This window comes from Catharus ustulatus, chromosome 4 (assembly GCF_009819885.2).
Source record: "Catharus ustulatus isolate bCatUst1 chromosome 4, bCatUst1.pri.v2, whole genome shotgun sequence".
Taxonomy (NCBI): Eukaryota; Metazoa; Chordata; class Aves; order Passeriformes; family Turdidae; genus Catharus; species Catharus ustulatus.
In genome coordinates, this window is record NC_046224.1 from 18,611,238 (window position 1) to 18,899,595 (window position 288,358).

At 38.1% G+C, this 288,358-nt stretch overlaps 4 protein-coding genes across 14 annotated transcripts; 2 read left to right on the top strand and 2 right to left on the bottom strand.

The window, feature by feature from the left end:
• Positions 1-82,754: 82,754 nt before the first annotated feature.
• Positions 82,755-149,936, bottom strand: BRD1 (bromodomain containing 1). 9 transcript variants are annotated; one of them, XM_033059103.2, is made up of 15 exons: positions 145,467-149,936; positions 142,354-142,396; positions 142,094-142,175; positions 133,947-135,327; positions 122,508-122,664; positions 116,163-116,294; positions 113,809-113,937; positions 112,585-112,897; positions 111,608-111,868; positions 107,937-108,425; positions 92,969-93,104; positions 91,668-91,795; positions 89,789-89,898; positions 87,416-87,570; positions 82,762-84,684 (listed from the first exon to the last, which is right to left on the bottom strand). In XM_033059103.2, the coding sequence occupies exons 3-15, from the start codon at positions 142,098-142,100 to the stop codon at positions 84,501-84,503; spliced, it is 3,582 nt and encodes a 1,193-aa protein (XP_032914994.1). In that variant the 5' UTR covers positions 142,101-142,175; positions 142,354-142,396; positions 145,467-149,936; the 3' UTR covers positions 82,762-84,500. The 9 variants fall into 9 exon arrangements, with proteins under 9 accessions (XP_032914997.1, XP_032914999.1, XP_032914994.1 ...); XM_033059100.2 differs by having other exon boundaries at positions 142,094-145,628; positions 147,090-149,936; XM_033059104.2 differs by lacking the exon at positions 142,354-142,396.
• A 72-nt stretch (positions 149,937-150,008) lies between these two features.
• ZBED4 (zinc finger BED-type containing 4) lies at positions 150,009-175,757 on the top strand. 2 transcript variants are annotated; one of them, XM_033058440.1, is made up of 3 exons: positions 150,009-150,169; positions 156,685-156,761; positions 170,341-175,757. In XM_033058440.1, exon 3 carries the CDS (start codon positions 170,742-170,744, stop codon positions 174,258-174,260), a length of 3,519 nt encoding a protein of 1,172 aa, XP_032914331.1. In that variant the 5' UTR covers positions 150,009-150,169; positions 156,685-156,761; positions 170,341-170,741; the 3' UTR covers positions 174,261-175,757. The 2 variants fall into 2 exon arrangements, with proteins under 2 accessions (XP_032914331.1, XP_032914332.1); XM_033058441.2 differs by lacking the exon at positions 150,009-150,169 and adding an exon at positions 155,089-155,593.
• A 5,815-nt stretch (positions 175,758-181,572) lies between these two features.
• Positions 181,573-196,197, bottom strand: ALG12 (ALG12 alpha-1,6-mannosyltransferase). Of its 2 annotated transcripts, none has more exons than XM_033058186.1 (10): positions 196,095-196,197; positions 192,105-192,294; positions 191,828-191,960; positions 191,133-191,306; positions 189,611-189,805; positions 188,178-188,281; positions 187,510-187,733; positions 186,616-186,785; positions 186,356-186,431; positions 181,573-182,887 (listed from the first exon to the last, which is right to left on the bottom strand). In XM_033058186.1, the coding sequence occupies exons 2-10, from the start codon at positions 192,267-192,269 to the stop codon at positions 182,656-182,658; spliced, it is 1,473 nt and encodes a 490-aa protein (XP_032914077.1). In that variant the 5' UTR covers positions 192,270-192,294; positions 196,095-196,197; the 3' UTR covers positions 181,573-182,655. The 2 variants fall into 2 exon arrangements, with proteins under 2 accessions (XP_032914077.1, XP_032914078.1); XM_033058187.2 differs by lacking the exon at positions 196,095-196,197 and adding an exon at positions 195,003-195,581.
• A 368-nt stretch (positions 196,198-196,565) lies between these two features.
• On the top strand, positions 196,566-214,118 carry CRELD2 (cysteine rich with EGF like domains 2). Its single transcript, XM_033058409.2, has 10 exons — positions 196,566-196,771; positions 197,731-197,813; positions 198,708-198,818; positions 201,008-201,099; positions 202,132-202,308; positions 203,519-203,617; positions 205,206-205,283; positions 206,052-206,147; positions 206,985-207,125; positions 208,700-214,118. The coding sequence occupies exons 1-10, from the start codon at positions 196,601-196,603 to the stop codon at positions 208,750-208,752; spliced, it is 1,101 nt and encodes a 366-aa protein (XP_032914300.1). The 5' UTR covers positions 196,566-196,600; the 3' UTR covers positions 208,753-214,118.
• Positions 214,119-288,358: the final 74,240 nt, after the last annotated feature.

Consider the following 288,358-nt stretch of genomic DNA (forward strand, 5'->3'; position numbering starts at 1 on the left):
AGGGGGGTTACTGTGTGTGCTGTGTGAGTGTGAGCTGAGAGTAGTAATAACTTTGGTGGATTAAAAATAGGAAGGTGTTCATAAATTTGTGTGTATCTGGGATTTTTTGGTTGATCCTGAATGTATAGTTCTGAGTCTCACCCTTTATAATTGCACCATTTATAAATGAAATGGCTTTAATCTTCATTTGCTATGACAATGTGAATTTAGTAATTTTTCCCTGCTACACAATATACAGCTTTTATCCAGTCTGAATTCTGTCCAACTAGCCTGGCAGCCATGTGATTCACTAAACAGAGGCTTTCTATGCAAACGTGTGTAAGACTGTTAAGCACAGCACCTCAGCCTGTGAGGATTAAAGGGAAAGGAAATAATCCATGCTAGAGGGAATATCTGTGAGAAAGGGGGCATACATGTACCTACAAAGGATTACAGGGTGAAGGAGGAAGAAATGAGATGCATGAAATGTTGTAACCTTTCAGGAAGGGAAAACGGGGCTACAATAATAATAAAAAGTATTTTAAAGAACTTTTTTTAAAGGGGGATAAAGAAAGAGTGTTAATAATCTTTCACAATAGCTCATTTATTCCTTGAATTAGGCTTTCATGGAATAGTTCTGGATTTGAGAAAACCAATATGTTTAGCCTATACAAAGACAGTGCAGATTCAAACTAAATGTCCTGTTTCTAGGGACAGCTACATATTTATTTCTTTCCTGTTCTTTGAAGGATTCCACAGAACAGGATCAGTTCTTGTCTTCAGAAAACCCCAAGCCTATTGGTCCAGTATCACTCTGATATTTGGTGATATAAGGTGGTATCAATTTCTGTGATCACTATTGTCAAGTGTGAAAATACTTGGCTACATGTTACTTTTCACTGGTGATGAAGCACTGCTAAAATGACTGGAGTTTTCCTATTTGTCTCATCCCATAGACAAAATGCAGCAGGGAAATTATAAATAATTAATTCTTGGCAGTTTCAACTGTGTAAAATTACACTAAGTCAGAAATTACATCCCAAATTTATGCCAGTAGAGATCTTGCTTCGCTTCAGGAGTGTCTTGCTAGACAAAGCCTAATTTTGTATATAAAAGCGGATTTCTTTTGGGATATTTAATTAGGTTGAATGCACCTTGAATTACAATAAAAATTCAAACAGAATTAATCTGTTCAGTTCTATTTCTAGTGTTTTCAGGATTCCATTCTGATCTGTGAAGCCTACACGGAAACACTGTAGGGTTTGGGACTTGTGAGTACAGTTTCACTTAATTATAGGTAGAATTATGTGTTTGAATTAATATAATACATCTCTTGCTAGAAAAAGTTCTTTCTGAAACTGTCTTTATAAGCCTTGCAAGGACTCATGAGGACCATTCAGCTACTTCCTGAGAAGATTAACTTAGAATATTTCTTTACAACTGGAAATTTATGCACCAGCTTGAACCAAAATGACAAGAGAGACCCCTGAGATATTCTTTGGAATACATTTTAATAGTACAGTTACATCAAGCTTTGCATTTAGAACAATATAATATCAGAATGATTACTAAACAATGCAATTTTCATGCACGCAATATAGCAAATCCCTTTTATATTGTGTCAAGAAAACTAAATTTATTGATATAAAAACTTTTGTAAATGTTGCATTCCTGCATAAATTACATTTTCTTGTATTGTTCCTATTACAAAGGGAAGATAAAGAGGAACTGCTTTGAATAAAAGTGATAGGGTACAAATTAAGCAAACTTTCACTTACGCTAAAGCTCTTTTGATTACCCAGAAATAAGTGATGAAATATTTCACTTAATGCACAATAGATATGACAGTCTCTGGTGCCTCTCTCTCCCAAGTAGACAGGGCGAATTTGTATTAGTCAGGGGATTTTATTAATTCACCTTATTTTAAATGCAGAGGTCTGGAAAAACTGTATCTACAAGTCTTGTGAGAAGTTTCCGTCTGCCTCCTTATTCTTTCATTCTCATGCAGTTTAAATGGGAGCAGAGATGCTCTTCTGCAAATTTCACTTAATTACATTTCAGTCTTTTGAATCTAATTGGTCATATTTAATTTGTCCAAGGAATTGGTGGCCATTATCAAAAGGGTTAGATGCAATGATAGCTGTTATTTATTTGAATTGTGAAGCTACAGTAGTGTCTCATTTCTGCACTACTCAGGAATTTTTTCTAAGGTGTATGTGCGCACACACACACACACATATATATGCACATAAGCAACACTTGAGCTCTCCCCAAACACCACAGTTTTCTGCCATAAACATACATATTTATTACCAATAGAAACTAAATCGAACTAATTAGAAGGTGTTTTAACAGAAATCCATTTACATATTTGACAAATCTAATAATACTTTATTTTGTAGAAAGTAGCATTTTCATGGGATCCTATGAATAAAACTGTTGCTATTATGATATTACCACAGGTAAGTATGCACAATAAAAAAGTAGCATTTGTTTTCTTTTCCAGTCTTCAGTTTCTTCAATGAGATATTATTTTTCAACCCAAAATTTATGATAAGAAAAATAAACAGGTTACAATCATTCAGGTAATATTCTTTGCAGTTTGACCTAGGGTTTGAAGCAATTAAAACAAAGCATGCATCTTGCTAATTACAGTGTGCTTTGCATACAGTTAGCTTATGTGTGTAAATGCTTTGCTGCACATCAAAGCAGTATTCATTTTCAGACAAGTAGGATAGTCTTACCGATGCACAAGCATTTCAATTGCAGTTAATCAATTTGTCCACAGCCTTATTCACTGCTAATGTCCACACTCTTATTCACTCACCATACATAATACAACGTAATTAAGAGTTGGATTTTGAATCCCGGTATTTGTCCAACCAAATGAACATCTCTGTCAACATATCTTAATGAAGGGTGTGACTAGACTTTACATAAACTTAGCAAGTGCATATTAAACATTGATCACCTACTGTGCTGAAGCAGATCATGTGTTCATTTAATCTATTATTAAATCAGCTCTTTATTTTAGGATTAATGTTTTTGAGCACTTGAATGCAAATTTTACTGTAACTAACCCACTCGTAACTTTAGTTTTAAATGGCAAACCAGACAGCAATATTCTATCATTACAGTCCTAAACTATAGATTTTGTATGCAATTTCAAAATTATACAATACTAAGAATCAAAAGTTCAGCATAATACTTTGGGACATGATTGAAGGATTTCATTCTTAAGAGTAAAGACTGGATCAGTGACAAGACCTTGCAGGGCACACTGAAGGTTTGACAAAATTAAACACAGAAATCTTTTTCCAATTTACTAAAAGAGTAATGAAGTATATATTAAAAGTTATATTCAAATAAAATGCCATGGCACTGAGCCTGGGGATGTTCAGTCACATTTGACCAAGTTCTTATCTCCAAGTACATGCTGCTTCTCCCTGTCACCAAAGCCAGGACATTACTTGTTCAAATCATCGCAGTGTCAGAAGCCACCATGCAAACCTAAACTTGGAAATCTGTCTCCCTATTTCATTCCTTTCTCCCCAACCTTTCCCTTTTGTGTATTTTAGAGAGTACACACTACTGTTTTCTTGACCTTGAGTGATCTGTTACACTGTACAACCAAGCTGGGTGATACTGGAAGGACAGCACACTCTTAACATGCTTAGAAGAGAGTATAGAAAAATATATGAAGTGTTCCTTTAATATGTAGCTGGATAGATCTGAAAGTTTCGGTGACCTTTGAAATACTGTCTGCTTTAGACCAGCTTTCCAAATTTTTCACATGATCATACCACATGCTGCATATTCATATCCTGTAGCTACTGCTTTCTTAATAACTTACAAAATTATTACTCAAATCTAACCAATGGGATAGAGGTTTCAAGGATGCTAACATAATAATAATAATAATAATAATAATAATAATAATAATAATAATGCAAGATATGTTTACTGCTGTGCCTAATGAAGAAAAATGCTAATAATCCAACACAGGTCTATAAGACTCCACAAAGAGGGAGGATTCAGCAGTCTGTATTTTCCTCAGTTTCTGTAACAGAGTTATTTTTGTTTACCACTCAGGGAGGAAGAAATTAAAAACAAAAAACAGTATAAGGCTCAAAACTTTTCTTATGTGGTATTGTAGCTGTAGATTTAAAGCATCTAATTGGACATCTTCTAAAGGAATGCATTAAGCCAGCACTTTGAGAGCCAAAGAGCTTTACCAATTTTTATACCTTCCTGACAGTACCCTTAAAGAAAGAATGAGAATCAATGGACTCAAGCAACTAATGGACCTGTCAGTTCTCTGAACATCTCTAAGAGCCATGATCTAGGCAAGTGACCAAAGATAATGAGAGAAAAACAAAGGCACCAGAGAGAGGAGACTGAAATATCTTCTGAAGTATTTAAACTTTTTTTTTCCTTTCTTTCTTTCTACTCTGTTGTTTATTTTTGCCTTTGTCTCTTGACTATTTGTTGTAACTTAGTTCAAATTTACCTATTCAGATTTACCTATTTACCACAATTAATACAGGTTACTATCATTAAATTGTGAAGGGATCACATTTTTTTTTTTTCTCAGGCACTCAATAAAGGAACCACATCTTTAAGTTGAAGTGCATTGTGATTGCAGTATTTGTTGTGTTTTGCCAGGGCAGTTAAGCCCCATGAAGATGTTCATGAGTCCCCCTCAGTGGGTTGAGGGAGAGATTCAAAAGGGTAAAAGTGTGAAAACATGTGAGTTGAAATAAAGACAGTTTATTGGGAAACTCAAAAGCTGTGGTCCCAAACAAAGCAAAACAAGGAATTCATTCACCACTTCCCATGGGCAGGCTCAGTGCTCAGCCATGCCCAGGAAAGCAGGGCTCCACATATAATAGTTACTTTGGAAGAAAAATGCCACCATCACTCCAAATGGCCCCCCTTCCATGTTCTTGCTCTAGATTATATGCTGAACATGCCACCATTTGGCCTGTAACATCCCTTGGGGCATTTGGAGTCAGCTGTCCTGCTTGTGTCCCTCCCAACTCCTTGTGTACCCCAGCCTCCTCACTAGCATGAGCAACAGAAAAGTCCCTCACCCATTAAGCACTGCTCAGCTATAGCTAAAACACCAGTGTCTTTTTAACAATGTTTTTATTTCAAATCCAAAACACAGTACCATGCAAACTGCTGTGAAGAAATCTTTGAAATTTTTAAAGACAAAACAGAGTATAGGTTTTCTGGCACTTAGGCTCTAATGTCAAGCATATTTTTGTCTACAGAGACAGAAGAGTGTAATTGTGTTGTTCTCTGCTCAGAGTAGTTTCTTAGAACATCAAAACAATGCTTGCCTTATAATTAACAATGAAACTACAAGAAGAAAGCTTTTAGAAAAAACATCTGCAATTTATACATTTGCTTGGATAGAATAAACTTTTTCTCTAGTGATGTAACTTTCGTCATTATCATTTCTTTGTTACTTATTCTAGTCAATACTTTAGTGATGCACTTGCACCATCCTCTGAAAGCCATTCCTTAAAATACACTGTACTTTAGGCAAAAAAAAAAAAAAATTGACACTTTCTGCACTGCAGCAAGATACTGATAAAATAAAGAAACTCAAACCACAAAAAAGAGTACTTCTATCTCAAGAAAAACAAATCAGCAAAGAAAAATCCTGTCAAGACACAGAAATGGGCTCTTCGCCATCTCCTTTTTTTTCTGCTACACCTGTTACAAATCTTTCTTTGCCTCTGACTTCTTTTCTGAACTGCTCTGTAATTATCCAATCACTAGCAGTAAAGTGAAAATATTTTCTTTATTGGATTTAGAATTTGGTCCCCCAACATTAGGTCTTCATAAATATTAAGAGATCACTGTTATTTCTACTCTGATTCTATGTATATTTAGAACTCTTAAGATAACCCAAACCCTTCTCATCTGCTTCAAAAAGTGTCCTAGTCTGAGCTAGATGCAAACAAAACCTTATTTCATGAATTTAACCCAGCAAAGATCTTGACTGCATAAAATAAAATTTCAGAGAAGGAAACATTATCTTCCAAAAAGAAAACACTACACTCTTGCTTCAGTTGGTTTTCCTTTGCATGTCTCAAGCTTCTTTGTGATAATGCCAGGCTATTTGAATTACTCAGTTCCTTGCATCATTCAAAATCTATCTAGGCTACAATACCATTCTGAAGTCTGCACTAGCGTACAGAGAAGAGCACAAATATTCTGCTCCTCTGTGAATGTGTCTGCATTTCTACCTGAACTTTTTGACTTCAGCATAATAGAAACAAATCAGACAGAAGATGATAGCATCATCAATATATTATTCTTATTGATAGCTGACCTCTACAATGGAATTTCACTCACTGCAGGAGAGAAGATGAACAGAGAGAAATAGTAAAGGAATAGGGAAATGGAAAATTTATATGTGAATATGGAGCACATTTAACTGAAAGCAAGAAACTGGCATATTCTCATGCTCACTAGAAAGGATCTGTGGGAAAACAGAAATGGACATAGGGTATGAAACAGACTTGTTACTCCAAAGAGAAATACCAAATACACATTTCCTGCATGGAAAGAGAGGTTAGAATTAATAAGGGGAAGTTTAATTAGAGTATCAGCAAAGGGAGAAAGGGCAGGGGCAATGATGGATTAAGATAAAACAAGAAAACCAGAAACAAAGGGATAAATAAGAAAAAATACATAAATAGAGAAGATCAGAATGCAATATGCAAATATCAAGGACGAAAAGATGACTGGGAGATAGAAATTAAACTACAAAGAAAAAAATGGGCAACTAAGAACTAGTAAGAAGAATATGTTTTGAAGGATAACCAGATAAATATAATGGAGCTTGAGAAAAAGAGAGAAGTATGGAAAAGAAGAAAATACTTTTTACCAAAGTGAAGGAATGCTAAATATTCCATGTGGTGCTCAGCTGCTCTCACAGCCAAATGCAACAACATTCACACAACTGTATTTTGGGTAAAAAGAGAAAATTGGAGCTAAATATCCAAACACCACTGAAACAAAAGGTGATGCCCACGAACATCCATCTGAACAACTTAGGAATTTCCTCCTCTATAAGGTGTTGATTTAACAGTAGTGAGTAAAAGAAAAGGGGAAATAGGTTTGAGTTATAGCAAGAAAGGTATTATTTCTCTTCAGATATGTGATTCACAGTTCTTAAAACTCGAGGGGAACTGAAAATTTTTCCTCATACAGGTTTGGATTATAGCAATGCATTCAATGTATAAGGCATCTGTCAGCCAAAGTCCTTTCATCTTAAGGGAAATCTGAGAATGTAGTAGTTACCCTAAAGGCAGAGGGAATAGAGCAGACCAATGCCATACCAATTATATTATTTCTCAGAGGGATCCATTACAAGCATTCAAACTCCTTCAATTCTACTTCACATAAAGGCAGTCTGTGTCAAAAGCTGAAGGCCATTGGCTGGATTCTAAGCTGCAGATCTTCACTCTCAAGGATTTGGAGGAGTGGAATATGTCTGATGCCTCCCATGGTGATGAATAATCTTCTTTGAAGTGTTACCAATTGTGCTGCATGTCCCTCATTTCTTTATTTGTGCACAATTCATATGCAGGTAATGACAGATAAAATATGCAGGAAAAAACAGCTATAGCACTGGCTTTCACATTTTTTCTTTTCCCCACAAAAAGGAAAGAACAAAGCCAGCGAAAATATTTTTATACTTTAGTTTGAATTTAAAATCCTTTCCTTTTTCCCCTTCTTGGGTTGTACTCATTAATAATGATGACTATGTGCTAAAAATCAGGCATTTATAATCTTTCACATATCTCTTGTTCAACTGTTGGTGAAGTACCACTGGGAACTTAATGTGGGATATCAATCTATCCAGGAGGAGGAGGCAGAATGTACTCTGAGGTAGGTAGCAAGATCCCTGTTCTGTCCTTATACAGCTTGGGAAATAGGAAAGGTCACATTACAACAAAATAATTTTTGCTGGAGGAGACATCTGGAGGCCATCTTATCCATTCCCTACACAAAGCAGGATCAACTTAAAAGTTCAATTCAGTTTCTAAGGGCTTTGTCAAGTTACTCTCTGGATATACCTAAAGATGTAGACTCCATAGCCTTGGGCAACATTTTTCATAGCTTAACCATTCTCTTGGAGAATGTATTTTTTCCTCCCTTGAGTTAGATTTTGTCTTGCTACAGCTTGAACCCACTGTGTCATGTCCTTTTATCGTACACCACTGAGCCAAGGTTGTCTCCATTTTCTCTATAACCTCTCTTTCAAGAGTTAAAGACAGGAGTTAGGTCTTCCTTTAGCCTTGTCCTTTTCAGACTGAAAAGTATCAGTCCTCTCAGACTCTATTTGTGCATCGTAGGTATCTTGGTAACCCTCCTCAATGGAACTGCTTCAATGTTCTCATGTGGGGAGCTCAGAACTGGACACAGAACACCCCGTGTGGTCTCACCAGGGCTGAATAAACAGGCAGCCATTCTGGACAGGCTCTGACCACCTGCCTCACTGACGTCATAACTCTCCATGGGAGTGGGATGATGTGGACATGCACTGTACCCCCCCCAGAAAGTGGTAAGAACAATACTTACAAGAGAGAACAGTCCTATGGCAACTTTGTGTAAGCAAAGAAGCACAAAATCAAGGAGGACCATCCCCAGAATTTAGGCCCAGGACCATAAAGTAGGAAAAGGCATCACCATTGGCTAAGTCTAGATTATCTCTTTAATGGTTCATGAAAAATTTTCCTAAGTAATTAGAGGAAGGTTGATTTGCGGAGTCTTTCCAAAGATCAAAAAATTTTATTCAATGAAGAAAAAACATAATTTTCATGATAATAATTTTCCTAAAAAAGGAAAGAGCAACATGTCTCCAAGACAGGAACTAGAGATTATGTGCAGAGACTGTAACTCCTGAACATGCCATTTTATGCCAAGCCAAGTTCACCAAAGGACCTTGCAATTATGTTCCCTTTCTGAGTGCTGACCATGAAGTGGTGCCCTTGTTGAGACCAGAACCTGTCCTCATCTGCTGTCAAACTGTGTGGCTGCCTGGAGCCTGTAAACACAGGAATATAAATGCTCACAGAAATCAGAGATATTCCTCTCTATCCACCAAATTTAGCTTCTGTTCTTCATGGTATCTACCCATCTTCTGCCTCATGAAGACAGAGATGCCTTTGTCAGTATACTGCCTCACTAATTAAAAGTCTAGATTAATACCAAGTAATAAAATTATTTACCAGGAAAAGCTGCAAGGAGCACTTCATTTTTTATGTTCTGTTTGTATTTAGTGCCAAAAAGAAAGGAGACTGGTAACAGAGAACAGAAATCAATGAGCACCTGAGGCACCACTCTAAATTGGATGCAAATTGATAGAATAAGAATTAAGAGGATGCAGTCATGCAAATATTTAAACAGAGCAACCTGCCTTAATCTATAAGGAGCTGTATTCTCAGGTGTTGTTGTTCTTACCTCTAGGTATCAGCTCTATGTACTTTGTTAACTTTGAGCAACAGAAAAAAATTAAAATCTGTTCCTTTGTTACAAACATAGGGTATTGACTAAAGCTGCTTGAAAGAAAAATAGCTTTATTATATCACACAGAGGAGGAGAGCCTATTTTCCATATTTTTTTTTAACCAATCACTGTTTACAATTATTCTTGGGATGGTTTGTTTACTTCTCTTCTCCATCCAAAAAAACCCATAGAGGTTTACTTATCAAAAAACAGTTTTCACTAAACAACTGATAACAATCACAATTAAATTTAACCTGCAATTTCAAGTAACTCAAATTATGCCCCAAAGCTCTGTGGCACATTCACTACTGTTCCATCAAGTCTCACTCCTCATCAAACCTTGAAGTTTTGCATTCCCCTTGGACTGCATTTTCCTTCCTATCTTTTAATGCTATAAACACTTCCAACAGTACAAAAGTAAATAATTTTTTCATTAATAAGTTTCCTCAGAATGTCAGTTTTGCTTATTTCTCTTGTAACTTGCCAAAGCAGGATTTTTATTGTCTTTGTTAAAATGCACTTAACTTGCAAATATTCAAAATCAGTTTTGTTATTCCATTTTCTTGTCTCATTCTTACATGGTGGTACTTCTTGTTGAATAATATGAATGCAATTTCCATAATGAAAATATAAAGACAAATTATGTGTAATTTGTTAAACATATGCAATATGGCAATATCCTGCTGACACCATTGCACAGATGTGAAAGCAATTTAATTATCAAGATGTTATTCTCTCTGTAAAATATTGAGAGCTGCTGAGAAACAAGACATACACAACACTTGATCTTGGCTCTTTTTTTCTCTTTCACCTTTATAAACATCACATGTATTTAAAGATAATTAACATGGGACACAGACCAAACAAGCTTACTCAACTCTTTGCTCGTATGACTCTCTTCAATCATGATACTAAATTTGTGTAATTAAAGTTTTAATGGTCTTCAGAAACATTATTTTAAAAAAAATCTCGATTTCTATTTACTAGTTATAATTTCATTAAAAATTAATTTACAAATCAAGTTACAATCTCAGTGGAAACATTTCTTTTCATTAAAGAGCACATACGAAGTTCAGGAACTATATTCCTGTCAAAGCAGAAACATACTTGTACATTTATGAAGCTGGACTTCAAAGACCAGATACTAATGATGAAATCATAAACCACAATACTCGTGATTCACCCAAATGTTCTGTAAAGCAGGAGGGAAGGGGTACAAAGAATATATCCACAGATCATATTCGTTCAGAAACACTGGCAATCTAACGTTCCTGAGTATAAAATACCACAGAATCGCAGAAACACTTAGGTTGGAAGAGACCTCCAAGATCATCAAGCCCAACCTTTGGGTGATCGCCACCTTGTCAACTAGACCACAGCACTATGGTCCTGTCATTTCTTGAACATCTCCAGGAAAAGTGACTCTACCACCTCCCTGGGCAGCCCATTCCAACACTTCACAACCCTTTCAGCAAAGAAGCTTCCTGATGCGCAACCCGAGCATCCCTCTTGAGGCCATTTCCTCTTGTGCTATTGCTGGCTGCCTGAGAGAAGAGCCCAATCCCCACCTGGCTACTGCCTCCCTTCAGGTACTTGTAGAGAGTGATACTAGGTCTCTCCTGACCTCCCTTCCTCCAGGCTAAACACCCCCAGCTCCCTCAGCTGCTCCTGGTCAGACCTGTGCTCCGGACCGTTCCTCAGCTCCACTGCCTCCTCTGGACACACTCCAGCAACTCGATGTTTTTCTTGTACTGAAGGTCCCAAAATGAACACAACACTTGAGGTGTGCTCTCACCAGTGCTGAGTACAGGAGGACAATCCCTGTCCTGATCCTGCTGGCCACACTATTGCTGACACAGACCAGGATGACACTGGCCTTTTTGATCACCTGGGCACATGCTAGCCAATGTTCAGCCACTGTTAATCTGCACCCCCAGGTCCTTTTTTGCTTTCCCCACAGGCTGTGGCCCTGTCTGCATTTGTTGTGACAGAAGTGAGGGATCAGGCACAGGGCTTAGTTGAAACTCACATTGTTGGCCTCAGTATTTCATCTAATGAAATACAAGAAAATTATGTCTGCTAATAGTACAGCAAGTATATTTTTAGGAAAAAGACAGCACTCCTAGTTACATTACCAGATACAAGACCAGCTTTCTCCAGAAAGCTGACTTATACATGAATCTTTGCCAGTCTAGTTTGAAATGGATTTTGAATTCCTGCTGTCCTCTGTCCTGGAGGCAGTGACACAATCTCCAACTCATAAAAAAGCAGTGGTACAGTAGTAGGTAGTGATTTGTTACAAGCTACTGCCCAGCTCCCATTGCTAGGTCTATGAAACTTCATTGCAAGTTGAAGCTGGCTTCTTGCTGTTTGCTAAATGAGATAAATTGGAGCACTATGAATGCCAGAATAGGAATAGGAGAAGCTGACCTTCTACATTTTGCAATTCAGGTTTCATTTGATTCTACAGTAGCTAATTAGTGGAAGACATCACTCTTTTTCCCCAAATCTGACATGATATATCCCCTGTAAATGCAAGTGGAAAAGTGCTTAAGAAAGGCATTCCTGAGGAAAAGACTTGTAATAGCTCAGCTCTACAGATTTGTGTACAACTAGCTGAAGTGTTATAGGGCCAGACCTTCAGTTGGCCTTCCAGCTCCATTAACTTTCAATAGCACTATAACAAATTACATGAGCTCATGATGTGCCCCGTGATGTTTAATATCTGACAGCTGGAGAAAAGTGGATTAAAGCAACATCAAAGCATGCAGGCTCCTAACTCTCTATATAGATCAGCATGAGTTTAAGCTGAGATTTCTTTTTGGGTTTCATCCTTCACTTGTTACTTAATTCAAGCATCATATTCAAAGGCAGTGAAAAATTGCTTAGCTCAGATTGGGAGTCAGGATGATTATCCAGTTATATCATAACACAATATATTAAATAGTTTTCTACTTGTTTTTCAAAAAAGAATACTGCATTTGCTTAGAAATGAAAATATTTTTTGTGTTTTAGTTTGTCATACTATAGTATGTGTGTAAATATAAAACATTTAACATATCTATAATTTATTTGCAATGAAGATTATATGTGTAAAACTTCAGCTATCAATTGCATAAACCTTCAGTACATTTATATACGCATTTCTGACAATACAGTATCAATACATCAATACCCTTGCATTGATAGCTTGGTATCAGACTTGAAGTCTGATTAAAAAAAAAAAAAAAAAAACAAAGTAGAAAATTACACAGTGAAGGGAAGTCATTACCAAGAAAATAGACTTGTCCCTTTTAAATAATGCCTGCCTTTTCAAAGCACTTCTCCCTCCAAAATCCCAAAAGTAGTGTTTGACAACAGTAAATGTGTCCTGATCACAGACTGAACTAGTGTGCACCATTATCAAAAAACTTTTCCCATAATAATAATTCAGTTAAAAAAAAAAAATCAATAAAACCAGACAAACAAACAAGCAACAAAATACTAACAAAAGCATATAGAAATTATTTGATGTCAAACTCAGTTTCTAGTATGCTCAGATTCAGTATGCTACCCAGACTGTATAGGATGGTCCCAACACAGGTTTATTCTGGATTCTTCAAATTATAGTAACTGATTTTACCTTTTTCTAGCCCATCCACCCTCTCCTCTGCACCAGCAAGCATAGCAGTCATTTACTCCTGCTCCAGTGAGGAAAAACCACTAATACAAAAGCTGGATCGCGCCAAGATACACACCAAGCTCTTCACACTTAAGAGCAAATTTAGTGATATGAACAATGACTAAAAAACCCTATTCCCACATTAAATGAGAAGCTGCTGTGCAGTCATTTCATTACTACTCACTGGTAACAAAATGAAGGCCAAGCAGCTTAGTGACCCAGTTACATGGAGTAAGATAATTTAAATCAGTATTTCTTTGAGTACCTTCTTCTGTTTGCACAATATTACTTACAATGTGTCCTGCTAATAACAAAGCAGATTAGAAAAAAACAGCTCTGGGACCTTTGTCATTGTAGGGAGGATTATTCCTAACAATTTATGTGCTTAGATTTCAAAGTCATCAATGTGTTTCTGCTTCTCCATGAAAATTTTAGTAACAGGCTTGTAATCCTTGCTTCAAGTTACACAAAGGCTGGGGAGAGAATTTGAAGCCAGGGTCAAAGCACAAGGACCAATGCATAGCAAAGTACTGGAATGCAAGGCCCACTTGGAAACAGTGAAGAAAATGGTGGTAACTAAAAAGAGTCAAAAATTGATTAGTTTCTTCTTGTAGACATTTTCCTCACTAACTTAGCCTTTATTAAAGCCATTTTAGCTGAAAAAAATAAAAGTGAGTCGAGATGAAACTTAAAAATTACTCTTTATCAACATTTGATCAAGAAATTACATGGAAAAGCATTCATGATCATACAATTATAATATATCTTAACCCCATGAAGGAAAAGTGGTAAACTGATTGAAATATAATGTAAAAGAAAAATTTACTCAATTGAACCATTATTAAGTGTGATTTTAAATTCATGCTGCTGAAGTAAACAAAATGGCAAAAAAAAAAAAATCTAAAGCTGCAAAGAACACTGCAGGTTTTCTAATTTTACCTGGAATTAAATTTATTTGATTTTATTACAAGATTTGATTTTTCAATTTTGACAAGATTCTTCATTAACTGACAGTGCTGGAGGCTGTGCTAATACTTTACAATACAAACATGCAAGCTCAGTGTCTTCCTAGGAGGTATATGTAGGGTTGAGGAGAATCAGGATTAGACTATATCTGCAAGTAGAGGGATTAGCTATAGTGTCCCTAGAAAATAACATTCATGGCTGCTTATATTTAAGAAAAGGGTAAGGGTCACTTGCCTGAAAATTGCAACTATGGTAAATTAAATTGAATTAGTGACTCAAAACCATATAGTGACAATTTTTTTTCACTCTCTTATGGATTAAGTCAATGTGTTGACAGAACTAGAACAATAGTTTTTTATGTTTTCTCTATATGTCAGCTGTTCTCAGCTACCATTTGAACTAGATGCAAATTGTCCTCCATTTAAATCTTCACTTTTAAAATAAATCTGCAGCAGAATTGCAAACAAATTTGAATTGGTAAGAGGTTTATAGCTCCTATTATTAACATGAAGTGCTTTATAGTACAATATATACATTTATATTTGGGTCATTTATTAAGATATACTCCGAATCTGAATGTGACAATTTAGCTGAAAACAATTATAAAAAACTATTTTTTATTGCATAGTGTCAATAATGAAATGGAAAAAATACAGTCATTTTTCTAATCTTGTTTTGGCTCACGTGCTAGGAATCTCTGGAAATATAGTCTTTTAAGTTAGATGACCAGTATTTCACAACTAGATTAGTAAAACCGATAAAAATTTTCTTGGCCTGTTTTCTCCAAAGAAAAAGGGAAACCTGATATTTCCATATATAAAAAAAGGTCTTTGGGAAAATGATGGTTCTAACATGTATCAAAAGAATATTCATATGCCTTTATGCTGGAAAGATCTTTAAACACAAATCTGTAATTCAAAAAAGGACACCAATTTATTTGTAGGTTTCTGCAGCAGTTTTCTGTAGGCTATGAAATTAAAAAAAAAAAAACAGTGATATTATCTGTCTTATCTAGATAGTGAAATCAGGGTCTTACTGAGGTTAATCAGTGTGTGCAATCAGACTCTATTAAGCATGATTCTTAACAGACAGTTTGGCTTCCAGAGAGATTAAAATAAAGTCCTGCAGGAGCAACAGGGCAATTTATTGACCACCAAAAAATATCTGCATGTTCATTTAAATTGTTGCACTTGAACAGCTTCACTAAATCGACAGGGAGGGTGTATTCTTGTTTAAGAAATTAAGTACAGTTGTAAATATCTGCAGAATCCACGTCCACATGGTTCACATATTTTGTAATTTCAAATGATCACATTTCCTGTTATTCAGGATCACCAAGAATGTGTGATAGTCATAAAAACGTTATGACTTGAATAATTTTAGGAGCATTAAAAACCTTTTAAAACATACAATGTATCTTAAAAATTATCAAGTGTTTGTGGAACTCTCACTTTTCTGTAACTAAAATATGGCTAATTCCAAATGTTGTCAAAAAATTGTCTTTTGGACTAAGAATACGAATTCCAGGTTTAAACCCAATGAGGATTACAATGAGATTTAGTGATGGAAACACTGACAGATTTTTAGCAACAGCAGAGCTTTCAGGCACAGCAATAATAGTAGCAACAGTTGTTTGCAGATGTTCTTGTCATTTTAATCATCCAGTTAACAGAATTAACAATGATCCACAGTTGTCTTTAGTATTCTGTCTGCAAACTGTTACATTGTGAAAAGATGAAGGGAGTCATAATAGCTTAATAGAAAAACATTAAGTCTTTTTCAAATTTATCACTTACAGTATTTAAATGTGGAGTGCTGGTAAAACTAATAAAACTTTTTTATTTAAGGAACATTTCCCTTATATTTTTTTACTGCAATATCCATCTAAAACAAAGACTTCTGGTCTTCTGTAACTGTTACTGCTAGATATTCTTGCACATTAATGCCCCAGCACATAATACCAGGTTAGCTATTATATGCATTGCAGCCACTGCCTTTAGTGCTTTCAATTATGTATCAAGCATATGCTGAAAGCCTTATTGAGATGCAAAAGGAATGAAAATAGCATCCACAGAGTTAAAGAACAGATAAAAATGTATTATTGCAAACTGGGATTTTGTTTTTACAGTACTCTACTCTTCACCTTTGTCTAGAAATTTTGTAGTACGTAAATTTTGGTCTAGACAGGCTTGGGTACCAAAGGGTTCAGCTGCAAGAACTATGAAAGGCACACATAAGGTGCTGCTGAGCACAGAAAGCCACAGTTATCATGGCTAAACTGCTGTCTGTCTCCAGGCAAACTAGTTTTAAAACAGAGTTGGCATATTTACATGTGGTACGGTCAAGCCACTAGACTGAAACACAAACACATTAAAGATGTGCTGTAAGTGAACAGGGAGATCATATATGCTGACCATTTCGGCCATCCTTTCATGATTCAAGTCATCTTCCTAAATACTCATGACCATTAAAAGAGTGCCTTCAGTCCAGCCAAGAATCAGACTCCCTTGTTGTGTGAAACACGCTGTAATCACAGAATAGAACTGGATGCTCCTTCTGGCAGGATTTAACTGGCTGGCTTACGGAGAGCCTGTTGCCCACCAGGACCCCCAGCTCATTCTCCACAGTGATGCTTTCCAGCCCATCAGCCCCATTCCTGTGCTAGTACATGAGTTTATTCTTCCCCAGGTGCACAACCCTGCATTTGCTTTGCTGAATTTCAGACAATTCTCAGTCAATCTCTCCAGACTCTCAAGGCCCTCCTGAAGGGCTACACAACACTCTGGGGTATTGGCCACTGCTCTCAGCTTTGTGTCTTCAGTAGCCTTGCTGAGGAGACATCTGCCCCTTCGTCCAAGTCACTGATGAATAAGTCAAACAGTACTGAGTCCAGTATTAAATCACAGGGGTCACCATTAGTGACAGGCCCCTAACTACTCCTTGTTCATGATCAGGAGCATGATATCCTTGATCATGACCCTCTGGGGACTCCCATTCAGTCAGTTCTCATCCACTCATCCTATCCACAGCTCCTGAGTTTGCCCATGAAGTTATTGTGAAAGATGTGTTAGATAATCTTCACTGTAGAGCAATATAAGATAATACTATATCTAGGGAAAAATTAAACAAAGCCATGTCTGTGCAATCCTGACCACAAAAGTAACAGTTGCTATTCAAGACAGAGTCATTGAGAATGTAAACAGTTCACTGAAATCATGAGATCTGTATGCAATGGTTACCAAGAGAGCCAAAAAAGGTATTTGGAAGAATATTGGGACCAAGACAAATGTACAATTTTTATGTCACAAAACCAGCAGGACTCCGCATCCCAAATGGTGTGTTGCTCTGGTCTCTGCATGTCAAGGAGGATATAGCAATTTTGGAGATCAGCTGATGTGCTAAAAACAATAAAGCAGCTATGTTACAGACACTAAAGTTTCTGACTTTCCAACTTGGATAGCAAATAGACAAGAGATATGATCAAAGTTTACAAAACTCATGGTGTCAGTGACTAAGACAAATACAAAATGGAATTGACTCAGTTTCTCAATGCAAGAACAGGGAGTGACTGATAAAAACAGTAGGAGTTCAATTTCAAACAGGTAAAAGAACATTCTTTGAAATAGAATGCAAGAATGAAAGTCATACTACTTTTCAAAATGTATTAAATTTCTGGAATGTGGAGGTTTCAAAACCAGGGGAGGTTTTGAAGGAAGACAGCATCAGCAGGTTTGGAAAAGTACAAAAAATCCTGAGCAGCAAATCCATAAACAAATACAGGTAAGCAATAGTAAGGAATGTATCCTCTTCTATCTGCAATACAACAGCTGTGGATGCCAAAATACTTGTATGGAGAGCAGATCACAGGAAGTGCTGAGGCTGGTGCTCTTCCTAAATAGCTTATTTTTTTTGCTACTACATTTTTCCCCATTTCTGGAAAGATTGCAATTAATAAAAGGTTATGCACAGACTGTGCAGAGCTAGCTTCCAGTACCAGCCCCAAAAACTGTTCCCAAACCAAGGACTATCAGATTTTATATTGTTAATAGCAAATTGAAGACTAGATTGATTGGATAGATACTTTTAGTATTCTTAGACAAGACTAAAGCCACAATTTGATAACCTCTTAACTAAGCCATTTCTAAGGCTTCCAATATTCAGTACCATATCCTGTAAGAGTACTGTTCTATTTTTCACATTACTCTTATATTTATATTCATCAGTCCCCATGCCTTGAAGCAACAGTGTTTATTTACCCTGTAGCCTCAGTAGGTTGCACACACATCCTTTGTCTTTCATCCAAGTCAAAACTCAACACTTAGGCGCCTCTTTTTTTTTCTCTGAAAGTCCTCGGGTTTTCCTTTAGAAAAAGTGTAACAACAAAAGTCAGACAACAGCTTCAGGCTTTCCCATGTGAAACCATCCTGCTCCTAATAACTTTCCTGCTTGTTTAATTCAGAACCTCCATCCTGAATGACAATGTTCCCTTCACTTATGGAATACATCTTTATACTGGAGCCATTCTGGGGGGAAGGAAATTAACAACAGCTAGATGAGGAGATTAAACCCTTCGTTTCCAAACTTGCCTCAAATTAGTGTGCTCCAAACAGAATGCATCAACAAACATCCATGCTGCAAACCCTACTGGGAACACATGGGAAATTGTAGCTACACACAAACACGAGGTGATTCAGGTATTCTGCTGTGCCCTGTGCAGCAGACTAACTTGGGATTTGAACTATACATAAAAAAAACACATGCAGTGCAACACAAATATCCAGCAGAAGCTGGAACTGTCTGATTAAACAACATCTTGTTTATACAAGAACTAATATACCTTAATTTCTCCTGGTTGGAAACCTTGCAGTGACATTGTGTAGGAACATACTATTCTTGTATAAAGCAGTGATTTGTAGCTTCTCATCCCATGGGGTAATAATACTTACCTCAGACATTCCTTTTTGGTAAGCTCTACTAGAATTATCCTAACGTGCATAGGTATTTAGTTGCAAATTTGGAAGGTTGATGTATTTAATGTATGACTATGCATCTTCATTTTACCACTGGATTCCAACTTAAGCCCTACATGGTTAAAATCTTGAACAAGATGCAGTTGTAGCTGTAAATATAAGGTCTCTGACTTAGTTGAGAGATTTCATGTACTTAAAACCTTTTATGCAGTACAGCTTTAGCCTATTAAAAAAGTCAAGCATCTGAAGCTTTGAACTTTTGAAAATAATCTGTAATCCCTGTATCTGATATTTATCTCTTTGATTTGATTGTGTGTTTACAAAAGGAAAATATGGATCCAACATTACACTGGAACAAAATCTGTGATTTTTCTTTTTCCCCCAGAAAGGACAATAAAACCAGGAATTCTTTGCACTTCCATACTCTATCATGAGAGCTATGGGCAAGGGCACACAAATCAGCCTGAACACAGGCAGAAGTTGAATTATATGAACTCTGCTTGGCCAACTGTCAAAAGTATGTTCATACTTAGACGAAATATTTTTCTTTCTTTTTTTTCTTATTTTATACAGCAACTCAGACATTCTACCACTACTTTAGTATTTTAAATATATGTTCTGAAACTGAGTGAGGATTCCCTATAAATTAGGAACTTAAAGAAACAAGGTTGCATATCAATAACACTGGATCTTGTCAACTTATTTTAGTAGAAAAGCAAAAAAAGACAGTCTCCTTAAGGGATAAAGAGGACACTCAATCATAAAAGTGTGCATCAGCCTGCCTATGAGGTTCTTGCACACTGCATACTATGCATTGCCTGAGTTAGTTCTTCATCCTCAGCATCCTACTGCAAAAAATTAGAGAGAAAATAAAACCTTCAAGAAATAATTAAAATGCATTTTTATGTATGTTATAATGATACTGAATTGCTTAATTTCTTTATACCTAAGTATGCTTAAGTACCTCCATAAAAAATAAGCATTTTGTTGTTCCTGTAATATCACTTGACCTTGCAGGTTACTATTATTGCCTGCAAAATCCAGACATTCTTACTCAAAGCCAAATCACTGGCATTTAATAGAGAGAAACTTTATTTCACCAGACAGACTTTATATAAAATATGATCTTCCAGGGCTTTGTTTTACATCTCATGGAAATATAAAATGTGCTGTACACTTTGATTCAAATACAATCCATGGCTTACAAAACATATCACTGTTTAACAATGAGTAATGTGATGGAAAAGATAAAATAATGTTCTCTAACCAGTATCAGTGAATCACAGATAAGGAAGTAGAGATATATTAATCCTCCTTTAATCTTTTAGAAAACTACAACTTGATAGAGAAGGATTACATGACACAAACACATCATCTGACATTTACTTCTGGTTTATCATAAAATATTTGTCCCTCTTATACAGTAAGAGTTGAAGCAACCTGACACTAAAAAGACAGGAGGGAAAATGAGAGTAGTCCCCTTACTCTCATGTTCAAAACAGACATCAAGAGCAGAACATCATTTGAACAGTTAAATTTAAATATATTAGGGTATGGATAAGTGTTTTTCTTTAAGGTTTGTATTGCTTATCAACACGCTTATCAGATGTTCGCAAAATCTTTAACTCTTAAGTGAAGAATAATAAATCAGTCAAACATTTTTCTAAAAAAAAAACCCAAGTAAAACTACATAATATTATTTAGGAAAAAAAAACCAAACAAAACTAGAACAAAAACGAAACCAAACTAAAAAAACATTAGTACTTCAGATAGCTACTCCAGAGAAACCTTGTGTACTACCCCTACCCTTCATTTACAAAGATAATTGATTAAAAAATTATAATTCAAATTTTCCATACACTGGAACCATTTTTAGTTTAGAAATGTTTTCTATTTTCTCCTTGATTAATTTAACTGATTTACCAAAATATGAGTATTGGTCTAGTACCAATACTCAACTGTGATGGACAAAAGACTCTCTAACAATTTAAAGTTAGAAAGGGTATGTTTATTCAGCGCTGGGCAGCAGCGTGGGGTAGCCCCCTAATACGCACTGCAAAATTACAGGTGGTCACAGAGTCTATTTATTAACAAAAGGTTTAAATAAATACATATTCATAATACCAGCCCCTCCCATCCCCTGCTTTCTATTGGAATTAGCTTGAATGGCTATTAAGCATGCGTAAATGGCTTCTTGAATTAAGTCTGGGGTCGTTTTTGTGGGGAGGGGTCCTAAAGGAGGAAGTAAGGCGAGTCTTCCTCGCCCTGAACTTTCGACCCTTTTCTATTAATGACAATACAAATGATTTCTGGGTATATGCCAATTTTTCAAAGAATGGGTTTCTGGTTGTGATCGTGCTTCTTCAGGCTTGCTTACCAGTTTCGTCTTTTCCCATTGTAAGCACACCTGAGCAAACATGAGATGACAGACGATCAATCAATTATTTAACTAAAATCTTAATTTTTCTAAGATTAGTGTTTCATAACAGCTAGGAGTTGTTATGGTAGCTATTGTAAAAGATCCTGTTATTCTTGTTATTCTGCTTGCCAGTATGAATAAGAAAATTAAGATAAAGTTGCATGTAAAATAACCATTATTAGGGGTAACCCCTCACCTTAGAATGGATGACTGTCATTCTTAGATACAACCATTACTTCCACTAACCTTATGTGGAAGGAGGAAGAAAGAAATACTTAACTGTGAAGAAAAATGTAATTTTTAATCACTGAAAAAAAAAAGTAAACTGAAGGTGATTCTACATGCACTGTAGAAAACTACAGGATATAAAACTACTTGCATGATTCATCAATATGCCCAAGAGAATGTGGAAAAAAGCTTTCAATCTTGTGCATTCTCCATTAAATAATCATTTAAGTTGTGAAAAACTGAATGATCTCTTCTGAGTTTCCAGTAGGGCAGAAAATAATTCAACCCTAAATTTAGGTGATTTAGCTGAAAAGTACTTTTGAAAATGATTACCCAGATTTATACATAGTCAGGTAACAAAGATGAAGAATTTCTTTATTGACGTCAATAACTCTCGCCTTTTAAATCTTGTTTATGTATTTGTCCAAATTTGAACAGTTGTGCTTTTCCAGAATACTAACAAACATTCTTGTCATTACTTAAAAAGGGTAAGAAAAATATTTAAGTGCTAAAATGTATTATTTTTAAATCCAGAATGTCAGAAATAGATCATTGTGGATTTCACATTGCTCAAATATTAGTCAATGAATGTCGGAACTCCGGTTGATTACATAAAACAAGAAGAAATTCATTTAAACATATTCTCAAAAGTGTCTACCTATGCATATGTATTTGTTTCTATTTTAAAATAGAGTTAAAAAGCAATAAGGAGCACAGAACAGAAAACCTAATGCCACCAGTATGTGTGTGCTATGCCTTTTCCTGGCCTTGGCTGTGGAATTGGACAGAATATCCACAGCAGTGTCAGGCGGGGGGCCAGGGGGCTCGTTGTGAAGGGTGGGACAGATCACTGGGTTGACTCTTAGTGAATCTCAGACTGGGACAGTTTGTCATACCTCTTATATATACCTAAGGCTTCTGCAATCCCTACTGTAAGCTCCTTGAGTGTCTGTTATTCTACATATCACATCTGGAACAAAGAAAACTCTTCTCTTTTGGCTCTTGGGCACTGCTGTAATATGAATAATAGGGATAACACATTACAAATGAGGTAACAGCTGTGCTGGGGAGGCATTTAATGCCTGTGGAGGTAAAGTAAGGGCCACATTACCTAAGGAAATTTTTCACTGAAGTCAATTTTAGAAACTGTATTTTGTAATATGCAATATTCACCTGTTTTGATAGAATGGGGGCACTGCCAAGGCGGGAATAACACAGAATCAAGTATAATAGCACTACACCAAGTGCTTTGTGCCAGCATATAAAAGCATTCAACAGTAGCTATTTAGTCATAACCACAGTGACACCAAAAAGCCAGTTTGCATTTTCCATAACTGAGAGCCAAGAAACATTATCACCTTTAAAGAAATTAATTGCAACTCTGTAAGAGCTCTCCTACACAGGGCATGTGAAACCCAGCTGCAGAGTCAACCATTATAAGGGAGTCTGCTTGCAGCTGCAGCTAGAACTATATTAAATCCCACTAACACATTTGGGGGAATGAAAAAGAGCATTTTCATTGCAAATTAATGCTAATTTTCTATTCTTGATGCATCTAAAATTTCCATGACAGTCAAGGAAGCAGACAGTGAGGCCTAGCTATAATGGCAGGTAGGTGTTAAGGTGCTTTGAGCACAGCCAAGAGAGAGAGACCTGCCCTGTCACTCTGCCTATAAATATAATTTGAACCTGTTTGTTCCAAGTGTGGGAAGACTGCTCCATTCTATTGACTGAATTTAAGAATTAGGCACAATTAACCAGGGTTAAAACACAACAATTACAGAAACATTAGAAGAAAAACCTGAAAACATTACTACCTGCAGTGGGTTGACAATGACCAACACCTGCCAACTGCCTACCCAGATCCACTTTCACTCTCTTCACCAAGAGCACAGGAGAAAAAACATAAAAGCTCAAGGATTGTGATAAAGACTGGGGGAAAATTAATTTATTGCCAATAAAAACAGATTGGTGTAGCAAGAAACAAAAATTAAAAAATAAAACAATACCTTTCTGCCACCCAGTTTCACACCTCCAGTTTTTATTCTTCAACATCTTCTCATCCTGAGTGGTGCAGGGGGACAGGGAATGGGGCAGTCCTCACAGCTCTTATTTGCTACTTCTTCTGTGTCACACTTTTCCCCTACTCCAGCGTGGGTCCAGCCAAGAGCTACAGTTCTCCAGGATAAAGCTGCTCCAAAGGCATCTCACCATGGGCTGCAGGGAGATCTCTGCTCCAGAGCCTCAAGCTCCTCCTCCTCCTCTTCCTCTCTGACCTTGATGTGTCCATGGCTGTGTGACATTTTCTCACTCCTCTGTCAGAGCTGTCACACAGCTGGTTTTACCCTGTCTAAACCTGTTATCACAGAGGCAGCACCAGCACTGCTGATGGGCCCAGCTTTGGCCAGTGCTGGGTCTGTTTTGGGGCTGGCTCGAATCCTCTCAGGGTCACCCCATCCTCTCCTCACACAGTCTGTGCCACTGCTCCCACCATGAGCGCCTGAGCAGTGACTCCAGTGCTGTCCCCCATGGAAAATCACCACTTAGGGGCCCTTGCTTTCATCATATTGCTCACACCATAAAAGCCAAGAATGCTGTTAGTACAACTGCGATTCTACTGTTCACTAGTTAAGTGATAATTTTTCAGTGTCATTTCAAATTTCATGGTTACAAACTACAACTCAAGAGCACAGCTAAAATTCAGTACATAAATGAATTAACATTCACAGTCATATTTAAATTACTAATATTAAGTTTAAAAGTTTTATCTTTTTGATGAAAAACTTTGATGAACACACTTTTTAAAAAGGGATTTTACAGAAAAAAAAATTACATTCTTAAGGAAGTAAGAATCCAACCTCATACTCTGTGATTCTCTTTGTTTATATTTGAGGGTCCATTTTGGATGCAGCAGCTAGCTCACAGTAATTCACAATGGCTTTCAGAAGAGCCACAAATGATTGACATATGCTGTCACAGATGCAACTATTCACAAGGTATTTTTTCCCCAAACAGTAGAATGCAACCCACTGTCTCTAAAACACCTATATCTGGCTGGCTTTCAGGACACTCAGTTAGAACAGAAAGAGATATCAGAGACCACACAATTCGTATGTTCTAACAATCAGGTTAAAAAAAACCAAAAAACCAAGAAATCAGAGTAGAAAATCTACTCTGTGAGGTTGGGCTAGACAGATTCCTAAAAAGTACACTTATAAAAAACAGTAGTATTCAAGGTCAAAAAGCATTTGCAGTTTCTACTCATGCAAACAAGTTGTTGGGGTCTTTTCCTATGCTTTTCTGCTTTAAACATATTCAAGTAAAATATTTCCACACTCATTGAGCACTGTCCAGATGCTGATACCTTCATTCACCTGTGAGGTACAGACCAGTGTTCTAAAAGAATTCCAGCAGCACTCAGATTCATGGTCAGAACTGTGACTTGAAATAAATGTGGCTACAAAAATCCAACCTACAAATGTCCTTAAGCCCTTTTTTTGTTCTCTTCTAATTTTGCTGTTTAAAAGAAAAAATCCATAAACACACGCTTCCTTTAAGTTATGATAAATGCACCATGCTGTCTCTAAAACGGGCAGATCAGAGACTTAAAATGGTTCTACTTAGAGGAGCTTATTCAAAACAGATTTTTAAAGGCCTTCTTTTCCCAGAATAGCAAGTTTAAGTAACCATTTGTGTAATTCATTTGCATTCATACATGCAAAAAGGCATGCATACAATTGTGTGGGGATGCTTTTAGAAGAGAACAAACATGTACTGAACAAGCCAGGAAAGGTATATGAACACATTTATGAGCCCAAGCTAGGCCTGTAGCTTTGCCCTTAAAGTCACCTTGAAAGACAGATAAGAACAGCTGCAGCCTAACAAGAAAACAAGGGGTGAGACAAGAAGAGCTGAAGGTGACAGGTGAATGCCAAGGAACTCTGTTTGCCTTGTGCAGGAGGGCTTGTAGCAATGAAAAGTTGTGTGATCGCATGTATGGGTAGAGAAATTTTACATTAGGGTTAGAAGAGAGCAATAAAGTGGCACTTGCTAGATCCATATGGAAACATGCAGTGTCCAGTTCTTTATCTTCTCACAATTGCTTTTAGAAAGTCTAGATTTTAGATTATATATATTGTTCTTTTTTAAAATTATGGGGAAGTGCATCATAGAATAAAATACATAGAAGCAGATGAGGAGAATATTTTGAATTTCTTTTTCTCTAATGCTGATAGCTAGTGGACCTGAAGCAGCAGGTGTTTTGTTATCTTCCCCAGATAATCAGTAAATTGCTTGCATTGTGTATCTGTGAGCTTTGCCATGACTCTTTCAGTGTCTGTTGTTATTTCATAGAATCTGGGGGTCTTTAATGTAGTTTAGTCTCCTGACAGCTATGACAACTTCTTGGCATCACCTCTATTCTTGCAGTTTTCAGAAACATGGAAGTCAAACCTTTTATTTCAATACAATTCCCTTAAGGAGATTTGAAATGTGTTTTCTTAGAAATGTGAGACATTTTCTGGTGAAGTTTAGTGCATCATTTTGGTTTGGGATTTATTTTGGTATTTTTCAATGTTGCAAAACTTCCATGAGATTCTAACTAAAGGTATTTTTTTATTCTAGCAAAAGAAACCACCCAAGGCCAGAAGAAGAACAGCAGTGCCAAGTGCTCATACATGTTGGGGTGCTGGAGAGTAAAGGGGGAATTACAGTGCCCTGCAGGGAGAAGAGACTTCTCATCTTTGCCTCACAACAGGTCCAGGTGAGAAGTGCCCAGATTTAATATTTCAAGGTCAAGGAAGTTCTGAACAGCCTGCCCAAACACAACCCTAATCCAGGGTGGGATTGTAGGTCACTTACAACTCAAGCCAGTCTAGGATTCAGTTTCTTGTTCCCAAAGATACTATTCCTTCCAATCCTGAAATCTTATCCCTGACCTGCTATAGGTCTTTCCCAATTCCCAGTCTAGGGCCTCTTTTCTTCAGCCCAAACTGTCCTCCCACACTAATGTTGCCTCCTACACTTTCACCAGACAGGTCTATTCATTCTATGTCAAAACCCTCACATTTATCTTTATGCCAAACAGTTTCATTATTTTTTAGTTAATTCTTTCAAACTTTAATGCTCAAGTCTTCTAATTCTAAAAGGAGATGTAGCATAAGAGTGTGTGTGTGTGTGTGTGTGTGTGTGTGTGTGTGTGTGCGCAAGTGGGAATAATTGGCACTTTTTATGGATGCAGAAAAGAGAAGGCATCAATCAGCTTCCTATGAGAAATGACTGACTTTCAGGGTTCACAGGAGTCACAGTGATTATTTGCCACTCAATAATGTCACTATTTACACCAAAATCAAACCTGTCTTGGTAAAGCTTTGGGGGAAAGGTGACTAAATGTTTTATTACAAAGCAAGGATCAGGAACTGACTCATAAATGGATGATGGGAGCCTGGACTGTTTCACAGCCATTTTCTACTACAGAATATTCCCTTAGCTTCAAGAGAGTTATAAAGTGAAAAAAAACCAAAAACAAAACAAAAAAAAACCCAAACAAACAAAATCAAACAAACAAACAAAAAAACCCTGGCTTAAGTAGAATTTAAGACAATGTGTCAAATATTCAGTCATGTATGAATTTCTTTTTATTCAACAACTGTGGGTTTCTTTTTCTTATGAAAAAGTCATAAAAGGCTTACAACAGAATAAGTAATAGAGTTTGAAGTATTACTGCTCAGCAAATACATCCTTCTCAATTCTGAATCCTGAAATGAGGCATTACACAACAGGTTTTCTCCTTATACTCAAAATCAAAGCATGACTACTTATTGAAAAGACACATTATGAGGTTAATTACAATGAGTTTACATCTTTTCACTGAAAAAATAAATATTGTAATGTATTTTTATATGCTTTATATATTTTCCTTTTTCGTGGAAAAAAAATCACCTGTTTATATATGTATATTTTAATATGGTATCTTTTTTCTAAGATTTCTAATAAAAACTATTTTCAATAACCAAGTGGTTTTATTAGGCCTGGATAAATGGCAAAATCATTAACTATTTAAAATCATATTTTTAAATAGAATCACTAAGTATAAATGTATAAATGTATAAAGTAAACATTGAAGAAAATGATAAGTATTTACACAAAGGCTATTTATTCCTTCTAAAAATATATCAACATGGAACTTTTCAGCAGCTTTTTCTATTGTTTCAACCAAACATATCACTAGCAGAAATATTCTAATCCATATCTAAAACGTTTTACTAAAATAAACTGCTGCACTTAGCAAGGTTACACTAAATATCCATCTGAATATTCTTAATGCTAATCATTCAATCCCGCAGCAGCTTTTGTTTAATAATAAAATCTAAATTTATTTCTTATCTCTAGAAGTGGGTACATCCCCTGGATCTTCAGTGGGAAAATGGACACTAAAATATCAAGGTAGCAAGAAAAAAATCTAGAAACACATAGAAAGTGTGATGCTATGTCTGATTCAATTCAGTCTGAAAAATAAAGGGCTTTATTTCAAGCTTCAACCTTTGTAAACATATTTTTCTGCAAATGTTTTTCGTACACATTTTTCTAATAATGATGAGTTAGTAAATAAACATGGATTAACCAAAGTAATTTTAAAAGTATTTTCATACATTCTTGAGTGCATTCCTAAGAGAAAAAAAATGAACTGAAATGGTAATGCTTTAGGCTATAATGTTTGCTGAAAATTTTTCAGAATAAAGTTTGCCACCGGCAAACTATTTCTATTAATTCTTAGATAAAATTCATTAAAGTGGATAACAATTTCTAAAACAACAAGAAATTATTTCTTGCATTTCATATTTTTTAAGGGGAAGAAAATCTCTAAATCCATTGTATATTAAAATATCCAAGTTTTTGGATACTCATCCTCCCAAAATCATTAGTTTTGTAAGAAACTGTCTCACATCCAACCTTCAGTATTTTCCTTCAGTAAGTAAAAGGACTAATTATGTTTTGTAGAAGGCTCAGATCATGAAAATATATTTCTTTGTACCTAATTCTGGTCTGTGGGTCTAACAGTTCCACTGTGTTTCTCACTGAGGTGCTTTATAGCTTTGTACATCCTCAACAGAGCAAAGATTTTCCTGGCACCATCAAACCTCACCATCTTTTGAGCCTCTCTCTTCATTTTTGGAAAAATATCTTCTTTCAATAAATTCATCTAGAAATGTTTATGATTTCTACCACATATTTGTCATCTCTACCCTATTCATTCGTATGCAGTGGGAAACAGTCACGTTGATATTAAGTTTCCCATTTTCTTTCATTTCATTTATGTAAACAAAACGTTTGCATGACTATTTGAAAAAAAGTTCTAAACATAATTTCTTACATGCAATCTCTTGTAAATCATCTGAATCTCTGACATAAGGTACTGGAAAGCTCATCTCCCCTTTTTTAAAGTACAGAACAAAGACATCTCAAACCTTATCTTCTTTCAAGGGAAAGATAAAATGTTTTTGAGATGACAAGTAGAGATATCAATGGAAAGTAAATATAAATCAAATCTTTAAAATTACTAAATTACTAAAACATAATTTTAAATAACAGACAATTTTCTAAGACACTCTTTTTTTCCTCTTTTGTTGAAACAAAAGCTAGCTGAAACTACAATGGTGCTATAATTTACAATCATGGCTGGATCATTAGACAAAAAGATTGCCTTGATGAATTCTTACAGGCAGTGAAGTAGTCCCCAATTACTCCTAGAACCTGTTTTATTCCACCTAAATGAGTAGATTTTTTAAAAAATCTACTACTACTTCTTTTTTTTCTGAACATTAAGCATCTGGTTATGGAAGCAGTTGAGACATCAGTGCCTTTCAAATGGTGCAATTGGTCATCTAGAATACATTCAGGTGTGAGAGGTATCTATTGTATGTGCTTGTGGAGATTAAAATCTTTGTCTACTAGAGTCCATTTTTGGAATTTAATTACACAGTTGAAGAACAGACACAAACTGGCATTTCTCAGACTACTTTTTTAAAGCATAAATGTTCAAAACACCAAACTCATTAATTATATAATTGCATTTTTTAATGGTTATTTTTAGAACAAACCTGATTGACTAAGAAGGAGTTATGCACACGCACTTGATGTTCTCCCAATAATCCACTTTTATCCTATTAAACACAGAATTAAAAAAAAAAAATTCATCAGCAAAACTATTTTTCATTCCATCAAAAGTTCAAACCTTGCATTATAAACTAATTTTTGCTATATTATGTGGCACCATTAGAGGATTTTCTTGGAACAGAATCACTGAATTAGGTGCAGTCCTTTGTATTCTTGGAATAGCTTGATAACTTGGTACAGCTATGAAATTGTAAATGCTTGTAAAACATAAATAATAGGCGTACTCTATTTCAGAACAAATACTTCTAGCTTAAATAAAATGTACTTCTCCCTAGGCGACTTAACTCAAAGCAAATAAATTGTACTTCAGTTTTCAAATCATGAATAGCACTCATGATTTCTTCCTGTACTTGACTAGCATCTTTTTTGAATCTCTAATATCTATTAAAATAACAGAGTATTAGTTCATTCCAACAAGAACTGTGTAAAAAGATGTAGAGACAAGAAATGGAAAAGCCTTGGCAGAAATTGTTGTACACCTTAATTCTCTAGCTCTCACACAGGGAGCTGTGTATACCCAAAAACTGTGCATGAGACCAAAGGCCAAATGCACAGGCCAGGAGGCAGCCTCAACTTACACAAGACTTGTAGCATCACATTTCCTGTCTCACAGGAAAATAACAGTGCTTTCTTCCCATTTACACCTTCATGGACTTCTAAAACCTTTTAAGACTCAAGGCCAAGGTAGCTGCTGCTACCAAGCAAGAAGAGTTTGGCTGATGTTCTGCTGAAGAACAGAGAACAAAAGGTGCTCAGTACACAGAGAAAATGTGCAGGGAAAGAACCATCACAGACATACCCGGGCTTCACAACAGCCTTCAGGTTCAGAGTTCTTACAGTCCCTGTAATTGTTTGCCAGAAGAACAAACTTTTTGCTTTTTGAAGAAATGAAAGAGAGAAAAGAATTCCAGGAGAAAATTTGCAGGGATAGTGTCTGCTTTACATTTTTGTTTCCATTTTTCTTCACAATACGGAAGAGCTGTCGCCATATTTCCCATATACCTCAGACCTGAAAGACGATAATCACTAATGTTGTTGTCATATTGGTTTATTTCATTATCATAAGAGAAAATTTTAGTAGTGCATGATACATTTCAAGTTATTCAGCTATAGCAACTCTACCTTCCTAAATCCACTACATCCTTCAGTGTGCTGCTTAGATCTTCTAGGGTGCATGGATGAGTGCATTTACTGATTTTAGGCATATTCACTATTATTTGAAATTGTAGAAGTTGCACAATTGTCAATTTTAAAATAGAAAAAAATTGAGCAACTATTTAATAACACTACATGTTTATATGTTTAGAATATACAGTGGAATTTTATTCACCACAGTGCTAATAAATAATGAATAAATGACGCAGCACAAACAGAATGAATATTACAATACAGATGTTTAACAAGTCTCCATCTATCTTTAATTTTTGCCATAACAATCACAGAATTCACAACCAGCATGAAGATTTTTCAATAACGGAATCTCTCTTGCACATAAAATAACTCTTTCATGTAGCTTTTAGTCAACAACATTGTTACATATTTAAGGATAGATGAATCTTCTCATTGCTGCTCATTGTTTGGCATCCTTTTTTTGGTTATAGTCCAAGCTGCATGTCAGATAATACATCAAGAAAATTCTCATTTTAATATTCCTGCAAAAGCTGCATTAGGTTTTAGTTCAAATGAAATCCGATGGATTTACCTGGACTAGTTCCAACAGTGCTCTTGCATTTGTCTGATCTTAAGTTAGTGCAAAAGCTGGACAAGTTAGCCTTTAATTTGCTTCAGATAATCATAGTCAATTCATCTGTAAGTACTGGCAACCCCACAGGAGGCGGCTGTCATTCTTAAGACCTTAAAGAAAGGGATAAACGGAATATGAAAGGAATGTGCAATGCAATGTTTAGTGCTCTGACTTAAAACAAACGAAGAAAGAATCAAAATTTTTGTTCCCAAATCTCTGCTCTAACCAGAAGCCTTGTGAGCTAAGAAACATCCACACACCTTGGTATAAGCATAGCTAGTCTTAATGGGAGATAGAGATGCCCTGGAACAAATAAAAAGGAGAGAATTACAGACCAACGATCAGACCAATGCAATGAGTCCCACTACTGAGAAAATACAGGCTGAAATAAATGTGTTTCTATCAAGCTTTCTAAAGCAACAGTTCTTCAATAAGCAATAACATCCTTCTGAATGCTAGTAACGTAGGAGTCAGGCTCATGGTTTATCAACAATCCAACAGTGCCATCTATCAGATTTCATTAGCATTATATTTTTTTTCCATATGGCAACATGTGTTATTTTCTAATGCTAAACAGTTTCCAGATTTGAACTACAAAAAGTGTACAGAAGACTAAGCATTGTTCATTTATACATTAAATTAATCCTTGCAGAGTTCTAAGTAATCATAAAACTATCGGGGTGGAGAGGGGGAAGGAAAGAAAATGAAAGCTTATGTTTTAAAAATGTTACAACTCTTTACTAGATAGCAATTGGCTCCAATCTTTTTCAGCAAATTGGTTACACTTTCTTCTCATGTGGTCATCAACTGATTTTCTGGAGTTAGAAGTCTGAAATCCTCTCTGAAGCTTACCACCTAACACGCTTACAAATATAGTCTGTGCCATCTAAAATAATGAAATAAGACACAGCTCAATGAGCACAGTTTTTTAAAGTTAGTATTTGAAAAATTACTATTAGCAAAAAAAAGTGTCTTTTCTTCTCCTGAAAAGAAACCAGGCAGAATAAATAAAAAGTTATCCTACTATAAACTTTCCAAAACTCATGTTGAATGCAATTAGAACTTCAGGAGTACAAGACCACTACGTTGTACCTGACTATCAATTTAACATGAAAGTTTTTGTTTCTTCTTCCTTCAATGAATTAAACTGTTTTGTGACTTAAAATAATGCAAATAAAGAAAATGTCCACGTGAGTCAGAGGACAGGCAATTTTCTCAAGACAGAAGGTTCTGTAGGGAAAAGTAGATGTCATCTGACCAATTAAATAAAACTGTGACTTCTTAAGATACATCAGGGAACAAAGCAATGGTATTTTTCAGAATTCAGTGCGAACTGTAAACCAGACTTGGAACAGACTGGTTGTCACTGGGTAGTAGCAAACATGAAAGAGTATAAAAATCCCCTGTTCAATAAGCACACATGTTCTCTGGTGCTCAGTGGAAAAGTGAATGGATTCCACTCCTCTATGCTGTATCTACAGAACTTGCAGTTAGTTGGAATTCTACAATACTGTGCAAGGATGGTCCTATTCCCAAACCAGAAAGCAGTACAGATCTATCACAAACTGATATGCAGATTTAAGTCATTCTATGACAAAATTAGATGTTTCTGGTCTTGAATTTATCTGATGAGTTTTACTCCAGACCACAGCTATCTGTGAGAAAATTAGATTAAATATTACTTGACAAATTCGCTGAAATTCACTGCATAAATTTTTCAGCAATATTTTTCTTGCTTTTGCCAAATTTATAGAAATAATAGGACAATTAGTAAATTATTCAGATATATATTAATCTGTCTTCCCGTACACTGGCTTTGAAACATACTATAATGTATGTAGAATATGATATTCTTTAAGCAAAATACTCAAAGTTATTTGTTAATTCAACCAACATCTGAAATTTTTGCGCATTTGTGTCTGCTTAAATTGACAATATTATAATGCAGATTCCTGCATCTCAAAATGTCAAGATTATCATAACAGAAATCTTTTTTTTTACAATGAGTAGGAAAATTAATTCAGTTATTACACCTTAAATAATTAATTGTGTCTTCTGTTCTTTACTGGACAACTTCAGTAGGAGGATTTGTCTTGAATAGCATGCTGGCTGGCCTTGAACTTAGACATCCAATTTTCTGACACCTAAACTTGGGTGAGACAAATTTCATCAGATACTTTTAAATCATTGAACTGCCCAAATTTACAGTTACATCTACAGTTTTCATTATAATCCAATAATATTTTATAAATCCACATAAAGTGAGATTTGCAAAAGCCCCCAGTATTGGCCTAACTGCCTCCATTAAAGTCAAAGGAAGTTCTAACACTGACTTGGAGGGAGTGCTTAAGAAGCAGAAGAGGGGTGATCAAAAGTATTTGATGTGGGAAATCTTGGCAGCAGCAGCTCAGGATTGAGTGCTTTAAAAAGTCTTACCCCAAATTTAAATATGTTCTTAACTATTTCCATGCATTTACAAAGTATGAAAGTGAGTTTCATAAATAAAACTATTGTGGACCCATACGTTTATTTGAAGCTATTTGAGGGAGGCACAAGCTAAATAAGAATTCAATGTTTCCTTTTTCTCCAAGAGCAATGCCTATTCAAAAAATTGTTAGAACAAGTCTTAAAACCTCCCTCGACATTATGTTTCACTGCCTTAGCTGATATTAGACCTTAAGTCTTGTAGACTAAACTCAGGCAATAGATGTGCTATAACAATAGTTCAACATCACACTGAGCCTGTATTTAGAGAGGACTATATCAATTGTCTCTTGTGCAGATTATTTCTTCTGATTAAAGACTATTGTACCTGAGATGAAGGACAACAAGGTCACAGAAGTTACTTCAGATCCAACAAATATCAGAAACATTTTCTGCTTTATCTAGAAAAGTTTATGATTTTTACCATATATTTCTGTCATCTCTACCCTATTATATCATATGACATTCTATTATAATGAGCATGAATTCTGTAATTGTAGGGGACACCACAACATGAGCATTCAAACTCTACCCTTATAATTCCTCTATTCAAATTTAACATAATGGTCATCTAGCTGCAAATATACAGCCATAAATTGACCTTCTGTGATAGCTGCCTTCAGAAAAAAAAAGCAACAAAACAAAATTCTAAAAAATCCAAAATAGTTCTGCAGCAGCAATTGATGAAAAGAGAGTAACATTTTAAATGAGCTAAATGAAAAATTCCTCTGCAAATGCAAATACACAACTACAGTTCTAGCAGCGGTGTAGCAGTCCTCTGTTTATAACCAAACACATTGATATTCAATAAACAGTGCTGCATAAATTTCATCTCCCTGTGGGGAAAATTTAAACTTATTTTATTATTCCGTTGGAATATTTTAAATGAGAAAAAAATGAAGATAAACTGCAGTTGACCCTAGGCATTACAAATGCCATTAAGGCTCCCGCTCTGTTAGGCCCATCTGTTGCTTTTCAGGCCAGCTATTCATTAACCTTATTAGCACCAGCCCCCATAGCCTTGAGTTGACATTTCCCTGGTTAATATGGAAAACCCATTTCCTAGCACACATGAACAGGCTGATTAAAGAATTTGTATGAATTTTCTAATAGATGCAGTAGGATACAGAAACAACAGATCTGTTTTTTCCAAATCCAATACAAAATTCCCTTCTGCAGGCTTCTAGGGGACTGCAGTGTTCTAATATATTAATATGTAGCTTTGCACAGTTACTGTCCTAATCAAATCAGCAGAAAATCAGTCTTCTTGGCATCAGTAATAATCTCTATCTGTTGCAGCAATATAAATCCAACTGGTATAGCATCAGATTTTGTACTAGATTTACTGATGAGCCAAAAACACAACAGCAAATGTATTCATTCCACTGATACACCCAGCAGCTTAAATTGATGTGAATACATAAAGTGTTTATCATGTTTAACCCATTGATATGAAGTCACAGTAAAGTGAATTGTTTAATATTTAATCCCAGTGCCTCTACATGCTGGGCATTCATGCAATTTTTTTATTCCCACAGAGAATATTGTGAGCACTTAAATTTGCAGAATGAGTTTAGAGGAAATGTTTTTCTGTCTCCATTTTGGATTAGGTATCGCAAGCATAAATAAAATTCTGTATATTTCTAAACCTGCAACAAATAAACATTTCAGAAAATAAACAACAGTAATTCATATCATAGATTTGGAGGCAACAGCTGACATAATTTCACACACTAAAAGGAAATAATGAACTTTTTTTGTCAAGAGGTTGTTTTCAATTTTTTTCAGTAAAGTCCAAGAGTGAAAGTAAACAAACTATGTGTTAAACTAGACAGGGACAGTATAGAAGCCTTTCTCAGCATCCCTTTGGCACTTCTTATTGTTCTTGTATCTGTGGCAATAAAAGGTAATTTCCAGATAATTTTTTTCCCATAAGTGGTATGCCAAGATAATTTATAGAGATGCCCTATTCTTCCTGACCAATTTATTTAGTTAGGAGTAAGCCTTTAAAGATTTTAAGGCTAGAATTAAGACTGTCCTTCTCAAAAGAAAGAATAGGTCAATTCAGCAATTCAATTAATTAAAAATAAGACCTGACCTACAGAAACAACTACAATTACTATAGGCAGAATGTACTGGAAAGCATACAGCTGCCCAAATCTCTTTTAGTGCAAGAATCTATTCATCAAGTATTCTCCCTCTGTTAATCATTGTGTGTCCTTTCTTGTAAAGTTATCTGTCTTCACCATACCTGTTCTAAGCCTGTGTAAGACACAGCCTTTCTTTCCACATCTGAGCCTTTTTTCAACTACCAGAAGCCCAGCACTAGTTGATAGGCAAAATAAAAATAATAGTAGTAATAAATGGTTCTGGTCTTAATCAGAAGCTAGTGAAACCAATGCAATGACTTGCAGAAAATCTGTGAGGTTTGGAGAATATGGAGTGCACTGAGGGTCTTGCATAATGGTGAGTGTCACTGATAACGATACCTGCTCCTCCTCACGTTGTCATCACTGGGATAATCCCTTTCAGTGTCTTATGCACACCTGAGACTGAGCCTGTGTCTTTATTTCCTCAAAGAAATCCTGATATTTACAAGTGTGAAGTAACCAAAATTTCATGGCGCAGGGGCTGTTTAATAGATGGAGCCAATACAAAGATGGAAAAGCAGCTTCTGTGAAATTTCTACCAAAAATGGACCAATCTGAAAGACGCAGTTCAAGCCTTATAAGCACCTCAGTGTTTGGATGCCTATCTGAAAGTTTTTTACTAAAACTCTGAATGATTTACAGCTGCTTGGTTTATCTGGGAAGTTCAGGAAAATAATCTGTTTTTTCAGGCATGGTTAATAGATAAAGCTGAGGACACTTAAAGATAATAGTGAAGTAAAAGGTCTGAAAAAAAACCCAAAAAGAAAAATAAGTAAATTCTTCAGACCTCAGAAATAAATTTGACCCAGGAAATAGGTTAAGAAACTGACTCACTTATATATTTTATTTATGCCATCACTAGTAGTTGTTCATATTACTTTAGTTTTTCATGTTGAAAAAATGACTCCAACCCTATAGCACGTCAAGAACTGCTTAGCATTTCAGTGAGACACAGAGGGGGATGAAAAGAACAGTTCTGCCTGTTCCTCTGCCTTCGTTCCTCTGCAGCATGCTGAGCAACAAGCTGAAGCTCTGTAACACAAAAAACTTTTCTGGTTCTGGTGCAGCAGATGTTTCCGCAAGTGCTTTGACTCCCAGAGAAGCAAGGCTGGAGAAAACTACATAAGCTTCCTCACCCTAACAGAACAGCTCACTACCCAGCAATCATGAAGCAGCTTTTATGTGAGATTTCATATAAAAAGAGAAAATACCAAAAAAAATAAGCTTCACGCCTAGAAGGCTACTGCCTTTTTTTCCGTGTAATTATTCCTTTTTCTCCTGCAGCTCTTCCAGCTTCAGTAGCTGTGACAGTACATTTATCAATTTTCTGGCTTAAAATTTGTGCTTTGCCTTAACTTGCATAGTGCTATCTTGCAATTCAGTTCCTAATTAAAAACAAGGTTTCTTTTTCAAAGTTCTGTATGTACAGAAGAAAAGGCTCTGTGCCTTATCCCTTATAACTGAATAAAGATAAAAGATATAAAGTGTGAGAAAAAATAGATACTCTAATTCCTGGTTTTAGATAAAATTTTCTTCTTTCTTTTCTGCAGTCCTTTGTTCCCCACCACAATATGGCCAAGCCCAAAATTCTGAACAAGCAATTCTAGCTACTGCTGTTAAGAGTTATCTAAGTAAGTATTAAAGCATGGTAGCATGGCATCTTTTTCTTAGACAACTAGAAAAATAAGTAATCTGCCAATTTTTTTCAGCAAATGAAAGAAAAACAGAGATCATTATTCCATTTCAAAACAATTTTTCACAGAGTTTTGACTCTACTGGAATGTAGTTGTTTTACTTTAGGGTATTTGAAGTTCATATCTAATCCAGTAGAATTTAATAAATATTACTTAAAGAATCTATCTGAATGCATGTTACTCAAACACCAAAAAATCTCATTCTCTCTAGGAAAAGAAGAGGGCATGTCTCAGTCTTACAGGAATTGAAGAGATGGACTGTCAAGTTTTTAAATGTGCAGGTAGCAGGTGAGTTTGTACTGCTGAAAGCAAAAAGGCAACCCAACAACAACCATAGAGCCCCCCTTGTGAGCTAAGTTATGTAAATTGAAGAATGCCCTTACTGGCAGCAGGTATATTATTTCAAAGAAGACAGACAACTGTGTTAATCTCCCTTCTGCTTAATCCCTGTCTCTCCACAAATCATCATGTCGACAGTTTAAACAGATTTAGATGTGACTGAAATCAAGAAAAGGAGATAGTCTCAGGATGCTGAGGCTGATGCAGGCCTCCAAGAGGTAATTTTGTTTGTGGTAGACAGAGAACACAGGAGAGAGAGTAAATCTAACAAATCTAACAAAGCAGCCTTCTGGACCAGCCCTGAGGATCAAATCCAATTCCACCAAGATACACATTAAGCCCTGTCTATCACAGCTTTGCCCTTGAAAAGACAAATAATGATGAGATTCACCTTGTTGTGCTTGTCTCTGGAGAGAGGAAACAGAAGACATTTAAGGAATCTACTCTGTTGCTTATTTCAAATGCCTTTTATTATTTAATTCTTATTTCCTTAGAGAAGGAGTGAAAAAAAGTTAACTCTGTTAATTTAACCACTTGCTGTCCCTTAAGTAAGAAGCAATAATCACTAGAGTAAAAAAAGAAAATCAAGAATCCAGAAAATGGTGGTCAGTGGAACAGTGGCTCATATATTATGCATCTTGACCAAATTATTTGTTGCAAAATGTGCCTTTTATACCTCCTCTTTTAAGTGAAAAGGACCAATTTCTACTTCCTGCTGTGCTGAAAATCATTGTGAAAAGCATTATCAAAATACTGCTCTGAACTTTGAGTACTTAATTTATAATTTTCTGATAGTATAAAAGTTAGATTCCCTTATATTCCTCCTGTGCCTGGGCTGTGTCAAAACCAATCCATTAATGCTACTTTTCAGTACTTAACAGTCAAGTTTTAGATTAAAGAATCCTTTTTCAATAAGGATTTACTAGCATGCCACTCTTGAAGTTTTTACACAAAAATTCTATCATTTAATCACTTTAGTGTTAACTTTTATCTTATCAAATTAGCATTTGCAAGACTACACCTAAAATAACAAAAATTGTCTTTGGAATAATCTTCAGTGCAAAGAAAATTACAATTACCTGGGTGGTCTACATGATCACAGCCTGCAATACTATGTCTTAGAAGAAAACCAGAAAATTAATTAGCTAATATTAGAGATACTCTTTGAGGATGAATAGCTATATGAAAGTGCTGAGAATTATTACAGTTATTAGCACAATAAACTGCTAATCACAATTTAAAAATTGCAGTAGTTTAACTGACCTAGAGGGGATGCCACTGTTAGCAATTCCTTGGGCCAGCTCCCCAGATTTTAGAGGGGTTGAGGGGAAAGCAAAAGAAAATCTGGGCAGATCATAACTGTGCAAGATTGCAGGACCTTTTGTGAATGACCAAGAGTTCAGGCTTCTGCATCCAGAGCAGCCAGGAGCCATTCCAGGAGCCATTCCAGGAGCCATTCCAGGAGCCATTCCAAGAGCAAAATTCTCTCTGTCCCCTTCTCTCAACAAGTACTGTTTCCCTTCTTGTTCCTTGCTTTCAGGTCTCTCCTACCTGAAGAAAGGCCCATAGAGGGCAAAGGTGGGCTCATCTCACAGTGTGGGAAATGGAGCTTCTGCTTTTATTCTCTTTGGAACATTTGTGGTCTCCTCTGAAACCTTTCTAATCGCCTCCAGTTGAAATTATTTCTGAGAAAGACTTCTGGGTTTGGCAAATTAGCTTTTAACAACAAAGACTTCTGCAAAATGGCTCTGACCTTTTCTAGATGCAGAAGTTCACTCCCTAGACCATCAATGTGCTTAATTTGGAAGACACTGCCTCTTCACTGGCAATTATTATGTTGCATTTTAGCATTTTTATCTGTTTGTAGCCATTCGTTCACTGTGCCCTTTTGAATACATTACCATGTTATTCAAACATGGCCATGTGTGGCAATTGCCACCTAGAGATTTATTTTATGTGGTTTAAATTGAGTTTACAACACCTGCTGTAAATTTCATTCTCAGCCAGGTTTCTTCACTTCATGAAATATAATTTCTTAAATGCTTTTAGATCATAGGAATGAAAGAACAAATTAAGTATAAGATGCAATATTCAAATTACATATAACAATATTAGCATGTAATTCAGTTGAGAATGAATTGACAAATTTAGATTCCCCTTCTACACCATGAGCCACCTTTCCTGGAACTATTCATAATTCAGGCCTATTAGAAGAGTCCTTAAATATGGTGTTTCAGACTGTTGAATATTCATAACTTAAACCATACATTTTCTTAAGGAGCGCAAAGAGGCTACATAATGAAATTTCTATTAATTGATTGCTTAATTTTCACAAGGATTTGCTTGTGTTTGCAAAATCAGAAATAAGCTTTTGCTAGTACTTTCTCATCACTTTTTAAATTTTCTTCAGGATTAAATTTGCTGTTTTACTTCACCTTGCGTGGATACAGGCCACAATACTCTAACCTTATTCTGCAGGTGAAAAGAAATTCCTGATGGCAAGTTAAAATTCTTTGTCATGGTCACCTTGAGCTTTTAGTGATTTTTTTGTATATGCATAATTAATAGACGTTTCTATTTTTAAAACTGGATTTCTTTCAAAAAGTGTGAAAGATGTGAATCATTGTGCTCATGTCTTTGGTGGCCCAATGCCACTTCGGTCATCACACACACCAATGGCACTGAAATCAGCAATGAACAAAAGTATATATGCCTTAAAATGAAATAAAACCTCACCTTGGCAAGAGAACTTGGTTTTGCAAAGGTCTAGAAAATGTAGTGATAATTAAATATAGTAAGATAAATAGTCTCAAAGTTAATTAAATAATCAAAAACACTGAAGAAAGCCATGCCACCTCTATTGCTCTCAACTATTTCTCTAAAGGAATTGTCTCTCCACTGAACTGGGGAACAATCAAGGCTTGTGGCCACTTTATGTTGCCTAAATGCAGCCTCTTTAGAGACTAAAGAACAGAGAGGTGAGTGCCTACAGTGGCTGAACCATCATGAATATTATAGCACCAAACAGCTACATCTGAGTGGCACAGTCAGACAAGAATGCCCTCTCAGGGTCGTTAGCCCTTCTAGCTCCCAGATGTCGCATTAGGAACTGGGTGCCAGGTATGAAATATTTGTAATGTACCTTTCAAAATGCAAATAACATAGGATCTGTCTCTGTCTGCACAAGAACAGCACTATCACAAAATCTAATCTGTTTGTGCTGTTTGTGCCCTTCGTTTGTGCTGCCTCTCAGCCCTGAAAATCAACCTTCATGTAAGTGAGCACCAGGGTGTGACAGAGGGAGGTGTGCACGAAATGTTATCACAGGCTCATTCCATTTTGCCTTAAGAGATTTTGAACTATTCTGCTAACTTTTATGATAGGTTAACATAGTACTGCATTCACTGAAGGAGGAGGATGAGAAGGGAGTAGCTCCAGGCCTGAGTAACCTAAAATGTATTTTACTAAACTGTTATTTTTTAGCTTATATCTTCTCACATTTGTCTCTCCTTTTTGGTGAAAAGGGAGTGGCATTTGGGATTGTCTTCCCCCTTAAATTATCTTTAAGCAAAACAATCCAAAAGGTAAAAAATATTTTAATTAACACTTCGCTTAAATCATATTCACGTGTCTCCCAGGTGTCATCACAAAATAAATACATACATCACCATCTTCATTTCATGCCTCTGCACTATTAGATATTCTATGCAATCCTAACCTAACAGGTAAAGACAAAAAAAAATTAAAAAAAAAAAAGCAAGAGCCTGTATACTGCTGTATCAAGGTTTGCAGCTAAATTCCTTACAACTGCCCTTGCCTGGTACTGACTTCTTTGGGGCAATAGTATTTCACGTATTGAGTGGAACTATCTTCCAGGTGAAATACAGCTTGTAATGCCTTGGGCCTTGATTGCTTTATAACCTATGAAAATATTAATTGCCTGGTAGTAATCTTTCAATTTTTCATTAATTATTTTCCTATTAAGATTTTTTTTCTTTTTCCTTTTTCTTTAGTTTCTGAATTTTATTTCTCTGCTCTGCAATCTAGATAACACTGATTAAAAAAAAAAAAATTTTAAAAAAAAAGATGCTTTAATTATTTTCTGTCCAGTCTGATTTTTGGTTGAATTATGATGATTTTTCGAATGTTCATTCTTGTTCTAGTTATGTAAATATCTCCATATAGGCAAAATTTAATGAAAGCAAGCCTGTCTCCAATATCTCCATGAAGTATTTGTTCTTTTATTTGTTATACCAAGAGAAAATAGAATGTTATCTAGAAATCCAAGTATAGTGTACAATGAACATGCCAAAATTCCCTGTGGAAGTTTTTCTGGTTTTGATAAGTGACACAAATAATTATAGAGTGCAAAACCCTCTCCACTCCCCACAAATCCATGTGCTCCGCTTTAAACATTTCAAATTTCAGAGAAGTCACTGCTGCTTTCAAGCTGCATGCACAAATATAAGCAAACCATACACATGTGCTCCAGATGATTTTGGTGTAGCATGTTCCTCTGGCATTTGCAAGTTTAATCATCCCCAAGGTTATGCACACAGACAATCATCCTGAAAAGTCAACTCATGCTACAGAAGGAAAAAATTATGCCATCATGTTCCTGTGCAATAACATGCTCCAGAACAGGACCTGCATAGAAGATGAAAAATATATCTCACACTGAAAACAATGTTCAAGACAGGAATTGTCAGGTTTTCCTATGCCTTGGACTTTCAGCAGCTCTCAAGGGCTGCAGTGAAAAATGTGTTCACTAACATGTCACAGAAATGGAAAAGAAACAGGCATACCAAGATTATTCTTATCCACAGTATGTAGCAACTACAGCCCATGGCAGAATTAATGAGTTTAAGGAGAAAGGGCACTTTCCTCTTGTGTATAATTACCTAACTTAATATCTTTGTGATCATATTGTAAGTTTTAATAATGTAACAGAAGAAATTGCCGCTGATTAGTGGTCTTGATGTAGTATTCTTACACTACTCTAAGGTTTTTGATTTAACACATTTTACTTACAAAAACAGAGCAACAGAAAGAGAATATGAAATCTATCAATGGATTAAAACTGGCTGAAAATTTCACAAATGGGTATGAGCAGCTCCCCGCTTCAAGAATCCACCTCACCTGCTAGTTGTTTGATTCCCTTGGTTCTTTCTGTAGGTATCAGAGAGAATGAAAGAGAAACTTCTTCAGAGGGAAAATTGCAATTTGCATGATCAGAAATAGTCTCGGAAATAATTACCTAAATTCTGTTAGGTATTCTAGGACAGTGGTAACTGAGATCACTAAAGATTCAAACCCCCTGACAGAGAAGGTAAAATAAATATCATTATTTGCTCAAGAGTGGACAGTAGCTAGGTTTTTGATATATGCTACATGATATATCTGTAATTGCAGAGAAGTAAGGACTTAGAGAGGACATAAAATAAGGTCCTATATTTCTAGAAGACATAACAGTGTATGAAAGGGAAACAGTAAGGTCACTAACACTAAGGGTAGATCACATGCTAAAATGAGCAGTAGTGCAGGCATTTAGTATGGTTTGAGTACTTTTTAATGCATTTAGTATATCCAAATGTAGCCGATGCTTACAAAACAGAATAATTTGTCTCTTATTTTTTATCTGAAGACATAAGTATTAAGAGACATGTTCAGCTAATAGCTAATTCAACCTTCAAATGCAACAGCAAGATCAAAACCTGTCGTATGAATCCTGTTTCACTAAACAGGATATTTATTTGGAATAGATAAGATATCTGTATTTCTGTACTTGGCAGTGGTACAGCACCTACAGGGTTATTGTCTTGTCCAGCTCCAAGGCCTGCATTATCAGAAGAGTGCTCATAATGTAGAAAATGTTTATACAAGTTTTATTGATCAGAAAATGCCTCCCAAAATACATGTCCTTCAGTAGCTAATTCATTCAGTCCTCCTTAATAAAGGGAAGGTTGGGTTATTGCATGCCTTAAGTCTCCATACCCACATGACAGGCACTCCATAATCTCAGATTCGTCACTGCAGCAGGTAATTCTGTAATGAGACCAAACGATCTAAATGAAGTAAGCCAAATTCGGATCAACTGTAAAGCACTATAGACTAATAAAACATTAAAATAATTTGCTACCGATTATGGCAGACTTATCTCTGGAAACACTTTCAAGATTGGCTATTTTTCTAAATGGAACACTTTAGTTCATATGGGAATTAATTCAAAAATCTCCAATGGACTGTGTTATGCAGGAGGTCACAGCAAATGATCACAATGGTTCCTTTCTGGATTTTATGATCTATGAATCTCTGAACTTGGTTCAATAAAATAAGTAGAGCTGCCTAGCTGCAGGAACACTAGATAATGGACTGAGCTTTCTCCGCACCACTGATATATAAGCATACATTCAAAACTCTCAGCAAAAAGTCCACTGAAATAAATTAATATTCCTCTTGATACGGGTGGCTGATAACACTGAAAAATCTGTGTTAATTGTTTCATGTTTAGACAATTTGGGCCTGAATTAAACAAAAATTTAAGTACCTAGAAGGGGCAACTTCCAGGGATGGGAAACAGTTCAGCAATGACCTGTAGTCAGTTCCAAACCCAAGAAATTCATGTAACCTTTCTCTATAATCAGATGAGAGATGTAGATACCCCAGAGAGGTGACTCCAAATCCAAGTTAGATGTTCAGGAGAGTTGGAATGAGGGAGGCCTGATGGTGCCTTTCTCCCTTGCTGACTATGGTCCACATATGCTTTGCAAAGACTAAACAGCCAAAGTGCTGAGCTAGGTAGGTGAAACCAGAGAGTATGTGATTAAAGGTAAAATTCTCTATCACACTCTCAATGACTCTCAATGACTGCCTGACACTGGCACTAAAATTGAAAATAGGGGAGGGTGTGTGTATATTCATATATACACACACACAGAGTCAGAATATTAGGAAACACTGTGATAGAAATATTTAAGAGGCTGATAAGCCAGGCCAGTTCCAAATTTCAAAACAAGGCTATACTAGATTACTTCTCATTAACAACACACAGTCACAGTGGTTGCTTCATAATCACTATGAATCATTACCAGGACATGGTCACAACATTCAGTCCCTTCCCATCCTCAATTAGCTGTGCCTGCAGAGTGCTGAACTGAACACTTACCTGGCTGAGCAGCTATGGGCCTTGAAAGCCCATCTGGCTCACACTGGGATGGCCACATCTAACAGCTCTTCAAGAAATCACAGAATCACAGCCACAGGATGCTAAGGGTTGGAAGAGACTGTAAAGACCATCCAGTCCCAACCATCCCTTCACGGGCAGGGACAACTCTCCCTAGACTAGGTTGTCCAAGGCCTTATCCAGCCTGGCCTAGAACTGTCAGGGTTGGGGCAACCACAACATCCCAGGGTGACCTGTTCCATCCAGAATGTCACCACCCTCATAACGACGTGGCTTATGGCTTTAAATAGTCAACAAATATCTATTGGAATTTCAATACACATAAGACCTTGCAAAAAGCATTAAATTGAAAGCATTTAAATTAGAAATTGCATAAAAGAATAACTGCTATTGTAATTTTAAGTTTTACTTCTTTATAGTCAAAATATCCGTATGAGCAAAATGAGACATGCCTTGCACATGGAGACAGAAATTTATTTTTAGGCTAAATAAAATCCTAGGTTTGTTTGTGGTGACAGAGACTCCTTCCTCAGCTGTACCTAGGTAGATACAATTTTACCATTCCTAATAAATAACCATGAGGTCATTTAAGCAGATGTTTTAGCTTTCTGTATTTACTACATGATATTGCTTTATGTTGAACCACATAAGCAAAAGCTTTCCAAGTAGATAGATGGCTTCCATGTACCAGCACAGGTGCTATTGCCAATCCATTCCTGCTCACTGAAAGAGCTGACTGTAGGCATGAAATTCCTTCTAGATACAGTTTGCTTGTTAGCAATCATGACAGTTCTCCCACTGAACAGGAAGATGCTTCATTTCTGCAATACCTGTGAGAGTCAGGGAAGATAAACCTTAGAGAGCAATGAAAATTGTGGTGCACTAAACACTTTAAATCTAAACCCATAAAACTGCAATCAAATGAGAATTCAAGAATGACTGTTTCAAGGTTGTGGAAGGACAACAGTGTATGAGTACAGAATGTGTGGCAGCTTTTCTGCTGAGTTAAAAGAGAGCTGTCCATGTCTTGATGAAGGAAAGGAGCAGGTGATCTAGAGGAAAAGGAAGAATGTACGTACTCAGTATTTAACATATTGACATCACAGTGACAGCTCATATTGATGGAGTCAAACAGAAAAGCGTCTGGTTATCAAAAGAAAGAAAGCATAACACAAGGAATATGGTAGTGACACATCCCTTCAAAATGGTATACCTTCAGTTATAACACTGTGGTATACTTTCAATTAAAACACCATGGTTCAGGTTTGAGGAATCATAGAATCACTTTAGCAACCAATTGAATAAAGCACTCTGGGAATTAATTCAAAATATAAATTACATAGTGAGACCAATTCCTTTCAGTTTAGTGGCTTTTCCTAGACTTACTTAATAAAGAAGGATCAGCCTTTCTCATTCACTTTTCTGATGATCTAGGATAATCAACAAAAAAAAGTGTTTAAGATGAAAACCCTGCAAAGTCTGTTGTTTATCCTATACTATAAGAAATTCCTCTTAAACTGAACAAGTGAATGGATGTGTAGATGGATAAATGGATGCAAGGACAGAAAGAGAAAGATGATGTATATGTGAAATAGTCATGCACACACAGTTTTCATGTGAATAGAAATGTGTGTGTACACATATACCAAAAAGAGCATTTGCTACAGACAAAACTTAGTTCAGGCAGACCCTTAGGGAATGTATTCAAAAAGAAAAAAAAAAAGACTCTTGTGAAGTTAGCAGACAAACATCCATTTCAAACAAATTCAAACACTGTGGCATGCAGGAAAAGCAGATAGTTGTGGAAAATAGAGCATTTTTCAGTAGTAAGAAAATCCAATGTTATGCAGTAGCTAAGGTAACACTTTTGAATTGAAGAATCAAAAACAAAGAACTTAAAAACCCCAGAAATTAAATAGATGCAGTACAGCATATACAGCTGATTAAGTCAGTCACAACATTCTGGGTTTGTGCTGCTGTTTTAACCACAGACTTCTGATTTTTAAACAAAGCTCCTCATCTCATGCAGGGTTAGCCCAGATTTTAAATTCTGATAGAAGCACTTTCATATATTAGAAAAAACTCAATAGATGGAAAATAGATTGTTTTCCTTCAGTGATTATTTTGTTCCACAGATCATAGAGTTGCTTAAGGCAGTGGGACGCTCCCCTGTGGAGCTTTTTGCTTGGTGTTTGTCAAGTGAGTTGCAGAATTGTTCAACCAGTACTAATAAACAATCTCATTAATGCTGTCTGAGCCCTGCTGCCTGCTCCAGCAAATCTGTCCAAACCTTCATAGACCAGTCACCTTTACTTTACACTCTGTCTCCCTTGTGCACAGAGAGAGCTCCTCCTCCCTGCTGCATTCCTTATCTCCCCAGCTATCTCTCTGTGGTCCAGTCATTAAATGGAAACAAAACAAAAAAATATTTAGCAAAGCTAACATACCAATTTAACGGTGCATATTGCTTTCAAAATTTCCAATACAGTAAGGAATACAAACCATATGATAATGGGGACTGATAATTTTTCATCCCTCTATTATTCAGGGACCTTTTATATTCACTGCAAACAGTCCATTAAGACAGTAGATAAATCTGATTAACCAGCAAGATTTGAAATCCAATTTAAGGGTACCTTGGATCTCAGTCTTCTAGGAAAATCAGGTTCTTTTTCTCTGCTAGAGCTTAGAGTGCCTCAAAAAGCAAATAAGTGCCAGGATTCTTTCCTATTGTCTGGTTAGACAATCCTCAAAATTACTAAACCTTGCCCATGAGAACATTTGTGTGGTGGATCCCCAGGAATTTCCACAGGTAGAAGGAAGGTGAAATAACTACACTTAACTACACTTAACAATGGAAGTATCCAAAGTTTTTTCTTTCTCCAAATAAAGAGGTAGGTAGATAGCCAGTTCTGGTTTTTATAAGAGCAACATTTTTGATTTGAGGGTTTGAAAGCCTTAACTTGAGTTTTTCTTATTCAGTTATTATTTCCATCCCATGTAGAGTCTTTATATTGTATTGTGCAATAGGCTTACACTTCAACAATGTATTCCTCTGAGTATGAGAAGAGAAACCATTAATGACAAAATGACAAGTCAGACTATCCTTACAAGAGAAGGTCTGCAGACGTAAAATTTTTGAAAAAAGTTGTACACAGCATCTGTACAATGCAAACATAAGATCTCAAGGCTCTTAAGCCTTCAGAGTGAACAAACTCAGTGCAAGAAACATGAAAATAACAAAAGGTAATTACAGAGACTATTTCTGAACAGCCAGAAATATCAGCTCCTGTACTGAGGGCGGACCTACAACATGAATCATCCACATGACACAGATTTCTTTGAGATCAGGGGAAGGCATTCAGGTGTGTACATGTCACATCATCCCTCTGCTTAGTCCATTCAGGTAGTGCAATTTCAGGACCCTGCTCTTACAAATTTGTGATGACAGTCATTTCTTTCTGACTATGCTGGAGTGAATTCACATGAAGTGATAGTTCTTTCCAAAGGATCAGGAAAATAACTGTTTAATGAGCAGACAGGTAGCCTAGTTTGGCCTTCAAAACTTGCTTAGAGCAATGAGGACATCTGGATTTTTGCAGGCTTGCTCAGAATTATTCATGTATATTGAAAAATCTCATTTATTTTATTCTTATAAAATGCGCTCAGCAATTTACTCATCAGACAGGGAAAGGAACATAATTCTTTACCTTTGTATTCAGATGCTGCTTCAGAACTGAGAAACAGGTATTTAAAACTGGGCCAAGTTTCATTAATGCTGTTTCATAAATTTTCCTCTTACATTCTCATCTGAAAATACATCCTGCCTGGCACAGCAAACCAAGGAGCTCTCCTGTGACAGTCACTGCCATGCCTAGATCCACCACTGGTGGGTGAAACAGGAAAAGCCTCATATTCTGCTGTCTCTGCTTTCTAACATCTCCTTTTTACTAAAAATACATTAAACAGAAAAGGGTTTTTAATATGGTTACGTTTTAAAGGAGTAGTCACAAGTGTAAATGTTTTTAGTAATTAGTTCTTGGTGAATACATATCTCCTTGACATAAGAGAGAGATTTTGACTAAGCCTAAGGTAGTTCTTCAATGCCTTCATGAGTGGAACTTGTGAGGGGAATTCCTGTGCATAAAAAGTTCATGAAACACAGGATAAACCCCAGGAAAACAATCCAATACATCCCATGTTCTTAATTGAATTAAATGCTTCTGATATCATTTGGTGATTAGCTGATCACCTTGTTTGCTACACACATGCAGCTTCTATCAGCTGTCAGGATGAAATAATTCCAGTGTATGACTGATGAATATTCAGTCAGCTAAGCTATTTCAATACAGCCTAACACATTACAATCTACCAAAATGATTCAGAAATTAAGAAACAGACTTGTCATCAAATAAAACCAATTTATTCCTCATCAATTTTCTTGCTATTGCCATTGTCCATGTTCTCTCCCACCATTCCTGTTCATTTTGCCAAATCCAGTTATGCTTTTTTTAACTCTTCTTCCATTTTTATGTTTTGCCCTTTCTTGTTATTTTCACCCCTTTTATATCATCTCTATTTTCTTTTTTGCCTTTGCAATTCCAGTTTAAAGTCCTTCCTACATTCTTCATTTCTTTTCTATATAGTAATTCATTCAGTGTCTGCAATCTCCTGCCTAAATTTTCTACGCAATCTTGCATTCTGAACAAGCACTTCAAGTATTCATTTTTCCCTTTTTTTTTTACTGACATACATTCACCCATACCCATGTTACATTTTTCTTCTTTCTGTTTTTAAATTTCAATTGACATTAGCAAATGTTGTTAAGATCATATAATCACAGAATATTCTGAGTTGGAAGGGACTCACAAGGATCATCAAGTTCAACTCTTAGGTCAACCATTTCATAACAAAAAAAAAAAACCAAAAAAAACCCTAAAAAATTATGTTTGGTAATTAATATTCATGTTTTCAGCATAATTGAACACCAGAGGGGAAGATCTCAACCTACTAATCAGCTACAATTTAGAAAAAGACTGCATTATTTATTAATACATATGTGCAACTGCATTTCTTTCAGTTCTGGACTGCACACACATCACCTTGACTACTTTGAAACATGCAGGGCTCCACAGCACATCAGAGCCCAACATGAAGCTCTTTGGTTTTCAGTGGCTACCATATGGCAGTGAGGGGACATGCAAATAAAACAGCCCAGGTCTGGAAGCAGTGAAACTACTGATCAGTGCTTCATCTGACTAATGCACACCCATCTCCCCTTGCATGACTGAGCTACAGAATAATGCAGCTACACTTCACTCCTGGATTCCAGGATCCCCTTTTCCTCACTGCACCTAAGTCTCACCTAAGCCAAATGTCTCTGCACTCTCAATGCAGTTGGGTTCTTAAAACAACAAGGGACATACTCTTCTCTAGCAGTATGGCTGAGGGCTTTTGCAACCTGAACAGAAGAAAAGTTGAACCCATACCAATAGCATGGCTGCAATTTTGCAATATTTTATTAATATTTCCTTAGATGTTAGGTATATTTATTTCTTTATATTATTGAATTAATTTCTAGGGACCCTGAGGAATATGTCCCTAAATAAGGATGTTGGTGTGATGAGGTACATAACAGAACTTCATTGAATTCCATCTGGAAAAATATCACTGAGATGCCAAGGACTGGAAAATGTCCTAAAAAATCTGTATCTGAATAAAATTCACTAAGTTATCCTGATAAATATCTAAAAAGCTTTAGCTGCTTATGAAGCTATCCACAGAAAAGAAGCATATCACATTAATGCAAGCTGGAATTTTTGACCATTAAAACCACTGTTTTGACAGTGTAGATGAAATCAGCTCTGAGTTGCATATGCAGGACTGTAGCAAACACTGCAGAAATGTGCAGGGACCCCTTCTCTTTAAAACTGACTGTGCAGAATTGATTACTATGATGTGCAGTAGTGTACTGCTGCTTATGTTAGGTATTACTTTATCATAGAGGGGAAATCTAAGTCTCATATTTTCATCTTCACTTGATTCTCTGCTTGAGATTTATTTGTAAAATTTTGATCCAGAAGATTGATCCATTTCTGGATATTATGTAAACTTCTGTGCCTCAGGACTCATCAAAAAAAGGCAGTATAATTTGCAACATTCTTCTATGTCAGGAAGCTAATCTAGCACATCAAGCATAGGATTTACTTCTCAGGCTTGTGCTCCACAAAGTGCTGACTATCATGTAATGCCTATCCAAGCATAGTATGTTTGTCAACACAGCACTGCCCCACAGGACAGGAGAATGTCCCTAATTCAGCACTGACTTACATAACAGTAGTCTCCTTATTCACACAGAAGCACAGCCACAGAAACATTCCTCAGTGAGGCAGAGAGCAGGCAGCCCTGACAGGAGTGTGTGTGTGGATCCACCACTCCTGCACTGCAGCACTTGGCAGCCTCTGCTGTGTTTTCACAGTGTGCTGACCTCGTCCCTCTGCTGCTCCCTGCCCACCCAGCTGCACTCACTGCCCCTCCTCAACAGCATGGGGAGCAAGAGCATGAGAATGCTCTTGGATGAGATAAATACAGGGAGCTCACTTAACAGTTACTGTCATGGGGGAAACAGACCCACCGCAGAGAAAACTAATATAATTTATTGAACACTGAAATAGATTTGGAAGTGAGAATGAAAGATTAAAGCAAATCCCAACCCTTGAGCAGCAGCAGAGGATGGGAGATGGGGACTGTGATCAGCACAGAACAGCCCCTCTCTGATGATCCTTGCTCTGGAGTGGGATATTCCGTGGGCTGGAGTCTTGCAGGATAACCACTTCCAGAGGGTTCTCTACAGGGAAGTGTCTGAACGAGCACCTGTGGTACCTCACCCCACAGCTTCTTGTCTGACCTTGCTGTCTGCAGGGCTGTTTCTTGTGTCTTTTTCCCTCTTCCTCTGCCTTTGTGGCATTTCTTTGCCATCCCTCAAGCACACGCTGCCCACCCGGCCGTGCCACAGACACCAACATGTCTTGCACCTTTCCGTACTGTAGCAGCCAAATGACTTGCAGTAGTGATGGCATTTACACCATTTTATACTTAGGGACAGATACATGTGTTTTCAGGAGCTGTATTGTCTGGATCCTGAAGTATGTGGTCTGCAGTGGTTAAGTGAGTTCATGCACATCAATGCATTCTTCAGCAACTCTGAGCTCAGTAAATGTCTCACTTCAGATGTTCCTGTGAAGGATTAACACAAAAAGTCAAAGACAAAAAAAAGTTAAAAGAAAAAAGTGAGAATGGAGAGGAGAGGAGAGGAGAGGAGAGGAGAGGAGAGGAGAGGAGAGGAGAGGAGAGGAGAGGAGAGGAGAGGAGAGGAGAGGAGAGGAGAGGAGAGGAGAGGAGAGGAGAGGAGAGGAGAGGAGAGGAGAGGAGAGGAGAGGAGAGGAGAGGAGAGGAGAGGAGAGGAGAGGAGAGGAGAGGAGAGGAGAGGAGAGGAGAGGAGAGGAGAGGAGAGGAGAGGAGAGGAGAGGAGAGGAGAGGAGAGGAGAGGAGAGGAGAGGCAAAATATGAAATAGTTGATGACTGTGTTGGTAATTTACACAGATCAGGGAGAGCAATGCCCTTCTAACGAACCAGAAGAAAATCCTCTATTTTTAATCATATTTTCAAATACTAAAAGTAATCCCTCATTATTTATATTTACATCTGTTGTGTATAGGTGTATCAGATGAAAGGTGAGTTAGGTGTACAGCAGATGGCCAAAGTAGTCCCTGGCCTTCACTGAAGAAGGCAGGACCAGGATGGCTTTAGATCTCTGCAAGCCTGCTTGAGCAATGCTCCCATAGGAATGTGAAAAATTAATACAATGTAAAGAAATTTTAACTCTAATTTGCACCATTTGGTACCAGACTATCCAGAGATGGGAAAGAACTATACCACCTCAACACAGTTTCTTTGAACTCCATCAGGTCACCTCTGCCACAGCAAACTCTTAGGTACCTGGAAAATGAGGTATTTTGTTGCTTTGAATTACTCCAAGATCAAAAGCTAAGCTAGACTATTCAAAAATATGTATTTGTTTGCCCTCTGAAACTAGCACCAAATACTTGAAGTCACTTAGCTGAGAGAGGTATTTGCACAGTACTAGAATGGTTCAGAAATGTATTGTAGTTGAAATAAGTCATGAACTGTTTTTGAATAAATTCAAGACTGATATACTATGGACTCTTCAGTGGATGTATTGATAATAACTATGATTTAGAATGTAGAATGTAACTTTCTGCAGCTACGCATCTGCTTTTTCAAATATTTTCATTTATTCTCCTCATCGAAGATTTACACAAAGCCTCTAAAACCCCAAACAGAATCCTTGAGTTGGTTTTCCACTGCTGACGTTCTTTGACTAAATCTGTATATTGGGTAAGATGCCACTCACTGCCAAAATATTGCAAAAGTTCTTCTCTGAATAGAACAACCTTCAAATGTCTGTGTAATACTTTAACTGCCCTTAATTTAGTAGCCAGACTGAACTAATTATCATGAACATCAAAAGGTTTCCAGAAATACAGTCATTAAATATTTTTTTCTTTTTCATAGCATTAAAAAGCAACTCCTGACTTTATTAGCATAAGTTTTCTCTTTAATTGGGTGCTAATGATGGTACTTTTTCAAGGATTTTCATGGCTAGTACCTTGGGGTAAGTAAACATATAAATAGCTCAGGTAAGCTTAGGGGCTGAAATCTCAGGTTAACAGCATCATTATAGAGAGGATATACAATTATAACTAGAAGTACTTCCTGAAATTATTGGTGGTGCTTTCCATTTCCAAATGACTCTTCACGTAACTGAAGTCATTAATGTATGCCCAACCATTAAATAAATAAAATTTATTTTCTTAGAGCTTTGGTCAGCCTTTAAATAACTATTTACTGAATTTCAGTGATGCTGTTTTCTTTTTTTTCTTTACAGAAAAAAATGGGGAGGACTCCTCCAGCAGCCTCTCAAACAATTGGAATGTGAAGACACAGGATCTCAAGGGAACGTTCTTAAATACACATTTTGGTTTTCCATGTATTTAATTAAAGACCATTTGCTCACTATAGTCACAAATGATGTTTATTGGTATCTTGAGTCCCATAACTTACATTGCATTCTACTTTGTACCCAAAGATTCCAGGGAGGCGATCAAGGTCCTGTCTTCTTCATGATTTAAATGTGTTGAGGTTAAGGTTCTTTCTTCTGTCTTTTCCTTCTGGCTGTGCAGGAGGGTGTGGAGGAGTGAGAGCTGTCACTGATGACATTTAATGTGCAAGGTTTGTCAGTGATGGAGCACGGTAAGTACTGGTCCTACCCTCCCTTGGTCTATTGGTAACACAAGCCATTATTCTTCAGGAAACCCATAACAGCCTGCTGTCACCAACCTCCTCTGTGCAAAGTACTGTCTTACACCCGAGACTTGCTCTGTTCTTATTCTCAAAACACAATGACTTCTGTTTTGAGATTCCAGGAGAAGAACAAACCAAAATGTTATTAACGTGCCTTATGCACTGACCTTAACAGCAGCGACTTTAGTTGGGAAAACATTATTTTTTAATACATATTCTTTCCTACAGAAGTACTTCATTGTCTGCAGGAGACTTAAACTTTTCCCCATGTAAACAAGGAAGACAAAAAGCAGCGAGTTACAATTCAGCTATTGTCCAGACATCATAGGTCAGATTTCCATTTATGACAGATTTTTAAATGTAAAATTACTGCCATTCATGTGAACTAGAAACTCTCTATTCTTCAGGAACTCTGGCATTTTGATCTAGATAATAAACTGGTTAGCCTATGAAATAGGAACAGAGGGAAAAGTAAATTAGAAAAGTAAATACTGAATAAGATCATCTTTGAATTTTGTATCTGTTTAGAGCATTTTAGAGTCTACTTAAAATACTTAACATTTTCCTCACTAAATGAAAAACTGAGAATTATTCCTTTCTTTCTCATCAAAAACTTCACTGAAAAGAGGAAGTTCAAGGGAAATATCTCACAGGTGACTTGGTGACTTGTTTCTCAACACATCATGAGGTGTTCACAGGTAGGGGAATACTTGGAGTGTACATGGACATTAAGGTAGGCTTCCCCAGGAAAAAAATAGTGATACTCTCTTTGCACCGTGGAGTCTTGGAATTTCCCAGGTTGCTGCAGAATGTTTCCTGTGGTGTTGAATCACAAGTAAAATGTGCAAAGTTATACTTATTCCCATGTAACTTTTGTAATAAGCCATATAAATATAGAAGATAATTTTTTGCAGGTCATTTTCCTAACATTACTGTGAAACTACTAAAAGTATCACCTCCCAATGCTGAAAATCTTAACATTCTAAAGATTTTCTAGGGATGAAAAAAAACAAAAAAAAACCCAAAAAAACCCACCAACAATTATTTTAACGGTTTTACTAAGCAAACTCATGTTGTGGTTTTTTTTTTTATTTTGTGTTGAAAGAAAGCAACATCTTGTTGTGACTGCAAAAAACCCTATTTCAAACCAATTGCCCTCTATCTTTGAATAAGGTGAGATGGTAACACTTTGCTAGACTGAGACCTGAACCTTACTCTTTACAAAAGCAAAGTTTGCTCTCTAGAGTTTTTGTGCTTTCAGCTATAGGAATGCATCACCTTCTTTAACAATGCCCTCTGGTCAGCTGGCTTTCTGCACTAGGCATTCTGCTCCAGACAGATGTGGGGAATATTAATCATGACAGTGTTTTACCTCCTACTGCCCTGACCTTCACTGGGGAAGTGAAGATCTCAGAAACAAAATATTTGAAAGAGCAGATTAACTCGGGATGAGTCCTCTTCATTTTGGGCCAGATCCCAAACCAGAATCAATCTAAAAACTCTGCTGAAGGCAACAAAATTATGTTATTGAAACCAGTTGAACGTCTTCTGCCACAGCAGTCTCTGCATGCTCTAGAGAAATTTACTTTTCACTTGATTCTACGATATCTAAAATATTAAAACCACTAAAGTAAGTACACCTGTATTATATGTAAATGGTACAATTTAGATTCTTTGGAAGTCAAACTAAAACTATCATGATTGGCACCTTGCAAATTTGTCTGTAAATAAGGATTAATTTGATTCTTGCAGGCTAGCTCTCAGATAATTTTGTAAACTATCTTCTTCCTATAATTGCTGGAAATTTTTTCAGCACCTTACTGGTAAATTTACACAGCATTTTAAAAAGAAAACAAAAGCAAACCTACAAGAGTCCCCACAAAACCCCAGAACACTGAAAACATATCAGTAATGCTCTGGAAAGCTGTTCATCATATTTCAGTTTTTGAGGCTGGCAATGCAACTGTTAGTCCCATTTCACAAATGAAGAAACTGAAGCAGAGTTTTGGATTGATCAGGGTGAGGTGCTTTGAAAATGAGCCAAGTGTTAGGGTTCAGAGGCAGGAGGGATCCCTAAGGCTCCCAAAAGCCCCAGATAAAAGCTCAAATTATATCCATCTACCTTTTAGACTTTATCATCATGTAATGAGCTATTGCCTCAGAGAAAACTAATCAACCCTTGTCCTTTCAGGGTGATTGTACTGACAGTCTCTGTTTTGGAAAGCCAGACATCCTCACTCTAAGCCAGCATGCAGCTCTCCATGCCTTGTAACTCAGTGGAAAATCTCAGCAACAGATGATTAGCCAAATTTGTGTGAAAGTAATATAATTTATGCCAGTGTAAATAATATAACAAATCCTCACAGATTACTTAACTAAATATGATACTGGAAGTTGGCAAGAAGCCTTTCAGAGAGGAGAAAAGAAATTTAATTGGAAACTGTATTAATGACCTCTATTTTTGACAAGGAATAAATCTTCATGAGACCTGTCTCATCAATAGCTGGTAACTTCCTCAAAAGGCAGCCACAGCCAGGGCAGGAGCAGAACAAGCTGCCCCACTAATGAGCCTGAGCTCCTATTTGAAGGAAGAGCCGTGCCAATGACAGGAGGTCGATAAAATCCTGACACAGAGGAGGGAAGAGGGGCTGCATGACTGACCAACTGTAGTCACTGCTCAGCCTCAAGGAGCGCCTGCCCCCTGGGACAGACTCATGCATTGCATGAGCCAACACCTGCTGTTGGGGGGTCTCCACTGTGCCAGGGGCTCATGGGCCAGGATCAGCTCCCACACTGCTTGGGAACAGGGGGACACCAGCTTTCCTCCTCCCTGTCTGATGAGACCCTGTCACCAGATCCTGACGCAGCCATGGTCCTGGAAGCGAGCTGCTCCACTGTTTGCAAACAGTGAACAGGTCACTTTTACACTCACCAGTTTTCCCATATTGTAGGAAACCAGAACCCCACATCTATGTGGGAGTAAGGTTAACTTTTCCTATAGGGGTGGTTCACCTCTGCAGGACAAGGAGAGTTTCAGAAAAGTTGGAAGCCCAGAAGCACAACAGCTCCCCAAGGTGCATGTGCTGCCGTGGCTGCCACCACAGTGGCATCCCTGTGTGCTCAGCTCTTGTCCCAAATTCAAAAGAAAAAAATAATATTTTACTAAATTTTCTGGTTTTACCCCTTTCTCCTTGTCTAGAGAAAGCTCCCACGGTTTTACAGCAGCAGCCAAGGTCCCGTGAGGAAGAACAGCCAAGAGACACTTTGAAGCAGCAGCGCAATGGGAGCATCCAACTGCCCCCAGCTCTGCATTTCCCTCAAAGTAAAACAAAGTGGTACTATAGTTTGGGTTTAGAAGAGCAAATGCTTTCCACTGTGTTGTTATACAAACCTCAGTTTCCAATACAATGGGTTTTTTACACAGTAATTAATTTTAGAAAACAGTTTTTTAATTATAATACTTTTTATAATCGTTTTCCTGTGATAACCTACAAACCCAAACAGTTTCATGCCCTCTGAAGTGATTTCTCTTTCAATATGTTTTTATTTTTAGCATAATTTTTTTCTTGTACTTCTTAGTGTATGCAATAAATAAGAGCATAATATTGATCATGCACGTGTTTACTGCTTAGAAACAGTCTCATTTTAATTGTTCTTCAAAAAGTAGAGCTTTAAATGTAGAAATATAGCCCAGTAGTGTATGCAAGGTTATAAGAAATGGTAAAATAAGAGAAAAAACTCTGCTCATGTATACACACTATAATGTTTCTTCAGGCAGTTTGGATTAAAAAAGAGCTCCTGCTGAGTCTTTTTAGGGATAAAAGCAATTAACACAAATAACTCTTGACTGTTTACATTCTCGAGACCTTATTTCTCTCTTATTAAAAGCAATTGAAAAACTCCCCATTGCATCACAAGGCTAAGACAAGACCTCTAATTTTTCTGTCACCTTTCCACACTGTTATGTAGGTGTGTTGTTTTGCTGGCATTTGAGATAAAAAAAAAGAAATTACATGGGAGGTTTTCTTAGTATTTAGATTACGTTTTTTATGAACTTTTTACGCAGTTATGGGGATGAAGTCTTATCTGCATTTCTGAATCATACCTTTCTTTAATAAGATTGAGATACTAAGGGAAAATTATTATAGCCTATTCTAAATTTATCTCACACTCAACTTTGTCAGTGGAAGACACTATAATTCAGTAATATTGCATTCTGGTAAGCTCTTTTTTTTTTTTTTTTTTTTCCCAGAAATATCAGCTGAAATGTGCAAAATATGATTTTTCTTATATATTCCTAACCAAAAAATATTTCAGGTGATGAATAAAGGTAAAATATATTTATTTAAATAATTTGTTAATGCCTTGTAAAATCTTACTATCTCCAAAATCTATTTCAATTGGAATAGCAATAACCAAAATAGTACCAAGTGGAAACTATCCAAATCACCATAGATATACGACAGTGATAAATGTAAAGGTTTGATTTATGGGAAGAAGTATTAAAGATTCAGTTTTGCCATAAGTTCCTCCATCAAATTTGAAAAATCTGAAGGAAATTTGTGGGGGGAAAAAAAGTATCTTGAGAAATTTTAAGTTTGAAATTTGATATCAAAAAGTGGTGCAGTTTAAAGCACTTCAAGTCTCATCCCTCTGAGTAAAACTCATGAGCAGATCAAAACATGAATAAAGGAGAAACCAGGAAAGCATTTATGTCAGAGCAGGTCAGGCTGATGGCACAGTCCTGTCCCCATGTGGCAGCACAACTCCTGCCAGTCTGCCAATACCTCTATTTTCTGGCAGTGTCAAGCCCACAGCTGCCCAGAGGAGCTCTTGGCTGTTTGCATAGAGGTTGAGCACAGGATCAGACCACTGCTTCAGCCTGTACTGTTCTCTGTGACTACTACTTAGGTCTTGTCTCCTTATCTGAAGGATATGGAAGAATGAGATAGATTTCTTCATTTCCTTTCCACCAACCTTTATTCTTTTAAATAAACCTGGTGGCAGAGAAGTCATAATGGTTTTTGTCCACTTTATGCTCTAAAGAAAGGTAATAGAACCTCTTCTTGATGCTCAGAAGCCTTCAGTAACTCAAAAAACATAAATAAAATCTAATGCAAGAAAAGATAAAACTTTTAATCTTGTTTTTATTGGCTTTCTTTCAGATAATTTCCTTTTCATGTTTAATTACTGGATTTTGACATTTCCATATCTCAGATTCAAGCTTGGAAAGATGAGATGCCCTAAATAGCAATGAGTAGGTGCAGCTTGTTCATTGAATGAATACAGACAAATTACAATATTAGTTGTGATTTTTTTATGCTATGACTAGCAAGTGAAGGTCTGTCATTGTCCAGGTTTTTAAATATTTTAAGCTGGAGGGAAAAACTAGACAACCAGAATTCCAGGGTTGATACACTCTGCATGTCATCCTGCAAACACCTTCTCAGGGCCTCCTGCTGCTTCTTTCTGAAACCATTCTCAGGAAGGCTGATTTATACCCTAGGACTATGCTACCATCTACACCCTGCTAAATAGACAATTTTGAATTAGCATAATGCCTTCAAATCTTGGAGTGCCCCAGTAGAGAGACGAACAACTCCTTCCACGGTGGTAGCGCTGAGGTCAGTGGAGCCAGATGAGTTCTCATAGCTGAGAAGCTGCAACTGTGGTGGCTTCTTAATGCTGAGGATCACATATTAGGTCAATATTTTCCTAAGTATTATCAGAGGTTTTAATGCTCTGGTGGGAATAAGGTAGGGTAATGTGCATACTGAGCAGATAAAGTGCAATATGTAGGCATGTTTGAGGCTTTTGTTTGAATTAAACATACAGAAGCCATTAAGAGGTGCTCCTACTTCTAAGCAGCCTCTATATTTTTAAAATGGTTATTTCAAAACTAGATACCGAAAAAAAAGGTGAATAACACTGAAAACTGGTTAGACCAAAGGAATGTGTTTCTGCACCACTGGAGCTGCCAGTTTTGAGGGTACTGGGGCCACCAGAATGTGCCTTAGGGTTGCTCACAGTGCAGCTCCAGACCTAAGCACAGCACAATAGACTTTAAACATGCTTCCAAAGTTGGCAACAGCAGCAAAACTATGAGCAGAATAATTTGTGGAGACAATTTCAGTCCAAGATTGCCATCTTGTGGACTGCAGTTGAAGAAGAAAATTTTTTTAAATCTAGATTTGTTATCCTGTGATCAGTGATGACAAATTCATTGCACTCTAAAAAAAAATTGATTACTTTTCAATGAATCTTTAAGATCAAATTAAGGATGTTCAGCTTTCCTGAAACAATTAGCAAAATTTCACTTTACAAAAAGTTAATAGTATCTGATAATAAATATTTTACAGCATCAACATTTTACAATTACAGGAAACAGTTTTACGTGCAAGAATAATCAATATATACAGGCAGGGGATGAAGGGACTGAGAACAGCCCTGCTGAGAAGAACCTGGGGATGCTGGTGGATGAGAGGTCAGACATGACCTGGCAATGTGCACTTGCAGCACAGAAAGCCAGCTGTGTTCTGGGCTGAATCCAAAGCAGCGTGGGCAGCAGGGAGAGGGAAGTGATTCTGTCCTTCTACACAGCTCAGATGAGATTCCCCTTGGAATACAGTGTCCAGTTCTGGGGTCCCCAGCACAGAAAGGACACAGACCTTTTGGAGCCAGTCCAGAGGGCCACAGAGATGGTCAGAGGGCTGAAGTACCTGTGCTCTGAAGAAAGGATGGAAAAGTTGGGGTTGTTCAGCCTGGAGACCTCATTGCAACCCTCCACTACCTAAAGGGGGCCTATAAAAGAGATGGGACAAACTTTTTATTAGGGTCTGTTGTGACAGAACAAGGAATAATGCTTCAAACTAAAAGAGGCTAGATTTAGACAAGCTATAGGGAACAAATTTTTTACAAATTGGATGGAGGAACAATGTAACAAGTTGTTCTGAAAGTTCCTAGATACCCCATCCTTGGAAACATTGAAGATCAGGGTAAGGTTAGATGGAGCTTTGTGCAACGTGATCTAGATGAAGATGTTCCTGATCATTGTGGGAGATTTGGACTAGATGACCTTTAGTGGTCCCTTCCAACCCATAATATTCTATTCTAAGACTATGATTAATGGTTTATAAATTTAGACATAAAAATTTAATTAAGCCTTTTAGAAGGTGACTTAGTAAAGTAATATTCTCTCCCAAAAGACTTTAGCTAGAAAAGCAGCTTTAACAGCTATCAAGTTACACAGGTAACTGATTTCTTTAAAAAGGTTAGTGGGAATAAATTATTTTATTTACGCAATATTTGGATCTGGAATATTTTAACATATCTGTATCCTACTTAAATACATTTTAGAATGAAAAACAAAACACATAAACAAAAAGTCTGTTCTTAAGGAAAGATGTGTGTAATAAGGAAAGATATGAAACACTATTATTGGACCAGACAGCATATATCAAACAAACATGATGCATATATGTGTGCTTGATTTACTTAGGCTTACCATTGCCATACTTGTGAAATTGCCTGTTTTGTAAGCACACTGCCCTGCTGGACCCAGATTGCTGGGCTTGGAAATCTCAGGCACCCCTACATTCAGGACATTCCCTACAGCAGGGCACATCTGGAGAATGCAGGTTCGTTATGGGAATGCTGAGCCCCGCTCCCTGTGCTGGCATCTGCTGCCAAGGAGACTATTTCACCCAAAGATAGAAGCTAGGAGCATTGTTTATGTTTTCCAAGGCCCTGCAGAATGTGTGGCTCCTTCTTTGCACGGTTAATACGTAGCTTAAGATGAGACCTCAAAATGTCACATTCATTTGAGAAGCCAATGAGTCTGTGTTGAAAGGGACCCTTGGTCAATAGTAATGAGATATTGGGGACACGTTATATAGAGGGTGTCAAAGTGGGACGTTATAGAAGATATACTGCTTTTCTTTAAACGTTTTGCATTTTATTTCAGAGCTACAAATGAGAAACAATAACAAGTTTGAAATCTAATCACACAATAACAACCCAGTAACAATCAATTACTATCAGCCTGATTTGCATTTCATTTACAGCATCATTTTCATAAATGGAAGCTTTCTTTTAATATTTTATACTGTATTGCAGTCACTTTAAACTGTGCATTAAATATATAATATCATCTACTTAACTGTAAGAGATTTCTAGTGCAATTTTCCATAATATTTTGTATAATGATCACTCATTCTCAGTTAAATTTGCCTCAGCTCTATTTACTCTGCTCTTTATTTGGTGCAGTAATACACAGAGGAGATTCAAGTAAACACACATGACTTCTATCACAGAAGTTGAAATGCAAATTTATTCAACCATTTGTATCCAGAATAATCAGATTAATTTTAACAATGAACATTTATTTTGACTTTCCAAGTTGAAATTATTCATACCTGATTTTAAGAAGCTTTAAAATTCTTCCTGTCTAAATTAAATGAAGAGAAATGTTGCTGCACTTTTGAAAAGGAATCATGAGTATCTTGAATGGGCCATGTACAAAAGATTGTTGCATCTGAGAACATACAACCTGATGCCTCAATGGACATGAGCACATGTCTGAAAAGCTCAGGTCTGTAATACAGCACACATGGCACACTCTAGAGCAAAGTCTGGGGAAATATTTCAGTCCTTTAAAATAGAAAGGCAAGCAAACAGGCTGGATCCCTTCCACCAGGCACTAAGAAGTGGATTTGGCAGAAAAAAAGGCCCTCCTATGTTAACACACTCACATCTTAGCAGAATGATGGTCACAGACTCCATTCTGCTGTTGTTAAGTCTGTAAACACAGAAGAGATCGACATAAGCAGAGATAAGACCAAACAAAAAAAAAATCCATCTCTTCTTGGTGTGTGTTGTAGCAGTACATTTTATTGCTTTATCTTTTTTTCAAATTTTGCAACTTTTCGTTATGGTAAAATGCTCATACAAAGCACATGAGTAGGAGCAGATGTTGTGTCACAACAATAACAAATATACATATCCTCATGTGATGTCTTTTGACATGTTTACATTATCGCCTTTCTGTTAAATCGCAGTTTTGAACAAAACATCAGATGTGGCATCAAACATCATAAAAAGGAAAATAAATTGTACCTATAGAGAATACAGTAATTTCACGATTATAAGCCGCACTTCCAGGGTGTCAGCAACATTTCGTTTTTCCACCATAACTAAGCCGCACCGGATTGTAAGCCGCACTTTCATTCGCAGCGAGGATCCGTGTCCAACTTTCACAAAGTTGCCAATTAGTAACAGAATTGCGGGAACATGGGGTTTACTGGCTCGGCCCTGCTCAGGGCAGCCACCAGGGAGCGGCCCTGACCCTGCTTGCTGCTGCTGCCGGGAGGCAGGGGAGCGGTGTGCCTGGGAGGAGGGAGAGGGGCGCTCCCAGCCAGTGCCGTCGCCGTGCCCCCTGGGCCCGGGCCGCGCTGCCGCTGCACTGCCACTGCTCTGCCACCTGGTGCTGGGCAGGCTCCACCTTGGCTCGGGGCTGCTGCTGGCTCAGACTTCTGGGTAGGGAAATTTCCAAAATTTGTTCGTATATAAGCCGCTCCTGAATGTAAACTGCACTTCCAGTTTGGGAGCAAAATTTTAGTCAAAATGATGCAGCTTATAATCGTGAAATTACTGTAACTTAATATGGGTATCTAAAGATGTACTCTGTGTTCCTGCATATATCAGCTGATTAAATCCAAAATTCTGAAAGTATCTTCTGACACTAAAGACATGACCATGAAAGCTCCTCCAGTTCTAATTACTGTTGTATCCCAATGTTTCTTTCAACATAGAACATTAAGGTGGTCTACTTTTAAAGAGCTATCTAATGCCATATTAATGGCATGGAGACCAGTATTTCCACTGAAAATAACATAAAGGAATAAAACCAATGAGCTCCTGATATAAGCTACCTGTAGCTTGTACTTTATGCTGCCATCCAGAGAGATAGAAAATCCCACACTTAATGAAAATTCCACTTCTACCTGGTGCTGCAAAGAGAAATATGGAAGGAATCCTGCTGTGGACCACAACTAATAATTCCTCAATGAAATTAATAGGAATACGAGGGCAGAATCTCTGTTTGCATATTTGACTAGTAATCTGCAAATGTCAAAAGTTTAAACTATCACAAGAGAACAGGTTTTGTGGGGTTTACTCCATTGGGAAACATGAAACATCATTAGAAATGTTTTAGACTTTTATCTTGGTCACCAACAGCACCTTTTAAGCAGGGGCTAAACTTTTCCGGACTGATTACAGCTGACACACTTTATTCATGCAAAGTAGTTTTTTAATTGTTATTTTAGCACAGAATAGAGTCTGGTGCTTACTGGAAGTCATTTTCATCTATCAAAGCAATATGGATTTCTTGGGAGTTTCTGTGTATATATATTAATCATCTTCTGGTCCGTATGTTTGCTGCAGCCATGTGCTGAAACTCGCTTTAAAACCTCCATTGATTAAAAAGCGCCACAGCTGTTTCTCAGAAATATGTTTTTCTGTAAAGACAAACTTGGTCTGCTTCACTCAGTTTAACAGAGCCTCTGTATTTATAAGGACACTAAACCATCATTGTGCAAAAGCTGACAGAGCAAAATTTCTTTGCAAATCAGCTTTAAGTTTTAGTGGGTTTAGAATAAGCTTTAAAAGACATTTCTATAGCAGAATACAGGACTTAAGACCCAAAGGCTCAGATTATCCACTCTTGCCTGTGAAGGAACACACTTTTAATCTCTCTGAATATTAAGCCTAGACATTTTTGAACCTACTTTCTCTACCTGTGCAAGTAGATAATCTTGGTGGAATTATTGTAATAATTTTAAGCAGTGCCTTGCCATTATCACCCACAGGTCTGTCACATTGTGGGAATTGTCTGTAACCCAAAGATGAAAAGATATTCATACTGCATCACTACATATATACTTCAGACTTTTTACAGACACTTTTATGACTCATTTGCTGGGTTATTCTGGAGTAACAATATTCTGGGTTTCTCTCAGCTGCTTGGGAATAGCAAAGTTAAAGCTGTGGGTGTTATTTTCCATGGTCATTTTGGGGCCATCAGCTCAAGCAGCTTGACCATGGCAATAAGCAAATGGTTTCTGCCATAGCAATGGTATCAGCTGCCTTGCACAGAACTGAGCAGCACAGGCAACCTTGGGCTGCTCCCACAGAGCCTGCTGCTGGTGAAGGGAGCAGGTGAAGGATGAGGAGGTGCTGCAGTGGCCATGAAAGGCTGTGACACAGCACTGTGGGGTTACAGCAAGATGTGCACACTGCTGCCAGAGAAATGGGTGACACAGAGGGACTGACCCTGTCCTGGGTCAGTGCTGTTGCACAAGAGAAGTGTCCTCTGCGCTCTGTTCAGGATGGACAGATACACAAATCATATGCTGTTCTCAAACAGCAGTGACTTTGAAGGAGAGTAAATGTACCCCAGTACCCCAGATGTCCCTAAAAAAATAGAAATAGGGCAAAATGCAATATAACTAATCTCTGCTGTTTTATCCCTAAATAATTGAAGTTTTGTCCTCAGTACTTCTGCAGTTGTTTTTTTTTTCATGAAAAGGAAATTAATGTCCAAGTTCCAAGTAAACCATCTTTGAAAGATGGATCGCATTTGTGCACCTGAAGAACCCATAGTTCTATCTTAGAATCACATAAATATTTCAAATGAACATACTCAGGTTCTCTGAGAAGGGCTGACCATCTGTCAGGAATAAGGAGAAATCCCTCCAGATCTGGTTTTGGACAGGAGGCTGCATTAACCACCTGTCTGTACATATGTCTATAGGGACATTTGGGACCAGCTCAGTGTGACCTCTGTGTTCATTTAGATTTATTTTAACAGGCAATATGTTATGTTAAAACAAAACTGTCCCTGTGGCATCACCCATCAAAGAGAGTATCTGTAGCATAAAGAGCAGGCCTTCATGGGGGAAAACACACAATTCTCTTCAAAGTTGTCAGTATTCTTGAGCTTTTGTTCAAATCATAGCTGGAATGTTCTCTGGGTAAAAGTTGAGTGCAATTAAAAAGGGCATGTTCATTGGAAGGAATAAAATAGGATTTGGATGAGAAATTAAATCAAGTCTGACATAGGAAAAAACCCACAAATTACTATATTCTGCTAATTTCTGGTAGAAAACAGAGGAATCTCCTGGGTTTAAGATATGGATATTAAGATTTAAGAAACTTTCCATGAAGAAAGACATTTGATAAGGTTTAGGTGACAGATAAACTAGATTTGTAGGACATTTTGGCTTTATTTTCTGTAAGCCTCCAAAATGTTTCCAGGCACAATTTTTATCAGACTGATAATAAGAATTACAGTGTCAAGCCAAGGTAAAGGATTTATATTTCAGCCACACACAGCTTCCCTGTTCCAGGTACATTTATGAGCTGATAGCAAACCCATACTAATGAAATAATTTCCCATTAAAATTATAATTAAGTGATACACAATGTCATTGTAAGTATAAAGATGTTCTTGGAATTTCCACTACTCTATTAATTTCAGTATTAATTCTAATAGCGATAATCTTATTTTAAATGTCAGTACCATTAAGTATTTCACAATTAAAATACTAAGAAATGTGATGAGACTTTTTATAAATACTTATGTTATAAATATGGATAGCACCAGGAAAATAAAAATAGTGTTCAAATTAAAACGTATTTGTGTTTAACAGATCATGCGAAATGTCTTGAGCATGAGTAAGTGCAGTTTCCATGGAGTCATTTAGCTTTGATGTGTTCCATTTTTAACACAAACAAAAACCCAGCAAAAATAAGAAAATTACCTATCAGTGTCACTTGTCACTGATTACTGAAGTATTGATGGTAATTACATCGCATAAAAGAGTTTGTCTTTTTATTTGAAAATTTCAAAAACCTTGACCTTTTTTTAATGTGTACATGCCTTTGTAGTTTTCCACTTGGAAATATTTTACTTTAGAAATGGTCTGTTTTTAACTGCCTGCAAGAAGAGAAAAGTAAAAATGGTTCATATCAGATATGAAGGTTTTAACCACAATGACATTTGCAGAAAAACAGTATTGAAATACTATTATACAATTAAAAAAAAAAAAAAAAAGGGGGGGTGGGGAGAGACCCAGAGCCCTGAAATAGTTTAATTAATTACTCTGGTAAGAAAGAAAATTATAACAATTGCACAAAATCTGTCAGCCATATAAACCTGAGCTGTCAAACCTAAAACATCTTGACAGCAATTGAAGCCTGTTTTTTCTTCTCCTACACAAAAGGTGTTGCAGAAAAAAAGTGGGTTTTTGTGGTTGTGGTGGTTCGGGGCTTGGTTTTGGTTTTTGGGGGGTTTTTTGTTTTGTTTTGTTTTGTTTTGTTGTTTTTGATGGGGTTTTGTGGTCGTTGTTGTTGTTTTGTTTTCTTTTGTTTTCTTTTGTTTTGGTTTTTATTTGTTTGTTTGTCTTTAAAATCTATTTTTTATATGTTGCAGGCTCACTTTTGGCTTCTCAGAATTAAACACCACCAAAGGGCTGGACTACCAGATGCTCCTCTTCCTGTTGAAAATGAAATCTTTCCTGTTGTCTGAGCACAGAGACAGCTTCACACTTCATGAAACCTCCCAAAGGATGAAAACAGCAGGGCTGATGCTGCTTTGTGTTTTCCTGTTGCTACTGTTAGGAGAATTAAGAGCAAGAAAGGGATGGGGAAGAACTGACTAGAAGAGTAACTTTGTGAGGAGAAAAGATCTTTGGACGTTTCTCACCCAGTTGTTACTAAAAATGTACTTGCTAATCATATATGGTCTCTTTTTCTGCAAATCTCATTTATATAATCCTGAACCCTGCAGTCAGATTTGTGTTATCACACTGCAAGAGAAGGACATGGCCATCACCCAGACCAGAACTGTCAAAAAGCTGCAAAAATTGTCAGGTTATGCAAAACTGGTAGTAGAGCTTAAAACAACTAAACTATTCCTTGTTGGCTTTCCTCTGTAGCTTTATGTCTTACAATATTGTATCTTACAATACCCCTTTTTTATGTTAAAATGTGAGGAGGATGGAACAGAAGAGTTTCAACCTCTCTAAGAGTCTTGGAACATGGCTAGAGATTGTCTGAACCATTTGTCAGCTTAGATCCACTTCAGATGTTTGTGCAACATAAAGAGCACTCAGAATGAGTGAAAAGTCTCTGTTGAAGCCATTTTCATCATATGGGTTTACCTATACATGTAGACAGACACATAGAAACTGAATTATACAGGTGGCACTCACCAAAACAATGTTTTCTGTAATAATTAGATACTGTTTCTTGTTCCTAGACCTCAGTGAACTTCTAAAGTCTTTGCTTCAGACTCAACGAAAGAGCTGCAAATAATTGTAAAAAAATGATATGCATAGATTCATTTGGCATATACTCTCAAGATACCCGAAATTGTTGCTTGTTCTGTTCCCTTTGAAGTAGGAATCCTTTTTACTCTACCTTGTTCTGTAGCCTTGTGATTCCAACTGTTTAAATATGAAAGCAAAGCTGTACTATTTTGAAACTGATAAAACAGTCACCACCCAGCCTTTGAGATCTGCTGTCACTTGAAAGTCTTCATTAACAGTGGAAAAAACAACTACCTTGAAATACCTGCTTTAGCATCAGATCCTTCCAAATTGTGCTCTGTTGGTCACATATACTGCAGACGGACGGATGTACAGCTCATCAATCCAGTAAATACTGATTTAATGGAAAGTCACTCAATATTCTCAGTAAATTTTAGAAGAAACTAGCAAATGCATTTTGATATATTGGGCAGGTAGTGATGAATTTGCATGCAGAAACAGCAGCCCTCAGAATCAGGAAAAGTAAGAAGTTAGCTCTAGCTAGCTGGGTTCTGGACAGGGGGAAATAATAGCACTCTGCAAATGGCCTAACAAAACAAATTTGGAAAACAAATAAAAAGGTCACCAAATGACATTCCCAAATTATGCTAATTCTGCAGCAGTACATTTCAGCTCTGCATTTAAAGTGTATCAGTTTAAAACATTAGACTCTAATCCTTCCATGGGTAGACTTTTATGTTCTTATACTCATTCAGTGAATACCTGGGTAGAACTTCTATTGCAGGGAAATGACAGTTAGGAAAACAACACTTTTCAAATAAATAAATTTATTTGTTTCAGAAGATTATTCAGATAGTTTGAAAAATTCAAATTCAATGCCTTTTAGTTATTTACTTCAAGACTCTGTGAAAGTAAGAGAAATTAAAACAATGAAACTATCTACATTGTATGTCTGAATTAAACCCAAGCTTTTCACCAAAAGTTCTTTAAAATCTATAGAGCTATAGCTTAGCTGAGGTGTTCTTCACTCTGGAAAGCCTCGGAAAGTCTGCTAGGAGACCTGTGCATTCTCAGCACACTTCAAGCCCCCAAATACAAAATATATTGCATAAAGTATGGACTGAAAGACAGAAATGAACAGGCTTTGCCAGGTGACTATAGGATATGTATTGGTCAGCACAGTTTCCTTTTTACAAAGCAAAGTCACAGAGATAAGCCTAAATCCTCATGGTTAATTATTTTGCCTGTGATGAGAAAGGTCTTTATCATTGCTAAAGTTATTCCACTTTAAAAAATCTACTAAATATTTACGAAGCATTGAATCCAGACATTTTATATCTCATGTTTGTTCCCTGGCCTACAGAGTGAGTCTTCATGTAAACAGTTTGAAATTTGTCAGAACTGAGCAGCTCCACCAGAAAACAAAACCAGGAGCAACTGCTTGCACTGCAGACATGAGGGTAGCAGTGGAAGTATTTGCATGGCTGTGTTCAGATTCCTTGCCAAACTCAAGCAGGGCACAGAGTTGATCTCACAGACCCATCCTGCATGGTTACTGCCTACCAGGACCAAGAGAGTTGCTTCCTTGGTAGGTGCTGGGGGGGCTGATCTGACTGGGCCACTCTTTCACTCCCCTCCACAACTGGACAGGCTCCTGGGTTGAGATAAAGACAGAGAGATATCACTCAGCAGTTACAGGGAGAAATTTCTCAGCTGTTTGATCAGAAGATCCCAGGCAAAACAGACTCATCTTGGGGGAATTAGAGTAATTTCACAATTATAAGCCGCACTGAGTATAAGCCGCACTTCTGGGTTTCAGCAACTTTTCTTTCTTTGTCCATACATAAGCCGCATCTGATTATAAGCCGCATGTTACAATACAGAGTGTGATAAAAGGTATCTATTCTATCACCATCTGTTGAGGGTGGGGGCAGTGATCCTTATCTCAACTGCAGATATTCTGCTGATGGGCCATCCACTGAAACCAGGCAGGGCATTGTTCTTTATCTTTTCACAACCCATCCTTCCTCCAGCGAGTCATTTTCTGCTAATGGCCCATTGAGTCCCACTGTGGGACTGATAAAATTACTTCAACCCATTAAAAGTTGCTCCAGCCAGGGGGAAGAGCCCAACATTTCTTACCAAGATAAAAACAGAGGTTTTGGGACACTAAGGGAGCCCCTTTCTCCACTGGACTCCAGAGGAAAACAGGATTTCTTCACATCACCACTGGACCTTTAGAGGGAAACTGCACCTTGTACAGGAGCACTGCTCCAACTGAGCCACATCTGTCACTGCAGGAGGATGCAACCACCATTGAATGGGACTGCTACCAACACCCTGCCTGACAGGGTGTCAGGTTGTACTCTGACTTTGTCAGGGTTTGGAGTTTGTTTCTTTGTAGTACTGTATTTCTATTTTAATTTCCCTAGAAAAGAACTGTTATTCCTAATTCCCATATCTTTGCCTGAAAGCCCCTTGATTTCAAAATTATAATAATTTGGAGGGAGGGGGTTTACATTCCCCATTTCAAAGAGAAGTTCCTGCCTTTCTCAGCAGACACCTGTCCTCCAAACTAAAACAGCAACTTTTCATACTTTGTCCATGTATAAGCTGCACCTGATTATAAGCCGCACTTTGGGTTCGGACCAAAATTCTAGTCAAAATGGTGCGGCTTATAATCGTGAAATTACTAGTTTAATTTATTGTCAATTGAATCCAAGTTGGATCAGAAGAAATAAAATATTAAAACACATTGCCACCCTTCCCCTCTTCCCAGGCTCAATTTCGTTCCCTATTTCTTTACTTCCTCCCCACCAGCAGCACAGGGGGATGGGGAAGGGGGGCTGTCATGCCAATTCATCACACGTTGTCCCTGTCATTCTTTCCTCCTCAGAGGGGGACCTCCTCCCACTGTTCCCCTGCTCCAGCCTGGGGTCCCATCCCTGGGGGACAGTCCTCCCTGCACTGCTCCAGCACAGATCCCCCACGGGACCACAGATCTGCTCATGCCACCAAACCTGCTCCAGCCTGGGCTCCTCTCCCTGTGAGCCCACAGGTACTGCCAGGAGCCTGCTCCAGGGTGGGCTTCCCCCAGCATCCCAGCTGAGTATCCACCTTCCCTGGCATCAGTCTCCTCCATGCAGGTGGATTTCTGCATCCCCACGGACTCCATGGGCTGCAGGGAACCCCGGCTCCATTACCTGGAGCACCTCCTCCAGCCCCTTCTGTACTGCAGGACTCTTCCACACATTCACATTCCTCTTTCCAGCTGTTGTGCAGCAGTTTCCCCCCCTTCTCCAATCTGTTATCCCAGAGGCATCACCACCATCACTGGTGGGCTCAGCCTTGGCCAGCACCAGATCTGTCTTGGCACCAGAGGGCATTGGCTTCATTAGACATAGGGGAAACTTCTGGAATCTTCTCACAGGAGATACCTCTGCAGCCCCTCTGCTAGTAGGACCTTGCCACTCCAACCCAATACAATGGATTAAATAGGCCCCAGCACAATAATTTTCAAAGCCAGTGTCAAAATTTCTCTATTTCATGCAAGCATGGGATTCAGCAAGTGATCTTTCTTGGAAAAACAAACTTTTTAAAACTGAAAAGTTGTTCAAAGCTTAATGCCCTAGATTTATCCTTTGCCAGCAACTCTTCCTCTGAGAACAAGTCAGGATTTAATTATGTCCCACCCTAGAGATTCCCATGACCTTCTAAATAGTTAACTTTCATAATTTAGTCTTAGAAGTTATAATCTTTCTCTGCCAAAGGCCTGCTGATATCGTTATTGTACATTGTCCTGGAGACATCACTAGCAGTAAGTCAACTTTGTGACTTCAGTTACAGCTGAAGGACACAGCAAACTCCCTCTCATTTGCAGACTGCATGAACCAAACCATGGCAAATAGTGATAAATTGAGTGAAATGAGTGATTTTATATATTATAATATTTTTACACAAGTGCTCCATAATACAAAAGGAGGATTTTATCTAAAAAGCATTAGTTTACCAAAACAAATTTGACACAAGTCAGTTCTACTCTGCAGAATGCAGGCATATTTACTGAAGAATAAACTCTTTTAACTACTTTTACATTATTTGTGTATATTTCTTCTGTCTGAACTACAAAATATTGTCTGGAAATCAGCACTTTTTCAGGCTTGTATTTGTCTGTAATATGTATTATTTTGAAGCAGCTAATTAAAAATCTCATCTTGGATATGTATTGTAATGAAATTGTAAATGTTAGTGGTCCAAAATTCAGGCTGCTTACCTCAGCAGGGCTGTTTGGGTGCACAGAGCAGGATCCGGCTAAACTGGTCCTTGTGCACCCTCTTAATATCACATTGTGCAATGGTAAAAGCCCCACTTGAAGATGTGTTCAGTTTGTTCACCTCCTTCAGGGTTAACAATTTCATTTCCCCTCTCAGCAGAGGAGGAGAAAGAAAATCAATTAAAGGGAAACCTGACCATGTCTGTTATAAACAGGCCCCAAGAAGTCTGAAAGATGAAGCAAGACAGATAAACTGGAAAGCAGGACCACAGTCTCTTCATCTCTGTCTCCAGGCTGTTACTTTTACAGTTCCACCCTTGGGAAAGAATATCAGAAATTATAAAGGATGAGCACAGAGAGGAGGAGCAACAAAACACAAACTAGTAAACAAGCAAGCAAGCAACCTTAACTGAGCAAGAGATTCAGGTTTAGACTTTGGTTACAAAAATGTTTGTCCATGGCTGCAATTTTTCATTGATGATACATGAATTTTAGCTCAAGCCTTAAGTTTGGGCAGAATTCAGCCCATGAAGGTAACTACATTTTGCTTCTGAGGGAAAACTATTTAACTAAGATTGTATTCATTTAGTGAAAATGAATAAAATGTTTGTGAAATGTATAAACACAATTTATAATTTTACTGGGTTTTCACAATAAGCTGGTCTTGATAACAAAAGTTTTCCATGAGAAAAACTATGCCTAACATAGTTCTCCTATCTCTTTGTAGTATATTTGTACCAAATGAGCAGCTTATCTATCAGAATGAAGTACTCAAATCCCTTAAAGACCACTGTGTTAATTTTGTGCTATCATTTGATTAAAACTCGGTGCCTCCACTTTTCCAAAATAAGGAATTTTTTTCTCTTTTTACTACTTTAGCATGTATTTAGGGAATAATACTTAACAACCTGTCATCTTTTTTTTGCCCAGAGATCTAGCACTATGAAATTAACTTACATAAAATGTTAAAACATTCATATTTTTATCAGCACATAAAGAAATGGAAATGAAAATGGAGTTTCTAAATGAAGCAGAGGCTGGTAAAACCCCGTAACTTTAAACACATTACAGAATAATTTAAACTCTTTAACTACACACACTATTTGCTTTGGTAGCCCCTAGATGCATTCCCAGGATGCACAATAGAACTTCTATTTATTTCAATACTGTCATGGCATACCCATATAGATTGAGCACTGGGAACAACTGGCACCAGCAGTCAAATAGCAGTAAATAGATTAACATCAATTAGTATCTGTTTTATAAGACAAAGTTTTATATTGTGTTTCACATCTGCAACTCAGGAGTAGAAATTGGGTAGAATCAAGATTTATAGGTAGATAAGAGACCAAGATAAATAAATGTATTGATGCAAAACTTTTTGATATCATTATTAAGTTGGTTTTGGTAACAATTTTGATTTTAATTGGAGCATATTAATTTAAACAAGGTTTGTTTTAGAAGGCTTCCCATTTACAGCCTGGATGGCTAGTTGGGGTAACAGCAGCCCAAGTTCAGTGTCCACAGGATGAAATGGGAATCTATCTGTCTCCCATATCCCACAGGGCTGTTCTGCCTACAGCACTGTTGACTGTTCTAACAAGAGCTTAGAGGACTTCTGCCTTGAAATAAAAATTTAAAATTTATCATAACAAGACCATTGATGCTGATGCAAAACAAAAGCAAACTGAAAAAAATCTTAAACTTTTGTACTGGGCCTGGCTGGAATGTCACAGCAGCTGATATTGTGCCATGTTCTGGATTTGTGACTGAACTGTGTTGATCACATATGAGTGTTTTGGGTACTGCTGAGCAGTGTTTGTACAGCACCAAGTCTTTCTGCGTTTCACTCTGCCTCTTTGCTGGGAGGAGATGCAGCCAAAACTGCTGACCTGAACCACCCAAAGGCATTTTTCATGCTCACTTGTTAAGGTGTTTAATCTTGACCCACAAGTTCTCTTGCTTATGCTCTTCCTCTGCACTCACACAGGGAATGATGGAGTAGCTCTGTGGGTGCTTTGCTGCTAGTTGGGGTCAGCCCACCACACTCCTTTTCCAACAAAGTGCACTGGGCAGCTGAGCTGGTGATTGAATCCCGAATCTATCAACTGAATAAAAAAGAAGACATAATTTTGTCACTAAGGCAGAAATGTGCTCAGTTTGATTTCTTGCTCTGTCCCAGGCTTTCTCTGTGGCCCTGGACAATTTTAATTTCTACTGCCCTTGGACAATTCACTCAATTTCCACCAACAGGAGCTTTACCAGAACTAATTTAATGGCAGCAGCAGCAGCAGCACTAAGCCATGTATTGCTTTTGTCTTGTTCTGGAACTGTTTTCCCTCTTGTTAGTAATCAAATTAATCAGTAAGAGGTTGTCTAAACTTATAGCTAGCCAAACAGTCTGTGCTTTTCTTTTATAGCAGACCCCATGAGTATCAGAAAAGAAAGTGTTAATTTGATTATGTGTGCTTGAGAGGACCAATATGTACTGCAAAGATTTCCTGTATTCTCTTGCTGCAAATGCAAAGCTAAACAGGCTCAGTTTCAGCTTTCCACCTGTGTTTTCACTCTCAAGGCTGTTTGTTCTTTAACTGGTAACTGTACACATATAGCTGACATTAAAGAAACTGTTGAATACAAAGGCTAATATGAACTTCAGGTTGTTCCCAAGAGTAATTTTTAGAGAGACAGGTAATAAAACAGACTTGTGTAGTTCATTAGCTACACCTAACCTGACTGAATACATCACTGTCACCTCTAGTAACCTTGGATACACAAGACAGTGTCACACTAACCAAGATTAATGAAACTACTGAATGTTAAATATAAAATAAGACCAGAGTTTTCAAAACTAAAACTTTTTTATTGCTGAGGTGTTAAAATGCTAATGGTTTATTTTTATGCAAATAGCTTACATGAAGCATGGGACACTTGACAGACACTTTGAACAATTGCTGTAATAAGCAGAATCAAGTCTGGCATACAAAGCTCTGGAGGAGGTGTCATGTGACTATCTGCTGCTGTTACTGTCTTTGACCTTATTTTTTTTATTCTAACTTCAAAGTGAGATTCCTGCTCTTGGTTTCTATGCAGCCCCCTTTTCCTTGCCTAGAAATTGGACTTACAAAATAAAAAATCTTTTACTGTTGTCAGTTCTTTACCTCTTCAGTTTTCTTTACCATTTCCTTGTATTTTGTGGTTGACAGGCATAGACTCTGATACGTCAAATAATTCAGTAACTGCTGTTAACTGCTAACAATTCTCTCTTACTCTTTATTTTGATGAGAAGTATTTTTCACTCCACTCCAGAAGGTCTCCTGAAAAACTGAAAAAATTACAATATTGGATGACACATTTTATTTACACAAAATATCATTATCTTTATATAAACTAGAACTTTTATATCTCTTAATAATATGGCTTGTATAAACACCACCACAACAACACAAAGTATAATGAAGAAGATACTAAATACAATGTGGGAGTAAGTAAATGAAAAGGAGAGTAAAAAAACACAGTATGTTTTCTTCTCATCCTGGGAACCATTAATTCTGATTATAGTAATTTCACGACTATAAGGTGCCCCCTTTTGACAAAAATTTTCCCTCGAACCCGGAAGTGCGCCTTATAGTCCGGTGTGCCTTATCTGATGTACAAAGCGGCGAAATTTGCCAAACCGGAAGTTTGAGCTCAGAGCCGTGGGGGGAGCCGGAAGCGCCACAGCAGCCGGCTGGGGGCGGGCCCGGAGGCCCGCGGCACTGCCCCTGCCGGGTGAATGTGGGCTAGGGAGGCCGCGGCACCCGCCTTCCCGGGTCCAGGCAGTCCCGGGAGCCCATGGCTGCCGGGTGAATGTGGGCTAGGGGGGCCGCGGTACCCCCCTTCCCGGGTGGAAGCAGTCCCAGGAGCCCATGGTTGCCGGATGAAGGCAGGCTAGGGGGCCGGCAGCAACCCCGCTCCTGGGTCCAGGCAGTCCCGGGGAGCCATGGATGCCGGATGAAGGTGGGCTAGGGTGCCGGCGGCACCCCCGCTCCTGGGTCCAGGCAGTCCCGGGGAGCCATGGATGCCGCGTGAATGTGGGCTAGGGGGTCGACGGCACCCCTGCTCCTGGGGCCAGGCAGAACCGGGAGCCCATGGTTGCCACGTGAATGTGGGCTAGGGGGCCGGCGGCACCCCTGCTCCTGGGTCCAGGCAGCCCCGGGGGCCCATGGCTGCCGGGTCCAGGGTGGCCTGGTGGCTCGCGGCACCGCCCCTACCGGGTGGAGGCGGGCCCGGGGGCCAATGGCTGCCGGGTTGAGGCGGGGCCTCGGCCAGCAACCACACGGGGTGAGCTGGGGGTGGGGCCTCGCTGCAAAAAAAAAGTGCGCCTTATAGACCAGTGCGCCTTATCTGATCTACAAAGTTGTGAATTTTGCCGAATCCGGGGGGGTGCGCCTTATAGTCGTGAAATTACTGTACTTATTCTGACCTTATTTTAACATATGAATTGAGGGAACAGAAAGGAAAATAGTAAAATTAGACTTAAGAAAATTAGGTAAGAAGTAATATTTACCTGTCCTGAGGTATCTTAACAATTAAGAATTAACAACACAGCATTGAAGAGACCTCTGGGTCATCAAGGACAATGACCTATTGCATGGCTCCTGTCACAAAATTATTAAGTTTTTTGTTTTGTTTTTAAGGCCCAGTTGTCTCTACCCCACTGCTTCAATGGCCACATGTCAAGTCCACGTAGAAAGCTCATCTGCTTGCTTTGCCCATGATTTCCACTGTGTGATTCATGGAAAGGAAGCACTGATGCACTGAGCACCTGGATGGGGATTGTCCAAACATCTGCCCTCATCTGTGTAACCTCTCATGTCTTTGTTTTGTGCTTCTTATCAAGTATTAGTTTGTTGTCACTCATTCTCAGTGAAAGAGGAACAGCTGAGGAACGACAGACTTTTATTAAAGCAGCATTAAAAATCAGAATTATTAGGAAAGTGGAACCCTTTGTTCTACAATATAAAATTATATTATCTTCATTATTTTTAAGAGAAATATTTGAAATATATCTATATTATAGCTATTAAATTAATTATTACATTTTATTGCTATTTTTAATTAAGATAATTTTATCTTACTTTTCTTATCAAATGGTTTCCTTATAAAATTTTCCTTACAGTAGTGCTAAACAGAAAACCTTAAGCAGCCACACTTTATGCACATCTTAATCGTAAATTATTTTTAAAATAACTCCTAAGAAAAGAACACCTGATTAGTTTTCTTACAACTGAAGTAGTTTACAGTGTTACTTTTGTGAACTCTGCACACTGAAAAATTAGACAATCTTCAAAGTCCAAAAATTCTACAAGTCTCATGGTAAAAAATTGCTAGTGTTTTTCAATAGTTCCCCATTGATCATTGACAAAAATTACTCATGTTCCTGTGGTTCTCACCTATTTGAGTATGAGCATCAAGTTTACATGGCCTTAAAGCAAAGTTACAAAAGGAGAGTATTATCACATTTTTTTAAACAAGAAGTCTGAAAAAATGAACTGCCACAATCTCAAAAACAGTGACAAATAAAGCCAAAAAAATTAATCTAAACAACTCTAACCCTTCATCCTCTTTGCACCATCTATTAGCAACTCTGTTTTTCCATTAAAATGACAGGTGTAGATTCTCCTTTGTCCTCCTTGTACTTTCCATGGATTTAGATAAGATTTTCTGGTTTTGGGTTTTGTTTTTTTTAATAAGGATGTGAAAATTCCTATCCTCATAGGGCTGGATGTGAACAGTAAATGTCTCCTCACAGAGCCAAGTATGGAAGAGTGAAGGACCCAGTAACTGACCATAGGAGAGGAAGATGTGTGAGCATTCCTAACCCATCTTCTTAGGCTAAGTCTACTTGGGACTGTTGCCAGGGAAGCTGAACAGAGAATACAGCTACATCTGGTGTTTATACAGAATTTACAATGTGATGCCCTTCATGGTGGAGAATGGCTCCAAACAGTTGAGACAAGACCAAAAGTGCAGCTTAATAGGACAGATGAGAAAAGTAGGTATCAATATATACAATTTCATATAAAGAGGAGCAACCAAAGACTAGACATGGAAATTATTCACATTACCCCAGACCTCTTTGTATAGCCAGATTTTAGCCACTTTAGCCCAGTAAGTGGAGACCTCCCTGGTTTGCTGACAGTGCTGGCTTGCTGCAGTGAAGACTTCAAAACAGATCAAAACAATCAAAAAATGAGTTGGTCTTGGAGGAGGAACTGTGAAAATAAAAAGGCAGCAGAGTAGCACAAAGGCAGCAGAGCAGCCGTGTGACGAGAAGATATGTGATATCATGGGGATCAATTTTTAAAACGTAAAGAATACTTTAAATTATTAAAAGAAAAATAAAATTCTTCTGTTGCCTCTCTCCATTGGCGTGTAAGCAGAAAATAGAATGGGATGACTGCAATCAGTCAGTTTAACACATATAAACAACTAAAAAATTGTGAATATCATTAAATGTTCTGAGATCTTGTATTTTCCTTCCTGACCATCAGAGATTTGATATCAAGTTTCTTTGCACAGACAATAAAAGTTGAATAAGTAGGGAGGCAAAAATAAATTTACAGCTAATTCGCATGAAATACCAACTCCCAAAAGTTTTAAAAAAAAGCTTTTTAACTTCATGTTATTCCAAAATATTATTTTCCAAGCTTTCATTACCTTGAATTTACTATTTTTCTACATTAAAAGTTTTGGAGGAAATAAATCTTTCAAGGAAGAACTGATAAAACAAGTAAGTCATAGCAACTGAATGATGTTAAACAAAAATCTAAACAAGGTAACCCAAAGGTGCTGTGCTGGATGTGGACAGTAAATGTCTCCTCCACTTACATTCCACTTCTGTATTTTTTGTTACAGATACAGATACACCGGGGGTGAGAAAACTTTTCCTCACAGAAACAACAACCTTTACCCATATGATAACAAGACTGAGAGGAATTTATTTTTTGATACTCTTGCACACATCCTCAAGTCAACCTCCCCTTGCCAGGCTGCAGGACAGAGCAACTATCTCATCTGGAACCTTCACCTCCAGACTTGAGTGTTTCTGTTAATGAATGTGTTTGACTTGCACAGTGCTACCAGCAGCAACCACCTCCGAGTCATTTTCTAACACTACAGAATGCAACTGTGAAAAAAAAAAAAAAACTAAATAAAAGTGTAAGAAGTTACTCATCTGTCACTTGCAATTAGATATGACAGCTAGAAAACCCAGAGCTATTTGTCCTTTGTACTAGCTCTAGTTAAAATAAGGCATTCCCAAATCGTCCCACTTGCAGCAAGAACAGAGAAAGCAACTTTTGATGGACTAGAAATACTAAAACAAATACTAGAAGCAAAAAAGGCTGCTTACAAGTAGTAAGTTTTAATAGCAGCATTTTGAAAAGGAAAAACGGAATACTTATTTTGTGGATGTTGACGGTCTGTGTGCATTGCTCCCTCTAGTGTAAAAGACAGAAAATCACACCAAACATTCCCCAAAAAACCAGAGGTCTAAAAAAACTTTAAAAAACCATTATTCTCTAGTCACATTTTCCCCCTAAATATTTAACATAATTGCTGTTATTTTGATACAAGAAAAGACATTTTCATATAGTTTCAACTGATGATGTAGGTCTTACGATTCTATTAACAGGAAATGATCACACCAGAACTGAGCAGTGAATGTGCAAACTTACACCCTTTACTCAAAACTGTAACAGTCCCCAAGAAGTTGGCAAGATTTTCTCTCCACCAGAATACTAATGTATTGTATTCTAGTGGTGCTCCAGATTTTCTCTCCACTAGAATACTAATTTCCACTCCATGTTAATTATTACCATCTTAGAAGAACCTGGTCTAAAATAGTGAATATGCACACTTTCATCTGACTACTGTATCTGGTTAGGCCCCAAAATTTGGAAATAAAGCAGCTTTGGAGCTCAGACTTCCTTTCCTAAGTATGTACGAGATCCATTAAAAACACCCAAGTCACACCAAAGACTGGCAAATCTGAGAAATTATTTTAAACTTGAACCCAATCTCAAAAGCCACTGGATGATACTGGACTTCATCACAAGAGTATGGGAACAACTGACACTGCTGCAACCTCCTCTCGACAGGATCTGGGAAGAATTCCTGGGACAGTTTCCACTGCATATCCAGGACAAAAATAAAGGAGCCTTTTGTGCCAGTTTCATCAGAAGATGCAGTGTGCTTGGTCAGGATACTTAACAGGTTTCTTTTAGTCAGTGAAGTTTTCCAGCTGATAATTCTCCCAAGTGCATACAGTCCGCCCTGTAAGATGAAGGCAGCACATTTTCCTTCTCCAAGAACTGATGAAACCATTTCTAAACAGAAAAATCATAAAAGTTTGAAGTCTGAGCAAAATTCAAACTAGACCTTTCCCTGAAGATATGATTTTAAAAAAATGTTCCAAAATAATTAATGCTCTGTTTGAACTGAAAATATATAATCATTTAGCAACTGTATGCTTTTTTTTTTAACTGGCACTTTGTATTTCACAGGGATCAACATTCTTATCATACAAATACCATCATCTTCCAGCTTCTGTTATAACTGCATTTCCAAGGTCCAACACAGAAAAAAAGCCCATTTCTCTGTGCACCAAAATGAGGTTGTGAATCATTATCTAGTTTTACATACAAAATATCTGAGTACATTTTGTGGAACCAGCCTGAAATAAAATCTTGATGCAACCTATTTTTTAAATATCTTTAAAGTCCAAATGATGCCAAGTGGTTCTACTATCTCAACACTGGTCAAATTAGGCTCCATTCCCTTTAAAGAAGGGCATGATTATATGGCAGATCCTTGAAGTCATTATATTTAATGCAAACAACCAGATTTTAATTTATCTAACTGATGTGGCTGTTTTGGCCATCAGAGCAGAGCAGCATACCTCAATGATGGTTCCTCCAGGATACCCACCATCACTGTTCTCCCTAAAGATGTGTTTTCTGTCAAGTCTGAGAAAACTATTTGCTTGATCATTTGTGAGATTTATCCAACTCATCCCTAATTACCAGGGTCCATCACAGGCAACTGGTCTCAGCTAACTGGAATATCTCCTATGCAAAGGTCTCAGTAAGGACAGTGCTGGGTGCCATAGGAGAACATTCAGCTTCTCAGCCCAGTGCCTCTGGAACAGCTCAGTCATGGAGTAAGAAAACAGGCACTGCAGCAAGATCTCAGGGGCTAAATTCAGGACAAAATTTACAGTTGAGAAAGAAATTTTATTTCAAGCTTCTACGGGGGTATTACAAACAATAGAGAATAAAAACATTAAAAACTATTTAAAAAGTAATTGTCCCTTTAAAATAAAGATTCAAGCAGGTTTAACAATGAAGTATGCTATTCAATGAAGTTTTAAAAAAAAGATTTAAAAAGTATTGGTTTTGCTGTATTTGCTAATCCTTTATAAAAAAGCTGGGCATAAATACTTCGTGCATTCATATGCATTATTTGGTGTTTCATATTATATAACTTGGTACAGTATTTACGATATCACTGCAAAAGAGTTCAAACACAGTGCATTTATAAATAATGGAGCCATTATAAATCACATTGCAAACATACCTTGCCATTTTCATTGTTACAAATTCAGTATCTCAGTGAAGGTAGGAATAAAGTAGCTACAACAATCAATATCTTGACTTTATTTTTTTTTCTTTTTAATATAAAAATGCAGTTCTGGAAACCCACCCTCCTTCTTCCCCCAGCCCAAACATAATGCTTTACTTCTTAAAAATAAAAATAAAGTACTAATTCTATATACATCACATGTACCATACAAAAATGTATCCAAAGTTTCTATTGCTACCAAAGTGTTCTAAATTAAAAGTTACATAAATCCCCTCATTGGAAACAAAAGATTACAAGTTACCAAAAAACCGAATTACACACAAACCATCAAGTTATTTTATACAATTTCCAATACATTTTTTCTCCCAAAGCAAGTTGTCTTCTCATGTGCCTGTATAAAAATGCATATCAATATATTTGTCAATTTTATTTTTCATTATAAAGCAAATTAATACATTTTCTACAATAAATAAAACACAGGGAGGCACACATATCAACAAAATTAAACCAATGGGAGATAAATGGGATATGGTTTTGAAAGAAATAATGTGCTTGCAGGCTTTAAGCCAGGTTTGTTTAAAACAATAACAACCTTAACTCATTTTGGGCAACAATGGAGTGTTTTTGGTGATTTGCAAGTGATGTACATAGTATAATTTTTATTGATGTCTTTCTCACAAAGTACCCTCCAAAATAATGCAACTTTCTTTCTTAAAATACATATTTGTAATTGTAAATTTACATCAATCTTAAATATGTGGTACTTTGTGCAAAGAGCAACAATTTACACAAACATTCAGAAGTCTTTTTCAGAAGCTACAGACCAAGGAAGAAATGATACAAGCAGCACCATACATGTATATGATTTAGGCAAACTTATATTTGATGCCGTTTTGATATTAGGCTTTAAGATCCACTAAACACCTAAAGCTGGAAGATGGTGCTTAGGTAACTTAACCTCAGAAAGAAAGAAAAAAAAAACAAAAAAAGGTAAAAAGCGTGGAAAAAAAACAACAACCAAATCCCTCCCCAGCAAAATTATAAAAGGAATTAAGGAGCTACTTCTAAAATCAGAATAAGTTAAGTGTTGAATATACATTTATGTACAATTATGAACACTATGAACAAGACATTTTAACAAGTTTAGTGGAAAATCCTCCAATCTACAACACAATAAAATAATTAATCAATATATGGCAATGGTGATTTAGAAGAATTGCTCAACTATTTCAAGTTTGCAGAACTCAGCCACTGAATCAACAATTAAGGGGTTGTATCTTCAATACATTCTTTTAGACAAAGAGGTTCATTAGTAGAGTTCAAGTCCCTGTGGTATTCTTCATGCCTTGCTAGAGAATCTCTGTTAGTCAATATCACTGAAGTCACTGACTGGTTCTCCATGGACTCGACTCAGGTGATTCATAGCACGATCAAAAGCAATTCTTACTGCTTTTCGTATGCTCGAGTTACGTCCTTCCATCATTTTTAACTTGTCTATGGTCTCATCTATCCCAAGGGGAACCATTTTGGATTTGGGAAGCCACTGCCTGTAAGAAAAGGGTAAAAATTACATCTGTTAAATATGGATTAAAATCAAGAAGTCTATCCAGAAATATCAGGGCTACTATGCCATGTTTCTTATATCACAGATCAGCTTTACCACCTTAAACAAAACAATAAAACACCTTTTAAGATAATGTATACTTGCCTTAAATATTTAGAGAACATGAAATATTAGGAAAGTCTCTTCCATAAAACACAGAATACAATTCAGTGATATATACTTAATGATTAAGTATCAACAGAAAAAAAATAGCCTGAAATACTGATGCAGTAAAGAATAGGTAGCAGCAACTAACAGTGGACATATCTCAAGGTTCACCCGACACAGTATTGTTTCTCTTCATTCTTGCCCTTCCATTATTACAAGGAGTTTTCAGATGATGGATTTTTGCCTTACAGGCAAAATGCCTTTCAGGCATCTGAATCTGTTCTTTATGGGGAAAGTCAAACTGGCAAGGAAATTCTGCTTTAGCATGATTTTACTCTGCAGTATGAAATTCCACTAGCTCGGTATTCAGGGGACTTTTCTGTTTTAAGCTCCATAAACATCTTCCAATTCTAGGCATGGAGGAGTGATAATGGAAAAAGCTCTATATCCTCTTACTCTAGTTAAAGCATTCTAAATATTTACTTTAAAAATGTAAGTTAAACTGATGTCATTTTCATAAATGTTGATTGTAATCCTGTTTTCTGAAGTTATAGATATTAAGGAAAACAAAAATTAGGTAAATTAATATCTTTAAGATATGTTACTGTAGTCTGCAATTCTAATCCTGCAAAAGGCAGAAGTCCTCCTTTTGTTTAAAAATATTAGTTTAGGAGACCATTTGAAGCCAAACCAACAGGAAATCAAACAGTCAAATCTGCAAAATATTTCTTTTACACGAATAAAATTGGTTATTGAAATATTTTCATCCTCTTAAAGAACTCTATACCAGAGCCATATTATATTGAGCACACACTGAAATAAAATGTGAAAGTCAGTACAAGGACAGAGACAATCTGATAGCATCATGAAAAGCAGCCATCTAACCATTATCAGTTTTAACACAGATCAGAGGAAGTTTTAAGAAGGTATTTTTAAAAGAAAGCTTTGCAAGTCCTCCAGATATAAGTGGAGAAAAAGAAGAAACAAATACAAAAATCCATAGGGGATAGACACTGGTATCACACACTGAGGTGACACACCCCCTGCAAATGAATGAAAATCACAAACAGGGGTTCAAGACTAAGAGACACAACAGAGGTAAAATTATGAGTGCCAAAATAATTACAATAAAAGAATCATTACCAAAACAGGTTGGCAGGGTCAGGGTGGAGGGGAGGAAAGGGGTTGGAAGAAGTATTGAGTGTTTTCCTATCCATCTATGCAGAGTACCCATTAGAGAGAACTCTGCACAATATTTACATGATTTAGGACCACCTGCATATAGAGATCAATCAGAAAAGTTTAAGCTGCAGAGGACTCCCCAGATCAAGAAACAATCAGAACAATTTTTAATGAAGTTACCAGGAAAAAAACATGTGTTACACTGGTAACACCCAGTATGAGAAAAAATTGAGAAATAGAAGGCTGAGTATGCTCAAATGCAGATGTTCTCTGCAAACACAGGCAGAAGAATGCAGAATCTTATGGAATCCTGAGCAACTGAACAAAGATAATTATGAAGCACCAAATAATTAAGAAAATAACTGAAGAGTAGAGAAATTATGACAAAAAAAATCTAAGGGGCAGAAGAGCAAACATTAGTTATAAATTTCAGGCAGGAACTTATTTAAGTGATAGCATATTGGAACAGAGGGAGACAGGAGAATGGCAGCCTCACTAGATGCCACATATAATCATCCAAAGAGGAAATTGATAGCTAAAAGTAAGCAAATTCAAGAGAAAAACAAGACATGGACAGATGTACAGTTAGCTTGACCTGTAGGGAAACCAGAAGAGGAGAGAGTCTAGAGAGAACAAAGAAGAGAAATACATAGTTTGATGAAAGGTAGATGAGAAGCTCTCATGTCTAGGAGAAACCCACCAAAACCAAAAACAACCCTAACAACCAAAGGAACACCAAAAAACCTAGGGTGTCTCCCCCTGCCTCCCCAGAAAAACCACCAGCCCTAAAACTGAAGACCATGGAGGAATGAGAGAATGTTTTGTTGTGAATTATCCCCCTTTCAGGCTCTATACAACATACTGCTGATGCCAAAATAAATGGAAATAGGCAAGGTTTAATGCAAAAAAAAATTAGAAAAGGTTAAGAACCTCAAATGAAAGTGTTAATAAAGCATTTAACTAAAGAAAGGTATTAAACATTCAAAGAAAATGCAGGAGCAAACTGCGGGGAGAAGTGTTGTAATTCAGAAAGCAGTGATGAAGGATGATAGAGATAAATGTTGCACTATTACTTTTTAAAAACCTATGAAGCAGTGAAGCAATTTCATCAAGTCAATAAATGAAAGTAGCTTGTAAATTAAAAAAAAACACTATCTAATGACTTACAGTATTTTTTTCTAAACTTACAATGAAAAGGCATCTTTCAGTGATTATATATACCTTGGTCCAAAAATAGACTCAAATATGAAATTTTAACCTACAATTTTTACTTCCATAGGAATTATATCCATGGAAAAATAATGTTTCAATTTTCTTCTAGACCAAAGGTACAGGTTCTTAAAATTTTAAGTCACTGCATCAAACAATACATTTCAATAACATACCAACTTCTTTTATTGTCAAAAAATAGTACTAGGAATAGTTTCTCATCTGATTTGGTCTGCATTTGTTCTCCAATTTTCAGTACATCTAGAGGGGGCACTGGTATGGTAACACCGTTGTGATGGCCAGCAACACGAGGCATCTTAGGGTCAATAATCTGTAAGACAGAAGAAAGGACAGTTCCTCATATTTAAAATGATGGACTTCCTTTTAAAAAAGTATTACAAATTAAGTTAACAAGAAATACATAATAAATTGAACAGCCACTGGGTATAAAGTGACTTTGTGTTACACACAACTTTTTGACATAAGCTGAATAGGCACAGTGGAGATCTAGTGGCAGACTTGACTGAAAACACAAAAAAAAGCATTTTTCACCCATATGAGTTCTTCTTGAAAGTCCCATTTGAATTCCACTTAGTACATCTTTGAGACTGACAAGCAGGCTTTAGAATGAAAAAGTCAAAAGCATCAACCGGTCTCAAATTTTGGGGTTTGAAATTCATACACCTTGAAGAACCAACCTGTGTTAGGGAGTATTTTGTAAAATACATGCTCTCTTACTCAAACTCTGGAGCAAAATTTAAAAAAACAAAAAAGGTGCAACTTCCAAATATCTTGCATATCCAAGACTCAGTCTTCAGCAAACACACAATTACAGTAACAAAGTCTTTCTATACAAAACTTGAGAGGGGGAGAGAGAGAGAGAATATGCTGCTAAAGTTAAACTAACCATCCTGATGGGAAAAACTCCTTTGCAGGCAGCTCACAGCATTATGAAGTGCTCAGTTTCCACTCAAAGAAAGGTTTTTACTCCATGCCTGTTCCACCCATTTCCTACTCTACGAACTCCTGTTGTTTTTCCACCATCCACACTGGCACCAATCTTAATCCACAGTAAACTGTCCTTGGGAAATAAATGAATAGAAAGCTAATACTGTGGGGAGTTTGTAGAAATCAGAAGCATTTTCTTCTCTTGATAGAGGTTTAACTCCTCAGTCAACTTATCCCACTCTCAGAAACACCAATGCTGACATAAAGGAGAAGGCAGAAAAGGAACCCTTTGGTCTTCATCAGTTTAAATTTAGTGCTCAGACCATCATCAAATCATTAAACTTTCAGCATACGACCCAAGTGTCTTTGAGTCACCCACTGAGGGTACTTACGCTCAAATGCCATCTCCAGAGGTTTTAACCTCATCCTGTATGATTACATTTCATGTTGTCCTTAGAACACACATATTAGAAGTTGTGATTGTCCAGACTCATAAATAAATCAAGCCAGTGTATGAATTGTTCATATAACTCCAAAGGCCTAAAGCCAAAAGCCTCATCAATATTTTCTCTGCAATCTCTGATGTACGTAGAACTGTCTGTTTCTCCTATATTAACACACACATATATATCTATCTCCTATATTAACAACAGCCTTAAGTTTCCAGTACATCATTCACAATTGGCTGCAATCAGACAGTTTATTCCAGCTACTGATTTTTTTGTTTCTTTAATGAGCTGCAGAATCAAGATTATTTTTATATTCATGTTGCAGCAGAGATAATCTATAATGTAGAAACAAAGACTACTGAGACAAGTATGCTGTTTTAGCAAGGATAGAGACAATTTTCTTCGTAGTAGGTGGTATACGGTTACATTTTGGATTTGGGCTGAAAACTGCATTGACTATAAATATAGAGATGTTTTTGTTAATGCTGAGCAATGCTTATGCCGAGTCAAGGCCTTTTTCCCTTCCTCCACAGTGAGGAGGCTGGGGGTGCACAAGGACTTGGGAGAGGACACAGCTGGGGCAGTTGACCCCAACTGACATGAGGGATATTCCATCCCATAAGGCATCATGCTCAGTGTATAGAGTTGGGGGAAGAAGGAGGAAGGCAGGGACAATCAGTGTGATGGCATTAACCTTCCCAAGCCACATGTGATGGCTGTGTTCCTGGGGATGACTGAACACCTGCTGCCCATGGGAAGTGATGAATTAACTTGCTTTGCTTGTGTGCAGAGTTTTTCTTTCCCTATTAAATTGTCTTTATTTCAACACATGAGTTTTCTCACTTGCACTCTTCTGACTCTCCCCCCACCCATGGGGGGTGAGTGGCTGCAGAAGACTCAGCTGCTGTCTGGGTTAAACCTCAGCACAGGAGTATTGCACATCTCAAAGGGAGGGCAGGGCAGCAGAAATTATTGACTTAAAATCTGATATTGCAGTAACTTTAAAAACTCAGTGCATGGTTAAAGAGGGCAGAATAAGCCACCTTTATTCAACCTGAATGGGAATTTACCAATTACCTTAAGTTTGCACGTGGTGTTTTCAGACAGACCAGAAGCAGTCACTATGGTACTTCTGGGAAGCTGGGCACTTACCAGAGCTGGGTAAGAGGGATATCCACTGCATTTGGCCCATACTACTTTTAGAGGCTCAAGAACAGATGTTGCAGCATCAGTTGAAATCCACATACTGCTATGCCCAACTTCTAAGAACAAAGAAATATCAAAGTAAAATGCTCCAGAACGACACCTCAGACAAATCTGCAGTTCTTGGTTTTATAATCAATAGAATCCAAATAATAATACCAACTTTCACACACATACCAACAAAAACAAGGCAGTATTCATAAGAGCTCTTTACATGATACAACTACTTTATTCCGAGACTAGAAATAAAGAACTTCCAGAAACAGCCTATCTTAAAACATCTTAGTTCTTACTGTTTGCCAAGTTCTAATAATAAAGTTTCCCTTTGAAAAAGCTCCAAAGAAAACATAAAATTATGGTACTTCAGATAACAGTTTCTTTTACTGTGATGACAATCCTGTCACAGAGGTGATGATTTTCAAGATGCAAGTTGCATGGTATATGTTTCTTGGATACCTGGATACCCACAGAAATTAGCACCTGGTAACTTACTCTTATGCCTAAATTCTAACCAGAATTTTGATTTCTATTTATTTTTAACTATTGCTCTAGATCTTTTGGCCCTGCCCTTTCCTGCAGTCAAGTTCAAAAACATCAATAGATTTCCAGGTAGCAGCACTAGTGCTTTATTTCTTCTCAAAAAGCAAAGTAGTGAACAACTGAGTTTACGTTACTGTGCACTTCTACCAGAATCCTCAGTTTTCTTCTCCATTGCTCAGCAATGGATTGAAATCTGAGACAGGTTTAAGCCTTTCAGTCAACCAAAATCACAACTGGTCCCCCTAGATACAGTTCAGAGACTGATCAGAAGACAGTGAATTACACCCTCAAGATGAACTTGGGCTGGTGATCAAAGGGGGGAAACTTATCCAAGTTCATATGCTGTAAAGGTCAGGCAGCACTTTTTGTATGGGGAAACCTGGTACCAAGATACAGTTCAGGGGCTGCAGCGGCACTTTCTCGCAGCAGTCAGGCAATACTTACTGCTGAGAGAAAATGCATTTTAAATGGGCATTGCATATTTATAATGAAAGGTGGCATGAAAACATATCTATCTCAACATTACAAAAACACACTAAGGAAAAAAAAATTGGTTTAAGACCTTTTAAAAGTAGAATTGCCACGAAAAAAAGTGTTAAAAGTGATCATGTTAAAACATTACTTCAATAATTCTGCACACTAAGTTCCATTTCTCTGCTCTGTTAGTAACACTTTGTAAAGTATACACATGTCGCTTAGAAAGAGCCATGAAGGTTTCAATTAATTCATCCTTCATTTACAGACTGTTAAGAAGTATCTATGTAGAACTGTATCTGGTACATAAAAACAGTACAAGTCCTCTTCAGCACAGCTAACAAGACAGAAATCTACACTACTCTCATTCTGCAAAGAAGATGGTATTTTAATGCTGAATAGAAAATCATACACAAGCTGACAGGATGCATGCAGTCAGATTCAAGAGACTTCTCAGGTGTATATACAAGTAAGAGTCTCAGAATTTTTCCTAGTCAGAATTTATTCCACATGGCAGTAAGGGGTTACTAATCTACCACATACGATTACTAATTTTCTTTTACAAGATCTGTAAAAAAAAAACCTCATCTTCCCTTTTTATTTCAAAACCTCTTTATTTCCTCAAGCATGGATAGAAAATTAATCAAAATCAGTCAGATGCTATTCTTTTAAAAGTCTTCAAAGAGTCAAAAGCAAAATTTAGTAGTTTCTGGAAGTATATCAACAACATTTTCAGAAAGTTTAATGTATTTAAGCAGTAAAAATAAGAATATTAGAATCTGTCAAATAAATGGACAAAATAATTTTTAGTTACCAGCTGCAATTCTTGCTGCTTTGGCATAGTTTCCATTTTCAATGCATGATATCAATTCACTTCGATCTTCCAGTGTATGTCTCCGTATCAGGGCAGGTTTACCTTTACCACACTTCGGTAGACTGAAACTACAAAAGTATTAATATTAAAACCATCAAGTTTATCAAGTGATAATTAACAGTGTTCACTATAAATCAAAATCTAGAGCAAGAACTTAAATTTCATCAGTACAGAGTAAAATCAATGGAGCAAGCTCTAAAAATATTTTGAGTAACAAATACTAACAACATAAAAGCCAAAGCCCTCATTATTTTCATACACTGAGCTGCCTGGTTATCAGCAAAAGACAGTTCCACTGCTCCAACAGTTCTACTACATAAAAACTACAACTATTCTCTCTTTAATTTTTCACTACAAATTCCAGTCTTACAATTGTGAAATGTCTCTACTCAAAACAGAAATTTGTTCTTTGCACACTTGAGCTGTCTTCAAGAGAGCACAGAATCTGAACGGCAATCATACTGACAATTTGATCTAAAGTATCACATTTAAAATAGATGCAATATTAAATTCTCTTTGTTTCTGAAAACCTGTTTCACATGACTGCATTAACACCATTCCCTTAACCTGGACACATGAATAAAGTTCTCTTTTTCTGTCTAACAGATTTACTCTATACTTCCCTGTATGTGCCACCTTCATAGCCCAGGACTGGAGACAGCTACCTTTCACCCAGAGATCAGAGTTCTTTCAGAATATACACCATTGGTGAGGACTCATCAGTGGTGGCAGAAGTACCCATTCTGACAGTCCTGCCTTGAACAACAGACTCCATGGGAAGTCAATAGTTGGTACAGAGCTGCTATCACTGTAGCACCTAGACAGCAACCCACAGACTGACAACCCACAGTTCCAAAGCTGTCAAACTACCTTTTCTTTATACAAGACTCTGCTTTGCAAGTTGCCTCTCTCTTACCCTCACAAAAATAAACACACATGTTTTTAGTGCTCCAGATTAGGAAGGTAATTAAGCCAAGATACTATATGCAAAAATATATTTGTATCTTTACAGAGCAAGAGAAGCATAGTCGGTTTAAAAATGTAACTGCCTGGATAAGCAATAACCCGAATTCAACAAGAATCCCAGCAATCTTGAAAGGTATCTTGGATCTGACATAACTGAAAAAATTGAAATGCACTCTTTTTTCCAAAACGTATGCAATCCTCCAATGTGGGTCACAAGTACTATACAAAACTGGTATGTCCAGTCCCAAATCTGTATTTCATATTTACAGTTTTACCTTGAGTTACACAAGAGACTGTTACTAGATGAAATACTAGATTCTGATGCACAGCGGCGACGAGGTTCAACTTTTCGTCCTGGAGTATCATCTAATGCTCTCTCTTTACTTTCATCTCCAAACCCATTTGATAGACCTGCAGCACAACACAAAAAATAAACTGCATCAAACTGGAAATCACACCATTTTCATTAACAACTTCTTGTATTCCGACAATGCATCATTATTATTTTGTTCTTCAAGTATTTTGAATATTAACAAAATACGTAATAAGGAAGTATTAAAAACAGAAAGTTCCTGTTTTCCAGATTTTAAAGACAGGATGAACCTTCAGATAAGGTACAAAAAATAAGCAAGCAAAGATTGTAATATGAGAAATATTAAGTGGAGTTTCAAATCAGTCTTTGCAGCCATGTTTCCAACTACTAAAACGATCACGCTGCAGAAGTTAAGTAGAAAAAACCCAACAAAATAAAATGTTACAAATCAGGTTAATAGATTACCAAGTCAACAAAAAGTTTATTTGAATGTAATGCTATAATTATTAAAATCCTTTTCAAATACTGGAAGTAAAGACTGGTATGGATTTCTTCATGACACTATCTAATTCTTCCCGGTAGTCCTTCTATTTTAGTAAAGTCAGACTGACTGACACAATAATGACTGTTTTCTGTCACCAATAATCAATAATATACATGGTACAGTTTTCAATTAGCCTTCTCCTAACACAAATTTATATACATCAAAGGATAGTACATTGTAATTTCATAATTGCAATGAAAACATTAAGAAGACTTCTATATTATGATCTACTTATTTGATGGGCTTTTGCCAATCCTACTCTGGGTTTGGTATACAAACAGTACAGTCCTTATTAAGTCATTTCTATATTTGATTAAAGAGACAATGAAAAGTTTTAAGACAGCATTCTAAAGATTTTCTAGGGTGTGTGGGAGTGTGTGTGGAGATGCAGGCATTAGGACTAACACGGAAAGAATCCAGCAGAGACTCTAGAAAACTATCAGAAATGCACGCAACTAAAGGCAATGGTACCAGCCCGCAGTCAGCTACTGCAAACTGTAGGCTACAAAGAAAACAAAATTTTATATAACAAATTCAATTCTGAGCATGCTGCTCACAACACAAGAAAGAGCTACCCATCCTTACCACTACCAAGACCTGAAGGCCACCGTGATCATTGTACATTCAGACACAGTCAAACTAGGTGATGTAGCTTCACATTCCCCTCCACAGAGGGGAACAACCATGGCAAAACTCCCTTTATTAATTCTTCCAGTCTGTTTGCTACAAAGACTTCTCGAAAGGAGGTTGATAATAAGGAACTTGAGCTTAGCCAGTTACTTTGTATAATCCAGTAATTTTTCAAGCATTTCCATACAGTGACTTACAGGGCTTTCCCCTCCACCCCAGGAGACCTTCCATCTGGATTATCAACACAATTTTAGAATTTTAAGTGAAAAAAAGAGTATATTTACTCAAGTTTCTGAAAGATTTACATATAAGCATTGTCTTTCATTGTCATTTAGTTTACACTGTAAATATTCATTCAAGAGTGTTTGTTCTGTAACTCCTATATTTGCCTTTGATTTCCTACAGAAGAAAAATGATAAAGGTAGCATTGCCCTGAGTGTCAAGCACCAATCTATTAATCAGTGGTATTGATTAATCTTGTTCTCCCTCTCCCCAAGTTGATAAAAAATATCTGCAGATTCAGGAGGAGCTGGGTCCTAGACTGTGCTGGAACAGAGTATGCTTTATGAAAAAGTATACAAGGGAATTTAAGTTAACACTGTACATTTCACATGGCATTTGAAATTAAAAGCTAAAAAAAACCCCAAAACATTCTGCAAAGGACATCTCTTACATCTTGGCAAAAACTATTTTTCATTCCTCAATATCCTGTCTGACTTATCTTTCAAGTGAGGTGTATAAACTGTTTTGTTTACATCCTGCCACAAGCTGGAGACACATTATTCAAGTTATCGTTCAGGCATCTAGTTAATGTGAAGCAGCTATCAGCAGAAACAAGTCAGATCACAGACTGAATTTTAAATAGGAAGACATCAAGTAACGATTACTGCTAGAACAAGGGTACAGTTTAGGTTCCCAATGGACTGTGAAAATTGAAAGAAATACCTGCATTACAAAGAGCATGTGTAAAACATTTAACCATATATAAGCCAAGCATAACTTGGATGCTTATCATCTCTGCATACACATGTATGTACATGCATACCCAGGACAAAAAGGCTTCATATTTTTATTATTTCAATCAGTTTATGACTGTACTGTCACCTAAGTGGACATTTTGGCATTCTCAGTCTCTGGCAATGGCGTCTTCCCACTGTCAACAAGTCAGTACCAAGAAATATGTGAACATGGTAAGGAACAGGTTTTCGGCAATGCACTGGACAACCATGTGATTGCCGGATTGCTGAAGTTAAGAAACAAGGGATACAACAGAAACACGCAACTATAGAGACAGATCTCTAAGGTGGCAGCCTTACTGTAGTTTAAATATAACCTGCAAGTTTAACGACTCATTTAATTCACTTCAGATTACAGTAAAAATGTTTTATCAATCTGTAGAAAGATTACTAACAGTGATGTCCTAGTTTCTGCTGGGATAAAGCAAATTTTTTTCTGAGTAGCTGGTACAGTGCTGTATTTTGATTTGAGTGTTGATAACACTCAAATGTCTGAGTTGATGAGTAGTGCTGACAGGAAGTCAAGGACTTTTCAGTGTCTCATGCTCTGTCAGTGAGCAGATGCACAAGAAGCTGGGAGGGAGCATGGCCAGACAGCTGATCCAAACTGGCCAAAAGGATATTGCATACCATGGAGTGCCATGCCCCATAGATAAACTGATGGGAGTTGGCTGGGAAGGGCTGATCACTGCTGGAGGCAGGGTTGGACACTGGTTACTGGGTGCTATGCAACAGTACTCTGTACCACTTGTTTCTCTTGGGTTTTATTCCTTTCTCCTATTAGTACTACTATCGTATTTTACTTTGTTTCAATTATTAAACTGTTCTTATCTCAACCTAGAGGTTTCACCTTCTTCTGATTGTCACCCTCATCCCACTGAGAGGAGGGAGGAGTGAGGAAGTGAGAGAGTGGTTGGGTGGTACTCGGTTGTGAGTTGGGGTTAAACTTTGGTAAGTGGGGGGAAAAACCCCACAACATTTTTTACAAAAAAGGAATAATAATGGTGTGTAAAAGAATTTAGAGCTTCTCAGACATATTTCTCTCTTGCTTGTGGAAATATGAAAAACAAAGAACATGCAAACTATCAGCAGAAGTAATTTTCCTGAGCATCAAGCCCCAAATGACAGGAGCTTACACAATCCATGAGACTCCAGTTTACACTTCAGAAGTTATAAAGAGTAGGCATTATTTTAAGAAAGGAAAACCTCAAGGCTTATTAAAAAACAAAAACAAAACAAAAAAAAACCTCACTCATATCTAGTCATAGATGAAGCAGGTTTACAAGTAACCTTGTAACTTTTTTGAAAAAAAAATGAGGAAATAAAATCTAAGTACTTTATGGTAGTAGCACTGATGTGCAAAAAAAGTTATATATACTACATGATTTGGTTTCTGTTATATCATTACAAAACTATTTTCTGCCATGAATCATGAAACACTCAATGACTTGCAGCTGCTAGAGTAAGTGAAATTAAAGATCTCCATTTGCTCTAAGGAACTTGCATTTTATTGAATCAGTAGATATAACTAAGAAGGCCAAATAAAGACAATCCATGAGATCTAACTCATCCTGCTTGCAATTTTCCAAAAGCTCATGATTTTGTTGGATCAATGAGTTTTCTCTACAGTCATGAATGAAATTTTATGTCAGGTACTAAACTTCTTACACATATTGTCTCACCAACACGACTGAATGATCCTCTTCTTCCTCCCAAAAGTCCTAAAGATCAAACTAAAAGCCTTTCGTTAGCGGTTCATTTTCTTTACTTTTTCCCTCTGCTCTTAAGTTTCTTCAAAAAAGCAGTCCACTCTCAAGAGGTAGAACTTAACTTTTTTCAATTAAAAAGGGAACTCTCAAACAATGAAGTCTGCTATAAGTCTTAAATGCAGAGTTACTGCCATTTCTAATCTTCATCGCAATTTCAATCTACATGGAAAATCTACTGCCTTGCCAATCATAGTATAACACATCCATTTTGAAAATAAAGAAATGCTAAGACAAAAAAAGTAAGGCAAAGATGCTCAGCCTGATGCTTTTCCACAGCTCTCGCTGCACTGAAAACTGTATATATCAGGCAAAGTTCAAACTTTTTCTCAACAGCACCAGTTTGTGTTCTTAAGCTACAATTAAAACTTTCACTGACTACCCACATCAAGCAAATTAGAATCTTGTTGCCCATACTAAATGGAAGCAGGAAAAGGTAATTTCCAAAAGAGAGCAGAAGTTTGGAAAACATGGTAGAGGAACAAAGCTCTGTATAGTCCAAACAGCAGCACAGCAAGTCCACGAATGTACAAAATGCTGCCCCAGAATACTGAATTGTACATTTCAGACTGTAATCACATCTTACAGTTCTGCTGAAACAAAACGAAAGCAGTAGAACTTGCACAAAATTATTCTACAGCAGTTAAAATTGTACTATATGTAGCTTGATGCAAAACCAAGCACATCCAAATGTAAGATGAAATACTCTCCTAAAACTAGAGCTGAAAAGGCTGAGATTCAACCACTAAAAAACCGAGAAGCATTCAAAAAATCACTGCACACAGCGCACCAGCACTTTTGTAACACTATTTAGTCTAATTTACAGTCACAACCTGTGCACTTACCCAGAACCAGTGACGTTAATCTTCATTAAAATATATATACAGTAGAGGAAAATGTGTTTTATTAAAAAGAAAAGCATTTTTTTCTGGGTAGGCTTCACTTCTCCAAGGAAGATAAGACTTTTTGGGGGGAAAGGAAGAGGATGCAGATGTAGCATTCTTAGCTAATCTGCGCTCACAGAACATTTTCTGGGAATAAGAATGCTGGGACTGGTAAAACTCTGCGACCAATCTGTGTCACATATACTACAACACGTACAACTTTGTAACTTACGGAAATGGGGCAATATATTGAATGAAGAGCATAGTTTCATATATGTCAAAGACTTCCTCCAAGAGTGTTCATTTCTATTTGTTTTTTGTTTTAAGGATGGCTGGTGTCTCCAACATGATCCAAATTAATTACTTCAAATGTAATTGTCTTTCTGCGTTCCAAAATGATCATTTAATTGAATTCCATTCCATGTTGAGGATAACAGAAAATAATTAGGATCCAAAGAGATAAATACCCAGCATGATATTAGTTAATATGAGAACCTGGAAGACAGTGAAAAAGCCATTAAGTCTCTCTGAAAGGAAACAGAGCTTTCAAATAAATAAGCCATCCTTATAGCAGTGTCCAGAGACAAGTGAGAATGACACAAGTGTCCCACATATTCTATCACTAAAAACTAAGGTTTCTAAAGGGACAATCTAAGTAAGTTTCACTTTGATTAGGGGTCTTTCTTGAAAAAGAAAATATTGAAAGTCATTGAAAACACAGAATACAACCTCCATGTGTATGATATACATCAAGAACACAGTTTAGAAATATATCTAAAAATACCTCCAGTAGGAGTAAGAAAGGGGATGTCATTGATTTAGGGGGATTTATATATACAGATAAGCACACATAGGATAATGGAATACTTGAAGGTAATAAATCATCAAAAGTCACTGTATTCTTAAAATGCAAACCTTGGAAGTGGGGAGACTGCAGAAACAGGAAGGCATCCATTAAGGTTTTTTTTAGAAGTAAGAGCCTAAGACCCTAACAGTAACCCTTTAAATGTCACTTCAAACAGCAACTTCTAGAGTGCAGTAGGACTATTAAACACAATTCTTTTCGGAATACACAGATGAATAGCAGAAGACATTGAAGTTTCCAGTGCTTAAAACAGTCTGCAATATGCAGACAAAATGGAAGCCAGCTACTCAAAGACTACAAAACCTGGTGTGAAGAATCCCCTCGGAAACAGAGCTTTCAGAACTTGCTTAAAACCTGGTCATGGCTAAAGACAGCAAAGACAGCTCAATATGAGCCCAGGATGTGGTACCTACATGCTAAACAGCAGTACTTTTCAAGATTTTAACCAGAAAATGTTAACCTTTAAAGGGTTAAGTGACACAGAACAAATACAGTTTGGTGGCTCAGTGAATGGCCTGTTTGATGGGTTCCAAAAGGATGCCAAAGAATTAATCTTGTGGCTACTAATTTTCTTCAAATCTGAGAATAAGAAGTGTCTCTGGCAAATCAGATGAGACTCTGATACAACAGCAAAATCTGATTTACACAACAGAAAGGAAAACTAATCAACATTTAATAACTCCAGCTTCCATAAGATAAGGATCATACATTGCTCTGCACTACAACAGGATCTCTGTACTGTAGGATGATTATTCAAGGCATTTTAAAATATGCAAGTGGGAGGTAACCTTAGTGGAGGAGTTTGAAAACACTCCAGAAAACTCTGAAATGAAAAAAGAGCATACCAGAGGAACCATTTCTCAAAAAACCAAAATTTACAACTTCTAAGACAGTATCAGCTTTTCCTGTGGTACAAACTGATGAAGCTGTAGAGTAGAAAATGCCATTAAAAAGTGCACACACAAAATCTGAAAAATTCAAAACTAACTGCACAAACTGAATTCCTGAATCAGCTTTGGTTTATATAAATTATTAAATGTAAAACAGATGATTGCAAAATACAAGCTTTAAGTGCCTGAATCACATACAGACCACTGGTATGTCATTTAGGATTCAAGACATTTCTATAGAAAGTCAGTGATATTTAGGATCATTTACTTCCAATTACCTTGGCAAAAATTACTTAAGAGGATTTAAGATCTGAATCTTTTTTCCAAACAGTTTTTTGCTGATTTAGGCCCAAATAGTCAAGATCCTTAAGAAAGAAACAAACGTTTTTAAACATATTCAATTTGAAGTTTTTTACTTTCTCACCTACAAAAGCCTGATATAAATGAAATAATCTGTAGAGATTTCTTAAAGACTTAAATCAATAAATATTATTTTAATTCACAGCTTATATAATGAAAAAGCATGATAATTATTTATCAATATACTGCATGAAAATCTTAGTGCCTAGCAGTCTTTCAGAGCAGCCCAGCAGGAGTTACACCTACAAAGGCTGCTCCATTTCCTGAACCAAGCTGTTCCTGAATGGAACTAACTTTTGGAATTTACTACCTACAGGATTTTACACAGAGCTTTTATCAACATAGTTTTTTCTTCATTGAAAGTAAAGGCTTCCCTGTAATTGTGAGAACACAATTTTTGGGCTCCAGAGAAAAGGAAACAGATGGCCAGAGAACTCCAGAGCTCTCCTATGTAAGTAGGTCCAGCAATTCTATTCTATTAAAAATAAATAATTTAGCATTTATTTGCCTTCTATAGCCATTTAAGAAAACTGGTTCATAATTTGTTCCTCTTTCTAGGATAGGGAACAGAAAATGAAACTGAAGTTGCTACTTGAAAGAAAGATCAAGGCAGAAATCTACCACTCCTGAGATGTCACACAGGATACCACAGTAAACTGCAAATCTTTGAATTCCTTCAGTGAGTTACACAGTATTCTCAGTCCTAATTTTCCAGGGTTTTTTTTACCTTGAGAGGTATTTCACACAGGGAGATTAAAACTTCATGTGATTCAGGGTAAAAATTCAGTGCTTTACAGCCTCCTTCTACGATAGCTTGCAGAGTACTCGAGGAAGTGCATGACCTGAGTCCTTTGAGACTGGAACATCATACTAAAAAATTATTCCAGCCTAGCAAAAATTAACAGTGCTTGGTATCCTAAGATTGTGTTCCTGGCTTCATTGACAGGAGCTGGAAAGATCAAATGAGATGTTTCACTGCTCATGCAGTCAACCTGACAGTGCTTGAAGGACTGTCAAGTGAACATAATCAAGAGCTATTAAACACCAGCCCAGTTTTGCTATTTTTAGGCAAAACTGAACAAAAGAGTTAAAATAAGGCTGACTTGCATTCTCATGTCTTCGTGTCCAATCAGATGACTCCATAGCTGCTTTTTTTCCCCTCAGACTAAAAGTACTTTTTATCTTCAACACAGAATTTTTTTAGAGAACTCGGGAGTTAGCCATGCTTATCAGCTGAAGGTTAGTTCTTAGAATCTGCTTTTGTCTCAATTTTTTTCCAATGCCATGCTGTTAGGAAATAATTTCTGAGCATTATTATGCCTTTGGAGGGAAGGGGAAAAGGAGAAGTCAAGGAAGAAAACAATAAAAGGAAGAAGAGAAAATGAAATCAAAGTGGGAGCATTACTACATTAGGATAGCATGGTCTGTCAAAGTGACAGCATGACCATGACCGCTGTTTTGGAAGCAACAAAATAAAGCAACTTTACTTCCATTTTACCCACTCTTGAGTATTACATGTTTCTTTGTATGGGATATCTTCTTAACGTGCAACACTTCCCCTGTGCATGCCAAAGAAATTACATCTGGGCACTACAATGACAAACACAGTAGAGAGCTATTCAATTAAAGCTATCCCCAAACACTGGACTGCGTGTATGATACCATGGACAGGTACACGCTACCATAATTAGTCTTTACAGAGGACATTGCTCTGTGCATGCAAATACATAATCTAATCTGTTCTCACTGAGTGGGGAAAAGGGAAAAAAAAATCACAAATCCACACACAAACCTTCTCTGAGAGACATTAACCTGCAGTCAATCATACATGTAAATTGTCCCACTCTTGCCACTCACAGAAGAACAGGCCGTAAGTGACAGGTACTTGTGCCTGCCAGGTTCAGAGCCTGACCTACTGTTGGAGTCAGTGCATTAACCTTTTCTATTGTCCACCTAATAAATCAGATCTGTGGGGCAGTATGTGGGGGTTGGACTAGATAACCTTTAAAGGCCCCTTCCAACCCAAACTATTCTATGATGTTCCAAACAGGTTAGCTGACTTGATCCATTGTATGTCTGGTAAGAGGGGACTTCACCAAATCTAATCCTGTGAATTTGAAGGTAGGTCATCTATATTCAGTCCCCAGCATTGTGGCAAGACTCTTCTTAAATAACTTAAGAACACACTTATAAAAAATATAGAGTGAATCTTCAAATTCACTGGCTTTTAAAATATTTTCAATAAATCCCAGTTCTGTTTACCATCTGCACCACACAGAAAAAAATAGTCTTAAATGTCACAGATGAAGCACATAGGGGATTATGACATTTAATTTTTTAGAAAGACAAACCTGGGCCAAGAAATGAGCTAAGGATTAAAACTTTTAAAAAAAGAAAACAAAAAGAAAAAAAAAATTAAAAAGCAGTACCAGAATACAGTAAAAGGCTCCACAATTCCTACAGCATCAAAACAAATGGAAGGGCTTTTAGAAATATTTGTTTATTATTACAGAAGATTTGGTTATAAGCATCTTAGACAACACAGCAATTATATGTTGCGTACTAATAATTAAGATCTTAAAAATAACCCAAAAGACATCACTTTCAAAGAAATTAGCATGCTTAAGACCCAAGAAAAATTTCCAGAATACTAGTGTATAACATATGTTATGCATGCACACATCTCACAAGTCTTGAAAAAAGCACCAAGTTGTCATTTATCCAGGAGTTCATCAACCCCCAACATTCTCAACTATGTTACTCAAAATTCCCCTTATTTTAATAAAATAAATCAAGAAATAGGAAAAGGATTTTTCATAGTCAGGCAGTTGATACTATGATTATTTATATTTAATAAAACCAGAAGGAACATTTATTTCCTTAAAAACCACTGCGAGTGTTGATTGGTATAGTTTCCTACTCCATCTTTCTGCCTTATGCACTTATTTTATTCTGTGTGTATTACAAAACCCTCCCCTATCTCTCAGAACGTTCCCAGAAATTAAATTGGCAGAAATTTTCATAGGGTTGGTAGAACCCCTGTCTAAAGTTTGAGTAGGCCAAAAAGAAATTTAAAAAAATGCAGCAGGGTTCTTTTTTTTTCCTCCTAACTTCTCTCCTTAATTTGCTTTATTTTCTTAGCAAATGGTCCAACATTTGCCAGTGGCCTATCAACCTACCAGGAAACCAATTAACCAAACTTACCCTGACAACTCAACATGTTGTCAGACTCCTGCAGTCCCCAAGTCTCTGCACAGACAAATTTAACTATCCAGGGAATAATTCCTTTTAGGCATTCACAATCTCCTCACAATCGCCAATACTTTGTTTGCAAATACACCTTAAAATGTTTTATGTTTCCAAACCTCCTGCAGTCAAACAGCTAAGTTCTTGGACACTACTAAGCGCTCAAATAATTAAATTTCAAATCAGACTTCACATGAAACAATTACTATGCATTTAAATACAACAAATCAGGACTGTGGATCTATCAATAGATTTAGTCAAATCTTGATTAATAAATATCAATTAGCGATACATATATATATGCATATATACACACACACTCATAGTATCGTTCCTGTCTATGCTAACCAGAAATTATACCAATCTGGTTTTTTATTTTCACTGAGGAACCTTCATTTTAGTTTTTTAAATTTACTTCGAGGACATAAGTTTCTTAAATATGCATGTTTTACTTTCACTTCCTCCATTTAGTGAATGGCAGCTGAATGTTGAATATATGAAGCCTGACTTTTAACCAAATTGGCCTGTGATCCAGATATTAATTAGAAATCAAGTACTCAAGAACTAAGAAATAAACTGTGTTCCATTTCACTCCAGACACATCTACCATTAGCATATCAAATTAAGTAATAGTGGTCCTCACTACAATATTAAATTCTATCAAAAGCAAGTGGAATTCATATACAGGTTACTTCCATCATATTGTAGCAGTAATGCAGAAACAAAGCTAGCCCAACATTTACTAACAGATTTAATATGGAATCTGTTGTATACTGATAATTATATGTGAAGTATGTATTAAGAAATGATAAATTCCCCACTCTGCTTTTTACTGTGTGAATATTCCACCTCAGTGATCCATATTCTAAATACTTGTTTACATGTGTTTCAGTATGTTGAGAAAATCTGTGTAGCTGGAATCAAAATTATGAAGTAAATTACATACTCACTGAAATTTTCTACTGCTGCATTTGGACAAGAAATAATAGAAACACAACATGCTGCGCTATAATAATCACTATTTGAAATCCTGATTCTGTGGTAAGTTACAGTGGTTATTTTAGGTTGTTTATTTTAAATACTTTGATTCTAATTAAAATAAAGAGTACTGTAACGGTAACTGAATTATTAACCTAAATTTACAAAAGCTTAGAAATGATTAGTAACACCAAGTACACAGGCAAATCTCATCTGATCATAATCTAGCTTTTTACAATGTTAAAAAAGGTTTCTTAAAACAATTATTTGTTCCATCTTCTATCTTATTTACACACAACTGATACAGGCAAATTTTTAATGGTCAGTAAAATTTACCTTCTACCCATTAATCAGTTTCATTTTTCTCTGATGTAATAACTGCACAAAGTATGCCCCTGACAAAAAGGATTCATCTTTATAACAAAAGAGCAAGGTAAGTATACAATGGGTATTTTGAAAAGGTCATTGAACTTGTCACAGTTAAGACTTGACATGCCCAACCCTTAAGAATCATATATCAATCTCTGATGACACCAAAATTTCCTAAGTAAACCAACGCACTTGTTTTGGAAATTGTCGCTAGATACCATGTGAAGCAAACTCAAAATACATCAAGTACGTATAGGAAATCTTAAAGCACATCTCCACTATGTAGCTGTCAGTTTCTACATAGCAACTAAAAAGACAGATGTACTCTGTGATAATGCCCTAGGAGAGCACTAGGAAATTTAAATTTAAGATTACATTACACTCCTGCTTCATATATTGTACAGATTCACATATGAAAGGTCAGAGTATTGAAATTAACTGCTTTCAGTCCTGTTTGAAGGTTAACTCATCTTGTTCAACAGTCCCCTATTTCTGAAAAAGAGCTGGCATTTCAGTAATGTTGTGTATGAAACCAACAGCATGTGGGACACCACACTTATGAAGAAGTGTATCAGTGGATCCTATGTGTCTTTCTTGAAAGTAACAAAAAACATCAACCCCAAATGCAAGTTAAAAGAACAATAAAAGCAGTCTAAGAATAATGAAACCAGGTAGGTGTGGTTTTACTCAACTAAAACTTCAGAGTCTTCCTTTGAACTTTGTCATGTAAAAATACAGGAGTGACAAGAAAGGGAGAAACACTGAAGAGATGGAAGAGTAAGGGACAGAAACAAGGCATCCTTAAATAATGCCAAGAACCCTCATACTAGCTATGAATAGGTAAGAAAGAAAAAATATGTGACAGTGCAGCTCTCGACCACTTAAAAATGTCAATGCTTTGCATATTAAGCAAAGTTCTTTTTTTATGTATTCAGTAAAATTAAGGATAGTCAATATTCACACCATTTAAAGAAAACTGTGCAACAATAATTTATTTTCAACAGCAGGGATTTCCCACAAAGCTGCTAACTCATGTCAATACACACAAGAAGCCTGTTGCATGCCTTTTCCTGTGACTGGATGGCTTTGGAAGGAAAAGCTCTGCTGGATTCTATTGAATAAAAATATTTTTACCTACAGCATGAGATTAAATTTCCTAAAACATAACCAAATAGAAAGAATGTATTGCTGTATACATCACCTAATGCACTTTAATCACAACACAACATTTGCATGAATCAATACCAGCTGCATACAGAAAAAACCTCAACTGCTTTTAAATCTTGGTAAATATCTGACATTTGTGCTGGCTTCCTGCTGAACTGTAGCTCAAGATAGCTGCCAACTGCAAATTGCTTAAATTAGTGTGGAGACACAAATTTGAAAATAACACGAGGAATAAAATTTTCTATGTGAAAGCAAAATGTTTGGTTGCAAACAGGAAAACGAATCAAAGGAATAAGATCTAATAAACTGCCACATCTGTATGAACCATATATGATTAAAGCACAAGATTAAAAATAACTAGAACACTTTCAGGTGACCTTTAATTGGCTAAACTGTTTCATTTCACTCTTCTTGAACAAGTACAAATTCTAACTATAAATGCCCCCTAAGTATTAGTTCTATATAAATTTAATTCTCTTTATATCTTTATTAGTTTAAGAAGAGACAATGTAATTTTGCTTTAAAATAACAATAACAGAAAAACTTTTAAACTTCTGGATTTTATTCCTGTAGCTGGGTTGTTAGTTTTGAAGATAATCAAAAGCGTATTTGCTCTACATACACTTAACTCCACAAAGAAAAATGGTTGAATTTAAACGTATTCAGAAATTTAGTGGGTTTTGGTTTGTTGCTGCCTTCTTTTTTCCCTTTAAGAATTAAGTTAGTTTTCTTACAAAATAAAAACCTTTTCTTCCTCTAAGGAAAAAAAAAAAATCACAATATTTATGTTTTGTATGTTTAAGATACAAATTTCCAGGAGTTAGTACTAATTCCTGGTGTGATCTAGTACAAAATGATTCACTGTGTGTGATAAAATGCAATCTATATACAGGTACATAATTAAAACATCTAGATTATAAACTGGCAAATTAGGACATTTGGAAACCAAAGTTTTTTATATTATTAATAAAGATTAACTAATGTGTATTATCACACTGCCTTCACTTGGTACTTATTTCAGAACTAAAGTACCAGATCAAATCTGCATGCTCTTTCCAAGCTCTTGGGAAAATGAATGGAAGTTGGGGCTTTCCAAACAGGCTAACCAAACAAAATCCCAAAAATATAAATGAAAAACAACTCCCCTCAGTAAATTTTATGCAATATTTTCTCATGCTATGATTCCAGCATTAAAATCCTTGGTGTCCTCAGCTGATCAGTCAAAAAAAAAAAAAAACAGCCAATCAACCAATTTTTAAAAGCGCACCACCCCACACCCCCAAAAATCCTGTTATTCAAAACAGAAATATTCCCACTGAACAAAAAAGAAACAACTCTTTCATTCAAGGAGACAAAATCCTCACATGCTGTTTTCATACCTGCATATGGGTTCTCAACATGACAATGAAACTCAAAAATTATTTCAAAGATAATAGAAAAGTCATAGCAATCGATGACATAAAGGAACTATCTATTAATTTCCTCATGCTGCTTTTCTTCCTCAAAAGTTTTACACAAACTTCTCAAATAAATAGAACTATGGTGTGCTAAGAGAAGATTCATGTCTTGACCTGTTCTGCACTAATGTATCAAGATAACATTTTCTTTAAAATATCATTTAGAGAAGTCTCATTAGGAGCATAATCTTACCTTCAACTCTACTTAAAGTGTACAGACTAAAGAAAAAGAACCACGTGAAGCGTCACTATACGTTGAGATTTTAACACTTCCATAAAATACATGGATATACAAAGTGTCCCATACATAGTCATCAGTTTCATAATATAACAATATGCTTGGAGTAACATTCAGCAAAATGACATCTTACATGGCACAAGTATTTTTTTGTGCTCCTGCTTACAAACCTTCTAGTTTTGGCATCATATGTCAAGTTTCCAGGTAATTTAACAGGGAATTTTTGAAAGAGGAGTTGATTCATCTTTCCTACAGGTTTCACATGCACCCATATGTGTAATCTTAAAAACTGCATCATGAAACTAAAGAACCCACATTTGGTTCAGTAAGTCTAATTGTCAAGGGCCAACTCAAAAATGAATAATAATTTTCTGAACTGCAACTACTCAGTTGTGAGGACAACTGTGAGGACTGTTTCAAGTGCTAAAATCTGAAGATTAACAATCACACGTATGTAAAAATGAACAGCTATGTTAACTTTCCAGATGCATCCATTCAAATAAGTTTTGTAAACATTTACCTGTATCCAAGCGCTTTACAGGGGACTCATCATCAACCTCAGAATCTCCACATGCACTCCTTGATCTTTTCCTTGGGTGCAGAAGTGTCTCCAACCTTGGAAGGACTACAGACAAAAAGGTTTTGGTCCCTAGCTGTGGAGAAGTTGGCTGGGTTTCAGTGTTCTTTGCAGACTTTTGGGGGCTTATACTTTTCGATTTGCAGAAGAGAATGGATGTACGTCTGTTTACATCAGTTGATGACTCAGCTACAGCAGAAACAGTCGACTCATTGAGATTACTGTCAAGTAAGTGTTCTGGAGTGTGTCCATTTATTTCTTTCTGAATGGAAGTGCTATATAATTCATTATCAAATTTTACTCTTTTGTAAAGCTTACTCTGCTCTGGATTGAGTTCTACTGGTTTGAGGGTTGGTGGTTCTGAATTAGTCTCCAAGTTTGAAGGAAGAGGTAATGCATCTGATGGTTCAAGTTTAGGGGGAGATTTATCTCCTGAAAAAATTATAAATAGAGTGTGATTTTTGAAAACCTGTAGTTATAAAGTCTATTATAAAACTCACTATAAATGTGCAGCCCACCAAATAAATTGTTGTCTGGAAACAAAGCATAACATTTTAAAACCAAAACTTGTCTAGCAACAATCTGTCCTAGTTAGTAGTTCCTACTTTTATCCTGGGAATGTAACAGGGGTAGAAAAGAAGATGTCTATAGCTGGTGTTAACAATTTATACCCGGATAAGTACTTTCTTCTTCTCATGCAGTTATGTTAGTTTCATTAACTAAAAACTACAAAATCTATGTTTTATTATTAAGTTGGGGTGGCGGATGATTATCTGTTAAATGCAATTATATTGCCATTCAAGCAAAATTTTTGATAACATACATTTTTATCTATTTCACCCTATCAATATTTACCTTACCTATGAAAAATTTTATCAGCTAACCAATACAAAAGTACTTATAACTTGTTCTAATTCAGTGAAGCAAAATGTGTTACAAAACCTACACAAGGGCATGATTTGTCAAGCCTTTTTACAGTTGTGAACTTTTATCTATCAAATAGTAATCAAAATGGGGAAGAAAAACCCAACATCCCCAAAATCTTGCAGATTGATTAGCCACTAGTTAACAAATAACACACTTGATAATGCAGATTTGATATGACAAATCAGAAAAAACACCCTCTACCATTTTTCTTCAATCCCCTTCCCCCCACATTTTAGTATTTTTTTAGTATGATTATGTCCCACTCAATTCCACTAAATCCACACTGGGAAAAGACAACAGAGATATGACAGTGAGTGTATAAAAGTAGTTTCAGTTTTTCATCACAAGTTATGGGAAAGAAAATAAACATTCTAGTATTGCAGCAATCCCTAATACAAATAGAAGGATGTCCCAACCTATAATTATAAACTCAAAAAGATGTTAAAATCTTTCTAGCTTCCAGAAGACTCTTTCAAAATATAAGAAAGGAAATACTTATTCTAGAGTAACTGTATAACATTAACATATTATTTATGTCATCACATAAAATATTTAAACTTAATTAAATTGTCTATGCCACCTAAAGAAAGGTGTAAAAGCCTCAAGTGTTTAAGTTGTCCATTTGCAGTTTATTTTGTTTGGCTTTGGTCCAGCAATGTTTACTTTGAAATCAATAATTTCTAAGCACAGAAAAGTCTTTACCCCATTGTTTAAGGTTTAATTAAACAATAGCATAGTTCTTATTTTAAAAACCTGTTTTTAAAATACAGTGTGACTGTGCTCACACCATTTGAAGGCACACAGGTATTAGAATTGGTAACTAATATCTCAGGAAGACTGTAGAATGAAATGTACAGTCAGACAAGCACATTTAAACTACCAGTCATTAAAAAATCTGTACTTTAGAATCTCCAAGGTGACTTCCTTTATGAACAAATTCTGATTTTCTTACAACTAATCAGAACATATTCACAGAAATACAGAAGAACATAAAACCACACGAGAATTATTTAGAAATAAAACCTAAATTTCATGGGGTTATTCTGGTACTGTATTTTTCACATTATCGAAGACTAGAAACAGAATTGCAAGGGGGTAATTCACAGTATTATCAAAGTCAGCTCCTGTAGAGATCCTGGGCACAGGACTTTAATACTTTTCTTATCTTTTTTTGGGCAATTTGTTTGCTTTACTCCTCTATGTACCTTCTATTTGAGAACTGAAATTTGAACTAATTATTACTCTCCACTAGATCAGAAACATAACTCTCCACTAGATCAGAAACATAACAACCAACCCTGGATCATGCCTCTCATCATGTTTTATTTAAAAAAGTATACTGTAAATATAAGAAAACCACTACTGCTCACTTTGGACTACTTTTTTTCACAAAAAATAGCTGAAGTTAAAGGTTGAGGCAAAAAAATGTTAAGCTACAAATTTAAAAAAAAATGTGGATTCATTAGGTGCCAAACCCCATATTCCTAAAGAAATATATTTAATACCATTATCATTTGAAGACTAAAAAAAATACCCAAATTTTAAAAAATCCAAATCATTAAACGTTTTGAGAACACTTAAAAGCTTCAGGACAAGATAATGTGCTTATTCATGTACGCTTTTTCTACCAACGCACAAATCTTCAAGTTCTATGTTTAGAACTAAACACTAAGCTGCTGTGTGAATGGCAGTTAAGGACAATCATTTTATTGACTTCACCTTTCCAAAATTTTGATAGCATCAAGTCACAACAAATAAAGACTATTTTATTAACTACCATGCTACCACTTTCTCTTGAGCTCTTTCCTCCTCCTATTCAATGCATTTATTAAAAAATGAAACACATCTCTAACTCTCCTAAAGAAAAAGTTTCTTAGAGCTAATCATGAAACAAAGTCAATAGAATTCTTATTTGAGTGAGAGATTTTCTTTGGATTGTTTAAAAATGAGCAATATAAACCTCAGAAACTCATTTAAAAGCTTAGTATTTAACTAAAATTTTAACTCAGTCCTTCCCGCACACTGCTCTCACTGAAATTAATGGCAATTAGCCAAGTTTTGAGACAAATGTTTTGAGGAGGAAGAGAAACAAAAGGGGAAGAGCTGGGCAGATAGGGCTGACTTGATTCTACAACATGAAATTTGTTAAGTCTTACCAATAGTTATCTTTATTTAAAATAGATAAATAAATAAGCAAAAAACCCCAACGCCTACCCATCTCCCCCCTTTAAGTCTGGAGTAGTGAATAAAAATGGCTAAAAACCTAGTACAACACCCTGAGTCTTCATTACCATTGACCTAGTCTCACATGATCCCTAACATATATTTTGACATTTAAGTGTATTTATAAAAGTACAAAGGTATTTTCCACTCAGGCATTTCCAACTGCTTTTTGTACAAGATTGTTTGCACTTTCATTTTTTATCATTTAAGTTTTTTAAAGTCTTGCTACCATGAAAAAGAACGGAGCAAGGTTTCTCAAAAGATCGTTCTACTCTTAAAATACTTGTTGTGATTAAGCAACTATTTTCATATTTTAAAACTACTCTTTTAATTTCAAAATCAGTATTTTAAATTTAATTAATGTTAATTTATCAAATTCTTTAATTCACACTATTACTTACATCACAGCATCTGACTGAAGCAGTTCAGAACAGTATTCATTTAAACCTGGTTTACAATCTTACCTTCTTCTTCTCCGTCTTGTTCTAATGCTGCACTTTCTTCTTCAAAACTTCCAATACCTGATTCTATTTGAGGAGCTTGGTTGTGCTGCTGACTGAGTTTGTTGCGAATAATGCTGATTTCTTTCTTTAACAGCTTTGCTCTTTTGCTCCTTGACCCACTGGATTTCATAGCACAGGTAAGATCAAGTTTTTCTAGCAGCTCTCTCAGCTGTTCTTCCAAGGACATATGTGCTCTGTTTGCAGGATTCAGTAACCTATCCACTGAAGTCAAAACACGTACAATTGAAAACGTGTTAGCATTTCCCAGAATATTTCTCAGAACAGTAATACCAACAGGGGAAAGAAAACAAACCTGAATTTGCATGCCAAAACAAAAAAAATACTGTCAAAAACCTATTTAGATGATAGTCAGAAATACTGAAATTAATTCCTACTATTTATTTACTATTTTTCTTATTCAGCATTTTGCTCAAAAAAACCTAAGTAGTAGAGCAAAGAAGTAAAAGGTCAGAAGGAAGGTTATAAAAGAAATGTGTTATTGTCCTTACTTCCAAAGCTTAGAAAACTCACATGTATGCAAAAAAAAAAAAAAAAAAATTCCTAGTATTACAAATATGCTCAATTTTTCGAGTATGTTATTTAGGAAGGTGCTGACGTTTATGAACATCGACATTCATCTTCCATGCCTTATAAGCATATACAATCATATGAAAGAAACGACTCAACTTAAAAACCTTCTCTGTGTAAATTGTTAAATTAGGCTCTGATACTGCCAAAATAAGAATCCAGATAGCACAGATGTCTAATGACAGATCTGGCAAAACGGGAACACCAGACTCTTTCAAGCAATGCTTTTAATGGGGGTGGGGAATCTAGCTAGCAAACTGAACAGCAACAACCCTAAACATCTATATGGAACATAGACCCTATGTGCAATGAAAAATTCAACTTTCAAACATAATTGAAAAACATCTTACCATCTTCCCAAGAGAAAGGTTGGGGTGACTCAAGTTTAGGCCGTTCTGATAAGTGCATTCCAGTTTCATTGTTATAACCAATTCCTTCAGCATCTCGCCTGGCTTGCCTGAGAACTACACCTCCTTGATCTCTTAACCGCACTGCAGCTCTATAGAATATTGTATCTTTCGCATTGTATTTCATACAGTTATCTATGATCAGATTGAAGTCTTCTTCAAACTCAGCGAGGTTTCTATAGCCTTGAGCTTCTAACCGTTTCCTCATGGTAGAGAAATCCATAGGATGTTTAATATGATCCAAATAGTCTGGAACCTTTGAAGAAATATTTAAAACACAAATGGGCAAAACTGCTTTTTTCCAGACAAAGTAACATTAGTTACTAACTGATCCACTTTCTAAGTGTATTTTGTAACACCTCAATAGAAGAAATTTAAAAATGTAACTTAGAATTGCACATCTTGATATTACAAATATTTGCATGCCAACAGAAGTTTACACACTACAATATTCTGCATCTTGGGTAACAAGTCTGAGCTCTACTAAGAGATACTGAAATTACTTTTTCTTGGGAATTCTGTGGTTTTATGTACTCCTGCTTCCAGGCAACTAGTCATAGGACAAGGGAGAATGGACAAAGTTGCACCAGGGTCAGTTCAGGTTGGATATTAGGAAAAATTTCTACACTGAAAGAGTGCTTTAGAATTGAACAGGCTCCCTGGGGAAGTAGTGCAGTCATCATCCGTGGAAGTGTTCAAAACACACAGGTGTGGTACTTTGCAATGTGGTTAAGTTGGCATGGTGGTTTTAGGTCAAAGAGCGAACTTGATGATCTTGGTGGTCTTTTTCAGCCTTAGGGATTCTACACACAATAAACAGATGTGTATGCACACACACACACATAATCTATCTAGTTTCACCTTCAAGTAAAAACGTAATATCTGCATTGCAATTTTTGTTATCCTTCGAATTTGCTTTACCAAAATCATCTTACTGAAAAGTATCAGTATGTACCCAACATTCCATACAAGTATTTCCCAGAAGTTCCTTTGGCATATAAACATAAAAAGGCTTTCATGGCAGTAAACCATAACTCATAATGTTAATTATCAGAATAAAGAATAAAAGGTAACACTGTTTCTAACTCTGCATGTAATGACTTGTTTCTTGTACTTAAGTGCCACCAAGCCACATGTTAACATTGGGAAACACAGCTGCAAACATACCTCTTTAAGGTTCACTGGCTGAGCAAATATACGAGCAGAATCCTTTTCCTGTAGCTGATCCAGAACCGATCGCAGAAGTACAGTGAATGGAATAAGCTGAAGTTCCATAGTAACCTGCTCAATCTTGACCTAAAGAAGTAACAGTTATCCAACTGAGCATTTTTCATTAACACACTGCTTTAAAGTTGTTTAGCAGCAATAGTACAGTCAACAGTATTAGTTGTATTATAGTATTTTAGATAAGATATAAAACATAAACACATTAAGTAAATTAGTTCAGTACTACTTTCAACATCAGCAGGCATCTATCTGACAAAGGTTTTCAGCTAATGATTTTATAAGGAATAAAAAACCAAAACAATAACAACAAAAACCCTGAATAGATCAAATCTTCTACAGTTCTTCAGAAACCAATCGGTTTTCCAAGTCTAAGAGAATGTCTTGTTAAATAATTTACGTATACCGATGCACACAGCATGGCCAACAAACAGAAGGAGTTGGAGGTCACAGTTTTGGTAGAGAGTTATGCCCTAATTTCCATTACTGAAATTTGGTGGGACAAATCCAATGACTGGAGTGTGACTATAGATGGTTACAAGCTAGTCAGAAAGGCGAAGAACATACCAAGGGGAAGCAGGGTTGCCCTCTACATAGAGAAATGAATATATTGTGAAGAGTTGTCTCAAGAAAAGCCAGGAGCAGGTTGAAAGGTTAGACACCAAGATGAGATAAGGAACCCTGTGGTTGGTATTTATTTCAGATCTAGGGCAGCCTACTGACAAAGCCTTCTTGCTCCAGCTACAGACAGACATTGCTTTTGCAGGCTCTTTTCCTGCTGGGGACTTCAACCACTCTGACATCTGGAAAAGTAGCATAACAGGCTGTAGGACACTCCTGGAATACATTGTGGATAACTTCACAAGGCAAAGTTTCCACGTGGGGCACAAGGAGATGATTCAGGACAGACAGCACAGCCTTCCCAAGGGCAAATCCTCCCTAATGGACCTAGTGGCCTAACCAACCTTTGGCCTTTTATGATGGAATAACACCATCAGCAGACAAGGGAAGATGTCATCTATCTGGACTTCTTTAAGGCCTCTGATATGGTCCCCAATTAAATCCTTCTCTCTAAACTGAAGAGAGATGGATTCAATGGGTGGACTGCTCCTGACATAGGTAAGGAATTGGCTGGATGGCTGCATCCAGAGAGCAGTGATCAATGACTTGGACTCTGGATGGAGATCAGCAATGAGTGCTGTCCCTCAGGGGTCTATACTGGAACCAGTAGTATTTAGTATTTTCCTCAATGAAGCAAGACCAAAGGATCAAGTGCACCCTCAAGATGACACCAAGATGAATTGGGCAGTGACACCTGAACGACGGGATCCCACCCAGACCTAGACAAGCTCAAGAAGCCGGCCCCTTGGGAATCTCATGGGGTTCAACAAGGTCAAGTTCCAGTTCCTCCTGCACCTGGGTTATGTCAACCCCCAGTATCAATAAGGGCTGAATGAGGGATGAAGAACTCAGCCCTGTCAAGAACTTGAGAGCACTGGTAGATGAAAACCTCAACATGAGCCGGCAGTGTGTGCTTGCAGAAAGTCAACTGTGTCCAAGGCTGCATGGAAAGAAGTGTGGCCACCAGGTCAAGGGAGGTGATTCTGTCCCTCTACTCTGCCCTTGTTTAGCCCCACCTGCACTGCTGTATCCAGCTCTGCAGCCCCCATCATAAGATCATAAAGCTGTTGGAGTGAGTAGAGAGGAGGGCCACAGATATGATCAGACTGAAGCTCTCTTCTGAAGAAAGGCTGAGAGAAATGGGGTTGCTCACCCTGGAGAAGAGAGGGCCCAAGTGAGACTTTACTGCAGCCTCTCAAGTACTTAGAAAGGTTTTATAAGAAAGATGGGGACAAACTGATTAGTAGGGCCTGCAGTGACAGGACAAAGGGTAACAATTTTAAACTAAAAGAGGGTAGATTCAGATTACATATAAGGAAGAAATTTTTTACAATGAAGGTGCAGCACTGAAACAACAGATTGCCCAGAGAGGTGGTAGATGCCTTATTCCTGGAAAAATTAAAGGTTAGGTTGGATGGGGGTTTGAACAACATGATCTAGTTGAGGATGTCCCTGCTCATTGAAGAGGGCTTGGACTATATGATCCTTAATGTTCCTTTGAACCCAAGCCATTCTATGATTCTATGAAAATTTTATGTATTTTAAATAGTTTGAAGTGCACAGCACGCACATGCTATTTCACCCTATGTTCTTCTACTGAAAAAACTGTGTGTGAGAATACTTAAATTATCTTTCCTGCAGGAAAGTTTCACCAAATTAAAAGGTGCTCCATTTACCTGTTCTCTTTTTAATTTTTCACGCTTACGTATAAGTTCTATCAATAAACGTGCTCTTTCAAGATCATGGCGCAGCCTTTGCCAGTACTTCAATTTTTCTTTTAAGGCTTGCATTTCTTCATCATCTTCTCTCTAAGAAAAGAATAAAAACATTTTCATGAAATGAAAAATGCATACATCTTTTATATAAGATAGCTCTATACAATTACAAAATGGAGAAACTACCATCTTACAGCTATGACACCTGCCCAAAAGCTTCATGAGCTTCATGCTGCAACAACAGAACATCTGTGTTCAGGGTATCTTCCAGAATTACTCGAGGGCCTAACTGAAAATAAAATCTAAACTGGAAAGCAATCCTATGGCAGTGGTTATTGACATCAGAAAAACCAACACAACAAACAGCAACCAAGAAACAAAAAGTTGCAGAATATAACACAGCATTTTTGCACCAAAATCCAAACTAGGTGAATACCACCAGTTTCTTCAGAAACTCCAGCCTGGGAGAAGCAAATTACTCATGTGGTCAACACAGCTCACCTCCCTCACAGCCAGCAGAACTAGGACACACTTGTAACAAAACAAAATAATTACGGCTTGTGAAGACAGGAAATGAAAAGCTGTTTATTAGTTAATATAGGAACTTCAAATGGTACTGCAGGTGAATAATGCAGCAATACACCCTTTTCAAAATGGATGAAAGAACTTAATTTACACATATTTTACAGTAAGTAATGTTTCAACACTTGCAGTATTTATATTGACTTGTACATACAAAAACGCAGAGTGTTCCTTTGCCTTTACTATTTTTCATAAGGAAAAGGGAGGATACTAGAACACTACTTGTAGAATTCAAATGGTATTGGTAATTCATCAAAAACAAGGCCATAAAGAAACTGAATTCCTAATATTAGTACCAAGTACACAAAAGAAACATCTGCTTTGGAAAATTACTACATTTTAAAAATGAGTATTTTATAAAAGCACCTCTGAGAGATATCCAGGACATGCTTACCCATAACTAACATAATTCAATATACACCTGTTAAGTCATCTTGGAGAGTGTTCTAAAAGCTAAAACAAAAACAGTAAATTCCATCAGCTTCTATATATAGAAGACAGAGGAATAAAGGAAAGTGGCTAAGCAGATGAGCAATAAACAACATTACAAATTATTACACTGAAAGCCATAAATTACTCAAGAGAAAAATAATTTAGAAGCACCACAAGTACTCTAAAGGTTCAGATAGCTCAAAAAATTGAATTACAAAAACTGGAAGCTTAAAAACATTATCTAATAGATTTGCCAGTGCTATAGTTTTACCATCTGCAGTGTATTTTATTGCTTTATACACTTTCTAAAGGTAAAGTTTAATTTTATTCAAATCTCTGATTTCACTGAAGTTGAAAATACTCAAAATATGAACTATTTCTGCACTAGAATATAGCAGTCTGGAAACAACAGTTTGTTCTTCTTTCAGTAAAAAAAAAAATCAACAAAAACAAAACCTAAAAACTGGAGCTAGAAACTTCTAATTGCCTTTCCCAATGACCATTACAACTGTCAGTTGTAAGTTCTTTTGAACAGTTAAATCTTTACATAGACACAAGATAATTTAACTGCTGGAGCCAGAATAGTTCAAAGGAAATTTTGACAGAAAATAGTATTAATATTTTCAATAATTTTCTATCCCTTAAAATTCTCAAGGGACTCACTGAAATAGAAAGTCTACACTGCCACTAACTGCGGCTCTCCTAAACTCCTTCATCTCTGGCTACAAACCTCATGTGTGAAAATCCAACCCAACTCTTAGCTGTACTATTTTTTCAGTGCTACTGTTTTTCAGAACCAAAATTAAATTGCCAGAAGTAGGAGGCTTGTCCTCCCTTTGCTTGCAAACATTCAGAGCCTGTTCTTTTGCCCTATGTAAATGCATAATTTAAGAAACTGGGGAACTGAGCCCAATGAAAGTTAAGTCAACAAAGAGTACTAGTTCTAGGGTGGGTCAGGAAACTTAAATACAGCAAGAAAATATAATGTTACAGCAGGCCTTAGGGTAGTTTATTAGACACTTAAGTATTTGGCTGAACCTCAAGATGGAGTTGCACTCAAATAAAATAAAAATCTTTTACACTAATCAGTAGTTTTATCAGTTTCATTCCATATAATTGGCACATACTTGTCAATCTGCATATGTGACCCAAAATATCAAGAGTACCCTGCCTGCCTTTTTTTGGCACACATACACTATCTTTCCGAATGGCACTCTGGCTTGGGGATTAATAGCAAACCTCCAATTTTTTGACACTTCTATGCAAAGTAATGTTGGCAGACAGTTTACAGCTTAATAGTCAAGACAACTCTCCTTTGCCCTAATCTATTCACTATCTGACATACAACATACACCTTGATTAGATTAAAAGGTCCAGGTAAGTTGAAGAGAGCGTGATGCACTGGTTTCCAACAACCAACCAGTAAAAACGTAAGACAGAAAGGGTTTCATTCAAATTTTTTAGCTTTTGCCACAGAAAGTTTATATTATTCTTTTTGGTTGGAAAGCTACTCTTGTAAGTCTTTCTTTCTACAACTGTTCTGAGAGTTACCAAGTTTCATTTGGCTGATGACACAAGAAAAACTTATAAAGAAATTCTCATTTCAAGAAGGACTCTTCATCAGGAACTGTACTGACAGGACAAGGAGTAGTGAGTTCAAACTGAAAGAAGGGAAATTTAGATTAGATCAGAAGAAATTCTTGACTGTGAGACACTGGAACAGGTTGCCCAGAAAAGCTGTTAATGCCCCATCCCTGACAGTGTTCAAGGTCAGGTTGGGTGGGGCATTGAGTAACTTGGTCTACTGGAAGCTGTCCCTGCCTATGGCAGCAGGGTGGGAACTAGGTGATCTTTAAGGACCCTTCCACTCCAAACCATTCAGTGAGTCTATGATTTTCCAATGGACTTAACTCTTGAACACGGTACTATCTAGAAAAGCGAAAACTTCTACATTTAGTAATACTGAGGGAAGAGAAAAACATTTTTAAGCCTAGAAAAAGAACATGCAGCAACTGAGAACTCGTCTCATCATTAGTATGCTACCAGTATCTCCATACCAGCAGGAATATTGTCAGTGTAGCACCATATCCCTCCTTATGCTGGATGTGAATGTGTGAGAACAGCCTCACTCCTTACAGAGACTGCAACTTAATATGATACGAACAAAAATAGAATGACAGTGATGAAACTGGACCTTGAGCAATACAATTAGATTTGACAGCATGCTCTGCTGGACTTGTATGCCAATCAGACAAAAGCACTTAGCAGTTGCAACTTGTGTTCTTAATGAAATCTTCAGTGCAGGTGTGACCTTAAGTCATCAGCACCTTCTTAATTTCTTCTAACAGTGCCTTTAAATCAATGTCACTACAGTAGCAGCAAGCTTCTACACTTACATTTCATGCCTTATTTTCATTCAAGCATTTTTAATGTTCAGGGGGAAAAGCTAAAATAATGAGGATGTAAATCTATCAGATTTACACTATCTTTCCTTAATTTCTAGGTGGAGAGAGGAGAGCAGAAACCATTCTCTTACAGAATTCCTTGTTTCTGCAAATGGTGAGGCAGTCCAGGTCTTTTTGCCTGGTTTAGAACTCTTAGACCCTCAAAACCATACCATAACTGAACTCTGAAATACATTTATTAGGAAGTAAGTCTAGACTGTAAAGACCTCTCCCTTAGCCAAATTTGTTCTAGTAACCAAACAGAGAGGGATCAAAACCACTTCTCATCACGCATCCTGAAACCATTTTCAGGGTTTTGGTTCATCATTACAACATTTATTTTCTGTTTAAACAACAATTAAGAAAACCCAAAGAAAACCACACAAAAAAACCCCCCCTGACTCTGTAACACAGCACTGTTTATATTTGATGAATTAAAAAAATCTATGTACGTTTCTTGACATTCTGACCCCTCATATAAAATGAAAAGATTTTTCCCATCTGGACTGAAATGAACAAAATAATCATGCCTATCTAAAAAAATTTAAGGTGTTCCCACAACAGCTATGCCATTGCTGTTTATTGTCTTGATTATAAACTGGCTTACACTTGGGAGTAACAAAATACAATAAATGCTTTGCAGTTATGACTGCTTTAATAAATAGCTATTGAAAGTGCTATGGGAAAGACAATGTCATTCATAGGACAGAGGCTACTCAATGAAAAGCAGTAACTACACATTTTGCATCAACAGAATCATTTAATACTCAGCTCGCCTTGAAACTAAATTTTACTTTTCAAAAGAACAAAATTTTTAATGGACCAATATACATAGCTTCCAATTTATTTAGAATATATTATTTCTGTATTTAAAAAATATTCTCAAATTAGAAAACAAATAAAGAAATACTGTCTCTACAGAAGTGTAAACATGCAATTGAATTTCAAAATGCTCATATTAAAGGCCTATTTTATTTTAATCAAGCATCAATTACAGTAAGTTTTATTCTGATAGTCATTATTTAAATATACAGAAATGTTGCACCCTTATCATGCCATCCCAGAAGGAAAACTGGCTCGTGTAATTTTTCAGACACTAACAATGGCCTAGTTCTATACTGCCACAATAGCACCACACTTATGTGTTTGACTTTCATATTTTATAAGGACTGAAGCTCATTTAAAAAGAAATTTATTATCTGAGTAAATGAATTTCAACTATTATTAGGTAACACTAATTAGGTACACTGCCAGGTATCACACTCAGAACCTCTCATGCAGAAGTGAAAGATTAATCAAACTTCAAAATGCAGTAACATAGAAACAATGAAAACAAGATAAACATGTAGTCAACTTATATTCAAAGTTGACTCCACCTAAAAGGAGTCCATGTAAATGGTAAATGGAATTTGAGAATCTCAGCTATGAGGAAAGGCTGAGAGAGCTTGAACTGTTTAGCCTGGAGTAGAAAAGGCTCAGGGGCAGAAATCTCACCAATACACACAAATATCTGAAGGGAGGAGGCAAGGAGATGGAGCCAGGCTCCGTTCAGTGGTCTCCAGTGACAATACAAGAGGCAATGGGCACAAAGTAAGAATGGATATGAGAAGACTCCTGTTTTTTATCTAAACTGTAAGGGTGACCAAGGACTGGCACAGCTGCCCCGAGAGGCTGTGGAGTTTCCAGCCTTGGAGATACTCAAAAGCCAACTGGACATGGTGCTGGACAACCTGCTCTAAGTGGCCCTGCTTGAGCAGTGGGGCTGTACCAGATGACCTCCAGAGGCCTTTTCCAATCTCAGTTATTCTGGAAATTATTAATTAGTTTTTCCACAAGAAAAGATAAAAAAATAAACACACACAAACATGACAGACCGAATAATTAGGAAGCAGTGTTTACCACAGTATTTTTATCAATCAATTACTTAATCAGCAAACAGAAATAAAATTCTAACAAAAATAACAGTCCCACTTCAGAGGGGGAAAAATTCCATTTAATGCAAGTAAATTATCATAGAATTAATTCCTAAGTTTTAGAGGTTATGTTACAGGAAGTCAAACACCAGGAGAATGGAAAGAACATAGGCTACACATTCCATTACATTAAAAATGGTAACTAGGAGGCAGTAAAAATTTCCACGCCACGATACTTCACAGCATTTTAAAGTCTACACACATGGATCCACACAACTCAGAAGTTTCAATTATGTTTTAAGCTATCCAGTAACTTAAAACCAAAACAGACAACCTGGAGCTGCTGTTAAAATGTTTTTCAGCAACTTAGTAGTAGGAGTGTACAACTAAACTTATGCTGGGCTACAATCCCACTTAACTGTGTCAAAAGTAAAACCAGAAGTTGGAACAGTTTGAATTTCATCAACAACTTGTATTTTGTTATTACCAAACAAGGTGTGCAATACAGATCTGAATTTAAGAACTGTAAACTATCTAACCCTTCAGCCTGTTAAAATCCACATTTTTTTCAAATGTCAAGATATCTGCTTTGCATCTTTTGATAAATTTAAAATAACTTTCATTTTTTATCTGACAGTACACTGAAGAATGAGTTCCAAAAAACTACAAAACTTAAAGAATAATGGCATTAAGGTATTTGTGATGATAGTATTTTTGTGAAACATCTAAGCAGAAGAAAAAGCTGTATAATTTTTTTTTTATATCTCACATATTAAAAAGTATTCGATAATTCCCAACTGCCAAGATAGGTAATACCACTCCAGATATAAAAAAAAGAAAGTTTTTACTTTGCTCTAGGTTTCCTAGCTTATTTTTAACTCAATAAAATGGAAAGTTTTTGATTTCTTCTCATAAGTAAAAAGTGTGTCACATACCTGTTGTGTGTTTCTTTGTGACTGTAAACTGGATTGCAGCCTTCTCAACAGTGGGACACCGTTCCTAGACAGTCTTTTAAGCAACCAGTAACTGTGCACGCGTTCAACAAAATGCTTCTTTCGCTGAATGGCCACCTGATTCATAATCTTATTTAATCTAAAACATGGAAAAACTGATATTGTATTTCTCACAGCAAAGCATAAAACATATTACTCTATGGAAGTTAAACATCACATATATATGAAAGCATACTCTAAAACCAGAAGTAATCACTATGATACTATCTTCCTTCAGTAAGATCCCTTCCAGTACAATTATTTCGGAGCAATAAATTATAACCAAATACATCTGTTTGATACTGCAGTTTCTATCAAATACATTAAAATATTTTATAAAGCTAAAGGGAATCAGTTTTTTTGTAGTCATTACTGGAAGAGCAATCCCAGATCAGGTCTGAGAATAAAGCTTTATGTGCATTTTAGAATGATTTTCTTATTGAAAATGAAATCAGATAAAAAGCTTCAAATCATAGCAAAAATCATCAGATCAACTGTTACCATCTACAGAAAGAATCAGTAGTTTATTTTACAGACAATACATCTTCAAACATCTTGCATAAAAACATCCACAGAAAGCCTTGTATTACTCTATTAATATTAAATTTCTGACAAATAAACAAAACAAAATTATAAAACACAGCAACAATTATTATTTTACCCCACACATACAATGAAAATAACCAAAGAGAGAAGCCATGAGGATGATATAAACAGTTAACAAAATATTTTGATCAAAATCAATCAATTTTCTCCAAAGGTGCTTTTTTTAACAAATGTAAATATCTGCGCATATCCTCATTTACTAATACTGAAAGAAAGTGCTTTATGAACACCACGTACAACAATATTGGTTCCTATTTTTCAAATAATGACATGTTAGATAGTCCAAGCCTCAAACATGATACTGTCTTCTGAAAATATATTAAAAACAAAGTTTATCTGAAACAAATCTTCAGCTGTCTGTGCCTACAGTATCTTGATATTACAGCAAAACAGAAGTTAGAAAAAGTTAATGGTTAAAGAATTAAAATATTTTCTCTCAGTATGATAATGCTGGTACTTGTAACTGGAGGCAGCCCTTGTAAAATTAACACAAGGTGCCCCAAGTTACCAATCCCCTGTATTGCAAGAGAGATAGTTCCTTCTTTTTGGGGGCAGGGGTGAGCTGGAAAGAGAGTTGGATATAAAACAGTTTCAGAACAGATAACAACAATGAAAAAGAAATCTGTTAATTCTTCACTCAGAATATTACTACTATCCATAGCACAACTCCGCAACTGACATGGAGGGTTTATCACATATTCTCCAAAATTTAATACTAAATCAAGCAAATACTTACTCAAGAAGTGTCTGATTTGTAGAGCAGTACCATGAGACATTTAAATAAGAATCATGATTGTATATACACACTAATATTTTTCTGCTTTTTCTCTTTTTGTATTAGGAAGCAGTTTTGTAAGTAAGTGATAAAAGCTAAGTAGTCAAAACACCTAAAGAAGTATTTTTCAGACTAACATAGTTTGAGTTCACCAAAGGTCATCTATCCCTGGCGTTTTTTGGACTGTACAGATAAGGTGCAATAGATCTATTCAGTGCTACAAACTAGAGCTAAAGTTTTCAGTCATCACCAGGCAAGGACAGAGCACACCAAGGTTTTCTTTAGAAGACAGTGCCATTGTGTCCTTTGGTTCCTCAATGACATTGTTTTTTAACTAATAATTAAGCTAGATGGGCATTCTTGAAAAATTCTAGCTTAATTCAAAGCTTAGAAAGTCTGCAGTTGGACTTCAGACTGTCTTGTACATCTTTCACTTGAAGGCAGACATAGGTCCCACAAATATTTACTAAATGCAGAACAGATGACTTCCTAAACTTCAAACAACATAATTAAAATTAATTATAGAATGCAATCAAAATCAAATAACTGCTTTCACAAATTGTTTGGAAACAGTAAAACCTACTGAATTGACTCAAAAAAGCACAGCCAAATACACAACTATTTGGAAAAATCAGAAAATCATAACATGAAGAAAGGTGCCTTGGCTTCGCGCCCATCAGATGCGGCAAGACTACGCAAACTTCTTTAGCTACAGCTTTAAGTACATTTACCAATTCACATTACAAACCATACTATTCATATATAATCATAACAGCAGAATGTTAAAAGAAGCTTAAGAAAGATGTTCACAGAAGACACCCTCCAACTTTCAAAATATAAATAAACAGAAGGTAATTTGGAGTGCCGAGACTACTTAACAAGGGGCTGGAAGCTACTCTGCCTTCCCCTCTAAATTAAACCAAGCATTTCATTTAAACACCACACAAGGGTAGCAGCTATATACTTGCCAAAATACAGAGCTCTGAAACTCTTCATGTGGCAGATATCTACAGAGCCTCTACACAATGAACTTAGTGCTAGGAGGATGTTACACCTGCTGTTAGGATCTAATTATATCACAGCTCTTTAACCATCCTTTTGCTTAGTCTGATACTTCCAGGTAGACTTTTACTGTCCCAAGCACTTTAAATTTTGATGGGCAATACAATCATTTGGGGGAAATGAGACAATGTTGCTGTAGAAGCCTGTAAGTTGCACAGACTGGGTACTGATTTTGAAGCTCCCACAATCTAAAGTAATTTTCCAAACATTCCAGAGAAGAATAAAAAAAAAAAAAAGTCACATATTTGGGATAGGTAATGAAGAGCTGCTTAAAGACTTCATCGTTTTGCAATCAGGATCTGGCTTGGACATGACAGGTTTAATTGCTACACCAGACTGATAAAACCCCAATGCAGATGCAAGGCTCAGAGAACTTAGGGCACCTCCCAGAACTACAGAAAACACCTCAGCAAAGGCATTTTTTTGCTACAGTATCTAGCAAAAGATATCTAGTTCCACACTAGAACTTTTTCCAGTATAAGTACATCAAAAAAGAAAAGCTTTCTGTAATATTTTCTACAGGCAAGTCAAGCATACCAACTACCGAGAGAAAAAAAACATATAATTTTCCCTCACCTTACCAGTTTTTAAAACAAAATACATTGATAGAGGAATTTGAAAATTCTTAAAAAGGTGATTGTGTTCCAATGATATTCAGTAACTGCTGCTATCTATCTGGGCTTGTAGAAGAAGCATTAGGTTTCAAGCTGGTGAGCACTGCAGCCTTTTGATGTCTTAGCACTAACAGTCATACCAATTATTGTTTTTGTTTTTTTAGCACTACATGCCAAAACTACACAGATGACAAAACCATTTTTCGGAGCTGTTTTAATTGTGTCACAGCCAACTGAGTGAGCCAGAACTACTTCCTTTCCCCAGCCCTGTAAAACACTGATGTGCACTACAAACGGGGATATCATACAGCTCCTGCTTGTCTTTAAAAAGGCAAAGGTCCCTTTTTAGAACTGAACCTTTGAAATAGTACCTACAGTCTCCTCACACGGAGACAATTGATAATCTACCCTGTAAAGAATGATACACCTATAGCACTGGTCAATGCATTCAGAGAGCCAAGTGTGTTACTCAGTCCCTGTTTCCTCGCCTTTTAGATAAATGCATAAAATAAATTTTGTCAATGTAAGAGATGTTCTTCTATCATATTAGCAACCTCACAGCTGCCTTCTTTAACTCATGACTTCCTTTCCCAGTTTCAGTTACATATCAGTGTGGCAACTAGGGCAACTGGTTACAGGGAAAAGTGAAACCAGTATTTTTGGTAACCAAGTGTGGCAGTTTAACCTAAAAAAGCCAATGAGAGATAACCACTTTTTATCAATCATTACTAACCACTACACAGACCATACACGGTTTTTATATCTGCAGGTATTGTCTGTAGTACTACAATACCTCAAGATTTTTAAGTTTTTGAAATATAAACTGGAGAAGACAGTTTCTTGAGCAAGTATGTGATTTTGACAACATTACTATAGTAACTCAAGCAACAAAGAACTTAATATGAAAATCTGCATTGATAAAACACCCAAAGGAAGATCAAGCATGCATTAAAACTAAATAATTTTTGAACGTGAATTAACCCTAGTATTTTAATTACCATAGCTACCATTACCATACAATTTAATTACCATACCATTGGTATTAATATGGTATTAATTACCATACCATTACCACACTGTCCCAAGTCTCCAGTTTTATCAGTTTGTTATTTTGCATTGTCCTTTATCCAGCACAGCACTACTAAAGGGACACAGAAAACAGGAAAACTATACTCTGTAAAATTTCATTCAGTGTCACTAACATACCAGTTTCTCTTGACCTATGCTAATATCCATTAACAATCAAATTATGTTCCACTTTACAGAGCAAACAAGATACCCTTATTTTCCCCACACAAGGACTGCAGATACGTTTTAAAATCTGTTAGAACAAAATGTAAAAAAGAATATTGAACAAGTTGCAACAAAGTAAACTGAGTTTGCAGAACACTTGAATTTTCAAGCCTTGTTCAGCAAAGTTCCACATAATATACTGAGACTTGTAGGAAGCAGAAAAGACACAAGTCTTCCCTACAGATAATTATAGTAATTCCAATGACATGTACTGGAAGACAAATGCCGTAAAACTAGAATAAAAAGCTATGGAAGAATTATCTGGGGAATTGTTAATTCTGGAGTCTTACCAACTACTCCTCCTAACTCCATATCCAAAACCTTCCATTTTTGAAGATCAGAATGCCCACCTGGACATATGAAACTCTCTTTACGCTTCTCATGGGAAACCTTGGTAGTAGTTGCTTAACAAAGTGTTTTTAAAACTTGTCTTTTAATACACTTTTTTTTTTTTAACAGTGAAAAACCACAGCTTTGTTATCACATTCCTCAATATAAGATAAAACTTACTATATGACTTATTAACTTAAAATATTAACTTAAAAAAACCCCTCAAACTATTCTGCCCAACTTGAAAGACAACAGAGGCAAATTAATAACTACGTAAAAATCAGAGTCCATTTGTATGTCTTTATTTCCTTTTGAAAAAGGATAACATTCCTTTAATACCAAGCAGAAGTCAGCTACATGCCTAACAGAGTACATGGCAAATCCTGGATAGACTGAAAAAGCTTTCGCTTAAATCTCTGCATTGTATGTAACAAATGCAACAAATACACACTTTCTTAATTAGAACTACTTTGCAGATTTTATTTCTTACTGTCTCTAATGTTTTAAAAGTGTAGCTACTGAATTTGTCGTTCCTAGGCTGGGAGTCTAACAGTATATATTTAATCTACTGATACATCTTCTGAAGCCTGAAAGTCTCTCCAAGTTTCTATTCTTTATTCAACATTTACTGGTATTTAAGTAGCATTTGATTTTGAACGCACATGTAAGAAGCACTTTGTCTTGCTTACATGACTGTGAACCCCCCACTCCTCTATTTGAGCAAGCAGCTTGTACAATTTTGCTTGGACAGGAAAATTAGAACAGTGAACTGAAGGGGTGAGGAAGCATTGTTATTTCAATTAATTCTCTGTTATCTTCTTCCTATTCTAACAACTAGAGTTTGTGATATTTCAAAACTTTGGATAAGAAAAAAACCCAAAACAATAAATAAAATTAAAAACCAAGACCAATCCCAATTTGAACAATGAAATCCCCCCACCCCATCAAACCAGAAAAATCTCTTCTCAGAAATCATATGTGCAGATTTACTTTAGCCAGTTCCTATACATAAATAGCGACCACACATGATTTTGAAATCTAATGCCAAAAAGTTAAAATTCACATCAGGTGTATTAATCAAAAATCACATCTTGATCTGTAGTAAGAAGAAAGCTCAGTATTTTTCTTCTAATTTTTCGTGCACTATGTAACTTGATCATTGAATGAAAAAAACTGCCAGGAGACAATTCTTCAGACAATGCATTCTTTAGATGTTTTGCTACGGCACAAATCACAACACCCTCTCTTTGCCACCAAAAAATAAAAAATACTGGAAGTTCACATAACTGGTGAAACTCAGAAGTTCTGAAAAACAAAATCACATAAATCTTGGTCTTCATAACTGCGTGAACTAAACCCCTTAAAAAGCACATAGAATATTACTGATACGCCTCACAGAAGTAACATTAATTTGTTTTAAGCTTCTTGGCCTTGTACACATAAAATAAACAGAAGGAAAAAAAAAAGTATTATTTTTACTCAAGATCTACTTTACAGTTTGCTAAATAAGTTACACTTCTCTGAACACATTAATTAATCCCTCATTTAATAAGCCAACCAGTGTCAAGAAGAACTAGCTTCAAAATAATGCTCTAAAGTTACCTTAACGTTTTTAAAATATTGCTGAGGCAAAACTAGTGAACACCACAGTCGTTTTTTTTTTTTTTTTTTTTTTAGGGAAAATTACTTTTTTTATTTAAGCAAAGAGATCAGAATGACATCAGCAGTAGATTCTACATGTAACAGCAAGGTTTCAAAGTCATAAAATGCAACAAGACAAGAAATATCAGCAGCCCATGACATCCAGCATTCCCTCCACTTCAGTGATTCTACAATCCAAGTATTCGATACAGTCACAAGACATACCTACATCATGCTCCCCTGGAATTAAAATAAGCATTTTCACATGATTCTGTGAATTATACATGTATGTATATTCAAGGATAAAGAGCTAACAGACATTAGTCTGGATTTATTCAACTTCCAAGTTCTTTGCAATGCTGGCCCCAGCAATATTTTTCAACAGTTTCTTTTATGCTGAATTTTAAGGCAAATTTCTTGATCTTTCCCCCCACCTTAAAAACTTTTGGAACGTAATTAAAAAAAAAAAAACCCCAGAGTACCCTAAAAAATGTTTTAAAAAATCCCCAAAATAAATCCGCAAGCTACACGTATCAACAAGCAGCATTATCTGTGAATACAAACTGACAGCATCTTGAAGGCTTTCTTAACGTTCCTTTCCCATTATACTGCATTTCAACACTTTCTGTTTATTTATTATTTATTTTTCTGGCCACACTTCCTTTCAGGGACAATCAAGATTCCTGCGTTAAGATAACAAGATTACATTTAACTAACTTGGTAAGAAAGGTCAGGATAGCTCAACCAGGTGAAGTATAAACCAAAAGAAAACACTGGTTCTGCCTTGAGACACGGTAACACAAATCCAGCTAACTACCAGGCACAATATTCCTCCTAACAAAACCAAACATCAACATAGAGAAATCAGTTAACATGTGGCACAAACGCTGATCTGTCAGAAGAGCTGAAAATGTTTTTGTAAGCGCTTCAGCAATTTTTGCACTCAGTTGTTGGCTACTACTTACCTATTTCATAATCTTAAAATTTTCTTTTAATATTAATGATGCGATACATCTCATGCAACAACATACAGAGTTCCATTTCTAATAAAAGTGGGGCGTTTTTACTTATTCTTTGCTCTCTATATAAGCATTGTATTTCAAATATTTCCTTAATTTCAGACATAACAAACATGCCATGTTTGCAGAAAAAAGAAAGTATAGATGAAAGCAAATATTTATACACTTTTAATGTCAGTTTCCATTTAATAGAGCAGTATTTGCACAAATGGCAATTTAATAAAGCAGATTACACTGCATCCCAGTGTATATTTTTAAGATAGTGAAGTTTAAATATTTTTTATCACATTCTATTTCCCTCGAAGTATATAGCTACAGTATCATAGTTTCACAGCATTTTTACATAATGTGAATACTGACACTGGCTAACAAGTAAACATTTTAAAAATGCCTCTTTTGACATATAAGATCAAGAGGCTACACAAAAACAATGCCATTTGTACTGAAGAACCAAGCACTCAAAAATAAGAGAAACCGTGTAGTTTTCCTAGCTAACACTGTAACACTCTTGCCTCATGCACCCATTCGGCTTTCTGAATAAGGCAACAGTTACAAAGGACAAGGATGAGCAGCAGCATTAAAAAAAACAAAAAACAAACAAAAAAAAAAAACCAAAACAAACAAACAAAAAAAAATCTGAGCAGAGTCAGCACAAGGTAACTAACAGAGAGAAGCAACTAGATTTAGATTGTCAAGCCAACCCTAAAAGTTAGGATTTCCTAACTTGAAAATTCTGGACCGGTAGTCTAAACAAAATCTTTCTAGTATATATATATATTTTTGGGGGAATCTCTCTACTAATCAAAATTTAACCATTACAAACCTCTAGTAGCAATACTATACTTCAAGAAGAAATTTGCCATTTTCCTCAGTCAAACTAGCTGGTGGCAGTGGAAGGCTACTTTTTGACTATCACTTACCAAGAGGAGAAGGTACTGTCTGCCCCTCCCATAGGTGGGACAGAGTTTTAGAGTGTCCTTTCCCACTCTCCTCCTCACACAGTACAGCTGCTCTGGCACTTCCCAGAAACACAACTTTTCAGATGATGCTCATTTCTACCTTTAAACAATTAAAAAAAAATCCAAAAACAAACAAAGCCACCAAAACCAGGCAAACAAAAAAAGCTGATGAGTACAAGCAGTATAGTGTGAGTAACCATGTTCAAGAGTATTGTATTCCAATAAAAACTGAATGGAATTTCCTAGTAAAGAAACAACACATGTCACTCTCTGATATGTATCTCCTCCATGCATAAGAGTTCCCTGGTAGTCCCATACATTATTACAAGTGCTAACCAAGTCAGCATTGGCAGAACTGAAAACTGAAACTACCTCAAGGTTCTAAGATGAACTACCGCACCTTTGGAAGTAGACACTTAGGTATAGACTTTCCAGAATACCTAGGCAACAGGACAGATATAGGTCTAGCATCAAAAATAAATTACAGAAAAAAAAAAAAAAAAAAGGCAGGGAAGGTAAGCATTTATCTACTATCATCAATGGATCAATGGTTAGCAACTTCTGATCTGCACCCCTAAATCAAGAGTTCACAGATGAAAGTCTGAGAGGTCATAGCATAGAAACTGACCTAAGGTAAGCTGATCCAGAAATTCATAAGCTACAAAAGTTGTGCAGAAATTATGAAGTATGCTGTTCCACACCCAGTCTTTTTAAGCTATCCTGAACATTAAGATGATTGTTTTGAAAAATAGAGTTATTAAAAACTGTGTTAGTAAAATGCTCAGTAGCTCATATACTCTCACTATCCACAAAAGGATACAAATCCTTCTCCTTAAACTGAACATAAATTGAAAGATGGTTTTCCTCAAGCTTCGTCAGATGTACTCAGGGGTGGCATCCAGCATGTACTTTCCTGCTCACTATGCTCTTCATACTTGCACACTTTTCCAACTACCAACTCTGAAGAACCAGCACTATATGCCAAGGAGGTGTACAGTCTAGGTATTAAGAAAGCAATCCAAACCAAACATCTCCACGTGTGCCTCAATGCCCAGAGATGTTGAAAACATTAAAATCAAATTATTCAGGTAAAAAAGTACTAGTGTTTAAACACTGAGTGTATATATTTATTCTTTAGTAACTTAAATAGCTTAATTGCTCTTCCTCAAGACCTGCTTCAGCTCCAAGGGAAAAAAATAAGAGTATTTAAAAAACAGATTAGAGAAAAAGAATCATTTAAATGAAGGCTACTGTGAAATGATCCAAATAATTTTTTGATAATTTATGGGTATGTACTTAATACCTACAGAAACACAGGAGTGTTTCCAAAACAGAAAAAAAATGAAGAACAGCCAAAGAAAGCTTGACAACTTTGGTTCTAAAACTAGAGATTTGGGTCTGCAGTGTAATCACTTCTCCTTTTAACACACTCATTTCTGTTTCACTTTTAATTTAGGGATCTGTTTTCTAAGACTGAACATGCTCACATTACAAAGAGAACTGAAGCAAGGGTCTCCCTCAGCCAAAGACAAGCAATTTATAACAAAGTTCAACTTTAAAATACCTTTAAACTGTGCACATTTTTTACACTTATGACATACAGTATAGGAGATGTACTTGTTTCTAGAAATATGAAGAGAAGCATAAACAGAAGAAAGGTGACTTCTTCTGCAGTCTGGAAAACAAATTCAATCATAAACATGAAAATAAAAGAAAGAAGAAAATGTCTTTGTATTTTTTCTCCTGGCATCGAATGACTATTTTTAAAAAAGCCATCTGATGATAGCAGCTTTTTAGAGACTGGGTTTTTTTAAAAAACGCCAATGGAATGAGCTGCCAGAGGCACAACTGAGAACATACTTTCTAATCCTCAACTCTTAGTTCATGCTCTTTTTCACATTGTTTTTTAAAAAAGCAAAACAAAAACACACTACACTATCAATTGGGATTGTCCTAATTAAGACAAAGATGAATTATTGTACACCAACTTCCCCCTTCCATGGAGAGTAGTTCCTGTTTAAATAGCAGTATTAGTTGCCTACTGACAAGTTTTTCTGCAGTGCATCACTAAACAAAAATACCATTTTACCAAGCCAATCCTAACAGAAAACAGAGCAATCAATCTGATGTTTGTAAACACCACATGGGAGCTGAAGGCTGTTTTTCAAAGTCAGTCAATAAGTAGCTTCTTACATTACCAAAACTTATTACAGGAAAAAAATGCAGTCTCTAAACATGTATTTATTTTGATTAATTTAATGAGCATTAATTGCTCACTACCTGAGACTTGTGAGTCAGCTATTTAAAAGGCATGATATTATTTTGGAAGCCCTCACTTCTGTGTGGAGTCCGGTCACAGTACAGGAAATGAGCCTGCACACAGAACTGGTGCCTGTTTGAGAAACTTTCCAAACTACTGCTCTTGAATTAGTAAGATTTCAATTCAAGTGGTAAACAAATATACTGATTTTGTAAACATACATAAACATAAATTCTGGAAATACCTCTGGAGAAGTTATTCTGCCACACAAGGAAAAACACTTGAAGTTTTTTTGTAAAATTTACGTAGATCTTACACTACAATTTTATTCTTAGTTTATGTGAGATGAACAAGATTCAAAACTTACATACACAATTCATTTTTATTTTGGATCTCTTAAAATTAGAAAAAAGAAGCTCAGAATCCAAAATTACAAATAAAGTTAGCTTTGAGTTTGGCATTTTTTCTTTAATATGAAGATCAACTGCATCTACTATTCTGAATTTAGCGGTTAATTCTTAGAAGTACAGTGAATAACAAGTGAACACACAATGCAACTTAGTCTGACAAAAAAAACCCAAACCAAATGTTCTGACGACAAGACAGATCACTTGATCACTTAATTTCTCTGAGGAAGTTACTGCATTTTTAATGTAGCACCACATAAATACAATATACATAATTAACAGTAATTCTCTGAAAAAGGTCTTTAAATAAAGCATGTAAAAATGTACAAAAACTTCAAGGTGGCATCTTAAAGCACTGGTTTAAAAATAAATAAGTAATAAAGTAAAGATTTCTCACATTTCGATGGTTTGCTTACCTCTGGGGTGGGATATAAGGAGCAGATACTGTTGGCATAACTGTACAAGGTTCAACCACTGTTTTCTTGTTTTTTTTAGTCTTTTTTCTGATTTTTGATGTAGACCTAGCAGTTCTGACTGATCCCTCCTTTCTACAAACACCGTTTTTGATTTCAGCTTCTCCATAAATGTTGAGTGGTCTCCGTGTGCAACCTGGTGGAGTATGTACATCGCAGTAGGCAGTCTTTTTCACAGAGAACGTTGTTCCACTGCCAGTTAGCTCTTTCACAGGTTCCATTTTCATATATAGACCAGCCTTTTGAGCACACGTCACATGGAATGCGGTATAGCAGTTTGCTTTGTGGCACTGGATGCAGGCACCAACACCTTTCTGTTTACAGAGGTAGCACGTTAACTTCCATCTGGCTGGGGGAATGTTCCTGACACCATCAATTGGCTCAATAAAAACAGTATTGGCAAATCCAACTTCTGGAATCCACAGAGCACACACCACGTGTCCCCAACGATCATCATCTGTCTTTTTAAAGGCACCTCCCTTGTTTGGGCACAGCACACAGTCTACAGGCCGAGAGCGGGACTGCAAACAGTGTCTGCAGAGCCACTGGCCCTCAGGTATATATGGCACCCCATAGCATTCCTGATGTACTGCTAAATTACACATATCACAAAACAGGATCACATTGCTGTTCTGACATTCACCATCCATGCATATACAACACACTGCATCTTCATCAATTAAAGACTGATGATCACCCTGTTTTTGGTTCTCACAATAAGACTCCTTTTCAAACCTATCCATAAGGAATTCAAACATATTTTGTGAAACAACTGACACTCCATCACTTTTCCGCTTATCATTTATCAGTTCTAACCACGCATAATCTTCCTCATCCATGTCATACTCAACTTCATTATCAAGTTCTTCTGCTGACTTCTCAATGAATTTGTAATAAATTGGAGGTCTCCGAGGAGCTGAAGGGGGACTGTATTCAACAATCCGTACTTTTGGTTCTGGAAGAGGAGCTGTTGTAGCAGGTATACCATGTGAGCTCGGAAGGGCTTCATTTTTCTTTTTTACTTTGTTATTTTTATGGCGCTTGCTTCTTAGACAAACTGGTGGTCTTTCACTATTTTCTTTATTGCTGTTGCATTCACTCATTTCCTGGGCAGTAAGATCATCTTCTAATATAATTTCTAAAGGATCAAAGATACTGATCCTATGCAGGCGACCTTCAATTTCTATTTCAACCATCCTTTGAGCTTGAGCATATGTCAAGGTTTCTCGTGTCGGGGAGTGCTTAATACTGCATGGCGAAGAAGAATGCCTTGCTGCCGATACTCGATGACATCTTCCTTTTCTCCTCATTTGGTAATGTTTACCTAAAATTAGAGCAACAGTTAATACTATGAACTCCAAATAATCATATTAAAACATTAGTTTTACTGTAGTAAGGAAAAAAACCTTCAGTTCTACAACCCTCTATATATATATTTAACTAAAAGTAAACAAAACCAAAAGCCTGTCGCTCTTACTCAACAGGACTGCTCAGTTTCGTACAAGTTTAACCTAAATATCAATAGATCTTCCAAGTAACAGCTTCCCTAAGTAAACACAGCTATACAAAATCCTTGCTATAAACCCTATAGAAGCACTGTTGGCAAGACCACTGCATGAGAACAAAAACATTTCAGAAAGTACCACAGATTTAAAAAAAAATGCATTTGTTACCTTGCAAGAAAACCTTTAATACAATACTTAACATCTTAGCGGTGCCTGCAGTCTGAAAATTTTTGTAACAGCTATAGATTGTCCTCTAGACCTCTTCTCAAAAAAACTAATGCAATCGTGAAAGAAAAACAAATTTTCTCTGAATATTTCTTCCAGTGCAATTGAAACACTCACATTATCAACTCAATTACTATAGCTATATTTAAAAGCTAGAAAAGCACACACACATCCACATTTGACAAGCAGGCAGTTTGACAGCCTTACACTTTTTTTATTTTCCTCAATCCTTAGTGAGCCCATTATTCTTCACAACATGACAAGAACATGACAGAACTCACAGTGTCCAATATGGTGCAGTATGGACTGCAACTAGTAAATATTTCACCTGTAAAGCAGATTTGACTTAGGGCCAAAACACGTTCCCTGCTTTTAAGTATGCGTGTTCACACACCCTTCTCCTTCAACAGATTCTTTAGGAGCTGTTCTCAAATCAACTGCTGACAGATAAAAATCTCACTGTTTATAAACCCATTCCCAAGTTCTTTAAAACAATTTTTAAGTTTACAACCTGCTGCAAAAAGACCACATACCATACAAAAAGATGGCTTCCTCCCCCCAGTTTCAAAGCCCCATGACTAGAATGAACACGTATTTTGGTCACAAAATTTCTCAGTTAAAAGCTTCCATACATACTCATGCCTTTTGTCATCTTCACACTGGGTGATGTTCTCCTCCTATAAGGGTTGAAAATATTACAAACCTGATGGACATTGCCAAGTTAAAATTATATTTCACTCATTCCTTCTTCTCAATAAACCATTAATAAATAGCATCATCCAACCTCAGCTACATAAAACCCCCTTGATCTTTAATCATTGCCTAAAGTAGTATTAGGGCCTCACTATTTCAACACTGCATTTTGAGTCAGGGCTGCTCACTACAAGACAACTAGTGTTAGCATGCATTGCCAAAACAGCAGAGAAATAGAGAAATCAAAACACAACTACTGTGAAGACCAGTACATCTATTTCAGGAAAAAAACATCAAGCACTGAACAACTACATGAACCACTCCATGCTGCTTGCCTTTTGCTTAAGTCTATGATGCCAATTTCTAAAGGTCTCAAAGTGCTGAAGAAACTCCTATCACAGGATGATTAGATCACTCAGGCAACTAACCCTAAGACTAGCTCCAGAAAGGCTCTGATCTGTCTGCTCTCACAAACAGACTGCTTTCATAATCTAAGCTAGTTTTATTATTCATGCAAGAATTCTCATAGATCTGACTCACACAACTAATTCTTAACCCTTATTACTTGTTTTTATACTGTATAGTCAACAGTCAGTGCTTAATCCTGATGGATCTCTGATCTGCTCTTTATAAACAACAGAAGAATAAAAGAGGTTCCACCTCTTCCAAAAACTTTGGCAGAAGCATTTAATAATTAAATTCTGTAAAGCAACACAAGATTCAATCATATCAGTTTCTTAACTGTAAAAAAGAGTTCAAACAACTAATGCCACCAAAGAAGGTCCAACTAAAACCAGAAATATGCCAGTAATTTAACCAAAAAGTTACTTCCCAGTTTCAATACAGTTTTTTTATTCAGAGACCAAAAGGTGATACAATGACCCTGATTTCTGTTATTGTGAACAAATAATGATGAATTCTTCAGCTAAAATATACTGATCTGTCAAAGCACAGCAACTTTTTACAGATCAGAATGAAATAAAACTGCTCATCAATCAAGAAACGCAGTTTACAGCACGTTTATCTCATATAACTGCATTTCAATTCTGTCTAGATGTCAAAGTCTGTTTTGGTATTTTTAATGTCCCTTCCTATATTTTAGCTGGTTGTGTATCTGTTTGTAGTGACTCCAGAGGATAAAGACTGTTTTGGAAAAAATACAGAGAGAGGGATGAGAGGTGACCTTCAGAAATCAAAAACATGTGTAATTTGTCCACACTGTCTCAGCCCAGTACCACAGAAAAACACATTAATGCTATGTTTCCAAGCCCTCCACCCCCCTCTGTTCCCAAGATTCTCAAGCACGGCTTCAGGCATTAAAAATATGAAAAAAATACTCAAAAGCACAAGATCTTTAATCTTGCTTAAAGATTTAGGACAGCTGTTGCAAAAGTCAACAGTCAACTTCTTGCATGAACCAGACTGATTAAAAAAAAATATTGAGCTAACATCTAAGTATACTGTAATATTAAAAAATATTAAATTAAAATAATTAAATTAAATATTAAAACAGTACAGCTGACTTAGGAAGGAAGTTACACTCTCAAACACAGATTGGATACCCTACAAATACAATGCAATGTGCACAGGATTGAAACTGGTAGTGCTCAGGCTGACTCTCATGCAAATTTAGTGTGATTAACTTAAATGCCCCAGAGGCCAAAGCGCTGTTTTGTTTCTCCAAAATTCTTCTGTTTGCAAATGTTCTACAAATGCTCCGGAAAAAGACCAGAGTTCTGCATAGAAAATTCATGACTTATAACTAGTTTGCTTTTCCTAAGCAATTACCAGCTAGCACTCCTCCTTCCCACCCCTTGCCCCCATTCCCAGTATCCTGTAGATCGACAGGAATGAGGACCTAAATTTGAAGAGTAAACTAAGGCAAGTCTCCATTCAATGCTCACAAAGATACTGCACTAAAAGCACACAAAATTATTTTAACGTTCTGTTAGCACTTCTGTTAGCACTGTCCTGCCCTCAAAGACTGCAGGATATAAACCAGGAAAGTTATCCACAGCTCTTATCTCCTAGAATTGCATCAGCTGCTTGGGAAGGAAATCACCAGCAGACGTTTTTTCCTCACTATAACAGAAGTACACGGGGACAGCTGTTTCTGCGAAATACACAGTATAAGGCAAAAAAAAAAAAGCTATTTATCAAGGTGTAGGATAGCTAAAACCAACATGAAACGTACAGTACCACATACTTCCAAATTACAATCTCTGCCCTAGTTAACTTCCTCCTTTTCAAATAAACTGTCTTTGGTCCCTGGATCCCCTGCTCACTGGACTAAGGAATTCCATTCTCAATGGCACTTTCATGCAGACCATTAAAAAGAGAAAGACACAGGAATGTTCTTTAGTCGTAGACAATGAGGGACGGTAAGCAAACAGGGCTTACACGCACTCCGGGCGGACACCACCCGCCGCTTCAGCCGCGCAGCAGGAGCGATTCCCTGCGGCACAGCCCAGAGCGGGGGCTCACGGAGCCCAGCGAACGTGAGCGAGCACGGCCAAGCCACGCGGGACCCCCAGAGCCGCTCTCCCTCCCCCGGGCCGGCGGAAAAAGCCCGCGGGCGCCAGATCCCGCGGCCATCCCGGAATCCAGCCTCCCGCGCGCGGCTGCTCCCGGCCCGCCCCCGGCCCGCCCTCGCCGCTGCCGCGCCAACACTTCCTGCCCACGCCCAGGGAGCCTCCAGCGCGCTCCCTCCCCTCCCGCCGATGGTTCCTGCCCGGCGCGGCGCTCCCCCCTCCCGGCCCCCGGCAGGATGGTTCCTGCCCGGGCCCATCATCTCCAGCCCTTCCCAACAGTCACTCCCTCCCCGCCGCGAAAATACTCGGCCCACAAATATGGCGGCTGACAAAACAGCTCCAGCGGCGCCCTCCCTCCCTCCCCCAGACCGCTGCGCTCACCTCGCCTCCCCGCCCGCCCGCAGCTGCCCCCCCCCCGCCACAAGCTGCCGTGCCCAGCCCGCCTTGCTCTTTCCCCCGTGCAGCTCTCCCGTCCCGCTGCGGCGGGACCCGCCGGCTCCCGGCCCCGCAGCCCCCGCCCGCCGGCCCCCGCCGCCCACCCGGCCGTACTCACGCTGTGGGAGCCGCCGAGGAGCGGCTGACAGACCTCCCGCTCCTCCGCTGCGGCCGACGCTCGGCCGGGTTAATGGCGGAGGCCCCGCCGGTGCTGCCGCCTGGCCCCGCGTCCGGCAGCCGCGGGCGGGCGAGCGGGCGCTAGGAGGGCCGCGCTGCCCGCGGCGGTCACCCGGCGCTGGGTGCGGGGCTGCTGCTGCCGCCGGGCGCGGCGCATTCGTGAGGCGCGGCGCGCGTCGCCGTCCGGCTGCGGGCTCGGCGCTCGGCTCCCGGGGCTGAGCGGCTCCCCTCCCCCCGCGGCACAAACAATGCGGCTTCACCACAGCGCTGCGCCGACGGGGGGGAGGAGGAGAGGCGGGCGGGGAGGGAGGGAGCGAGCGAGCGAGGGAAGGGACGTGAGGGCGCCAGGCGCCGCCCCTGCCGCCGCCGCGGGGCGGAGCCTGCACGCCGCCGCTCCCCGCGCCCGGGGCTGGCACCGGCCGCGCTCGGGGCGGGAACGCTCTGGCCCCGCGACCGCCACGCTCCCGCCCGGACCGGCCGGGCCCGAGCCCGAACCCGAACCCGCCGCGCGTCCCTGGTAGAACGTTCGAACGGCCCTGCGCGGGGGCCAGGGAACGGATGGAGGCGGGACGCGGCTCGTTACAAAACCGAGGCTCAGAAGTTGAAGCGAGTGGTATTTATTATCTCTTTGCGGGGGGGGGAAGTCCAAGCTCAAGATTCCTTACGTAGAAAATGTGTTGAGAGTCAGCTCTTTCGTGGTCTCTGGGTCAAGCTGCTGCTTGTAGATTAACTGATAATAGCCTTACACTTTGACAGAGAAAAAGAAGGTTATTTCTGGCTCCCCCTGCGAAGGACACCCTTTGTTAGGTATTATTTTTAGACACCCATTACAGCCATATTTGAGAACTGGAGGATTTTTCTGCAATAGGCATCTGCATCCACATCCTTAAAAAACGTTTAGCTGGCCCAGCCTAACACAAACACTTGCCTGTGCTGATCATCCAGAAAAAGTCCCACATATAAAAAAAGCCTATACCTATTAGTATTTAGCATCCACTCAGTTAAATTGCTGTAGAACAATTTACCAATTCCATTTTGTTTACCGTAGCAGTAAGATGTTTCCTTGCCTCAAAAATCAGTTGGTCCTACAATTTATATATGACTAGGGAATCAAAAATAGATACACCTGTAGATAGTTAGTTGTTGTAGATAGTTAATTGAGATCCAGAGAGTTTAAGCAACTGGGCTACAGAAATCTTGTAGAATAGGAAGAGTACTTCCCAAATTCTTTTTTCCTCATCATGGACCATTTAGCACACTGATCTCTGAACAAAACACAAGCTATTAAAGCATCTAACACTTGTGCAGTCTGCTCAAGGTTGGAATAGATCTCTAGGCTCAGACAAAGTACCTACCTTCAACTTCCAATATAAGAAAGCTCATATTAACTATGGAGGCCATCTAGTCATTTGTGTACTCGCCTGTAAGGAACAACTCTCCAGTTAAATTGTTTTAGTGATTCTGCCATCAGTCTAAGAAGTCCTACAACATGCTGATATATGTTAAGTGTTGTTGCACTGGAATGCAACCTGTGATAGAAAGGTATTAAAGACAAAGCATCATACCACATCATGTACGTTAGTGTGCAAAGAATAAAAATGAACAGAAGTAATTTGTCAAAAACTTAATAATATTATGATAAGGAAATATGTTGGCTTATCTTTTAAGGGATAATTCACATGTGTATCTGCTGTGCAGCTGTACAAATATTTTTTAAGTGTAGACAATTTTTCCACAGACACCTTGATGTTGTCCTCATTCTAATGTGTCTGACACACAGCAAGTCTGGCTTTTTTCCAGTTTCTTTTTTCTGCTAGGTGGACTACAGCATTCCACAGTCCCTGGACATCCCTTTGAGAATGTGGGATTCCTTATTGGTATTTTCACCATTTGACCACTTTTCTGTAATTTAAACTCATGCTTCTAGATTCTCCCAACTACTCTCAGTGAGAAGGTGGTATGTAGAGTTTTCGCTCTGGACCATCCAGACTAGAACGCAGAACTCATGTCATTCCTTCATATGGTATTTCAGAGTAACAGCACAAAGATCAGGGTACTCTTTAACAAAAAGCTCTGTATTAGGAGTCCTAGAGTTCAAAATAATTTCTCACTGACCTTATGTCAGGCTACCAGAGTAGGATGTTCAACCTCTCCATTTTATGTATTGGTACATTAGCCCATGTATTCCAAAACAAAACAGTATGAGTAAAGATGTAGTATTGTCTGGGGCATCTGACCAGTCCTCAGCACATGTGCCTATAACCACAAAGATCTGTTACCTTTGTCTTTTCCACCTCACAAACGAGACGTGGTTACTCAAAAGAATACAATTCTACTAGCATACAGTTCCATTTCAAGCCAAAAATAAGAAGTCCTCTATCCATAGTTTGATGGCAACAGACCCCTCACCCCTTTTTTCACACCAGTTCAATATGTCCAAGAGGCTTCAGTCCCAGTCTTCAGAATCCTCACACCCCTACCTGACAGCATCAAACTGTTAACCAAGTTGCCAATGCTGACTCACTCTGCATGGAAAACTTCACAGAACAAGGATCTTCTGCCTACCAGCTTTCACCTCCACTAGCGTTGACTTCTCATCAGAATCACTGCAAGAAAAAATCACATAAAGAAACACAATCACTATGTATCTGCCTCAGCATCCTCCTCTATTTTCTCCTTGAAAAAAACTACATGAGACACAGTTCTATGTTTCTAAAGTGTATCAACTTTGTTTTACAGATTAATAAAAGTCAACTAAGACTCACTGCAGGGGTACTGACTTACTTTGGACGCAACTTTGTATCCCTCTCCTGGCCTGGGCAGCTGGCTGGTGAAGGGACAAGAACGAATTAGAAATCACTCCACACCCTCCTTAGAACCTGCAAGAATATGCATTTCGAGAAAGGTTTTGGACTGCCATAATATACATGTGTGGGTCTTCTTCCTGTGATGATGACAAATGTGCCTAACCTTGCATGTGATACTTCTGTGTGATGCCTGAAGGTAATGTATCACCAGTAAGTTTTCAAGTTTGGCTTCTGCAGTATACAATTTACACCTTCACCCTCATCTATGCGATACAACATTGCCATGGTCCTCTCATCCTAATTAAGAATGCTTTTAAGATCTCACTTACTTCATCAGTCATCATATGTGGCACTGGCAGAATACTTGTGGGCATGATTTGCAAGTTCACAAAAGAAAGGTGGTTCCCAAACCTCACAGAAGTCAGAACAGCATTCACTGTGGAAAAGATGCTGTAACCTTATCAACAAACATGTTACAGCAGTGTGCTGACAAAATTTCAGTTGTTTATTTTCAGTCTGTGAAAATGGATCAATCTGCATCTTCTGGGTGCTTTGCAAATTTTTGTATTTACTGAAAAATACATGTATCACTGATCCATCTCCTAGTTATCATTGTCATAGTAGACTGAATGGTCCAAAATCCTAGATGAACATCCCAGAATGAAGACCAAATTTTTAGCATAAAATATATAATAGAAATGTTGGTTCATTTTATTCCTATTTGTTTACTGAACATATTCCTTATTCTCTAGTTAGGAAGAATTGTCTGGATTTTCCTTCTCAATCCTCTGATCACGAAGTTTTAGCTGTATTAGGACAAATAAAAATTAAATAATATTGGTGTACATAATGTTCACCAACTGCTATGGAATCAAGGATTTTTTGTTTTGTACAGCCTCCGTAACTCTTACTTCCTGCACATAGCACCTTTCTCACACTCACAGCCAAAGTTAATAAATTGTTAATAAATTGGTAAGACCATTTAGTCTGACCCTTCAGAACAGTTCATGTTGATCCAAACAGTCTTCACCAAAACACAAGTTCAGAAACAGACTGGGAGCTGTGCCAGTGCCTTTTATGGTACTTATGAAGGTCTAAAGACCTTTTATCATTGGAGCTCCACCAGAAGTCACATTTGATCAGGGTGCTTGCTAAGAAATACCTCTGTGAGCTGCACCTGCTAAGCAGGCCTATGCAATGTTATCTATAGATAAGCTTGAAGATCATTTGACAGAGTGGTCTTCAAGTAGTAAAGCTGCTATGCAAAGGTCCTTACTTCATTTCCATTTAAGCATTTGGTGGAACTAATGCTTGGGGTCACCTACTGCAAGAAGAGGTATGCATCCTGTCACTTGCTGACAGAAATACACAAAGTACTTTGCTGAGATACACAACTGACAGGGAAACGTACAGCCTGCTTTACTTATCTACTATATTGAATCCTTTAACATCATACCTTTAGGATTTTGCAGCTTAAGATGGTCTCTACAAAATGTGCTCCTAACAGTCGCATGGTGGAAGGTGAGGACTGACCTCACTCCTCTGGACATTGCAAAGATGCAAAACCAAACTTCACAATTAGGATGTATATGAAAACATATGTAAACTATGCTTCAATAATACAAAACCAAAATTCCACACGCAAATTACAGCATGCTGCAACACAAGCACAGAGCTTGCCCATGTACTGACCTGCAGGTCTACCAAACAACATAACTACCATCTACTACTTTACAGACTATTTTATCAAGAACAAACCCTTGGAACAGAGTTATTGTATAATGATATTGCTGTTTCCAAATGAGTAGACAGAGCCATAATCAAGAAAATAATATTCTCCTTCTCTTTCATCATTGTCTCTTTGGTATTAATTATTCAATTTCTAGTGTTTACAGTTTGGCACCTTTATTATGTTCTGCATAGTAACTCCCCCTGCAAAGGTCTTTGTGGGAAGCTATTCCTGCCACAGGATAACTGCCATCAGAACAACCCCTTCATAAACAAGTCACCAATTTTCTGTTTAGCTCCCAGGAGAGCCTCCCAGCATGATCAGATGAAAATGATTACCAGCACAAAAGAGCAGCAGTAAAGTAAATCCAGGATTTGGGAGTGCCCCTTCAGCATCCCCATTTCAGTCATTAGCCATCATTAGTTTAGCTTACAAAAGCAGCTGCATATTTAGAATTGGAGTGTCAGTCAATTCACACAGCATAACTAACTGAGCCAAGTTATGGGCAAAGACAGAATGTCAATGGTAATGGTAGGAATCAAAAAGCAAAACAGTAACTGCTATGCAAAATGTTCTAAAAATATCGTACTTACACAGCAAAGAATTACAAAACAGTGTGGTTAGACAATCTACTTTGGATTTTGACCTTTTTTTTTTTTGCAAGACACACTGAGGAAACTTCAGTAGCCGATATAAGACAGAATTCATAGAAAGTCAATGCAAAAAAAAAAATGTATTTGAACTGAATAGTTTTGTGAAATGCAGCCATAGCAAAGGGAAAACAAAGTGTGTTCCATACCTATATCTGATACACAATGATTTGTGAGATATACAATTTCTTTCAGTTTCTGTGGTTGTTCTCCTGATCAGGTTCAGATTTCAGAAGATACCCGAGTTTGTGATAAATGACGTAAATTCTTAGGATAGCATAACCCATATAAACAATATTATGCAAATACATTTTTACCATCTCCCTTTCCTACTCCTTGATCTTCTCCTCTACACTGGAAAGGATTCTTTACACAGCATTCATCCAAGCAAAGACTGCCTTCATAAAGTTTAATTATATATAAAGTTTATTTTATTTATTGAAACCCTTAGAGTGACTTCTCTATTCTCAATTCCTGTCAGTTAAAAAACTTGCAAATATAATACAAGATGAGGTATAAGCTCTGAGGGGTTATTTTTCTAGTTAGCTCACTCACAAACATGTATCTCTAAGAAACAATCTCCAATGTTTACAATGAGTTAATACTTCAGCCTTATAAGGTATAATTCAGTTAAAATTTAATTAGCAATAAGACCCAAATCCAGTTTTAATTATTTTACTATCTCTTCCTCATTCATTCTAGAGGACAAACCTGGTCTGCAGATGATTAAAATGGTTTGCAATGGAGGAAGTTCAACTGTTAGAATCCCTAGTCATTTGTCACAGAAGAAATTTAAAAATAGATGGGCTCATTCAGAATTAAAACCATGCCTCCTCGTTTATATGGGGAAGGACTACAAGGTGACATTAAAATCTGGGAAGAAAAAAAGTGAAAAATAAGTCAGAAGCAAGACTCAACACATGACATCCACAAAACAGCCTGAACCACCAAGAGCAACCAACATGGCCTGTAGCTTCCTCTGTTCAGAGGAACCCAACTTTTGTGCATAATTTAACAAGCAGTAATGAGCCCCACACTTTCTTTGTTCCAGACTTGCTACTGCCCCAGCCAATGCCTGACCCTGTCTAATAAAGAGAACTTCCAAACTCATGTATATATAAATCAGTTCTGAAACTGATGGCTTTGTAATGTAGACAAAATCTCCATAGGCCAAATAAAAATGCTGGAATAGGAACTTCAAACTGACCACTCCTGAAAGACATACTCCAGCACCATGCTCACTTTACATAAAGAGCAAGTATGTCAGCATGCTATTATATGCTCAACTCCAAGTCAAAAATCAGCCACATATGCCTCTGATATGCTACAATGAGGATGATACAGATAAAAGAGTTGTGTTTGTAACAAATGAGGTAATATAAATGCACAAGGGCACCGTGGTTTCAGCAGTGAATGCTTGCTCCTAACTACTGTGTGATTGCTAATCCCTTATTTCCTGAGCACCCTGGCACCTGATGAGGAGAGCAAAGAACCCACTGAACTATATAAGTACTTTCCTATGTTACAAGTTCTTAGCAACCATATCGCTTGTGATAGATACTGAACAGACACTAAATTGGACATCCAGATCTAGTACTTTTGACCTCTATTTTAAGGTTTTGATCATTAAGGAGCCTAGATAGGCTCCTGAAATAGGCTGGAGTCTATACAAAGAGGAAAGGAGGTAATTTTATTAAATGTATTACCTCAGTGCATATGAAAATCTGCAATTCTCTGTGCTTTATTTAAGAACTGCTATCTCTTGATGTAGTTTTATTCTTCATAACTTCATAAGGAAAATGCATTGCTGATGCAGAGCTACTAGAGGTAAAGCCAGAGGTTTGAGTGAAAAAAAGCTTACCAGAATATGTTTGGAGATAAATATTAGCTGCTTAATTTTGCTAAAAAAAGGTAATAGCATCAATACTACTAACTGCATTGTTATTATCAATGTTTAGTGTTTCCAAATGTATACAAATGCAAAAAGACAGAACTAAATCACATCATCACTGCAGTCTCAACATTATGTTTACTACCAAGAAAGAAATGGAAGGAAGGAAGCAATAAAACTAGATTAAGATGAACAGCCCAGTGACTGGAGAGACCCTGGGACCACAAAACTCTGTCTGCAGCACTAAACATCTACATTTGGCTAATAACATATTGAAATAGGTGTATTTAAGGCATATTTAAAAGCTCTGTCACAGTAAGATGAGATATAAGAATTTAATTTTGTTTCCAACTGGTCTTAGGCACTTGCTATAGCCTTCCTGAGAGCCTTCCAAGTTCAAGGTACATCCCAGTAGAGAGAATGACAAAGAGATGGTTACTTACAGTTACATAAGTGATGTGTCTTCCTTCTCTGAACCTGTAATACCTATTTTCCAGAGAACCCGAACAATTTATTTGGAAGCATGGTCTCCTAGATTTCTGCTATTCTACAAAATATAATAGAGAGTCAGATACTTGCAGTTTGTTCCAGGGACTGAAGTGAGAAATTACATTTTAATATTCACTTATATCATATCACTTTTAATTCATGCCAGGTTCAGTTAACCATGCAAATAAAGATGTTTATTCACACTATCTAAAACAGATAAGACTATAAATGCGTAAATGGAAGAAAAAAAAAATACTCTTCTTTAGTTACATAACCAAAGTTTTCGGTTCTTCCTGTCAGGATGCCTTGAAGATTTTCCTAATTATCGGTCTTCCTAAATGACTATGTTCTTTCACATACTTACACTTCAGACTTCAACTGGTATGGAAAATCTGTATCTTTAGACCATCACCACACCAGTGCTGCTACATTCACCACAAGCTGGCAGTCTGGAGCCTTCTCTAGGAATTGCAGTTATTTACTCTTTATTTTGCCTGCCACAGATCACCAACTCTGTGTTTTATTCACCACATTACTTGGTTGTTTGTGAGAAGACGTTCTGGATCCAGCTTTGCTCAGATATTTAAGACCAAATTCCTTGAGTTTCCGGTGTATTTTTGTAAAACAACAAGAACAGAGAAATTCCAGTTATTGCACTCAATCTGTGATACACACCTGTAGATTATATACAGAATTACTGATAGTTTCTCAAGCCCCCAAAAGATAACTTAAAGAAAGACTTACATTTTATTAATCTCAACTTCCGTAATTCTTAAGGAAGTTTTCAGAATAGGATTCATGAAAAAATGAAGAGGTACAGAGAGGTGATGACAGAAAGAGCAATGTGCAGTGCAAAAAATGCAAAATTAATTTCCAGTCTTTTTTAATTTACTGTAAAATTTTCAACTATGAATTGTGAAACGCTCTAAAATCACAGCTGTTAAAAAGCCATGTACTCTGATATTTAATCTTTCCACATTGTGATAAGCGTAACTATGTCATTTGAACTCTTGCAATTTTACAGTTGTCTAAAAGATGCTTTGTGAGGTGACATATTTTGATACTAATAATAACAGTTGTTGCTATCATCACCACAGTAATGTCCTGTCAACAGACTGGTGATAGAGATTTCTTAACTAAATTCTCACACCTTTATTACTGTGTCCAGTTGGCAGATCTAGCCAAGATCAAACTTCATTTTTTAGCAGTTTTATTCATATAACTGCACTTTGTAACAGTGGAACACAAGTAATTGCACCTCAAACAACTTTGGCCTCAGTCACCTATAACAACTAATATATATAATATTGTCTATATACACATAGACACACACTGATACAGTTGAACTCTACCAATAAAAAGAAACTGTAAATTAAAAAATATTAAGGAACAAAGGACTGCTTGCACACAGCATAACAACTATTTTGTTGGCAGTTTGAGTAGTATATTAATAACAACAACAACAAAAAAAAAAAAAACAAAACACCAAAAAACCCAGGGAAAAAAAAAAAAAAAAAGCACAACTTGACATAAGATTTCCAAAGTATCAGCCACAACAAATTATTTACTGTATATTGACTGGCAGAATTCATTTAGCAAATCACACTAGTACTTAAGTACAAACACACACCTAATATGGCAGAATGTTGAAGAGTTCCACTATTTCGAATTAAAAAGCTATTGACTGTTCTCTTCATATACTGCTATATAGCCAACCAAAACACTCTTTACTAAATCTGTTCAAATTACAAAGACAAAAAAAGAAACTTAACTGATGAAAATAACTCATCAAAAAGCAAGGACTTGCTTAAGCACTGCCTCTGTCTTAATCTAAAATTTAAGTTTCCAAACCAGTACTGTTTACAGTAGTCTTAAGGTTTTTCTCCTGTCTTCACTCCCAAAGGTAAGCAGTAAGTTATGACTACCAACACTTTAGGCAAAGAAACTGAAATCTATGACTGGCACTGGGAATTTGACAACAAATATCACAATCACAGCAGATTATATCTCACTCAGCTCTCCTGAGAAATTACATACATCCAAAGGACCCAACAAACACTCTTCTGCACCCTCACCTGAAAAGCCTGGATCACTCGGCCCATTAATAACCTTAACTAACGTTTCTCAATCGGAGAAGACAATCACCGACCGACAACCGAGCACCGGAACTGGAGGAGCTTTATCCAGAACACGACCTCAAGCATATAGCAGGCCACTGTTTCCCTGAACCGGCGCAGCGCACTCCCTTCAGCTCTGAGCATCCTTCCCTGGGATGCCTGCTCGGGTGAGACTCGAGCGCCGCGCCAGGGCCCCTTCCGAGGCAGACTCAGTACATCGAAAGAGCGCCCGGAACCAAACTCACTGTGCGTTAGACCACGCATACACATCAGGGTGGGTTTAACTGCGGATGCGAACAATGGAGGCTGAATTGCTGACAAGGGAGGGCTGCGCTCGGAACAGCGTGTCCGTGCCCGCTCCAGCGGAGCGGTGCCCGGGAAAGCCTCTCCACGGCCGGCCCATGGGGAACGCGAGCCGCCCGCCCGCAGCCTCCCGGGGAAGGCGCAGCCGGCCGGGCAGAGGCCCCGGAGGTCCCTGCGGGCCTGAAGCACGGCAGGAACCACCCCAACCCCGGCCCGCCGTCCTCAGCCGCCCCAGGAACGAAGCGGGGTGCAGTGACCAGCGGCCGCGCCCTTGCGGAGAAGGCCGGTATCGGGCCCGGCCCGCCCGGGGCCCCTCCGGGACGCGGATACGAAAGGACCCCGCAACCCCCGAGCATCGCAGCCCGGTGCCGCCATTTTGCGGCCCGGCGCGCTGACATGTCGCGCGCCGTGCGTGGCGCCGCCCCCCGCGCCTGCGCCCCGCGCCCGCGGCGGCCGAGCCGGGGCAGCTGCTCAGCGCCGCGGCGGCGGCGGAGACAAAGCGCCGGGTAATGAATGGGACGGGCCCGCCCGGCCCTTCCTCTTAACTCCTTCGGGTCCGGCCGGGCGGCGGCAGCGGCGACCTCCGGCTTCCCCCGCGGCGGCCGCCCGGGGAGGTGAGTAGCACTGTTCCGGCACCGGGAGGGCGCCGGGCGGGGTGGTACGGCTGTCTGGTCCCGCACCCCCGCCTTCTTCTCCTGTGCCCGCCACCGCCGCGCTTGGCCTCAGCGGCCTCGGTGCCTTGCGCGGCCAGGGACCTGCGTCCCGGGCCCGGCGGCGCCTTGTCCCTCCCGGGAACGCCCGCGGGACAGCGCCGCTAGGCCGGGGAGGGGGCGTGTGGCGGCAGGGCAGTGCAGGAAGCCGGGAACCAGGCCCGCGGTGCCGGCTCTATTGTCTGCGGGGCCCCGCAGGGGGCCCGGACGGCCCGGTGAACGGAGGTCGCTGGTGCCTAGGGGTTCGGTGCTGTCCCGGGCCGGCCGGCGGGCCCCAGCGTCCCCCGCCTGCGGAGGGGTGCGCGCCGGGTGCGCCTCAGCCCCCCCGGCATTGTGCGCGGCGCGGGCCGGGCCGGGCCGGGCCGGCGGGACCCGCCGGGGCTGAGCGCCCGCGCCCACCTGGCGGGGCCGCAGGAGCCCGGCCCGCGGAGGGAGCGGTGACCATGTGGCCGCTGCCATCCCCACACAAGATGGCCCAGGCAGCCCCGGCGTGGAGAGCCCACCGCCCTCCTCAGGGTGCGAACACCTGGCACTGGGGGCCGCCTCGGGTACAGGATCCCGAGTCGGTGCCGGGACCGGAAAGCCCGGGAAATCCTGAAAAGCGTTTCTCCCCCCGCGAGAAACAGGACACGAGGTGGACAGGCGCCCGCCAGCGGCTCCGGCCGCGGCGTAAGCACCGCGTCTGCGTTTGCGTGCGGTGAAGTTCCAGCCATCCCTTCTGGGGAGAGTCACTCAAGAATGGTGTCTGGGAAAAGTGCAGAATTTAGCTTTCTTGTAGTGCTGCTCTCGTTTTCTGCTCGGGGCGTGGTAACTTTACTTAAAAGTGTCTTTTGTAGCTTCTAGATCTCCACTGAGACAGCAGCTGATGTTAGAGTGCTTATGTTAGAATGCTTACTGGATGTCAAATACTCTTGAAGTTGTCTGCTGCATATACAGCCTACTAAAAGTATAAAAACATGTATTATTTTACTGATAGGTTAAAGTGTCTTTTGCATTAATGGTGGTTCTACTTATCATTGCTAAGTTTAGTACAGTTAGGCTTTGCAGTGTAGAGACCTTTCTCCATGGTGTTTATGTGTTAGAAGCAGTCCTGTCTTGTTTCTGGGGCTTCTTTTGAGAGATTTCAATAATTTAGCATGAGCTGTCATGCTACACCTATAATACTAAGCAGAGAAAGCTTTTCAAGCCCCCATAATGTGACTGTACTTTCTAGACTTTCCTTACAGGTTGTTTTTATGACCCACTGTACATGTGTATCTGTTTCACTTTTCAAGAGCATGAGCACAGCACTTTTCTTCTAAAGGTTATCTTCAGTAATGCAGTGTTTCACTTTAAGAGCAGACGTGCACCCTTGGGAGGGCATTCCTGACTTACATACTGGGGGGAGTGAAGTCTGGAAGACTTGACTTGATCAGCTATCCCCAAGATACTATGCTGCTACTAGGAAGCTTGTGTTTGTGCAGATACTGGGCAGGGGCATTCTAATTATTATTCACTATGGTGACTGGTTTTGCAGAGGAGAATATTCTGTTCAAAATAAATTCTTTTGTGTGCTTTTAGAAGTTTGAGTGCTGTCTGCTAGGTATAAGACAAACAGGCAAGGTTCTGCTTTGGTACTTTATGTTGCTAGTACCTTGCAGCTTTACAGATGTTGAGGAATTTATTCCATAGGAGTTCTCCAGAGGATTCCAATGTAAGAATTGATTGAGAATAAGTAAAATGAAGTACCTAAACTAAACATCTTGAAGAAAAGTTTTCTAGACATTTGTACTGTTACATAACAATAACTCTTTTACTTCTTGTGGTAACACCCCCCATCCTTGTGACTGCTCTGCCTTCTTGGAAACTCCTGTTGAGCCCTGACCAAACCAGCTGAGTGGTGAAGCGAGCCCTGACTGTACCAAGTTGGGCCGTGAGGCACCCCCTGATCCTGCCGGGAGTTTTGGCGTGGTAAAGGTGGGAAACAAAGCATAGACAATTACCTCTTGTAGTCTTGGTAAACCATTTACCTGGATGTAGCCCGAGTGGAGCAGTATCATTGTTACTGCACTTTGGGGGAAAAAAAGCTTAGTGGTTACTGGCTTGATTTACTGTCAGAAAGGAAGGTTACTGATGACAAAAGTCAATCACCTTCTGACCCCATAAACGGCGGTCCCGGGTGAGGCTATTTGAGCTCACCTGGACTGCAGTAGCCTGTGTCGGTGCCTCCCAGAGCTCTCAAACCCTCAAGTTTGTGCTGTTCAAAGGCTATCAGTCCCTCACTCCCCATTTCCATGTTGCTCAAGGTGCAACCATTGCCTGTTGGAAAATGCGAAGGGATTTGACGTATTTTAGTGAATTCGAGGGGAGTTTTTCATAGGAGCCTTTACATCGGCAGAAATAGGTGTATACATCATTTACCTGTGTGTATGTGAATTGACTATGCTGCAAATGTTACTATTTTGAATTCATAGTTAAGCCGTTGTTATAGTTATTGTGGAAACTATCAAATCACTTTGTAAATGTTAAAGTACTTAAATATTAAGTGCTGCTAAATCCTTCTGCACCCTTATCCTACTGCTTTTGCATTCACAGCTTTTGTGTAAATCATTCCAAATTGCTTCTTATTTGATCTTCCTTTGTCTACTTTAGTTTGTGTAGTTTAGTAGTAGAGTGAACCTTGCCGTTGAGCTCTGTAAAGCTGTGTTTTCACCTATCCATATTAAGCACTGCTTTTACCAGTACCTTTGACAGTGTTGCTTTAAGCAGTCAAACCACTCATCTGTATAAGACAAAATTGTGACAGGTACAGCATTGTCATTGATAATGTGAGCGGCAAGGTATAGAACAGCAGAAGGCTAGTCAGGTGATGAGCTTAGAATAATGTTTGCTATGTTTTTTGTTACTTTGTCTGCTGCAGCCTCTCTATCTGGTGCTTCCCCCTACTATGGCTTGTTTGAAACCAAGACAGTAAATGTCCAGAGCAAGAATCGTGTTTGCAGAACAGCCAGTGTCACAGGTGCTTAGTGCAGAGGGGGGTCTTCTTCAATAAACATTAACTTATAACATTGACTTATAACAGGGCCTTGGAAAATACAGGAGGGCAACAGAATTTTACATGTTTATTTAAAATTGTCCATCCACTGAAGTAGAATATCCTATCAAATACTTTTATAAACTAGGTATTACAGAAGGAAATGGCGTTTGAGCCTGCTGGGTCTTTCTGTTTTCTTCTCCCTTTTGTCTTGCAATTTGTTCTCTTGTGAGTTTTTAGAATCCTAAATGTATTAACTTCTGAGAGACTTTTTTTTCTCTAAGAAAGTTTGAGTTAAAGAATGTTCATGTTGTATTTCCCAACAGTTTGCTACATTTTATTGCGATTCACAGTAAAGAATATTTACAGGGCAGTTTGTAAATCCTGTTTCTTTGCAGCTTGCTTTTAATTTTTTAAGAGTTTCATCTTCAAAGTGAGCATGTTTTGCTATAGGGTTGCCACTGTAATGAACAGTTAAGTAATCAGCCATATGCAAATAATATGATGATGCATATATATTGGCTTAGTTTTATATAAAAAAAGAATATTATAGATAGTTTAGTGGAGAATTTTGCACCATATAAAGCAGAATGTTTAACTCACCATGATTGACTTTTTTCTTGAAGTAAGGACGATCTTTGTGTATTTGTAGTATCAACATAAGTTAATGTAATTTAATGTTACCTGTTGTAGTGTATACTTTCAAAACAGACTTCACAAAGAAAGAGCTCTTGTATGGCAGATGTGCCTTGTTTTCTGCACATCTTTGGCTATGTACTTTGTATTTGTTACTGGCATTCTCAATATTCATCAATTTACAGCTATAGAATTGTTTCATTTCAGCCAATTAGTGTAAAAAATGAGTAGTTTCTGTGGCCTAATGGCAGTTTTCAAGTGAAATCTAGAGTTTAAAACTCTCAGGTCAAGAAGTAAGAAAATTAAAGCTTTTATTGTAATTTTTTAATGCTTTTTGTTTGTTTATTTTGTTTGGGTTTTTTTTTTTTTATTTCTTTGTTTGCTGATGCGAAGGAACTTCTGTCCTAAATTAGTGTGATACATAGTTTAACCATGGTAGTATTGGTTTAGGTTTGGGGTTGTGGTTTTTTTTTTTTTTTTTTATGATGAGATAGAACTCAATATGATGGGCTGTTAAAACAACATAGGGAAATAACTTGATTTTTAAGGCCCTTATTTTCATTCAAGTGTGATGATTCAGGATAAATAGTGATTTTTTAGATTTTTTTTTTACATTGAACAACAGTTAGAAGGTGAGGTATGAGTTTTTTCTATGGTCTAAGACTGGTTTTCAGTAGATGTTGACATAAGAAATATTATTATATTACTGTAATCTTTGTGTAAACGCACAGCCTGTATGCTCTCTGTATGCAATTACTGCGCAGTTGTGTCCTTTCCATCTCTCACCCCTTTCCCTTCCTCCTTTGTTGTTTAAAGACATGGGTTTAACAATGTAGACATGGGTTGGACAATCTAGCTCTGAGGGTTTAGAAAGTTACTTGGTTTTAGTTACAGCTGTGTGAAAGGTTGTTGGATTTTTTCTTTTTTATTGTCTTCTAGTTTGCATTCACTAGTGTCTACAGGTACGTTCTTCCTGTGATGTGTTAGAGTAATTTTTGCAGTGACTGTTCAGATTTTCTGTATATTTAATATAAAAGCCAGTTCTGGGGTTCAGTACTAATAAGTTTGAAAATCAAGGCTGAAAATGTAATTTTTAGCAGGTGAACATTTTAGCAATACTTTTTTGCAATTATTTGCAAAATATATGGGAAAGTTATTTAACAATATATTTCTCTCCTGTGACAATGATCAAAGAATTTATGCCTGGTTCACTCCAGATAGGTTAAGTGGCTTTTCAATAATTACCTACCTGTTGCTGTAATTCTGTATGCTACTTTCTGAATCAGTGTCTGCCTCTAAAGAAAATAATCTGAGATCCATCTAAAATTACTTTTTCTTTGTTATTCTTCTCACAAAAATAAGCAATCAAGAAAACCCAAACATTAATTTGAATAGAACAAGATGTTTGGCCTGGCTTGAAACTGTAACAAGTTTAACAAATCTTTAACCAATCAGAAAGGGGGAAAATGGGAACGGAAGGGTTGAGGGATTCTGGTGTTTTATAAAGACATCAGGGAGCATAAAGATGCGTATTTGTACTTTATTTTGCCTTTAGTCTGATGGCTCTGGCACTTGCAAGGAATGTGGGAGAGCCAGGTTTACTTCCCTGCTTTGCCTGAGGAGCTTAATCCACATCTGAGGAGAGTTCCCTAACTGCTCCACTGATCACCCTGCCTCTGGTGGGTCTGTGTCTCCTTGGCTGACACCTTCCTCTCTGCATACATTATTTAAATGTTGCTGTAATAGGGATAGCTAAAGTATCTCAACAGTCAAATTAGCTAGCAGCACAGCTCTGGAGGTGTTTCAATTGCTTAAGAGGCACTTAAGAGTATTTTTAAGTAAAAAATGTCAGTAAGAGAAGTGATACGTAGTTCATTTCATAATGCACACTAAGCCAATCATCACTGTCTGCCCTCTGAGACGTGATCTCCTTCCTAAGGAAGAAAATCCCTAAGTGTGCATAGAAATATGCATGTTTGTATATGTATATGTAGTGGTAAATATCTCAGTCTGATCAAGAAGAGTAATCTCTGCAATATAAGAGAGAATGCTATGGACATTATGGATTTTCTAAGGTGGCAAAATGTTTTCTTGGTTTGTTGGGTTTTTTTCAGTGTACTGGGGCCTCTGCACTCATGTCTGTGTATTGATGATATCGGTGGGACTGAAGTTGCAAAACGCAAAAAATGTGTCCTGCAATAGGCTGTTTTGGTCTGTTTAGTTGTTAAGTCAAAATATGTGATCTAATATGCTCCACTTGCAATCACTCCTGTCTCATACACAGGGAATGATAATCTTGTTGATCCCATGGTATTGCATGTTGATTAATAGATGTGGTTGGTAAAGTGCATAAGCAATATATTGAGCTTATGAAGAGAAGGTGTAGCAAGGTGAATCCTCTAGTGCATGGAAAGGTGTCAGCAACTGCCTTTGAAATCTTGCATGTAATGTAGATTCTGTTTCATTCGGTATAAGCTTAAAAAATTGGAGCAGTGCTAAAATAAATATAAAAAAATTAGTTTTAAATTTTAGTTCAGCAATCATCTGAGAGATTTTTATTTTTATTTTGCTTTTGAGCTCTAGAAGTGAAAATGTCTGATTTTTCTTGATAACTGTGAGAGCTAGAGATTTGAAAAAAGTTGAGAGTCAGGTAAGTGCAGATCCTGGGGCTGTCATCTAAAGAGAAATTTGAAACATCCTGTGAGTTGCCACTGTGACAGTTAATGTGTTTTAAAAACATCAAAAGTAATTACTTTCTTCTTTTCCTTAGATACAATCATCTCATTAAGTTTGAGTAGCAAGTATTTAACCTCAAATGAAGCTGCCTGCCTACAGTGGAACAAATGTGTAAGTTTGTTTGTTTTTCTCAATAAACTAGTGAGCAGTGTGTTTGTTTTGGGTCTTGTATCATTATTTTTATTAAGTTAAAGAAAGACAATGGAAAAAGGTAATGAATGATTGTACGACTATGAATTGACTTGTATGGAGCTTAATAATTTAGCAGGAGGCTTGCATGAGTGTCTGAGCCTTAAAAATTAAGTTTGGAGGCTGGATATCTTTAGAGTGGTACAGAAATAGTAACTATTTTATGATTTATGGAGCACTCCTTACTCTGTGGTATCAGCTGGCATGTATACATCCTTACCCTGAATTATTCCGTTTAAAAAGGGGAGGTAACTTAGATGCTGCATTCATCCTGTACTCAGATTACAGGCATCCTAATCAGATTTCATGTCTTCACTGTGCAAGTTAATTTTAATGTTTTCTTCTAGGATTTTTTTCTGAAAGTATTAAAACTTTATATATTCTATTTGAGCTTGTGAATACAGATTTTGTGGAAACTTGAGATTCCTGAGTAAGATGCCGTAGAGAAAAAATTGTTCATATGAAGATTTACTGTTGAGTAACAATAAATGTTGTTCTTGTATAGTGTTTCAGAGCTTTGTATTTATTTCTTATCCCATCCCCTCTGTGCCCTCAATAAAATAGTTCAATTTTTAAGTCATCTGTATTATTGGTTAACATGCATGTTAACAACAGATGGACAAAATGTTTAAGGTGGAGAAAATGTTGAGCTAAGGAGTCTTGGTGAGGCCACAGAATCAGAAGAAGAGACCTCTAAAGGCCATGCAGTCAAACTCCTTGCCATGAGGAAGGACACTACGTCACTCAGAACCCCATCCAACCTGGCCTTGAGTGCTGCCAGAGATGGGGCATCTACTGCATCTCTGGAAAACCTGTTTCAGGATTTAACCATGCTCATAAAAAATCTATTCCTTATATCTAGTTCGACTCTATCCCTTTTTCATTTAAAACTATACCCCTTTTCCTATCATTACAGGCCCTACTAAAAAGTTTGTCCCCGTCCTTCTTACAAACTCTCTTCCTGAAAGGCTAGTCTAAAGTCTCGCTGGAGCATTCTCTTCTGAGCACCCCCAACTTTCACAGCCTTTCCCTGTAAGACTATGGTCTCTGGAGGAAGAAAAAATTAGAAGTATGATTCAGATTCATTCTGTGAAGGAAACTTTTCCTAGGTGACACATACAGAAAATGTGGAAGGTTTCGTTGCATACTAAATCTTTCTGTGGATTGTCATCAGTCTAAGCAAAAATGAGTTGCTAGTGCTTTCCAAACCCAGATGAGAGCTGAAGAACAGGAGACAGTAGTTGTTTGTACCAGCCTCCCAGATCAGTTTTAGACTACTGTAAAGAAATCTGACAAATGGGACAATATTTTTTTCCAGAGTATCCAAAAGTTCAGTCTTCATATAGTTAATGCTGTATTCTAATATACTTACCTCAAGGTCACTGAATGCCTTGCATGGGTTCATTATATGATGTCAAGCACTGTAGTATATTATAAAGTGCCTTTCCATTGAGACTCTCAAGGTTAAATGCCTTCAGTGAAAATAATCCACTTTAGTGCTGCCTGTCTAATGAAAATGAGTATCTGGTCTTTCTACCTTAAAGAACTTTTTCTTGATTTATCGTCCCATATGAAATAATTAACTGCAAGCTCAATGTTCTGATAGATCCTTTCTTAGTTTGTGATTAAAGCAGCATTCTTGACAGTGGGTACCCTAAAAACAGATACTTATATAGAGCTGGAGTCTCCTGAGAACACAGATTCTGCTTTCCAGATGTTACCTTTTCTGTTAAAATTTTAAATTTTGGTAGGTTGGCAGTGTTACCAGTCTGTAAGAATTCATCTTTCAGTGCATATGCTATACAGTAAGATTTATGTACAGTTTAGATCACTGAAGAAAATACAGTTCCTGATTAAAGGGATCTAGTAGTGCTAGATGTGCCCTGAGAAGGTGGAAGAGAACAAAAGCAGTGTGAAAATTGCTGCCTGTTTATGTCTCACACCCAGCTGCTAGTTCCTAGCTCATGACAACTTTTCTTAATTTAAGATTTGAGACTGCAAATCCCAGTGCTAAAATGTGGCATAGCTCTTGACAATCATTTTTTTTTTTTCTGTTTTTTTTTACTCTGTGGTTCCCCTCTTTATTCTTCATTAAAGGTGGAAACATGATATGCCTGATACGGGAGCATAGATACAGATGGGAGTTAAAAAAACACAATTGAAAGACAAGAGTGTAAAACTCATTTCATGGGAGGTTGTCACTTGCTGTGACTTGCATTAATAGCTGCTGAAACAGTGGGAAGAGTGGGTCAGCTTTCAGGGAGTCAGTGTGCAGATTGTGCTGTGTCAGCAGCATCCTTGCTTTGGTACTGGGAAATGGGAGGAACTGAGGTTCTGTTTGTTTCCTTTCTTAGTGATTTTGAATTGTCTTTGGTGGCTTACTGAACTGTGAGGAGACCAAAATCCATTTATGCAGGAAATACAATGATGCTCATAAAGAGCAGGAAAATTCCTTGTCCTTTTCTCTAAATGTTTATTTCCCTTTTCTATACCTCACAAAATATTAGCTTTATTAAAATAATTATTAATAATAATAAAAATCAAGTGACTGGAAAGGGTTATCCATTTCTTTACCTGTTCTTGTACTAATAGGGTTGTGGATCCTGCTCTGAATAGGACACCCATGTAGTTGTACTATGTAAAACTTATTTAAAAAACAAGTTGCATTACATTAATTAAAGCTCATGAACTGCACTGGTTAGAATAAGTACTACAAAAAGCTTTATTCTTGAAGTTTCTTGTATTTTTTGCTACTTGAGCAAAACCTTTGATCAAATTAAGATCTGTCTATGGCAGTAAGATGGTTCTTCTAAAAATCATTTCTTTTGGGAGAAGAAGGTATTAGCAGAAGCTGTTGTTCTGGGGTGGGAGAGTGCCTTTGTACTTGCTGCTAGTGCTCAATGTGATGCTGCTGGTAACAGTGTTGGCTTCCCTTAGCCTGGTTGTCTGAGTCAGTTAAGTCTTTGCAAAGTCTCACCTTGCCTTGAAGAAGACAAAGAGAATATATCCCTAAAAGAAATTAAGAGGAGAATACCTCTTATCATGGAGGCTGGGACCAGGCTGGTTGACAAGTGGACACAGAGATATGCACACATTCCTCCCTCCCTCTCCCCTGTTCCATGAATAGGAAGGTTTTGAGAGGGAGAGATGCAATCATTGTTTTTTAAAGTGGGATTTCAGGTGAAAATGTCAGATGCTACTGATGAATGTACAATTTACTTAGAAAATACAGAATGACAAAAAATACTTGAAAGAAGCATAAGAACTTCACCACTATTGTGCGCATTTGCATTATGCCTGCATGTGATATGGGAGTTTGATTTTAAAGTTACTTTTTTGTTTCTCTTACAGTTCTTGTACTCAATGGCACAGTGGTGAAACTGAGTGTTTCTGAACTGTAACTACCTTGGATAGCATTGTAAATTTTGTTTTCTGGGGTTTTTTTAGTAGATTTAGTAAAGAGATGTGTTTTTCCTTCAAGAAAATCTAGACATGCTTCTTCAGTTTATTAAATGAGGAAGAAAGAAGGTACCCTTAATTGCAAATGATTCTTCAAATAATTTTTTCTTCTCCATACTGGGTGTCTTCTGACTTGAAATAAAGTTTTGTGACAAAAGAAAGATTAAGCTTAGGTTTTAAAAAAGCCTTTGAAGTATTTGAACTACTGTATTCCTGAAAATATGTTTTTGTGATTTTGTTTACCATGAATTGCATTTTCTTTCTAACCTTCGAGTTCACAAGCATTCCAGGATACAAATGTTTAGAAGCACAGTATTATGTATGTTACACGTATACAAATATCACAGAAATCATGGAAAACCTCTCAATCACAGTGTTGAAATTATCTGAGGACATCTAACTGGCATCAATATGAGCACAGAATTGGGTTGATGAGTAGCTATGAAAGGTTTTTTAAACAGACATCTTCAGACTTCATCTGGTTAGCATGAAAATAAATACTGCTACATGGTAGTGTTAACAGTTTAACAGCTATGATTGCATTTTATATATCAGAAAAATTATAGTTGTAAGAGGTTAATATATATTTTGTAAAGGACTCTGTTTACATTCTGTGAGGTCTTTTTCCACTTTCTATTTTCATGGATGTTTTTAGCAGGAGTTTCAAGAAGACTGCACAGAACATGGTATGTCACTGCCTATTCAGCTTTCTTCTTTACAGGTGTCTTATTTCTTACTGTTTGAAATCATCCTTGAAGTGCTCGAAGTTTCACTCTTACTTGCTCTAAGGATAGACATTTAACAAAAATAAAACCCACAAAAGTGTATGGTTTTTATTATGTTGCAAGCTAGGAAGGTAGAGTAGTCGGTAGAAAAATCACTTGCCCTAATCCTATCCCTTTTGCTTCATCAGCTGTGGGCTGCACAGGAGGAGAAAGAGAAGAGTCTGATGGGCTATTCAGAGAATTGATCACTTGGAGAGAAGAGTTGTTAGAGGAGCTTTGCTTTGAATTTTCTGATGCTTTTCTGAAAGCAGGCTGCTGTTCTCTAGCAATATGGAGTAAATCATTAGTCTTTTGCCTTTCATTCTTTCCTGACTTATCTGTTGTTACTGCAGTTTTGCTTGTGTGCTTCTCATATTCTGCAATAATACTGATGCATCTTTCCTACTCTGTTCTTATTTTTATCTTCTCCACTTTACTCTTGTGTTGTTACTGCAACTTTCACCCATTTCCAGTCAGCCCCGAATTGTACAGCATGTGATAGTAAAAGCAGCTTTGATGTCCTGCTCCAAAAATTCTCTAAACCAAACAATACATGCTTCAGCTGTGTAAAAAAAAAAAACAAAAATGAAGAAAACCACCTTATTTCTTGTAATATTTTCCTCCCCGTTATATCAGCTTATGGTATTTGTTTGTCAAAAATTATAAAGGATAAAAATATCAAAATAAATGTACAATTTGCTGTAGTAACACTGAACTGATGTATAAGACTTGGGAAAATTCTGCTTAAAGTTTTAATGAAATTGTTGCTTAAAACATTGGCATTTTAACGAATGAAAGGTCTGACATTTGATAGGTGTGAACAATGGCTCAGAAACATGTCCTGCAAGTATTGCATGCCTGATAATGAGAAGTAACACTTCAACGCTTGGGACAATTTGGATCCTAGACAAATGTTGACATGATTTATTTAGTGTGATAGATCTGTTTTTTATGAGTAATTTCTTAGTAGAAGCTCGGACAAATTAACAGCATGTGTAGAACCTGCTTTTTTTGTGTTGTTCATTACAGTGTGCTGCAATGGGAAGTTAGCAAAGGACATGTGAAGGGATATAGTCCCATTTAAGATCTGATGGTATTTTTAGTGCACTAAGGAAAAAAAATAGCAACAATTAAAGGCTTATCAGGTGGTAGGTGTGAATAGTGCTACTAATTCCGGTGATACCTAATGTTATGTGTGGTGGTAATGCAACATATTTCTTTGTTTTTTTACTAAACGTTATAAGTGATTATTTTGTTGTTGTTGCTTTACATTTTTGCTTTACTTTTAAGATAAATGCTGCTCAAAACCATGTGGAATGGGCATTTCTGTGCTATGGGCTCTAACATGTTTCAGAGTGTTAATTAAGTCTACGTGGTGGAGGATGATGCTTCAAATAGGTATATGCTTAATACATTGGCAGATAAATTATGATGATTGATTTTTCCAGAAATAAATTTGAGCTTTGACTCGGTACCCTGTATCAGACACCTGCTTTATTCTTATACATGCTGTGCAGTGAGCCTGCATCACTGAATTTGATGAAACCTTTGGGGACTGAGCTTGCTTACCAAACCCGGTGGGCTGAATGGGAGCTTCAAAGTTTGTTAAAGCCCTCGTGTTGAGTCAGAGGGTGCAGAAAGGACCTCCATGCTTTCTAAACTCCTTCTCAGAGAGGAGCCTGATGTGGCTGGATCCAGTCTTGTCCAGACTTTTCAACGATTGTTGTCTAAATGATTATAGAACCTTTGTCTAAACAATTATAAACTTTATACAACTTTGTCCTGCAGGATTAAGGATGGCAAACCATATATATTTATATAAATATGTATGATGTATTATGATAATGATTAGATACAAATAATTTACAGAATTATTTCCTACACAGTACAGGAACTGTAACAACTATTATAATATAGTGCACCGTGTGAAGCAGTTGTATCAAAGCTGGCAAAACAATTAAGTTGATTGATGTTACTCACCCATAACAATGACCTTGGGGAAATCTCTTTAGCTCAGCCTCAAGGAGTAAGAGGAGTAACCTTGAGGGATGTTCCCCATTCAAGGGAGGAATCTTGGAATACATACACTCCAAGAAGGCTTATGTCAGAAGACCCTGAAATAAAATTTGGACTGGACTTTTATAGTGTAAAGTGACTGATGATGGTCAGATGTCTCCAGCTGTGTCAGCTCAGCTGTTTTGGACAAGTTATCAGTAGTATCACTTGTTTGTTAGTTTATCCAGGAACAGATCTACCACACCTTCATCTCACTATCAGGATGTTTAGCTTTGGGACTGATGAGTCAGGCTGGTTTCAGCATTATTCAACACCAAGAGCAGCATGATGCTCCCTTCTTCATTTGCCACTTGCAGGTTTGCAAACTGGCATTGTTCAAGTTGGTTTACCCCATTCCAGGCAGAGTATCCTGCTACACAACTAAACACAGATACCAGAACTAAATGTCAGTCCAATGTAAACAATATACATGCAAATTTGAACATCCTTATTTCTATCTTAAATGTGTAATAGTGTGCAATAGTAATGTATCATATTTTAAAAGCATTATCTCAATCATTTTAAGAAGTTTTATGATAGAGGATATACTGTAAGACTGTAAGAACTGAATTAAAATAAATATTACTTAAAAAAAGTATCTTCATTTCCACTTTTTCTCTGTTCCAAAGTATTTTTTAATGATGCTAATTTGTAAATCATATTGTTTCTCTTTGGTTTTACCACTGTCATGAATTATTTTCAACCTTTTATACACTGGAGTATAAGCCAGCGTAGTTTTGTGCAGGGGGAGCTGGCATGCACACTGTGTAGCAGATGATTTAGGGTTTGAGATAGAAATACTGGTACAAAGCTTTTCTAAGGTTTCAGGGACTATTTGAAAATGGGTAGTAAACAGCATCCCATTGACATTCTATGTTTACAGCAACAAGAGAAGAAAACAGCTGTACAAATAAAAACATCTTTTAAGAGTAGGAAGCTAAATTTGAGAAGTTTGAGTTTGTACAGTGTTAGGTGTTTTCTGTGTGCTGGTTACATTTTAACTCTACGCTGTCCATTTAACAATAGTCAAATGACTCAAATTTTCACTTCTGAGCTGTTACTTTCTTGAATTATTATTAATTTAGAGGTGGTGTTCACAGAACCAGAGAAGTGTAACTTGGCCCAAGCAGATCTGTTTAACTGTTTAAAATCTCTGTGTTCACAGTAAAATTATTTGATGTTCTGTGGGGCAAGAGGCAAGAAAGAGGGGAATATTTACATTAGGGGACATTTTTTTTATCTTTTTAGTCTCTGCTTTAGCTAAATTCCTGCATTTGTAATTGGAGTTGAGTACTCAGGGTGTAAGGTGACTGTTATACTCAGTTTTCTACACCTTGTTTTTTCTCTGCCTGCAATGACTGATTTAGGCCCAGCTTACACTAAGCCCTGAGTTCCCAGTCACATGAAAGAACATGAGTGATCTTTATACTTCAACAAATCAGAGGTCTCTGTGTCATATCCTGACAAGTAGCACGAGTGCACTGGGGATCTCACAGAATGCTATTCATGTCAACAAGGGGTAGTGCTCAATATTGGTGGTGCTGTTTCCACTCTTCATTCCTTTGTGTCCAGATGGAGCACTTGTGGTTGTTGATGTGAGAAGTTGTTTTACAAGTTGGAGAGAAAACCTTTGTAAAACCACAGCAGTTACTGGTTTTCATAAGACATGCCTTTCAGGTGACTTAAAAGTAATGGAATAGTAAAGGTGTCACCTCTTTTCTCTTCCAGCAGTTCTCTACAAATCATACTTCCCATGAAGTCCAGAACGACTTGTTTCTTCTATTAAGCCTGACTTTCTGTACTTTATTCAAGATTAAATTATTGCATACCTCTAGTTCATGCTTGTACATCTGTGCCAATTCCTGTGAGCTTCTGTGAGACTTGAGGCTAGGACCCACCTTGTTACAGTGTGACTAATGGGCCAATTTTGCATTTCTTATTCTGCATTTTGATTGATCAGGATCTTGCAAACCTCCGTAGTTTCTTACAGGTGAGCTAGTAGTGATGTTTTGTCATAGGAAATTTCTATAGAAAAAAAAGCACTGTTCTTAGTTTTCCTTCTTCAAGGGATTTATAGCTTTGAAAAGCAGTAAGGTTCATCTGGACTTTATATGAATATGTTCTGCTTATTTGTTTAGAATTTGGGATGTGAATTCCCTGGAGGGTTTTTTTTTTTTGTGTGTGTTTCTGTTTTGTTTGATTGTTTTGCTTTAGCAAATATTCTTTAATTAGCTCAGTACCTGCCATTGCAGTTGAAGCAAATAATTTCTTAAAGTATGCATCTCTTATTACTTGTATTGCTTGCTCTTAGGTATTCTTAATGATGCCTGTACATTTCCAAAAATAAACAAGATGAACACTATTATAAAACTGACATCGGTTTGTGCAAATTACTCTTAATGAGCTTTTATGTACATCTTATGCTCAAAATCTGTCACTACTTTGTTGTTTTGGTTTTTTTCTTCAAACTAGTAAATGCTTTTAGTGTCACTGTCTCCACACTTCACATCTTTCTTGAACAAACTGCTCTTGCATTTTGCAGGTGTGTGTCTCTGTATTTATACTACATGCTCTTTGATAATAATGTAATTTTTTTTGTTTTAAATTACCTTTTCTAGACCATTATTTGCACCAAGATTCTGTCATATAATCAATTTCATGATTACTGCTTGACTATTCAATCTGAAATCTAAAATTGTTTAAGCCTTACAGGCCACTCTCTGCTTTACAAAAAATAATCAGCTTATGGTTCAGTGTTCTTGCATACTTTTCATACTTCTCCGTGTGTTTATGTATGTCTCTGCAATTCTGAGACAACATTATTTCACTTTTTACCTCCTTCCTTCGGCAACGATTTCTTCTGGTCATGGCAGTTTGCTGTGGCACTCAGGATCAGTGATGTTCTCTGGACATTTCTTGTCAACCACTGTATGCTTTCAGTAATCCCATTTTGAATGGAAAGTCCTATAAAAAGTTTTCACAGCAAACTACTGCTCAGGAGCTAATAGTCCAGAGTAGTGCATTTGTTATTTGTTCTTTTGTTCTATTTATTGTCTTTGAAGATGGTTTTATTGCAAAGTGACTATCTCATTGTGGAGATTTCAAATGCATAAATCACTTTGAGCTAACTGCCTATAGCTTTTTGTATCTTTGAAAACATTTTCCTTCTTGAATATCCTGTTTGTTTAGCAGTAGTCCTTAAGTTTAAGTAGCTTGAGTCCAAGGATAAATAAGCTATGTAAATGTGGTCATAATCAAATTCACGCTTCATTCTAGGTGACTATAAAATTTTAAAACATCCTTTTTTTGTTTCTTATAAAAACAGATTGACTCTTACATATAGTTGGCATGGGAGGAGGAGATGAAAACCATGCTTATATTTCTAACCCTGAGTATTCTGTGTACTGTATTCTAAAAGTTTCAGCTGAATGTGCAAGGGTGTTCAAAGGGAAGTAGCTTAACTTAATTTTACAGTGTGATGTAACATCATAACACAGAAGCAGAGAATGATGGGGATTGGAAGGCACCTCTGGAGATCATCTAGTCCAACTCCCCTGCTAAAGCAGGTTCAGCTGGAGCAGGTTGGACAATCCTGCTTTTATCTTTGTCCAGTCTGGTTTTGAATATCTCCAAAGGAGACTCCATAACCTCTCTGGGCAGCTGCTTCGGTCACTGTCAAAAGAAAGTTTTTTCCTTGTATTCAGATGGACTCTCCTGTGTTTCAGGTTTCTAGTTAGGTTTCCTCTAACCAGACTGTCTTGCTGATTGCAACCCTCTGAGCTGTGCCATTCAGCCAGTTCTCAAAGCAACAAAAATGATTCTTAGATATTCAAAAGAAAATGAAAAAAAAAAACATTCAAAATATTCTAAGGGGCATCCAGCTTTGGCGATTTCCCTGGAAGTGATTGTCTCCTCTAATCTCAGCTATTTCTGCTCATTTCTAGAAGGCAGCAACAATGCTGGGAAAAATACGTACTATATAGCCAGAGACCTATAACAGCCACAAATTGGACAATATATAAATATTTTTTCTTGTCTTACCCTTGGTCAAAAGTGCATTAAAATAGTGTAACTGACCACAGTCTGTAAGTGCTTTTTAACACTGCTAATAGCATAACAACTCTGTTAACAGCATGCAGGAATTTTCACAGCTAAGCATAAATATAGAAATAACACATCTGCAAAGAGAGACCTAGGTTTAATTGCACAAAAGGAGGACAAAACCCATGTGAATCAACAATTCAAGCAGTAAAAACTGCAATCAAAAACCAAGGATACAGAATAATAAGGAAAGATTTGAGGTGGAGCGAGAACAATTTTTGATCCTAAAGAAAAGAAGGTAGTAGGGTCAGGAGCAGATGAGATTGCTTCCCACTTACTTTGGTGGAGGAGAGTATGAATATTAAAAACATGTTGTGACAGCAAGGAGAAATACAGAAGAAAGAAATCTACCACCATGGTTCCTGTTTCAGAGTCCAAACAAGTCCCTCACCTCTTCACCTCAGCTTCCGTAACTAAGACTGTCAAGGACTACAGCCATCAGTATTTAACTACATGGCATCAGCTCAGTGGTATTGTGTACTCAAAGCTAATTTAGGATAAGGTGATTAGGGCCTAAGTGTTTGAATATGTAGTGATAATGGCTGATAATGATTAAGAACTTAACCACTTGCAATGTGTTGTTAATGAATGTCAATCTAGTTAAGTGTGGTTGTAAAGTTTGCAACTGGTCTTATTTATCAGGTTTTCAAATCTTCCCATCACAGCTACCTTAAGCTTCACTGTGTTGAGTAGTAACTGCTTATCAGGATAGAGGCATTTGAAGCGTCTCTGCAGATTTTTCTGTTTAAAGCCTAGAATTCTTTTGCATAGTTGAGAAATCTTAGGAAACACAGGATAAAGATGTGATTACCTGTTTTGAGCTAAAGAAATTGCACATAGCTTCATGAGAACTCGATGCCAGTGGATATACACATTTATTTTGTGTGAATCTAGCTAGGAATCTGTAATGTCCTTACTGTAACTTGGCACTTCCATGCATAATTTATGTTCTGTGAGCTCTGCATCAAGCCACTTGCTTGTGAGCCTTTCTGTTTTGTGATCCTAAGTCACAACAGCTTATTATATTTTCTTGCTTTTCCTGTTTGCAGTAAAAGCTCCAAATTCACAGATTAGATCAAAGTAAAGATGAAACAAAAATCCTCTTGATTGGATTGCTATTAAAAAAAGTTGACTGTGTAACACTCTCTGTCTTGTCCCAGATTCACATACATCTGTATCATCAGTACATGTGTGATCACTAATTTCTGTTTCATTCAATTTTATACTGAGTCGTGTAAATTTAGTCTGGCTGCCAGAATTGTTCTCAGGTGTGATTTCACAAGCCAATGGAAAGTCTCTGTAGTGTAAATTTGTAGCAATCTAAAGCTTTTCTTCAAGTCTTTTCCTTTCATTGTTCTTCATGCTCAACCTTCATACCTTTTGGTATCTGTAAACTTTTTTTCCCCCAAGAATGAGAAAGAAAGGCACAAATACTAAAACTCACACAGAAAGAAAAGCAGAATTGCTCCCTACCTTCTAGCAAGTTGTGACTGCTCCATCTCGCTTTTCTTAAAATAGATGCAGTAAGATCATTGCCCCTCCTTTTCCTTGCCCCTTCACTTGCACTGGAAAAGGAAGTTACCACAATGACAGGCTTTCCATAAATCAAAAATCCACAGAAAGTGAATGTTCCTAATTTCTTTGTAAACAAACCTCAGAGAAAAATTAGTCAAAACAGGTTTCAAAGCTAATAAGACATTGATCTTGATACAGGGGGAAATGTCAGTGTAACTAACAGCCTTTTTAATGTGATTTCTGCTTATGGCTAATTTTACCATTGCAGAAATCATAGAATATGCTGATTTGGAAGGAACTTATGAGAATCATCAAGTCCAGCTCCTGGCCCTGCACAGGACACCCCCGGAATCACCCCAGTTCTTCCTGTGTTTTAGTAACACATACAAGTTGTGGAAAGATTTTAAAATAAACAATTCAAATTTGTGTTTTGGCTTCAGCTGTAGAGAAAGAGTTCCATAAAATTTAGTTTGCAAAAATCACAATGCATAGTGTGGCATCAGCAGTGTGGCCAAAAATGTTTGTTATCTTGAATGAAGACATCAATAACTGCATTAATACACAGTAATATTCTAATATAGTTGCTGTGGAAAAAAAGTGACTGATAAATGCAGATAACTTCTTCATATTTTGAGGGACTACTCTGTTCTAGTTCTTGAGGCTGCTGTTGCCCTTTTCTGTGTAACTTTATATGCAGCTTCCAAAACTTACTCTTGGTACTGGAATTGGTGTTAAAGAATCTTTACTCACAACTGAAATCAGCTGTCTTGTAAATGGGCTTTCTAGCGTAACCTTTGGGCATGTGAGGGACTTCAGCTGGCAGTGCTGCACTGGATACCAGCCTATGCAACCCAGTGTGTCTGCTTCTGAGTGATATTGCTATACTTTTGGAAGACCTCTGTCTGTATGGCATTTATACAGCTCAGTTGTCCTAAATTAAACATTTCAGGTTTTAATAATGAAACTCTAAAAGTAGCTTGTTTCCATAGCATGTTGTTGTCTGGGAGTGTTACAGCATGAATACAAATGTGACTATGGTCAGAGGAAGAGTGATTAGTGTGACAATGCCTGAACACCCTCACAGAGATTACTTGTTTTCTTTTTAAAGACTGCTGTCAGTATGATGGGCTCACATACAGGACTGGGATATAATGTTTGGTTTTAAGTACAAATTTCTGTGATAACATAAAAAAATGCCTGCTTGTGTTCATATATATTGGTAGATATAACACCTATATGTTATATGGGTTTAGATATGTGTGTGTGTGTGTACTTTGGTGTATGTATACATGCAGTGGTTGAATGATGATGTAGGATGAGGTATGTGCAAGCAAATACAAAAATGATGCTTGGACTCCAGATTTTTGTCAAAGTTGAACCAGAGCTGCATGTGTAGACACATAATTGCCTACAATAAATGTATTGAGTAAATGGTTTTTTTTCCTTGTTTTCCCAATAGCATGTACATTGAATTGTTTTTATTTCAAAGGAGAAAAAAACCAAAACATACAAAATACTTAGTGCCTGTTTTCATTTCACCTTTACTGTAGTTTTTTTAATGTGTGTTAGTCAACTTTGTCTTCTGATTTTTTTTTTTTTTTTTGTAGATGGTGTAAAAGAATCTCAGTTGCCCAATCAAGAGGAACAGAATGGCTTTCTTCAACAAGGAAATAGAACATCCATGTCTTAGGATTATATCTACAACATGAAGCATTTAGCAGTAGCTGTCTTTGAGAACATTCATCTATGACCTGAAATGTCCTGATCCTGGGAAAAAATGAGATTCCATTAATTAAGTCTATAATTTTAAATGCTTTTTCATGACTAATTATATTTGTTTATGTGCAACACGGATACAGAATTCATAAACCAGAGATTATTTTAACACATGCACACATTTTGTTTTACATTCAGCATACAAGACACATAATTTTAATCAAATTTTAAATAATCTTTTAAATTATCTATATTTATTAATAAATGAAGTCTTGGCAAGAATTGATCATCCATGGACATGAATAAAGTAGATTCCCCCGGAATGGATGATACTTTTGTATTGGGTAAAATCAATAACTTGAAAGTAGAGCAAGAAGACGACAGCATTAACTGTACTCTGGAAAGAACGGATATAAAGACAGAACAAGATGATTTCAAACATGCAGACAGCAGTGATGAACAGGAAGACAAAGAAAAGAACTTCATTACCAACAACCCTGGCAAATATTTGTCTACAGAAAATGAAGATGATTATGGATCTCTTTTTTCTCAGTATAGTAATACGCTGTACGATGTAGCAATGGAAGCTGTGACACAAAGCCTCCTTTCTAGCAGAAACATAAGCTCCAGAAAAAAGTCACCTGCTTGGAACCATTTTTTTATATCTCCTAGAGATAGCACTAAAGCAATATGTATGTACTGTATGAAAGAATTTAGCAGGGGTAAAAATGAAAAGGACCTGAGTACCAGTTGCCTCATGAGACATGTGAGGAGAGCACATCCCACTGTACTAATTCAAGAAAATGGAACTATGCCAGGTATATCTTCATTTTCTTCATCTACATTATTGCTGCCACCTCAGTCTGCAGATGTTGGAGATCTGAGTTCTATGTTATCCCCCATAAAACTGGTCAAGAAAATGGCTTCTAAAATACCATCTCCAGATCGAATAATTGAGGAATCTGTTTCTATTGTTTCTTCGGAAGAAATACCAGATCTCTCAGTTACTGAAAAGTGCAGCAAAGAAGAAGTCATGGTTGGTTCATCTCCACAACAAGCCAACAACCAATATGATGACACTGTTGAGAATGTAGCAGAAAAAACAGTTGTAATTCCAAAGAGTGCATCAGGTTCTAGAAGGAGATCTGCTGTCTGGAAACACTTTTATTTGTCACCTCTAGATAATTCTAAAGCTGTTTGCATCCACTGCATGAATGAATTCAGTAGAGGAAAAAATGGAAAAGACTTAGGAACAAGTTGTTTAATAAGACACATGTGGAGAGCCCATCGTTCCATTGTCCTGCAAGAGAATGGGGGTGGTACCAGCATACCACCTCTCTACACTGCGCCTCCTACTCTCTTGCCTTCTTTACTACCGTCAGACAGTGATCTGAATTCTATGTCATCCTCTCCTGGAAAACTATTGAAAGAACCAACTTCTGTTTCCTCTTCTCCAGACAGAATCTCTGAGGAGATCCATACCAATCTCACTTCTGGAGATGCTCTAGTGGAAGACTCAATGTTGTCATCTTCTGATGATATAGGTGAAGTCTCCTTTGTTTCATCTCCTGAAAAACAGTGTGAGGGATTAGGTCCACTAATATTTGAACCCACTGCTGTGTTTCAGCAAAATAAAAGGATTATGAAAAGGCTTAAGTCAGAAGTCTGGCACCACTTTTCACTCTCACCTGCAGACAGTCTAAAAGCAGTATGTAGATACTGCAGTTGTATGATAAGTCGTGGTAAGAAGGGAGATGTGGGCACAAGCTGCTTAATGCGGCATCTATATAGACGCCATCCTGATGTAATTGGAAACCAAAAGAGCTTTCTCGATATGAGTTTGGCAAATTCTCCTTATGCCACTTTGGCTTCTGCAGAATGTTCATCCTCAAAGTTGACTGACTTGCCTACAATGGTTACACATGATAATCAAATTATATTTCCGGTTAATAGTAAGAAGACCTCAAAACTGTGGAATCACTTTTCAATTTGTTCTGCAGATTCAACAAAAGTAATATGTACACACTGTGGACGTATAATAAGTAGGGGGAAAAAGCCAACAAACCTAGGCACAAGTTGCCTTCTAAGACATTTGCAGAGGTTTCATAACAATGTTTTGAAAACTGATGTCCCAGAGACAGTATTATCCTCATCTACGGATAATCATATGCCACTCCGCACAGAATTACTAGGATCTTCAAATTTTGATGAAACCAATGACAAGTTTTGTGACTCTCATCCAGTTGCCAAAAAAATCACCAGTCTTGTAGCTGAAATGATTGCACTTGACCTTCAGCCATATTCTTTTGTAGACAACATTGGCTTTAACAGGCTGCTTGAATATTTGCAACCTCAGTATTCTTTACCTTCTCCATCTTACTTTTCTAGGACAGCAATTCCAGATATGTATGATAATGTAAAACAAATAATTATTTCACATCTTAAAGAAGCCGAAAGTGGAGTGATCCATTTTACATCTGGAATATGGATGAGCAACCAAACACGAGAATATCTAACCCTGACTGCTCACTGGGTAACATTTGAGTCTTCATTTCGACCACAGTGTGAAGATTACCATTGTTCAGCACTATTAAATGTATCACAGATCGATTGCGACTACAATGGAATCAGTATTCAAAAACAGCTAGAATACTGGTGGGAAACATGGATTACTTCCATTGGACTGCAGATTGGGATTACTGTTACTGATAATCAGAGTATAGAGAAAACTTTAAATGAAGGTGATCATTCAAGTGTACAATGTTTTAGTCACACTGTTAATGTAATTGTAAATGAGGCTATTAAAAGCCAGAGAATGGTTCAGAATCTGCTTAGTATTGCAAGAAAGATCTGTGAACGCGTCCACCGGTCAGCAAAAGCAAAAGAGAAGTTAGCTGAATTGCAAAAAGAGTATGAGTTGCCTCAGCATCAGCTAATACAAGATGTTCCATCCAAGTGGAATACATCATTTCATATGCTTGAACGTCTTATTGAACAGAAAAGAGCAATTGATGAAATGTCAATCGAGTGCAGCTTTCGGGAGCTAATAAGTTGTGATCAGTGGGAAGTCATGCAGTCAGTGTGCCATGCTCTCAAACCTTTTGAAGCTGCAAGTAGGGAGATGAGTACACACATGTCTACACTAAGCCAAGTGATTCCAATGATTCATATACTTAACAGGAAAATAGAAATGCTATTTGAGGAAACCATGGGCATAGATACTATGCTGAAATCTTTGAAAGAAGCTATGGTGAGCAGATTGTCCTCCACACTTCATGATCCAAGGTACATTTTTGCTACACTTCTGGATCCTCGGTATAAGACATCGTTATTTACAGAAGAGGAGGCTGAACAATATAAACAAGACTTAATCAGGGAGCTGGAAATAATGAGTTCTACCTCAGATGATGATAAACCTGTTTCCAATGGATGTGATATAGGTTCACCATCTACAAATTCATATGGGGAAGATAATCTCTGGTCACTCATGGGTGACATGAAGAAAACAAAAGACCTGAAAGAGAGAGCAAAGTTACCAGAGGAAATGGTGCTTTCTTACTTGGAGGAAGAAGTGCTTGAGCATAACTGTGATCCTCTAACTTACTGGAACTTTAAGAAGTCATCTTGGCCAGTACTGTCAAAATTGGCTGTCAGGTTCTTGGGTTGTCCACCAAGCATTGTTCCTTCAGAGAGATTGTTCAATACATCCAATGAAAGCAACAACTTTAGTCAGTCAAGGTTAATGATTGAACACTTTGAAAAGCTTATCTTTTTGAAAGTGAATCTTCCTTTAATATACTTCCAGTATTGAAACTAATGAACAAACTGCTAGACTAAATCTATTGTTGCTCACTGGATATTAACTATCTATAACTTGGATTTTTAAATTGCTCCAGTAGGGGCCATGTATGACATCTAATCAGTGACTATAATTCCAAATTTTAGGTTCATTTTTTCAGCTTTCAATATGTCTACATGTGCCTTATTCATAGTACTTCAGGCCAGATATTGTATATATGTTTTTTAAAAGTTCACACTAGAGATAGCCTGTCTCGTAAAATTATACAAAATTATGTAGGTTTTAATCCGTAATTGTAAATGAACTTTTAAAAGCTCAGTCATTTGTTTTAATAGAATGGCAAAAAAAAAAAAAAAAAAGATGTAAACAGTTCTATTCTGTAGTTTTTTATTCAATTATTATGTAAAAACCATAAACCAGGTACTGTATTTTAGTTGAACATTGCTTTAATTGCAAGAAAACAGGTTTTATAGTTGTCAAAAGAAAGCTGTATGTGAAAGATGGGGTTCAAGCTGTCTTTTTATCATACAGTGTTTTTAACTGCAAGCCCTAAAGTACTTAAAGGATTAAGAAGAGTTATTGAGGAAGATGTGTTTACAGGAGACTGTTCACTTAATATCTGAAAATAAATCTTAAATTTAACATGAGATGAAATGTCACTTATACAGCAATCGGTAGTAAAACTTTCTGTTCTGGGTTCTCCTGTTCAGGTTTTACATTTTAAATGAATTACAGAAATATTCTGGGTATTTATAAAAGGTCTTTGGAAGTTCTCTCAAAGTTTGTGAATTAATGCTTGTTATTTAATGCCATGTACAAAAAAGGCAAGAAACTTACCAAGAAGACTCTAATGTCATTTTGAAGCCTTTTCTAATCTTTAGTGCATCAAAACTATAAGGTCCCTATTGTAAAAATTAAGCCCTTACTCCTAATGTAATTTCAATTGTGTAGAACAGCCTGTCTTAAAGCTCCTAGTACAGAAATAACTGATCTTCTGGTTTTCAGTTATAGCCTTATGGATATGGTGCACTGCTTAGAACTTTATATAGTAGAGTTGATTCTTAACTGTTGGTGTCCATCAGGCAAATGAGATATAGAGCCTTTAAAACTTCAAATAAGATGGAAAAAATAGCCAGCATTTTAATTTGAAAGGAACATTCTCCTTAGTTTAACTCTAGAAAGATTCATCTTTTTAATTTCAGTTTTCATTGAATACGTTTTTGGGAAACAAGTCATCATTTGCCTATGAACTTTTAGAAAAGTTGTAGCTTTGTTAAAATACCTATGCCTAATCCAATTTTGCATTTACTATGTTTTAGTGTATTTATAAATGGTGAACTCAGTTTCTGAAATTAAACATTTTATTTGCAATTTTCCAGTGGTAGTCAATACTGCCTTTTATTTTCAGATGGATTTAAGACAACCATTGAATAAAAATTAATTCAAATAACTGTAATCATAAATATACCACAGAACAAGCTATGTGAAAAGACAGCTCTTTGGACTTGAGCCTGGATTCTGCTTCTTTTCATTTTCTAAAAGCTGTTTTAACCTCAGGAAAATTGGTTGAATTACTTCCCAAGTAATTCACACATTTCCATGTGTCATTTCTCTAAACATTTTAGTTTCAGGTATTTCAGGTGTTATTCCATCATGTTGTGTTTATACCTGTACTATTTAAGTAGTACATAGTGCACTTGGGAAAGACTAATACTGCTTTTTTCCCTGCAGTATTTGAAAATATAATGTTTATTTCTATCAACAATCAGCATCTCTTTGTTCTTCTAGGGTTAAATGACAACACACATTTCTCCCACAGTAATAAAGCAATTTGGTCTAGTTTATATATAGCTGGAAGTTGGTGAGTTTGAAGCAGCTTACTGGGAAACATGTTTAAATGGTTACTGGTTAATTATTATCTCAGTTTTTTCTCCTACATTTTAACTGTGTCTATAACCTTGACCCTTGTAAAGGAGATTTTTAATCTCTCCAAACCAATGGAGAGGATAGAGGATGAAAAAAAAAACATTTCTCTTTTTAAAGAATTGAAATAATTGTCACTCAAGGCTTGAAGGTAAATACAGCCTATGACTTAAAGCATTGTGGAGTCACATCAAAGGAGGAGGAATGCTGGCAGTGAACAAGCTCACCTGAAAATCACAGTTCTCTGCATGCAAGAATCTTGGCTCCTCTGTAGGGAGTCTTTGCTGTAGCACCTATCAAAGTCGCTGTGTGGAAAATCGTAGCCCGAAATCTGCTTCTTAATCATACAGATAATTAATTGTATAGTCATGCTTTTTCTCAAAACATCCTGAGTCAACAGTCAACTAGTCACTATTTTTAAAAGTAAAATTTCATCGAGTTAGTCTATTTATACCTGTGATTTCCCTTATTCATTTTGGTTTGGTGTGGATTTTTAAAGGTCTTAGTTCTTAAGACCACACTGTTTCAGTGTCAGCTTTGTTAAGAACTAGTTAAATGCTTATGCTTCAATTTTTTAAGATAATGTGCAGGTCCAAAAGACCTTAAAATTGAAACACTTAATTCTTAAATAAATATAAGGGAAACTGGGAACATTAAGTTGCTGTTTTCAGTTGTAAGCCTTGATCCTTCTATATGGGCTCCAGGAGCATCTCCTTCAGATCACGCACTGCTGCCTGTGAGAAAAGAATGATTCCAAAAGAAGGGCTGAAGGCTTTCATTGAAGCTTGAGGTAGGTTATTGAGAGACTGTGTTTTGTGTTGGGTTTCCCTTATTATTTTCAATGTAAATTCTCAGTGATTGCTAAAATTTTATGTTTTTACAACCCTTCTCATATTTGTAATGGATAAGACATCCCCCGCCATTTTTTACAGTGCTTCCCCTCAGACTAATAAAGCTGTAAACAGTGGGAGTTCTCATCAACCTGAGTTTGTGCTGCACCAATCCCTGTGGCAGCAGACAGTTCCCTAATGCATAATACAGTGAGCCTGCAACAGTCATACCCAAACAGATACTTTCAGTACATTAACAACTTCAGTAATAAATTTAGTAAGCAGACTTTTTTTCAGTATTAGCACAGAAAGTGTAGATGATACTTGGTCATCATAAAAATCTTAAAGCTTCCTTCTAAAGAGCCATCTTTTGCTTCTTTTAAAAGCAGGCAGATGTAACAACTATACACTGCAGCAAGAAATAATTCGTAGAAATAAAGGTAGGAAGGGGATGCAACTGAGATCTGCAACAGCCTTTCCAAATAACTCGGGTCCTGTGAAGGGTGTGTAATGGAAAGTATCTATTGAGATGTATATTATGCTTCAGAAACCTGAGATAATGCTTCCCCCCCATTTGCCTCTTTTTATATGTGCCATCTTTCCCTGTCCACCAAGTCCAAGTGAAGGAAACATTTTTGCAGAATTTAGTCAGTGAGCATTTACTACAAATATTCATACCTTCCCCTTGCTTCCCAAAAGTAGCTTCTGGATTTATAAAGAACTGAAATTTCAACTAAAGCAGTGTCAAGACTAGTGTCAGGATGTAATTGATTGAATTGATGATGACAGCTCAGAGTAGGTGTTTACAGTTGTTGAGATCTCTGCCTTTTACTAGCTTTTTTTTTTCCCCTACCATTATTCAGAGCTGACCAGATTAAACTTTCATTTCAGTACCTCCGAACACAGGAAAACTAAATACACAATTAGCAAATAACACTTTCTAGTTTTAGATTATTTAGATTTTATAAACTAAGCATTTTACTCTTTCACAAGCATATTTGTCTTTTGCTTTTTTCTTAGCAACAAGGAAGAGTGATTCTTTACCTTCTTGGTTTCATTGCAAAGCTGACCCAAAAGTGATTTCATAAATTGAGTATGCCAACCAGAAACAGTAACCACAGCGATGTCCCCAACTCAGCTATCAACTTGGGTTCTAAGGACTGGATCTTTGCTTAAGCTGTCCCTGACTCTTATTTAATCTCTGAACCAATGCCTTCTTCCAACTTCCTAAGTTGGCAGTTTTAAAGGAAAATGTGGACTCCATTTCAGGAAGCATTTTTACCTTATACTTGGCACACACTGACAGATGAAGCCTTGGTACAGAACCAAGGACAGTTATAGCTGAAATAAAGCAGAATTGGTGAAAGATGCCCATGACATCATGATGTAGAATTTCAGAGGAAACAGTGGCTGCCCCTTTTATCATAAAGGTCTGAATTGAGCAAGCAAAAAGTAGTTATAGTTGTTCATGTTTATCTAAAGAGCTGATCTAAAATAAGTAGCTGCATACAAAGTGGAGCAGTTGCACTTTGAAATCATACATGTATAAACAAGAAATGAAGAAAACCTTTGTAGCAGTATTTGTTATGTAGCTTATGGAATTTTTGTAAATACCCTTTTAAATTTTGGCATCACATGTTAAGCAGATAGTGATACATTTCATGTATCACTGTTTAACAGCCTCTTAACATGAGTCTTGGCATAGCTGAGGCTAGTTATGTAACCAGCTCACCGAGATAGCTGTGGCTAAACACTTAACGTTAGTCATAAACTCAGCTTGACAAGTTTTCTTCTTTTCTTGCAAGCACAAAGCGAAGTCAGTTGTACAAGAAAGAAATTTTAAATACTAAGAAGGAAAGCTCTCAGAGGGTGGTGGTAGAAGGGGAGTATTTAAGAGTGAGCACATGTAGTAAAGGGAAGTAACACTAGGCTATAATTTCTGGAATTTCTGTGTAAGTTATGAAAAAATGCTGTGAGATCCAAGGGAAACTCTCTTGCATTGAAATTGATACAGCAAACCAGTACTAAGAACTCATATCAGTTTTCAAGGTCCTTAATATTATAGGAAGAACTAGAATTATTCAGGAAAATAAGAATGGTCCTGGAACAACTGTAACTACAGAATCAGCAGCACAATCTCAAGCTTGTTCTGAATGTGTAACCTGTCTCACTTAAGCGGATGTGTGAAATGGCCAGGAAGCAAGAAAAAGGAGTGTGCTCAGTGCTTCAGAATGCATTGCACAAAATACATGGCATTGAGGTTGAGTTCTAATGGACAAACAAGGGAAGAACCTGAGACACGTTCTGTTTTTTCCTCAGTGGTAGCAGATAAATGTATTTGATGTCAATAAAACCATTCTCCATCACCCCAATTTAGCTTGAGAAAGAAGACCCGCAGCAAGTACTTAGGGCAGGTATAAGTTTAATATAGTCTGATTTTTTTCCAGCTCTTGATATTAGAGACTTTGTGAACTGAAAGTTATTCCTTGATCTTTAGTTCTTTTGGTTCTTGATACAAGAGTCATCAGTTTATTTGACCCTTAGGGAGTAAAAACAAGACACCCTAAAATAAATCTCATTCTATAGCAGCACTGTAGATGAAGTGTACTATCCATCTTTTTGCTTTATTCAGGTTAATTCAACCTTCAGTTAATTCAATATGCTCACCTTATTTCTGCTTTTGTTAAGAAAAGCTGAACGTTATGGTAGGGTTGCAATCAGTCAAGTCAAAAGGTATTTTCCTTTTAAGTTAAATAGGTATGAGAAATTTATTACTCTAAAGTCCCTTCAAAAATTCCAAGTGCTCACTCTCTGTTCTCCTAGCTGCCCTATTCATTCCTGTAACTTGGTGCTTCCTCCTATGCCCCCTAATGCAGAAGAACTTGTAGTACCCAACTTTATGTTTGTAGAAGGAGCAAGAGACTTTATGCCTTCGTGTCCTTAAGGAACCTTTTTCTTCCATGCAAGTACAATGAATATGAATTTATAGTAATGGAGAAAATAAGCTCTATTGGTCTTGTGGAGCTAAAGAAAGGTAACACAAGACTTGGAGATTAAAAAATTAATTTAAGAGACATGGCTTTAGTTTCTTTTCCAAGGATTGCTTGTTTTATTCAAGCAGCCTTTAGGGAAAAACTGCAGTAATCTTCATCCCAGTTTACCACCTGTTCCTGCTTATTCCAAGTGCGGGGTCACCAAAATATTCATGGCCTGTGTCTGAGGTGGTTACCAATAGAATCATTGTTAGAAAGGAATACATGAGTTGGAGAGGACACACAAGGATCAAAGTTCAACTCTTCATCCTGTACAGGACATCTCCAAGAATCATACCACCCGTCCAAACACTTCTTGCACTGTCAGGCTTGCTGCTGTGACCACTTCCCTGGGGAGCCTGTTCCAGTGCCCTACCACCCTCTGGGTGAAGAACCTTTTGCTATTATCCCACTTAAACCTGCCCTGACACATACTGTTACAGAGGTCATACAGCCACAGGTACTGTGGTGTTCCATGCACTGCCTGGGTCACAATCTAGCCCTTTTAGTTGTAAAACCAAAGTTGCAGATTTTTCAACTAAGCACTTCCAATAACTTCAGATAGAGAACAAAATGTAACAGGACCCACATGAATTTCAGACACTCTTCAAAACTGCAATCCAGAATCTTTCCTGTCTCCTTGTATGCATTTTATCTGTCTCTACCCCAAACAAATAGTTAAAGAGCTGATGGCTTCTATTTCCATGGGTGATGAGGCTGTGAACAGGAACATGAGCTTCACAACTGAACACTATCACTGGTTTAAGGCCCACAGGCAGCACCTACATACCAGAGTAAGTCTGTGGCAGGACTCTATATGATGTGAGTATGACTTTCAGCAAGATGAAACTCTTAAATGCCTCATGTGTAACGTATTCAGTGTCACTTCATAGAGTAGCTTGAGATCCTATTCTGCAAGCACAGTAGGCCCAGGTTTTCTCTGTAGGTGAGAGAAGCAAATTCCTGCAGAGGGATTCTGACAACTGCGGATTTGGAAAGCTAAAGCAACCACGCAGACATTTGTATACACACCTGGGCAGGATAAATTTTAGTTTGGGTTCTTGAGTTGTGGATTCCAGTGTGGGGGAGTTACATGAAGTCAATAATTAGCCTTAACATGAAGGCTACCTAAATCCTTAAACAGAAGTTTTCCTTTGTGTGGTTCCAAATTTGCAGCTATTTGCACATGCATTTCCTTCTGTCTCTTGTGAATTGTTTGATGTTCAAACTGGCTCTGGAGGAAGCTGCATTTTCTTCCAAAGACAAGTCAAATAGATAATACTTGAATGATTTAAATTTCAAGAGCGGCCAGAGACTGGACCAACAAGTTCTGCAAGTTGCCTTTGCCAGATCTGCTCAGGCCAAGGAAGCTTGGGCAAAAACAGCCACCCACAAGAGAGCAGGCTCCACCCCACCAGATCAGTTCCACTGATACAAAATCTAGAGGATAAAAAGAAAACATGGTCCCAAAAACTGAAACAAACTGAAAGGTAGTTCCTGACTCAAGCAAGCTTAAGAATAAAAAGAAAACAAACAAAATTTTAAAAAATCCCAAACCACTTTATTCCATAATTATATTTTACTCAAGTTTTCAGTCAGCAAGGAATAGTTTTGTGCCCATGATAATTTCAGTGATTCTGACATTTTACACTTATGGAGCTTCTGTCATATTACAACTGGCCCTAAACAAAATTCTAACCTTTTTTCCTTGTTCCATTCAGCAATCTATGCAGACATCTTTAACAAAAACATCTAATAAAGAAACTACAGAGCATGCAATCTTACTCTAGTTTATAGAATGGCACATCAGAGTATTTCTTTCCCAAGGGATTACTTAATTAAAAAAAAAAAGGAAAACAGCATCTATCTTAAAGTGGGCATTTTCATAGGTAAATTTTTACACTGCAAATTAAGATATCATTACAACAGAAGAGAGGAAACATCATTGAAAAACGCTTTTTCCCAGGAAATCCAAGTTACTGCTTTTTCATGAGCTGTTGAAATGAAGATAATCATCCTTAGTACTCAAATCTGTTATGAAACAGCACTTGTCAAGAGGCCCAACTGCTTTTTAAGTGAATGTTTGATTAGTTTGGTAGCCTATAGGGCACAATTAGATATTAGGATGAAGCTAAGATAAATATGGCTTTCCTGTGTTGATAACATCATTAGGTTACACACAGGCAATCTGACAGCTGAGGGGGTTACAATCCTGCAGATACATTAAGTAATACATCTTTGCACACATAGATTACATATCAAACTATTGCCCTAGCACAAACCTGTTGATTTTGTATCTTATGTAGGACAATGAGGACATACCTGTGGCTACATGATGAAACAGACTACCAAACCAAGTAGACAGGTTTTACTTAATACCACTAAATTTGTAGGCAACCTCTCTCAAACATATCTTAACAATACAACTCAGTATGTACTGACTAGGAATGCACTGTATTATTTATGTAAGAAACAGGACGGAGCTAAATACCAATCAGTACAGAGATTTTCCACGCCTTTCCACAGAAGATGAGTTGCAGTGCTGGAATGACAACTTGCTGCTGTCTTATATAGCTCAGTCATCAGCAAAATCACATCAAAAGACTTACTTAAAATTCACAGTCAAGATGATAGAGGAAGTTTTTCCAACAGTACTAATTTTGGTTTCAAGTTTAAAGTAAAAGGAGGTAGTGCAGTAAGGTTCAATCCAATTTTACTGATGCCAGGTATATTTGCCAGTGGCCTGTGGGTTGTCTTGTAATGTGATATTTGAAGAGGATTTGTTTCCATCAGTATATGTGTGTAAGAAAACATCAACTGGTCTCCTGGTTTAATATCTTCTCTTTTGTCATACCTGTGAAGAATAAAGAAGGTTTATTTTTATTCCTTGCTTTACCTATTAAAGATGGCCATTATTGCAGACACATGTGGCATCCATGATGAAGCACAAAAAGGAGCTAACATTCTCAGTTATATGTCCTGATTAAATAGAACTGCAGGAAATAGTATTTTTGAAGTATGTAGGGACTCCATTATTCCATGCAGGTCTTTCTGCTGCTATTGTGATATAAATCACAACTCCTAGAAAATTTCTTACTAGTTCCCTATTTGAATTCAGTGGAAAAAAGACTCCAAAGCCTAAGATTGTAGGAAACTGAACCATTTTTAAGTTTTACTCTACAAAAACTGCATTTGGAGAAATGTGAGGGTTTTGGTTTGGTTTTGTTTGGGTTTTTTTTAGTAATTGTAAAAAACACCTTACGTAGTACTGAAGCAGAAACTTTTTTCTTCTGGTAGTCATACATTAGAGTAGGAACCTCAGAGAACAGCAGGGAGAAGACCTCCTTACCATTAGAGGAAAGAAAGAGCCTGGCAATTATAGTACTAATTTGGCAGTTGTTATTTCTAAGTTCAGTTCCCTGACCTACTACGTGTTTGGGCAGGTCACTTTGGGTCAGCTTTCATAAACTGTTTAAGTACCAGAATACATATAAATTATATATAAAAATTTTAAGTTATTTAAAAGTAATTACTGAGTTCTAGGACTATGTATTATGTACACTCACTGTTATTTCTTAAAAGGATTTATGTTTAATCTAGCTATTGAGAGAATTTACAAGATGAGAAAACAAGTGACTTAGCCATTAGGCAGGGATGTGCAAGATCTAGTTTCAGCCACTTTTCATCTGATCTAAGTCCAACACTGAAGTTCATCATCTCTTAAAAGCTGTATGAACCCCTTTAATCTTCTAAGAATTGAGACAGATCATCCTCACTGTCTCATGAGGATATGGTTCTACTTCGCAATAGTTATTTGTTCATTCACTGAGGAGAGCCAGGTGCAATTTATAGCAGCTTAAGGGTTAGGATATTCATACTGGACATGGCAGCCTGATCGAGTCCTCAGTCCAGCAACTCCAAAGGAGAAGAAAGAGGTTAAGTTCACTCCAAAACACTCCATAAACCACTGTTAGGGTCTGTAACCTGAGTGAAGAGTAGTGCCCCACTCTTCACCTTTTCTGTTGCCCTGTTCTGTGAACTGTTTTCTACCAGCACTTGGAACTCCTATTCTTAGGCACCTGAACCCTTCCACATGTTTCACAAGCATCTTACTCAGGCAGTGACTTTCCTTGCAGACGTGGATACAGGTAGGGAAGTAGTGCAGTCCCAGCCCTACATATCCCCTAAATGCACCTAGGATTAAATCCAGCCTGCATCTTTGCAGGCCTGGCCTCTCATCTGCCTGAATTCCCTGAAAAAAATCTCTACTGATATTCTGCTATTTTTGTAATCCTGCCTGACAGGGCAGTCATCAACATTTCAGATATCTGAAGGAAGTACTTTACAGAAAACTAGAAGCTTTGTGTGGCTTGTTAACTAAAATTTTGGCAACTTAGAGAAGATCCCAGGCTGACAAGATTCATAAGTGTCACTAAATACACCATATAATGCAGAATTAGGCTTTGCACACTGCAGGTGTTTTCTTCTTTTAAAACAATTGCATGCTAATTTCACTGCTATTTCCAAAAATATCACAATACCCCTTAGGTTGGTAGATACATGCAAACTGGCAGAAGGAACAGCATTACTTTGTAGTAACCTTACCAACTACTAATTTCACATCTTCTTCATCAGCAAGTAAAAGGCCTTTCATCTGGCTGCAAGCATTTCTGAATTTTATTATTTTTAAATACTTTAAGCTTACACAGCATATTTATTCAGGGTTCAAAGAGACTGCACTAATTGAAGACAAGATTGTAACACCTGCTCCATGTAAGAACCTGCATCAAGCTCCTTTCAATCACCCTTTGAAGAAAAATAATAGATTGCTTGCATTTTTCTTAAGGCAAATTGATCTAATCTGAGCACACTACTGAAAGCTGATAACTGTAAGACACTTTTGTTTATGGACTGCAATTATCTGATGAATCATCAGCCTTCACAGCCACCCCATCCCTAATCTGTTTCCACCTGATATACACTGTCTATGAAAACATTAAGTTAGTTTTCACCCATCTGAAAGGCTGTCACTTTCTTGGACAAGCAGAAAATGGACAGTTGGTGCCACTGCACTTTGCACTACTGTGCTGTCTGACCAAGTGGTAGTCCTGTGTATGATGCTCATTTGTGGATTTTGCCTGATTTTTTTAACGTGAAACTTTATGCTGGCCTAGAGCCTTTGTTCTGCTGAGTACAGATAAAAGTGAGAGAGAAACTGCTCTGCAGCTGCAACACTATGAAATATCTATCAGTGGCAGGAATATTACTCATTCACCTTCCAATCCCACAAGGCCTTACAAGCCTTGTGAACCCCAAGCAATGCAACACTCAACAATGCAAAAAGTTCATTGGAATTAAGTACTACTGAGAGAGTAGAGTTACAGTCAGAGTACTGTGTGCATTTAAGTATATTTAAAAACCCCATAGACTGAAACATTTTAGCTATCATGCACATTCTGTCCCTTGTACTTTAGCAGCTTATTGTCTCCTCCCAATTCATGGCTTAAGACTTTCTCTAGATTCAACATACAAAAAAACAATTTGAAATAAACAATAGATAGATAATTGTGAAGGCTTTAAACAGTCTGTATCATCATGAGAGTATGAAGGATGTTCCACATAAAAACAGACTTTTGATATTAAAACATACATGAGCCTCACATTGCCACACATCATTCAGACAAACAAATCATTATAAACTCTCTTCTGCTAAGAACAGCTCTGTTTCACAAGGTCTAGTGGGGTATCAAACCTAAACATAATGGTATAAATTTTGGTAAGCTAACAATTTTTATGTTGTTTCTGATGTCTTTAGCATCATTAAGGCTGGAAAAGATGTTTACAAGCATCAAGCCCAGTCGTCACCTTAGCACTACTACCACATCCACCACTAAGCCATGGCCCCAAGTTATCCACACTTATCCACACTTCTAACACTTCCAGGGATGGTGACTCCACCACTTCCCTGGGCAGCTTGCTCCAATCCTTGACAACCGTTGCCATGAAGGAATTTTTCCTAGCATCACACCTAAACCTCCCCTGGCACAACTTGAGGCCATTTCCTCTTGTCCTTTGAAATATTCTATGCTATATAGGCAAATCAGAGTCAACCAAAACAATGAAAAAACACTGCAGTGCTTTATTTCTGAAATGGCAGCACTGCAGACATCAAAAATTCTCTAAAGATTCATACTGTTCTTAAGCTAGTTTAATAATTACGCTGTAGCAGAAATTGTGCTTGCAATGCTTGTCTCTGTACATATGCAAAAAAGGAAAAAGTAGGCTACTGTCCTCAGATGAAAATACCTTCTTTAGAACATACCTCCAATCAGAATTGATTTCCAGAAACCGAGAAACTCCCGTTTGTGCTGCAGCCACATCAATATGAACAGAGACATCTACATCAATAAAGAAAATAGAATAGCTTCAAAATTCTTCCAGGTACACTCTGATTAATAATAAATTAACAAAGCAGTAACAAAGAAGATGCATCTACCTAGTCTGAAGAAGCAGTATGCAATACATGGAAAGATATACTGAAATTAAAATTAGGTGAACTTACCTCAAGCCAGCTTTACATACCTGCTGTTGAAGGTACCAACTCATGCAACTTCTGAATTGCCACTCCCCCAGGATAATTGAAATGTGAAACATATAAAGATGTTCCTGAATAAACAGCATTAAGTAGAAGATGTATTATAATAAAGAAAGATCCAAGTTTGTACAGCCAGGATCTCCGGTAGTTATTCAGACTGTTGAGGAAAAGAAAAACAAGAATAAACTGTTATTTTCTTTCATACTGGTCACTGACTACTGTGACAACTGTTATGGAAACTCCAATTCTAGATAATAAAGATTAATGCAAATTTTATTAATCCTGTATGACATGTATTTATTACCAATTTCTAGAAGATTAACTTCTAGAGACATTTAAATTAGAATAATCTCATTAATAAAGCTAAGACAAACATCAATAAAGTTAAGTATTTCTGTTTAAAAACTTCAGGCATGAATATATTCTTTTAAAGAAGTTAAACTCTGAACACTTCAATTTGTTTACTCAATATACTCAAACATAACTATTTAACTCCATATTTCACAAGTCTCACTTGTGTATTAAACTCTTCTGAAGTAAGTTGCATTAACAGCTCAGGAGTAACACTGCAATGTGTCTTTTTTTAGGTAGATAAAAAAATTGCATTGCAACAGCATAGCAGTCAAATTAGGGCTCTATTCTCAATTCTCCTTCCGACTTCCCAAACAGTCCCGTCAAAGCATTTGACTTTTCTGTTTCCACTTCTCTTTGCAGTCAAATGGGTACAAAGACCTCAAACTCCTTTCTACAGCATATGAATGTTTCGATATGATCCAAAATTCAAGATGGAAAAAAGTGCACAGAAATGGTACTAATAGTTTTCCTTTTGCATTTTCAGATGAAAAAACCCAACAAACAAACAAGCAGGATTTTGAACTTACATTCGTGAGCACATTTTAGCAGCCACTATGTTGAAAACAGGGAAAGTATAGATGATGAAACGCAGCTCTTTGTGTGGGAGAAACGAATACAAGAAAATAAAGCCCAGTGCTGGCAAAAGTAAAATCCGAGTTCTCTTTTCTGTTACCCCTAAAGGTACAAATACTATGCTGCATCCCAAAGCACGAGGCAGGGCTGAATAGAAATACCACAAGAAGGGAGAGGTCTTCAAGGTGAAGAGTTAAGGATGCTTTCACTGCTAACAAGTAAAGTAACTATTCTTTGCATTAGTACCCACAAATCTTGCAAACATGCAATATACTTTTTCTATACACATTCTTCCAGCCTTTCATTTCCTGTCTTATCTTTGGAGAACTAAAAGCAGTTGCTTAATTACATTCACATCACCAACAGAGGCAGATCAAATGGCACTAGTGATGGGTAACATGAAAAACCAAGGAGAAGAAACCTGGCTTTATATTGGTAGAACATAAAGAGGCAAGAAAAAAGTTAGCAGAGGAGAATTACAATCTGCAAAAACAGTTAAAAGACAGATATTATGTCGTAAGTTTTAATAATGAAAAGTAGAATCTAACACCCTGAGTCTCAGGAATAAGTCACATCAAGTCTTTGGTTAGTGTTATTTTTCTCTGGATGTTTCAAAGGATACTCCCCAGTTGGAACTTTTGTTTAAAACTGTGTTATACCAGAGCACTTTCCCCTCAGGCCACACAAGCTGCCTCCAAAATACAGAATCCACAGCAACTGTTAGCCCTAAAAGAATTAAAGAGATACAAATCTGCATGAACTAAAAACTAGGGAAAAGCAGACACATCCAAATAGCACATATACAGCTTATTGAGACCAACATAAACTGAAACATGCATTGTAAGCCTCACCCAAAACCACAGAGAAGGCTGAATATGTCTGTCTTGCAGGGGAAATGTAGGGAATGGAGGCACTTCTGAACTGAAGCCTTAAAAGAAGCATGTTAGACATGAATCCAATTGGGATTCACCCCACTCCAACCTCAGGTTAAAAAAAATGGTTTAATTGAGTTTTGCTTTTGTGTTAAGAGCATTAAATGTAATGAATGATAAGAAGCTCATGTTAACTTCAAATAGTATGAAATAAATTTTATTGTAGAACTACAATTGTTTTTTGTTAAGTTAGAAAAAACAATCATAAAGTTTGCTACTATTTATTAGGTGGAGGGAGAAGGAGAATAAGGGAGGAAAGGCAAAAATAAAGCAGCAAAACTGTCAGCCCTATCTCCTCCATTCAGCTCTGTGAAAACTGCTCTGGTATTTAAGGATTTTGCTCAGATAGGAAATGGGAGTGCCAGTGGTTAATTCCCATTGAACCTCCAAACTCCTACATCATGAGGTGTCACCAAATGCACCTGGCATAATTGTTTTAATGTTTCTATTGTGCACTCTGTGCAAGGTATAGTACACTGCCAGGGGTCATCATCACATATCTGACAATAGCATTTTTAATTAGGTTAGCTGGCAGAACAGCTTGGAGCATTTATGTGCACACACACGTGAGTCTTCCACAGACGGGTAGAGACAAGGGATTTTTTCAACCTCTCCAGTATGGAGATCACTTAAGCTGTTACATTGAATTTAATAGTGGAACAGAGTCGAACTGCAACTCTGCCCAGAACCCTCCTGGTTGGTATCTCTGTCACACAGCTGCATTTTATCTTGGGACTCATCACCATAGCAGTAGATACTACAACTGATAATATGCACAAGTAGCTACAGACAGGTACTAATTGTACTGAAGTCAACTTGCACATCCTAGCCTCTTTAAGATCAAGACATTACACTGTAAACATCTAAAGACAGAGGCCACACTAGCTTTCTCTGCTCTGCACACATCTATTTCCTCACACAGAAATTGCCAAATAAATAAAAAGTCTTGTCATATTGTTAGCAAACAGAATCAAACTAAAACAAAAACAATTTACAACACCCCACTTACCCTCTCTCCACTGCCACCCCTCAAAAAACATCCTTAAGGGCCATTCAACAGATAATTCAGTCAAAACTCCACTTGAACTTCATGTCATTTGGTTTCTTCCAAGTAAACACTTACCCAACCAAAATATCCCAGCAGGAACAGCATGGGAAAACACCTTGAAAATGGAGATTCTTTTAGTTAATAACGTCACCAGGAGCATGAGGCCTAAGAATATGCAGAGCTCTGATCGGAAGACTATAATCGCCAAAGCTGAGAACCAAATGAATGGCCTTTGCTTTTGCTGTATCCAAAATGTCAATGCCAGGAGCACTGTAAAACCAAAAAACCCCAAAATACATCATACAATGCACTGAATTATTTATTTTCTAAAGGGTAATACTCAATGATATCTTCGTGTTCCTCTGACTTCCCACCAATCCTCTCTTGGTCTTCCTACCACTCCTAGTCCAGAAATTCTTCCTTTGTTAGAGAAATGTAATTTGGAATAATGCACATCTTTATAGTGTTGATGCTTAAGTAATTAGGAAAAGTATAACCACAGAAAGGAAACAGGGGAACTCTTTTTAGGCAGTATATTTAATAGCTGTTGGGGGTGGGGGGAAATAAAACAAACCTTAAGTGGGTACTAAAAGCTTCTCAAACTACTATTCATAATTATTATTGCTCAATATCAGCTGGACAGTTAGTTTATTCTCTTGGCTAAGTATATTCTATATTCATGACAACACAAACACATTTAAAATACAAAAATGAGACTATGGACTACTGCTGAGGGAGAAAGATCTATAAATTCATCTACGTGATTAGGTGGGACACACCATATCTCTATGAAGTTGTCTCTACTTTTAGTTTAAATCTCAACATAGTAAACTGCTTGGGATCCTAAGGAAAACGCGAAACACTAAGGCACAAAACCAGGAAACAACTTGCATTTTTAATATGCAGAAATTATCTGAGACATTACTACATTATTGTCAGTTTATCTGACAATTCATCTGCTTTTGTTTCTCATTTCTCATCTATAGAGATTCTTACATCAACCTCACACTTATTAGCTGAACAATTTGCACTGAAGCATTTAGTGACTCAGTAAATACCTGTCACATGTGATTATTTTCCTCTTCATCAGCTCTGGGGGAAAACTGAATATGTAAAGGAGAGTTTGGCTTCATTTTTTGTTGTGGGTTTTTGTTTTTTTTTACTGTAAGTATAGAAACTGCTGCATTTTTAGACAGCTTCAGAAGAGGAAGGTGGAGATGCTGCAGCAGGAATTTCTTCTACACTCCCATGAGAAAGCGCAGGCCAAGTTCACAGGGTTTTTTTGAACTGCAGGTGTACCTCATCCCTTTTCATAACTCTATGCTGTGTGCATTAGATGTGTACTCAAACCTCTAGCCAATGAAAGCCATCTAACAAAACCTGCACATACTCACATTCAACAAAACTTGATTCAACAGTCATTGTAAGCATATATGATAATAAAGGAGAAAAATCTCAAGCTTTCTAGTCTTGTTAATACACAGTTTAATCAAGTGGATATGTTAATTTAGTCTGATCATACTTTTAGTGTGCTTTAACTACTGATACATTTGAAAATAAGTTTTAGATTTTAATTTTTCTCCCATGAAATACCTACCAAATGGAAGTGCAAACACGTTAGGGAGGGTTCTTGTACAGTAAAACATAAAATGAAACTGAGTAACAGTGATGAGACAGAAGATTGATGCTGTAGTTGCTCCAAACTGTTTTCTAACTTCTTTCTGCAGCTTCCATAACGTGTAAATCACACTGAGCCCCAAACTTCCTCGGACTGTCAGGAGAATAAAAATGGGAATCAAAGAGTAGCATCAGATGGATCACTGATGAATGGCCACAATATATAACGTAATGGGATGACGTTCTGAAGATTAACACATAAGATACCGCACTACAACTACTTTCAAAGAAACAAAAAGCCAAACAAAACTCCATTTAGTTTATGTATTCTAATCCGCTTTTGACTTGTCTGGTAGTTCTGCACAAAGGTCAATGCTTCCATGCCAAAGTTAGCAATCCTTTCTGAAGTGTACACGGGAGTGTAGTCTCTGAAGAGACTTGAGACTCTCGCTTTTTCTACACTGCCTGACATTTGTTAGCATAGACTTTCTCTGTGCTGTTAGTTATTCCCCAAAGAGGGAACTGAATGGCCACGCTGGACCCAAGTATCATAGTCTGGGTTTTCCCTTATTGAGGAAAAGAGTATCACAACTTAACCATTGATCTAAATGTAGCAACAATGTTTTAACTGATGTACTAATGGGTGACATCTCTGGGGATTTGAAGTTCTCATACCTATCAGCTGGGAATAAAACTTGGACATTCGTAGCACAGAAAATATGTAGATAGCTGGGCTGGAAAGAGCAGCAATAAAAATTGGTCCAAGGAACGTTCTTGGGACAACTCCAGGAAATTCATGATGGTCATACTGCAAAAAGGAGAATCTACTTAAAATAGGCAAATCAGAAACAAGAGAAAATAAATCATATTTACACCACATTTGTCCTGCAGATACTGCAGGGAATTGCCATCTTTAACACTATCCAGAAATGAAGATATTATTTCAATTTACCTTATCCAAGTCCAGCTGGTGGTACACCACATCATGGATAGCTTGTAGATTAAAGCTTTCCTCCACTTTTGTAAAAGGACAGACAGTTAAATGAACAAAGGCGACTGCAATAAGCAGCAGCAGCAACGGGAATGACCGCCCACTTGAGCTCCTCTTCTGAGCCATCTTGGGTTTGAAATTTAGATATATTCTATTATAAAGAAAATTTGAAAAAAAATTACATAAATAGTGTGAAGTGTACAACCAGAAAAAAAGTAAATGTACTACAGCAGTCAAAAAGTTTAAACAAAGATTAGTAAGTCAAAACACCCAGGAAATTTTTTACTACATTCAATGAATTAAGATACTCAAAAATATATTCAGAAGCACTTCAGAATTTATGCCACTGTCTGTAAATATAATTGTTTCAGTTTTCACCTAAAAACATGGACCCTACCTATGAAAGTATATCCCCGTGCATTCCATACTGCCCCACTGCTGAGTGTCACCTCAGTTATGTCTGTAATTTGTGGGACAGCTTTGTAATTCACCCTCACTTTAACTGCACACTGGATTTACACACGATCTTTAGAACATAATCTCTCGTTTGCTCAGGGCTCCAAAATCAGTGGGAGAGAATCCAGAAGGATGAGAATATTCAGCACAGAGTACTTTGATCTCCTGAGTCTGCCAGCTGCTAGGTCTGGACTCGGCCAGGAAAGAACAAATCCCCTCTGGCACCCACACGTTACTATGGCAAGAGACATTCTGTACCCCATACCTCACACTTCTATCCAGAAATGAAGGCCCCCTCTCCTTAGTGCTTCATTTCACAACAATGCTGAGCCATTCTTAAGGGAGTATTTATATCGTATTTTATCATTACGATAAAATCATGTGTCAGGTGATGCCAGAGCAAATCTATTTCATGTTCTTTTAATTTAAGCTTCCCAATTTTTTTAAGTTTACAATTTAATAAAAGACAAGAGATTTTGGTTATTGCTATTCTTGCTCTATTCTCACAGAGACAAATTTCAAAACCAGCATTTCTAAAGTATAACCGGGGTTTTGGTTAGAGATGTTTTCTCCTGTGTTTTGGTCTAAATATGTCCATCAAACAGCTGTAAAATAGTTGGCAGATTTCCTGGAATCACATAGCAACTGCCTCCTAGAGCTACCTTTTCCTGAACAGATTTTTGTGCTGCTCATCAGTAAAAATGAGTGAGCTCATATTCCTTGTATTCACAACTAGCATCAATAAATCCTGAAATTCGTGTACTCGCTGTAAATTGCATGTATCTGCATATTACTTTAAATATTTCACTGACTGTATTTCTTTTTCTGATGATTGTTTCTGCTGCAGACTATGACTGAAGCTCTAAGCCTGGGCTCAAAGACAGAGCATTGACAGAGCCTAAACAAACCCTTCATCCCAGGAAGTAGGAACAGCTTTTTTTAACCCGTGTCTAGTATTACTTCTTTACAAGAATGGATAATGATGGTTTATGCTACAACAGAATCCTTTTCCCACAGCAGTAGGAAAAGAGGTATGGGACTGACACCAGGATGCAGGAATCGAGTCAATCCTACTTTCTAAGGTCTCATGTCCCACACCAGGATACCTCAAAAAGTATCTGGCAGGAATTAAGTCCCTGCACAGGCAATTTATGTGGCACAAAGTCTTGTCTTTGGAAGGCAATCTTGCAGAATTCTTCCAATAAAGCAGAAGAATCTCATGTTACTGGCCAAACTTAACTGAGAAGAATGGACACTGAAGGGTCAATTCACTGCTGCACACAGAGACGTGCCACTTGAATAACTCATGCATCAGGTGAAACAGGATATTCACCTGCAAGGTGGGTATTTCTGACTCCAAATTCACAGCTTTTTAACATTGCAGGTATTTTAGGACCCAATAAATCCTTATGAAAGGACCAAAGTACCAAGAAGCTCAATATTTTTCCTTCTTAACTACATCATCTGCATAACACTGAGCTGTAACCATCAAAAATAAATACTGCATTCATTATCCTCTGACCGATCTACAACACAGCCTGCTCCTGGTATCTTTAGCTGATAACCACATGAGTAATCAGTCCCCAGCTTCCTAAATCAGAATGAAAGTGAAGTTGCATTTCCCATACACAGTTTATCACAAGTTTGTTTGTTTTTTTTTTATCTTGATGACTCCATTCCTTTTGTATGCCTGATAAAAGTGAGCATGCCAGCATACTTGTACATCTTGAAGATAATTATAGACATTATAAATACCGAAATTCCCTGAAGGGAAACATGCTAGAAGATAAAACACCAAAGCATGAAAACAACATCCAGGTTTCTGAGATAAAGTCTAATAAATTCAGTGGTCTTGTCAAGAGTCAAGATAACTTGCTCTGTTGACAATTGATGCTGACAAGCATCAAAATTCAATTGAAATTTATCAAGACGGGTCAACACCGAATTTGATTATTAAAATAAATTTACTGTATAAAAGCAAATATTTGCAATTACAGGGTTTTTAAAAAATTTTTTAAAATGCCAAAACCACAGAAACAGATGTTCACTAAATAATTTAATAATGAAACTTAGAGAAATAATCACAAGCAAGTACACATAGATTTGCCCATTGATTACATTCTGGCAACTTCAGAAAAATCTTCCTCAGGCCTCCACAACAGAGCCACACTGGCTACCCCTGCCCCAAGGAACCCACATCAAGACTGAATCACAGATGAGCAGGGGTTTTTAATGCAAGGCATTTATCTTTTCCTGGGATTAAACTGGGTGAAAAAATAAATCGGGTTTTCATATTAAAAAAAAAAAAAAAGCTAAAGTACTTCCATCAAAAATGGTTTGTTGCTGTTTTATACTTTTTCATTAGTTCACATAGATTTTTTACTCTTCCTGTGAAAAACCTACCATATTTAGCTCACTTATGTTTTTCAGACACACCTCAGAAGAGCTATGATAGAGTTTGGCAGTCAAACTGAGTGTTAAAGCTGTCCTCAGAGTAATTTCAATTCCTCACACGGAGACATCTAAGCAGAAGCACCAAGCGCACCCCAGCATAAGGTCTTCCCTCTTTAGGCTTGATCTAGCTTTGGCAAAACCCATTTTATGTTTTCTTAAATTCCCATGGTTGTTTTCCTATGCATTAATAGCTCTTCCAAGCTTGCTCTAGAGTTAACACCTCAATGAGGTCAGATTTAAACCTTGTAGTTATTGGGATTGCTTTTTCTTCTTGTATCAGGAAAAAAGTACAGTTACCATTCTTATATACACTTCCTCATAAGTTTCGAGACTTGTTAAATAAATAAATAAATAAATAAATAAACAAGAAATAAACTAGGAGGAAAAAAAAAGAAGAGAAAGTTGAGGCGGGAGATAGTGTGGGACACTACCAGACCCAAAGGTACGACGGAGCCACAGTGAAAGGAATGGTGCTCTTGGGGCCGGGGAGGAAGCATGCAGAATGCTCTCGGCTGAAACCCACCCACCCCAACCCGGACACTCAACCCGGACACCCAGCCCTCCCGGCTCCCGGGCACGCCGGCCCAGCGGGGAACCCCCGGACACCGGCCCAGCGCAGCGCAGCCCCGCAGGTGCCGGGCCGGCTCTGAAGAGCCGCCCGAGCCAGGGCTCTGCTCTGAGGGGGCTCTGTGTGGCTTCAGGCCGGCACCAAACACCACCCGCTGCAGCTGCCGGCGCCGCCCCGAGGCCGCCCGGCCCCCGCGGCAGGGCCGGGCACCGCGCCCCGCGCACACCCCTCAGGAGGCGGCTGCGCTGCCCTGCCCTGCCCGGCTGCGCTCCCTCCCGCCACACCACAGCTCCCTCGCCCGGGATGCGGAGAGCTGGGGCGGCCGCCTGGCACCGCCCGACAGGGCTCCCGGGAGCGCCCTCTGGCCCGGCTGCAGCAGCGGCACGGGCAGCGGGCAGCTCTCCGCCGCCCCGTCCCTCCCTGCCGCCCGCCCCGCCGGCCCGGGCAGCGCCCGCGGCCCGGCCCGCACTCACCGCGCGCGCGCCCACGTGGCCGCCCCGCAGAGGGCGCCGGCAGCGCGGGAGCGGCACCGCCAGCCCCGCGAGCACGTGACTGCCTGCCCCGCCAGCCATATTAGGTGAGGGCAGGGCACGCCCCCGGCAGCAGAAGGTCTCCGAGGCGGCTGCCAAACACGAATGGCGCACGGCTCTGAAGCCCCTACGGAGCCGGTGTCTGCCCTTTCTCATGATGGCGGCCTATGGGCGTCTCTCGCTCAACAGCTCTGCCCCGCCCTGCTCTCTGGGCACGCGGGGGGCTCCCATTGGTCCGGAGCGTGGCGGGCTCTGATTGGACCACGTCCCTTCGCTCCGCCGTCTCAGCCAATGAGCGCCCGCGGCTGGCGCGCGCGTGGGGCTGACGCGGAAATCTGAATGGAGCTCGCGGGCCGGCGGGGCCGGGGCGGGGCGAGTGCGGCCGCCGCTGCTGAGGGGGCTCGGCTGGGGCGGCCCCGCTCCGCGTCCAGGGGTCCCGCGACCTCGCCATGGGGCCCGGCCCCTCTCCTCGCCCGGGCCCCGCGCCACGACCGTCTCGCGTGGCCTTCGCCGTGCTGCTCTGTGCCGCCCTGTTGCTGCCGCCGCCTGTCCGCGGCGCCGGTGAGCGGCGGCGCCTGGCGTGCTCCACCTGCCGGGGCATCGTGGACAGGTTCAACCAGGTGGGCCCCGGGATGCGGGCGGACGGCCCCGCGGTGGGGCAGGGGTTCGCGGGGGCTCCCGGCGGGGCCGAGCAGCGGCGTAGGTCCGGCGGGCTGTGCCGAGAGGCCGCGCTGCGGGAGCGCCTCCGCCGGAGCCGCGTTGGAGGCGGCGCCCGGCCCTGTGGTGGGGCAGTGCGGGTTCTGCTCCCGCAGCGGTCGCGGTGCTGAGGAGGGCGGGTGGCGGAGCTCCTCCATCTCTGCCGCCGAAGGTGTTTTGGTGCGTTTTGTGCAAAAAGGCTGGCGCCGTTGGAGCGTGCCCGGCTCCATGGGAAGCGCTACTGGAATGTCCCCGCTCATCACTCTATTGCCGCTCGCAGCAGCCATACGTGTGGCAGCTGGGGCTGCTGCGCCTGGTGCCCGGCGCTTTGTGCTCCCCATACGCTTATCGCCTGCTGCGGCTCGCCAGGTCGCTGGAACTGCGGGGTTTTCCGCGAGCTGTCCTTTGGTGGCATTGGCTTGTGTGTGGGGACAGCTGTGCTCATCGCCCTGTTGTGCGGTTGTGTGCTTAACTCACAACGTGGTGCAGGCCGGGCTGTTATCTAAACTGAATGGAGTAGAGGTTCTGTTCAAATGGTAATAAATAATACATTTCCTGAGAACTTGAGGGAGAAGGGTATAAAGTTTCATACATCCTCCGTGGGTTTTGGTTTTATTTTTTTTTTTTTTGTAAGTCAAGACTGTAACATGCCCTTGTTTATGCATTAGGAAAATTTAGTCATGTTATGCTGTAACATACACTTTCTCACTTTTCATTATGTTATTAGCTGCTGCTTTTACTCAGGAATTTGATCAGCAGCTTGAGAGCTCTGCTGCAGTTTATGCATGGTGCTTTTCACAATTTTTATATAAGCATTTGTTACTGCCCTTAATTTTTGTTAGAAAAAAAGCCCTATGAAATTTCTGATATTTTTTGTTTGTAGGGTTTAGCAGATACAGCTAAAAAAAACTTTGGTGGTGGAAACACTGCTTGGGAAGAGAAGACACTGTCGAAGTATGAGTCCAGGTGAGCTCAGTGCTTCTCATTCAGCTGCATTTTGTGTTCATTGTTTGTAACTTCACTATACCAGTGCTTGTTTGGAACTTAAATATTTAACTTGGCAGCTGAAGTTTCTCTTGTCTAAACCTTAAATTCTTAATGATTATAATGTTACATTACATTGTAATCTAAAGATTATAGTAAAGACTTGAAGGCTTTATTATTGCCTTTATTCGTCTTGTTTCTGAAAACAACAAAAGTTAATTGTGTTATTAATTATAGTAGTGTTTTTTTTCTATCTACCTATTAAAGTTTTGAAATAATTAATCTAAATAATGATCAATACTTTATTGCTAGTCATAAAAGGTGCAGTGTACTGAAATATTTGATTTAGAATTAAAGCAGTATCTCCTCCCTAGAATTGTCATTGTTTCATTGCCAAAGAGAAAGCAGATTACTCTAGACGTATCTGGTTAACCATGGAGAAGAGTAACCTGATACCTTTCTCCTGCATTTCAAATTCTTTTTTTTGTCTTAATTGGAACACTGAGATGTTACTGTGAGATTCACAGACTTGTATAAAATAAAAATATATTAAATTTGTTGTTGAACATAAGAGAAAAATACTGCACTCCAATTTTCTGGGAAACCAAAAGTCTATCAAATGTACAATCTGCAAATATTGTAAATGCAAGCAAGTCACAAGGTTCTTGTGGCCATTATTCTGGGTTTGGGTTTGGTTTTTTCTACTGAAATAATGTTTATTAATTTTTTTACTCTGATATCTGTTATGTTTTGAAACTAATTCAGGGCACCCCATAAACTGATGAAATAGTCTCACTGAAGTCTGGTTGTTCTGTCAGGTCTTGTGTTGTATTGAACATTTAAATTAAATTTACAGTTTTCCTTCTCTGCTTGTAGTGAAATTCGTCTTGTTGAGATCATAGAGAATCTGTGTGACAGTAGTAACTTCGAATGTAACAACATGGTAGAAGAACATGAAGAACTTATAGAGAAATGGTGGTTCAAATTGTAAGTATAATTTTCTTGGTGGAGATCTTTGTGTCAATAAATTATCTACGAGGATGAACTGATAATGTTAAATCTTGTGCCTGAACAATAGCAGTATGGGTAATTCTTCATTGCCTTTCAAGAGTTGCTATTGGGTACAGCTTTTAGTATCATGTGCTGCTGTACTATGTTCTTTTTGATTTCCAATTCCAACAGTGTTGCACCAAAGCAACTTGTACTGTCAGCTTACTTCCCTGTGGGGTGTCAAGGTAAACTAACATTGGAAAATTTTGAGGTTTAGTCCCTTATTTGTTTTATTTTGTCATAAAACTGGAAGGGGCTCTTTGGTTCTTGTGGGTTTTTTGGTTGCTTGCTTTTTTTCCTCAAACTGCATTTTGTTCTCCTGGCAATCAAAATAATAGTTGGTGCTAATTAGTGTAGAAGTTGGATCTCTTGAGGAGGGTAATCAGCTGACATTTGTACCTGCATTTTAAGCTAAACTGAGATTTGTGTTATAGCTAAGCTTTCTGTATACCAGTCTTAAATATAACTAGTGCATAGATGGCAGTGTAATCTTTAGATTTCTTAATGTTTGTATTTTTAGTTCCAAATCAAATTTCTTCTAGGTATTTTTCACTAATTTAGACTGTCAGCACTCCTAATTAGCTAGAATTCAATAGGGTGAACTGCCATTATAATGTTCATAACGGGATAAGGCTTTTTGATACTCCACTTTCTTCTAAATGACTGCTTTATCCTTTTACTTAACTATACAGGATTGTATATATATATATATCTATATAAACACATTGTGAGGGGAATAGACTAACAGAGCAGAAAATAGAATATTTCAGTTGGAAGTAACCTACAATGATCACTTAGTACCCACTGCCTGACTGCTTCAGGGCTGATCAAAAGTTAAAGCGTGTTGCCATTGTCCAAACACCTCTAAAACACTGACAGGCTTGGGGCTTCCACCACCTCTCTAGGAAACCTGTTCCAGTGTTTGATCACCCTCTTGGTAAAGAAATGTTTCCTAATGTCCAGTCTAAACCTCTCCTGGTGGAGCTGTGAAACTTTCCCTTGTTTCCTGTCATTAAATACAACAGAGATCGGCACCTCCTTCTCCCCTTTCCCTCCTCAGGAAGCTGCAGAGGGCAATGAGGCCACCCCCTCCACCTGCTTCTAGACAAGCACAGAGTCCTTAGGTGCTCCTCCTAGGACATGCCTTCCAGAAAGGTAAACTATGCAACCCAGAGTCTTTAATTCAGCTAAAATTTCCAGAACTGGTCTTAAACTAGAAAATTTGACAGAGTCCTAAAATAATAAAAGCAATTCATAAAATACATTCGGGTTTGGAAAGTTTCTGTATTTAATAGACCTTTTGACTGCATGCAATTGATTGTTTGCAGTATCCAAATGTCATTTGGTTTTTGTGGCAGTTTCCAAAGACAGTTTCTTTGCCCATGAATACCTTAGGCATTTTTTTACAAGTTGTTGCGTAAAGGGTGGTCGATCACTGGAGCAGGTTCTCTGCAGCACCAAGCCTGTCAGAGTTCAGGAATCATCTGAAGGACATTCTTGCTCACATAGTTTAGTGTAGGAGGTCCTGCAAGGAGCAGGGAGCTGGACTCAACTGGTGCTGTATGCTGGTGCTCAAGTAGCACATAACTAACTTCTTAATTTTAAAAATATCTTCTAAATAATACTCGATAAATGCTAAAGAAAGGGAGAAATTTTAACCCTATCATCAAGTTGCCAATAATTTGAACAAATGTTCACATCTCTTCTGGGCTAACTTCTGCATACCTGAGATAAAGATACAGCAATAATCTGTAAGAGAAAGACATAAATAAGACTGTCTAAACTATATAGAAACCTTCCCTAAAAGTAAGGTGTTTAAAAAAAGGGGTGTGTGCATGTGTGTGTGCATGTATGAATTGATTTTATTTGTTGCTCTTGTTTCACTTTTTTTTCTTAAATATAATCTATAAAATTTGAGTAGTACTTGTTAATAGTATTGGTATTTTAAAGCATTTTCAAGTTGGAGGACTTCTAGAAATTGATTCCTGAAATCTTTGGAAGAAATAGGTTTTAGTCTGTCATATACAGTAGGTTTCTCTCCTGTGTTGTGCTGGTTCAGTTGTGTGAATTGGCTTTTAAAGAATCTTTGTTCTTTTTGTTTGTAAATGAATATCTTTCATATACAGAAAGAAGAAGTATCCAGATTTGTTTAAGTGGTTTTGCATTGAAACAATAGAAGTTTGCTGTCCTGCTGGAACTTATGGACCAGATTGCCTTGGTAATTTTTCTTCTGAAACATTCAGTAGCAGATAGGATTTTTTACCTGTTTGTTTCAGTCCTTACTGTCATGGACAAATACATGATGTATGATATTTTGCATGCGACACAGGCTGCTGTGTAGTATGTACCTGCTTGCTGCCTCATAATTGAGTGGCTACCTTGTGAATATCCTGCCTGAATAAAAGTCATATAGTAATGTACAAAGCTGTCAAGGGTACCGACATGTTGTTGCAGAAACAATCAATCTGATGTTCATATCCACACCTGACCATCCTTAAAGGCTCTGTGTAACATGAAGTCTGTTGTTTAGGTGACCTTGCAGAATCTGTGTAAACAAGAATCCTTGACCAGTTTCAAGAGTAAAACAACCCAAGTGCTGCTGGGGTTTAAATGAAGAAATTTGCAACTGAGGATCAGTTAAAAAGGCAATGAGACAAATTGGGTAAAAGTATGTGGGAGGTGAAAGGTCTTTGCAAAAGTGATGAGAGATATTTTGGCCTCTGAAGCTGGTAAAATTTATAAGTCTCTAAAACTTTGCACCTTAAGAGATGCAAGAGATGATGTTAACAGATTGTTTTTGGCCACTTAATATTTTGGTAAAAAATAAGTCCCCATCCCCTATATTGATTTAAATTATAGCCAGTAGATTTTTACAAATGTGATATGAGACTTCTCAGAGATTAAGAAAAAATAAAGATATCAATTTTATCCAGGAAGCTTGGAAAATAAATAAAATTTTGACCTATGGTCTTTACCCAAAATCGAATTGATAACTGAACTTTCCTGGAGACTGTTTTGAGTTTCCCTTATACTTGAATATACTATTGAGCATTGCCTGATTGCAAAACTTTTGGTTACTCTCAAGAGTGAAAAAGACTCTTGGAAGTTATATTCTGCTTTTGTGTGACATTTAAAAATTAATTTTTATTTTATTTTCTGTGAAGGGGGAGGGACTTCAGGTACTTGTGTCTGAGAGTAGAAAGTTATTTCCTTAAACATCTGATTTAAAAATGTTTTGATCCCTTTTTAGCTTGTCATGGTGGATCAGAACGACCTTGCCATGGAAATGGCCACTGTGACGGTGATGGTACCAGAGGTGGAGATGGCTCATGCAGCTGCAAGAAGGAGTACACGGGACAATTTTGTTTGGACTGTTCTAGTGGTTACTTCAGTTCCTTGAGAAATGAGACACATTCTGTTTGTACAGGTAACGAAGTTTGAACATGTGCTTATATCTTTGTCTTACTACTTCAGTTTTTACAAGTAAAACTAGAAACAGTTGAAACTAGCAAATGTAGAAACAAAACTTATTTTGGTTACTCAGCTTTAAGCATAAAAGGCGTGTTAGTCAGTTTAGTGGAATTCTGGGGTTTTGCTAAGTCATCTTTCCACATTGCACTTAATTTTAAAATTGTTTCTGCTTTAAGAAGCAGAATTCATAAAAATCCTTGCTTCTTTGTCCGAAGTACCATTGAAATCTTTAGGTGAAAGCACTTTGTACTGGACTGCTTTAAAAGCTAGGTTTTCCTCATGTCTCAGATAAGCTTAAATGGAATAAATGGGCATGGAAACAGTTGATCTGTATTGCAAACTATTTAGATTCCAGTTAGATATGCTTAAGTTTAGTTTTGAAACAAAGTCAGGTCATAGGAATAATATTTTGCATTGGTCAGATTTTCAATTGTTTTTAGACCCTTGATGAGATTCTGCAACAACTGCATCCTGACCCTGGGGTCTAATAATATTGTTTTTAAATAATTTTTCGTTTTGTTTTTTTTAAATCTGGTTGTGTCGTAATTCTTCTATATGATTTGTTTTAGATTACAATATATAACATACAAATGTTATGTAGAGTGTGTTATATATGCATGTTTTATATATATGTCTACAATATGCATATACAGCTGCATACACATTTCTTAGATATTTCCTTCTGAAGTTATTCAGAGTTAAATCACTTCACACAATGCTTTCATAGCTAGTTGTAAATGTAAGTAGTGTGAGTATTCATTAAGTAGAGAAGTGCAGAAATTGATGTTTAAACTCATGTCCCAGCCTTGGAGGACTGAGCTAAGTTTGTCTTCCTGATCTCTTCTTTCCATATATTTTAGAAATTGGACCTGCCACTTCTAGTCACTAGAATTTCATGGCAGTGTTCTTAGTGGTGCAAATAACTGTAATTGCTAGGTTTGGTTTCCAGAGGTGTTTTGGGATTTTGCAGTTGTTTTGGTCAGATAGCTGCATGTTTCTAAATTAAATCTTGACTTTATGGAGGTGCTGTCTTGAGAATGGGAGTTTCAAGCTACTAAAAAATTATGGCTTCCAGTGAATCCTAAATAAAGTTGTCTCTGAGAGTATGTGTGCCTGAACTTTTCTTGGGATCTCTCAAAACTCAGGTTGTAGTTTTCTTTTCTCAGCCTGCCATGCTGCTTGTAAGACTTGTACTGGTTCAAGTAACAAGGACTGCCAAGACTGTAAAGAAGGCTGGATTAAAAATGAAGGTGGAGCTTGTGTGGGTGAGTAATGCTTGGACTTCAAGCAGGTTTTGTAGTAACAGTGGCTAGTCAGATTAGATTACATCACTTCCTAGTTTTATTGTATTTTATGGAAATGATGTGTCAGTTTAGATTTCTACAGTTTTATTAGTCTTTCTTTTCCTAACTTGTTTCATGTTGCAGGAAAGCAGTATTTCCTCACCACTGATTGCCTGGTGATGATAGTTATCTTTATCATACTGTTCACTGTATGTCTTTAGTTTAGTGGAATACACAGAGCGGCAAGTGAGGTGTTTCTTTTTAGATTAGTTTTCTTGGTGCTTGTTTGAAAACTAAACAATGTCCTGCTCTTGACTATTGACTATAATTGACTATTTTGTCAATTAGTAGAAGATTGGTATAAATTTAACTACGTGTTTTGTACTAATTGCGCATTTACCTTCACATAACTTTGTCATAAATGCTTAACCTTAATAGAGTTCAAACACTTCACTAAAAACCATGCATGCTAACTTCTCCTGTTGTTGGACAGATATGCTGGGAGGCATCAAGCTCAGTGCTTCCATTAATCTCTAACCTGTTTCTGTCTTAGCATTTAACTTGGTTTATGAGGAGATAAATGTGAAACACTTGAGGAAAAATGTGAACACTAAAAATACTCCCAGTGCAGGAATGCACTAGGGGAGAGTAACACATTCTGTTTAAGTGATTGAATGTGACCCTTTAAAGACCTCTAACATAATGCCCGGAAACAGTGTCTTAGAAATTATATAAACACTGCTTCCTTTACAATGTGCCACAGAGAACTGGGCTTGAATTACAGGTCTTTCAATACCTGCTTAGGCAACTACTGAACACTCCCAGGGCATTTTTAAGATGCTTTGGTACTGTTTTCTCTACAGCTAGGCTTTTTTTTTCCAAATAATTATTGCCACAAATGAACTATAAATAATTGAGCAATCAGTATGAATGATGGATGCAGCAACAGGATGAGAGTGACAGCAATGACAGGGAGGGACTGAAATAGCCCTTCTTTGTTTGAATTTTTTAATTTAACTTTCTTCAAAATCATAAGGTTTGCATGTTTTAGCTCTGCAGTAGAATTGGTTTTCAGCTTGTCCTAACCATAATCTGGTTTGTTCCAATTTGCTTTGTGTAAATACTAAGACCTGCATGTATGTGCATTAGTATAAGTTTTTTAGTCATATAAAAAGTTCTGTAACTTGGTAATGTGGGAGTACAGGAGAAAATAGTATTTCAGAACTATAGTCTGTCTGCTTGCTTGTTGTATTTGCATAAATGCATGAATTGAAAATGACAAGGATTGCAGGTATCCTGAAGTTTATTTAATTTGAGCTCTTGAATTTCTGATACATCTCTTACTGTCATCACAAAGCATATGAGGATTGGTTTTAATTTTCTAATGCAAGTTTAAGCTGAACAAAACAGTGTATGTTACCATGCTAGTTCTGTGTCTACCACATTGCATACCTGACCCCAAACTCATCGCAACAGCTATTCTCAATGCAGTCAGTTTATAGCATTCAAGTGTTCATCTGGCTGTTTAATCATGACTATTTTAGGTAACTAGTCACTTTTTATCTTTCAGATTTAGATGAATGTGCTGCTTCTCCTTGCAAAGATCACCAGTATTGTTTGAACACAGATGGATCTTTCTCATGCAAAGGTTTCTTTTCAATCTGCTGTATTTTACTATCTAGAATCCTAAGCTAATGCTAGAGGTAATGCTTAGAAAATGCATGATAGGTATTTGGTACAGTGTCATCTGATCCTCACTGGGCACAGGGAGGATGAGGCTTTAGACCTATTGCATGAGCACAGCAAGGGATTTTTTGGTTATTTCTACTTGGATTTTGTGAGACCCCCACACTTCGAGTAGTGCATCCAGCTCTGAGGCCTCCAACATAAGGAAGTCATGGACCTGCCTGAGGGGGTGCAGAGGACAGCAGTGAAGGTCTTGATCAAGAGGGTTACCTCCCCTATGAGGACAGGCTGAGATAACTGGGATTGTCCATTCTGGACAAGAGAAGGCTCCAGAGCCTTTCAATACCTACAGAGGCCTACAACAAAGATGGAGGAGGGCATGTAGTGGACAAGACAAGGGGGAATGGCTTCAAGCTGAAATAAAGTAGGCTTAGATTAGATATTAGGAAGAAAATCTTTGCTATGGGGGTGTTGAGGCACTGGACCTGAGAAGTTCTGAATTCCTTGTCCCTGGATGTGTTCAAAGACTGGTTGGATGCGACTCTGAGCTACCTGGTCTAGTAAAAGGCATCCAGCCTATGGCAGGGGGTTAAAGATAGATGATCTTTAGGGTCAGCTTCTGCCCCAAACCATTCTGTGATTCCTTGTGTGGATAAACTGTCTGACTTCAAGGGTGGTATTTTAAACCCCAGATAAACAACTTTTTATGCATAAAATATTTTATCTTTAGCATGTGATGCCAGCTGTGTCGGTTGCACAGGAGAAGGTTCTGAAAAATGTAAGACCTGTGCATCTGGATACGTGAAGGAAGATGAGAAGTGTACAGGTTGGTGGATTTAGCAGTACCTGGTAGAACACTCTTGGTTAGCCATGCTGAGGAGCTCATAAGTGCATTCACATTTGTGTGCTTCAGCTTTCATTCCTGGCAAAATGAACCCAGTCATTCTGGTATTAGCTGCAATAACTTAGTTCTCCATAGTTCTCAATAGCTTCCTTTATATTACTGAGATAATATGCTTGACAAGGCTTAAAGTGAACCACTGGTATGAAGGAACAAGGTGTTTTGTAGTAGGTTCAGGAAACAGCTCTGAGTCTTTTGTGAGTTATTTACCACTTTATCAGATCTGTTTTTCTATTCATTTTGTAACAGAAAGGCAGGCATTCTGATAATCCTTAAGCGTCCAAGTTCAAATGAGCTTCATTCTTACAGAATTACAACGTGAAATTAGACTTCCTCTGTGAGAAATAGCAGAACATATGCATAACATGAAGTATCTATTAACTTTGATGATGTAGCATTTACAAGCTCTATTCCCTTTAGCTATACTTTGATGGTATAAATAGAAAACGACTTGGGGGGGAAATGTTCAGTAGGTTGACAAATTGTCTAATTGTGACAAGTATAACTGCTTAATAGATTTCTCCATAAGAGATCTGCAAAACATTAAAAAACAACAAAACAACAGTACCAGGTGTTATCTGAGTAACTTTGAAACAGTTCACATCATGAAGAATTAGATTATTTTAACAGAAGTTAAATCTGTTGCTGCAGTATTCTGTTCATCAGTATTTTTCATATATGAATAGAAGTTCATGTGGGTTGATACAAGGTTTATATCACAATAACAGCAGTGGACTCTTTCTTCCCCTGTGCTGTCTCTAGATATAGATGAATGTAACCTTCCTGAAAAGGTCTGCGTGAAAGAGAATCAAGACTGTGTTAATACGTCAGGTAGTTACAAGTGTGTCTGTTCAGAAGGGTTTGAAGATAAGGATGGAACCTGTGTTCAAACTGTAAAACCAGGCAAGTAGCTTTTCAGGAACAATTTTTTTTAAAAAATATGCTGTATCAACAACTTGGAATTTTATTTAAATCTAAGGGTCTAGTTATTTGTAAACACCTCTGTATTATTTCTCTTCTTCATGCAGGTGTGGTCTGTGTCAATAGTTTATAGTGTAGGCCACGCTCTGATATGTGTTTTTTTGCTTAAAGATTGTTATGTTTTTAAACATTCTGTTCTTGTGTTGCTACATTTTTGCTTAACTCAAGGTTGTGTTTTTAAGTCACTTAAGGGTTTGGCTTTGTTACACAAGCTAGGAAATTTCCACTGTCATAAAAATGAGTTTGTCCTCCTCACTTCTTTCCTTTATCATTAGTTGTAGTGACTTAAGGGTTTATCTGATTGCATGCAATCTTCAACTCATTGAAATCTCAGAAAATTACCAATTAAAAAAATAATTACGAATTCTTTTTGCTAGGTATCAAAGCTGAATTTTTTTATTTTGTGATAATGTAAGTGCCAGAGCTGGTGTTAAGTTGAAAATGGGAAAGACATCCACCTGACAGTCATAGAAAACTTTTTAGCTTCACTTCAATTATACCTTCCATCAAAAAATTGAACTGTCATTTTTTCTAGGGTGTGTTGACTCATGTGGACAGAGCTACATTCATTAAATGTTCCATTACTCTATCTAGGCCTCTTTTACAATTCCACAGAGAAAGATGGGATTATTTTGCAGTAACAACTATAGAAAAATAGATGAGAGACACCTAATGTCATGCCTTTGCTTTCTTTCCACTTCTTAGCTTGAGTGGTTTTTTTTGTCCTCCCATTTCTATCCCCAAGACTAATTTTTCATCTTGTACTAATAAGTTGTAAAGATGGATGTTGCGTTGCTTCTCAAGGCCACTTAGTTCATTCCTTTTACTCAGTGCTTAGTTGCTATTAGTCCTTTAGAACCAGTTATGTACTTCTCTGATATAGATATGCAGGGTGTCAGTTACTACTTTTATTAATGTGTTCTGACATTTTGAGACTAAAAGTAAAAGAAAAGGTTGACAAATTGTCTTTGGTTTGGGGTTTTTTTGGTTGATTTTTTTTTTGTTGTTGTTTAGATAATGCTTTTCCCAATAGAATAAAATTACTCTGCTTTTTAAAAGGTTGTTTTAACATCTGAACTGAGCAGTTTGTACTATAAAAAATAATACTGAGTAAGGCTTGCCCTATTTTTTCAAATAGCAGAACTACTACTGACAGGTTGTGTGGAAAGGAGGAAATTCACTGTGAATAGCTGAAAACAAAAGCCTAGAATAGAAGTGCCTGTGCTGACTTTTTTTTTCTTCCACTAATAGTATAATACCAATTTATTTGAAAATATTTGTTTGTATATAGTAAAAAAACCTGAATACAAGCTTAGGTTAGGTGAATGGTGCAAATTGGTGTTACATATGGCTTAATTGCTTCTCTGGTCTTGATAAATGTGTTCACTTGGGCTTCTCTTTTAAAAAATCCTAATTTCAAAAATCATAGTTATATATAATTAAATTTGTATAATTGATAGTAGATTTGTATTCTAATTGTGATTTTAATTTCACAGGAGAGGAAGTAGAAACAACTGAGCCTTCACATACTGAACATGTTGACTTATGATCTGCGTTCAGAACCAAAAGACATTCCTATCTAAAGTTTTAAATTATTGGACTAAGCCTCTGCTAGCTGACATACTGTGGAAGTGGTATGAAATACACAGGTTGCCATTAAGACTTTGTTTTTTCAATGGTGACAACCTGCTCTTTAAGCTGCATTTCTTTATTCTTAAATCCCACTTTTTTATATAATTCTTTAAAAACAACACTCTAGATGAGTTACTATAAAATTTGAATGAAGGTAACACTGTACTCAGCAACTGTAAACAACTTGCAGGCTTTCTCATTCTAGTGCCTACTGAAAGCTATTACCTTCTGGAAGAATTTAGTTGCACTTCATAATTCAAGGAAAATTTAGACTGAAGTTTGTTGTTTCTAATCATGAGAAATATTTCTGTAATTGAAATACAGCTTTTGGAAATTGTCAAAGGGAATCTCTCTGGGGGGGAGGGAAGCACTGTTCCCTTAAACAAAATAGAATGCCTAATATTGCATTCAATAAAGGTTTATTTTGTTGGAATGTGCCTTAAAATTTTTAAGATGGTAATACCTTGATGTGTTGTCATGCCTATTTTTCTTCAGTGAAAAAATCCCAAAATCACAAAAGTGACCCAAACAACCCTCAAACCCCAGAACCTTGTGAACTGTATTTCAGTTCAGCACTGAATTCTAGCACTCAGTTGCATTGGAATATGAGTATGAACATGAAATAAAAACCCCAACCCAACAACATCCCTTCTCTCACACATGCTTTCCTCTACAGGAAGAATTATGTCAACTTTTCAAAGGCAGGTGAGCAGGTCTTTCTGACAGATACATGCATCAACTATGTAACCTAGTACAGAAAGTGATGAAAAGTAGGTTTGGCTAACACATACCTGCAATGGCTCATAGTTATTATGTGAGTACTGTCTAGAATTGATGAATATAGGACTTTCACTACAGCCTACTGCTGTGTGTAATGGCTACCTTTGTACTGCAGAGCAAGCATACTACAATCTTTTTCATCTTTTCTCTTGTGCCTTTTCAGAGGGAAAGCTTATAAGCACAGCATAGACACAACCTTTCTATGTGTTGTCTCTAAGCTTAAAGGCAAGTATAAGAGCTAAAATGGATATATCCTTTAGGACTGTCATAGTTGTAAATAAAATAAGGTCCATCCACACACAGTCAGTCAAGTTTGGAATACATTGTGGTGGCAGATACAAGGAGTATAACAAGAGCTTGTAGAATACAACTAAGACGAGCACAGTTTAGGCTTGACTGTGAAGAAGTTTTAAACAGTACCCTGAGTTAAGGGGACATAAAAAGGCTATGAGTAGGATTGACCTATTCTGATCTTTACTGCTCAACAGAAATCTTCTACATACTTCTGAAGACTTTGAACAAAGTCACAAAAAAGTCACTAGGTCACAGTACATGGAAGATTTGTATGTGTGATAGATACCTAGCTGAATATTGTACAAAATCTGATTCTGTTGGATTCTTATGTCAAAAGCTGTCTAAGCTGATCTTGTGCATGGTAGTTTAAATACCTAGTGGTATTAAGGTATCTGCAACAGTTTTCTTTAAGTCAGTTTTCTTTAGCTGTTATATCTAGATGTTTCTTAACTTGCCAAGTTAATATTATCTTGCCTAATCTTCAGTGCTTTCTCAGCTGTAATTGTCAAAGATGGGCCTATTTGTCACAAAATCTTGCAAGTTGGAGAGTAGGCATTGTATTTAATTAAAAGGAGGAAAAAGTAGGCAGTTTGGGAAGCACAAGAAATACAATGCAAGGATCTTTAAAGTTTTTTAGTACAGGTGTAGCCAGTTACATTAGTATTAGCCCCTAAGGGTCCTGGAGGAGTGAAGCTTCTCTATGTTACTTACTCACATTTAACTCCCAGGTGTTGCAGGCTGTGGTATGAATGGTTATTAATCGTAACAGGAAATGTTGATTCTGTTTAGAAGCTACCATCCACTCGCACTCAAGAATGCTGTCTGTCCAGTACAAACTCTTCTGTTAGTGTTCCAAGCCTGAGATAATGCTTCCCGATTAAAAAAAACTTGCTAAGTTCCTTTCAACTTTCTTGGGACTCTGGGGGCTACCTGATGACGTACTTAACTACACAGTGGAAGCATTTGCTTCCCACCTCCCAAAGCTTTGGACAGAAAGCCTTAACTGAATTGTCTTAGTTAAGCTCAACACTGAGATGAATTGATAAAAACCAAAAGATTCAATAATTTGCTTTTCTGTGGTGATAAAGAGGATAAACTCTTCCTCGCCTGACCTGCAAAAGTAATGAGTAGTCTTATACAGCCAGACTGTGTTTCAGTTCTGGAGAAAAATGTCTTCAGCTTCCCATTACCAGAGCAGAACCATCATAGTGTTGTTCCCTACGAAACATACAGGTGTAGTACCTGGGTGTTAGGAGTCACTAATATTCTATTTTCCTCAACTCTCCCGTTCTCCTGCCACCAATTATAGGCACGTGTTGCTTTGTATTAAATTCTTGTGGGATCCAGAAAGGTGAATTAAAATATTCAGAGCTTTGACTGAAGGAATATTGGCCAAGGTATGTATGCAATAAATATTTAGTACTATGCTACTGTCTTATGCTCTCTTGGTGCTGAGTTTTTAACTAGTTAGTTCCCTTGTTTTATTCTGTGTTCTCTTTTCATGTTTCAGACTGCAATTACCGCTGCATTTTAGCAGTTGAAACTAAAAATTTTTTTGACTGAACTTAATAATTTTTCCCCCTCTGTCTTGAATACAGTGGGGATTGGACTGTGAGTTTTCTTGGGTTTTGCCCTTTATAATCAGAATGAAAGGGGTGGAGGAGCAGGATTTGAACTGATCAGCAGAAACTGGTGATGAAGTGCATTTTGTTAACCAAGCCAGTTCAGACTATCAATGCTTTCTCCTGTATGTGTTAATACTTTGGTGCTAAAAGAAAGTGAACTGTTTCCATTATTTTTTTCATTGTCTTCCTAGGATATCTGGTTTTGTGGTACTAGAGTTTGTACTTAGGGTTGTCTGGAATTATAGGTCTTATGTCCAACTATACAAATGTGTTGGTAAATACTTCAGAAGTGATCTGAGATACCCAACAAACAAGGTTTGTGCCTCAATGAAGTGTTGGTTATGTACTTCTGTCATAAATACCCCAAGGTGAACTAGACCCACACCTATGATTTATTTTGTAAATGTCATACTGTGGTATCAAACTGGAAGCAGCATTGCTTTTCCTAGATTGTTTTGCTACTACTTTGGGGTTTCTTGACCAAAAACTAAGTGGGATTTTTGCCATAGGAAATAGTGCTGAACAGTGTATCTAGGCATTTGAAAGGACAAGATTCTCTTGTATGTGATAGCTGGATTCCATGGAAGGTCCAGGAACACTTTCCAGGAGCAAGCAAACTTAGAGATCTTCATATTTCAATTGAGGCTCTAAACAGACCAGGAAAGCAGTCTTAAGTATGCAACATCTATACCACAATCCTGCAGTATCTAAACTTAGAAGTCAAGATACATGCTGAAATGTTTTCAGCTGAACATTGGTAAATAATACCGAGTATTTTCTTTGATGTGAATTCCTAGCATGTCTGTAGTAGACACTGAGTTCTCTTCAAAGTGTAATAACATCCATTCCTAAATAAGGTAAATGAATTTTCTTTTGCAGAATACCTTGATGACTTAGGTAATTTAGGAAGGTAGCGATCACCTGAAAGGATTCAAATCATAATCTTTCTCAGGAAAGGTGCCAAAGTCTGTAAATTATAGACAAGATCAGGACACCGGTGACTGTAAAATATATGGGATATACTGTACAAACACAGGATTTTTTATGGATGACAAGGACTGATCATACATCATCCTAACATGTATGGGAGAGGTACTACTCAGGCAATTGTCAGCTGAAGAGTCAAACAATGGCTTTTGCAAGTTGAAAAAACACCAAGAATTGTGAAAATTACCAAATCAGACTTCTAGCATAAAGCTCTCAGTGTATATGGCACTATGTGGATATATTGAGACAATTCTCCTTGATGAACAGCGTGCACCCTGCCCTTCAGGTTACTTTCAGACCATTCTTAATACAAAATAAGGCACACAAGCAATTCAAGTTTGTATTAACAAGTGACTAACTGAAAAAAAGTGTGCTGAGAGAAAAATAAACAATAAAGCCCCCTGCAACAAAATAAAGACTTTAAAAGATCCAAGGAGTCCTGGATCACATGTAACAATAATACAAAGGACAGTTGTCTATAATGGTCCTAGATAACCTGATACCCCTCCCTTCCCTCTCTGTCAGACTGCTATGGATTCTTGCCTAAGATTGTATTTTATCTGTTCTGAAAGAAATCTTCTGAGGATATTCAAAGCAACTGCCTGTGCTTTTTTCCCCCCTTCCTTGAATCAAAGCTGAGTTTTTCTCATTCCTTTCAGCAACTTCATACCTTGTCTAATTTCATGGTTTCATTTGCTGTAGACACGCCTGTAGACAGCCCTTAATAGTCCTCAAATCCCTTGCCAATTCTCCAAGCAGGTTTTGGCTTTCTTGATTCCATCTCTTCATACCAAGACAGTGGCTCTGTATTCCTTCCAGGTCATTTGTCACTGTTTCACCTTGTGTGTTCCTTTTTATGACTTTAGTCAGGAACTTGTTGTTCATTCTTGTCAGCCTCCTGCCACACATTAGGATTGGAGAAAGTCATCACTGAAAATCAACCAATTGCCTTGGACTCTTCTGTCTAGGATGTCTGCCTTATCTTTCCTCTCATGCTGATGCCTGAACTGCCCAGATCTACTCTTCTGATATAAAGGGTTATGATTCTGCTACTGCTTTGAAGGCAAAATAATATTTGCTTACACTTCTTGATCTACTGCTGAGATCAAAATACTGTCTCTCTACTTAATGGTGCTTTTTTGTTGAATCCAACCTTAGTCAGGGGGGTAGGCTCTGTAGGCTCTTTGGGACTAAAGGTCATCTTTTTGATCTGTTTTTGTTAGAGATGGGCCCTGATCCTCACATATCCCCAAGTTTGCATCACAGCATTTGATGTGTAGGATTCACATCTAGCTCTGCATAAACTAGTGTAGAAGCTGCATGAGCATAGCTGAGAAGTTGTGCAGCTAAAATAATGTGTTTCTCCTGCTGAATTCTGTATTTGCAGTACACAGTAAACCCAAGAGGGAGGAAAAAAACCCAGATCTTTAAATACATATTAGGGCTGCTATGTCAGTATTTTTAAGCATATTTGAGAAATTATGGATACTTTGGTGGTGGTACTTCATGTTTTGCAAATTGTGATGTCCACATAGTGTATCATTTTGGTAGATTATGTATACAGTAACTTCACAAATCTTCCTGTATCGCTGGGGGAGTTTTGCTAGATATCATACTTGGACTACGCAATTTTTTCTCCCTTGAGGAAAAAAGAAAAAGCTCCTTAAATAAAACCAGTTCTGGTTCACACTGATTTTTTCAGTGGCTTCTAGGAATTTAGTCCTGTTGTTTTTGCCCATTCTGTAAGAACTTCTCTGTAATTAAATACCGATCAAATATCGATTTTCTTTGGTATTTCTTAGTTAAAAAAAAAAAGTGTGGGTTCTTTTTGTTTGTTTTTTAAATGAGATGGAGGAAGAAGGAATACACGCTTTAAAACTAAGAGATAAAGTGTCCTACTTATGGGTTTTTGGTAGTTTTTGTATGTTTGTTTGTTTTGTTATGTTTTTTATCTTCATAGATAAAAATGGCTGCCCCCAAAAAAGGGATATATGAATAAATTAGTCAATAAAAAAGTGAGACTATGGGTCATCTTATTCTTCCCTGGCCAATGTGGAATTATTCTCTCTGTGCCATTTGGAAATGCAGTATCTAATTTAAAAATTGCTGAGGTATGTATTTTTCATCATTCTACATTATTTTATCTATCAGAATATATTATCACTTGGTAGTAATTCTTTTTAATGACTGGCATAATAAACAAGAACTCTCCCATGTGCAGCTGTGATTACGCCTTATTTGTTTGAGGTAATGCACAGACACAAAAGATAGTCCTGTATAAGATTTTTGCATTGCAAAAGGTGGAAGAGGAACATGTTCGGGGAACTGAGACTCATCTTTGACCTTTAGCATATGCAGCCTTTTAGTTTGCTTACAAATTTTTTTGGTTTCTGGAATAAGCAGTGTCACATTTCTAAGCAGTATAGCAAAGAAGATCAGAAACTACCATTTAGAAAAGCATAACAGCAGCTGACATTTTTGTATGAAATGTAGCCACCTAAATAAAATGGCTAACCATAGCTCTTGGCAGCAGTGAAACACAGTTTCAGTACTAAGATAAATCAACTTGCTCTCGGGAAAATCAGGATTTTTTTTTCTGTGTATCTCCTCAGTGATTTTGTAACTTTAAGAAAATTGTTTTCATTTATTTATCAAGTAACAGCAGGTTAGCTGTGGCAGCTCAGCATGGGCAAATAGAAACATCACACATCACTGGGATTAGAAAAGAGGGAATACAAAGTCACCAGGTACATGGAGCAGCCACCAGAAAAGGATGGTGTGATATCCACTTTCAGTGGCAATCTCTTGGAGCTCTTTAATAATTTGGCCAAGAGCCTGCACTGAAGCAGCAGCTTCTTATTATTTAGGTTAGGAAATAAGGAATTGTTTCCATTTTTTCATTTACTCATCTATACATTGAAATGCTAATGTTTATAAAGAAAGAAGCACTTTCGTAGGTAAGTATATATAGACCTGTGTGCCAGAGATAAACAGCTGCCAATTGAAGTACTTCATAACTTTTAATTTTTTTTTCATAATGTGTCATAAGATATGCAATGATTAAAATAAATTCTTCCTACCTGATGTCAACTTTTGCAACAAGAAATGTTATTGCAGTGTGAGCTGTAGAAGCTGGATAAACTCTTCCCCTGAGCTTGCAAGGGAGAAAAGATGAATCACTAAGACACAAGCTGTTGTGTCTTTTAGGACATAATTCTGTTATTAATTCATTGCACACTGTTCATACTCAAAGCAAACAGAGTGTCCTTAGAATAAGTTTTGTTTTAGGCTAAAACTCTTCACACAGATGGCGCTTGACAGGCTATTTGGTAAGACAGTCATTCTAATGGGATAGCTCTGGAATTGCAGTTGTTTGGGAAAGAAATCTCTGTGGCCCGTGGTGCAGTGTTGCTTCAGGCATTCCCTTTGTAGGTGATAAATGCTACAGCACAGCTGTTTGCCCCATGCAGAGATGCACAGCTGTGCTACTCAGGAAAAGGAGTTTCTCTCTGCCATGCCTTTTCAGTATATTGTGCTGCAGATTTTCACAACTTCAGTGTTGACCAGCAGAGGGTACTCTTTATCTTCCCAGAATGTGTTAGAATGGATGCCTCGGGAGGAGGTTACTGCCTCAGAGTTACTGTACTGAGGGGAGGGGCTGAAAATGTGAGCGCTTAATTATATGGGCCTCATTCTAGTTAAGTAAAAGTGTTGAATAGGCCACATATTTTGTTGAATAAACCTATACTGCTGTTTTTCCAAAAGCACAAACCAAGATCTTGTCAGTATAATGCAATCTTAAAAACGGGGAAATTCAGGCTTGGAGGTACTCCAGGTTGTTTGTCATGCAAACAAGTGGTGAGGCAGGGTTGCTGAGAGAGCTGAGTAGTGCTTTACCCACCCTCGAAAACCCATAAGGGTGGAGACTGCACCTCGTCCTCTTGGCAGCTGCTCTCACAGGCAAAATGTTCATCTGTGTGCTTGGGTTGAACCTGCTGTGTTCCAACTTACACCTGCTGTTTCTTGTCTCTTGCTGTGCACTGCTGTGAATCCTTGATCTAGTGGCTCTGCTCCTTCTAATGCGTCCCAGAAGGCTGCTGGCCATCTCTGCTGCCAGGGCATTGCTGGCTCGCATTCATCTCACTGCCCACTGGACCCCCAGGGCTTTTTCACAGAGTCCAGCTCTCAGTCCCCAGATGGTGTCACAAGAGGATCTTCCTTCCAAAGGGCAGCAATTTGGGCTTGTCCTTTTTCAGTTTCATAAGGCACTGTCAGTCCATTCCTCTGTCTTGGCTAGATCCCATTTTTCTATGAATTCTTATATTTACACTCCATTCTCATTCAAATCAGCAGTTCCACTGCCTTTAATAGAATGAATTTACTAGAATCACGTACGATTGTGATTGTGGATTACAGATTTGTACACAATATTACTACAAGTCAAACTACAAAATTACATCATGGATTTCTAGTCTATTCAGTGAATAACAGAGGGACAGAGCTTTTTCTTTGAAAAATAATACGTCAAGAAGAAAAATAGTTTCTTATATAGCTTACATATCTCTTGTGTGATATGATAGTCAAGGTACAAGGCACAAATGGACATTTAACTTGACAGAGTGATGAAAACCTCACTATAAGTATTACTTTTATTTTTAAAGGATCATAATCTTTTTCTGAAAACCAAATATATTTATGTCATTACTCATGTATAGACACAGAGATTATTAAAGCACAGCTGTTGCTCCCTCACTGTTCTTTGGTCTTCTCTGCCAGTCAACTATATCACCAGTTACTCCTGCTGTCTACATCTGAATGTTTTCTGCAGATCACAAGCATAGCAATTAGGTGGCAAGAAACACCTGGGACCTTTTCACAATTCTTGCTGGTGCATCTGGAGCTCCCAGGATTGTTAGAGCACTGAGACTAATGGAACCATTTTTGTGACCAGTTTGCAACCTGGCACCACGTGAGCCAGATGAGTTGATGGAACCTGGTGACTCATTAGGGGCAGTATAGCAGTATTTTGTACAAGACCCTTGACTTGGCACTATGGTCAATTAAATTCTACCTATTTCTTCCCAAAACTTTGTGGAAATATACTGGGTCAGCAAAAATATATGGTTTTGTGAAGGTCACAGTCTAGTGTACTTCTCTTTTCATTTCATTTTTTATGATTTCATGTTTGGAAAAAGTAAAAGATTAGCAAAGAGGGAATTAGGTGCTGGAATATGTATGGACTAGACAGTTACTATTCTTCTTACCTGAAGAAAGGTGAGGTTAGTTTTTTGTTAGTTGTTTCATTTTAAAGTTATGAATAATCTCAGTTTGTAACTGATGCATTTAATTTGCCATGGGAAAGGGCTCAGCATCAGCCTGGCAGGTTCAAGGTACTGCAGAGAGAGAGGTCTGCATATGGCTGAAATGTCTCCATCTAAGGCAAGGGTCAACAACATAAAGTGCCAGAAGTGGGGGAGAGGTCATCCCTTCAGATGCAGTATTTTCCAGCTGCCACTGAGCTCTTTCAAGTGTACTTAGCCTCTAGCTGGGGGAAAAAAGTAGTCTGGCACACTGTACTTGAAAAGATGCTGACCCCTGTTCTACATCTCACACTTCCACGGGAAACATCCGTGGTTGTTGAATTTAGCTATATCAGAGCATGTGTTTCAAATCCTGTAAACTTATGTGTCCATTAACAGCAATTTAAAAACCTTTCAGCTTTCATAGAATTCTATAAACAAGAATATGTAGTACTTCTGAAGAGTTATCTGCTATTACTCTGAAAATAGTCTGATATTTACCAGGGAAAGCATCACCACTGGAGGTACATGCTTCATATTGGCTTGCAGTCTGTATTGTAATAATATTTGGACTTCCCTCAATGTGAAGTAAGAACACAGTGTTTATATGAGTTAGAAGCACAGTACTGGAAAGAAGCAGCTATATGAGTTAATGTTCTTTGAATAGCAGTTGAATAAACTTTCATGGGAAATTTGTTTATTCTGAACTTAAAAATGGTTCCAGGAAATAATCATACTGTGACAAAATGTTTCACTGTTCTTTGGAATAGACAGGGATTTTGTCACAGGATCGTGGACTTCTGAGTTTGCCAGTAAAAGAATGGACAGGCAACACTTTTTGAGTCCTTGTATTTAGAAATATAAAGGAGGAGGAAAAAACGTCACAATTCTGCAAACTAAGCACAGTGACTGTATTTAAGGTTCCAGGAAAGCCTTAAAACCCTTACAGTTCCTAGTAGCAAGCTGAAGGAAGATAAGATGGAAAATTGTTAAAATAAGAAGTTGTGGGAAACTTCTTATCACTGGTGAGTCACTGGTGAGTTTTGTCATTGCTAATATCACTTCTTTTAATCCTGCTGTCCTCTATGAATAAGCAGAAAGCCGAAGATTTTTACCAAAGCATCCAAACTAAGTGAGCTTCCACAATTCTTACTTTTTTTAAAACCTGATAGGACTATAGGAAAAAAATAGATGTGATGAACATTCTGAATACCAAGGTAGTCTGGAATATATGATAAATGTGACACCAGTGAAATGGAATGAGCAGGCCCTTGCCACAAAAGTCATTCCAGTAGCACACTGATATTTTACTTTAGTTCTTCCACAGGAAGAGCTGTGAAACTCCAAAGATTTTTGACTTAAACCTGTTAGCAAGGACAGATGACTGATGAACTGAGATGTGTGTAAATGACAGCACACCAAGGTGTCGGTCAGTTGCATCCTGCAAGATTTCAACAAAGATTGCTCCGAGTTTCTCCAGGTCCACCTTTGAAGTACCTTTTTTAAAGCATAGTATGTTCAGATAACACACCCATAAGCAAATCCATGGTGGAGTCCAGGCAGGGATGAGATTCCTGAGTTTCAGATCTAGCCATCCTGTAAATTATTTGTGTGATTTTTAGATCGTTTGCTTCATTGAGCTTTATACTTTGGGCAGGCCTGTGCTTGATAAACTGTCCTGGACAGTGTTATCCCAGTGTGAACTAGGAGAGCACATCCCTAAATACAGAGGGTGGAATGTCTCTGGTGCCTCTCATTAAATTTAAGGCCAGACTCAGGAATTAAAAGCATTGACCATAATTAGGAAATTTAGTGGGCTAAGTGCACCACACATAGTCACTGTTATTCAAGGCATCTGTATGGTTACCTGACTTGCTCTGGAGAATCTGACAGGCCTGTGGCAGCCTGGGCTTTGGATGAACTCAATGGTATCTGGTGCAAACCAAACCTCTAGTGAACACAGCGATCATAGTGCTTTCTAGTGCATGGGGATTTTGTGCTTTCTGGTGCTTCTGTGAAATTTGTATAACCACAGAAATGGGAGAACTACTCAAAAACTCCAGTGTGAAGTGTCCAAAATGATGAAGTAACTCCAGGCTTTGGATTGTGGAGCTTAACACATATCAGTTCAAACAAATACGACAAGTAACGTAAACTTTGTAAAGACAGGCAGCTGCAATTTTGGCCAGAATTCAAGGAAAATAACAGGCAGGGAGAAAAAGTTGTTTTTGATTATACAAGGTTTGGTTGTATGGTCATAATTAGAATTTACACAGTCTCTTGTTCAAGGAATCAATGTTGTTGTATGCTCACAGCAAGAACAGAATAGATAGACAGAGAAAATTATAAAATGCAACATGACAAATACAGATTGTCTCAGTCTCTTCTTTTTTCCAAATGAAATTTTTAAATTTTTCTCTATATTTTGCCTAAAAAGTACCAATTCTAAGGAAAAACAATCCTTTTTAGGTGATAGCAATAATGGCAGAACAAAATGTTCCTTCTTCTTCACAGAGACAACTTTTCTTATGAGGACCTGTTAAGAAATGCTAAACTTCATCAAACTTCTTTAACCTCTCATTGTTTCATAGCTAGTGATGTATCTTGTGGTGACAAGTCATTAATGGTTCTGTAGAATACTTGTTTCTACTACTGGCAGGAGTAACAACATATTTTCTCCCATAAAAACTCTTAGATATGGTGGCTAGTATTTAAAATAGAAACTGGTTTTCAGAATTGATGTTGTAGTGGAAATCAATGAAACCAGACAAATGAAATTATTATTCTTTTCCAGCTGCAAACACAGGTTAAGTTGTTATATTCAGATGGCCTTCTCCAGCTTCAAAGTTAAAGACAACATTTAACTAATTAGTAAAGTTTGCATGGAAGCAGGGAGAAGTTCCAGAATGCTTTCAAACACTGAACAGATTTTGGAGATGGCAGGTGATACTGATTAAGTGATGCTGAGGATCATTTTTTCTGGCTAACCCCTTGGCTTTCTCTGCCCCTGCCTTTCCCACCTGCAGCATTCCTCCCCACTCCCCTTCTTGCTTTTATCTGCAGCCAGTCACCTTCCTCAGACCACAGCTGGCCAAAGGCCTTTGCTTGCTGCTTTTTTCCTACACTTGATGTTGTTTTACCTCACTTCTGTTGATGTCTAAAGAGAGAGATGGGATGCTTTCCCTTGCCAGTAAAACCTGGGGTGATCCACAGCGATTCAACGCCCCTGAAGGGATGGAACTAGTCAGCCAACCCTGTCTCTTGGGGGTATCACTGTAAGTCAGGTGTTACCATTGCTGTGGGTCAGTGGGAGAATTACTCACAGTTTTTAACTGGACAGTTGCTGAGACCTTAGAGCACTGAAAATGAATGGTTGAAAATAGAAATGTTTCTGCCGATGTTTTAAAGAGGTCTTTTGCAAGGAGAATACTCTAGTCATTGGGGACTCCCCTGTATTGGAGTCAATGAGCTATCAGAAAGGAACAAAAGTTCAAAAGAGGAGAAAGATAAATGCATTTTGTCTGAATACTTGAATTAGAGAATTAGACAATAGCATCACAGATAAAACTTTATTTGTTCTGGCTCTCTTACAAAGAGAAATTTCAAACTCCAAAGATACAGACGAGTAGAGGCTAAACAGAGGGATACATCAAATAGCAGATGGGTTTGCTTGCTCACATGTAAGAAAAAGCAAAATACCTTTATAAGCCAGTCCTTCACATGGGAAGTTCTTGCAAATAAGGACTGAGTGTAGCTGCGTCTCTGGGCCTGCTGGTGCCAAATGCCTCCTAAAAAGTCTCCTCCCAGAACACTGGGCTGGAATGGCTGAAAATCTCTTGGTATGGTGCCAGTCCACAATAGGTGCTTCACACAGATATCACAAGTTGTTTATTATGACTGCAGATTTCTCTTCAAGAGTTGAGCAGTACTGAGTGGGGCTGGCAATGTGTTTATGTACCTTTACCAGAGCCTGGTTGTCTGCTGAGTAAAACTGCAAGTAGAAATATTTATGAAACCGTTGCCCAAGTAAAACATAGACAATATTTCTGAACACAAAAGCTGGTACCCCTCAGTGAAGAAAATGCTGCTATCTTGATGATGATTCTTGTTTTGGGTGTGTCAGGAGACTTAATGCAAAGTCAGACTATTATATCCCCAGTGAAGCTGCGAAAACTCAGCAAACAAAGTCAGTCCCTCCTGGTTTAGAAATTAATAACCTTTTGTCCTGCAGGGAGGCTTAATTTGGCTTGAATTAGCAGAAATGTCATTGTAATGGGTATGCAATGATGGAAATCAGGTCTGGGTATGAGGTACTGCACCACTTCAAATGCAGGTTATCACAGACTAAGGATACAAATGAGGCTTGGAAGTAAAAGTACCAAGACTTCAGAATCAGAATACATTTTTCAAGGCAGATCTGCATTGCAGTTTCACCAAAGAAAAGATCAGAAAAATGTGTCCTTTTTTAATTGGAAAAAGGTTTTCTGACACTCTGAACACCCCTCAGGCAACTGACTGACATATTTTACAACACCTATTTTATCACATTGATAAAAATTTATGCTTGCAGAAGTTTTATGGCTCATAGCAATGATAATTAATCCCAAAATCCCATCAGTTGTATAGTAGTTTTAGTGTTGTGCTATGTTATTAATAAATAACATGCCATTTCTCCAGGGTGAAGATTATCATGTAAGAAGTATATTTTCAATATGAAATTCTATTGTTATGCTGGTTGAGTATGTCTACCAATTCAGTTAACTGTATTAATAATTTTCCATTATTATTAATGAAATAACTTTCTATTCAATTATCTATAGTAATAATTGTCTGTGAGAGTCTGCTTTCTCGACCAATTTTGTTGTTTCTCCAAAACCAACAAAAAATGTAATTACAATAGGATAGTTTATGATAAGATATTAAATGCCTTAATTATCTTTTGGGATTAGATCTGTATGTTGCAATTAACTTATTTGGTAGTTTTGATAACACCTGCTTAAGATCTTCCTAGTCTTCTAAAAAGAGCATTAATTTTCTTTGTTCAACTGTGTGTATATAAATTTGTGGTGTCCAGTAGTGATGGCTTTTAGGGCTACTTAGCAATTACTTGTTCCTGTATCAAGTCTCTCCAAAAAGGGTTCAAGTGCTGTTGTCCTATCTAGTTTACAATATCTTGGGTGCACTGTGTGATAAGCTGCCCACTGCCATGGCTCACAGCCATACAGCCAGGGCTGTTTAAAAGGGTCAGGAGGTGCCCAGGGATTCCTCAATGTTGATTCTGGATCACCACTTGTGTTTGGCATTGGCCCTTCTGCACACTGGGCTCCCTTCAGAGCAGCACCATGGGGACCTCAAGCCAGCGTCATCTGTGCACAACAGCAGAGTTTGAGAAATCTTCATCTGGGTGTTTGTGGACCTCATTCAAAACCAAAACCTTTGGGTTCAGAAGCTCTAGGCAGTCCTGTTGTCTGGGTTGCACTTATTTCAGGATAAGCAGGTCTTGATTTACCCATCAGGGCAGACAGGGATTCCTTTCACATAGAAACCACCAGAACTGGATTAATACAGCATAGCAGCAGGAGAAGTTTGTTCCTTAATTAGAAACATCTCTCACTTAGCAGGTCTTGCCCTGCTAAATTGGAAGTAACCTATGTGCTGTTATAAACTCTGGTAGGAGCCACTTTGACCTCTGGCTAGGCCAAAGGTAGTGGGAGAAGTACATCACTGTTCTCCATGTGGTCCCCACTGTGGAAACTCTGCCCACTCCTTACTCATGGCAAGTCCAACGTTTCCTCACGAGGCCCCTGATGAGTCAGCCAAACCCCATAAATGGCCCCTGCCCACACAAGCATCTTCAGTCAGATACAGACCTCTGTATTACTGAGCTGTTTTACAGGGTTGCTTTAGGAATAGTTTAAGCAATAAAAACCACCTGTGAAGTGTTAGAGGCTCATTGCTTACATCGAATCAGAGCAGGAAATTACTTTCTTCTTAAGAGATGCTCCTCTCCTGGACTTAGAGCTAGGCAAAGCTATGGTAGGTGTGTCTGCTCAGTGAGATAAGAGGTTGCTGAAATTACAGGAGAAAAGGACATTCTTAGTTCTTTTAGAATTCTTTTGGAAAAATGCTGTGTTCTTGTTATCCAGTACTTGCTGAGCCTTCATTTAAAAAAGAACAGAAAGTGAAGCATCCAAAACACAACTAGATTTTTGCAGAATACATCAATTAGTCAAATGTAACCACAAAAGTAACTGAAGCCACCTGTTTCTACTTACTCCCTAAGAAAAGGGAGATCTGTGTTGTGTGAGACAGTGAGTGCAGCAAGTCCTGCAGATGACTCTCAGCAAATGCACCAAACATTTTTAGCAGGAAGTGGCAAATCCCACTCTTTTTTTCACGTTGAATCCAAGCATGTGCATTCATTCTCTTTTGTATAACTTCAGCCTGCTAGACAATAAGCCTCACCTACTGCAACCTGGCATCGAATTATCTGCACTGTAGAATTTTGTTAGGTTTTAGGATTCCCTCCAGGCTTTATATTAATTGGGTTGTGTTTGGTTTGGAATCTAATGATGAAAATGGTCATGGGTTATCACCAAACAGCTCAAAATAAACTTCATTCTCACTCCAGCTGAGGAGGTAATGACCATGACAAAAACTTTATTTTCTTGTGGTCTCCTTCTTAGGTACAGACTTAAAACTGTTGTTAAATGGTGCTTTACCTTGTGAGTGCCCCATCAGTGCATGTTGATCTCATGTGTGTACTGACTGGGTAATCAGTGCCTCTGGTGAGCAGATGATGCATTCATTCTGTGTGTTCTCCTCTCTTGCTGACTGATACTGAGTTGTTTTGGAACTTTCCTCACATCCTTGAAAATACTATAAAGAACATTTTTAGGTATTTAATAGGTAGCTGTCATTATTACTGCTGTCCTTAACAAGATGATTCAAACACTGGTTTTCATAAATGCCGAGTTCTGATGTTACACATTGCAGTCTTTGCCTTATATACATTAGGTGTCTCTAATAGGGTGCTCCTAAAACTGCAGCTGATTCTTATCCTAATATTTGAAACCACTGTGTTTCCAAATATCAAGACCTCATAATTTAGACCATTTATACTTTGTTATTTTAGTTAACCTAATGGAATGGATTAAATAAAAGAGAAACATAAAACCCGTTTTCATTGCAATTGGGGAGATCATTAACTGGCAAAACTTCAGCAAAGTTGCATCAGTTTACAGGATGAGGTCTTCAGATGCTGGAGAAATTATGTCTGAGAAGACTTTATGCTACTTACATTATGTATATAATTGTATGCTGTACAATAGCTGCTAACTGATCATTCAAAAATCATGATTAGCAATTTAGAAATCATTAAAAATGTTATACATTTGCACTTCGTGATCTTTCCTTTTGACATCCTTTGACAGTTATGTTGTCACTCAGAAGCATACATAGTTACATAAGCATCAATGTTACAAAATCTGCTTTTCATATCTGCTTAAAAGCCACAGCTATCCCTCTTGCTTCCTAACTGTGGCACTGGAGCCTGTTGTACTAGATGGTGGAATAAGTTTGTAATTTGAATCCCTGGAGGTGGCTTCCCTTCAGTCCTCCTGTAACATTCAGGTGACTCCACAGTGAACACGGCCAGCACAGCTATGCAGGGTGTGTTTGCTTGATGTCTTGTTGCAGTTCTGGTCAGGTTTCCTTGAGGGGGGACAAAGCAGTTGAGCAGCAGTAGTAAAATGACATATACTTGAACTAGGAGCACATGGCACCAGTAAAACTTCCATCCTTAGTGGTTTGGCAGTGGATCATTTGGGAATTAGAGATGAAAGCAACAGATGTTATGCATTCAAGCACCTGGATAAAGAAATGAAACTACATATATTAAGCAAAATGGTGAAACTTGCATTTGTCTGTGATGTCCCATTCTACTCAGATAAGGTCCTGTTTGTTTTTAAATGGAAATATAGGGCTTGGCATAACATGACAAAACCATAAAGGCCCTTGTGGCCATGTTACATCTGGGTCAGATGTATTTGATGTTCTTACTTTGATCTCCTGTCTAATCAGTGTGTTTTCAGCTTAGATCTGGAATCCACGTCTCTTGTAAACATGAACAATTCCCAGACCTTTTGATCTGCAAAATGACTCATTCTTCCACAACTCTACTCTGGGACAGCAGAGAGAAGTGATTCCTCTTCCTAGGGGTTTCCTTGGCAGGCTCCCCTGAGACACATAAAACTCTCTCCTAATAAAACTAAAGAGGCTAAACAAGGTCTCCACTGGATATCTAGGAGCTTGTTCTTTGACATTCTTCCCCTGGCTTTCCTCAGGACTTAAAAACTTGGATAAAGTTTGCTATGATGGCTGGATTAAATTTACTGCATTACCTGGGACTTGTTGGATAAGGTAACTGTAAAAAAAGAAAGGAAATAATGAATAGTATAGAGGCTGATGAATTCTGAAGGAAGCAAAGAAACTGCAAGAAAGAGCAAGACCATGGAAGTGCAAGATAAGGTTGGACAGAGGAAGAACAGAGGCAGCAGAACCAAGGGAGCAGGTGGAGCTTTGAGATGGGCTGGGAAAGGACATGGGGAAGGGGCTGAGGTACCCCAGGCCAGGCTGTTGCAACTGGCTGAGGAGTTTGGAGAAGAAATTAGAAATCTGTACTCTTGGGATCAAGACCTGAGGGTGGAGAGGAGTGATGGGAGGTGAGTGAGAGTGGAGCCAAGGCAGGGGTAGCTTAACCCCTTACTGCCCAGCCTTCTACCAGGGAGAGCAGGACCAGCCCAGGGGAAAAAGAGGAGCAAGCTTCAGAGGCAGGGATGTGGAAAAGACAAGACTGAGGCCAGCCCAGAGGGACTGGGAGCCCTAGCAAAAATGGATGAGAAGTGATGACCACTAAATACATTCTTCACCATATGACTACTCTTCTGACCTTCACCTTGCATCCTCACTTAGCACTTTTGTGGTATTAACTGGTCCTGTTTCTTTCAGAGGTCATGAAAAACTCTCTTCTATAAATTTAAGGGATTCGGTTTTATATTAAAGCCCCCCACATTAGTCTTATTAAAAGTGTGAAGGTTAATTTCAATTACAAGAGATAGTTTTTCTTTGGAAGCTTACAGCCATTTTGGAAAAGCCATTTTTTCTCACCTGTCTCTATCCCATTCAAACTGCAAGTACTAAATAAGATATGAATCTTACTAAAAATAGGATGACACCATGTAAGGAAAGACAATGCCAATGCACTTACAGGAGTCTGAATTACAATAATCCTTTTTACTTTGCCCACAATTTCTATTTCTGTGTGCTGCTTCTATGGTGCTTCTTTTGTGTGATATATTCAGAATATGGGTAGGAGCTGTGAGCTATTTTTGGTATGTGATACTACACATGCAAGCAATGGATCACGTTTATGAACAGAGGAGGATTCTGCAGAAGATGTCTCATTAGATGCTATTAAAAGTATATAACTCACAAATGTAAAATGCAGCAGCCTTCCAAGAGGGCAAGGCACAAAAACTGTTTGTGTTGTAAGCAAAGAGAAACAGAAAGCAGTGCTGCATTTTTCTAGTTGATGGGTGCTGTCCACCTTCTAAACTGCTTATTTTGACACAAAGTCACTACAGAGGCACAAATCTACTTTTTTACTTTTGGTTTTACAGTTAAATTTCTTTCTGTTTCTTTTCTTCAACTAGAGAAAAAGCCAGTGTTTATGTGTTATTTCTTTTATGTGCTTTTACCTGAAAAGCACTTAGTGAGCTGTGCCAGAAAGGTGTGATGTGTCATCCTTGAGTGTTTCAGCAGCTGTATATCTGGGACCTGTGGCATCCAGGGGGTGGCAGAAGTCTAGGCTGATGAGTTTCACTGGAATGGCTTTCACATCATGAACAAATCTGTGCTTAAAATATCCTGTGTGGGCCGCATCAACGCACCCCTGCTGCCATTTCCCTTACTGAAGGTGTCACTTGTTCATCAGGTCATTTTTAGCTTTTGGCTGGAAAACTGCTGGGTTTACTGAAAGGCCTGGGGAGTTCCCTGTGTGTTTTCCATTGGAAAAACCTACATCCTGTTATTGGGGAACTTTTCGACTTCCCTTTGCAAAATGAAAGAGGTCTGGGAATGCAGTGTTTATCTGTTCTGAGCTCTTTCTGGCTCATGTCTGTCTAAGTGCCTGAATAACGAGGAAAAGCTATCTATCAGGGTGCTGATTTAAAAACCAACACAGAGTGAACAGCACTAAGAAGTGTGTACATAGATGTAACTGTATGCATGTGTATAAATGTATTAAACACTGTGTGTGATGGATCCTAACATAATCATCCTTCAGGCCAAGAGCATTCACGTTCCTAAGTGAAGATTTCTTGCATATGCCTATCTGTACCTATTTCTGCACAGCACACACATGAGTGTACTTGTCCTGCACAGGTGGGGGACCTGACCTGCGATGTTTTTCAGCTGCTGGGGAGTCTCCAGGGAGGGAAGTGCTCTAGTCTCCGCTAGAGGGAAGTGCAGCTCTGCCAGAGCCCTGGGATTTGGGGGCTCACCAGCACGGGCTCGGTGTTGCTAACACGGTTTGTTTAATGTTTCGTTGCCAGGTCTGGCCTGTGTCTGTGGTGAGCCCGCAGAGGCAGCAGCAGGTTGGGCTCGGAGCTTTCCCTTTCACCCAGTTGGACAGCGGAGGCAGGGACGAGATTCTGGTGAGGAGCTGCTGCCCTCGCACCAGCTCTGACTGCTCAGAGGAGGGAAAAACCTCCTCCCAAAACCTCCTCCTAAAACCTCCTCCTGTCCCCTGAGCATTTGGTTCTACAGACCTACAAGTGCTCCAGTGGTGTTGGCAGGGAAACCTGCTAAGAACATGAATTCTGGTCAGGCAAAAGTTTAACCCCTGCACATCCCCATCGTTTCCATAATGCCAAGACAAGAATATGCACACTTGGCTTCACAAAGAGCCTGTTCAATGATGCTTCTTTAAATGGTAAAGAAACTGTTATTTTGGTTTTTATGGAAAGGAGAGAGCTTATAATATGTATGCATTATCTGGATATATTTGGGATATAGCATTCCCTCATGCAGTTTTGACATTTATTCAGAAACAGTGGATTAAATAAGCTTGGATTCTGGGTAGAGCTGAGACACCTGGTTTGTGTCCACCGTTGTTTTCACGTCCCATGAGTTTATTAGAGAGATGTGACAGCTTAAAAGAGTAAACCCATGTGGATGAAATCCTTTGGGGCCAAGAGAAGGGCTCTGAGCTCAGAGATACAGTAGCAACAACACTAATACCTTTTCTGTTTCTTTTCAGGGTAAATGCTACCATCTTCCCCTTTTGTGGGATATTTTATTATGGCTGAGTGTAGCGTGAAGTCCCTGGCACATGGTCCAAAAATTCCAGAAGTCTTGTCACCAATTCCTCACAGCTTGCTTTACTGTACTTTCTTGGTATAGTGTTCCCTATAGCTCCCCAAAGCTCTAAAAATGCTTTGAAAGCTTTTGGGAATAGCCCAGTTGAAAAATCAGTGGATTCAGTTAGGAATGTTTCGCTGATTTAAGTTAATTTGAGTAAACCTTCCATCCTTCTTTAAAACTTGTAATCTTCGTCTTATGTTTTCCAAGCACTTGTGAGATGGAGAAGCATGCTGATGGCTTTAATGTATTTAACTGCCTCAGCACTCTCAAAATCTCAGCTGAGCAGCAAAGCAAGGGCCAGGCTCCAAGAGCACCCTCCCTGCCCTCAGATCATACTAGCGATTTGTTTGTAAAAATCAAACTGAAGACTTCATCTGAGCTCTGGCTGAGTTTGAACTAAGTGATGGATGAGGTGTCTGACCATGAAGTTTTCAAAGGGTCTGGCATAACTGTGTGAGCTCACAGTGTGCAGTGGTGCTGGGTTGGAGGCTCCCAGTCGGGAGCTGGCTGATAGGGAGGAGCCTCTCACTGGAACAAGGGACCAAGAAGCAGGAACTCCCATTCTCTCTGGTTTATGCAGTTCTAATCTGACTTATATTCAGAGAAACAAAAATACTGGAGAAATCTGCAAGATTATTTAGGAGCTTCTCAAAAACTAGATGATATAAGCAAATCAGCTGGAAATTCCTTTTCTTAACAAGAAAAGGAAAAAGGAAAAGAAAAGAAAAGAAAAGAAAAGAAAAGAAAAGAAAAGAAAAGAAAAGAAAAGAAAAGAAAAGAAAAGAAAAGAAAAGAAAAGGAAAGGAAAGGAAAAGAAAAGAAAAGAAAAGAAAAGAAAAGAAAAAAGAAAAGAAAAGAAAAGAAGGAGATTGCAGGTCAAAAGTGCAGTGTCGTAATAGTCAGCAGTGTGTCCAGGAAGGGGAAAGTGAGGACAGCTTAGGAACAGCTCTTGTCAAAGCAGTAGGAGAGGGAATCCCCTGAGCTCCAACTTATATAAGGAAATTCCAGAAGGCAGGAAGCAAACACTGTGGTTCAGCCACAGTGAGAAACGGGTTTTTGTAGCTTTCTGTGGTCACCTTGGGTGACTTGACATTTTAAGTACTGATGAGGATTGAGGTGAATCACCCCAGGTAGAAGGGGAATGAAGACTCCACAGTCATGCAGACCACATCCTGGCCTCTTGAATCCAGCTGGAAATAGGCTACTTCTTGCAATTCCAGGGAGTCCCAGATATTGTCATTTTCTCTTTCCTGACAGTGCTTCAGAGTCGTCATCAGGTGTCATGGTGGCTTTAAGCTTACAGCAACCATGCTACAAAACAACTTCTGAGTAGCCAGGTTATGGTAGAAAAGTTCCAGCCCCTATCTTTGAGCAGGTGCTTTATTTGTGCTATGCACATCCTACCCCATCCTACTCATATCCATGCTAAGCAACATGCACCACTTCCCTTTTTTCACTTATTTATCTTGTGCCTTTTTATTGGGGTGTTTTCTGTGCTGCTTGGTTACCTATTTGTGTTGGACTGTGAATAATTGCCATGGTTGGTTTCTGGCTTGTTTGGCATAATTGATCTTCATTTTAAAATAAAATTAAAACGAATATAAGGATGAACTAAGGTGACTGCAGAGCAGGTTGTTTTTCATGTCCTCATTTTCACTTGCTGTTTGACTTTGCCATGAAGGGCTAGTCGCCAGTGATTGTATCTGCACACACACACGTACACACACAGATACAATGAGCTCTTTCATAGTCAGGCTTTACAAGTAAATGGAGGGTGCTTGTGTTCTTGCAGTTAGTTTGGATTTGTTCATACGTGCTTTTGAATGCTGCCTGCAAGCTGCTTCATGACCTCAGATGTCACACAACATCCCTCTTACAACCAATAGTTAAGTACCAAGCTGCTGAAGCATCCCTGTGTGTATTTCAGAATCTTTGCAAAAGAGGTTTTTGCTGAAAAATTGCATCGAAGTATGCTCCAGCAAATATTACCTCTAGTTCTGATAAAAGTATGAGAGAAGTTATTTGCAGTAAGTTGCAGGCATATATAAGCAACACCCAACTTAATAATTTTCAAAGTAGAGTGAAAAACACAAATTTTATAACTGATAATCACAAAGGGCTGGCCTGGGAGTGAGAAATTACCTAGATGCAGGGTTAGCTGAGGACATAATTGCCAGGCACACTATCATACTAGTAAAATGCGTGTATGGAATAAAATGATTTGAATTTGCATATTTGGCGCTGTTTATTTTCTCGTTCCCTAAAGCATCGAGGATAGACATTCCGTACCAGCCAAATGTCATAAAACTGGCTCCTGCCTTGCACTGGCATGCTGTAAAACATGTATTTTAAACCCTACCAGCAGTCTCCCTTCTGCTCTGTAAGTGCAATGCCAGCTGCCATGGTCAGCCTGATCTTGCCCACTCGCAGAGTGGTTGCTGAGGAGGAGGAAGGCCAGCAGCTGGAGTAAGCGTGTGGCCAGCCCAGAGCCAAGATAACATTGCTGCGGATTTATTTAAATGTAGTGGCTGATCTGACTAAAGCTATGTGGAGACGTGGTCATGCAACTTCTATTCATGTTGGAGATACACACAGGGTGTGTTTATTTAAAGCTTGTGAATCTAAGGGCTGTGATCTCATACTCTGCCTGGCCACGTGGGAACAGGAGATCACTAATAGTTAAAGTCATAGTGTAATGAGTGTGAGGTGATAAGAAAATGTGGAGTAAATCCAAATTCATTACGTGAACAAGTATGATAGAAACAAAATTAATCTGACACCAGTTGCTCAAAAATTTAGCTGCCAAAATTCAGGTTAATTTCATTCTAGAGTACAATCATGTGCATCTGGATTCAGTTTTCTAAATGTAGATCATGTGTAATTTTAAATGCTTGTAAGACATACCACCTGCTGTTCCAGGAAACTTCAAATATTTTGCAAATTCAGTGTCATATGCGAGCCCTGTGCTACCTCCAACTGGCTTGGAGTACCTAAGTTCTCTAAAGTAGCATAAGAATCTATAAGTATTCCTTGAATACTTTAAACAATTTCAAATATCTTGTCTTAATTCAAAGCTAAATCCTACTCCTAAAAATTCAGACATCCATTCCAAAAAAACAGACTTCAAAGCTTCAGCTCTGCAAGTGTCTGTCACTGTGCTTGCACTAATAGCTACCAGTACCACACTGGGTTAGCAGTGATGAAGACTTTGGACAGGAGTAACAGGCTTGAACTAAGATGGAGGACCAAGGATCTCACTGTTTTTTGAAAATATGAAGGTGTTAGATTTTTGCTTCCTTGAATGGCTCAGGAAAGAAAGAGCCTCACAACTCTTCAGATTTGGAAAATAAGAAATATTACTTTATATGTAATGATAAATGGAGCAACACAGTATTCTCACACATAATAAGCTGTCATTACTTACTGAATCCAATCTGGAAGCTGGAGATGTTACTCTCTCGAACCTGTTTTCTTGCAACATTTCATCCAGTAAGGATGAAACACCTGCAAGATCTCATTGATCTTTCTGAAATATGGCAGTTTGTAATCGATAGCAAAATGAAGGTTGAGATTTTTCCCTGGAAAAGAAACATCTACTGCTACAATCTCACGGATAATGGCCTCTCCCAAGAAGGAATAAATCCTTGCCCACATGAGAAGTCCTCTCCTGCACAGCTGTGTCAGTAAAGAACACTAGTGCAGATGCAGTCTGTTCTGAAGGGGATTTTCTTTTACCAGGAACTTTACACTTTTGCTTGGGTCAGTGAAGCCCTTCTGTGTCTCCTCTCCATTGGTGTGGCATTTCACTACGTGTAGTAGTAAGGTCTGGATATCTGGCGGTTTCATTGCATACTTTTCCAAGTTATTCAAGAAGATGTTACATAAAACTAGTTCCAGCATCTGTACCTGGAGATACTCCAGTATTTCCTCCATTCTATAAGTGACACTTAAGCCCTATCTTTTGCTTTCTGTCTTTTAACCAGCTCTCAAACTCTTACGTAGTGCTTCCTCCAGAACAGTGGCATCTTGATAACCTTTGGTGCAGATCTTCTAGTTAGTTTTTTTCTGCACTGCTTCTTGTGTTACTCCATATTTATTCAATCTGACCTTAATTAAGATAGTCAGATTAGTCAGATTTCTATGGCAGATGCTAACACTCACCCAAGCAGTCATAATACCCTTTTTCATAGTACTGGTAGGTCATCAGGTCCCCCTAAAAGATTTTTAAATGCTGTGCTGTAAAACTTTAATATGGCACAGAACTGACCAGACACAGGTGTCAGACACAGACACAGGCTTGGATTCCATTGGGAAGAACAAAGGAAAGAAGCACCTCAGGGTGTCCTGTTCCCCAAATATACACATCAATTTGGCTGCTGGAGGTCACCTCGTTGTTTTGTGATAATCATGGAAATTCCAGCTTGAGCTAAATATGGTTTAAGAAATTTAATTTGTTAATAAACATGGTGGTTCTTCTCACTGCCATATCACCAGTGAATGCCATGGTGTCTGTTTTGGGTATTGTGTGGAACCACAAATGAAACATGCTTCATGGTTCCATTATGACATTTTTGCTTCTACTACATCATTTGACCATTGGTAACTCCAATCCTTTGACATGAGAACAGTCTTATGCCTTTATCCCTCATCCTTTTATTGCCTCGGGTTTTATCAGGATACTGTCAGGTAACAAATGATGGCTTCTGTGCAGCAGCTGATTTCTCTGGATTGGCCCAATTTGTATCCAAAAGCAGTCATCCAGCCTTGGTAGAGCAGACCAGTCACCTGTGTGCAGCCAGACTCTAACAAATCTAATTTTTTTTTCATTCAACCATAGACACAGATGAAAGAGTATTTCACGCTGGTTTTTACCTTATTTGAGAACACTTCATAGTCTGATATCACCATTTTGATTTAGGCCATTTAGTCTATAGTAATTGAGGTTATTGCTTACATGGAGTTAAACCTTTAACTAATAAAAAAAACTTGGTTCTAGCTATGAAGTATAGGGTATGTATTTTTATTTTGCGTGGTGTGTTTTGTAGGTGGCAGTCTGTCTCTTCCTCTCTAAATGTTCCTAAATTATTGTCATGGTAAAACTAATCTTCTAATTCTCCAAATGAGAAAAACAAAATGTAATTTTCACCTTGACAGAAATTTGGGATGAATGAAGCAATTTACTGAAATGTCATAAAAAAAAAAAAAAATTTCACCATGGGAGAGAAAATAGAATAGAAAGATTTAGCCTTTTACAAGATTCAGGGGTGTTAACCCCTATATAAGTAAGCACCTATGTAGACAAAATAATAAAAACCCCAGTATTTCCTAAGAAATCACCAGTGTGCTATATGGCTTGTAACAATGCATCTGAGGAAGCTGCACAGCCCCATTATCCAAATGCCTGTAAGCTTCACAATACTTAATGTTTTTTCTCTCACCATCCCTGCTAAGGAGAGAATGCAAACAGAGAGACAGAAAGACATTCAAAGCTGTACAAAGACCACTATACTGTACTTGAACATCTGAGCTTGTTTCTGAGTTTATTCCAGCACACAAGCCTCTGTGGATCAGCCCTGTGAGCTGTGCTCCTTTGCCCTCCCTGCTGCAGGGGAAGGAAGGATCCAGGAGAGGATACCTCTGTCTGACACCATCAGCAGTCCCACAGGCTGGTGTGTAACTGCTTAGCCCTGCTCACACAGGCACCAGTCTCAGCTAATTCTGAGCAAAGCCAGTTGCCCACAAAACCACAGGGCCTGCAGAACTCAGCCAGGTCGTTGCTCAGTGTCCCCGGGTGCCTCCAGGTGACAGTGCCATGCATTGCACAACCACCCTTCCTGCACTTGCAGGCATCCTCAAAGCTCTGTGGCTTGTGCCTCGAGGCTGGCTGTGATAGCTAGTGGAGCTTTCTGGCATCTGTCTTAAATCTAAGCAAATTCTGCTGCAAATTAGACCTGTCTATCACACAGTATTGAGTTAAGCACAGAAAAAACAGTATTTTCCAAATCACAGCTAAAGAAAACAGATAGTACTCCAAGACTATAGATGTTAATCAGAAAGGGGGAGATATTGTTTAATATTTCTCTCATCCTGATGAAATTCAGATTGTCCTTACCAGGATATTGCACTCCTTGGCAGCCTACAGACAAGACTGTGGTGGTGGTCATTTACTCTACAGGCGGAATGTGAAACTGATGGGAGAACAAAAAGCAGAAAACCGTCTAAATCTGCAGGGCACTATTTATAGGTGCATCCTTAGTAAGGAGAAAACCTTGTTCCTGTTTTCTGCTTCCCCATTGGTCTGTGTGCTTGATCCAATGGCCTATAATGAGGTAAATTTTACACAACATGGCAGGGGTTTTATGTTGTATGAGGCAATCATGGGAAAGTGTAGAGTGGGGTGATGTTAATCAATAGTCACCATGACTCCTAAGTTGTTTCTCTCAGTCAGAGATGGGTGAGATTGGTGTTAAATTATTGCTAATAGGTCTTCCCCACATGGAGAGAACGAGAGAGCGTTAAGACCTAAGAATGGGATGAGATCAGTGGGTTAGAACAGGCAGGTGCTGAGAATGCTGGAATATGGAGCTACTGCTGCTGGTGGAGGTGTCACTGGACAAAGTGGAAGCTGGAGCCAAGATAGAGCTTTGTCAGCCCAGGTGTTTGCAGAGAGAAGGGGCTGTGCCCACATGAGGAACAGCACAGTGGGGAGCTGTTTCTTTAGGTGAAAAATGAGAGCAGTGACCTTTGCAGATGTCTGAGGAGACACCTAATCTTTTTATTATCTTTTTTTAGTATAAATAACATTTTATTTGGTAGCTGCACAGCTCTCAGGCTGGGTCATATAAGGACAGTGCTTCTGCTCCCTCCCCTCTACGTTGGGTCATGTGAAAAGGGAAGGATTTGTCCAAAATGTTGCTATACCAGCTCTGGAGTCTTACAGTGGTTTCTTGACTTCAAAGAACTCACTTCCAAGGCTGTTTGTCTGTGCACCCCTCAACCACTCTGAAATCATGCAAGAGGCTTTGTTCTTGTTCTGAGGCAGTGCTGGAGGCAGCAGGGGCAGGTGGGCACTACACAAAGGGGTTTTCAACCTGTAGAGATGGATATGCCATAGGGCTGCATGAAACTGAAAGGAATTCTCATCTCCAGATAGAAAGAATTTCCTCAGACCTGTCCATATTTCAGCATGTATAGAAGTCCTTCAAAATTGAATCTCATCTCAGATAGACTTAAAGAGGTTTCAGCAATCAAGGCAAGTGATGCTTAAAATTAATTACATCCCTACCAACCCACACTCATGGTCCTACTCATGTATTCCATGGGATCTATTAAGAAAATGGAGTCAATGAATCAAATGGTGAGTGTCCTTCCCCAGTAGAAAAAAATTCCAAAAAAACCCTGGCAAATATTATAAATGAATAGTCCTCCCTTAGTTCAGGGAATAGTGCAGGATATGCTGGTGTTTCTCTTTATATGGATAATATCACTTGCTAAATTAGGAGATTTTAATAAAGGATTTTGGCAGTATCCTGAATTATAGTCAGCTGTCATTTATTATCTATGATCATAGCAATATGACAAGTTTTTCTTTGCATTCTAGACACTTTCAAAGGACATTAAATAGATATTTAAGTTGGATGAGAAATACATACTAAATGAGAATAGGACTATTAAATCTAGAGATTAAGAGCAGGGATGTGTATGATGACTTGAAGCTCCTATCTCTGAACTGCCAATGATTGGTTAAAATTTAAGCCAGTTTTCTCCTGGTTAATAGTCACCAAAACCTTTTTCCACCTGTGACCACTGAAGCCTGAATGAGTAACACAATAATGGGTCATCCTGCCAGTTATTCAAAACATTCTACATTTTTTTAAAAAAAATGCAATTCTGAAGTGTAATGAAGCATTAGGACTCAACATCAGATACCATTTATCATCAGAGTAGTTGGTTTAGGAGTTACATGAGCAGCATTTTTCCTTACCACCACACTTGAAATTAGTTACAATACCTCAGTCAAAATATGTCAGACGAATTCTTTTGAATTGCTGAGTAATAGAATAGACTTGATTGATATTTGTCTCCTGTGGCCAGCTATGACTGTTTCTTCATACTACATTTCTTAAGTAGTCAATTAAAGAGTAGTTACATTTCACAATTTGCAAATAGTTTACATTTACTTCAGTAATGTTACCTCAGTTTTCAGACCTTACTAGGAAATTTGATTTTAGTATCTAATTTTATAGTCCCTCTAAAAAAATGCATCTGTAATAGATATTGTGGAACTAAATCAAGTTATCAGACAGAATCACAGCATGGACAGCGGGTCATCTAGTTCAACCTCCCCACTCAAGCACAGTCATCCCAAAGCACATGGCACAGAATTGTGTCCAGATGGTTCTTGATTATCTCCAGTGAAGGAGACTCCAGTAGATTCAGTAGTGAGCAATGAGTAACTGATGCACTAACTCAGACATAACAATGTCAGCATTTAATTCCTGAGTCATAAGCTTTAACCTGCCACTATTAAGGCAAGACAAAATTTCACACTGCTAGACTGTCAGAAGAGCCCTAAAGTAGCTCTGAGTGATGGATTTGTGTCACAGCTGAGTTGAGACGGAGAGCACTGGCAACACCACCAGCCTTTTCATTTGCATTTCTTACCAGTGTTCACACATTTTCATCTTCAGTCCTTATTCTCATACAACTCTGAACTCAACTGATTTTCTTCTACAGACCTTTTTCTTATACAACACTGTCTCTTTTTCTCATAAGCCTCTCTGTTAGCTCTGTACAACTCTGTCTCCTTATAGACGTCTCTGTTAATTCTGACTGCATTCTCTTATTAGCAGCTTGCACTGATTCCTTTACCTATAAGCAGTTTCACATAGCTTTGATTCCTTCTTTCAAGCTGCATGGCTGGCTGACCCCAAACTGTCCCTGTCCCAGCTGCCTCATCCTGGACTGCCCCTCATACAACAGCACCTTACCTCATCTGTCCCTTACACAGCTGCACAGCCTTGGCTCCTCACAGCACAGCCTGAAGCCCTCTGATCTCTCTATTACTACAACTGCCTATTTGGTGGAAACATGACCTACTCCTTTATATCCTCAAGACTGAGTGGCCAGGCACAGATACTTCTTCTTTGGTAATCAGTACAGCTGCTGGTCTTTGGGGAAGATACCCTCCTGTACTATCCTAGCTCTCCACAGCTTTGTCTGCAGCCCTGCTACACGCAGATGTTGACTTGGCCATAGAAGCAGTGTATTGCTGTGAACACTGCTCTGAGCCTGAACTAACTCTGCCGGGTTTCAGGACTGCACAGCCAGCAGCGCTGGTGCTCTCTTGCCTGTGAGGATCAGCTGCACAACAGCTGTGTGCTGAGCATCCTGATAGACCGCCAGCATATCCTGGGTGCTCTGCTGGCCTCAGACCTTGCTGCTGCAAGTCTGCACAGCTCCACTTGCCTCTGGGTTGTGGGCCAAAGAATGGAAAAGAAAGAGATTTGCTGGTGGGTTTTTTTTGGTTTTTTTGTTTGTTTGTTTGTTTTTTTGCCAATGCTCTTTGAAGGTTTTATAGACAATGCAGCCTTATGGAGAGCAGTGGTGAAGGACACTTCCATGGCTCCCTGTCTGTATGCCAATACTGACCTTCATCTGTAGTGGTCATTCATTAACACACTAGCTGTTCTCCCTTGCTTTACAATTTGGTTAGTCAGAGTTTTTAAAAATAAATCCTCTTCCTAACAGTCCATCAAAGAAGAGTCATTACCTTCCTTCTTCCAACTTTGAATGAATCACAGAGTTAATCTTGGACACTTAGAAAGCTGTATTTCTAAATATCAGGCAGCTATTTAAAACCTGTGTTCAGCTGTCATTATGTCCTGATGGAGGTTGTATGGCTCCGAAATGTTTAAAAAATGCACTATTTGAAAATAAAAGCAAGTTATAACACACCAGACTGCAAGCATCTGTACTGTGAAGGCTGGATGCAAAGCTTAGAAAAGAATACAGAGTGGAATTGCATGCTGACAGCTCTCAGGCATTTTTATTCAAATATTTCATTTAGGATGATTTAAGACTTCCATGAGCAATGCCAACAAAATAAATAAATAAATGCAGACAGTCTATGAGGATGCCACTGTCATGGGAGAATGATGAACAAATACCCACATGTCACATCCCCTGGGTTCCCAGCCTGTCCTCCACCCTCATGAGACAGGCTCTGTGGATGTCTGAAGTGGTATCAAAGAGAGGCACTGAGTCCTGATGGTGTACAGATGTGACATCCCTAAACACTTGCAAGTGTGCCCGTGTTCACACATGCAGATGTGCACATTCCCATGCCTCTGTGATTAATCCTGATTGGTGAGACACTTAGTCTGTACGTAAGACATTTCTTCTGGTCTCTCCCCAGAGTTGGTAAATCCTTGACACCACTGAAGTAAATAAGAGAGTTCCATGCCTTCACACCTAGGGAAAGATATGGAAGATGGGGAACTAAATATCAAGCACAGATTTGAACCTGTTGCCTTTAAGCTTAAACAAGCCCACTGTTACAGTGATGGGCTGAAACTATCCCAGTTTCATATTAAGAAATCAATCTCATCCAGTTTTTCTTCTACTGACAGTACTAAGCAATTCAACACAACCTGCAATATCTCCTCTTATCAAAACCAGTCACTGCCATAGGAGTCCATGCAGTGGACTTTTACATCCTTCCCATGTGTAAAGGGAAGGACACAAGCAGATCAGAAATCATAAAGGATGGACCCTCCAGGTTGGCATTTCTTGGATGTTTTCTTTCTTACCATTACAATATCCATTAAGTTGGTAATGTACACTACAGCCTCTGGGCCAAACAAATAAATGGTCTTTTAGTCTGCAAGCTCTTGCAATGCTCATGGATCCTGAAATAGGATACAGGAGAGCAAGTGCTTTATTTGAGCTTGTTCATCCACCCAGTCTAACAGATTAATTAACTCCAACAGTTTCCTTTCTTAGTTAGGAAAAATCCAAACCTAGTCTTTGCTGTTCTTTGTTATGATCAGCCTAAGGTGGGACGGGTTACTGTAGATTTTTAGGCTCTGTATTTTTGCCTCTTATGTGTTTCCTGTGCTCCAGAACTGAAAAGCAGATGTACACTTGCTGGGTCAGGGATCACATCTTCCATTTAGAGCGTAGTACAGTGGCACCTATGAGACACACTTTACAAAGTACAACTGTAACAATAGTTGACATTCCAGAAACTCAGCAGGAGTCAACCAGATTTACTTTTCCAGACATTTCCCTCCTCGTCCAGTTTTTACTTTTGAAGTGCTTAAGTTAATCCCTGACCTAATGCCAAAATAATCCTGGGTTGATAAGAAAAATAATTTCTGGATTTGTGAGAAAGTTGTGTGGCAATTTATGAGAAATCTTTTAGAAATGGCCTCACCATATTTCTGCTCTTTGGTACTGTGAACATAGAAGCTGTTTGTTTTCTCTGCAGTAATCAGGGATACATGACTTCAATTTCAGTAACTTTCATGTAATCATTTCAGTTAATATAAGAGAAAAAGACATTTGTCTGTTTCAGACCCAGGGTGAAAATAGAGGTTTTCAATTTGTAAATTCATTTGGATAATCTAAGACTCACTCTCTTTTGTAAAAATTTATCAATCTGCCCCAGTGCCTAAACCAAGTATACATCCAGTCAAATGAATTTGTCTAAGGCTATGGAAATGTCATGGATTTTAACTAAGTAGATTAAAAACATTTTAATTAAATTACTGTAATCTCTGTGCACCACCCTCAATCACAGGGTAAATCTAGATGACTTTTATGGGAACTTTGCTTCATCTTTTATTTTTCTACTAAGCCAATAGAAATCAGTAGTTTTATTGTGAGATGACTCAACAAAAATTGGAGAGCGTTAATCAGTTGGAGCAAATCCTCATTTCCATGAAGATGTGTCCTGAAATAAAGCAAAAATAGCATAAAACTTCACTAGCCTGTTGCCATGACATCAGGAGGTTACAGCACCCAGCCTTCCCACAGGAATAAGTCTTCCTGGTGGCTTTTCATAGAGAGCTTTCTTAAGAACCTGTCTAAGATGAGGCAAAGAGAAGATAGCATTGACACCTGGCCATGAGCAAACCCCAAGGTATCTGAGTCCTTGATTCATGCATGGAAACTCAGTATCAGACAGAGATTAGCCAGGCTGACAGGTGTGCTGTACCTCGTGGCTTTACACAAACAGTTGTGCTGAAGGGGCTTGACAGGTCACTGATTTCAGGATGCCTGATCACAGTGTAATTAAACAGGATTCTTTAATGGGTACCTGTGAAAGAAAAGTTTACATATGAAATTAGAAAAAAAAAAAAGATCTACCAAGGTATGTTAGCTCCCATTTATCACCTTTCAGATCCTAGCCCTCAAAACATCAAAAATCAGGCAGCTGAAGGAAGGCAGGCAGCAGAAACAGCATTAATCCAGTCATGGGGAGGCACATACCAGTGGAAGACTTTCTGCAGAGGCCTTTTATGACCACTCTCTCTTCAAGATGGTTCACAATGCCCCACATGAAAAAAAATTGCAAGTGTTGGAGGCGTCAAAAACAATGGAAAGACCAAAAACTATTCTTGGTGCAAATTCTCCTACTGACTTCTGCAGTATTCTGGGAGAATAGCCTGACTCCAGGGATAAAAGAGTCTGCTATTTACATTTGAACTTGTATTTGAAATCACTATTGTATACACAGGAAATGCAGAGAATGCAGCAAGATTAGAAATGGAAATAATTTCAGTATTGTATCATATAAAGGGCCTTGGACACTGGTAAGACTTTAATTCCCCTTGCTGTAAACAGGATTGCTGATGAGCTTCAGAGTATTTTGACCCAAGTGTTGAAAAGATGAGCTCAGATTTGGATCTCGCTTCTGGTTTTGGAGGTGACAGTGCATCCAGCTGTGTATTCCCAACTCCTCTTTCTTGTTTAAAGGTGGAGCAACAGGATGCAGGCTGTATCAATTACCCCTTTGCCTGGCTACAGGAGCAGGAACCTTTGGGATAAGGAGAGAATAGAAGACTTCATGTGATAAATGCCTTAGCTCAACTCAGGGCCTTTGAGCATTTCTTTTAGAGTCCTAAATTTATATATTTAAACATTTGAGAAGGGTAAGTTGATAAAATGTAATGACCTGTAATGTGTCAGAGTACAGACTAGGTAATCTTTCTTGTTCAATCTTTTTTATTGAACAAGAGAAGTTACAAACTCCATGTGCATTTATTATTAGTATTATTATCACTCCAGTGAATAATTTAGATTTAGTCCAGGCTCTGCTTCTGATTCCCAAAAAGTGCATGTGTCTTTGACAGGGAAGTGATGTGATAGGGTTTGGTTTGTGTACACTTGGAGGGTGGATTCCTTTTGTGCTTATAAAGAGGGGATGCATAACTTTCATATATTTCATAAATTTATCAGCCAGAGAAAGAGAGAAGGAAACAGCTAAAATAAAATACGGATTTTTTTTCAACAAAAGATTTGCTAGAGATAACATAATTTTTTAAAAAATACTAAAATGGTTTTATTTGTGCTTTTCTGATCATAGGTTAGAAATCAATACTAACAATAGCCAAATAGATAATGTCTAAAGTGACACACTCTAGAAGAAGAGACATAGAATCAGTTTGGACTCAGCAGATTGATGCGCAAGATTCCTGAGTTTCTTCTGCAAAGCCCAGTGATGATGCTCATGCTGAAGGAATTCCATCACTGGGGCTGTCTCCTATAACCTGCCCAAGCTCTATCCTACAAGCAGCATCACTTTTACCTCCACAGAGGTGGTCTTCTTGGGGTTATTTTAATTATTTTGTTTAACCAAAGGAGATTTAAACACTCACTTAAAAGGGATGCATTCCTTAGTTGACCCCAAAATGGAAGAACTGGCATGGTTTCACACAAAATTTTAGTTATATCACATCCTAAATATGGCATATGTTAAGAAATGGTGAATGAAATAAAATAAACTGCAGGAAAAAAATCTTTCTATAATTAGAGGCAGACTGCAAAAAAATTCCATCACACAAATAAAACATATATGCTAAGTGAAAAAATATCATCAGGATTAATGATTTATAACATATTATTATATATATATATCCCATAACATCAAAACTATAGCACATATTTTAAAAGAAAATGAGAAAAAAGCCTTATTAAAATATTAGTGATTAAATAGCACAGTGTGATGGGTTCACAGTGCTTTTTTAGTGCCACAGATCTCTCTTTGATAGTTAGTCTCTCTGGTATTCATGCCTGTCTGCTTTTGTTTTTCAAGCTATCCTTGTATTTCAGTTTTGCCTTGCAAAAGAACAGATGTCAATGGAAATACCAACACATAGAAGTGGTTTAGAAGGGTTATTTTGCTTTTTTTTTTTTTTTTGACAGGATTCAGGTAATATACTTCAGGTAATTTTATTTTTTTTTCTGCTTGATTTAGTATTTTCATTCTTCTCAACACTTTAATAAAACTTCACTTTATTCATCCCAATTACCCAAATATTCCCTTGATGAAACTGAATTTTTGCTGTGTACAATCTGCTGGGTGTAAAATCATTACTCTTATGAAATCAATGGTTACCTCAAATTTAAATTAAAATAGTTATTTCTGAAACTCTTAGGAGACACTCTTGTCTTGCAATGAATTGAAATAATTTAAATTGTGATAGTGAATGCCAGCCTCCATGGTTCCTCAAAATCAGTTTAATGCTCTCTTAATATTGATGTTTGCTATTAAAAATATAAATTCTATAACTTCTTTCAGTGTGAAGTCAAAATAAAGCAGAGCAGGTCCATTTATCCTTTCACTGCTGTTTTGAACTTTTGGCTTGCTGTGCTGAAGAAAAAAGGTACAGTTTTCTTTTAAACATGTAGTTTAATGTGATCTTTGATCTTTGCACTTCAAAAAGATTCTTTTTTTTTTTTTCCTGGAACAGTCTTCCACAGATGCATTACAAACTCCTGAAAACAGATTTTTTTTTTGAGAACATTAATCTTTTTGGTATATAAAAGATTACATTTCCACTGACAGATAGGAGCTGGAAAAGAGCAAAGATGACATATATCAAAAAGCTTCATAGCACGATAAAAAAATGTGTTGGATGTTTACTTGGAAAAGCCACTAACTGGTTTAACTTTTTTTTCTTTTTCTTTTTTTTTTTTTTTTGAGCTTGCATTCTTTGTCAGCAGTTTGGATTTAGAGACTCTAAATTTAAATTTTTTTATCGATCTCCTGTAGGTCTTGGTTTCCTTCTGATTGCTTCTGGACTCATGGTGACTCTTAGGGTTTTAAATGAATTTGGAGGATTGAAGTCACTTAAACGTAATTTAAATGATCTCATATGGTAAACTTAGTAGACATTTAATACATGGTGTGTTTCTGCTTGGTGATACTAAGAGCATATATTGTAGTATATTAGTATGTATCTATTTGGCACAGGGAAAAAGCATAAATCATGAAACAGTACAAATTTCATGATGACAATCTTCCAGGATACATCTAAAGAAAATTCTAAAGGAAAAAATTGTCTGGTGATACAGCATGCTGTGCTGTAAGTTTTTCTGGACTTCAAAAAGCATACAAAAAAGCATAAAAAGTAAAAAATGCTTATGAAGTGGAAATAGATAACTTCAGTACTACAAAGTACTATCATAAAGCTGACACTGCAATCCAAAGATTTTGGCCTTAGCTGCAATATTTGTGAACCACTGAATTTTAGCTGTACACAGCATTATGTATTTTACCCTTTGCATGGTTCAGAATGTGACAGAAGGATCTTTTAACATGATTGAAGATAAACCGATACAGAGTGTAGCAGTCCCACTGAGGTATCTGTTAAGAAGCTTAAGAAGCTGGGTGAAACACAGAATAAAAACTTCAATTTTTTTGTTTGCTTGTTTTGACTTCTCCCAGACTGCCCTCTGTGAAGCTCTCTGCACCATTCTTTTTCTACATAATTGTGTCATAATCATCTTTTCTATCTCCAACTCTCTTTTAAAACACATTTCTTCCTAACAGACTGCTGAACATTAAACCTTCTGTGGAAAGATGTGATTGTAATCTTCAGGGAGAGAAGCCCTTCTCATTACTGATCCTGGGTGATATTGTGGGATCTGGCATTACTGCAAAACATTTTCATCCTATTTCAAGCATTGCTGAGTGCAGAAGAACTGTTAAGTGCATGTCAAAATTTAAGTGTTTACATCATAATCATCTAATTTATGCTAAATTTGATTGGTCCTCATTTTCTCTTCCTTATGTTACAACACACAGATCAGCCAAAAATAACGGTGTGAAAAATGCTATTATTAGTGGTTCTAGTCCCAAACCAGCATAAGCAAAACATGATGCTTTCCTATCATTCCATGAAAGCAGCAAAATCCTTACGTCTTCTGCAGAATTCCTTCGTTTTCCCCAGGAGATCTGAGTGATATCTCTCACCTTGGGATCCTGCCTCACTATTGCCTCTGACAGTGTGCAGTGTGCTGGCAGTACAACCAAATGATAAATATCTCAGCATCCAGTGCTTTAATGTTTCTGGTGCTTTTGAGGTTGGAACAAGGCCTTGCTCAGGTACTTGGGTACTTTTCTCTCTAAATATTATAGGTACGCATAACTCAGAGCAATTGATGCATAACAATACTCCATTGAAGACGGGACAGTTTATAGGCTTCAAATAAGTTACACATTGAGCTGATGACTGTAGAAAAGCCAAATAAAATCTGAGTTTCTTTTCCTTTGCTAGGATTTCACCTTTAGTTAACTAAATAAAAATGAGAACACACCTTTTGCCTTTTTTCTCTTTTTCCTTTTTTTTTTTCCTTAATGAAGGCAAGACCTTGCATGTGACATACCAAAGCAAAAGAATATTTAATTCAGGATCCAGATTTTGCAATTTGGGTCCATCTGTGTTCAGAACAGAGTGTGAACTCATGTAAATGCTTGTGTGAATTTTTAATAAATTGTCACTACCCGTTTTGCTACAAGGTAGAAAACCACACATCAATTCAGCAAAGAACTGCCAAACAGAAAAGAGGTGCTTCCCTAGCAGAGTCCAGGCCAGCCCAGTGCTCTCCAGCCATGTACAGAATAACAACTCCCTACAGCAGCATTTGACTCCATCTCAGAGCTGCTGAAATGTTAATAATGGGGCATGGTCAGAAGCACTGAAGTCTCTTAAGGACAGGACACAGAACAGCAAACATTGAGAGAAGTATTTGTATTTAATCTTGTAACTTGATTAAAAGCAGTTACCTCATTGTCAGAAAAAAGATCCTATGCTAACAAATGCAAACATTCAGTATATGAAGAAAACGTAAAGTTTAAAAAAGTTTTTGTTGTTGGATTTTTGGTTTGTGGGGGGTTTATTTTGTTGTTGTTTGTTTGTGTTTTTGTCCTCCAATAATTTTCACTGATTTGTCTGTTTTTTCCAAGGAATTAAGAAAAGTTCATTTTAGGTCGAAGTGGTTTTTCTTTCATTATTTGATCATTTTTTGGCAACCAAGCGATACAAACAGATATTCACATAGCTTTGGCTTGTAGTTCTGGTGATGGCAGTTTTCCAAGACGTATTTGGAAAACTAAACCATTTATTAGGAAGGGAAGTATATTTGAGATTTCACAATTCTTTCCTACCTATTTACCATCATATGCAGTTTTGAGGATTGCAAAGAAGGAAAAAAAATTAATCTCTTTTTGATTTGAACACATAAATTTGAACTTAACACGCGATGGGAAGAATGAAAATTCCTTTTCTGGGTAGAGTTTGAACACTCCTTTAGTAAATTTGTTGGACACACGGTAATAATCTATATTATGTTAAGACACGCAAATAGTTTTCTATGGAAACTAGAAAAAGCTGGAAACTTTAAATCCCAGATGGAGTTCTTATTAAGGAAACATCGTACTTTTGAAAATCCTATTTCTCCATCTGCTTGTAATATCTTTGAAGTGTTTCTCTGTATAATTGCAACGATGTTTTGTTTGGATCATGTTCTTTATTGTTTATTGCATAACTCTACTCCTTCCTCAAAAGCACAAGCGTTCATCTTATCAGTCACAAGGACTTAATTCAATATCCCCTTGCCCTGACCTGATTGGGGAAATGTGCTGCAGTTGTGGCATCCTGGCAAAAGTTCCATGCAGGGAGCTCCATGTGTGGTTTCAAACTCCCTTCTTCCTCAAGCCCTCTGCAGAGACAAGTTCTGTGCCAGGGACCCTCTCTCGCCTTGTGGTCTGACTCATTCTGACTCACTGAGCTCAAGAAAGCAGTCAGTGTTACTCCTTTCTGGGAAAGTGCAAAGGAAAAGCAATTCTGCTCCAAATAAATGCAAATAAGTCAGCTGCAAGTATCTGGGGAAAAGCAGTTAGAGAAGTGAGAAATTACTTCTTGTCATCTCGTATTCAACTGCAGTGTAATTTTGATCATTATCTTATTTTTCTTTCCTGATGGAGGGAATGAAGTTCATAGGTTGTGAATCCAAGCTCAGTACAGGAGTTGGGTAAATAATAGGCTGCATTTAGCTAAATTTGTTTTTCAAGCTGTTGTTCAGAGGTGCTTATCCAGTCATTTCAGTTTAAGAGCATGAACAATTTCATTGACTTTGGTACATTGTTCAAATGCACTGGCTTAAGCTCGGGTGATTTACTGGGAGAAACTTGCAGTTTCTTAAAGAACACTCTGGCTTCTCACCTCATTTACTTGCATGCTCCTGGGAAGGTACTACAAAAGCTAGAGGTTCACCCTGCAGATATAAAAAAACCTAAATCAATCTTTACTAGGATCTGCTTACACTAGAGGACAGCTTTAGTTGGCAACATTGCAGGGCTGTGGTGATAAAATACCTGCACCTGCCCTGAGAGCAGTGATGGAGGAGCAGCAGGAGGGTGTCTGCTGCTGAGCAGCACTCTGCTCTTCCAGCTTCCACAGGGTGCACACAGGTGGTGCAGACTGTTCACTGGGGATTGCCACTTGGAACTGGATCTCAAAATACTGTCGTTTTCCCAGTGCAAAAGGAATATTTCACACAAACGTTATAAGTCCTGCAAGCTCTTGTAGTAGCCAGGTGGTGTCAGTCTTGTATTGAAGTTTTATAATTAGTGTCCCCTGGTGCTCAATAGACTCAAACAAATTCTGCTGCTCACATATTTTTTTCACCTGTAGTTGCCTAATAACAAAGAAAGGAAGAAAGAAATGAAGAAAGGAAGAGAGAGAGAGAAAGAAAGAAAGAGAGTGACTTGCTAAAATCTGCTATGAGCAGGTCACACAGACTGTCCTTGAATTGAACTTTTGCAGATGAGTGCAAAATCTGCACTTCCCTTAAATCTAAGAGCACCTCTCTGAAAAATTACCTGATCTGCATGTCTTGATTATTTTGTCAGAATAAATGAATCCTGTAGAAATTCTTATCAGCAAGGGACACAGAAAATAAAGAGTGTCTGCAAGACTTTGAATGGACTGAACCCACTCAGAGTTGGAAAAACCAACGGCAGTGGGTGGCCATTTTAAGTCAGGTACCATTACCACCACCACCACCACCACCACCAAAAAAAAAAAAAAAAAAAAAAAAAAAAAATCATAATATGAAGAGCTGCAACTTGTCACTAAAATAGTAATTGTTTTATAATCCATTAGTTAATGCAAACATTATGGGCTTTCAGATGAACTGTAAAACCAAGTTCTTGGCCACTCTAAACTTCCAGAAGTACTTTGGCACTTTGGCCAGGAGCTAGGGTGTTAACACGAGTGCTCCGTCCAAATTCCATATGGGTAACTATATTTTTTCTAGCTGACTGTTGCATGTAATTTAGTTAGATACATTATTATTCCTTTCTTGTCCAGACTGTAGTACAGAGCTGCTGTATTAAGAACTGCTGCTCCCTTGCCAGAAGTTTTAATAATCCAGGGACCAGTGAAGGGATTCCTGTTAGTACCAGAGCAGGGATTTCTGAGGTAGTCAGTGTTTAGGGAGTTTTGAGTGAAAGCACTCTATAAACAAATATTCATAACCAAACCTCTGTTTCAAATATCACAGATACTGTGAAAGTCTTGGCATTTGCTAGTGATGCTGAAATCCTGAAACTGCTGGCAATATGAAGGAAATTGGTTAGCATCCCTGCCGAGCCTCGAATGAATAAAGCAAGGAAATTTATAAGAGGGCTCAAAAAATATATGTTGTGCGTATTTTTCTTAGTTGAACTTAAACTAATCATTTTCAAAACTGTTTAACAATCTATAAAAGTCTGTACACTGCATCAAATCTGAGCACTTTTTTTTCCAGAAGTAGATTTTACAGGATCCCTTGGCCATTCTCCCATGACATTGGACAGAGATCTTTGTTGTGACAGCATTGTTGTTTTTTGGACAGGATGTTTTGGAAGGTGTCTTTAGGAAATTTGCTCCATCTTCTGTGAGAGGTTACTCCCTCACTGGATCCTCTGGAACAGGAATATTTAGTTGTCTACCTTTTTGTACATCCTAAATATTTTGACTGGGACTGTTTTATGGAAAGTCGATCACACTGGTAGCCGATGCTCCTCTGAGCACAGTGATTCTGTGGGGCAGGCTGGTCTGCACTGCAGTGCCTGGATGCAGGAGAAGCTGCCCATGGCAGGTAGCAGGGGGTGACCACAGCTCAGTGCAGTTACTGCTGAGCCCTGCAGTCTCTCCTGCTCTTTTACCTTCTGAAGGGCCATGAGTACACCACTAAGAGGAGCACAGCTGCAGTGAGGGCTGGGGTCTCTCCTGCCACAGCCCAGCCTCTGGCATGCCTTTGACTGGCCCATCCAGGACTCTACCAACAAGTACCTGGCCTTGTTTCCACAGACAGAGTGATCCTGGAACTGTTCTCCCTCTGTGACATCAGGGATGGGACTACTCTGCTGTGGAGGGGCAGAGAGCTAAGCTGAGAGGACAGTGACTTCTCCAGAGTTGATTATGTCTAAATTTTGGGAACAGAAAGAGAACTGGCATTGAAACCAAGCTGTGAACATCAAATTCTTGTGGTTATGTCCTGTGTCTCAGGCTTGTACTTGTTTCTGTTCACAAGAAGCTATTTCAGTCCTTGGAAACCAAGACAAGTGGGGCAGAAGAAGACACTGCAAAATTTTTCCTGGCTCATGGATTGCATACCCTGTTCTGCCTGACATAGCTAGCCATATGAGAGACTACAGCATCTGGCTGGTTTCTGCAGGAAAGCTGAGATCTGTCAGCTCTGTCTAACAGCCAGGGATTTTGGGGCCATTTTGTGACTGAGCAGGCCGTTCTGCTGTGCTCTCACAGCTTGAATTCACAAAGACAGACGACTCCTCTGAAACCTTGCAGTTGCTTTCCTCCTCCTGCTGAAGAGAATATCTTCACTAGTCTGGATTTAGATTTCTAATTTTATGCCCCTGGAAAAATGGTGACATCTCTCTTCACATCCTGATATCAGTGGGGACTTCCAGTCACTGATAATCCATAGGCAGCATCATTGTGCACTGCATGGGAGCCAGAGCCAGAGCAGTTGGTTTCCAGTTCTCCCTGTTCTATTTTGCCTCAGTGAAGTATGTTGTTCTTTTCCAGTAGCAATGACCTTCATCCCCCCCTCCTTATATCCAAAAAACATCATACCAGGCTTGGCATTCTGTTCTTTAGTCTTCTGTCCCACTAAAAGCATGATGAAACAAGCTGTGAAATCTGGTACTGTGTTGTACAGAGAGAGAAAAAAGTGATACTTTATATATTTGGTGATGCAAAGTGTCACTTCCAGTGGGTAGCTCTCAGTTCATCATGCTTGTTGCCATGCAGAATCTGGGGAAACATAGGCTCTCCCACAAATGAGTTTTACGTGTTTTTAACCTGTTATAAAGCACAACTTGTTTCCAAGTGGAAACAAATACAAAGAAAACATATTGTACAGGATGAAAAGTTGATTATTCTGATTTTCTCCTTTGCTCTGTTAGAGTTTGATTTTTTTAATTTTTTTTTTGTTCTCCCAGGAGCACAACTCTGAGAGTTATAACCTAGTAGTACCCTATTTGTGTTTCTGGTCACTGTGTAAGAGTCCTAAGAAACCTTTGTCTTTCTGGAATACCTTTTTCATTAGTTCATAAGCCTAAAAAAGGGTCTTCCCAAGTCCTTTGTAGTCCTGGAACCATGATGAATTCAAGGACAGGGGTATATTCTGTTTCTCTCTCATTCTGATAGAGCTCCACAGGACTTCCTTTCACTTTCACAGAGTACATCTGGATCCACATAGGTGTAAATCAGACCAGAATTTGGCCACAAAGAATGAAGCTGATTTATACACTGGCATTAGTGATTCCCCATACTTAGATATTCAGCCAGCTCTCTTCCAGCTTAATCTCCTTTTTGGTACTTTATTCTGTGTTCCCTGCTGGCAATATGGGTTGACATGACAAGTTGCCTTACCTTGCAATGCAGGATGTAGAGGGACAGAAAACATTGAAACACCGGGACAATGTTGGCTGATGCTGGTAAAAGTCTCACCCACAGTGAAGACATAAGACATTTTCCAATTAAAAAGGCCCTCTACGCCCTTGTTTGACAATGTTGTAGGAAAAGGAAATTAGCAAATTGAAAACAAGGGCCCTTCCCTGATTAAGCTCCTCCTTATCACAGGACATGCCACACTTAGCCCTTGTTACATCCCAGCTCACTTTTGGCTTTCAGAAGTCAGAATGAGCTTATCTATGATTTTCTTTCCATGTTTACTCAAGCTCTCAGCTTGACAGTGACGCACCACATCACACTGGATGGTACCACATTCCAGAAGATTTGTAAAGTAAATGACAGAGAGAGAGAGAGAGATTTTTATTTCTGTGAAGTTAGTTCTGGAGTTTTCCTTTCCACCATCATTGCTATAAAATCTGCAGGCAGCAACTTCAGCCTCATTTGGAGCCCTCTGAGCTCTGCTGGAAATGCAGAGTGTGCCAGAGCCTGCCATGAGCAGCTACTGGAGAGTTTTTGTGGCTACACTTTGCCATTTGGCTTCATCCTTCTGTGGACAGAGGAAGATTTGCCTGTATGTTCTGGTGCAGTTTCTGTGAGGAACATGGTGAGGTGCACTGGCCGTTCAGCATTGGTTGAGCATCCCTGAGAGGCATCCAGATCACACTTGGCATGGAATCCAGTATGGAACAACCCCATGAACAAGCAAGCTGCAGGAAGTTCTCTCTCCTTTGCTACTGCATAGCTCCTTTGAGTACTTGTTGGAGACAGCCAAGGAAAGAGCCTCATGTCTTCTGTTACTACACTAGGAAATAATTCCAAGAAAATGTAATTTTTCAGTCGAATGACCTTAAATGACAGTGGTTTGGTTTATTTTCCATTTTTTAAAGTAAGAAACCTAACTGAAATTGAGGGTTTCTTTAGCAAAAAAAGAAAAAATACCTCATGTTTTCTCATGTTTTTATAAATCATTTTGTTAAATGTAATTTTTAGAGCCTTGGAATTGCCAGGAATCTCCAGGAAAACTGGACCTTTACAAAGACATAGTGAATGATACAGTATTTTTATTCTATAACAATGGACATGTTTTTATTCTGAATTTCTTTATTTTTGGAAGACAAGTTAATGGACATGTTTTGCTTGGTACTTGTACCAAAAGCAAGAAAAGCATCCTTGCTTTTATTAAGTATTTCCTTGAAAGGGAAAGACAGACATGAAGGTAATCCCACCAATTCCTGTCTGCAAGTACAAAACCCCAGAATTTAGAGTCTGTCACTCCAGTCTATGAGGTGATAGTTACTGATATTTTGTTGTAATGGGCCATGTACTCTCTACAGTACACATCCAAAGATCATCTGTAGGGGAGAACTAGTATGGAATATTGCAAATTTCTGTGAGAAGACAAATATAATGAAGGACTCATGAAAAATTGCTGGGCTACAGAGCTGTGGGACTCAGGCTAGATTACAAAAAGCAATGTCAAACCAAAGACCAGTGCATTGTCACTGCAGAGCTCCTGACAATCCACAGCAAAAAACTCTGAAACTAACAGCCCATTGTTTTATCATCCATGTCTGGAGTCACTCAGCTCTACATTTCAGTTCCATAGCTGGAAGAGCAGATCACATGCCTCCTGGAGAAGTAGTGAAAAACTGGGTGGAGTAATGCAAAACGTGTGCAAGAATATGTTTATTTGCATTCTGCATCAGTGAGGAAACAGATTTGCTCTGGTAACCAGTCTGGCTTGCAGGAATGCTGAGTTCCCAGTGATCCCTGTGACATCCTACCTCTCTATCTCCCTAAAGAACACCTTTAGACCAGATAAGCAAAAGTATCTAAAGGAGCTCAGAGACAAGTGCTTGGCCTCCTGAATAGATACTTTAACTCATGGTTAGTAATTTAACTGCAGTGAAGAGAATTCTAACACCACTAATATATCGAATGCACTGCTACTCACCACTAAGAGAGCATGCTGAGGATGGGAACATGTCTAAATCTAGATCTTTATTCTTCTTTTCTAGAGATACAAATACAATTGCTCTGAAGATGAATACTTTTCTTTCTGCACATAGATAGAAGAGGAAGCACAGAAACAATTTCTGTGTAATTCCATGAGTTACAGCATAAGATAAGGGAGTTGAAGATTTAGTTCTACAGTGATGGCTTTAACTTCTTCTCCAGTGAAAAGCCTTTCTGCAACTTGCTGCCTGCAGTATTAGGAAATGTTTTTTTTCAATGAACCCAGTGTTGCATTTCCATGATTTGTTTGGTGTGAGAAAACTTAATGTTGGGATAGAGGTTTCTGACATCCCTTTCTCTTTTGGGAGTGGATATTAAATTCCACCTATATCCATTTTAGCAACATGGTAGGTATTCAGTGTCCCCTGAGACTCAGAGTGTAGTAGATCTTCCTATCTCACAGATTCTGAGAGGACAGGGTCCTGCTGCCATCAAGTACTGAGCAGCATTTACCAATTATCCACTCAGAAAACTACAGCAAAGGTTACAATCACAAGCCACATGGCAAGGAGAGTTTTAGATCAGTTATAGGGACCCTACTACCCTTACTTCAGCATAATTTAGCAGGGGTTGTGATAAGCTTTTTCATCAGAAGCATCTGTACAAAGCATTTATGTAACTGTTTGGTTACTGTGTCACGTTTTTCATACTCATTGTGAAGTTTAATAATAGTATGCTGCAGCAGAGGGCACAGAAAATCTGATGACTGAAGTTCTTACTTGAGCAAATTTTAGCTTTCAATAAAGAATTGTCTTTTAGGGCTCTGACACATTTATAAATATTTCTCTCCCTTTCAAAGCGAGGGTGGTATTATTACCTAGGAAAATTGCAGTGTGGGAGAAAATGCTATGCAACCAAAAAATGAGATTGAATAGACTCTCTAGGAAAACTCAACCTATTCCTGTGCTTCTGTGCTGCAATTAGCCGAAAAAGCCAGGTATATATTCAGCAGGGGGGTATATTTTCAACATAGCCCTTGTGATTCTCAAATTAGCAATTGTGGGATTATTACAATTAGAAAGGTGGAAGAAGTCAGCATGCTACTCTTCACATTGATGATGAAACTTCTGCTTTCAAACCAAAGACTCTGTCCTAATATATGTCTATATGTCCTTGATATACCAGAACAATAACCAGAACAGTCAGGAAACAGCAGTGCTCTTAAAACTTCTGTGAAGAAGCCTGAGTACAGGTAAGAGCAAAGAGATGAATACAGGAGATAAAATAAAAAAAAAAAAAAGGAAAGAACATAGAACACAGAAATAAGGATGTCGAAGGATAGTTTGGTGTAAATTTAGTGCAGGTTTCAGTGCAAAACGTGGGGACTATACTGGAGGTTGACAAATATTCTATAAGAGTGTTTAAGACACCTTTTGTAATTCTTTCCATTAGTACCAAGATGATACTAAAAGCTGATAAAGTGATGTTGCTCTGAAATAGGGGTTGGAGGGAATGGTAAACTTAGATACTTAAATAAAGAATATTATTTAACGAAAAGAATATTAGATAATTGGAAAAACCTCATAATGTCTGTTTGACATCTCACAGTGCTGCCAATTAAAAGTGATTTCATAAAATGCACAAATATAAATGGTAACTTTACAAACTAATGTAAAATCAGTGTAATGACAAAAGAATTGGGTGCTTTTTTACATCAAGGTTTAAATAATTAATTTTCTTCTTGCATTTTTGACATCTCAGCCCAGATTAGGCACAACTGTGGGCCAAGAAGACAGCTACACTAGGTAGGCAGCCAATTAAAACAGACTGTCATAAAAGAGCAGGATGATTTTTCAGGACAGGCATCGTTATTTTGTGAGCACCAATATAACTTCCTAAATGTCTCACAGATGCAGTCTGAAAGAAATTGCATCCCCCTCCCAGTAAAAATATCTTAGCTACCTCAAAAGAAGAGACCATCTGGAGGCTTACTCACTTCAGGGGATGCTGAGTTAATTGAGTGAAAGTCCAAATAAGTCTTTAGGAGAGACATGCTGAGGAATAGCAGTAGAGTCTAAAGTAATGTAATTCCAAAAGAATTTGCTTCAGTATTGCTATTACTTAATCACTTGTATTATCACCATATTTGGGAGGCCTAGGCATAAATGAGGGCTCATTTTGAAGGACTGTAAAAACGGAATTTGCTGAGCACAGTTATATGTATTTACATGAGAAATTCAGTAGTATTTCAATAATAAAATCAAACAGCAAAAGGAATGTGCTCACTCCTTTGTCCAAAGAAGTGACTCCCTGTGCCCAGAGGAGTATCTAAGCTGTGACTGAAAGGTGCAGCGCATGCATTCACCTGATACTTGGGTGTAATATGGGATCACCAACACTCTGGTTCCAAGCTTTCCTGGCTACCTTTTTCCTGGGTTTGCGGTTGCTGCTGGGAACTGCTCTGCCTCTTTAGATCTGTCAGTTGTGTGATCAATGTTGAGAGTTTTTTTGGTTCAAGTGGTGATACTGTACTGAAGAGGTGCTGAGGCCTTTCAGTTAAGAAGTCTCCAGTGTCATTTAGACAATCTACAGATCACTCCCCAGGCTGCTGTCTCCAGGCTCGAAGCTCATCAACCCTGAGCATTGTAGATTATGTTTGCAATCTCTGTGCCAAGAAATGACAGGGTGAAGGATAGAAGACTGTATTGAGAAGAAATTCTTACTGGCTGATAGTGCAGGATCAGCAGTTTGGCATTTTCTTCTGTTTGTCCCCTTCTAGTGCTACCTTGGCTTTTTATGTAGTATGAAAATAGGAAGTTTTGCCATGTCACATACATAACTCTCTTTTCTAGCCCAAGACTCCTGTTTGATTCTTTCTTTGCACAACAATTCTTCTTTCATTGGTTTTTCCCTGGATAAATTGTTCCTGTCCCAGTGACTGGAAATTTTCATGTCTCAGACTTTAACCTTATCTCTTAAGCACTTCCTTTTCCCATTGCTGTAGTGGAATTACTTATCTACATCTATTTACTATTTAAGAGATCTGGGATTGTTAAAAACTGGACAGACTTGGTCCTTTCCAGTTCATGTGAAATTTATACCAAAATAAATGAAATTTAGGAATCTAGATATATTTGAGGATCTATGTCTATCTATATCTTACTGCTTTTGGTGATATGCATAACTGGCTTAAGAAAATTATCTTAAAACTATGCTGTGATGACAAATTGTTTTTTGGGGTTCTTTTGGGTTTTTTTTAAAGAATCAGTTTCTTCCTGCAGATTGCATAACCTAGCAGTTAGCAAGAAAGGGCATTGTGAGAGAAGCTCAGTTCTCTTTACTGCCCAAGAACACTGAAACCAAGGACAGCATCAGCTCCTAATGGCTGCTGGAAGTGGGACTTTGCTCTTTCCCACATAAGGTTGCAGCAAATAAAACCAAGAGTATTTTCCCTACTGGTAGAAGACTGACTCTGTAAAATGGATAGGGCAGTTAGAGCTTCCAAATGCAGGAATAGAGTGGAAAGTGGCCCTTTACTGCATTGTTTTTTGCAGCAGAAAACTGCTGAGCCAATGTTGCTCTAGACTCTGGGGTTTTGCAGCCTTCCAGCCTTTCCAGGATTGACAGAACTGCTTCTTCACTTGTTTGGCCCATTCAGAAAGGAAAACTGCTCCATTCCAGACACACATAACCTATAGTGCCTCTTGCTTCTCCCCTCCCTATTCTTCAGAGAACTGACTCTCTAAACACTTGCATACTTTCAAGCAAGAACTGTGATGTCTGCTGTGTGCTGTATGCTGCCTGGTACATGGACAGTCTTGTGGGAAGCAAGCAGAATTTACTGTACATCTCAGAGAAAACCAAGGCACAACTTACTGAGGTCTACAGATGCACCCTCCTATCCTCCACCTAAACTCAAACTTTTATTTTAGTGAAGCTGAAGAGCTGCGGTACCATTCAAGATGTCCTTTCAGGAGTTTTGGGTAGCTGAAATTTGAAGGACAGGTATTTTTATTCCTTGGGCTCACACAGAATTAGCAAAAACCTGTAACACTGGAGAATCACTTATAGAATGGGAGCTAAAGAAGAAGAAAAGAAGCCATCAAAAAGCCAAGCAAATTCAAATGGTAAAGCAAGAACAACTAGAAATGGTAAGGGATGTAGGGACTTAGAGGAAGCAGGTTGAAATGAGGAAATGTGAGCAGTGAGAATGAGAAGACATCAAAGTGGAAAACTGATACACAGAAGAGCAAGTGGGAATGGAAGAAGAAGAAAAAGGGGAAGGAGTGTCTTGCAAAGAAGCAGAAAGGAAAGACAGGAAGAAACAGGAATGTGACAAAGACGGATAATAAGGAAGCTGGTACATCAGAGGAGAGGAGGGAAATGGAGAAGGAAGGTGACTAAAGGGGAAGGAAGGAAGGAAGGAAGGAAGGAAGGAAGGAAGGAAGGAAGGAAGGAAGGAAGGAAGGAAGGAAGGAAGGAAGGAAGGAAGGAAGGAAGGAAGGAAGGAAGGAAGGAAGGAAGGAAGGAAGGAAGGAAGGAAGGAAGGAAGGAAGGAAGGAAGGAAGGAAGGAAGGAAGGAAGGAAGGAAGGAAGGAAGGAAGGAAGGAAGGAAGGAAGGAAGGAAGGAAGGAAGGAAGGAAGGAGAATCTTAAAGTAAGAGGATTTATGGAGAAATGGAAGCAATCACAGAAAAAGAACAATGTAAAATAGGAAAATGAGCAATGGAAGCATGAAGAGAGGAAGAAGAATAAAGGTAATGTGAAGTAGGGCTTCTACTTGAAGGGGTAGACTTGTAGATGTTAGAATTAAGACAGATGAACCCCACTGTAAGATGTGAAAAAAAAACAAAAAAAACCTTAGAGATTTTAGCTGAAATGCAAGTGTATTGTAAAAAATACAGATTGTAGTGATTTTTATAAATGTTGGGTTGTGCTACATATTGCTTTGTAAAAAATGCTAAACTAGAACAAATTACATCAAGATGTTGTGCAGAAATTAGAAAAAGAAAAAAGGAACCTGATACTCTATAACACAGGCAAGAAAAAGCTGTCTCATGTATGCTATGACTTACAAATCTGTGGGAGCTATTGTGGCCAGAGTCCAGCCCTCACTTTATACATTAGTGGGTGTAAAGGGTGATGTCACAGAAGGATTAGCTCTAATCCTGGACAAGAAAGCCTTGTGATGACTCAACAAGGAGCAGAAAAGACAGAGCTAAATCAGCTTAAAGTCAGGCTTTATGGGTTTGGATGGAATCAGCATTTTGCATGTGTGGCCATGCTTTGTACGTAATAACACACTCAGTTCATGGTGATACTGTCTACAACTTTCCTATTCCTGCCTCCAATTTCAGCATGCTGCTGGCCCAGTGTCTGACTGCCACTTACTTAAAATAGGAGACAGGATCGATACAAGGAAAATTTTAATTACCAGCAGAGCTATTGGCACCACACAAGTTTCACAGTACATTGGTCAGTGCAAATAACCAATATATCAGGGCAGACCTTTGTCTGCCATGTAGTAAAATAGGGGGATGCTTGATAAACCAGCTTTAATTCCCCAGTTCTGTTGGTAGTCTTTGAATCTTCCATGTGCAAAGCACAGACTAACTTGAAATGACCAAATTTACTCACCTGCTAAGTGGTTGCTGTGGATTACCCAGTTTCTCTGACCCCAGAGCTCTGCTGAATGAACAGCAGCTGGGAGGACAGGTGTTTCTGGATAGGACTGCAATTTTGCAGAAGGTACTGATGAGCCCTGGAGCACCTTTGTACCAAGCCCTCTAGTCAGGCTGTCACATGCATGGGAATGAGAGAGGCAGTAGGGAGCTCAGGGCGTCTCTGTGTCATCATTGCTGGATCAGAAACAAAAGGTGAGGAGGTGATTTGAGTGCTGTCTGAAGTGGTCCCTGCACTCAAGGCCTATTCTCATGACTAGTGCTATAGATATCCTTCTTGTATTGAAATGAAAGCAAACCACTTGAAGGGATTTATAGAACATTTAATTTAACTTTTACTAGAAAAGCACCACAATCCTGTCTGGGGAGGTAACAAAAGGAAAACTTCCTTGTAGCACATCATGGTTCTGATAGATATTTCCTTTTTTATTTATTTTTGAAAGTAATACCAAAGTGAGTTGTAATTGTTGCTGAGATTATTTAGTTTCTATTTCAGAGAGGTTCAATTTAATAGTTTTCTTTAAGCAGATTGGAGAGACACCAGTGATACAGCCCAGTGTAATGTTTCTTTACTCACATTTGTTTTTAGTCTCAAAAAAACCCAATTACCTCATTGAAAAGTGCCATTTAGGCAAAACAGTTTTTTAAAAGACTTGCAGGTTTATTTCAGAAGTTTGCTAGACAGTATGGGGGCTGCTCTAAAAGCTCTATTTTGCAATTGACAGTTTAAAACTTTAAATGAGAGAGCCAAATCTGCCCCAGAGGTAAGCTCCCTAATGTGGATGTGACAGCTGGAATTAATTGTTCCATTGTTTTCAGTGCTAGTTACTCGATTATTAAATTACTACAGCAAGGCTTGGAGGTATAAGAAAAGAGTATAGGAAATACATTCTAGCATATGGAATAAAACCAAGAAAAAATAACAATTTTCCCTACTAGGAAGTAGGCAGTTAGATGATATTTCACAGTCAAAATATTGTGTACACTGGAAAAAACATAACTAGAGAAATCAATGACAATGGCTATCTGAGAGTTGTCACCCTTTGCATCACAACTGTAGAGAGGCTACAGGTCCCAGCCGGAGGACATGAGGGAATCCCAGCACCCTGAGCACATGGAGAGGTTGCTGCACTGTCCTCATGTGCTACCCTGGCAGAGGACAAGGGACAGAGCCAGCCCAACTAGTGGTGATCATCTCAGCACTATGGAAAAGTGTTCTGGCAGGGGAGTCTCCTGTCTTCCTTCAGCTGAAGAGGCTTTTCTTGTCTCTTGAGTTTCTTGCTTTTGTGAGGAGCCAGCACCAGTGTTGATCAGGAACTGGTAATTTGCTATTACAATATCTCATAATCCCTCCCATAAAGCTTTCTGAGGTCATTTAGCCATTGTCTTGTGTCCAAATATGGAGGAAAAAAGCAGAAAACCACTTCAACCTCATGTGTTTCTGAGAATGCTCTGGAAGAGATTTTGGAGGAAAGGAAAACAGGAAAAAAAAATCAAACCAAGATCATATCTGCAAAAGGACTCAGGGTTGAGAAATTTCTGGATAAACTTGGGTGTAGCTGAGTGTGGTCATGATCCTGAAATCCCCTGCACAGCTGCAGCTAACCCCATATAGCTACCTAAATTCACCAGGGCCCCCCCTGTTTGATGTTTAACATTACTATTATGAGAATTCAGTTCTCTGCAGCTCATCTCAAATTGCCCCAGTATGAGAAGTTCAGCAGCTGGTTCAACACTTGATCAGGTTTCAGAAATAGGAATTTTCCCCTAAGTCTCTCTTTAAATTGGAATATATTGGAATATATTCTGCAAACATGCAGACCAGTGTGCTGCTTGAAAAACAAGTTATGAATATTTTTTTAAAGGAAAGACATTTTTTAATTCCTTCATAATTATTACAATAGCTTTTTCTAATACTGGAAAAATTGTGATTTTTGTCTCTAGGCCTTTCTTGGCTAGACTGAGAAAGTTCAATGTCATGTCTTTAATTTCTCGGTTGAGCATCAGACCTCTTCAGATACAGGTTGTTCTGTATATTTTGTTGCATCTTCTTGAGATGACGTTGGAATAGTCACAGGAAAAAGAAGACCAACCAGACGAAAAGGAAAGCAGAAAGCAGGAGGAGAAATGAGTTTGAATTCCTACCGGCTAAGGAATGAAATGAAACCTGATGCTCATACCTCTTGAATAATTACTTTTGTCTTGGGTTTTTATGGCAAGTTTTCGGTTGCTGTGTGGCTACAGAGCTGACTTTTGTGAGAAGTTGCTAGAAGCTTCCTTTATGTCTGATGGAACCAATGCAGCTGGTTCCAAGTGTGTGCCCAGCATCTCCAAAGAGCTTCTCTGAGAGCAGCATGAGGAAGGGAGGGCTCTGCTGGAGGCAAGGGTGGATGAGAAGGAAGGCTGCAGTGTCCCTTGGCAACAGGGGGGTAATACATGGATTATAAATGAGTGGCACCACTCAGGAGATGGGAAAGAGGCTGGGAACGCTAGAGATGTGGAGCACAGGGGCTGCAGGAGAGGAAATTGTAATTGGGAACAGAAGGGGAACTAAAGGTCTGAGGAAATGTTTGATATAGGGTTTGGAGAAGAAAGGTGGCAGGTGGGAAAGATAGGTTGGGTCTCAAAAAGGGTTACAAAGGCCTTATTTCTGTTTAAGAGGTTTGGGAATTGCAAGGATTGTCTCTGGAGGAGCAGGGTTAGTGAAAGTTTTGGGAAAATAATTGTCAGAGATGAAGTCAATCTAAGCAAGGAGAGATGGGCAGGAAGATGAGTGGCTTTTGTATGGGAGGAAGGGGATTTGAAACAGCAGAGGACTTGGAAAGGGACAATGTGGAAGGGGAGCCTCAACACAAAAGGTATTTGAAAGAGTTTTACACAGGAAGGACTGGGAAATTTAAGGCTTGGGACTCTAGATGGGACTGAGGACAGCATGGTGTGAGGGAGAAGTTAGGGTTACCAGCCTGAGGAATATTATTTTCTGGGCTCTGATGTCAGAGAAGAAGCACACACAGAGAGAACTGGCTCCTTGTCCAAAGAACAGCCCTTCCCTTTTTCTCTGTTTGTAGAAATTAAAATAGCCCTGTTTTGGACAGAATAATCCAGAGATTACCTTTAAAGACAGAATGACATGAATTTCGACTGATCTGTGGCATAGTTGTGCCATATGAAAATTCTCTACATGACAGTCAGTTTAAGAGACTGAAAGGTAGTGTTTCTGAACTTGTTTCACATAGAAAGTGCTCCCAATAAATCCCAGTTTTAAACCAGATGCTGTTCCACACAATGATATGCATCAATTTAATCCTTGTTATTTCCTTAAATACCTCCTCTGATGCCAAATCCTTCTGTCAGATCCCAGATCCTACAGTAGATGGCCAGATAAGCCTACTCTCCGTATGCTATGAGCACTGAATTTGCATCAGCTCATGTCAGCACACTTTTGTTCTGCTTTTCTTTCTGGATAGGGCAACACTGAGCTCTCTTGAAATCCTGTCCGTAATACATGGCTGTTTACAAACCACTTGATAAGAGAAGTCACAGCACATATTTGTGTTGGCTGATAATCCTTTGTCAATGATGGATAAAGATCAGGTGCCATTTCTGATTCTTTTGGATGTGTCAGCTGCCTCCAGTGCTGCTGACCATGAACCGACCTGCACTCTGGCAGTCTGGAAGCAAGGACAAATGGGATGAATTGTAGAGTTATGTGCAGCTTTGAGCCCTGAAGCATGTTGGCAGTGGGTTGAGGCAGAGATCATTATTAACATCTCTTCTGTGCTAAAAGATACTCAGGTGATTCTTCATTTCACAACATTTTCATTAATATGTTTAACTATTAACATTTTGATCATGCAGCTTTGGCACTTATATAAGTCTCTGCTTGCTTGCCACATAAACTAAAAAAAAAATATTGTAACCTTATACAAAATATATTCTACAAATATTTTCCCCCACAGTCTTTTGCCTTTAGCTCATACTTCCTTCAACTACCTCAAAAATAGATTAAAAAGTCTCCATACAGCAAGCCCTGAAATGCCACCCACCTCCCTCCTCAACAAGCAACCAAACCAGTCTCTGTTGGACCTGAGGGTATAGTACAGGTTTTATAACCAAAGATGGAGGCAATTCTGCTACATCCTCTTGTCCTTTCTGGCTCCATTGCCAGTATCTCTCCTGCTCTCTGTGAGATGTTGCACCCTGCTAATTTTTTTCCATTCAGTCAGAATTTGGGTTATACACAGCTCCAGGGGTCTCTTCCTTACTGTGTATCCAATTTAAATGGAGGGGGAGGAGAGAAGGATTGCCTGCACTTTTCTGCCTCCACTTCTCTACCCTCTGTGTGACAGCCAAAGTTGCCTCTAAGTTGCAGACCAAAAATCAACAGTCTGAAGTCCATCTGGAAACAGCTGCTCAAATATGGGCTCAAGCACTGTCTGTGTGTACAGCTCCCCTTGGGAAATCTCATGAGCCATTGGACAGAGCCACCAGGTGATCCCAGCCCCAGGGGACACCTGGAGAACTTTGCATCCAAAGGAGGAAAAAGCATGGACCACACTGAACCCAGTCTAATGGGAACCAGCTTTAAACCATGTTTAAACTACTTGTCAGGTTCATATATGAGATAAATATACACAAACTTCTCTACCTTGCAGTTACTGGCCTCTCAGATGCAATTAGTCACAGAACTAGGTAATTAAGTGGAGAGATAATGATTAATGGCAAAATCAGATCAGTGTACCACAGACATTCTGGGTAAGCTCTATGAGGACAGGAAATTTTGTGCTTTACAAAGGGATTTTTTACAAAGGGATTTTCCTTTTCTTTTAAAGATTCAGTTACACATCAGCATAGCTCTGCTAACATAGCTTGGACACGACCTGTGAAATCCTACTATAGTAAGAGACAGTTAAATCCATGCCCCCTACCAAGAGAAATAAGACATTATCTCATGGTTTTGATACATTATATTAATTTCTCTAGTGATTTCCTGAAGAGGGAAAAAAATAAGGTGGTAGATTACACAATCCTGACATTTGTCTACTTGCTGCTGCTTTTTTTGGCCCCTCTTTAGCTAGAAAGATGTCAGCATTGAGAAGAAAATGGGTTTCCCTGAGGACCCTGAACTACTGCCATGCCACAGCCAACAGCCACTTGGAAAAAGTGCAATGTTGTGTCTTCCAAAAACTGTTCCCAGGGCTTCATAATATTTGATTATTAGACCAGGGTTGTTTACTGTAGGGTGGCAGTTATGCTCAGTCCAGACTTGTTGCTTCATTATGCAGTGGCTCAATCTGTTTTTACAACACTTTGCATGTGGTGATAAAGCCAGTAAAACATTGGCCACGGTGTAGTTCTATTTAGTAAACTATAAAAGTTTATTTTGCTCTTTCCAAAATACTGAGTATAGATGGATTTCAACTGCCTTGAAGTTTTAAAAGAAATAAAATTACTATGTGTTCATTGATTACTGTTAGATTGGTCTGTTATCTGACTCAAATCTGCCCAGTTATCGTATAATACTCCACGTCAGCCTTTGTTCATCGCTATCCCCAGCCGTCTTCTCCACCAGCTGTTAGTCAGCATCTCTATGTTTTTTCTGAAAGACATCTACCCAAGGTGCAAGAGGCAGGTGCAGAAGACAAACACAGCTGCACAGGATTGTTTTAACACCAATGCTGTGTTTTCCAGTTGTAAAGTGTTTCAAAAGTTTGTTTTCCTTAGTGAAATGAATACAACAATAAGAGATAATCTGTTTGTGTAACTTTCTGTGTAACTTTTACTTACCATTTTCATTGTAAGTCTTCAGTTGACTAGGTTCCTTGGGTTTAGTTTTGTTTTTCATTATTCTAAAATCCTCTGTGGCTTGAGACAACAGGGATTGAGTTTCATGTATGTGGACAAGTTATACAAGGAATATTACCACAACAACTAAAATCCTGATTTATAAGACAAAACATAGCTCCCTCCTCTATTCAAACAGGATTTACAGATGTTTTGCTAATCATACATCCACAGTTTCTTTAACTTCCAAATGAATTGCTGCCTATATTAATAATTGTACTGTCACCTTGACTGATGCAAATTCAGCTGGCTGTTTTATGTCACTTGAAGGGTTTGCTTTTCAATTTCTGATTTTCTGGTTCTCATCTTCCTATGCCCTGAGCCAAAACACTGCCCTAGAGATGATTACATTACATTTAGTATTTCCTGAAAACCACTTAGTGTGGCAGGGTCAGTATGACTGTCCCTTTGATTTTCTTCTCTGAGTGACAGCCAGGTAGTTCTCTTTCCCTGAGAAAGGACTTTGTCAATCAGAATATTATGATCTCATTATGGGATGTGTTTTAATTACATTTTCCTGGGGTTTTTTTAGGTCTGAAGTATGGTATTCCATGCTACTATCCAACCATGCAATAAAAAGGCCCTGTCCAAAACACAAGGCTGGGATAAGAGGCTGAATCCCTGCTCAGTTTCAGATTGTGTCATGCAGGTTAGTCCACATGGTCTCTGTCTTGGGTCTTAAACTGAAAAACAGGGAATAATACCACCCCCCTCCTTGGCAAACCTTTGACAGGCTATGAAATGTTCAAGTAGCCTTCCCTAGTACACATCCTAGTGTACTTGGCAAGGGTAGGAGTGATATCAGTTCCTGTGCTGGGAGCTTGTGTAGATTTCCTTATCACAGCAGAAAAATTAGCCCACACCGTCTTGTGCAAATCCAGCTGTGTGCAAATCCAGGAGGTGTTGGATAGTTTGGGTGGTGTTTCTTGTTTAAGCAGTTGTCGTATCCTCCAGGGACTAAGTGGTGAGCAAACTGCTGTAGCAGTAATACGTCCTGAAGATCAAAACCTCCTAGGGACATTAAAAAATACGATTGTCTCAAAAGTACCAAATAAATTTTCAAATAAAGATTGCATTTTTTGCCTCATTTATGTGCAACTTCCCCTCCCTCCCATTTCTGATCCTCAAAGACAAAGTCACAAAGACCCTGCTTTATTCACTGGAATTTGAAATTCTAGGAGCTTACTGGATGGAACCTTTACAAAACTTCCTTCGAGTTTGAGGCACTTCTCATTTAAAAAAGTAGGAAGAAAATTAACAAAAGAAATCTACTTTGTAAAGTTTGGGGGAAAAAACCCCCTCTGTTGCAAATATATGCTGTTGAAATACAATGGACACAGCTGATAGCAAACACATGATATAATTCCAGTTAGTTTGTGTGGCTGCATCAGCTGAGAGAACGCAGGATGGCTAAGAGCAGGTAAAATGGGCTTGTGGGGTAGGGGCCCTGTCCTTCAACTCATAGAAAATTGCATTTCCTACACCTATGGGAAAACAAGAGACTGTGCCACCCATGATCTCCCCTACTACTGTAAGAGCACCTGTTGCAGCTTGACTAATGGTATAAATTTAAGCAAGAACCTCATCAAGCCCAGACTTATCTCATGCAGGATGATGAGCGTAAGCTTAGCAGCAGCAAAGGAGAGGCAGGCAGGCACAGCCCTGCAGTGTGCACAGGTCAGGGAGCTGTGTCAGTCCAGCCTTGACCCTACTGCTCACCTGCTGTGGCTGGTGCCATGCAGCAGTGAAAACCTGACTGCTGGAACACGAGTCCTGGCTGTGCTGTCACGTGGAGAGAGGCTTTTCTGCTCTGTGTGGGACGTGCTTACCTGCAGTCTGATTGCTGATGGCCAGTGGAGCCAAAGTTTCTTTCTGCTATCAGAATGGTAACGCAGGTTGATGAAACCTGGGTGAACATTTTCTGTGGATCGGCTACATTGCCTTTGAAAATAGAGGCTGGACCTGTCTTCAAAACTCATGGAAATGGAGAACACTTTGTTAAGAGTAAAGCTTTTTAAAAGGGACTCAGATTGGCTTTTATTTTCACTTTTCTTTTTTCCTTTTTTCCTTTTTTTTTTTTTTTCTGTTTGAGCATTTACAATCCCTTCTTGGTCCTCCTGTGCAGCAAAAATAGCTGAAACAAAATAGAAACACCAACATAGAACCTAATAAATTCAATTGAAGGTATGCTTTGGTTTCATCAGCTAAAGAAAATAACTGTAAAAATAGACTAAGGTGACCATCAAGGTTAAGAGTATAATAATATAATGCAAATATTTTTTGTTTGCTTGTTCATTAGTCGTTAACTAACACATCTGTAATCCTCTGTTTGCTGATAATTCAGACTATGGTCATGTGAATTCACTAAAAACATTGGACTTAGTTAGAGAACCTTCTAATGTCCAACAACGTGGTATTTCCAAGAACAGATGAGTGTGTCTGTTAATTTACTGTCAGTCTACCTGGAAGAGCACAGTCTCTGATTAAATACACATTGAGGACTAATCAATAAAGAGCCATATCTTTGATCTATCTGGTGCTGACTACAAAAAGTAATGCCCTAATGAAACATGGCTCTCTTGCTTTTTTACTGTAAAATCTTGTGTTTCAAATGTTTGCTTATTTAAACCCTTATGAAATAGTAACAAGAAGTTGCTTTTGTTTACTTGTTTCAAACAGTGCAATAGCAGCTTGCTCATGTTGCTCTTAACTGGTTTAAGGTTCTGTTTAGAGGTTTTAATATGTGACCCAGAAGTCATGTTTTGATCTGTGTCAATAGCAAATGGGAAGATTTCCTAAAGATACAATTTACATCTGTTTTGTAATGTTAAATAGGTAAAGTGCAGTGCCCCAGTGTCACAAGATACAATTGCTGAATTCTCTAGGGATGAACCCTGACTTAGCTGATGGAAGAGTTAGGAAGAGAACTGGGCATCTGTGTGCTGTCAGTCTGCTTTGACCTTGCCTCATAGATGTGCATTTTATGTTCTGACAGTGCAATCTAACATGTCTGTTCACCAGCACTGAACACTCGCTGCTCTTGGCTGAATGGTTTTTAAAAATATGAAGGAACTACCCTCACTGCACCGTGACTCCAAGTGCTGCCTCCCTGACAAGTATCCCACTTGCCTCTTCATAGTTCTTTGCAAACAGCAGTTGAAACAAATGAACCCTCCACACACTGGCTTTAAGCTATCTGCTGTAAAGGATGCTAAGGTTATTTGCCAGACAATGTCTGCCATAGCAAGCTGAAATGACGCTGGATAAAAGTGTGGAAGTGGAAATTCACTCTTCCTTGTCAGGTATAGTTTTATTTTGTGTTGACAGACTTTATAGACTTGCTAATCCCTTCCTTCTGGTGTTCCTACTGTTTGGAATTGGCCAAACTTTTCTCCAGTAAAAACAAAAAGGAAAAGGCTGCTGTCAATGCCTTTCTATACTTCTCTCTGCTCTCCCCTCCTGTCCAGCACATGCTGTAGATTTGAAGAGGTTCTACAGATTGCTTATGTGAGTTAAGTCTTACCAGCCTCTCTTATACCCTCCAGATCTATTCTCTGGCTCACCTAGATCATAGCCTAGCTGGAGTGTACCAGAACTCCTTGTTGGATTGTGTGTCCACTGAAGAAAAACCAACCATGTGTAGGAGCAGGAGGGAGAAAGGGACAGACAGGAGCTGACTCCTGCTTTAACTCCTGCCAATATACTTTTCTTAGTGACTCTCACCTATAAAATTATGGTGGAGGGATTCTCAGGAAATGTAGAGAAGCTATTTTCCCCTCTAGTCTCTCTCAGAGGATAGTAACCATGCTTTAGCAAGAAGGACACGGAGCAGTTGTGGTCTCTCAAGTGTACCTGCTGGCATTACAAGCCCACCCTGCTATCTGGGGACAGTGCTCCTGAGGGGTGTCATCCTTAGTGAGGCATCAAAGGTACACAAGCTAAATTGATGGGGCAGGGATGGCTGTGGGGAGACAGGAGGCAGTAGCAAGATCCTCAGGCAGATCAATCAGCTGGGAGAGAAGCTGACTTCTCAGCAGCTGAAATGCTGATTAAAATGATCATTTGACTTTTAAAACACACCTCAGGATATGATCTATATACTGCTATGAGGTTTTGATTGATGCCTCACTTTGCAAGTTGGGACTGAGTCTTGTGGTGCCCAGGTGGTTCTTCCAGTCTTAGAGTAGGCCACCACTCTGGAATTGCTCATCAATTCACAAAATATTGAATGCTTGACATTTTCTAGTGCATGTGTTCTTTGTGCCTCTTCATGAGTTGTTATATTTTCATCCTAGTCATCATCAGTTCTCTTCTTATGAAGGCAAATTAAATAAATCAAAGGCAAAGGACAGAAGAGTGGAATAATGGCAGCAGTTAGCAGGGCAGAGTGGTTAATAAACACTAAATACTTTATGGCAAAACTACAAAATGGTGAGTGAGGTAGCAACAAGATGTTTGGTACATAAAAACACGGTGACTGTGTTTTACAATATAACAAGGCATTACTGTGTTATTACAGAACTTGGGCAACTGTTTGGTCCCCAGACCAAAACACTCCTGGGCATCCACAGGAGCAGCTTCTGGGCACAGATCCATGGGAACTTCGTGTTCTGATTTGAATGTCATAACTGATTTTAGGTTTTTCTAGGGTCATTTGGTACTTGTGAGTAAGCCTTGCAAAACTTAGTCACTGGAAATCTGTCAAAATAGAGTTGGGATCTCAGGCTTTCACCAGCAGGGACAAATCTTATGCCAATCCCTTTCTAACTAGTAAATGAAAAATCTTCTTTGGTACCCTTTAAATTTTCTTCTTGTGTTTCTATTGACAGGATTTATTTAATTTCATAATCAGCAATGCTGGCAACAGGTCCCCAAAACAACTAAAGATGCACTTATGTTGAAAAGAAAAAGGTGGGAAATTCTACTCTTCTGAATTAATCTGAGTAATAAGAAATCAAAGGAGTATCCTACCCATCAAAAAAAAAAAAAAATTATATATTTTCACTGGCTCTCTGGTCAACAAATAAAGTTAAAACTGGTATATTTATTTGTATAAAGGTGATCATGTTCTTTCATATGCTTACAAAGTTAGATGTAATAAAAAGGGCCCAGGTTGTTACGTATTTGTATTGAAAAAGTGTTTTACATTGAAATCAGGAAGAAAACCTGCAAAACACAGAGAAGAGTAAGGTGACAAGTGTGTCCTTGACCTGGAGCATTTCTAAGGAATGACATTAAATACTTTGGGCCCTAGGTATCTACAGTCCTGAAAAGATCAAACTGAACATCAAATGTACTATAACACTACCTCTTTCCTGTGAATGTAATTGGTATTTTTGCAATTGTGAAAATTCCTGACATCATTCTTATTTTGTGAATAATACCTATTTACAAAATTAACACTTTTCATTTTTTATTTGTGTGTGTCAGTCACAACTCTAAGAGTTCTACTTATCTCCAAATTGATCCAACAGGTGCCCGAAGATTGGAGACATTTAAATTCTGACAAGTTTAAAGGATGTCTGTCTTGGAATAATTTTCCTAAGAAATAGTTGCTGGGAAATGAACCTCCACCAAAATCAGACAATAATCTGCTTGCCTTTTGTGATGTGGATCACACATCCAGTTCCTTGTATTTGAAAGAATGCCATCACAGTAAACAATGATTTACTTGTTTTTAAGTCACTGCTTGAAGTATATTATTGGATACAGAAGAAAAAAGGAAAGAAGAATATGAAAGGAAAGCTGTTAATACCTTTTACTGACTGTTGTTCAGTTTCACAACCTTGATGTTATACCTCTTTTCCTTTGGTTGTTGACCTTGTAAATATCCGATGCAAATACTTTTTATTTACGGTAGATTCTGTTATATCTTACAGACTCTCAAGTGTTTTTATAGACCAGCACTTCAGACAAAATACAAAAATCTTTGAGCTTTTTAAAGAATTATTTAATGAGACTAGGCAGACCTTTCATGGTTACATTGAGATGTGTTCTTCCAGTCAGACAATATGCCTTGTTCTTAATATGTTCTGCTATTTGCCTATCAACAGTCATTCAGCCATAGAAGGAAAGAGACCTAAAGGTCACCTCAAATTTACCTTCATCTATGACTCAAGTACCAAGGGAATCAGAATACAAGTGTGTATGAGACCACTCTCCTGCTGAATGAACTGTTCTGGGTACCGATTATTTCTCTTGGGTAGAAAATAAACCCTTGAAACAGTGATATTGAAATAATGTTTTCCCATTAGGATCTTCAACAATGTCAATGCACTTTCACTCAAAGATATATCAAAGCTGTCAAGGGGTCTATGGTATCAGTATTGATTCCTGCATGAAGTTCTGGTTCTACTGAGATCAACAGAAAAAATCCCATCGGTCTCAATGAGGCCAAGATTCCATTGCTTATCTTTCCTTATTAATAACAAGAGTAAATTTCAGACAGTCTCATTAAAATAACCTGATATTATATTACATGGAAGGGTTCTCTTACCACTCATAACAAATAACAGGATTAGAAGAGCAACAGAAAAGGCAGAAGTGATATGAATGTGAACAGGGATAGGAGATTGCAAATATTAAGAGGTTATTAGTCCTTTTCAACCTTAGAGATATTAATGATCTCTGGCTTTAGTTCTCAAAGAACCCATTTTCTATCCTTGCATTCTTTTCCAGAATTAAGTTCAAATTTCCATGGGAAATATAAAAGGGATCAAGATGTTTCTATTTAACAATTTATAAGGCCATCATTCACCAACAGCAGTTTCCTCTTTTGCTCTCAGATATTAATACAACATCTGAATGCCTTGAAATTGTTAATGAATTTATGCTATAACCTCCTGGAGAATTAGAGGAGAAATATTATCTCTATTTTACAGCTGGAGAATGGAGACAGAGAGAATTTGTGATGTGCCTGACATCTCTCACTGGATTTTTCAAACTCCATATTTAAACCGCAACGCTTTCTTAGCTTCTGATTATCTTTGCTTTGGGGATTCTAGCTTATTTAAATTCTGTTCTCTTGAACACTTTTCTCTAGGCCAAATCCATGCAAAACTCATTTTTAATCTCAACAAATATCTGGAAAACTCCTTGTCCAGAAGAAAACCAGAGTGTTTCCTGGCTGCTGTAACTTGAGAGGCAACAAAAATCCAAAAACAGGCTCTGAAGGAGCTCAAAAGTTCTTTGAAAACATAATAAATGCATACAGACTAAGACTTAACAGATTTCCTCATCTCAATTTTGCCTGCGACAGAATTACTAGAAGTTCTTCAAACTGAAGTTATGTTGTTTGCACTATTGAAGTTACTGGCATTGTGGCACTTTTTTTTTTTTTTTTTTTTTCCTGGAGCTCTCTCTTTAATTAACTGTATGGAGTTTTGGACTACTTTTATTACTTTTATGTACAACTTGCATTTTGAGGGCTGGATTGAATTGTCATGATGCCTTTCACTTTGTAATGAATCTACACACCTCATAAATCTGTCTTGATTTAAAAACTCAAGAAAGCAAGTGGATATTTTGTTTACATTCTGTTTAGGACAGGAATAGCCAGGTTTGCTGTGGCTGCTGCAGGGAGTGAGCCTCATCATGTGTGGTACCCCATGCTGCTGTGGTAAGGCTGCTTCCAGCTCCCACCTCTGTTGTTAAGGTTATCTAATTGTGCTATACTTACATATGCTTACACATAACTATAATTTAGTAAATGTTTTATTTCTTTTCTAATTAACTGTATCAAGATAAGTTTTGGTTTTTGTTTTTTAATTAAAGATGTAACCTACGATCTACTTTGCACAAAGCTAAAATCCAGTTATGACTTTGTTTAGGTGTTTATACAAAGGTAGTTTATTCTATATGAAAAAGCTCTATCCTAAAAGAACCAGCACACTTTTTACCTGAATACATTGAAAGCCAGGATGCTCATGGAGTGTTCTTCAGGCCTTACAAGATGAGAGATGGAGTAAAATTAAGCAAGAGGAATGAAGTTATTGGAAAGTTTCTTCATTCAGGATCAATGCACAGTGCTGGGGACACCTTTCCACCACTCTTGGCTTGGAGAACTATTGAGGGGAAACTGAATTCTGCCTTAGAGAAGAAGACTGAGGGAAAAAACGTGGAGTGAAAGACTTCTTCCTATAAAACCACTGCTGTAAATAATATCTAGCTTTGATTTTCCTTTTACTTATACCCATTTCACATCATGGAAGTACAAATGACTGATTGAATCTATTACTGACTTCCATAGGAATAAGGAAAGTTAGGGCTGGATTGATTATATTCTAGTATGAATCAATCTGTCAGTGATAAGACTGAAGGAACGAGTGAACTTATCCAGTGGTTTTCCTGGTTTATTCAATATAAAGAATCTTGAACCTCTAGAAATTAGAAAATTCTGGACACTACCAATGTTGACTGGTGCAATGCAGTATCTGCCTTCCAGCAGCCTGAACTGTCTCCAAGATAGGCCCTGCTTTGAGCTGATGTTTGGATCAAAAGGTTTCCAGGTGTTCCTTCTAAACTGAATTGTTTGTCAATTTTGGTTTCCTACTCACTGCTCACTGTGAAGCTATAACTACACAGAGCCATGTTTCTGGCATTCCACATGGCCATGTTTCCCAGTGCTTCCAATTCCAGAACTAAGTGCAGCATCAGTTTCCAGGTCAGGCTCTGCACTAGTCTTGCTGTACTAATCTTGATAATTTAATGCACCCTGAGCAGCGCAGTACTGACACTGTCACCTTCTTTTGCTTCCAGCAGCATCTCTCACTTCAGCACCAAATCCTGGAAGTCTAATACAAAGCATAACCATGGAATCATAAAATACTGAGTTGGAAGGGACCCACAAGGATCACAAGTCCAACTCCTGTTAATAAATTAATAAACCAAAGCTCACCTGTAGTTACTGAGAATGGAGGACATTGGTTCTCTGCACATTGTTTTCCTGAAGACTCCTGATTCTGGGAAAGGACATCAAGTCTGCCCATCCTTCCTGAAGCCAAGTAAAGTTCTGGAAAGACTATTATTTCAAACAGGTTATTATATGAAAACCATAACAGTAATACCAGACCCAAGACAGCTGAAGAAGCAGCACAGCTGTGTTTTCATGGTGCTGAGTCAGCCAATGTCCACTGTGCAGTTAATCTGCCCAAGGAGGTGCCTGTACATTACAAAGAACTGGAGGTTTCATGTGCGTGCTGTTGACTGACATTTGCAAGATTTGCAACTCCACTGGCCATCACTGAATGAAAATGAAGCAATTTGGTTTAATAATGCAGATGTCAAAATAGTAAACATTCAGGACAATTATACTGGGAAACTGTCATCATCAATTTTGTTTATTTTTCTTATTTTGAAATTGTTAGAATGGTATATTTCCCATTGTGGTGAAAGGTGATAAACAGAGTAACTGAGCTGAAGCTAAATCACTCATAAATCCATCTTTCAGTAAGGTGACATGTCATTAATTCAGGCACTGGAACAAGTAAGATCATTAAATATTATGACACACTTCATCCAATTCCTCCACAAAATAATTTTCTTAATGTGGTTTTTGTAAAGGAAATTAGTATCAGTCAATCAAACATGGACATGCACAATTCTAATTATGTATTTTGCCAATATCATAAAAACAGTATGTTTGATGCCTTAGTTAGTATGTATCCAAAGTGTGTCAGAAATATTTGGACTCACTTTTATAAGAATAACCCATTTTCCAACATAAGAATAACCCATGGCCTATTTCTGTCATGTTTGACTCAGGGGGCTTATTGCCCTAAAAGAGATGAAGAAGCCTGTGTGATACAGGGTGAAAGGTGGGCAGGTAAGCCAGAGGAAGCAAATGACACCATCCCACCGAGGGCTGGACCTGGCTGAAACCGCTTTTGATTCTCCTACAAGGCAGTGAGATCATCGTGATGATATTGCCTGGGAATTGAGACTGATCTGAAATTATTGTGATCTGACACTAATGAAGATACTCAGAGCAATTCAAGCTATCATTGCTTTAATCACACATAGAATCCTCTCAGGTTCTTGAACTTGGTGAAGGGTAGAATTAGGGAGGAAACTGAACTTGTTAGAGGAAAGAGATAATGCTACAGAATTATTTACATAAAATGTAGTGTGCCTTTCCAGAAATAATGTTAGTGTCTTATTTCTTATGATGAGCATTTTAGATGTTGATAGGTTGTAATAATGTTATTATTAAACCTGAAGACCTACTTTTCTTTGATAGATAGCCCAGATATTTCTAATGAGTATTGTGCTTTGTGACATTATTATTACTTAAGAAGTAATAATAACTTAAGAAGTGTGTGAACATATCTATTTATTAATTTATCTACTTGGTCAGCTAATTAACTGCTCTACATAATTTCTCCCTTACTGAGAAATCATGGGAAGTGTCCTAAATCAAATAAATTCTTTAACTAAGCAATTTTTTAATGTACTTTTGTGAGGATGTATGGGATCTATCTAAGTTAAACTGGACTTTTCCTGCAAACACTGGGAGAATTGGGGTATGAATTACCAGTAGACCAGTGTGCCAGTTGAAGAACAGATTTGATCTAGCCTGCAATTATCCAATTAAACTGTTAATATTAGAAGGAAATAAGCCCCGTGTTGGAGTTTTGGCATATTTACACTGCCTAGGATAATAACCAGAAGCCTTTCATAGGATAGCACAGGCCAAAGACCATTCCCTTTATGGGTGAGGCCACAGAGTTTAGGGTGGTAAGGGTTCCTGGCTGTACACCATGACCTGGACTGCTTTATTTTCTCTCAGCCTGGTAACCAAAAGCTCCCAGTGCATGTCTGGGCAGTGCACTGACTCACAGCCACACTGCTGAGGCAGAAAGTCAGGTTGGAAGCTGAAAAGGTTAAACAGTAAAGTTCAGCCACACCTGAAGGTGATTCAGGAGATATTTGCAATAAAAAAGAGCAAATGGGCTTGATTATAATCAATCTTAGATGTTTCTGAATCATTTGGCCATTCACCTGTACCAGCTCAACACTGCATTGTAAAACTCATGAAAGCCATGGGATGGGATTGCATGAGCAAACAATCCTTGTTCCAGGCACAATGGTACACACAACCTCTTTCTGTGGACAACTGCCAGAAACTAGAAATAGAGCTAGCAAAAGTCCCTAGCTCCTGAAATTTTTTTTTTTGGCTCTTGATCTGATCTTCTGATCCTGATCTCTGGTATTATAAAATCACAGAATGGTTTGAGTTGGAAGGGACCTTAAAAATCATCTAGCTCCAACTCCCCTCCCATGAGCAAGAGCATTAGACCAGGTGCTCAGAGCCCTACCCAACCTGGCCCTGAACACCTCCAGGGATGGTGACCCCTCACCCTCTCAGGACAACCTGGTCCAGTGTCTCACCACTCTCACAGTAAAGAATTTCTTCCTAATATTTAATCTAAACCTACCGTCCTTCATTTTAAGGCCATTTCTCCTTGTTCTATCACTACATGACCCTCCCAGACCCCACAAGTCTTGCCCCAATGCTCTTGTAAGCCCCCTTTAGGTATGGAAGCCTATGACAAGGTGACCCTTGGAAGAGGGTTTACCTGCACTTTATTAAAGCCTTTGAAGCTCTCTTCCAAAACATTCTCCTGGTCATAACTTGAAGAGCTGCACTGTTTCCTTGGTGAAAAATAGTGTGGTCACCAGGACCAGGGCAGTGATTGTCCCTTTGTACTCGGCACCGGTGGGGCCACACCTCAAATCCTGTGCTCAGTTCTGGTTCCTTCTCTACAACAATCACATTGAGGTGCTGGAGCATGTCCAGAGAGGGGCAACAGAGCTGGTCTGGAGCATGAATCTTTGGAGGAGCAGCTGAGGGAGCTGGGAGAGTTCAGCCTGGAGGAGAGGAGGCTCAGGGGTGATCTTTTTGCAACAACTACCCTCGTCTCTACAACTACCCGACAGGAGGCTGTAGCCTGGTGAAAGTTGATTTTTTCTCACATATAATACCTGACAGGATGAGAGAAAATGGCCTCAAGTTGCACCAGTGGAGGTTTAGGTCAGGTATTAGGAAGAACTTCTTCACTGAAAGAGTGATCGAGTATTGGAACAGAGAAGTGTTGGAATCACATCTCTGAGGGCATTTAAAAGACATGGAGATGTGACATCTGGGGACAGTGTTTAGTGGTGGGCTTGACAGTGCTGGGTTAATGGCTGGGACTCAGTGTTATTAGAGGTCTTTTCCAACCTTAACAATTCTATGATAATTCTGCTCTGGGTGGAATTTCCAATGCAACAGCTCTCTGGCAGCTCCTTTTAGTTCCCAGGGCAGCAGACATCTACTGCTTCCCTGCCTAAGCCCAGGGCTAACAGCAATGTTGTATTTTCTCACCATTCTCAGAGAATTTTAAGTTAAGGGCCTTTTTTGTTATCACATGTACGTCGAAAAAGACTCCATAATAACCAGTGTAAGTTTTCCATGTTAATGGAGAGTCTGCACACAGTAAAAGAGAGAGAGAAGAAAAGAAGAAAGAAAGGAAAGCAAACAGGAACTTGATTCCACTCACTGAAAAACCTAAAAAGAAAAATTGTCCTCACTTCACTCATATGAGAAAACAAAGTGCTCTGACACACACAATCACCCTCTTACAGCCTTTCTTTCTGTTTTCCTGATGCTATTAGAGACTTCTGTCTGTAGTCAGTCATCCTTACTGTAAATTTCTTTAAATTGTAATTGGGCAGTCTTCCAAATTCAGAGGGACCCCTTTGCCAGAGGAACTCCTGGGGACATAGCCCCTACATAGCCCTTATTTTGTGAAATTGAGGACTGATAAATTAATAGAGACTGACTACCAATATGATTCTTTCTTTGTAGCAGAAATCTTCTTCTACTAGCAAGTATTTTTAAGGAACCCCCTGATGAAATATGTACAGTTGTACCTGTATTTAATTTTCTGTCAAAAAGGCCCCGCATTTAGGGTCATGGTCTTTCTTTGTGCGTGTGGCACTGGGAATTTGAACCTTAGTGCCTTCACCTGTTACCCACCTTCTTAAGGATCAGGAACATAAGCACAATTTGAACCAATTTCCCCAAATCAGCTTAATTTTTCACTCTCCTCTGCATGTGTGTCTCTTGGTCACGTGCAAAAGCCCCACTGATAGCAGGCTGGCAGGATGGGTCAAGGCCTGTTTTGTTGACAAGCAGAGCTGGCCTTGGTCACTCCTCTTCTGCTGTGTTGCCTGCAGCCAGCCAGGCAGCCTTTGGAATTCCTCTGGCTTCGAGAGGTATTGAGAGAAGTGGCAGGGCTGAGATTAAGGGATAGGACCTACTGTTTTGGAGAGCAGAGGAGCTGCCTGTTAGTACTTCAGCTGTCCTTTGGACAGCAGAGGAGCTTGTATTTAAAGTGTGTTTTGTTTTGTAGCCCACTCCCTAAGCTCAGCCCCCTCCTCCCCACTTCAGGGACTTGATGTGAGTGTCAGGGGAAGCAGTGTTACCCTAAAGTGGTCATAGCCAAATTCAACCACCTGCTTCAGTGGGCTGACCAGGGCACAACAGTGAGGTTTGCACCCATGGACAGGGCTACCCTTCACCCACTGTGCTACATGCCCTCAAATGGCCAGAAAACTGCTGGCTTTGAGCTTTTCCTCTCCTTTTGATGGGGTATTACGGTCAATGGGTAATGTCTGATCTCTCTGGTGTCATAACCTTCTCTCTTGAGCTAAGTTTTAGCTTCTAGGTTGACAAATTACTGTATTTGAACTCTTTTATTACAGCAAAGTTGCATCAGCCCACCTCTGCTGATTTCTTGCACTATTGTAGGGAAAAGTTCAGCAAAGCTGGCACTATCTTTCTGTCCTAGGTTTGAACCTTATTTTAAATACAAATATCTCTCCTTTTCAGCATGGTCAGGAAAGACAGGGTCATCTTTATACCTGATATCTCAGGCAAAGCAGTGGGTAAATATCAACGATGTTAAGGCAAAGCAAACATACCCCTTTTATGTTTGTGGGCAGTACTAATGACACAGGGTGAAATTTATCCTCTTATCAAAGGTCAACACAAACCAAGGCACTACTTCAAAGGTGCATTGATCCTATAACTGGCTCCTGGCACTGAGCTGGATTTCACCAAACTCTAAAGCATATGAGAACTGATAGTTTTTATATATCTGTGTAAAAAAATAATAGAGTATGTTCAGATACAGACATACTTAGCAATCCACAGGAGCTATCTTGATTTTGCTAGGACAATGTATGTTTCTTTCATCTATTGCTCACATATTTTGGACAATATTTGCAAGCCAACTGTCCCATCCTCCCACTTAATCAGTAAAAACATCCATATTCTTTGCAAATGCATGGTATTTACTCCCGCTTTTTGTTTACCAAGAAGAAGCTGACAGTCCAGTGACTGAGTGTTTAGCACTGCAGGTACTTTTTGGTTTGAAAATGAAAGCAAGAGTTAAAGACATTCTTTCAGGTCTTGGTGAATAATAATAACTATCTGATGTCTCCTACCATGGTCATCTATAGCTTCAAGATACCAAAAAGATCTTGTAGACAAGGAAAATGTGAAAGACAAGGGAGAGGGCAATAAAGTCAATGTTAGGAGCAAGTAAAAAACTGGTGCCTTTTTGTTAGTGGTCATACACATGAATGTGTTGCTGCAGAGGAGGCATGGAATTTTTGTGTATGCTGCAATTATGGCCATGCTGGGTGTGAGCATATTAATTGTAAATACTTTAAGAGAAGATATGGCATCTGCACTTGAGGGGGTTTTTTTCTTTCTTTCTTTTGTGTTTTCTTTCTGTGGTTGTATTTGAGCAGGGTGTGCCAATATTTGCACTCTGAGGAACAGCATCAGAACGCCTGGTATTCACATCTATGAGTAAAAATAATGACAACACTTCAGCTAACTCACAGTAGCTTCATGTGCATTAGTCACTGGTCCCTGTGTACTCTAACTACAGACTGCCTTAACATTGCAAATACAGGACATAAAGCAAAGACCTTATAAAATTACTTGTTAGGCTAATAGACACGATGTGTTAAATAGAGATCCAAGCTTGAAGTTGCCTTTTTCTTGGAATGTGACTGTGGCACTTAATGTGATAACAGTAGTATCAGATGAGATGGATTAGGAGGTACTTTGCTCAGGATAGGCGAACCTACCTGGCAGTGTGCTCTTTAGTTCTGAGAAAATCAGATCTTCTCTTTCGATCCACAGGAGTAAGACATAGTCTTTTCATAGCTAATCAGTACTTTTTAACCTGAGTTGCTCTAAATATATAACCAAGGGCAACTAAATCCCATGTGCTGTGGCTCACTGTACAAGTTATAATTTATTAAACTGTTACATTCATGAGATTATGTCAGAATTCCCTTGTTCTGTCATGTATGTGATTGCTTTGGGGGCTCCAGGAGGTCAGACTCTGACAGTGTCAAGCATAACTATTTTTTTAATATATTCACACTCCCTACAAAAGCCAATCTTTGTTTGGTTTTGCCTTATTTAAGAGTGTACTCATTAGTTTACCTTTGATGAGGGTTTCCAGCTTCAACTGAATGACTGAAATCTGAAAGAAACACAGATCCTCTGAAGATGGTATTATAATATAAAACACATGGAATAAAAATTTTGTATTTCTATAAAAAATTCAAGACATAATGTTTATTTTTGCATGTTGATGCAGCTATCTGTATGTGTTGGGGCGCATGGTGGTAAACACACAGTTGTGCACATGAACTTGTTCTTCTGAAGTAGTGATTTTATACACATAGAATAAACTAATAATCCCCAATTTTATAATAAATTTGAAGCTTATAAAATGTGACAGCTAAGTGATGTTCTCCTCCAGTAGTCTGCCATGGTTTGCCCCAGTATAGTGAGTACTATTTGGGTGGCAGGTTTACACAGTGAAATATTAATAGCATCACTGAAGAGTTAATACTACAGGGAGTGGGGCAGGTGGAAACACTGTGTCTGTATGTGGAAGACCAGGGCACGCAGCCAAACAGAGCTGAGTTGTGGTGAACCGATATGTTGTCACCCATCCATTGAATCAACATAATTGACCTTGTGTTTGTTTCAGCTTTGGGGAAAATCATTTAACGTCAAGCTCTTTGACTGATATCTTGTCCATCAATTGTAAAAATACTATTTCACTCTGAAATTCTAATCATTCTTTTTCTGTTATCACAGTAAGCTTGTGTTAATAGATCTACAGAATCACAGAGCTGTTAGGGTTGGAAAGGCCCTCTGGAGATCATCCAGTCCAGCTCCAGGGTCACCTGGAGCAGGTTACCTGGGAACACATCCAGGTGGGTTCTGAATGTCTCCAGCGAGGGAGACTTCATGACCTCCCTGGGCAGGTGACAGAGTGCTCTGTCACCCTCAATGTAAAGAAGTTCTTCTTTGTGTTGAGGCAAAACTTCCTGTGTTTTAGTCTATGACCATTGCTCCTTGTCCTGTGACTGGGCAGCCCTGAAAAGAGTCTGGCACCATTGTCTTGGCGCCTGCCTTTGAGATATTATATGCACTAAGGAGATTCCCTCCCAGTTTTCTATAGACTAAGCAAGCCCAGCTCCTGCAATCTCTCTTCATAAGAGAGACACTTCAGACTCCTCCATGATCTTTGTGGGTTTTGCTTGGCCTCTCCATAAGCTCCCTGTCCTGTACTCAGGTGGATCAGCCACTCTCCCCAGTGATATCATCATCAAGCCTGCTGAGGATATATTCCATTCCTTCATCCTTCACTGCTAAACAAGTTGAATAAAACTGGACCCAGTATTGATCCCTGGGGAATGCCACAGACTGCAGGCCTCCAACTGGGTTCTATTCCACTGATCTCAATCCTCTGAGCTCTGTCATTCAGGCAGTTCTTGATCTACTTCACTGTCTGTTCATCTAACCCACACTTCCTAAGCTGGCCTGCAAGGATGTTGTGTCAAAAGCCCTGCTGAAGCCAAGGCAGAGCATCCACTGCTCTCCCCTCACTGCCCCATCCTGCCAAGTCCTCATGGAAGGCTCTCTGGTCAAGAATGCTTCCTCCTTGGTGAATCCATGCTAACTACTCCTGACCATCTTCTTTTCTTCCACATGCCTGATGATAAACCAACTAACTAAATAAATAACATCTTTGTGCTGAAACATTTACTTGCTGCAGTGTAGTAGCTTGATTCGGGCAGCTGGTGATCTCTGCTCCCTTCCCTGAGAAGAAAGCACAGCAGCTGCTTTGAGGGAAGGCATCTTTTCAGCTCATATTTGTGGAAAACCATTCCAATCCCCCTTGTTTATTTTGAGCTCAAACAGTTGTATAAGTTGTTCTCAGTTCTCCCCTCATTGTTAATTCTTTACAAAAATATGATTTTAAAATAAAGTGTATTTCTCAGAAGAAAAAATCTGACAGCTAATGATCAGACAAAAAAAATTAAGTTCATATACATATTGATAAAATTAAAGGAAATAAATACTAAAAAAAAGGTATCACAAATTTCAGTAGAATAAAAATTTAACATTATATAAAACACTGAAATGGTACTGGTATATTAAAAAAAAAGTTAGTTACAAAGGTCATATAAACCACATACTCATTTCTGGCTTCCATCTAACCACTGATATTCCCTTAGAAATCAAAAGGGGAAAAGTGAGTAAGAACTCTTTCCCTATCAGTAAAGAACAGTGATACCTGGGCAACACAAATAAATGCCTATGAAAGATCAGTGGAATCAAGGAATGTGGGCCACATGAGCCTGGGGAGAGTGGGAAGGACCAGGTCCTTCTGGAGGTAGGAATGGGCAGAGCAGGCTGAGCAGGGAGGATGGAGAGCAGCGCCCTGGCTGGGTGGGACGTGATTTCTGGGAGGCCTGGTGGGAGCAGGGAGGGGCTGCTTGTACTGAACCATGCAAATCTTTCTGCAGTGAAACCCCATGTAAATATATGAGGTATATTTGGCACGTGGTCAGAAATCTGACTGACCATAGCTAGATATTTGGAAAACAGAAATCCATTTGGTTTAATAAAAAAGTTTGGAAAATATTTGCCACCAGAATTAGGGTAATAAGTATGATGAACAGATCTCTCTCCCTCTTCCAGTTTCCAATATCACATATAATTTTTTATTTACTTCAACAGAAGGAGATTTCTTTAAAAACTGAAAACCAAAAGAAAAAAAACTGCTTGCAGAGAGCTTTGGCTTGTTAGTTGTCTGCCTGCCCAGAAAGTACTGCTCACTTTCCTCTTCCTTTCTGTAAGTGAAGCTAAATGGCCAAATGTGAAGTGCTTTGTCCTTCTGCTCCTCTCTGCTGATGCCTTTGCAGGGAGTTCTCTTAGCTTTGCAGCTTCCTTTCAAAGCTGAAATGCAGGGGGCTATGGCATGGGTAGCTGTAGCTCTCATTAGTAACAGAAGAGAAAAGAGAAGATAGCCACTAGAAAAACTCAATGACATGGAACAGATATTTTCTGTTTTAATCAAAATAACCTTAATGAAATATTGCTGGCTAGTTCAGAAGTCAAGTCTTCTCTAAATATGTCAGATATGCCATTTTAGTTATTTACCTCTGATAGAATCACTGAATCATTTAGATTGGAAACACTGTTAAGACCATTGAGTCCAACCATAAAGCTAACATTGTCACAATTGTTTGGAAGCTAAGTCTCCGCAAAGTTTAGCTTTCATATTAAATTATGCATTCCAATGTTAGAATGCCCCTTGACTCACTAGTATAATGATGCTTCAAGAGCAGCAAATTATCCTAATACAGCAGTAAAGTTTTGTGACATTTGCCGGTTTATCTTTGGTTACATCAGGAAGGGAAATGATACTTGTTTTCCTCTCATGAGTAATTACTTTTTGCATTGCATCTCATGTTTCAGTCATTAAGCTCTGAGCTTACTGAGATGACAGATCAAGAGGCTTCTATGTTTTGTTTGGAATTTAAATATTCTAGATATTCAGATGATGTATTGACACCTAATCACACATGTATGTATGGGTGCTTGTGTGCCGTACTTCCATATAATAGAAAAGTAAATCTTTCCATAGATATTCCAGTTGATTAACTTCTCATCTAGTCTTTTACTTTCTTCCATTTTTCAAAACATTATATCTACAATTGCTGGAGTTAGGGCTTTAGATTAATTTGCTTATAAACCTTGCTTTCATATATTCATACTTACAATTTCAATCAAAACAATAGGTATGATTATAGCACTAATCAGAGACGCACCAGATATCTTCATGAAAAGAAAAAAGCAAAAGAAAATAGAAGTTCATCTAAAAATGAGTTTATGGGTTAGTCTTCAGTATGAGATGGCCAGCTGATCATCAATATTGTCCATTTAATATCAATATTGGAGATGGCCATTACAGTATAATAACTGTAATAACAGTGAAATAACTCTTCATTCTTCTTTGACTTCATATCATGCATAAATCTTCTCCAAAAGACATTTCTAAGGTTAGCATGCGAAATTTTCCCCTGAAAATGTTAAATAACATGTCTCATATTTTGCTTTCTGTATCCTCTTTCTTTTCTCTCTCTGTCTCTCTAATTTTAACTGAGTTTACCAATTCAGTTTTAATAGGGAAAATTTTCAGTCAAAACTCTAGTCGATTCTATACACTGGGGGGTATTTTTAGAGAAAATGTTCTTAAGGACAAAGTCATTACTGAGAAGAGAAAATAGGCTGAAATGGAGGTGGGAAAATAAGAAAACAATTACCAACTAAGAAAGGCCATTGCATGAAAGGATAGTAGAGGTTCACTCCCCTTTGGGAGAAAGGAGAGTCAGAAGAGAAAAACATGAACACGAACAAGCTCGTAGGAGCCCAGAAAGTAATTTGTGGTTAAAAAGAGGCTATGGCTCACAGCTGAAGTATCCAAAGTCTAAAATTAGTAATAGGGCAGAGGCATGACTGTGAGCATAGTGCCAGAGATGTACTGCAGCAAAAAGAGCAACTGAGACTCAGAAGTGCTGGAGAAGTGTTTTGCTTGAATTCTGTTTTGTCCTGGAGTGAGAGAGCTTTCCTTGCTTTGAACAAGAGAAAAATCAGAATGAATCATCAGCAAATACCAAATCAACCTCATGAGAGAAATGGGAAATAAAGAGACAGACAGTTTGATACTAAAATAATAAATAGTCTTATTCCTTTACTAGACTTTCCCTGTAGAATCCTCTTTACCCTTATGGCAGACTAACTTCTTTAGTTCTGTACTTCTGAGGAAGCAGCAGTGCTGCTTTAGACTCTAATTCAAGGTCATTTCATGTGTGCATTACAAATTTGGGGAATGACAGTTCAATATTGCCTTGTCTTCCTAGTTAGAAAATAGTTTTGTTAGGAAAGTGATTAAGGAATTGAAGGAATATATTCATCAAATCACAGACACATATGATTTAGATAAGGAGAGAATAAATTTTTTTTCTTAAAAAAACAAGCACATCTGGTCACATACTGTGACTGGGCAAAGGCACGTATCATCCTATGTTTTTGAAGATAGCAAGGAAGATTTATGCTCTAATTCTGTAAATCTATGTCAGGCTGCTATAAATTTAGAAGTAATTTACTTTGATAACTAACTAGAAAATTAATGTCATTCCTAACAAGAAAGCACATGTTTATAACATAAACGTGCTGTGATAAAATGCCCTAAGAACTAAATATCCTGGAAAGAATTTTAATTCTTATAAAGATAAGTGATTGAAGGAATGCTAATTCTCCTTTTACTAGGAATGATGAAGAATGACTGTGCACTACAGCTACATACCAAATGTCTTGAAGAGACTTATTTTTACAGGAAAGTTTATGAAACTTCTTTTTACAAATGTGTTAATACACTTTAGTAAGTAAAGACACATAAGGAAAATGAATATTGCAGTGAAACATGGCCCCACAATTTTATAAAGAACTGTTATGAATAAAACTCTGGAACATGCCTAGCAGTGCTAGAATCATTGCAATCAGATGTTAGGCAGGCAAAAGAACTCAGAAGAAGAAGGGGATGTCAGTAATTTGGAGGTCAATAAGTATTTCCAGAATTACAAATGGAAATAATTCAGTCTAAAATAATGATTTTTAAAAAGCAATAAAGATGAAGCATTTCTGAGGGATATAAACCGGTTTCACACTAATGATGTAGGAAAAAACATTCTCTGCATTTCAGATAAGTCCAAAGTTTCTAACAAGTAATCGGGTAAATGAAGGGTAGAACAAAAGAGCTACTGAGAAGCTTTATCTAATTTTTTGGTCTTGCATTAAAGAAGAGAGCAAAGCACAGGGACAATTAGACTGATAACCATGAAAAAAAATTAAAATTGTCACATTTGGAAAACAGGAGAAGACTGTGGGTTAGATGACATTGCCAGATATGCAACCCCTAGGTGATGATTTTATCAATAGTGATAAGATGGTCATTTTCAGACATGGTAATTTTCCTGGCATTAGATATAATATTTCTTAGTTTTCAAATAGTATCATGGATTTGATAAAAAATGTGGTTTGTTGTAAAAATGAATAATTTTTAGTATGATTGTACAAAAGATGGGAAAATTATTTTCATAAATTTATAATTTTTTTCAGGATCTATCTTGTTTTTGTTTGAATAAAAGATTTACAACTTTCAAATACTGATTTTATTTTCTAAATCAGTCTTAGTCCAGTAATGTGTAGCTACACACATAGTGGTGTGTAGTTTATTAGGAGTTTTCTTTTTTGGGGGAATTTCCTGAAAATATGACACTAATTTTTACAGAAACACAGGGGAAAACCCCAGAATTCCATGGTGTGCACTATTGGTGTATATTATGGATCTAATTTAAACTTACAGATATTTAAATGTGATACAAATATTACAAATAAATCCATTGACATCTTTATGAACTATGGTTTATCCCTTATTATAATTGGTTTCTTGGCCATTAAGGAAATATAAAATCTTCATGAATTTCTTCTGTGTAATGAAATCTGTTTTGTGTGATCAATTTCCCAAAAAACCAGGGAAGGAACATTTGCTCTTTCAGCACACAGCCACGGCCAGATCCACATCCCTCAGCTGCAGCTCTTTGGGCTGACAGTCTGTGCAGAGGAGCTCTCAGGGCGCTCTGAGCTCACAGTTTATGAGCTGTGGCACCCTGAGGGTTGCAGCACATTCCAGCTGCTGACCTGGCCACAGTGACGTGGGACAGAGCTGGGGCACTGAAGAGCCATTGCGACATTAGCCCTGCTCTCCTTGCTCTTGGGGTAGAATCAGGAGCTTGGGACGGGAAACCTGTGCCAAAATTAAGCCCAGTTTTTGCTTTGGTTTAAGGTTTGGTTTAAGTATGGTGGGTGTAAGGGTGCAGCTGCCTGATGCTGTGAGATTACAGGAGGGAAAATGGATACACATAATTGATAAATTTCGAATACTACTGTCCAACCAGTCCATGACTTCCCAACCTCAGGAACCCAGCAACAAGTGGGAAGGAATTGGAGACTGCTCTTGATATCCAGAAAGGTCAGGGGAGAAATGGTTAGTACAACAAAGAAAAACCCTAATTTTGGCAAAATAACCCCAGTTCCAAGTCTACCAGGTTCAGTCAAAAGGGCTCTCCCTCTTTGCTGAGGGCAATCAAATACCTTCTGTTCTGAGGTCCCAGAATTTTCAAGAGCAGATGGCATCTTTCTTTATGAAATGTTTAATGATGTGTGCTAATGAAGCAGGCTTTTACACTGTTTTGGGACATAGGGGCCCTTTTTAGGCTCTAGGTACACTTTGTTCTCTTTTTATCTGGTGGAACTCAGTGAATGAAATGAAGTAAAAGAACTGTTACTTTGCTTGAAGGGAAATTCACTGCAGCCAGGGTGCCAAATATCTATGTATATGTTAATCAACTCCAAATGTATCTGGAGGAAGAAAATTGTTTAAATGAACTGCATAATTCAACACACACCCCCCAACCCTCTTTAAGATTTTCTTCCTTCTGCAGCCATTTACTATGGCAATGTGTTATTTTACCCCAAAGTGCTCAATAAATAACTGTTTCTGAGCTTTTTTCTGCCAGAGGTCCTTGTGAAACCCTTGCCAGACCAGCTTCCCACATACCTGCTTGTAGATCTCCAGACACTGAGCTCTTGTATGGCAGTGTCTACAGGAGCCACAAACGTGACCATTTCCTCCTGGAGAACCCT

Coding starts and splice junctions, on each gene's coding strand:
- BRD1 (XM_033059100.2), bottom strand. Junction 122,665..133,946: donor CCTTATATCCCACCCCAGAG/GTAAGCAAACCA, acceptor TCCATGTTTTAG/ATTAAATAAGATTATGAATC. Junction 111,869..112,584: donor ACCTTTCTCTTGGGAAGATG/GTAAGATGTTTT, acceptor TTTTGACTTCAG/TGGATAGGTTACTGAATCCT.
- ZBED4 (XM_033058440.1), top strand. CDS start 170,742: ATGGACATGAATAAAGTAGATTCCCCCGGAATGGATGATACTTTTGTA.
- ALG12 (XM_033058186.1), bottom strand. CDS start 192,269: ATGGCTCAGAAGAGGAGCTCAAGTGGGCGGTCATTCCCGTTGCTGCTG. Junction 191,961..192,104: donor ACCAGCTGGACTTGGATAAG/GTAAATTGAAAT, acceptor TCCTTTTTGCAG/TATGACCATCATGAATTTCC. Junction 191,307..191,827: donor GTTTTATTCCCAGCTGATAG/GTATGAGAACTT, acceptor TTCTCCTGACAG/TCCGAGGAAGTTTGGGGCTC.
- CRELD2 (XM_033058409.2), top strand. CDS start 196,601: ATGGGGCCCGGCCCCTCTCCTCGCCCGGGCCCCGCGCCACGACCGTCT. Junction 198,819..201,007: donor GAGAAATGGTGGTTCAAATT/GTAAGTATAATT, acceptor TTTCATATACAG/AAAGAAGAAGTATCCAGATT. Junction 207,126..208,699: donor TGTTCAAACTGTAAAACCAG/GCAAGTAGCTTT, acceptor TTAATTTCACAG/GAGAGGAAGTAGAAACAACT.